This window comes from Aedes albopictus, chromosome 1 (assembly GCF_035046485.1).
Source record: "Aedes albopictus strain Foshan chromosome 1, AalbF5, whole genome shotgun sequence".
Classification (NCBI taxonomy): domain Eukaryota; kingdom Metazoa; phylum Arthropoda; class Insecta; order Diptera; family Culicidae; genus Aedes; species Aedes albopictus.
The window spans coordinates 115257835-115546192 of NC_085136.1; the positions used below are offsets into that span (position 1 = coordinate 115257835).

Sequence of the window (288358 nt, forward strand, 5' to 3'; positions counted from 1 at the left end):
TCATTGAATCCGGAGATATAACAGCTCAAAGTTGGCTATCGGATAATTATACCTTTTCCTAGAATCTTTATAACTTCGTGTAGAATGGCTCGATCTTTTCCACATTTGAACCACTGATACACAACTATTAGATAAACTTACAGTAAAAATTTGAGAATATTTGATGCCCTTTTCGAAAAGTTACAGCGAGTTGAACATTTTTTGAAAAGTGAACATTTTACCTGTCCCAGTTATTTTGAGTATCCCTTGTAGTAGCCTCCTCCATTCCACTCGGTCCATGGCTGTTTGTCTCCAGTTCCGCACACTGCGAAGGGTCCGCAGATCGTCCTCCACTTGGTCGACCCACCTAGCTCGCTGCGCTCCACGTCTTCTTGTACCGGTCGGATGACTATCGAGAACCATTTTAGTCCGGTTGCTATCCGACATCCTGATGACGTGACCTGCTCACCGTAGCCTCCCGATTTTCGCGGTATGGACGATGGTTGGTTCTCTTAGCAGCTGATGCAGCTCGTGGTTCATTCGCCTTCTCCAAGTCCCGTCTTCCATCTGCACTCCGCCGTAGATGGTACGCACCACCTTCCGTTCGAAAACTCCAAGGGCGCGTTGGTCCTCTGCACGTACACACCAAAAATCGATTGAGGGTTTCAGCAAAATTTTGCTGAATTTTGCCGAGCTGAAGGTTTCAGTAAACATTTTGCTTAAATTCAGCAAAATTTTGCTGATTTGTTCAGTAAACTCTGCTGATCACCAGTAACGTTTTGCTGAAATTCAGCAAACTTTGCCGAAAGTTCAGCAAAAAAAATTGCTGAACCCTTCAGCTCGGCAAAATTCAGCAAAATATTGCTGAAAGCGTTTAGTGTGTAGGGTCCATGTTTCGTGCCCATAGAGAACGACCGGTCTAATCAGCGTTTTGTAGATAGTCAACTTCGTGTTACGGCGAACTTTATTCGATCGTAGAGTTCTGCGGAGTCCAAAGTAAGAACGATTTCCTGCCACAATGCGCCTCTGAATTTCTCTGCTGGTGTCGTTGTCTGCGGTCACCAGTGAGCCCAAGTACACGAATTCTTCAACCGCCTCAATTCCATCACCGTCGATATGAATTCGGGGTGGCGGGCGCGGTGATTCCTCCCTGGAGCCCTTTGCCATCATGTACTTTGTTTTCGACACATTAATGACTAATCCGATTCGCCTGGCTTCACTCTTTAGTCGGATGTACGTTTCCGCCATCGTCTCAAATTTACGAGCAATAATATCAATATCATCGGCGAAACCAAGCAGCTGAACGGACTTCGTGAAAATCGTCCCACTCGTGTTTATCCCCGCTCTCCTTATTACACCCTCTAACGCAATGTTGAACAGCAAGCACGAAAGACCATCACCTTGCCGTAACCCTCTGCGAGATTCGAAGGGACTCGAGAGTGTCCCTGATACTCGAACTACGCACATCACTCGATCCATCGTCGCCTTGATCAATCGTATCAGTTTATCCGGGAATCCGTATTCGTGCATAATCTGCCATAGCTGTTCTCGATCGATTGTATCATACGCCGATTTGAAATCGATGAACAAGTGATGTTTGGGCACGTTGTATTCGCGGCATTTCTGCAACACCTGGCGGATGGCGAAAATCTGGTCCATTGTAGCGCGTTCACCCATAAATCCCGCCTGATATTGCCCCACGAACTCCCTTGCAATCGGTGATAGTCGGCGGCATAAAATTTGAGAGAGTATCTTGTAGGCAGCGCTCAGTAGTGTGATTGCGCGGTAGTTCCCGCAATCCAACTTGTCGCCCTTTTTGTAGATGGGACACACGATACCTTCCATCCATTCCTCCGGTAGTACTTCCTCCTCCCAAATCTTGGTAATGACCCAGTGTAGTGCTCTCACCAGTGCTTCTCCACCGTATTTTAGAAGCTCGCTTGGTAGTTGATCTGCTCCAGCGGCTTTGTTGTTTTTCAACCGGCCAACCTCCTCCTCAATCTCTTGGAGGTCAGGGGCCGGAAGTCTTTCGTCCTGTGCACATACTCCTAGGTCTGTTACCACGCCACCTTCGGTACTTGCAACGTCGCCATTGAGGTGCTCATCGTAATGCTGCCGCCACCTCTCGACCACCTCACGCTCTCTCGTGAGAATATTCCCGTGATTATCTCGGCACATGTCGGCTTGTGGCACAAAGCCTCTGCGCGAGCGGTTCAGCTTCTCGCAGCTTCGTGTGTCCTTAGCGCGGTACAGCTCTTCCATCGCTTCGCGATCTCGTTCTTCCTGCTGGCGCTTCTTCATCCGGAAGACTGAGTTCTGCCTGTTCCGCGCCTGTTTGTAACGTGCCTCATTCGCTCTCGTACGGTGTTGCAGCATTCTCGCCCATGCTGCATTCTTCTCGTTTTTCAACTGTTCACATTCGCCGTCGTACCAGTCGTTTCTGTGATTCGGAGTCGCGAAGCCTAGTGCTGTAGCCGAGGTACTACCTATGGCGGATCGGATGTCCCTCCAGCCATCTTCAAGTGTAGCTGCGCCAAGCTGCTCTTCCGTTGGTAGGGCCACTGCTAACTGCTGCGCGTAGTCTTGAGCCACTTCTACGTTACGAAGTTTCTCGATATTGAGCCGCGGCGTTCGACTTCGACGCGTGGTGATAACTGTCGAAAGTTTTGAGCGCATGCATACAGCGACTAAGTAGTGATCCGAATCTATATTCGCACTGCGGTATGTGTGGACGTTGGTTATATCTGAGAAGAATTTACCGTCGATTAGAACGTGATCGATTTGGTTTTCTGTTTGGTGGTCGGGTGATCTCCAGGTGGCTTTGTGGATATCTTTGCGGGGGAAGAAGGTGCTTCGGACTACCATACCACGGGAGGCTGCAAAGTTTACGCATCGCTGGCCGTTATCATTCGATACGGCGTGCAGGCTGTGGTATAACATAATACAAATATTAAAACGGCCAGGCCCACTGTGCAGACTAATGGGTTTAAAGAAAATTTAAAAATAATATGGCGATCAGATTATCCACTTATGAATAACATGGTTGACAACAAGTTTTCTAATTTGATTATTGAAGAAACGGGGACAACCTAGGGAAATGAGGTTTGGGCACTGAATCGTTGGGAGTGTTGTAGCTATGAAGGTTAATATATACTCCATTGGTATACCTACTCCTAGGATGGAACACAGGTATTTGATCCTTGTGTCCTGGCTCGAAAGCCTAGGCTTAGGCGCCATTGCTCGCTCTCTGAAACGAGAATAAAATAGAATTACATATCCCACCCTTTTATAGCCCTTATTCTTTTGAAATAATCAATATTTTATAAGAAGATATAGCGCATTTAGTTCACCACTGGACTATCGCACTAGTTTTGTGCGAAAACGCAAATAAAAGTGCGCAATTGCACTAAATCAACTCGGTGTCTTCAGAGCACTTATTCAGCATAGATTGAAGAAATAGTGCGCCGAAGACATCAACTTGATTTGATGCAATCGCGCACTTTTATTGACGTTTTCGCACTAATGCAGCCTAAGTGCGCAGTCCAGTGGTAAACTAAATGCTAGATAACAAATAAATTAGAAAGATCTCACCGCATTCAGGTTTTATTTGGCGGCGACTTCTGAATTGATACAGAAAAAAAAACGGGAATGCCAAAAGAAACTCCTTGAGGAATCTCAAAATGTCGTGGTGAATTTACCCATTTCGAACTAAAGTGGCTTAACCCATTTAATGGGTATATTCGCCATTTACCCATTAATGGGTTTGTGGGCTGAATTTCAAAAAATGGGTATATTAACCCCATTGTTAATTTTTCTGGTTTTCCAACTAAACCAGATTTAAGAATTAAACAAAGTAATCAAAATATGAAACATGAAATAAAACGCATTTCTGATAGTTCACTGATATATATACTCTGTCTTTGTGGCCCAATGCTCATATGTCTTCATAGTTTCCTTACATGAACGACTCGTTTGACTCCGCCAAAGCAAGCAAATTAAGAACCAGAGTGGCATCGGTCAGCTCAACCTCAATTTCTCTATGATTTCCATTCAAAACTCCTCCAGGAGTTACTTCTGAAATTCTTCTAGAAGTTCCTTCTGAGAGTCCTCCAGATCCTTTTGGAATGTTTTCAGAATGTTTTATTCTGGGATTCCCAGTAGGAATTTCTGTGGAAATGTTATCCTTCGCCTGTTGGAGAAACCTATACAGAACACCATGAGAAATTCCTTACAAAGCTGCTAGAGGAGCTCCTTAAGAAATTGTTGGAGGAATTCTTCGTGGAAGTCCTGTAGAAAAGAGCTCCTGGAATAATGCCACAAACTATTGGTCTTGAGAAGCATTTGAGCGAAATTGATTTTTGCCTGCAAACACAATACATTATTCTTAGCGCAGGATTTCAAAACCATATTCTCAGATACAGTTGTTGCAGCCGGTAGCTGCATGTGTTATGAAATGAGGCTGACTTTTATCTCCATTTTTGGTTATTTACATTGATGTGAATGAAAAGAAAATCATGCAATATTTTTTTTCTAATTTACTGGATAATGATGCCTAATGCAAGTAAAAGTTTTATTAAGACGAAGTACTTTTTTCAGTAGGCTTAGTAGAAAGCTACGTAGCATATCATAAACTCCTACCCCCTATAGTCAAACTTCGTCACAAAATCACAAACAAACTCCCCGCTCAATCCCCCCCCCCCTAAAAAGCTATGTCATTTATGGACGCCCCCTTATAGAAAATGTGCCTTACGTTTTATTATGTATCATGCTCGTATATAAGACACATTCTACCGTGACGGTACAACGTTTTGACCCATTCGTAGCCAGATTTTCCACTATAACTCATAAAAACGATTGTAAACCTCAAAATATTTTTTCATATTCGGATTCCTTGTATAATTTCTGATATATTTGACCAATAGAACATTTAGTTTTCATTAGAAAACGTGTTTAAAATGCGTATTTGTAGCGTGACGTTACAACGCGCATGAATCCTACCCTTTCTACTGCACTACCAACATTTTAAAAAAATCTGCTCGGATTTTTATGTTAACATTTATTGGTTTGTTCGTCAATTTAATGAAATAAAACATATAAATTTTGGATTTGTTTTTGGATAATTGACTTTTACATTTCGTGATGTTACAACGCCTGTTCAGTTTCAAACAGGATTCTGCTCGCGTTGTAACGTCACGAAAATGCACATCATGCTAAAATCAGAAGAATCAGCCAAATTTGCCCGAATTTGTGAATATATAATTGCATTATCATCACTGTTTCTAGGGGAAATTTATTCTATTGAAAATCCGTTTTGTGATAAATGGCTCAGAGGGCCAAGTTATTGCTATCAGCAGTATGAATACTTCTTCAAGAGGTTAATGACACCGGCACCCATCTTCAGCCACTTCTAATTTTGTCCCAAAGACTAGAACGCTGAGATCCATTACTTGGCACCGCCAGATATTAAGATTTTTCATCATAGGGCACATCACGCCGTCGAGATAAACATTTCTTGAATAATCTATGCAATGTCAACAATTCATGTAATAACGCTTTAAGATGTGTGCGAGAATTTATTGAATTAAAGGCATACCAGAGGACCCTATGATCAACTTCTTTGATCTTAGAGACAAATAGACCTAAAAGTGATAAAAAAAAATCTTAATTACTTAGAGAGTTGTGTCTTTGGCAAAGTTGTTTGATAAGTTTAAGACTTTCAGCTGATTTACCATTGCACGTGAGATTTTGCCACTGGGTTACGCTAAATAAAAGTTTATAATAGTTTGCAAATGATTAGAATTTCTCAAAAAGTTTCGTGAAAGTTTTGACTAGTTGAGATATAGCTGTCAAAATTTAATAATTTTTGGGCACTTTTTAAACATTTACAACTTTTCTTTTCTGAATAAATATAGTGTAATATACGCAAGTAGAACCTTAAACAAAACGATTTTTAAACTGAAGATCCTTGAAAAGTTAAACAACTCTCTAAGTAATCAGGGTCCTGAGATATATGAGTCGGTGATTCTTGTGATATCAATGACAGACGTAACACTGACATAATTTCCATCCCATACATTTCAAGATCCTTATTATTTAGACAGTTGGTGCCCTCGACAAAGTTGTTTGGCTGGTCAAGAACTTTTGATTGATGGTATGATTTCAAATCCTTCCCGCTAGAGGGCATACACATTTTTAGTTTCGCTTATCTCAGGATCCTGAATAATTAGAAATATTGACGTGAGTTTCGACTGGAAATTTGTTGAATATTTTAACTGGCTTTTTCAGTCTGGGGAAATTCAAAACGACTAGTTTTGTATTGCCCGACGTTTCGGCCTTGTGTATTTAGCCTTATGAAAAAGGCCAGTTCCTTCCAAAGGGAGAAAACATTCATGCTAACGTAATGTACCGTCGTTGGGGGTGAGAATGGGTCAAAATAGGATACTCAAAGATTGTTTGTTAAATAACAAATGCAGTTGAAGTCGTAATTATTTATTTGGTATGTATACTCTTCTATGTGGTAATGATTATTTAGCAAGAAAGTATCACATTATATGATATGCTTACTAAACTACAAATGATTTAAAATTGACCCAATCTCACCCCTTAGAGGGGGTGAGAATGGGTCAAATTATTCGAAATCGCCTATCTAAGAATATAAGTTAAGTTTATTGATCAATGATCTAGTAAAATTACTTAAAACACAATGTTACCGTGACGAATAAAAACTTAGGTAACCTTTAAAGATGATTAATCCACCTAAAAGGGATAATACAATCGAAAAAATGGTGGAAATTTAATAGAATAACGTGTGTATGCTGTATCGCCATTTTTAGCCATACATGATCATTGGTCTCTATAATGTCAAAACAAATCACTCCATCTCAAGATAGAGGGCCGTTCAAATATTATGTTACACAACATTTCACATCAATAGACCCTCACCCGCAATAACGTTTAAACAGATTTTTTAATAAATTTTGTATGAGTCTTAGCACAACGGTAGATTTATTCTTCCTTCTATAGTATTTTTATATATTTTATGAATAATCCTTATATGGCATTTTTAATTCATAAAGTTCAAGTTAAATACTCAATAAGCAATCTCGTATGCCGTAAATCAACGTTCGTTCGCTTTCCGACATTGTGTTATGTAACCGATTTTATAGCCCCGATATTTCCTGGATCCCACTACCGTCTGGTAGTTTCACGATATTTCCTTAAAGTTTCAAAAATGAGTGGAGAAGAAGAACACTATTAAGTCTATTTTGGGAGCTTACGATATTGCAGTGCACTAAAGATTAGCTGATGATTAGAGGAGCTGCCCAAATGCATGGGTGTATTGTTATAGGGTAATTTTCCAATTGTTGCACGGCTAAAAACTCGCCTATTGTTGCACACTCCATGTTATTCTTATGAGGTGTGCAACAATTGGCGAATTTTTAGCCGTGCAACAATTGGCAAATTACCCTAAATGATTTTAGGCACTAAACGTATTAACACACTCGCTTGGCACTTGTCGACATATTTTCGAAAGACAATGTTCTTTTATGAAGATACGGTAAACACGGAACCACTCTATCGTCAAATGGGAACTGGATAACAAGTTGAATTTTTAGTTAAGGTTATGTGCACTCGATAATTTGCTTGACCCAATCTCACCCCCATTCTTAATATTTAGACATAGGGTCGAAAATATTGAATTTTTAAATAAAAAGAGCAATGACAGCCCTTTTTTCATTGTATCAACAAGGTAATACCTACAGCTAACCACTTATAAGAACATTTATGGTTAGCTACTTGTGTTAAACATTACGAGGGAGGAATTTTTTCACAGTGATTTCATCATATAAGTTTAGCCACAAATTTAACAATAAACGATTATTGCTAAACATCTTATTCTGCATCATGTCGTATAAAAACATCTCTTCTTTGAAATAAAATAAAGTTTTCGATATAAATTAGCGATAGTTGATGAGCTATTTCAAATTTTATGTTTCTCCGTTTTGACCCAATCTCACCCCCCAGACCCATTGTCACCCCCATCGACGGTACTCTGAAAACAGATAAATGAAATACGTTGGGGCCTCTCGTAACCTGGGTTGTTATACGTTTATTTTATAATGAGATGGCTATGTGTTCGATTTGTGTCCTAGCAACTTTTCGCCAAGTTCAAAATTTCAGGTGTTAGAACAGTTACTGGATGATGGTTGAATCCAGTTTAGAACAATTGTCCTTCTCGGTAATTAGTTGATGACTGAGACAATGTGTTATCTAATGTATGTTTGATAAATTACGTACCATTCAAATTACCTTATTTTTGATGGCCTTCCCACTCAATCAAATATGTGTGGAAAGCCCTTATATTTAGCAAAATCACACTTTCTTCGAAGCGTTACGTAATTTATGTAAGGTGACTGAAGTCATCCAATAGTTAATGAATTCAAGTGTTGCGTAACATTTTTTTACGAAACATCACACTACAATGTGTAAAAACCCTGAAAACTACCGATTGCAACGAAATGTCTTCATTTTTTAAGGGCTGAAAGTCTCTTAAATAGAGACAAATCAATTCATTTTTGAACGTTACGTAGTAAGATTGGGAAAAAAATTGTAAAACTCAAGTAGTTTTAACCAGTCTTGTGCATTATCACCATCATAACACAAAAAAGCCGCAACATCAACATTGCCCTTCTTCCTCCATCAACGCTACAGCCGACCGTCTCTATGTTGCTATCGAACACATTCGAGACGAACGCATTGATACGGTGGCTGCCGCCGCCACGCTCTTTCTCTGCAAATCTCTTGAGTAGCCGAACGCTGCTTAACCGTCGTTCCGACGCAGAGCTATGTCACTCACTGCTGGGTGACTCTCGTCTGAAAATGCCAGGATGAGGGTCAATTTGTTAAGTAGTATTGCATGGCGCAGCAAACACAAACATAGCACGCCCCACGCTATGTCTGAACCAGCAGATTATAAAAATTGAATGTACATCGGGTTTCTTTCCATAAAACATCAGTATTCGAGTTATATTTTCATTTGCAGAAGGTTTCAAAATATTCTATCGGTGAAAATTTTTCCATACATTTTGTATGGGGGAGAAATTGACCGAAAATGAGGATTTCAAACAAATTTGTATGAAAAACGGCCAAAAAGATGGAAAAATCAAAATTTCCCCGATAGAATATTTTGAAACCTTCTGCAAATGAAAATATAGCTTGAATACTGATGTTTTATGGAAAGAAACCCGATGTACATTCAATTTTTATAATCTGCTGGTTCAGACATAGCGTGCGCCCTATGAATAGAATGCAAAGCGTAGAACAAAAACTCGCTTCGGTGTTTCATCGTGTGGTTCGAAAACAAGAGACGATCGCTGCTGTTGGATGTGGTTGACTCTGCATTGAACGAGGGTTGGCTTGAATGGCTTTTGCGTGAATCGATTATGTTTTGATGGACTGCGTTTGTCGTATGAAGTGATGGTTAGAACGAGTGTCATTCGACATTGACCCTCCTGAAACTGCACAACCCTGGTTTTAACTATGTGTAAAGTTTTGCTGTGGTTCCGTCATTTAATCATGCAACAAAATTTAATGAGATGTTCCAAAATAAAGTCAGGTGGTCGAAAATAGAAGCCCGAGATCCTTCAGGAGTTTTGATATTTCTTGTATTTACTACAACAATTTTGAGTTCTGTTGGGCTCCTTTTGACAGAACACATGTAGCTCTACGTAATGCCTACTGAAATTATCCATGTTTTATAGTGAAAACCTTTTTTGATCGCCGAATTATTCATCCGTTTCCTAAAGGGGTCGAAATAACCTTCTTACCCTTTGTCCAAAGTGAAACAAGTTCTAGCTTGTATAATACTTTTTGAGAAATTCTAATCGTTTGCCAGCGTTTGCAAAATGGAAACTAGCGTCTTGTAGCAGTGAAATCTAGCAACTAATGGTAAATCCATTGCAAGTCCTTGACTTACCAAACAATTTTGCCAAAGAAACCATCTTTCTAAGTAATCGGGATTCTGAGATATATGAAATTTACAATTTGTAAGTTCTCTAGCGCCACTTTCTGCTGGAACATTAAACCAAACTATCCATCAACTGTAAGTCTTTGACCAACCTAACAACTTTGCTGAAAACACCAACTCTCGAAGTTATCAATACCATAAGATATATGAGATGGTGATGTTGCCAGTGTTTCGTTTGTTTGGCTCTGATAGCATAGAAATTATCGGTTTGAGTGGCATTTGATTGCGATTTAAAATTTTTACAAGATCACAGTACAATTACAATTTACACAATTTTTGGAATTGGTATACAACGTAGATTTTGAGCAAACATCACCTCCCCCCGTCTCTCAAGAGTATACGTAGTTTATGAACGGGCCCTAATGGTACGCAATTTATGAATGATACCTTGAAAAAGGGCACATAACAACGAGAAAGGAAAAGTTTTGAATATAGAACTACCTTTGTCCACTTCAGGAGCCGTCCAAGCCAGAGAAATTTGGTCTTTTGCACAGGATTTTTTTTTTCGTGACGTTACAACGCAAACTTTAACCAGGTGAAGCTCAGGCGTCAAAGAGCCGATTTACTTTGTTTTTGTCTCATTTGAAAGATATTTTGGAGTACAAAGACCATACAAAATTTCATATTTGAAACTAGTTCTGAATTTGAATAAATTTCATAAAGGTTGCTTTTCCGTGACGTTACAACACTTAAAAAACCTATACTTTGACCAGCCATACCTCAGAGTTGTAAAGTATTACAATTAAAATTATTTGTATGCCAAAGAATCTACATACATTCATCTGTTAATCATGAAAGACTTTTGAAAAATCAGTGCGTTGGTGTTCAAAATATGGCAAGTTTGATGAATAGTGTGCCTAAATGCCTTAAAATCACGATTTTATTGTTAATCTTAACCGTCGTTTGGCATTTTTCAAAGGTAGTCCGTGACATTTACCTTAAATATTCGAAAAATATCGGTTTTTCCGTGACATTCTTGCAGAACTGGTCTAGCCGCACAAGTTTTTCATATACCATATTCTCAGGTTCAGCTTCTAAAATGAGCTATAGGTGGTTGAATTTAGATATGACGAAATGAAATTTTCAACACTGATGATGGGTAAAATGCGAAGTATATCAAAAAATGACAAATTTTAGTAAATTTAAAAATTCAGTATCAAAAAGATACCTCCAAAACATGTCGTTAATTATTTTTTCCAAGTAGTTTGGATCTATATCAAGCTGAAAAACCTGAATTAATCCACCTAAGGTGAACAGAACCCTTCTTACACTTATTAAAATTATTGTTGTATTATTCGTATGTATGATTGTAATTTTTGGGTGTAAGAAGGGTAAAAAAAAAATATTGCGATTACTCCCAAATACTCTTCAAAAGAAATCTCGGTAACTAAATGTCCAATCAAAATAAAATTCAATACAATTGTACGAGGATGTTGTAGCTTTCATTTGATGCTAAGAGAGCCCGAATCGGTTGACAGACGGCTGAGAAATTTATTATGATACATTTTATCAAAAATCTCTCAAAAGCGTAAATTTCATTACTCCTTAGTACTCGTGGAAAGATATCTCGGAAACAAAATGTCCAAACGGCATGAAATTTAATAGCATACTACTTGGCTGCTGTAGCTTTCATTTGATGCTGAGAGAACTCAAATCGATTGACACACGGCTGATTCATTTATTATGAAGCATTTTGTCAAAGACCTCTTAAAAAGTTAAGTTGTATTACTCCAAAGTACTCCCCGAAAGATATCTCGGTTACAAAATGTCCAATCGGAATGAAATTCAAAAGCGTTCTTCTAGGGTGCAGTAGCTTTCGTTTCGAGCCTTAAGAACCCGATTCGGTTGATAGACGGCTGAGAAATTTATGGTGATACACTTTGTCAAAAATATCTAAAATAATTAAGTTGTACTACTCCCTAGCACTCTTTGAAAGATATCTCGGTAACCGAACGTCCAATCAAAAAAAAAATTCAATAGCGTTCTACTAGGATGTAGTAGCTTTCGTTTGGGGCCTTAAGAACCTAAATCGGTTGATAGACGGCTGAGAAATTTATGGTGATACACTTTGTCAAAAATATCTAAAATAATTAAGTTGTACTACTCCCTAGCACTCTTTGAAAGATATCGCGGTAACCGAACGTCCAATCAAAAAAAAAAAAAAATTCAAAAGCGTTCTACTAGGATGTAGTAGCTTTCATTTGGGGCCTTAAGCACCCAAATCGGTTGATAGACGGCTGAGAAATTTATGGTGATACACTTTGTCAAAAATATCTAAAATAATTAAGTTGTACTACTCCCTAGCACTCTTTGAAAGATATCTCGGTAACCGAACGTCCAATCAAAAAAAAAATTCAATAGCGTTCTACTAGGATGTAGTAGCTTTCGTTTGGGGCCTTAAGAACCTAAATCGGTTGATAGACGGCTGAGAAATTTATGGTGATACACTTTGTCAAAAATATCTAAAATAATTAAGTTGTACTACTCCCTAGCACTCTTTGAAAGATATCTCGGTAACCGAACGTCCAATCAAAATAAAATTCAATAGCGTTCTACTAGGATGTAGTAGCTTTCATTTGCTCCCAAGAGAACTCAAATCGGTCAACAGACGGCTGAGAACCGTGAGTGACATTTTTTTGTAACATACATACACACACACACACACACACACACATACACACACACGCACATACAGACATTTGCTCAATTCGTCGAGCTGAGTTGATTGGTATATGTGACTCGGCTCTGCGGGCCTCGGATCGAAAGTCGGTTTTCCAAGCGGTATTTATACCCTTCTTATGGGTGTAAGAAGGGTTAAAAGGCTTTTCCTACATACATTCCGTGATATTTTTGCTACTGTTTATTAAGCTCAAATATTACAAAGAGATAGTAGCTTTTATGTATTTGATGCAATTGCATTTTCATGTATAACTAACTTGTGTAACCAAATATGATCATAAAAAATCTGTTGACAAACGGCTGAGAAATGTATTATGATACATTTTATCAAAAATCTCTCAAAAGCGTAAATTTCATTACTCCTTAGTACTCGTGGAAAGATATCTCAGAAACAAAATGTCCAAACGGCATGAAATTTAATAGCATACTACTTGGCTGCTGTAGCTTTCATTTGATGCTGAGAGAACTCAAATCGATTGACACACGGCTGATTCATTTATTATGAAGCACCTCTTAAAAAGTTAAGTTGTATTACTCCAAAGTACTCCCCGAAAGATATCTCGGTTACAAAATGTCCAATCGGAATGAAATTCAAAAGCGTTCTTCTAGGGTGCAGTAGCTTTCGTTTCGAGCCTTAAGAACCCGATTCGGTTGATAGACGGCTGAGAAATTTATGGTGATACACTTTGTCAAAAATATCTAAAATAATTAAGTTGTACTACTCCCTAGCACTCTTTGAAAGATATCTCGGTAACCGAACGTCCAATCAAAATAAAATTCAATAGCGTTCTACTAGGATGTGGTAGCTTTCATTTGCTTCCAAGAGAACTCAAATCGGTCAACAGACGGCTGAGAACCGTGAGTGACATTTTTTTGTAACATACATACACACACATACACACACACGCACATACAGACATTTGCTCAATTCGTCGAGCTGAGTTGATTGGTATATGTGACTCGGCCCTGCGGGCCTCGGATCGAAAGTCGGTTTTCCAAGCGGTATTTATACCCTTCTTATGGGTGTAAGAAGGGTAAAAATATGAAAATGGTGGGTATTGCCAAATTTTGTACGGTAAAAAATATTTGTATGAAATATTGTCTATCCGGTTGAAATCAAGACTGACATTCAACCAAAAATTGTCATTTTCTTAGTCTACAAGTGTCGCAACTGTTTCGCATCTAGTGCGCTGTGTTGCTGACAACAACGGGAAGGATGCGCACTACTTTTGACATGATTAAAAAACGTCGCGAGTTGGGTCGCGTCGCGACTTGATTGTTCGAAGTCCGGTTTGGTGGCGGCCCGACAATAAATTACGAAAAATGGTCATTTTAAAAAAAATCTCGCCGGGGCGACCTCTAAACGTCATTTCTGAAAGTAGCCGTCATACAAAAGTTTGTTTCTTACACCCTTAGCTATCATTTGCAGGGTGAGCCCCAAAGTTTTTTTTACTATGTACAATTTTGGGACACGCCACTCCACATTCATTGTGGCATCGCCGATGTTGCATCAATTCAGAAGTCGCCGCCAAATAAAACCTGAATGCGGTGAGATCTTTCTTATTTATTTGTTATCTAGCATTTAGTTTACCACTGGACTGCGCACTTAGGCTTCATTAGTGCGAAAACGTTAATAAAAGTGCGCGATTGCATCATATCAAGTTGATGTCTTCGGCGCACTATTTCTTCAATCTATGCTGATTTAATGCAATTGCGCTCTTTTATTTGCGTTTTCGCACAAAACTAGTGCGATAGTCCAGTGGTGAACTAAATGCGCTATATTTTCTTATAAAATATTGATTATTTCAAAAGAATAAGGGCTGTGAAGGGGTGGGATCTGTAATGCTATTTTATCCTCGTTTCAGAGAGCGAGTAATGGCGCTTAAGCCTAGCCTTTCGAGCCAGGACACAAGGATCAAATACCTGTGTTCCATCCCAGGAGTAGGTATACCCATGGAGTGCATATTAACCTTCTTAGCTACAACATTCCCAACGATTCAGTACCCAAACCTCATTCCCCTAGGTTGTCCCCGGTACTTCAATAATCAAATTAGAAAACTTGTTGTCAACCATGTTATTCATAAGTGGATAATCTGATCGCCATATTATTTTTAAATTTTCTTTAAACCCATTAGTCTGCACAGTGGGCCTGGCCGTTTTAATATTTGTATCATGTTATATCTTCTAATGAGTGTAATCAGCTTCATACCTTTTAATTCCGCCCTATTTTGCTTATCCTTTGACAGATACGCGTATTTCGACTACCACTTGTAATCTTCCTCAGTGTCAGTTATCCACTCCTGGGTATTCTGCTTAGAGGGTTCGAAAAGTCGGTACAAGATGTTATACCTGTTATGCTGCAAATATTAATGTTGACAAGAAAATACCAGAAGTAATTTTGTTTTTTTCCAGGATGCTTTTCAATACTGGCTGTGCAAGCACTAGAATGGAATAGAGTAGAATAAAACAGATAAAAATAATGAGATTTACACATCATGTTAGCTCCATTTTAATCATGTAAACTTAGTGTTATGATGGTTTACATGATATATCATGTAAATTTGTGTTATATGTCATGTAAATACTCAGAGTCATGCTGATTAAAGGGCTGTCACATGACATGATATGTCACGTTAACTTCTGTGATACCCCACGCTCCAATTATGTGCATCATATGTCACAGAATTTTACACTCTTTGTTCGATCTGTGCATATTTCTTTCTATTCGAGAACTTATTAAACTACACAATATCATAACCTGCAGCTATTTTTCACATGCATAGTATTTCTACGTCAATTTGTCATGCAAATTGATCATTGAAATTTCTGGGGAAGCGTATTCAAGCGTGTAATCCGCGATTACGAAAGATTATGGGCCGGGGAACACTATTTCTTCCTACGGGGTTTCTTATGGGCGCATGAGTGAAACAAAGAATCGAAAAATCTTTCCTCCTTCACTTTTTACGAAAAAAATCATCACCGTCATAGTTTTTTTTTTTAAAGAGGAACTTTAACATTTTGGTCTGGCGTCCCTTACCTTCATAGTTTCCAATCATGCATGCTTGGCACGGCGCGTGATAACAGTTTTGTGAAAACTGTTGCGAAGAACGGTCGTTTGGTGCGCGGCAGAGAAACAAACCGGTTGGTGGATTCAATCGATTGTGATTAGGGCATTACTTAATTTAGCGGTGAGATATTCCAATATAACATATAAGTATTCCTCAGCCTAGGTCAGTGAACATATTTTTTGGTTTTTATGTGGTGATTTAAGTGAAAAGAAGGGTAGCCGATACTCGGTTTCAGTTAGCATCACACGTGGTCAGATTGGTCTGAAATTAACAGTAGCATTCCCAGTGAGACAAAGTAATTGGTTCATGTTTTTCTTCATTTCCAGGATTTTTCTGCAGTGGCGTAGTGCAATTGATTGGGTACGGCCAGCCGGATACCTTATTGTTTTCATCTTTTAACTTATAACGGGACAGGATAACAGGAGAAGCACACTATACGTAAGTATTTCTTAATGATGTTATAGATTTTGGTTTTCATTCCCAGAGTTATAAAAATATTTCTTTTCCATGCCCATTTTCACCACACCTCCTAGTGTGCTCAAAAGATAAAAAAAACTGGTTTCGGACAGCTTAAACCAAAACTCGAACTTGCCATCCAATTTCCATAACTTATGAAGGGGATTTTTGTTACTACTGTTCATCCGGAGTTTGTATCGGCAAAGGATGACAAAATTTAAACTGTGATATCTCCTGGAAAGTAGTCGTGTTAAGGTCATAGGAGCAGAATGAAATTTGGCTAGTGAGTTTAAAATAAGACTCTCACCAGTAAACTTTATGAATTATTTGGAAAAAGATGACACTGCAAAATATAAGCCTACAATCTACATTATGGAATCATTTTCAAGCTTATATGATTTTGCAAGCTCGCATTTCCACTCCCATAAGATTCCATGCGGTATCAACCATGTATTATGATATTCTTAATGTTTGCGATTGGTCTTGCATGAAATCTAATGTGATGATTATATCAGCTACATTACACATGGAAACTAGTTGCGAGTTTTTCTTAGTGTAATACATTAAGGTGAAACATCAAGAAATCCCATTGAAATTATGCATACACACACTTTAGAGGCACAAATCTGACGAACGAAGCATCGAACCAAGTCGCACTTGTTTGTTCTGGCTTTGCTCACTTGCAAAAAGAGGCAGGTTTTCCAGATCGAAAACATTTGTTTACGGATTTACGAGATTGGTGCTCGTAAAAACGTGAGTAGTGGACCATGTCGGCCATTGTGGCAGCCATGTTTATATTATCTGAAGTTTCTCCTTAATATGAGTTTCAACGTAAAGCCGCATAGGCACAAATGTGTTGAAATGTGGACGAATTTAAATGGAAAATTGCGAAAATAAATCACCTAGTTCTGGTGGGATTTGAACCCATGTCTCCCTAATTCGCTAGCCAGGGTGCGATAACCAACTTTGCCATAGAACAGGTGACGATTCTGCGGAACCGAAAACCAACCTGAATTTTATTATACGCTATTGTAGTAACTTTGTAAAAGTGGTTATCCTTTTTATGAGTTTGTCGACTACCACATTGTTAGTTGATACGTGACACCGTGAAGCAATGTGCCCTTCGTGTAGTTTAGGGTTGGTGTCGTCAATTTGGTACTCGTGGAAAGGTGAATCCGTGATGGCGTTCGACCAGTTTCTGAAATCAACGTGAGTGAAAAGGTTTTCCTGGAACCACACATCGACTTTAGAATAAAAAAGTTTGCATTGTCTTCAGATGCTGCCTACGAAAGCTAGATTTCTTAAGACCTATGTATACAAAATGAAATGATCCAGCTGTTATTCGTTTGTTACTTGCATATTGATGCCTTGTAAGGTAGAGAAAGGGCGAAGTGAGAACACGCCAATCAAAATTAGGCCATCTCCAAAGAATTGAAAGGATTTTTCTCAGGGACTCCCTCGGGGATTCGTTTGGATTTTTGTTTCCAGGGATTCCTTCGGTAATTGGACGAGTAATTCCGTTCGGAATTCCTTGCAGAATTCTTCAAACGATTCCGTTAGAAATCCTACTATGAATCCGTAACTAACACCTTAGGGTATCTTTGTAAGCTCTTCCAGGAATTTTTTAGATATTTTTTTTCAGGGCTACTTATTGAGGATTCCTTTTCGGGATTTCCTTTGGAGATTTATCCTTCAGCGATTGAATTGAAAATTACTCCAGGGATTCATTCGGTTTTTTTCTTTCAGAGATTTCTCCTGAAAATGCTCCGAAAAGGCTTGCTGAAATTTCTTAAAGAATTCTTACGTGTATTGCCCCAGGGATCCCTCCGAGTATAGCTCCTAGGATTTCTTCAGAAATTCTTCCGAGGATTTCTTAAAAAAACCTTTCCTAGGTTTCTTTCGGAATACTTTTGGAAATTTCATCAGGGATTACTTCGGGATTTACTCGAACGACTCTTCAAAAATTCTTCCAGGGAACAATACCTTGTAACATTTTTTTTTATGTATGCATTGTGCTTGTAAAAAACGAACAAAAAGTCGGTTATACAAGGATACAAGGTCTACCGTAACACTGCTACCGAAGCTTGTCCTGTACTCCTGTCTCGCGCAGTTCCATCTACCAACATATAGGTGCTTCGTTTTTTGATGCATTCATCACCAGTTCGACCTTCGCTGTTTAGCGTTTCAGTCACCGTTCCAAATGTTCTGCCGATGCTATCCATATTGTCAGCGAAACAAACACATTGGTCGAATCGGTTGAAAAAATTCCCGGGTCTTTACGTGACGCGCTCTAGTGCAATGTTAAACAGCAAGTAAGAGAGTTCATCACTCTGGTCGCAGTCTCCGCCGAGACTTAAACGAAATACATTTTCGGTTTCTGTGACGGTTTTTATGGGTTTCGGAAACAGTAGGTAGGTCCTAGGGCTGAGCGAAGTCCGTTGGCCGAACTTTGGAGAACACAGATTGGCGTCGGGTCGATTGTGTGATATTTGCCAGAAAACCATTCGCCAGAACGCCATTAGCCAGAAAGACATTTGCCAGAAAGTACAATTTCCCAGAAAACCGTTTGCCAGAAAGAACCATTCCCTAGAAAGTACTATTTCCCAGAAATTTTCCAAAGTTCTCAATCCAGAAATGTTCCCAATCTACTTATAATTTAAAACATTCTTATTGAGAAATAAATCGTGTTTTTTATTTGTTTGGGAACGATTAGCCCACAATAATGATTGAAAAATTGTAAAATATTAGTTTTGTTCAGATTTATATGTGAAAGTTAAATAAACTATTGGAACTGATGTAAGAGCAAACAAGAAATGGTTTAAGAGTAACTTTGAAAGAAAAGTCTACAGTTTGCAGAAGGGCATATCCAGGGCCAGATTTAAGGGCGGGCCGGGGGGGGGGGGGGGGGGGGGGGGGTCAGGGCCCCGGATCCCCACATTTTAGGGGCCCCCACAAAAAACAATTTTGGTTCAAGTACGACTCAAAAACAAATAAAAATTGTTTTGCTCATTGCATTTCTACCTCCGAGAGGCCTCCACAACTGCAAGGGCCCTGGGCCCCCACAATCCTTAATCCGGGCCTGGGCATATCATTATGAAACAAAATATGATGTGAACTCAAACCTTTCAAGCTTTACAATACATTCAATCTTTTATGTTTTGCAATTATTTTAATGCGCATAACAGCTTATTAACTCAATTAGAACATTTCCACACTTGTCTTGTGGACAAGTTGATCATGATGTGGATCCAATTGATCAAATATTATTTTGACGGAATTTGATCAATACTCATCAAAGATTTTCCTTTTTTCAACACATAGGACGTTCTTTCCAGCTTTTACTTAATACTGATATTCATTTTTTGGCTTTACTTATATTACTTATATTTTAGAGAATCTTCTTTCAATCGAAAGTAATTTTTACGCTTATTCTTGACAATAACAATAACATGATCACAAATTATGATTTAAATGTTTGTGCCAAACAGCAAATTTGCCTGGAAGTGTTGATCACACACTTAAGTCAATCGAATAGCATAAACAAAAGCCTTTTGGAAGCAACGAGTAAAATATAAAGAAAATACTTAAGTGACGGTTTTACCTATACCACTAGCCTGACTGTCACTGCCCAAAAGCCAGTACCCCCCAATATCACAAGCTTCTTTCTAGATGAACTTCTTAGTTTATTTACGCCATTTCTAACCACTATATTCCCTTATCACGGTGATTGTAACATGTGAGCTTAAATTTTTTGGGCTTATGGTATTACGGCTAATAGCGCTTCGGAATCTTAATATCAATGGTGCTAGGGCATTCGGCTGAAGGCCGTTGAGTCAAATGTCATTTGGTCGAAGTTCATTAGGTCAAAAAGTTATTATGTCATATTTGGCCATATTTTTTAGTTTTCTTTTTTTTCTGTTGAAATATTTATTGAATTTGGAGCTACTGTTTATTACCCATTGATCTTTCCTTCTTTTAAATATGGGAACAATAAACGGGTTTAAGATCTGTTTTTTTTTCAATAATTTAACTATTAGCTCCGCAATACCAATATTGCTTTATGGTTCTAACATAAACACCAATTTATGCCAAAAACTAGTTTTACAATGAAACTAGAAAGAACAGCCTGTATTTAGAAGAAGGAAAAATTAAGTATTTGAACTAGAGAAAATTGTTTCGTTGTACAAAAATAGTTTTTTTCACACAGAAACCTTTAATGTTGAACTAGTGAATTTTGCCTTCTTTTAAACATAGGCTGTTCTTCTTAGTTAGTAAGACTAGATTTTGGCATTATTGTTGATTACGATAAAACAATGAGGCAATATGATTATTGAAGAAGTATCAGATAATTAGGCTGATACAAATTTAATTTTTACTTTTTGTCTCCCCCCCCCCCTTCAAAAATTTTTGGCTGGATGTTGCATTTTGAGGGGGCAGATAAAAAAAAATATCAAAATACCGGGTCTTGTCAAAAATTCGTTAACAAATCCGATGAGTTTTTAATATTTTCCAGATTAAATGCTTTATTATTTTCAAATTTCTATTTGCCCGAAAGTACCATTTGCCAGAATGTACCAATCCTCAGAATTTAATATTTATTAACCAATTCTGGGGATTGGTACATTCAGGCAAATGGTACTTTCGGGCAAATAGTATTCTTGCAAACGGTGCATTCTGGCAAATGGTTTTGTGGCGAACGGTTTTCTGGCAAATCTCGCACAATCGTCGGGTCAAATTCTGCTATACTCTGGCCTACGAGGTGAACACGCTCCTCGCCACGGTGGAGTTGGTTTCCTGCTCAGCGCTCACGCCCGCGCTGCGCTCATGAAGTGGGAACCTATTAATGAGAGGATAATTGTGGCCAGATTCAGAACACGGGTTCGAAACCTTACCATGATCCAATGTTACGGCGCGTAACCGATGCTGCCGAATTGCAAGATAAGGAGAACTTCTACAGTCAACTGAACGCTGTCGTGGACAAGATTCCGAAAGGTGATATCAAGATTCTTATGGGCGACATCAACGCGAAGGTTGGTAGTGATCATCTGCCAATCAAAATTTCAGTTACCAATGATTCGTGTCAGGCTCCCCAGATCGACGTCGCGTATGACCTCACGAAGCATATCGACTGGGGTAAATATGCTGAATTGGTCTCAGAGGTCGAGCAGTCGGTTGACGTTCTTCCACCGCAGGGAGAATACCAATTCTTGTCCGGGTTAATCGTCGAAAGTGCTCTTCAAGCGCAGCGTAGGCCGGTTCCGGGAACTTCGATACGGCGAAGACCCCCCACACTGTGGTGGGATGAAGAATGTACCGGAGCCTATCGCGAAAGATCCGCCGCGTTTAAAACCTACCGGAAGCGCGGTACACGGGAGAATTACGAGTGGTATTCCTCTGTTCACAACAAATTAACGAACCTCGTGAAGGCGAAGAAACGTGGTTATTGGAGGAATTTCGTCAACGGTTTATCGCGGGAGACGCCAATACGGACTCTCTGGACAGTGGGAAAGAGAATGCGTAACGCGGTATCAGTAAATGAGGATCGAGAAAGCTCGCCTAGATTTTCGATTTCGCAAAGAAAGTCTGTCCGAATGCGATGGATTCACCCTTTTCGATGCTAGAATTCTCACTCGCGCTTCTGTCATGTTACAACTCTGCCCCAGGGATGGATAGAATAAAGTTCAACTTGCTCAAAAGCCTCCCAGACGTCGCGAAGAGGCGCTTGTTGAATTTGTTCAATCTATTCTTGGAAAGCAACACTGTTCCGGATGACTGGAGACGAGTGAGAGTTATCGCCATTCAAAAGCCCGGGAAGCCCGCGTCGCATTACAACTTGTACCGTCCTATTGCGATGTTGTCGTGCTTACGGAAGCTGTTAGAGAAGATGGTTCTCCATCGGCTCGACACATGGGTTGAAGGTTGAATCGAAAGGCCTTTCAGATACTCAAATCGGTTTCCGCAGAGGCAAGGGAACGAGCGATTGTCTGGCACTGCTTTCTACAGAAATTGAACTGGCCTATGCTCAAAAAGAGCAAATGGGCTCAGTATTTTTGGATATTAAGGGGGCTTTTGATGCAGTTTGCGTTGACGTCCTTTCAGACAAACTCCACGAGTGTGGGCTTTCTCCGATTTTAAACAACTACTTGTACAATTTGTTGTCTGAGAAGGACATGTTTTTCTCGCATGGAACCCCGGCAACTTCATGAATTAGTTATATGGGTCTCCCCCAGGGCTCATGCTTGAGCCCCCTTCTTTACAACTTTTTTTTTCAAGCAAGTTTGGTCGTATCAGTTGTGACAGAAGGTTTTTCACTGACGGGTCAAAAACAAATAATTCCACTGGGTTTGGTGTATGTACTGAGCTTCATAGCGTCGCCCATAAACTTCAAAGTCTTTGCTCAGTATATGTCGCAGAATTGGCGGCTATACACTACGCATTAGAGCGAATCGCCTCTCTTCCCTCTGATCAATATTTCATTCTCACGGATAGCCTCAGTTCAATTGAGGCTATTCGCTCAATGAGGCCGGTAAAGCACTCCACGTATTTCCTAAGCGAAATACGATCATTTTTGAGTGCTCTATCGAATCAAGCATATAACATCACCTTGGTTTGGGTCCCTTCGCATTGCTCGATCCCGGGCAATGAGAAAGCGGACTCACTCGCCAAGGTGGGCGCTCCTCCTCCTCTCCTCTTCTTGGCGTAACGTCCTCACTGGGACAAAGCCTGCTTCTCAGCTTAGTGTTCTATGAGCACTTCCACAGTTATTAACTGAGAGCTTCCTCTGCCAATGACCATTTTGCATGTGTATATCGTGTGGCAGGCACGAAGATACTCTTTGCCCAAGGAAGTCAAGGAAATTTCCTTTACGGAAAGATCCTGGACCGACCGGGAATCGAACCCGTCGCCCTCAGCATGGTCATGCTGAATACCCGTGCGTTTACCGCCTCGGCTATATGGGCCCTATGGGCGCTATGGAATGCGATATTTATGAGCGTCATATCGTCTCCAATGATTTTTTTTTTTCGATTGGTTGGCAACAAAAGTGGGATGCTGGAGAGTTGGGCAGGTGGTTACACTCAATTCTCCCACAGGTATCGAAGACGGCGTGGTTCAAGGGGTTGGACATGGGTCGAGATTTTATCAAGATAATGTGTCGACTTATGTCCAATCACTACTCTCGGGGCTCGCATTTCTATCGAATAGGGCTCACAGATAGCAATCATTGTGGCTGTGGTGCAGGCTATCAAGATATCAACCATATTGTGTGGGAATGTCCCGAATACGGTATTGCCAAATCCGATTTATGTGCATCCCTCAAGGCCCGAAGGAAACTCGAAAAGGAAGACATTAGAGATGTGTTGGGTAAACTTGATCTCGAGTATATGAAGCTTGTGTACGACTTCTTGAAGCAAGCTGAAGTCTTCGTTTGATATCCCCGTCTTGTTGCTCCACTTGTTCACCTCGTGTATCTTCGAAAATCGTCTGTTTGTATCGTTACAGGTTGTTTGTCCACTCTACGCTTGACCAGCAGAAGTACGCCACGCCATGCTGTTACGTGTCAACGAACAGCCCCATCACCCTATCCTTTCCTCAAATATTTTTGTTCCACCTAACTTGTTTTAATTGATTTAACCTAAGTTTTAATTGAATTCGGCTCCGTTATGCCTGTTGGCACATGAGCCTAAAATAAATGATTAAGTAAAAAAAAAGAAAGGGCACATATACTTAATTTATGCGGTGAAAGCGTGAGAATTTAAGACGCTAGAAGAATTTTTCACACCCGGAATACCCAGTTTGGGTACCTATAGAGAATTTTCGTAAGTGCCACACAAAATACGAATGTAATAGGTTATATTAAATCTATAAACGAAGCATTCAGTTAACCGAAAGTGACTAATCTTCGTAATGCATTACTTTGGGATCATCTCGCTGACGTAGTGTACGGTTGGGGTAAAAAATGACCCCGTACCGGTGGGAATGCAACTTCAGAAAGAAAAACAAGAGAACAAGAATGTATTTTACTTTTTCCATGGCTTAGGTAAAATCTGTGAAACAGTATATCGCCCCCTTAATGCTCGGTAACTTGTTTTTGGAAGTGCGGGTACAAATGGCTGATAAAACCGCAGACAGACGTTCTAGCTCGAACAAATTTATTCAAATTTTCTATATAAATTTTCACTAGCGACACCTAGGCAACCGATTGCCACAGTGCAGTTGACAGTTTGAGAAACCACGTGCTTCCAGCCGCTTACTTACCACCCAATTCACCACCCACCGAGAAATAAAATCAAAACAAACACTGTCAAAATCATTCCTACATTTGCGTCACATTCACAAAGATTTTCCAATGCGAGTGAAGATCATCCAAATGCAGTTCTATTCAAGCAAATCTATGTAATATAAAAGTTATAATGTGTAAAATAGTTTACAAGAATCCTGCGCTAATTTGTGCAAAAGATTTTAGACATTACATAAAAGTCATTTACTCTGCACAAATTATGTGGAAATATTATTAGCGTGCAACACTTGCGTTCTTTTCCCGCCATCCGGCTGGAAGGCGACCGTGGTGACAGTTGTTGGTCGCAACGCCCATGTGAGGCAGCGATTGAATATGAACGTCGCTAACGCCATCTGTTCGCTGATTGCTACTTGGCAATTTGTGGCGGCCATGTTTTTTACACAAGCTGCTGAGTCAAACTTGAACGTCTGTCTGCGATAAAACTAATCCTGGACCAACACTTTGTTGGTCTTAAACTAGGGGCAAATCACTGTGCAAACGAGAGCAACTTTGAAAAATTTTGAGTTACTATTTTTGTGATGATCGATGAAATTTGTTGAAAGACATCCCCAAAACTGCAATTTTCATTCATCACACGGAACACTTTGCAGTTTGACTTTGGTGCCAGATCACACTTTGTTAATTCCAATGGATAAACTTTTGTTTATTATAGTTTATTTTCAGTTTATTTTAAACAAAACTCTCGAAATTTCGCACAACCAGTTACCTAGTTCTAGCATTAAGGGAGCGATATGTATTATGAGAAAAGATCGTATAAGCCCGATGATTATTCAAGATTTGCAGAGGAATATTAAAGTCTGTTGTTTTGGCGGCTGAAAATATCCGAAGAGACACCACTGGCTTATATCGGTGATGAGAATGCTGAAGCGATGTTCTTCTGACAATTTGATTCTTATGTCACTTCAGTGTGACGTTTGAACATTTTTTAATTTGACATGTGTAGAATTAGCGGGGTACGAATTAAAGTGTCGTTTCAAAGAGTGACGTATAAACGGGGTAAGACGCTACACCATTGATTATACGTCGTTTTCAAAGTTTGTTATTGATATAATCACTGTAGTTGTGACTCAGGGATTAAGTCTGGGGTAGGTGGGATTCATTGGTCGCAGACAAGGACACTGTCTCACAGTGTAGCAGAGCTTCATAGCATTTGAGAAACAATCGCATTCTCTCGTTAATCTTCCGCCTTTAAAGAGTCAATTTCATCCCTCGTCGAGAAACGATTTCCGAAAGCGTGTGCGCTCAATCTGATCTCTGCATTGATCACACTTCCAGAAGATATTGCGAATATTTTGTATAGTTTTTCTTTCGTTGTGCAATTTGCGCGCCGGTCAGTTACACGCAGCTCCACTCCAGTTGCGCGCAGCCAATCAGGAGCAAGGAAGCAGACGACGTCGTTGCGCGCCAAAGCTACTCTCAGCACGTTTCTATTGTCTGTGACCAAAACAAACATCGACGCTCGCCCACCGGCTGATTGTTGTTGTTGGTAACTTGCGTGGAAAGGTAAGTTAACTCATTATGGTCCCTTTCGAGATTGTTTTAATGAAATGGAAATAAAACAATATTTTCTGGAATTGTTACTGATTCGATTGGTTGTGCCATTATTTGTTGCATTCAGTCTTGTACTGATCGCACGCGGTCGATACCGGTTGGGTATGTTTTAAGTAATGCAAATATGGATACTGCCCATGATATGAGATTCACCCTTGCGCACAACTGATTGAGAGATCGGTAAAAGTGTGAAACTTAAATTTTTCTTGCTAAGCGCAATATTACGATGTAAGCAAGATCATCCTTCACAGTCTGACACATTTGGCTTGAAAATAACGCTGCTCTTCACAACGTCCTTCGCATGAAACTTCAATGTCTTCAGCGACGATTTCTCCCTCTCAAGCCTCGCAGTATGTTATCATCTTCGAATTATTTCGTACCGTAGGGGAGACTGAGGAGACTTGATCCCTGGGGAGACTTTTTCCCCCCATATTTGCTCGGAATCAAAAACATTTTTCTTCTAGCATATTTTTTTCCAAAACTACTCCTGGACAAACGACTATGTTTTGGCTACAAGTGATTTCGATTGTACATTGCATTATTTTTTAACGGCTGATGGTTTGTTTTCAGTCTTCCAGAAATCTTTTAGGCGATTCCGAAATATCTCAATAACTGTGAAAATTGAACCAAATCGTGTCAAAATTTCACAGCACATAGTTTAAATAAAATACTTTCAAACTTATTTATCCAAATAAGGCTGTTGTTAACACATTTTATTTAATTCAGCTTAGTATACACAACAGTGACATGGGGAGACTTGATTCCTCCAGGATTACACACACATTATACATGTGAAAAATAAAATTCTATTCGGAAGCCTCTATTTACTTGGAATTCTAGTCTATTCAACGATAAAATGTGTCAGATAATTATAACTTTAGTACAAACCAAGAAAAGGGGGATCAGATCAAGTCTCCCCATTTTGAAAGTACGGCATATGCTTAAAAAATTAAGGAAATCTTACAATTTCAAACACTCCATATTCATCGAAAATACAAGAAAACTCAAATAGAATATAAATAGGAAAGCTCTGGAATAAACCATGTGCTCAAAGGGGGATCAAGTGTCACCCATTTTTGAAAAATACACCATAAGACATGCCTCCATAAAAACACAGTTTTGAAAACTTTAACAATAATTTAAAGGCCTTCTGTTGTGTATTAACTTGCAGTAGATGTTTACCTGCCATTTTGTACGGAAATCGGATTCAGTTTTATGTTTTTTCTTAAAGTTTCAGGTAAATTAAGTAAAAGGGATCAAGTCTCCCCAGTCTCCCCTATTGTGTGCAGACGGTCCTCAACTTTGTTTGCATCTTCACAGCTAGGTGGAGAACGTGTGATTGGATTGATACTCTCGGCTGAATAAATCACTTCACTGACAATTTCTAGCTTGCTGAATAGGGCTTTACCGTGTTATCCCGCTAATACGACACCTACTGTTGTCGAATAACCGGGGTAAACTTTTAATTCGACAAACTGGTCACGGTCACCATACACCATTATGCTCATTGAAATTTGATAACTCTATTTTTGTTTTTGTTTTGTTTTCCGGATTTGTTATGAAACTTAATTTTCAACAGATTTTGCGGTGGTGCGAATAAAAAGCTCGTTCTTTCTAGGATTGTTGCCATCCTCAGTTCGTTCCGGTTGGTCTCCAGGTGGTTTGGGTGTCGAATGCACCAACTCAGAGCTTCTAGAATTAGCGGCTGCAAGAGTAGCTGCTGTCGGTGCGAGTATAAGCTCAATATCAAACTGTTTTGATTTTACAGTGTACATCGCTGTGACATTTGAACACTTTTTAATTCGACATATGCCAAATAAGCGGGGTACGAATTAAGAAGTGTCGTATTAAAACGTGTCGAACCAGCCGGGTATGACGGTACAAAACACGTTAAGCAACAGAGGAATCGGGATTTAAGTAGCGCGCGAAACAACAAAAAATACGAAAAAAAAATACTTGGCGTGGAAGATACTCGACAGCGATTGCGGTTGTTTATGGTTGTAATACGTAACTTTCTAGATATGTTAACCATTGTCCGAGAATTTTCCTCTGAGCAAAACGTCTGGAAAAGACTGTACAGTAGATTTCTCCAAGAGTTCCTTCAGAAACTTCTAAAAAATCCTAAATTCCCGCAGGATTTCCTTCGAGGATTTCTTCAGAAACTCTTCTGCGATAACTCCCAGAGCTTCTGCTGGGATTGCTTCAGAAACTTTTTTCCAAAAGTTCTTCTGTGATTTCTCTGATTCTGTCTAAAGTTTTCACTGGAATTCTAACAACCAACGCACTGGAACGGCGAAAATGTGTCTGTGCAAGAAAAGGAAGATGCCAAAGAACACATCATAAGTTTTAATGTATTCACTTAATTTAGGGAGCGTCCATAAATTACGTCACGCAAAAATTTACTATTTTCAACCCCCCCCCCCCCTTCTATGTCACACTTTTTGTATAAGATCTCTGAAATTTTTGTATGGGTTGTCACACTTTACTGAAACCCCCCTCCCCCCCAAAAGCGTGACGTAATTTATGGACATTCCCTTTTGAGATTTTCAGTCTCTCCGGGTTCAGTGAAAAATTGTATTTACTTTGGCCAAGCACGATCAACTCAGTTTTTTTCACATTTCTTCTTAGTCTCGTACTGTGATCAAGAAAAACGCAAAGCAAGCTCATTTCATAACGAATCGTTGCCTAATTTTAACCGCATCTAAATAGGCCAAAATATTAATTGCAATGTGCAATTATATCATTTGTTGGAATAACAATGCGTGTTTCCACGAAGATCTATTATTTCATTGGCAACACGTCATTAGGCTATATGAATAAAGCTGAGTAAATACTCTTTACTCAGATCTCTGTGAAGATTCACAGAGATTTACTCTACGGCTTCACATAGATTTAGTAAAGAGTATTTACTCAACTTTATTCATATGACCTATTAGGCCAATTGACTTGAAATCGTATGTACATTTTTATCCAGAATCCATAAAAATAAATCTAGGGAGGTGGGCCAGATGAAGGCATGGGCCAGCCCTCCTTTCGAGGTATGCCAATGATTATTAACTGCGTTCTCTCTTTTCGCAGATCATAAAAAATATCTTCACCGTAAATCGCATTCGTCATGGAATCCCTTAACCCGCGAATGTCGTGGGAACAAGATCGTCACAAGAACAACAACATTATTCTGTTGGGCGAAACCGGCTCAGGCAAATCAACTCTGATAAACTATCTGACAAATTATTTCCATAACGGTACACTTGAGAATTTGAAAATTGCCATTCCCACGAAGCATTATAAGGCAACGGAGGGTCTAAACCACCACGAAGACAACGTTCAGGATTCTTCAAATAGTCAAACTAGAGCCTGTGCTGTATATAATTTCAGAAAAGAGGACACTACATTCAACTTCATAGACACCCCAGGGCTCAGTGATACCAGAGGGGCGAATCAGGATGACTTCAATATTCAGCAAATTATGGGAGCTGCAGAGCAGAGTGGAGAGTTGACTGCAATCATCCTTGTTATAAATGGATCGCAGGCCCGAGCCACAGTTAACTTACGCAATACGTTTTGTCTGTTGAGAAGCTCAATACCAGACGTCCTTCAGCAGAATCTCGTTGTTGTTCTAACAAATTGTTCTGCTACTTCCGTAAATTTCGATCTGGCGCATTTGAAACCTTGGACTATTGCTGAGGCGAACGTTTTCCACATGAACAACTGTGCCCTCAGTAGACCACTATCACAATGGATGAACAACGAGCGTATGAAGAAAGATGTGGAAGAGGAATGGCAATGCTCAATGGAAACTATCGAAGAATTGAACCAAAACTTGACGAAGCTTGGTGGCAAAGCGACCGAGGCTTTCAAACAAATGCGCATAAACAGAGACAGAATAAAATTTCAGCTACATAACATTTTGTTGGAGGTGAAGAAATTCCAGGATCTTCAAAACGAACTAGATATGATGAAAACCACACAGCAAAATGTATCTACCAACATTGAAAAATATTCCAACTACAAGCGAACAAAGCAAGTGGAATATACGGAATTGGAACGAAGTAAAGATGTCAGTAAATTCTGCATTGTATGCTTAACGCCATGCAAAGCCATGCCCTCATCGTACAAATCAATACCGTTTTATAGAGACGTATCCAACCTTGTAGAATATATCTTTTCAGCCAAATGTCAGTGCAGTCATACACCGTTTAGTCATTACGATTGCAAAGTTAAGCAAGTCAAGAAAACAAAAGCTGTCGAAGAAATTTGTAATGATGTCAAAAACGCCTATGATGATAGCGTGAGAAAAAACAAGGAAATACAGTATATAATTGGAGGCCTAGACACCGACATCGCTGCACTGAGACATGCTCTCGATGATAAAGAAGCCGAAATACTGAAATGTTACCATGAGCTCAAGAAGCTCTGCTCGCAGTTCAACTTTGTGCACGAGCTTCAGGGCGTCATTGCTGTCATGGAGAGAGATGCTCGTACGCTTACTTCCTCTGTGGCAAGAACAGATGCTGAGAAGAGAATTAGAAACATCAAACACTTGGTCGATACGCTGTCAAAGGCTGAGAAGAGTGACTAGAATGCAAAGATGAAAGTATCTATTTTCGTTCCATTTTAAGTAATTCTAATTATTATTATTAGGGTATGTTGATCCATCTTCTTTCCTTTGTCCCCATGTTCATCCTATTCCAAAAACGGACGATTTATGTACCAATTGTTTCCGTTATCCCAACTCCCAACTAAAAATACAAAAGAAAAACTAAACAAATAGCGCTTAATAGCTTTGTTATCTATAGGATGAAAATGGGAGCACTAAATTTTAGTAAATTAATTAGAGTTTTTAGGATGCTTGTTCCAGCTATTGAACCGTTAATCCCACATTTTTTCTATCCTGTTCGTAACCTCTGGAAAAAATTCCAGATCCCAAGGTTTGTTTTCTTTCATTTGGGACATTTGTGCCATTAAAATTTCCTTAACATTGCATAGTATGAATACTTGCACAAATCTTGGATGGAGTTATGACGTTTAATATCCCCCTTGACATTGCTGTTGTCAGGCCATTTCTATCTAAAAAATCCAATCAACAACTTAGAAAAGCCCATGAGCTGCTTCTAAAACTCCGTCAAGGATTACTTTAGAAATTTTCCTTTGGACTCATTGAGGAAATTCTTCGGGAGTGTCTGCAGGGATACATTTAGAGTTTTCTGCAGAAATTCTTTTGAAGATTCGTTTCATATTTTTTTCACTGTTTTTTTTCAGAAATTCTTCCAAAGATTCTTTCAGAAAATTGTACAGGTATTTCTTCAAGAAGTTCACCAAATATTTATTCAGGAATTGTTCAAAAGATTTTATTAAAAAGTCCCACATGAATGTGTCCAGGATTTTTTTTTTGCTCAGGGATTCATCCAGAAATTCTAACAAGGAGTTCTCCAAAGATTCTTGTATTTTCAAAAGAAATTTAGGAATATAAGCAAGAGTTTTTTTTTCAAAGTTCTTCCATAAAGTTTTTCAGATATTACTCTAAAAATTCTACAGTGCCATCTTTGGAAATTTTTACAGGAGTCCTCCAAGGAGTCCGTGAGAAATACCTTCAGGGATTATTGCAGAAATTCTCACAAGAGTTATATTTGAAAATCCCTTTTGCGTTTTCGTCAGAAGTATGCCCAGGGATTCCTCAAGATATTCTTGCAGGATTTCTTCACATTTAGACTTTTAGAAAGATTCCTGGAAAAAAATCTGTAGATGAATTTCTGATGTACTGTAGAAATTCTTTCCTCAATACATTTCTAAAAGTTGAATGGAGACTTTTTTGAATGAATCCTTGGAAGAACTGCTAGAGATACATCTGGAAGAATTCTTGGAAAAATGCGTTGCGTTGCGTTGCGATGTATCGGAGTAATTCGTAGATTGCATACTGAAGGTTGTCATGTTAAAATTTTAATACTCCTATTCAAATTGCTTATGGAAAGCTATTTGGGAAGGAACAGCTATCCAATCAGAGGTTGAAGTAAAAAAGACAGAAAACTTCCATTGCCGGCCACGCCCATCTACTTCGTTACGAAGATAGGAAAGAACGTGATGATATGACACCTACTTTACAAGAGATCAGTGACTCACCGATATCCCACGCTTTGTCCAAAGGTAAGTATCGAATGTACCTCAAATGTTATTCCCTAGAATCGTAGCTTTGGACCTCTAGTTCCAGAATCTGTGCGGTTTAAAATATTTCATCTTGAGTTTTTTTTTATATTTTTGATTTTTTTCCTACTTTCTCATACAACTATCGAAAAAAGTCATTTTAAGGTTAATTTCTTCCCATATAAAAATGTGTGAAAAAAAAAACCAAAGATGAATTATTTTAAACCACACATTTTTTGAATCTAGAAGTCCAAAAATATGGTTCAAGCGAATACATTTTTAGGTACATTCACTTTTTATAATATTTCGCTTTGGACATAGCGTGCACCCCCATAGTTGTCAAGGAGTTGGATATTTGGAAAGGGTTGATTGGGGATTCACTATAAGCGAGTGATGCGGCAAGATTCAGATTGTGTAAGTGTATTTGAGTTGATCATGTAGATGTGTTGATGTGAGTGTAAGTGTTCAACACCAACGTTGGGAGTGACATAGCTAAGAAATTTGTCACTCCATGGGCCTTTTTGCTTCCGGGATGGGGCACAGGCATTTGGACCATGTGTCCTGGCCTACAAGCCTAGGCTTAAGCGCCATTGATCGCTCTCTGAAACGATAAGAAACACGTTATTTTGATGGGAAGGGATGATATCTATTTATCGAGATGGCAGCGACTCACCGACGCTCTCGTAAATAGATAGGAAATAGGATTTTGGAACTGGAATAGCCTGGAATTTTGTATGATTAAGTTATGCTGGAATTTGGATGAGATGTAAAGGGAGAAAAACACGACAAATACGTCAATAAAACAATTTACCTTTATCGCTGAAACAGAAATTATTAGGGGTAATTTTTCGAAACTTAAATAAATAATGCCCTTTTCATGACGTAAATGTTTATTTGTAATAAAATGCCATTCAAATCCCTACTGCCGATTTTTGCTCTACAGCATCATTGAGTTTCTTCGAACTCGAAACTAACGAAATTAGGTGAATATGATGCCAAAGTTAAAAAATGTTAACTAATTTGGCAAACTTTAATGCTCACTACTTGCTTCAATAGCAGAACTATTAATGAGCAATTATAATTATACTCAACTTGATAAAAAAAACAAAATCATTAAATTATAGCCCCCTTGAATGTGAAGAAGAAGAGTACGCCATTTTCTACATAATGATAAATATTTAACCAATCAAGTCGAGCATTTGCTCATCAACAAAAAGCAAATCATGACAAACCTTGGATTTATGTCGACCTGTTCCGACAAATATTTGTGTAGGTCCCATTTATATTTGATTTTTTTTGTGAGATGACGTAATTGACCTAATTGGTGTAAAAACCTGGTCTAGAATCGAGGGTTGTAAATTGTACGGTACCGACGCCTGTCAAATTTGCCATTGCGCAGTATCTTGCTAGCTTAGGCTGTGATTCATGAAGTCTCTTTCGAAGATCGCTGGAGCCCTGTAAATCAGTTTTCAACGAAGCGTGCATAGTGTGGAGATAAGGAAACGATTAGTTTTGCAGCCTGCAATGCTGCAGCACGAGATGTGACAGAAGGCGGAACAATTCGAAAGAAAACAGAAAATTTATCAAAAACTAGGATGTTACAAAGACAGGCACGAAAACGGGGAAGTGATAAGATCTGAGGACATGTTTTGTGACCTTTCATGAATCATATCTGGAGAATTTACCGACGTCCTCTTTAAAGTCGTGCTTTAAACCGTTTTTGCCCACTTAAACTCCCCTTAAGCACTAAAATTTAGCCGATAGACAGAAGTATCTAATGCGTTCTCGCCACGAACCGTGAATCGATTCGTGCATCCCCCAATCTCGTCAAAAAACGATGATAGTTGTTGAAAAAATTTACGCACCATGCGATGCGATCCACCTATTGTGGCGTTAGCACTAAATTGGTTTCCGAAAAAAACTTCATTGACTTCCGCTGTCTTTTCTATGCGTTAAACATTACGTCGGAAGTAGTGCGCTGTAAAGAAAACCAGATTTACTGTACAGCGCACTACTTCCGACGTTATGTTTAACGCATAGGAAAGGTAGCGAAAGTCAATGAAGTTTTTTCGGAAATCAATTTAGTGCTAAACCCACAATACCAACCTACCTTAGTTATAATGCTCCGCAGGTCCTGGAAGTGGCTGTCGACGTCCTTCTTTGTAACGTCCAGCCAGCCTTCCGGATTGCGCGGGTTGCTGATGATCGGATAGAAGATTCCATCCACTATCGCGGCAAGGTCATTGATCGGGTTCGCCGATAGATCCACCGTACTTATATGATTTGCTCCCGAGAACAATCCACATTCAGAAAGATTTTGCGGATTTTGATGAAAAGCTTGCCTTTCCAGTTCGCCGGGAAGAAGTGCGTCGGGATCAACGCCCCGGCATTGTTCAGCCTAACGATCAGCCACTGGACGATTGCCCGCTTGACCCACTCCATGACGATCAGTTGGAGCTCTTCTGCCATTTCTCGTCTTTAGCCGCATCGTCTTCAGGATGTAGCAACACGGATCTTCTTTTTCTCCTGCATCTTGTCGCCGAACATCGTTGCACACCCCGAAATGGTCCGGGTTGATCGGAATCACACAAGTTCCATATCAAGAATCTATTCCAAGTAAGCAACACCGGTCTTCGTATGGTACGGTTTCTTCAAGGAAGTCGTCGTAGGGCATAGCGCACAAACCGTTTTTGAATACGTCCCAGTCTGTCCATTCAGCTAGATGTGTGCGCCGAAGCAGTTTTCACCGGCGGCGGCGTTTATAGTAATGTGAGGCAGCGGCGGTGGCGGCGGCGTAATCGGCGTGACATTTTTTTTAGTGAAATGCTAAAAAACGTTAATACAGAATAATTTGTTTCCTGTACTTAAGTACAATTTTCATATATTTTGTGTTGAGGGTGTAAACGTATATAAATCAGAGATTTTAATAAAAACTATCCTTGCAAGAATTATGTTATAAATTTTAGAGAGAATCCTTGAGAACATTTACCAGCAAATTTATAAAGAATTCTTCTCGATAGAAATTCACAACGTCACACGTCTCTTCTTAGGATATTCTTTTTTAAAACTAATTTAAGACCAGTGATGTCATAGTAATACCTGATATTTTTTCAGTACCGTTAGGGTTCTTTGCAGGAATTCCGCGAAGTTCCTTTAGAAATCACTTCAGGAATTATTTCTTGACGATTCTCCAGGAATATCTCAAGAATATCTCTTCTTAGAATTACTGCACAGCATTTTCCAGTTTTCCATGTTATTTATTTTTGCGATTCCTTTATGAATACTTCATAAGTTCTTCTAGGGAAATTGTATCAGGGAGTTTTATCCATTAATACCAAGCAGACATTCTGCAAGAAATTATTTCAAGAACCCAGAAGTATATTCAAATCATCATTCAACAATTCATTTATTCAAGAATTCTTTTAGAACTTTTGTCTGCAATTTCTGCACGAATTTCCGATGTATGGATTCTTTCAGAAACTTCTTCATAATGTAATTTAGAAATTCCTCATGGATGTTCTCAAAAAATGCCTTGAGCGATTTTATCAGAAACTAATCCAGGATGATTTTCCTTATTTTTTTTCCAAAAATCTCTCATAAAATGCTTCAAGAAATTTCTCCAAAGCCATCTCCAGGAGTTTTTTTTTCTTACCCTGTTGAGGAAATTAAACCACTGCGTCCAATTCACTGTACTTTTGTGGTGAATCTCAGGAGCTCCCCCAAGGACTTTTCCAGGAGCTCCTCTAACGATTATTTCTGAAATCGTTTCAATGAAATGAAATCTCATCAGGATTTTTTTTAAGCATTTCTATCCACTTATCCGCGAGCGGTAATGGCGGCGGCGGGCACAACCAACCGATTCGAATTTTGACGTTTCGTGGGGATCGCAATCGGTTGGCGCCACCGATTGGTGGATGAAGGGGTGAGGAGGGGAATGAAACTATTTTGGATTTCCCCCAAGAAACGTCAAATTCCGAACCGGTTGGATATGCCCGCCGCCGCCATTACCGATCGCGGATAAGTGGATAGAAGTCTTTCCGATAACTCTCCAAGAATAGCTCCTACGTATTCTATGTAATTTTATAAAATACTTCTGTAAATATCTGTGGAGTTATATCTCAAAGAATTCCCGGAGGAATCTCCAAAGAAATCTCGGGAAGTTTTTCTTTAAAAACTGCAGGAGGCATTCCAAAGAGAAACCTTCTAGGTATTTCCACAGAGAACAGACATCTAGGCTAGACCAAATTTCATTCGGAAAGTTGGGTAAGGATTTGAATCTTTACTTGAGTAAGGTTGTAAACCAATACACGATGACAACACTAATGCCACCGACGAACCGACATGCCAGCTAGTGCAAAGGTTCATGAAATTCTCGTCCAAAATTTCAAAATAAAAACCGTTGAAAACTAGCGCTATCTGTTGATTTTGGTTCAGAACTATTTTGGCCGAAATATTTCGAACACTCTTAAATAATGCCACCCATAGGTGTGCTGGAATGAACAGATTTTTCAAACATTGGATAATGCTGTTTATTTCATAATAATTGCCAAAATTTCTCATGATAAACTAAGAAAAGATAAATTCACGAACTATGTTCAAAACAAAACTTTTTAGGAGCGTAAAAGACTCAATAATCTTACAGAATTTCATACTTTGATTGGTTTAAACGTAGAGTGTTTGTTTGTATTCCGCGGCGTCACCGTCGTCGGTGGTCATGCTTTCGTCATACTGCAGCCACTCTGCTGATTTTATCAGAACACAATTTCATATCTTAATTTTCCGAAAGCACAATTTATTATTAGGCCTAATTCATATAAGTATTGTCTTCTGGGAGATTTTCTTTTTTTCAAATGAAAGTTGAAATAGTAGTCAGCCCAGTCAGCGTCACTAAAACGGCAGCAGGAGCAGCATCATCGTCGCGACGCTTGCATAATCCGATGGGAATGTAGTGTGCAGATGGTAACAGCCACCAATGTTTGGATTTATTTTCAGGCTGGGACATTTAATATAACATCCTTAATCGGCTTCCTAAAATTCTTAAGTATTCCGTAATTGCCGTAATGCTCCATTCTGAGGCAACGCGAAGCTACAGATTGACAATACTGGCCATCACGTGTTTTTGTTTACAAAGCGTTTGATCAAGACGCCGCGACGCCGCGACGCCGGCTGTATAAATGTTATGACGGGCTAAACGTCACTTTCAATTTGACACTAGCGATCGCTGCAATTTGAATTTACCGTGTAATGTTTTCGGTCAAGTCTCGGAATCGAGTGGCACGTCGGTTTAGTCGGTGCTAATGCCACCAAACACCGTATTGCCACAGAGAACAGACATCCAAGTCCAGTTCCAAAACTGTGTAAGGAATTTAACGGCCATTTGAAATGGGCAACACAAGTGGCAATAGCGTGGCGCTGCAGTCGGTTAATTTCCCATACTAATTTAATTCGCCACTTGAAATGTTTCAATTCACCACTGACTGTGGCAATATGGTGTTTAGTGGCGTTAGTGTTGTCATCGTGTATTGGTTTGCAACCTTACTCAAGTAAAGATTCAAATCCTTACACAACTTTCCGAATGAAATTTGTTCTAGCCTGGATGTCTGTTCTCTGTGGTATTGCCACAGTCAGTGGTGAATTGAAATATTTCAAGTGGTGAATTAAATTAGTATGGGAAATCAACCGATTGCAGCGCCACGCTATTGCCACTTGTGTTGCCGATTTCAAATGGCCGTTAAATTCTTTACACAGTTTCGGAACTGATTAACGATATTTTCCAAGGGATTTCTTGGAAGAAAATCATGGAAAATAGATTGAGGTAATTTCTTACTGACATTCATGAGCAATCCTTAAACTACTGAAGGAATCTTATTTCAGATGGATTTTTTTATTGGTTTCAGATGGAATCCATGGATGAATTTCTGAATGAATCATTGGAGGAATTTTTGAACAAATTGTTTATTTCATTCCTGAAGATTATGTAGAAGAAACCCAAGCAATTTTCTGAAATAATTCTATACAGAGTTGCTAAAGAAATTTATGGAAACTCTCCCTCAAAAATCCTTGGTGGAATTCCAACCTTTTGGACCAATCTTTTCACAAAATTCATGGAGAATGTCTGGAGAAATTCACTAACTTCTGTAAAGGTTCCTAGAAATTTCCAAAGGAATATATGTAAAACTTTCTAGGAATTGTTCCTGAAGATATTTCTAATTTTTTGAAAGAATCCGAAGAAAAATTCTTAATGGTATCCATGTAGGAATTTCTGTAGGAATTATCGGTGAAATACGTGAAGGAGGAACTCATGAATTAGGGTAACCAATATATTTTGGACCCCCTGGATCGTATTATCACAACTTTAATGGATTTTAATAAAGAGATGACGCAAATTTTTAGATTCATTCGTTAAATTAGATTGCTCTGCACGGGCAGCAATCATTTCCTCATTGGAAATATCATTATTTACCTTGAAATTAACTTTTGTCAATCTCGTCATCCGTGCGTGTGTCGCAACATGTTAACAAAAAGAGAATGTGGAGCTGAGGAAACTTGCAGATGTAAACAAAAACGTTTTTCATTCTAGCGCACTAAATTCGCAAACTTCCAGCCATTGCCAATTAAGTTATAAGGATGTGATCCAGCATATTCATGTAACAGATTCTTCGAAAATAGTTTCAATCGGATTTAAACACCGGGTGTCCAAAATATATTGTGAAGAGGGTCCAAAGTCCTTTGGGGTGTCCATAACAGTGAAAACTGATCCTTAAATCTAAGTTATTTTCATCAAATTTTCAGCCAGGAAAATGGACGTTTTTGCGTGAAATAGAATAAATAAGGATCTTCAAGGTATTGCTGTAAGAAATCACTAAAGTAAATCAAATAAAAATACAAAATACAATAGAAACTGTTTAACGGGCTTAAATAGATGGTTTGTAAAGTGTTGGCGAGAAAAAAATCTTTGTCGTTTTCTCATCGGCGTAAGAAGTTTTGTTCGGCGGCATGGAAAAATATGAACAGCGGCGCACCGTGTCAATTTAACTGGCGGCGGCGGCGCACACGTCTACACCCAGCTTGCTTGATATGGACACCAAACAACGGATGAGGTTTCCAAAATCTACCGAACAAGCGAAGTGTACAGTGTAAAGTGCAACAATACTTGCATCTTGTCTTTACTTGGCTGACTCGCTGAATGGATGTATCGCCAATTTTACAACACACAGCTTTACAACGGTAGAATGTTATCACGAAGCATTTATTGATGCTGAGCGTCATTTGACTGACTTCACACCAACGGAGCCCAATGTTATTCGGCAAACTTTCAGATAAAACTACAAGGTTAAATTCATCCATACATTGTTTTTCGATAGCATGCTTCTGAACTGAAATAATAGCAAATGAATGTAAATCTTTGCAAATGAATGGTCACAACCTTGTTGAAAACCTCTATAAGAGCAACCAAAACGATTGCTACAACACGAGCAACCCATTTTAACTGACCTTCCATGTCTTCTCTCTAGCTACGCCAATAATCATTAACCGTTTTCTCTTATTCCGCAGATCATTACAAAATATCTTCTCCCTGAACTGTATTCGTCATGGAATCCATCAAACCGGAAACGTCGTCGAAACAAGACATTCAAAAGGAGTTCAACATTATGCTGTTGGGCGAAACTGGTTCAGGGAAATCAACACTGATAAACTATTTGATGAATTATTTCCATAATGGTACACTCGACAATTTGAAAATTGCCATTCCCACGAAGCATCATGTGACAACCGAAGATCTAAAGCACCACGAAGACAACGTTCAGGATGCTTCAAAAAGCAAAACTAGAGCATGTGCTGTGTATAATTTCAGAAAACATGACACGATATTCAACTTCATAGACACGCCAGGGCTTAGTGATACCGAAGGAGTGATACAGGATGACTTCAACATTCAGCAAATTATGGGTGCTGCTGAGCAGAGTGGATTACTGACAGCAATCGTTCTCGTTATAAATGGGACACAGACCCGAGCTACAGTAACACTACGCAACACACTGTGTCTGATGAAAAGGTCAATACCGGACGTCCTGCTGCAGAATCTCGTCGTTGTTCTAACAAATTGTTCTGCTGCATCCGTTAACTTTGATATGGCGTATTTGAAACCTTGGACTGTTCATGAGGTAAACGTATTCTACATGAACAACTCTGCCCTCAGTAGACCAGCATCACAATGGATGGACAATGGGCGTAAGAAGAAAGCTGTGGAAAAGGAATGGAAATGTTCGATGGAAACCATTGAAGAATTGATCCAAAACTTGACGCAGCTTGGTGGCAAAGCGACCGAGGCTTTCAAACAAATGCGCATGAAAAGAGACAGGATAAAATCGCAGCTGCATAGCATCTTGCTGGAGGTGAAGAAATACCAGAGTCTTCAAAACGAACTAGATATTATGAAAATCACACAAAAGTGCATATCCACCGACATTCAAATTTATTCCGAGTACAAGCGAACAACACAAGTGGAACATACGGAATTTGTACAATGTGATGATTACAATACAATCTGCTCTGAATGCTCAAATGCGTGCCATGAAAATGAGGAAAATATCAGTCCATTCCAAATAATTCTTGGAATTGCACTGAATGAATTTACGATCATTAGCATGGCATTCAACTTAATCAATATATTTTTATCTCTTTCTGAACCGCTTTGTCACTGCGAACATCCCCTCCATACTCACTACAACGCCAAGATTCGGCCAATCAAAAAAATAATAACCGTCGAAGAAGTTCTCGAAGATATGAAAAGTGCCTATGATCAGAGCGTGAGCAAAAATGAGAAAATACAGTCTAAAATCGGTAGCCTGGACACCGACATTGCTGCCGTGAAATATGCTCTCGATGAAAAAGAAGCAGATATTCTGAAATGCTGCCACGAGCTCAAGAAGCTCTGCTCGCAATTCAACTTTGTCGATGAGCTGCAGGGTATCCTTGGCATCATGGAGAGATATGCCCGTATGCCTACCTCGACGGTGGCAAGGCTTGATGCCGAGAAAAGAATTAGAAACATCAAACTCGTGGTCGATACGCTGTCAAGCGCTGGGACGAGTGACTAGAACGCAACTGATTTTACGGGTGGCGAAACAATCGCATTAGTCTAATAAATGTTTATGTTATTGGGGATTATTTCTTAATTGTAATATTGTACTTATTATGGTTGTCTGCCATGCATGGAATTTTAAGAAATCTGTATCTAGAAGGTACATATTGTTGTTAATTGACAAATTGAGAGACGAATCTTCTATAATATTCTATACTTATTTCTGTTTAATCTTTTAAGTAACAATGTATTATGGAAATAAAATAAATGGAACACGCCTATTAAACACACGATTTACCACATTGTCACAATGCCACATATTCCAAACAATAACTAGACCTGCTTCTGTCTTTACATACAACCATTAACATCATCTAGGTAGTATTGATGTGCAAACTTATGTGTCCGGACTGAACTACTGTCTAACCCCGCTAATTCGACACTCTTCAATACGATACATTTTATTCCGTACTGTGCTCGTTCGACAATTGTCGAATTATTAAGTGATCTAACGTGACAATGATGTACGGTTCGGTGGCATAATCCGGATGCGGTGTTCTCTATGGATCGCAGAACCTTTAAGGGGTTTCTTTTCAATTCCAAACAAGGAGAGGGATCGCTAATGAAAAGTCGTTCTTGTTTGGAAGAACGCTGACTGTGAAGTCTCTGTATTCAGGAATCTCATGGCTAGCTATGTCGTGCTCAATTTTGGGTTCCGGTGATTGATATTTAATTACAATGCAATGGTTAGAGCGGGGTGCTTATATCGGTGTGACAAAAATTAGGCTTCGAATGAAGCGATATGCTGGATAAGCATATACCACAGACAAACAGACGTCTCACTCTACTCACTTCCCATCGTTTCCCTTTTAAACGGATTATTCAAATATTCCGTAGTTCGCAAATCGCTCGCTTATGGCGCTCGCATCGTTTTTACTCCTGTTTGACGTTTGCTCACTACCGCCATCTACTGAGTGGGTTTACGAACCACAGCGTAATTAGCATTGGGCGATTATATTCCGTGACGATGATTTTCATCGCATTTTGTTCCAAGTGATACGTCTGTTTGTCTGTGCATATACACTAGTGTGGGTCATCGGAAGCGTTTTCTCAGATCATAGCTTTTTTTGGTTCCGTTTCGGGTCCTGAGTATCTGTGCAAAATTTGAGCACGATCGGTTGCGTCTACACTTTGCGCATTGCAATTGAAATTTGTATGGGATTTTGTATAGGAAAACATACTTTTTTGCATTTTAGCCATAAGTTGAAAAGTTTGTCTGAAACTTTTTAACCGATAATGTAAAATGATAGCCTAGGATGTTCTGAAGAACTTTGTTGAAGACCGCAAAGCGATCCGATGCTAGTGAAAATAGTTATAACCAACTAATCGCATGCATGTGTTTATGTTTTAACATGTAAAGGAATAACAATAGCAACAAAACCATGATGTTTCGCCAAGCAATGCCAACGCTATAACTTTTTTCATAAGCATCAGATCACTTCGCGGTCTTCGACAAAGTTTTTCAGGCACCCTAGGCTATGTTTTTACTTTAACGGTTACACAGTTTTAGGAAAATTCGAGCTTGTTATGAGAGAAATGCAAAAAGTGTGTTTTCCCATATAAACCCCCATGCAAACTTCAAACGCGATGCGCAAAACGTAGACATAACCGATCGTGCCCAAATTTTGCACACTTATTTCGGTCCTGAAATGAGATCAAAAAAGCTTTGATCTGATGGGGTACCATTGATTTTTTCACTTTTCCTTATAAACGATGACCCACTCTAATATACACTTTGCATTGAGTAATCTGATCCGTCGATTTGCTACGTTTGGATGTTGAGCATTTCATGAGGTCGGTTGATCGGCTTGATCAATGCATAGTGGTCCACGATCCAGATTTACGAGGAAAGATGCATTCAACGCCTTCAAATGAGTTTTTAGGCAAATATGGTCTTCTACAAAGTTGTCTCTAATAATAAGGCCCTCTTTCCAATGTGCAGGAACGTTAGGGTGGTCCATACTTTCAAAGAAGTTGGGAACCAAACTTTTTTATTTGCAAGAATTACTGTAGGGTAAAAGGGTATAATACGCTCCACCGGGGCAATACGCCCTCCTTCATTTTCTAGAGATTCAAGCGCTTTTTGCATGCGGGATCGATTGGAAATCTTAAATATTGATGATTAATTGCAATCAAGCTGATCCGTTAGTTGATTGGTATAGAAAAGCCATAAAAATATCAAAAAGTCTGAAATCGAGGCTTTTGGCGTAATATTTTACCTTTTGCAAGCTGGCTTCATTGTAAACGAAGCCAGTTCTGTTCGCTTATAAGCGAACATATAATAACATATATGTATATATATATAACAATAATAACATATATGTTATTTTGCAACTTTTATGCAGTTAAACACTTGTTAAAAGGCCCTCCTAGGATAAGCATGTGGTAGAATTATCCCCTGGTACAGTTTTTATTTTGATGGGGCGTATTGCCCCGTTTGTTTTGATAAGGTAAATTTTGGAACGTTTTCGGAAAACGTTTCAAAGCTTCCATAGTCGCCCCTCCAAAGATAAAGTTCTCATGCAACACTTCACTGACTTTAGAAACAACGATTTGCAGTGGACAATAGATGGAATAAGGCGCCAATTTTAGAAATATTGCCATTTCTGCTTAGGGGGGGCATATTATACCTGTTTACCCTATACATTCTTCGAGATAGTTGTATATCTATCAATTTTGAGCATGTTTGCTGAAGACACTTTTTATGTAGCTTCAAAATTAACCGATCTAGAGGTATTTTTCTGAATAAGCTTTGGGTGGTTCAAGAAAAACCGATTTTCTGGCGTTAACTTTTTCAGTTTCGATGTTTTATCAAAGTCGCCCAAGAAACACTTGTAGAGCATTTGAAGATGCGTCGTTTCGTGCGCTTAGATGGTTGTTAACTCTTTTGCTTCAAAAGTTACAGGTGTTTTTCACAAAAAATCATAGTTTTTTAAAAAGGTGATAAGAGGGGTTGGGGCAAACATAAAAAATATCTTTTGCCCGCATTCGAAAGAAGAAATGTTCTTATAAAACATACCATAAAATTGGAGGGGTGTTATTTTTGTAACTCAAGTAAAAAATACTTGGAAAGTGCTCATTTTTTCTTGAAAATCATCAATATCTTTTGAACGAAATGACGTAGCAACATTCTCAGCGCACGAAAATGTGCGTTTTTTAAAGCTCTAAAAATGGTTCTTAGACACCTATGATGAGAAATTTGAATTAACTGTTTTGGCCAAATTTGAAACATTTTCCCATAGTTTTCATAGGGTGACGCTAGAACAAATCGTTTTATTGCTTTATTTTTTTTGTTTCAAATTTCTCGTCAAAGTCGCCTAAAACCCACTTTTAGAGCTTCTAAAAACGTGCATTTTCGTGCGCTGAGAATGTTGCTACGTCATTCCGTTCAAAAGATATGGATGATTTTCTAGAAAAAATAGGCACTTTTCAAGTATTTTTTACTTGAGTTACAAAAATAACACCCCTCATTTCTTCTTTTGAATGCGGGCAAAAGATATGTTTTATGTTTGTCCCAACTCGTCGTAACACTTTAAAAAAAAAAATGATTTTTTAAGAAAAACACCTGTAACTTTTGAACCAAAAGAGATAATGACCATCTCAGCGCACGAAGCGATGCGTCTTCAAATGTTCTACAAGTTTTTTGGGCGACTTTGATGAAACATCAAAACTGAAAAAGGTTAACGCCAGAAAACTGGTTTTCTTGAACCACCCTAAGTTTTTTCAGAAAAATACCAATTTTTTCAATTTTAAAGCTACATAAAAAAGTGTCTTCAGCAAACTTGCTCAAAATTGATAGATCTACAACTTTCCCGAAGAATGTATATAGTTATTCTTGCAAATAAAAAAGTTTGATTCCCAATTTCTTTGAAAATATGGACCACCCTAATTTTCATGTATATTGAAAAAAGGGTCTTATTTTTAGGAACGACTTTGCAGAAGACCATATTAATCTAAAAAATCATTTGAAGGCGCTGAATGCATCTTTCCTCATAAATCTGTTTCGTGGACCATTGTGCAAATGTGCAATGTTACCCCGCTGATCAGTGAGCAGCGGTCTATCAGAAATATTAAGAAGCAGGAGCATGGTAACCGATCCAATACTCGAGATGGCTGTATTAGACCTTCTTCCATTCCTCTGAAGGTTGCGAACAATGCATGCGCTCCTATTGATACTGAGTCCACAGACAAACAGACGTAACACCTTGAACGATTTTCATGAAAATCCATCGCCCAGTTCACACTACCATCACCTGGTGGAAAAGTTGCACGAATCACTGTGTTGTGCAATATCGTCAACAGAAGGCGCTAGTGTGAAACGTCAAACGCATAGAAAAACGATGCGCGCGCCTCTGGTTGTAAAAGCCACAACTATGGAAATTTAAAATGATCGTTAAAAGCGTGGTCGATGGAAATTTTACAAGTGTTACGTCTGTTTGTCGGTGCTGAGTTGTTCTATGTGACTCCTTTCGCGCCTGACCAGCATGAGGATGAGGCCAAAAAATATGTTATAGAAATTTCGAATTCAGACCTGTATTCGGTAAATGTGATTAAGCTAAGGAAAAACCATGGAGGATCTGGCTTTTGTTTCTTTCAAAATCACGATGTGCAAAACTGCTTCGAGAGCGGTTGGTAATTCTTGGTATTGACCAGATGGTATTACACTGAGTAAAGCGGACTCAAACCCCTTTTTGTTTTCAAGTAATTCTTGAAACACGTTTCATGTGTTAAATTGCTTTACTCAATCTGTCATTCGGGTTTCTCTTTTCTCCGGATTTTACTCTCTGTGCTCTCTCAAAAGAGGTAAACCATGTTCAAGCATGAATCTGTACACATGACTTTGACAAAGTTTGATTACATTCGAGAATAATTTAAATGTTTCCTGTAGTTCTGTATCGCTTGTTCACGATTTGCACAGCTTCAGTACCGACTTGTTTTGTTAGAATGTGTGGACGTGGATTGCAATGTGGTGCTTCGTGAAAGGTTGCCGTCGGAAAGGTCACGATACTGTTTTATTATATCTATGCGGATGTGTCGCTGATCAAAATGAGCGAAGGAAAATGGTTTGATCATATGTGAGATGCAATTTGTTTTAAAAAATAAATTAGAGTTAAAAATATTTGTTTTTTTTTTTAATTCCAATACATTACAATACTTCCTGATCGATCACACAGGTTGAACATAACCTCAATCTACAATGTTTGGCTCCCGATTTAGGCTCCCACTGAGAGAGCAAATTGAGTACGTATAACAATAGTGAGAGCATTTAAACCCAATCCAAAAAATGAAGTTGCTGCGCGCCTGCCGATCATCCCATAATAGGTCGGCCCCTGTCCTGTCGGGTAAACTTTTGACATATACCGCCCGCCGAAGCTCTGCAAGGTGTTCCACATGAATTAAATGGAAGCTCAATGTTTCAGTACCATGATCACCTCGATTCCTTCACACCCCTCGATTCATCTTCCTCGATTCACTCGGGATGCACGACGTTTCCTGATTTGTCACATAATCACCGCCTGCCTACGATAAAATGAACCACCAAATCGCATTGGCCAAATTCGACAAATTGGGCATGAACGACAACTTTCTCATCTGGCTTCGATCCTATCTGACAGGTCGCAGTATGGCTGTGAAAATTGGTGACAACGTCTATTCGCCGTTTACTGTCTGGTCCGGCGTTCCTCAAGGCAGTCACCTTTGGACCGTTTCTGTTCCTGTTGTACATGAATGATGTCAACTCTATTCTTAAATGCACGAAACTATCGTATGCTGATGACCTGAAGCAGTATTTCCAGATAAAGCAACGTCAAGATACCTACTGTGTTTCTGCAACAACAGCTGGAAGCCTTTGCTATTTGGTGTAGTTTGAACCGTATGTCCCTAAATGTATCGAAGTGCTCCGTTATATCATTCAGCCGTAAGAAAAGCATTTTCCAGTTCGATTATGCTCTGAATGGCGTAAAGTTGAAGCGTGACTCGACTGTTAAGGATCTGGGAGTATGGCTGGACTCTAAACTGACATTTAAGGACCATGTTGTGGCCAAAGCTTCATCTCAACTTGGTTTTCTTTTCCGATTCGCCAAGAAGTTTAAGGACATCTATTGCTTGAAGTCGCTGTATTGTTCAATCGTGCGTCCTATCCTGGAATAATCGGTAATCGTCTGGGCCCCACACTCAAGGCACTGTGCTTCAGAGCAAATCAAAAGACCTTGTTTTCGTTGATCAGCTTGACCTTGAACAGAAAATATCTTTATTTAATATATATTACAAACCCTCACAATTATCAGTGCCGTAATACTCTTCAAAATATGGTTTCAAACCGCTCTACTTTCACTCTGATTAACTTGACTTATTCTTCAATTTAGTTCGCTTGCTTCGAATCAAGGAGCCCAAAACATTCTTACAGTGTCCTACAGGTCCAGGGAGCATAGTTCTGTAGATAAATAATTTCCAAAGATGATCTAGGACCTCCAAGAACTTCCGCGAGTAAAGGAATTAAGATCTACAAGAGTAAACAATGGATTGATGTAACATTTCTGATACGTTATAAAATGCTACAGGTCCATGAATCATTTTTCTGTAAGGAACTAATTTCCACAGATGGCCTAGATCCTCCAAGAACTTTCATGAGTAAAGACCTAAAGATCTACAAGCGTTATCAATGGTTTTTTTTCTTACATTACTGATACAGTGTAGCGTCCTACAAGTCAAGGTAGCATAGTTCTGAAGAGAAATAATTTCCAAAGATAATCTAGGACCTCCAAGAACTTCCACGAGTAAAAGCCTTAAGATCTCTACAAGCATAATCAATGGATTGTTGTTACATTTCTTATACGTTGTAACATGCTACAGGTCCATGAACAATTAATTCTGTATAGAAATAATGTTCACAGATGTTCTATGTCCCCCCAGGAACTTCCACGAGTAAAGACCTGAATATCTACAAGCGTTATCAATGGTTTGTTGTCACATTACTAATACAGTGTAGCGTCCTACAGGTCCAGGGAGTATAGTTCTGTAGAGAAATAATTTTCAAAGATGATCTAGCTAGGACCTCCAAGAACTTCCGCGAATAAAAACCTCAAGATCTACAAGGGTAATCAATGGATTTTTGTTACATTTCTAATACGTTGTAAAATGCTACAGGTCCATGAACAATTTTTCTGTATGTAAATAGTTTCCACAGATGTTCTAGGTCCTCCAAGAACTTCCATGAGTAAAGACCTGAATATCTACAAGCGTTATCAATGGTGTGTTTCCACATTACTGATAAAGTGTAGCGTCCTACAGGTCCAGGGAGCATAGTTCTGTAGAGAAATAATTTCCAAAAATTATCTAGGACCTCCAAGAACTTCCGCGAGTAAAGGCATTAAGATCTACAAGCGTAATCAATGGATGGTTGTTACATTTCTAATACGTTGTAAAATGCTACAGGTCCATGAACAATTTTTCTGTAAGAAACTAATTCCATAGATGTTCTAAGTCCTCCAAGAACCGTATCATTAATTAAACTACAATCCATCGATTGCGCTTGTATATCTTAAGGCCACTGTTCGCGGAAGTTCTTGGATGCCCTAGACAATCCTGGGAAAATAACTTCTCTTCAGAACTATGCTCCATGGACCTGTATCAATAATGCAACAAAAATCCATTTATTACGCTTGTAAATCTTAAATTCTTTATTCGCCGAAATTCTTGGATGACCTAGAGTATATTTGGGAAGTAGTTTTACACAGAACTATGCTTCATAGATCTGTAGGATGCTGACCGCATCAATAATATAGCAAACATTATTTGATTACGCTCGTAGATTTTCAGGCCTGTATTCTCGGAAATTGAGGAAATGGAGGTCCTAGAATATCTTTGATAACTACGTCACTACAGAACTGTGCTCTAAGAGCCTTTAGGATGTTGCACCGTATCAGTAATGTAACGACAGTTCATCGATTACGCTTTAGATCTTAAGGCGCTTACTTGCGAAAGTCCTTGGATAACCTTAGTTCTTGTTAGAACATCTTTTAAGTTGTTTTTACCTTAGCCATACTCCAGAAATCACCTTTAGGAAAACCCTCATTTAACCCCTCCTAGCCCTCCATATATTAACCCCCCCCCCCCTTCAACAGACAGACCCCCCTCCACACATGCCTTTCCTGCAGACCTCTTACATCATCATATACCTCCAGCTCATAGGAGGATTAGAGGCATAGTGGACACCCGAGGCGAAATGGACACCCCTGTTTTTGCCGAAACCGTTGACTTTTATGTAAAACTTTTAATGCATAAGTGTAAAGGAACAAGTCATTGTTCTATTTTTCAAAAATACCATTTATATTGCTCCAAAATAACCTAAATATCATTGAAATTGAAATATGTTTTTCATATGGTGAAATTCTTATAATTTCGAAGTAGCATCAAATAAGGTATTGTGAGTGTTGGAGTGTGTTCACCATAAGAACAAGTGAATTGTTACCTTATCTACTTGTATACGAAGATTTAGCAATGGATGAAGTTTTTTTTTTATTTTTGATCAGAATTCACTTAAAATAGCAATTTTAATGTTGTAGTCGATTCAGGGCGAAATGAACACTGCCAATTACGAATGGATGTATACTGTTAGGCGTTTTATAGAATTTGGAAAAAATCTATCCAATTATTTTAGCCTAAATTTTATTTAATTAACTTTGATGTTATGTAAACTCATCTAAGATGGAGTATTATATCTGTGGTATTGATCTCCGTAGGCAAATTACTTAGCTGGTCGATGTAACCAAAGAATTAGCATAAAATACACCCCTGCAGTCCATTTCGCCCCGTACCTTTCCTGCCAGCCCTGAAAAACACACGGTTTACAATTCTTCACAATAAAAGCATTCTACCTGCTGTAAATGATTGAAAGGCGTAGGAAACAAGTTAAAGTTTTTTTTTTAAAAGACAATCACACCATCTTCGACCTTTCGGCCTCTACAGACTGAACAATACTAACATTTGACAACGGACAACACATATAACACCCAGTGGCCCAGTGGAGAATTCGTTAGACGAAAAGTTTTCCCCGACTGGAGTGGGAATCGAACCCACACTCCGAGGCTTACGAGACACCTAAACGACTGACGCCGCTGACCGCTCGGCCACGAAGCCCAAAGTTGAAAGTCAACTGATAATATGATTTACAATAATATTTTTACAGGCCTAACGTACTCATTTGCTTATTGTTAGGTTGTCCATTATGCCCCTAATACCTCTACCACTTTTAAATTTCCTTGCAACCCTTTCCCATGAATCCCCTTTCTTCCTTTTAGTAAGAGTTCCCTTCCAGACACTTAGCGCGAGAATGTTGAAAAACCCGTGGTAATTCGCTAGTCCGTGTAAAAAAACGTGTTAATTCGAGGAACCGTGTAAAAAAAGATCTTAGTGTACTTCAACAGAGAATATTAATGTTAATAATTTTAAGCTGGAATTGTAATTTTTACAGACTTGTACTTAAATCTAAAACTAGTTGAAAAAAAAAAGAAGTTAGAAGAATAAGCCTCCCATTCTACCTGAAAGTCAAAAATCCAATCATAAATACACTTCGACCACAAGGACTTCATGTTGTTTATAAGAGTGATAACACGTTACGTGATCTTCTGTGTAACCTGAAGGACAAAGTCCAACCGGAAGAACAGTCTGCACACCAAATTTCGATTTCTTCGTCCAGCAAAATGAATTACTGGAACGCCATCAGCAAACTGTACTGTGCCGAAAATTCAGTAATGATAGCTGAAGATTCAGCCAAGTTAGAAATTGCTGAGAATCAGCAAGAGGGTTGTCAAACACTTAGCATTTTCCTGGACACATTGTGTGCGTTCCTGCCCGAGACACTGGAGCGAGCAGAAGGGCGTGAAAATTCATCCGAAAAATGTATATTTTTCATCGCGGTTTACATTAAAATGGAATGCACCACTTCTATAATGAGCATTCATCGCGTTTACTATCTCTGGATACCCAAACGAACATTTCTATCAGTTTTTGTTTCGCCTGAAAAGAAAAAAAAAACAAAACATTTCGGCCAGACTCGAGCTTGGACAAAATTGCTGAACGACCAGCAAAACAAGCTGTCAAACCGCATTACTGAAAAATCAGCAAGACATATTTTACTGGATGGATTGCTGGTTTTACAGCATGTCAAAAACCAGCAATTTTTTGCTGGTTTCCAGCGAAATAAAAATAGTGTGTGGTATATACCAGGTACCTTGAAACGGCTACCCGGCCACTAATCCTTATTTGAAAGCTCTTTAGATGTACTTTCTGATAAGGGTATCCTCAGCTGCGCCTTTTTGCCCCTAAAAAAGATATTTATCCCTAAAAGTCGATGAAAAAATCATAAATTTATCTATAACTCGTCTCATTCAATTCCTACAGATTTGATGTCTTTGGCAAAGTTGCGTATTTTATTGATCCATTTAATCTTGCAGAACATTGTATGGGTCTAAAAATTCAAAAAATGTACACAATATTTTTAATTCGCTGGAAACCAGCAAAATTTTGCTGGTTTTTGGCATGCTGTAGATACAGCAATCTATCCAGCAATATATTTTTTGCTGGCTTTTCAGCAATGCGTTCTGACAGCATACTTTGCTGGTCAACCAGCAATTTTGTCCGCGCTCGATTCCGGCAGCGTTTTTTGTTTGTTTTTTTTTTTCAAAAACTGTTATTCAAATGATTTCTTATTGGCTGAAATTAATTAAATAAGCCAGCAGTGTATAAATGTAGGAGACACAGGGTCTTGTACCATTTGGGCAGGTGTACCTATTTTGGGCACTTGTCGCTATAACTAAGTGAATTTCAATCCGATTGATTTGAAATTTTGTCCAGAGTTAGGCACGTACAGTATCTAACTCTGTACAAAAATTCAAATCAATCGGTTTGAAATTGACTTAGTTATAGCGACAAGTGCCCAAAATAAGTACACCTGCCCAAATGGTACAATACCCTACTTTAAAACATTGCGCTTTATTCTCTAAGCTGCCGAAGACTTTTTTGCCGGAGTTTTCATAATTTCTGCTAGTACTAACGTCGGTTTGGAAGTCGGGATGAAGAGGCGAGGAACACTTTTTACAGAAAATTGTAAGTGTTTGACAAGTGTTTTGCTGATTAGCCAGCTATTTCAATGTTTGCTGACTAATCAGTTAGCAGAACCGATCTTTCAGCAAAATGTAATTTGCTGATGCTTATCCAGTAATTCGTTTTGTTGGATGGGTGAGTATGTTTTACTTTTTGGGGTTAACTTTCAAACACAGGCCTTTATCTCCATTGGTGTAAAAATTTCAAACTTTGACGTCTTCAGGAAAGTTGTTTGGAATCAAAAATGCTACAACTTTGCCGAAGACGTTAACCCTCTATCTCAACAATTAAAAAAAAAATAAAAAAATGTATCTCACTTTTGGGGGAATTGATCCGAAAACGCCAACTGTTATAAGATGGCGCTGGTCATTCCCGTCAACTTTGCCGAAAACACCATTGCTCTATTTCTTCAATCCTACGAGCTATTAATTAAGAGCGTGAAAATTGGAAAATGAACCATTGTGCATCGGTCAAACACGCCGCAAGGTCAAGGTACGTTTGAAAGAGCGTAAAAAACGCAGTAAAAATCAACAAACCCAACGAATCCGGAGCTGTAGCACATACGGTAGCCTCTACGCATAACATAGTGTGGAAGAATGCGAAGCTGATCAAGGCAGTCAATGCATGGGAATCTATGTTCATATCAAATGAAACGCAGCCAGCATTGATGAACGAAGATGACCCCCCCTATCATATCAGGTCTTTTTGGCCTAATAAACACGACGACTATCAACTGATTTCTCGTCATCTCGGACGAGTACGAACAACGTACAATCACTCGACGTAGCCAGTCGGACATTGTGCCGAGGATGGGTAACATTGCACCCGAAACCGGTCGACAACAAAGGTAATTTTTAACCCTTTGACATAGGCGCCAACTTAGGGGGGGCAAGCATAGGTTTGCCCCCCCAATAATTGAGGATTTTTTAATTTTCCCATACAAAAAATCAGAAAAAACAGGCTTTGCCCCCCCAATAATTTGACCAAGTTGGCGCGTCTGCCCTTTGATGATTGTAAGAACGATAAGTGTTACATATGTGTTGTCTCGCGTGTCGCGTCTTGTGAATGTCGTGTACCTAGTTCTTACGTTAGCAGAAAAAAAACAATAAGTGTTGACATGCTGCATTCTTCTCGTTCACATTCGTCGTACCAGTCGTTTTAGTGATTCGGTGTTGCGATGCTTAGTGCTGTAGCAGAAGTACTACCAATGGTGGATCGGATGACCCTCCACCCATCTTAAAATGTAGCTGCGCCACGCTACTCTTTCGTTGGTAAGGCAACTGCTAGCTGTTAACATAACAGCTAGTGTCACCAAGCACTAAAGCCTCCAGTACGCTATTTCAGTACGTTCCCGATCGATTTTCCTAATTATTTTTTCGTACGAACACGTTGGAACCCTGTTCGAATAAAACACTGGAAGAATAACGCACTCAAAGTGCACATTTTCGGTAATACCAATCCGTGTGGTCAATTATGATTTTCAAATAACTCAACGTACATATGTACAGATTCGCTAGACAAGTGCTTTACCAACTAAGCTACCGAGCCAATTAATGACCCGGTAACTTAGTTGTTATAAGGTTCAATTCTAATCTCATCGATCTATATCATCTTCCCCTAAACCGCAAATATTTTATTGTTACATTAACATCATGTTGAATACATTTTTGGACGACAAGAGTAATGTAGAAAGTTATAAATATTTGTAATATGCCAAATTTAAACTTTGAATAATGAGTATTGATGATACGGGGCCCGTAGAATGTGTCAATAAATAGAGAGACAAAATAATTGGTTCATGTTTTTCTTCATTTCTTAGATTCTTCTGCCTTTGCATTATTTGGGTACGACCAGGCGGAGACCTTATTCATTGCTTCTCTTCACTGATAACAGAGCAGAAGAAACATACTATACGTGGGTATTTCTTAATGATGTCATCGTTTTTTTAATCACAGGGGTATATAAAAAGATTTATTTTTTTTTTCCCACTCTGCTTATGCAAAGCAAAGCAAATATAACCGTACACATCGAGGTTGCTACTCCGTGATTAACCAGAACAATGGAAGTTGCCTAAAGATCTTGAATCGATTAACAAATGGATAAGACCGGCCCACTATTTACACCTTGTCTTCAAAAATGTTTAATGTGGCGATATTCTGAAAGACCTCGCTAAAAAGTAAGGAAAATGTATTGTATTTGGTTACTCAAATTGATAGACCCCCCGTTAGTTAGAGCCACAACCATTTTTGCAGACCCGTCGATTTTGGTCAAATGGTGACTCATTTAAGGAGAAACTTCAGAGGATACAAATATGTCTGCCACAATGGCCAACTGGGACCCCTACTCACGTTTTCGAGAGCACCAATCTTTAAAATTCGTAAACAAATGCGCTCGTTTTGGAAAAGCTGCCTCTTTTTGCAAGTGAGCAAAGCCAGGATAATAATGTGCGGCTTGGTTCGGTGCTTCGTTCGTCAGTTTTGTGCCTCTAAAGTTTGTATGCAAAATTTCAATGGGATTTCTTGATGTTTCAGCTTAAACCGTTATAACTCGAACGTTTCTCCAAAAACCACCTCAAAACTAATTGTTGTTGAAAAGAGGAAAGATAGAGCTACTGTTTACAACAATGAAAATTTGGGTCGGCCATATTGATTTTGGCCACCATCTTGGATTTTTATACCAAAACATTTTTTCCACCATGATGGCAACCACCGATTTTCAAAATTTTTGCATCTATTGAAAGCTGAGACATTTATACATAACATCCCAACTAACTTTTTTTTTTTCAATTTTTAACCTCGAAACAGCCGCGAGTACTTCGGCTTCCCAAACTTACATAGTTTTAAGGCAGTAATAAATTGTAAAATGTAAATTCATTGTAAAAACAAAAGATTTCGGCTCAGTTATGCCCATGTGGCGCCCGAGCCTTCCAAATAAACGAACAAGTAAATAAAAAACATCCCAACTAACAGTTTAGGTTTTGTTCGGCTCTACAAGAGATCTTCATGACCAATTTTATAAAACTTGCAATAAAACTGATATAAACATCAAAACCTCTTGATAACCTCTTTAAGAGCATCTTCCGGCTAAGTGGACCGCTCTCGGAGAGCGTCCATTCACGTTAGCTAATTCTTCAATATGGCGACAACCATAATCAACGAAAATAAAACGAAAGCAAGTTTACTTTTATGATGACCGCAATAAACCTAGCAGTGTCGTAGTTCTGCGTTTCCACCAACAGATGTCGTTACTAATCGATCGGATCGCCATCTGTTGAGAGTTTTAACAGTTTTATTGTGGTAATATTGTCGGGGCCCGTGGCGCAGTGGTCCACACGTTTGCTTTATAAGTGGATGGTCATGGGTTCAAACCCAGCCCCGGCACTTGCAATTTTTCGTCAGCTGCTCTTCCCCCGAAAGCAGCTGGCACATGACCATCTTCGGAGCGTATAGCTCTAACGGACCCGGAATTTGGATATCGGCGAACCGCAACTCAAAATGGACCCCCAATCGGACTGGAAAAGGAACAGCAGCCACACATCAGCATCATCGTGCTCATAATTCTACCATGGACAGGGTAGAAGCACAGAGAACAGACATCCAGGCTAGAACAAATTTCACAAAGAAAGTTGTGTAAGGATTTGAATCTTCACTTGAGTAAGGTTGCAAACCAATACACGATGACAACACCAACGCCGCCAAACACCATATTGCCACAGTCAGTGGTGAGTTGAAACATTTCAAGTGGTGAATAAAATTAGTATGGGAAATTAACCGATTGCAGCGCCACGCGATTGCCACTTGTGTTGTCGATTTCAAATGGCCGTTAAATTCCTTACACAGTTTCGGAACTGGACTTGGATGTCTGTTCTCTGTGGTAGAAGAATGAAAGAAGCACAAAGGCAACCAGTTCAATACAGTAGAATAGAATAGAACACATTTAGGCGCTGTTCAAAGTGGAAGTGCAGCGTCCAACTGGAATCGCTCACGTAGTACCCTAGTGCACGCTAAGAAAATGTTACTCTAAAATGAGTAAGATTCACACAAAACTGAGCTAAACTGGAACAGCTCAAAAAATGAGTAAATTGCATTTCCAGCGATAGCGCTGGCCCAAGTGCAAAAATCCAACTGGTTTAAGCCTTATAATATTCTTCGCATCATCAAGAATATTATACGGCTTAAACTGATGAGATTTTTGCACTTGGGCCAGCGCTATCGCTGAAAAAAAATTTACTCAATTTTGAGTTGTCCCACTTTAGCTCCAAAATGAGTGAATTTTCTGACCGTGTGGAGCTGTAAATTAGGTTAAGTGATTAAGAATAAAACATTGTGGTAATAATGATTGCCAGAAGGTTTACATATAGGAAAGTTTTGTTTACTCTTAAAATCCGTTTTTATGGATATCTTCAAGTATACTATAAAGCATTTTATTAATGGTTTTCATAAAAGCAGTCGAAAAACTGCGAGTTTTTATTATTTCTGTAATACAACCCTAAAGAAATCAAACAAAATCAATCAGCAATGAAATTGTTACTTATGATATCTAAAAAATAGAGATGTTTTTTTTTCTTATCAAGAGTTAACTGCAGTTTTGTAAATTAACCCACGTTTTCTCCATACATTTCCATGCGCACCGGCAATGACATGCAAGAGCATCCGAGTTTACGCCTGCATGTATACACAAAGGCACCTGCCCCAAAATTTAGGCAAATCGGAGGTTCGTTTCCGTTTTTGACTGTTTGTCAATTTAGTGTTTTGAAAAGCTTAAACCTCCAGCTTTCCATTAGTGGGTTCAGATTTTGAATTCGTGTTTGTAAACACTGCGAAATAACGCAGCATTTATGTAAACGGCCGGCACCTGGCCCAGTGCGTAAAAGTGACATGGTTTACAAAACGGCAGATAACTTTTGAAAGAAGAAAAAAAATTCTATTTTTTTGATATGTTATGTATAAATTCCTCAGCTTTCAATTGATGCAAAAATTTTGAAAATCGGTGGTTGCCATCATGGTGAAAAACAAATTTTGAAATAAAAATCCAAGATGGCGGCCTCGGTACGACATCGGAAGGCCTGTTAGTTATTTGTGGAGCATTATTTTTTTCTAAACCATAGGGAAAGGAAGATTAGGGTAGTGTGGGGTTAAGGCCGTCTTCTACAACACTGGTAAAAGCCAGGCCTACTCTCTCCTCAACCCACTAGAACACATTCCTATGGTCGCCAAACCCTTCGTCTCTCCGGAACCACCAAGAAGGCATTGCTTCAGAGAGGGACAAGTACTCATCGCACCCTCAAGGTTAGCTGCGTAGTCTGCAGCAACGAACATCGATGACTCGCTCTGGAGAGTCCATCACGGTAGCATGCTGGCGCTTAGCCAGTTTCCCGAGTGGTCCACACCACTCCCTCGGAAGGCGGGTAGGGTCAACCCCGCCCACGCCCAACTCCTTGGCAGATATCAAGAACTGATGCCCACCTGCAACCCGGTCTGACCTGCTGAAGGCAAGGGTATCACTACCCTCCAGGCCCTATCAGCTGCACCTTGCCGGGGGCCCCTTTCCAAACGCGGGCTCGGATCCAACCCAGTAGACCGACGCTACGACAGCACCACTACCGGGACTTCCTCTCCGCGGCCACTCAATCGCTGTAAGGGTCGATCTCGACCGCAGGGCACCGGTATGACCTACGAAGCTGACTCTGAACCCCTGGACCACCTCTTGTACTGCATCTGGACTAGCCATTCTCCGAGTCCACGCGCCACCTCCTCTGTAGCTCCCAGACGCTATGGGTGATAGCCGTTGAAACGGCGTTCCAGCCAAACTAATCCCTACACATCCTCTGGACCAAATTGTCCGGAGTTGTGTCCTCCCCGCATGTGGCAAGCATGCGGTCACGCATTGTGCGAAAACGCGAGCACACGAACAAAACGTTTTCCGCCGTTTCCTCTAAACCATTGCACGCTGGGCATTCGGGAGAATTCGCATGCCCGAAACGGTGTAGATACTGTCGGAAGCAACCATAACCTGAAACGACCCGTGTCACGTGGAATGCAACTTCCCCATGGCGCCTATTAATCCAACTATCTACCCTCGGTATCAACCTATGGGTCCACCTTCCTTTGGTGGAACTGTCCCACGCGCGCTGCCATTCGACCATAGAGGCCATCCTGGCAGTCCTGCGTATGCCTCTTGTGCCGCGCATTTCAAAGCACTCCATGTCCTCACTGATAAGGATGCCGATTGGCACCATGCCAGTAATGACGCAGAGAGCGTCGTATGACATGGTACGGTACGCGCTCGCAGTGTCCCACGCCGGGCCGCCATACCTAAGTATAGACGTAGCAACACTATCCAGAAGCTTGCGTTTACTGGCGTACACCGCAGAGCTATTGGACATCATCCGGGACAGTGCGCAATAGCTGTGGAGGCTCTTTTACAGGCATAATCGACGTGGCTACCGAAGGTCAGATCATCGTCGATAATCACGCCCAAGTGTTTGACGGAGCGCTTTGACAGGATAGTGCACTCTCCTACACTGATCTCCGTCTGCTGCTCCGACTTCAGGTTGTTAACAACCGTCACCTCTGTCTTGTGGTGAGCCAGCTCCAGTTTCCTGGACCGCATCCACGCCTCCACAACCTTGATCGAGTGGTCGGTAGTCAACTTAACCTCCTCGATCGTTTCACTGTTGACTTCGAGCGTAATGTCGTCGGCAAATCCGACAATCTCCACTCTCACTGGGTACTCTAACCTCAACCACAGAGAACAGACATCCAAGTCCAGTTCGGAAACTGTGTAAGGAATTTAACGGCCATTTGAAATCGGCAACACAAGTGGCAACATCGTGGCGCTGCAATCGGTTAATTTCCCATACTAATTTAATTCACCACTTGAAATGTTTCAATTCACCACTGACTGTGGCAATATGGTGTTTGGCGGCGTTAGTGTTGTCATCGTGTATTGGTTTGCAACCTTACTCAAGTAATGATTCCAATCCTTACACAACTTTTCGAATGAAATTTATTCTTGCCTGGATGTCTGTTCTCTGTGCCTCAACACCTCGTCGTACATGACATTCCATAACACCGGACCCAGGAAGGAACTTTGTGGGACTCCTGAAGTTATGTGAAAGCACTTTCGACCTACCTCCGTGTCGTAGACTAGTACACGATTCTGAAAGTAACTTCCGAGAATCTTGTACAGGTACTCCGGTATCCCCAGACGCAAGAGCGCATCGGCAATAGTAGACCAGCTGGCGCTATTCAACGCATTCCTTACATCCAGAGTCACTACCGCACAGAAACGAGTTCCCCTCCTTTTAGGCTCGAGTGCTTTCTCGGCGGTTTTTGTAACCGAAAAGATAGCGTCTACGGTGGACCTCCCCTTCCGGAAGCCGTACTGGTTACTCGAAAGACCATTTTCGCCCTCGGTGAACCTCAACATTCTATTGAGAATGATCCTTTCCAGCACTTTCCCCGCCGTGTCTATCAAGCATATTGGTCTATATGCCGACGGGTCTCCGGGTGGTTTCCCCGCCTTTGGCAATAGTACCAGGCTCTGCCTCTTCCAAGCTTCTGGGAAAACTCCCTCGTCCCGGCATTTCTGCATAGCAGACCTGAACATCTCGGGAGCTTCTGCAATAGCTACTTTTAAGGCCAGGTTCGGAACTCCGTCTGGACCTGGGACCTTACCTACGCTAAGGGACTTAGCTATCCCCGCAAGTTCCACATCGGTGACCCTCTCCTCATCGCCAGCCCCAGTCCCCGGCTGTCCTACGAAAGGAGGCCAAGGACTAGGATCATGACTCGTAAAAAGCCCTCCAATGATCCCCCCCAACATCTCTGGAGATTGCTCTGTAGGAGCCATCACACCTCTCGTCTTGGCCATAACGATCCTGTAGGCGTCACCCCACGGGTTCGTATTGACACTCTGACAGAGACCCTCAAAGCAGGCCTTTTTGCTTGCTCTTATCTCGGTCTTAAGCGCGGCTTTTGCAGCGGCGAACACCACCCGCCGTTCGTTTCGCTCTTCCTCTGATCGTGCTCGCTGCATCTGCCGTCTAGCCCGTAGGCAGGCGCGGCGCAGGTCCGCAATCGCGTCGGTCCACCAGTAAGCCGGTGGCCTCCCATTTCTTGGGTGGACTCGCCTAGGCATGGTCGCATCACACGCACGTGAGAGCACCGCTACCAGCTCGTCGCCGTCTAAACCGATTAAGTTTCGCTCACGGCGGAGCGCCTCCCTAAATACCCCTTCGTCGAAGTATGATGTCTTCCACCTGCGAGGGCTTGGCCTTTGCCTAGCCGCCTCTTCTTCTATCCGCTGTCTGCTGTTGTTGTAGTCGATCATAGGCGCCAACTTGTGGCGTAGTTGGGGGGGGGGGGCGAAGCTCTCAAAAATTGGACAATATTCAAGTTTTTTCAGCTCAATGCACTAGTTTTCACGTGAATATGCCTAAATAAGCTGAAGTGCGTCAGTATTTTCCGTATTTGATTGGCCTCGCCCCCCCCAACTACGTCACAAGTTGGCGCGTATGTAGTCGATACTGTAGCGAACCGCCAGGTGGTCACTGTGAGTGTAGCCATCATCTACTCTCCAGTTCGAACTACTTGTTAGGCCAGGACTACAAAAGGTCACGTCAATAATTGACTCCGCTCCGTTGCGACTAAAGGTACTCTTGGTACCGACGTTAGCCAGATCGACGTCTAGCATGGCCAGCGTCTCTAGCCAATCGCTTCCAGTCGCCCTGAACGTTTAGAGTCCTTAGGTCCTCCTCAACTGCAAAAATCCAACTTGTGCACGGCCTTCCACAAAGCCGACGACCCCTTCCTGGTTCCCTGCTGAATATAATTTTAGCTTGTCGTTCCTCCGGCATACGAGCTACGTGTCCAGCCCACCACAGCCTGCCGTGTTGTATTCGCTTCACTATACCCATCTCTTTATATACCTGGTACAATTCGTAGTTCATGCGACGCCGCCAGATGCCGTCCTCCAGTTTACCGCCGAGTATTGTTCGCAGCACTTTACGTTCGAAGACTCCAAAAGCTCTCCGATCAACTTATTTCAACGCCCACGTTTTATGACCGTATAAAGCGACCGGGAGAATCAGAGACTTGTACAACGCGAGTTTTGTCTTCGTTTGCAGCCTGCGGGACCTCAGCTGGTTTCGCAGACCAAAAAAGGCCCGATTTGCAGCCACAATCCGTCTTTTCACCTAGCGGGTAACATCATTATCGCACGTCACTAGAGTACCAAGATAAACAAATTCATCCACAACTTCAAACTTTTCCCCACCTAGCACCACTTCGTCAATACTTGCATGGCCGGACCGACGTTGAACACCAGCAATCATGTACTTAGTCTTTGTGGTGTTAATCGTAAGTCCAATCCTCGCACTCTCCCTCTTAAAAGGTACGAACGCCTCTTCACGGCCCGATGGTCGATTCCGATGATGTCGATATCGTCCGTGAAGCCCAGGAGCATATGCGACTTCGTGACAATGGTTCCGCTCCTGTGCACACCAGCTCTCCTTATCGCTCCTTCCAGTGCTATGTTGAACAGTAAGTTCGAAAGAGCATCGCCCTGCTTCAGTCCGTCAAAGGTTACGAACGATGACGAAATTTCATCCGCAACCCGTACACTTGATTTCGATCCGTCAAGCGTCGCACGAATCAGTCTAATCAGCTTCGCCGGAAATCCATGTTCGATCATAATCTGCCATAACTCGTTTCAAATGATGATGGGTCTGCAAGTTGTACTCCCGAAATTTATCGAGAATCTGCCGCAGGGTGAACATCTGGTCCGTCGTTGATCGGCTTTCACGAAATCCTGCCTGATATTCGCCGACGAAGCACTCCTCAATCGGCCTCAGCCTGTGGAACAGAACTCCGGACAAAATTTTGTACGCTGAATTGAGGAGTGTTATTCCACTGAAATTCGCGCACTCCAGTCGATGCCGTTTCTTGAAAAGAGGGCAAATGAGACCATCCAACCAACTAGCAGGCAGTTCTTCCTCCTCCCATATCTTCAATATAATACGGTGTTAGAGTTGATACAGCTGCTCACTACCGTGCTTGAGAAGCTCGGCCAGGAGTTCGTCTTTCCCAGCAGCCTTGTTGTTTTTCAGCCCCCTAATAACTGTCTTGACCTCGTCTAGCGTTGGAGGTTCCACAGCTTGTCCGTCGTCATAGATTCGAATTCTGTCCGTCGCCCTTCCACTCCCACCATTCAACAATACCTCGAAGTGCTCTCTCCCCCTGGCAGCCACCATTGTCTTGTCTGTCAGCAAGTTTCCATTACGATCGTTGCACATGACGGACGGGAGAAGGCGCTGTTTTTCTCCGCACGCCATTGACAGTTTCGTAAAATCTCCGCATATCATTCTGTTCTATACTCTCTCGCGCCCGAGCAATCACATTTTCCTCGTGCTCTTTTTTTTCTTTTTGCGGTGGATTCGTTTTTCGGCTACTCTTGCTTCCCTATATCGCATAGCTAAGCACCGGTTGACAAACAGCAATCAAAAAAGAACAAAGAATAAATAAGAGCATAAAAGGGCGATTCAGTTCTGGAACAGTGGTATTCCTTCAACGGTGACTTGAAATCTGGTGGAATCGATATGCCTCGATGCTTACAGGCAGTGATTGATGCAAAAGGTGACCACACTACGTCAATTTGTTTTGTTGATTTGAACTTTGTTTGCTTTTTTTTTTCAAAAGAAAATGTGAACTGTATGCTCAATTTCGTCACTCATGAATAAGTGATTTTATTTAAGTTTTATAAATTTGCTGTGATTTTACGATAGATTTTATTTTTTTTCACCTTCAAAACTTTATTATTTTTTCCCCTCATGCTCAAAATATCATCAATACTATAGATGTACGCTCAATTTCACGATTTGTGTTTAGCCAGTTGATATTCGCCAATTCGCGAATACGACAGTTGATGATCCGGGGAACACTGTTTCTTCCTACGGGGTTATTTATGGGCGCATGAGTGAAAAACAAAAAATCCAAAAATCTTACCTCACTGTCTTACGGGAAATCCCCTTGATAGTCTTCAACCATATATGGCACGGTGCGTCCCAACAGTTTTGTGAAAACTGTTTCGAAGAGCGGTCGTTGGTGGTGCGTGGCAGAAAACAAAACCAATTGGTGTATTCAATCGATTGCGATTAGGGCATTACTAAGTTTGGAAGAGAGATATTCCAATACTACAAATAAGTATTCAGCGGTCTAAGCCAGAGCAAATTTAAGTGAAAAGAAGAGTAACCTGTACACAGTTTCTGTTAATGTTTCATTTGTGTCACTCGTTTATGGCCAGATTGAACTGAAACAAATAGTAACATACCTATTGTGACAAAATAATTGGTTCATGTTTTTCTTCCTTTCATAGATTTTTCTGCAGTGGAATTGATTAGGTACGGCAGGTTCTTTGCATTTCTTCACTTTTATTAAAACAGGAGAAACACACTACACGTAAGTATTTCTTAATGACGTCATCGTTTTTTTTGAATCCCAGGGGTATATAAAAAAATTCTTTCCCTTCCCATTTTCACCAAACCTTGCTAATGTGCTCAAAAGACAAACTGGTTTCGGACAGCTTAGACCAAAACTCGAACTTGCCATCCAACTTAAATAGCTTATGAGGGGGGTTTTTGTTACTACCGTTCATCTGTAGTTTGTATCGGCAAAGAATGATTAAATTTTAAACTGTGATATCCCCTCGAAAGTAGTCGTGTGAAGGTCAAAGAAACAGAATTATGATACTTAGCCATAATTTTAAATTAAGACTCTCATGGGTACTCTTTATCAATTATGGGGAAAATATATAACACGGCATCGGTATGCGCTGGGATCATCTATTCATGGCATTTGAGGAGAATGTGCTTTACCATGAAAACTCATTATTTCATTGGTAACACGTCATTCGGCCATTTGACTTAGAACCTTGCATTTATATCCAAAATTCATAAACAGAAAAAACAAGGAAGCTGGGTCTGATAAACACATATGCCAGCCCTTCCTTCGAGATATGCCAATGATTATTAACTGCATTCTCTCTTTTCTCAGATCATAAAAATATCTTCACCGTAAATCGTATTCGTCATGGAAACCCCTAATCCGCAATTGTCCTGCAAGCAAGATCTTCACAAGGAATACAATATCATTCTGTTTGGCGAAACCGGCTCAGGCAAATCAACTTTGATAAACTATCTGACGAATTATTTCCATAACGGTACACTCGAGAATTTGAAAATTGCAATTCCTACGAAACATTATGAGGCAACCGAGGGTCTACAGCACCACGATGACAACGTTCAGGATTCTTCAAATGGTCAAACTAGAACCTGTGCTGTATATAATTTCAGAAGAGAGGGCACGATATTCAACTTTATAGACACTCCAGGGCTCAGCGATAGCAGAGGAGCGGCTCAGGATGACTTCAATATTCAGCAAATTATGGGAGCTGCGGAGCAGAGTGGCGTGTTAACTGCAATTATCCTCGTTATAAATGGAACGCAGACCCGAGCCACAGTAACACTACGCAACACATTGAGTCTGTTGAGAAGCTCAATACCGGATGTCTTTCAGCAGAATCTCGTTGTTGTTCTAACAAATTGTTCTGCTGTTACCGCCAACTTCGATCTGTCGCATTTGGAACCTTGGACTATTGCTGAGGCGAACGTTTTCCACATGAATAACTGTGCCCTCAGTAGACCAGTATCACAATGGATACACAACGAGCGTATGAAGAAAAATATGGAACATGAATGGCAATACTCAATGGAAACTATAGAAGAATTGAACCAGCTCTTAACGAAGCTTGGTGGCAAAGCGACCGAGGCTTTCAAACAAATGCGCATCAACAAAAACATAATAAAATCGCAGCTACATGGCATTTTATTGGAGGTGAAGAAGATCCAAGATCTTCAAAATGAACTAGATATTATGAAAACCACACAGCAAAATGTAACCGCCGACATCAAACAATATTCCGACTACAAGCGAACAAAGCAAGTGGAATACTCGGAATTGGAACGTGGTATTTTTGTCAGGAAATTCTGCATTGTATGCTTGACGCCATGCCAGGACGAACCCTCATCGTTCTCATTGCCCCACACAATACCATTTTATAGAGACGTTACTAACCTTGTAGAATATATCTTCAAGGGGAAATGTCGCTGCGGCCATACACCGTTTAGTCATTACGATTGCAAACTTCAGTCAGTTAAGAAAATACGAACCGTCGAAGAAATTGTTCAAGATGTGAAGAAAATCTATGATAATAGCGTGAGCAAAAACAAGGCAATAGAGTCTAAAATTGGCAGCCTGGACACCGACATCGCTGTACTGAGATATGTTTTTGATATAAAAGAAGCCGAAATACGGAAATGTTATCATGAGCTCAAGAAGCTCTGCTCGCAGTTTAACTTTGTGCACGAGGTCCAGGGCATCATGGACGACATGGAGAGAGATGCCCGTACGCTTACTTCCATCGCGGCAAGGACTGATGCTGAGAACAGAATTAGAAGCATCACAAAGTTGGTCGATACGCTGTCAAAGGCTGAGATGAGTGACTAGAACGCAAAGAATAACGCAATAAAGTATCTATTTTCGCTCCATTTTCAATTATTATTATTATTATTATACAGCATAAAAGACACTTTACCAGATAATGATATATCTTCTTCTTATAGTACAGTGTGTATTTTAAATTTTAAGGAATACATTAGAATCATTAAGTAGATTTTTGTGTTTTTATTCTTATAATCCCTTAACCTATAATTTACAGTTCTATTGTCCACTTGGGGATTCCGTGAGCGATTACATTTCACAGCTGCAGTTACACTTTCTGCAGCGCATAAATGTACTCTTTTCTTATTTTACTATATCGGAATGGTTGCCTATGTGCTGCTGACACTTTCTACTCTGCTCATAGTAGAAAGATCCCGATCAGGAACGAATAACTGACACATAACTGCATGCAGCATACCAAACGGAGGTGTCATACCGAGACGAGGTATTGGTTGCATTGTCATACCTGATGTCATTATTCACGTGTTATGCACAGAATACACACCAGTTATTATTTTAGGTATTTTACCTCTTGTGCAGGGCTTCATTATAACTCATTCAAGTTGTAGCTATTTCATTTATTCATTTATTTGATAAAAACTTCTAAAATTTCTTCCTGCAATTTCTTATTGATTTCTTTCTGCAGTTCCGTCGGATAATAATTGTGATAATTACCTAGCAATTCTTTTGATAATTTCCTATTCAATTTCTTTCAAGCTTTTTAGGAAACTTCTCTTGGAATGATTTTGGAAGTGCCTTTGACACTTCGACTGTCGAAAGAAATACAAAAGTTATTGTCAGCTAAATTTTCAAAGGGATTGCAGATGAAACTTCCAAAGAAATTGATGAAGGAAATCCCGTAAGAGTCTTTTTTATTCTTCAATCAGTTAACCTAATTTACAGCTCTTTTGTCCATTAGGGCACTGCGTGAGCGATTCCAATTGGAAGCTGTACATACACTTTGTACAGCGCCTAAATGTATTCTATTCTAATTGTACTACATCGAACTGGTTGTCGATGCGCTGCTTTCACTTTCTACCTTATCATGGTAGAATGATGAGCACGAGGAAGTTGATGTGGGGCTGTTGGTTGTTCTTGTTGCCAGTCCGATTGGGGGTCCATTATGGTTTGCCGTTCGCCGATGTCCAGGTATCCGGGTTCATTTGTGCCATGGGTCAAGAAGAGGGTCAGTGTCAGCTGCTCTCAGGGGGAAAGAGCAACTGACGAAAGTGCCGGGGCTGGGATCGAACCCATGACCATCGGCTGATGAAGCAAACGTGTAGCCACTACGCCACGGGCCCCGGCTACATCCCGTAAGAGTTGCCTGATTTATTTGCACTCCGTCTTCAGCCAGAGACCACAGACTGAATATAACTTACACTATACCACGGATAACATCTACGACTGTAAGACATCCAGTGGCCCAATGAAGAATTTTCCGTTTGGGCGCCGTCCACAAATTACGAAACGCTCTAGGGGGAGGGGGGAGTATCTGTTATAACTGAAAACAAAATTCCGAATAAACTACAGAGAATACACAACGATTATATCAAGCTTTCAGCTTCTAAGAACAATACACCCTAAAAAAATTTTGCTAACATTTGTCGAGTTGAAAGTTGCAGCAAAATATTTGTTAAAATTCAGCAAGGTTTGCTGATTTGTTTAGTAAAATCTTCTGGTCACCATCGACGTTTTGCTGTAACTTAGCAAATTTTGCCGAAATTTCAATAAAAAAAAGCTGTACCTTTCAGCTCAGTAAAATTTGGCTGAAAACGTCTTGGTGTGTAGCATCACATCCCGAAAGCATGAGCATGGCTTCTGAGTAACTTTGCCGAAGACAGTATCGTTCTAAAGTGGTCCAGAGCGCGAAACATACGACGTTTAGGCTCAACTGGAAGCTCCTAGGAACACTAGCACCACGCAGTGAGTGATTTTCGAACTAAATTGTTTTCTATGCGAAAGCTCTTAGTCCTCTGAGCAAGTTTGCCGAAGACAGTATTCTTCTAAGTGGTCCAGAGCACGAGATATACGACGTTCAGGCTGAGCTGGAAGCTCCTAAGAACACTAGCGCCACGCAGTGAATGATTGTCTAGGGGCAACCCAAGAAACACACTTGTCACTGAAGAGTCACGGTGGCGCAGGTTTTTGGTGCGCAGAAGTCTATGAGACTTACTTCTAACAAATAAACCCTTACTTGCAAGAAGTAAGTAACAGTGACTTCTGCGCAACAAAAATCTGCGCTGTTGGTACTCGTTTGTGACAAGACTTAGTGTTTTTCTTGGGAAGACACTGTGCAAACGAGAGCAACTCTTAGAAATTCTGAGTTACTCTTTTTATCGATGATCGACGAAATTTGTTAAAAGATATCCCCAAAACTGCAATTTTCATTCAGCACACGCAACACTCCGACATTGGTGCCAGATCACACTTTGGTATAAATGGGAGAGAATCTGAGGAATTGTGAGGAATTCTGAACAACATTTCGAGTACAGATTTTCTCTCGTTAGATCTGGCGTGCCCCTAGATGATTCTCGTTCAGCAAATTTTGCCGAAATTTCAATAAAAAAGCTGTACCTTTCAGCTCAGCAAAATTTGGCTGAAAGCGTCTTGGTATGTAGCATCACATCACCGACGAACCGACACGCCAGCTGGAGCAAAGTAGGCGAAAATACCTGACCAAAAGTTCAAATTAAAATACGTTACTACACTAGCACCACCGGTAAGCAAGCATTTTCACACGAATATATTTGACACTGGAATTTATTAATCTCTGAATAAAAATATCTCAAGTTGGCTTAGCCCTCTTTAAATAAAGTTGTTTGGGAAACATGATGTATTAAACTAAAATAAATACCATATACATTTTAAATAAACCGGAAACAACTTGGTTGGCATCGATTTATGTCATATGATGTCAGTTTTAGAGGAGTAAAATATAATTAAAAGTTTATCAATGATACTCAAGTTTGAATAATATTTTTTCGGTGTGTAATATGATCACTCTGCTAGTTTGACAGTTCGCTAAACGGTGTTGGTGTTGCTGTCTGCTATGGCAAAATTCCATTATTTTTTCCACATCCAATAGTCGATCAAGAATAGGACACGTGCATACTGCTTAAACATTTAAGCATTAAGAAATAGAAGAATGTGAAAGTAATCAGTACAGAACTGCACTCGTCGATTAATGGACAAAGACTAACTGTCGTTTATTATTTTAAGCTTACAGAGGCCTGGCTAGGAAGAGGAATGGTTCCCTGGCTAATTTACCATATGCGTAATTGGATCGCGTCGTCCGGTGGCGCGATGCTGACATGCTGGTTTCAGTAAGGTTGAAGACAGGTGTGGATTCCGTGGAAACTGCTGATCTTGCTCCTCGTCCGTTGTGTGGCTCGTTCAAAGTTGCTAGCGATGTTGCTAACTGTTGTTGTTGTTGTTGGATGTCTCCTAGTTGGCTAAGTATGGCTTCTTCGGAGTTGGGGCAAACTGATGCGATAACTTCTTCCTCCCTAAGTGAGGAACGTCCCGGTCCTTTTCCACCGTATCTGATTATGATTAGCATGATGATAATCACTGCTGTAATTCCGGTAAAAGAAAATCCTCCAAACAGGCTCCAAAACTTAAAGTTGAGATTATTTTGTTCTAGGTATACATGCTCGAGGTGTCGTCGGTTTTGTATTGTGTCGTGATGAATTTTTCCTAAATCGATGTCTTCCTGTAGCTTCCAGTTTGGTTTGAGATTATAGAATGCGTTATACATGATATTGGGCTCGCCGATATATTCCTCGTTTCTAAATGTTTCGTTGTTGAGTTGTATTATGCAGTTTTCAAAATTGATGATCACATTTCCTTCTAGGCTTCGGTTATCTGGTCCGCAGGTTGATTCTAATGTTTGATTCCTTATATTGGATATCAAAATGGTGTTGTCAGAAATTAGTTTGATTATTGTTTGATTATTGAATACAACGTTGCATTTAGGCTTCACTCCGGTTATTAACGGTTTGATACATTCGTCCCCGAGATCCGTCAAGAATGAAGATTTTTGAACGAAGTTTTCCGGTTTTTGTGTGACAAAAATACGGTTACTACTTTTGACTATGAATTCTGGGAATTGGATGATTGATTGATTACTATTGATGATTGGGTATATTCTGATGATTTCCGCGGTGTTCTCCTCTAACAGTGAGTGGTACATGCATAAAATATAATAATGTTCCATGACTCGTTGGCGTAACGTATTGTAGTGCTTCATCCGGTAAGTGAATGTTAATTCCTTGGTCTTGAAGAAGTTCTCTTATCGTTGTAATTTCTCGAATAGATAGGATTTTGTTTGAAGTAATAGACATTTTTGAGAGCAGAATTGCGTCTTGAATGTCCTCGAGCAGCTGATTGAGAATATCTACGTTTACGATGGATGTAATTGTTTCGATGTCGTCTATTGGCAAGTCGTTTAGGTTGGCCTGATTGGTTACTTCCTGTATAGCGTGAGTAAGTTGCTGAATCCGAGTGTTGAGATTTTGATTAACTATGATCTGTTTGTTGTTTTGGTCAATCAAGTCGTTCATCGTAGTATTGATGGCTTGGAGATCAGATGCGTCGGGGGTTCCCGCGATCCATTTCCACACAGTTCCAACGGTGTTCCACCTCCTTGATCGGTGGTGTGGTTGAGGTTTCAGTTGACAGTTGACATCTGGCTTTTGTTTTGGATGGACGAAAAACAACCACAAAAGCTTGGATATTTTTTTTCGATAAAAAGTTTTCGGACTTTGTCCGTTATTTCGCTCGCGAATCTACTTTCCGTCGATCGGAACCAGCATCCTACGTGATGGATACCTTGACGGAACGCACCTTCGTTCTGAACTTCCGAGCCCTACCCGGAAAACTGAAGTACGCTGATGTCTTCGACTTCATCGCGAACAAGCTTGGATTTGACCTCTCCCAAGTGAAGCACCTACAAATCAGCAACGGAAAAGTCTATGTCGGAACGGAATCCCCCCAAATCGCTCAAAACATGGTGCAGGAGCACAACATGAAACACGAATATTCCCATGACGGCAAAGCATACAACATTCCGTTGGAAATGGAAGACGGTTCAATTGAGGTTAGAGTCCATGATCTGCGGCCAAGGACCACACACCGAATGCTGGCACAACGGATGAGGGAATACGGCGAAATACTCTCGATCCGCGAAGAAACGTGGAAGGATCATCTGCCAGGAATACCGAACGGCGTCCGGATCCTACGGATGAAGCTGGTTAAGCCGATTCCATCATATGTGCAAGTCGACACTGAAATGACCCTGGTAACCTACAGAGGTCAAGTGGCTACATGCAAGCACTGTAATCGGAATGTTCACTACGCACAGAAATGTTCCGAGTATGCGAAATCCATAAAAACATCCGTTAACACCCGGTTGACCATGGCGGAGGTTGTGAAGCAAAACGACACCAACGACGGTTTCATCGAGCCAAGAAAAAAGGGAAGAAAGACTACCAGCTCACTGAATGCACTAGGGAAAAGTCATCTGATCAATAGATCTAACATATCTCTGGCCGACAGCGAAATATCGGTGTCATCGATGGAGCACATGGACACCGAGTTCCCAGCATTGGACGGAACACATAGCGCGAATCTCGATACCAGCTCAGCGGGTGAAACAGCAGACTCGACACCAGTAGCGATCACGGGCAGCTCCTTGCAACTTTCTGGAAGTTTCGATGATGAATCAAGCCACGGAGGTAAACAACATTCGACGATGTCACAATCTGCCATACAGTCTACCAACACATCAACTATCAAAAGGCCTGGATCTCCCCTTGATGCCGACATCAAAAATACCGACAAAAGACAAACAAGATCGCAGTCATCTCGCAGCAAAAACAACTGATAAAACTGTTCACTCAAATCCGATCATCATTCGCAAAGTTTGCGAGCAGACTACTCTCTCACCTACTCACCTTCACCACGGTATTCTCTTGGATGTCTCGCGTGTTTTTCTCTGTGGTAAGCATGAGCAGAGCTAGTGTATGTCTAGCCGAAGCGATACATGATACTGCGCACCTAAGTCTCGTCTTCAACATGTTTACAGATCGTCCTATATGTTCTTCGTTATGGCAGAGTTGATAAGTTATAAAATTGCTACTGTCAACATTAATGCTGTCCGATGTGATACAAAAATCAGCGCTTTGGCAACATTCATCCGTTCTGGCGAACTCGATATAGTTTTTCTTCAAGAAGTGGCGCGGATCAACATCGATATACCAGGCTACAGAATCGAGTACAACGTGGATGAACGTCGGAGGGGAACAGCCATTGCCTTCAAAAGCTACTTCAATTGCAGTAGGGTTAATCGCAGCATAGACTCACGCCTCATAAGTCTGTGCATCAATGGGGTCACGTTCATTAATGTATACGCACCGCCCGGTACACAAAACAGAGCAGCACGTGAAAATTTCTACAATGAAACTCTACCGCACTACTACAATCATGCAAACGATACAGTAGTGATAGGTGGAGATTTTAACAGCGTTGTGAATCAGAAGGATGCAACAGGAACCAATTCGAATAGCCCGATGCTTCGCCGATTCATGAACGCAGCCGATGTTGCTGATAGTTGGGAACTCTTGTATCGTGATCGAGTCGAATATTCTTTTATTTGAGCGGACGCTGCCTCTCGCATTGACCGGATTCTCATCACCAAAAACGCAACTCCGTGGCTGCGGACTGCACACTTTGTAGCAACTGCCTTCTCTGACCATAAAGCCTACATTATCCGAACTGTCCTACCGACTCTTGGCAATGCACCGGGACGTGGAATCTGGCGCATGCAACCCAAAATTCTAGACCAACCAGAAGTAATGAATGAGCTCCGTTTCAAATGGGGATATTGGACAAGAGCAAGACGAAACTATACTTCATGGTACGGATGGTGGATAGGTTTCGCCAAACCAAAACTTATCTCGTTTCTGAAATGGAAATCCTCAATTCAGCACCGAAGTTTTTGTGACACAATGGAACTCTACCATGTGATGCTTCGAGCGGCATACGATCGCTATCACGGAAATCGCCAGCAGTTGCAAACGATAAATCAGCTCAAAGGTCAAATGATCGAATTCCAACGCGACCATAATCTCCAAAACCAACGCTGGAACGATACATACATCGGAGGAGAGAATACGTCAGTGTTTCACATCGCAAGCAAAAAGAAACGAAGAGCAAATACGTCCATTAAGCGGCTTCAAACAGATACTGGAGATACAACGAATCCAACAGTCATCCAGGAAAACGTGTTTAACTACTTCAAACATCTTTATGCGCCATCCCAGATAGTTGAAAACGACCAATTTCTACCATCTCGTAGGATTCCCGAGAACAACGTGACAAATCAACACCTTCTGAATGAAATTTCTTCGGATGAAATCCTGCACGCCATCAAAACCAGTCCTTCTAAAAAGTCGCCTGGTATAGACGGTTTGCCGAAAGAATTTTATAGTAAAGCATGGCATATCATCTGGAGAGAGTTCACGTTTGTGATGAATGATGTGTTAGTTGGAAGGGCTGAGAAATCTTTCTTCGATGGAGTCATAGTTCTAGTGAAGAAGAAGCATAACAGTGATAGTGTAAACAGTTATCGACCTATTTCGCTCTTGAACTTTGACTATAAACTAATTTCAAGAGTTATCAAAAATCGTATGATCAACCTATTACCTCTCGTTCTATCGGAAAAACAAAAGTGTTCAAATGGTAGACGAAACATTTTCGAGGCAACGGCAAAAATCATTGATAAAGTGTGTGAACTAAAAAACGGTAACGGTAATGCTATTTTAGTAGCATTTGACTTTGATCACGCTTTCGATCGGGTGGAACACAGTTTTCTTGCCAAAACTATGGAAAGAATGAACTTTAATCAAGAGTTAATCAACTTGCTGATGCATTTCGCTCGAAATAGCTGCTCAAAAGTTTTGATCAATGGCAAACTATCAGAAGAAATCAAAATCCAGAAATCCGTGCGACAAGGAGATCCATTGTCGATGTTTCTTTTTGTAATATATCTTCAACCACTTTTGGATAGACTATCGGCCACCTTTCCGCGTGCAGTCTTAAACGCGTATGCAGACGACATATCTATGTTCATTGAAAGTGAATTAGAACTATCTTTGGTAGTTGAGACTTTCAAGGCATTCGGCCTCGAATCGGGAGCAATTCTTAACACAAGGAAAACCAGTGCGATGATGATAGGAAATATCCCATTGACAGTACAAAGTGATTGGTTACAGCTGACGAACTCAGTGAAAATTTTGGGGATTGTTCTTTATGAGGATTTCGATGTCCTTGTTCGAGAAAATTGGAGCAACGTACTAAGTGGTTTCCAGAAATGTCTATGGATGAACAATGAACGAAATTTGAATCTTATTCAAAAAATCATCCTCATCAATACTTACGTATCCTCTAAGCTGTGGTATACTGCTTCAGTTCTGCCTCTACCGAAAAAGTTTGCTGGAAAGTTTATATCGCGAATAGGTTCATTTCTGTGGTATGGAAAACCATGGACGAGAGTTGCTTTCGAAACTCTCATCCTTCCCAAACAAAGAGGCGGTCTGAACCTGCATTCACCGCCAATCAAAGCTAAAGCTTTGCTGGTCAACAGGATGATGCATCTTGGTGCCGATCTGCCCTTTTTATGGTCATTCCTTGAAAACAACGCGAACCCCCCGAACATCGCACAAGTTCCTCGGCGATATGATCACATCAGGACAGTGATACTAGAGACAGCTTTCCTCCCTGATAACGTTGCAAGAAATCCAACATCAAGTGAACTATACCACCATTTTTTGAGCCGTTTGAAAAACCCAAAGATCATCCTGGAATCACCAAATCTTGATTGGAAGAAAATATTTAAAAACATACATTCTAAATGTATGATCTCGTCTCATCGAGCAATATGGTATGAAATTGTGCATGGGAAGGTGGTAACAAATGAATTGCTTTTCAAACGAAATAGGCGACAGGATCCATTTTGTGACAGCTGTCCTGGAGTACCGGAAACAATCGAGCACCTTATTTTTAGTTGTAGCAGAACTCGTCATATTTGGATTTATCAACGAGACCTATTTGTAAGAGCAAAATACCAACTGCGAACTCTTCGTCCACAAGAATGGATGTTTCCTGTTCTAAATAACGAAAACAGACACTTCAGAACCTTTTTACTCAAAACAATGTCACTTTTGTTAGTATATTTAGTTGAAAATAAGTTACCCAAGACTATCGATGAGTATGAATTCTTCAAGCAATGTAATATGTAAATAGCTTTAAAACTGGACAATAAAGTTTTATAAAAAAAAAAGTTGATATATGTTGCTGTATAATTTCTTCGCTTTATACTTTAAAATATTTGTTAGTGGATTAGTAGTTTGGGAATTATTATGGTAAGATGATTTAATCAGGATCTCCGCTGTTTCTTCTATAGAAGACAGATTTATCGGGTGGATTATTTTAATTGTTCCAGTTTGAATTTTACAATGTCTTTCCTTTACAAGCAATAAAGGTTCGTCGTGCAGGTTTCTAATGGTTAGTTTTTGTGCTTGAGTAAGGGTGATCGTCAATATCAGTAAGGGGATTATTCCGGTCTGTAAATTAACAAATATAGAAGGGTGTTAGTAGGTTAGATAGAGGTTTGAGACTATATGGTTAATTATGTAAGGGATTCCTCTTCCGTTTCAATTTGGTTTTATGCAGTTTAATATCTCTGTGATCCATGTAAGTTTTCCTTCTATTATGTTTAATTACAACTTTTTTATACCTGGCTTTTCTTTTATTTTTGATACCTTGAATTTTATTGTAGACTCGTTCGTTTCTAATGAAAATTGGATCATCTTCTCTGTGTTTGTTTCTGTTTTCTAATGTTTGTTGTTGGTTTTTTTTGTAGTTTTTCTATAATTTCGTCGAAGATTCTATTGCGGTTTTCTAGTATGGTTTCCAAGTTTAAGGGTCTCTCTTCTCCTTCTTTTATGCCATAGAAAATTTCAATTGGTTTTAATTTAGTAACGCTATTAATCGTAGAGTTGTACAAAGTAGTCGCGATGCGATATATTTCTTTATTAGAGAGATCGTCATATTTATTTTAATGCAAATGAATATTTCGTTAAGGGTAGAGTGGAATCGTTCTACCGTTCCATTGACCTCACTGTGGTTTGATGGGGTGTAGTACAACTGCACTCTTAACCTTTGGAGAAGTCCTCGGACTTCAATTGACTTGAACGCAGCTTCGTTGTCCCATACTATCATGGAAGGAGTTCCATATGTTGAAATTAATTTAACGAGGCCGCGTTTTACGTCTGGTATAGACCTGGATTTTATGGGTATTAACATTGCAAATTTTAAAAGTTTATCTACTGCCGAAAGGAATATGTTAGGGCTTGATATAAAGATATCAATATGGACTATATCGAGAGGTTTTCTTGGTAAAGGGGTTTCGGCAAATTTGAGTTTGTAAGGTTTTCTTTCGTACTTACTCTCAAGGCACGTCTCACAGAGGTTGATAAAGCGTTGTACCTTGTCCTTGATTTTAGGGAAGTAAAACTTCTTCTTAATGACTTCGTAGTTCTCCACTGCTCCTCTATGGGCACGCTGGTGTGTGTCCTCAATGATGTCATTTTGTTCTTCTTCTATGGTGACGTCCTGTAAAATTAACTGTGTTAATTTTATTTTGAAACTTTTAGCGCGTGAGAAGTGATTCTTGTAGGTCACTTGCATGATGTTCAACCATTCCTCCGGGCAAAGAATACAATTTACTCTTGTAGGGTGCATGTATTCGCGGAAGATTTTTACTGCAATAGGGACTCCGAAGAAAGCACGCGTCATTGTCCGCCTGAAGATTCCTGGAAATATCTCTTCGTATTTTTCCTCATTCTTTTCTACCTTTTCAATAAGAATTTGGTTTTTGAAAAAGTTCAGCGGTGTTTCGACCATGCGAATTAAGTCTTCATTATCTGATTCAGCTGAATGTACCGTCTCTGAATCCGATGATGATGATGATTCACTATCATTCATGTTAATTTCGTGTGAAATCCTAGACAATCCGTCGGCTACCACATTCTGTTTGCCCGGTTTGTACTGGATTTCATAGTCAAACTCCTCTAAACGCAATTTCATTTTGATCAACCTATCATTTGGCGACTTGAGATTTAGAGCGTAAGTGAGCGGCTTATGATCAGTAAAAAGAGTGAACTTTCGGCCAAACAAATATGGTCGAAAATATTTACACGCCCAATCAATAGCAAGGAGCTCCTTTTCGATAGCCGAATAGTTCTCCTCAGTTTTTGTGAGCGTGCGCGAGGCGAATGCGATCGGCTTATCATGGCCAAGGGGGCCCTGAGATAAAACCGCACCTAACGCGTAGTTAGAAGCATCCGTTGTTAAAATGAATCGCTTGGAGAAGTCTGGATATTGTAGCACATGGCTACTAGTTAGAATACTTTTCAACCGATCGAATGCGGAAACAAATTCATGCGTATGTTCAATCCTTTCTCCTTTTCGTAACGGCTGGGTCAAGGGTTTGGCTATCTGTGCAAAGTCTTTGATGAACTTGCGGTAATAACCAACTACTCCCAGGAATCCTCTAAGCTCAGTTTCGTTGTTGGGCAATGGCCAACCTTTAATAGCACTTATTTTTTCTGGATTAGGTTTCACTCCCTCGGGAGTAACAATGTGTCCGAGAAAGGCTACCTCTTTCTGAAGAAATTCGCATTTATCAATTTGAATTTTGAAATTGTATTTGCGAAGTGTCTCCATAACCTTTTTGAGGTTAACCAAGTGTTCTTGTAAACTAGTGGAATAGATGATGATATCATCCATATACACTAAGCAACGTACCCCGATATGCTCTCGGAGAACGTTGTCCATCACCCGCTGGAACGTGGCAGGTGCGTTTTTCAGTCCAAAAGGCATTCGGACAAATTCGTAGTGTCCGCCTTCGACACTAAACGCAGTTTTAGGAATGTCTTTTACATGGACCTCTATTTGATGGAACCCTGAAGCAAGGTCCAGGGTTGAAAAGTATTGACACCTCCCCAACTTATCGAGTATGTCCGTGATATTGGGGATAGGGTATCGATCATCGGTGGTTTTTTGGTTGAGTTTCCGGTAATCGATTACAAGTCGCCACTTTCTTGTACCCGAAGCGTCGGCCTTCTTGGGTACGACCCATATTGGCGAGGACCAGGGACTGTTCGATGGACGAATTATTCCTTGGTCCAACATTTGTACGATTTGTTTTTGGACCTCTTCTCTATGACAGAAGGGGTAGCGATAGTTCTTCGAATAGACGGGTAATTCGTCCTTCGTGTGAATGGTATGTCTTACAGCATTCCCGAGCAAAGTACAATAACTGAGCAGTAACAAACTGATAACTAGTGTTCGCTCCAGAACTTATTTTGCAATTTTGTGTTATCAACTTGTTAGTTTATGTTACCATTACCTGTCAAACTGGGGGCATCATCATCGACAACAACAACGGAAGTTAGTTATCAATGACCGTTGCAAATATCTTTCTGATAACAAAATAAGTTTTCAGTTGGATAAAATTGATAGATTTACAGAAGTTGTTATCAGGGTGCATTTGATGATAACATAATGAGATATTTTATTGGTATCACGGGTAAACTTGGTTGTTATCATGTTTGTTATGTTGCCTGCTTATTCAGCCACAATGAGAACAAATTTAGTAAATTATTTTTGATATCAGATAACACAGTATGTTATCCGGTTGTTATGAAACTTTGCTCGGGTTGGTGAATGTTAACTTTTCATCATTTGTGTAGAATACCTCTGGAACCTGTTTTAAAACTTTGAAGAGTTTTTCTTCTTCTTCTTTGTTTAGATGGTCCGTTCGAATGTTTTTCGTAAATTCTAATTTAATCTTTATTTTATCTTTGAAAGATTGGCTAGGAGCAATCTCTTCAAAATTCAAGAGTTCTGTAAATATCGCCTCATTGTCGATGCTCATTACTGCTGGTTTATTACTCTGATTGATCAACGGGAAGGTGGCTATACCATTATGAGCATTGTATACTCCTGAGGGTATAACGACATCTGGACCAATCATAATGTCATGTTCAATTAAGAAATCACCGTCTTTTATTCGAACGGGAAATTCTTTCACTAAGGTCTCGCCTTCGTGGAAGTTGAGTTGTTCCTTAGTTGGGAACTTTTTTTTTAGTGTTATCGTTGTATTGTTTATTGCAAGGGTATTCGATGCTGTGTCAATTACCGCACCGATAGTTCGAGGAGATTCAAATCCGATCAATCCGTCAAAAAAATCATGGAATCGGAACAAGAAGAATTTCAATTTAGGTAGGTCTTTTATAAAGTTGACAAATGGATTCACATATGTGTACTGATTAATACGATGCGTACCGCTCAAGTTCCTAATGGTTTGCTGGGGCCCAGTTGCAATACTAATAGCAGGTATCAGCTCAGGGGTAATGTAATTTTTATTTGCCCCCGTATCAATTAGAAATCTCAGAGGTCTGCCGTTTCTTCTGGGTATTTCTAGATACGGAAGAAAATTGTTTTTCATTCCGGGTCCTGTTGATCCGAATCTGTACAAAAATTTAGCTCATCACATTGTTCCGTCTGTGGATAAATTTCTTGCTGTTGTGGGTTGTTGATGTAAGGATCCTCGGCATAGGAGAGTTCGGTAGGAATTTCTTCCGAACTTTCGTGCGAATTTACTTGTGTAGGTGCTGTCCTTTGGTAAGGAACTACTTGCTTATAACTGTTCTGACCAAAAGGGTATCTATTTTGACCCGATGGATCGGGTTTAATCGCTTGAGGTGGCGGAGACGCATTGTTTGAAGACGCATTACCTTGGAATCTGTTAAATGATGGGTTTTGCGATGGAAATGATGGGAATCTATTGTCGTAGGGTGTGTGCTGAACTGAAGGAAAGGGTTTGTATGGTGGTCTAGAATTTTGCCAGCTATTTTGTGGTTTATTTAAGGCTGGTTTTTGAAAAGTGACTGGTTGTTTAGGGAACTTATCCTTTTTTCGTTGAGACGCGTTGTACTGCTCTATTGCGCTTTGATGCGCTTCATTCAATGAGGCCGGACGAGACACTCTAGTGAGTGTCGAGTAGGGTTCGTTCAAACCATCAATATACGCGTTGGTTACCATGTATTCATAGCTTGTCGCTAGTGGTTTAGCACACGCCGCCGTGTCGTTGTCGAGAGAAATCTTGGCTATTATATCCGCCAAAAGTTCTCTGCATTCATTATAGAAATCGGTAATGCTTCTCGAGCCTTGTTGAAGGTATGATATTTTGGTGACAAGTGTACCGAGATCTCTCTTGTCCCCAAAATATTCTCTCAAAGTGCTTTGTATATCAGCCCACACAACCGGAGTATGGTTTGACACCAAAGCTTCGTTAGCTTTATCAACGATTTTGTCTCGTATGATGCTAGTCCATAGGGGCATAGCACGATCGATGTCTTGCTGTGACGGGCAAGTTGCTTCCGCAAATTTAATTTTATCTTCGACTGATTTCAGCCAGGTTGCTAGTAATTTGGGGTCGCCGGCATACGGTACGACCATTTTAATTGCATCAGGAATCCTAGATGCATCGAAGTTTGTAGGTGACACTACTGAAGGGACAGGTCGGACCGCCGAAGCCTGCCTAATTTCCTCCAAATTTTGTATTTGGAGCCGTTGAGCCTCCATTTGGTTGGTGAGTTCATCAACCAACCTTTGTAAAGCCTCCATATTCCTAGTTATCATACACTTTATTCACTTCTTATAACTAACACTTTATTCACTTCTTATAACTAACACTGAATAGATAAAAAAAAAGATCACTTACCTCGAGTCGACTGGTATGCAGCCAGCGACGCCAAGAGCGGGTTAAATGATTTGGTCGGGCCTACCGAGCGTTCTGGTTCCTTGGGGCGCTCTTCCTACGTTGGTTCTGCCGGTGATGATCGCCTGCTGCAGCTTCTAGATGAACACAATGTTTCCTATCTGCTTTCACACTCACGATTTCACTATGAAACACAACGGGTGGCTACCCCCCAAGTCGAGACTGCGCCAGCTTTGAGTTCGGCTTTAGGATCGGGGTTTTTTTAAAAACAAAACAGAACTGCACTCGTCGATTAATGGACAAAGACTAACTGTCGTTTATTATTTTAAGCTAACAGAGGCCTGGCTAGGAAGAGGAATGGTTCCCTGGCTAATTTACCATATGCGTAATTGGATCGCGTCGTCCAGTGGCGCGATGCTGACATGCTGGTTTCAGTAAGGTTGAAGACAGGTGTGGATTCCGTGGAAACTGCTGATCTTGCTCATCGTCCGTTGTGTGGCTCGTTCAAAGTTGCTAGCGATGTTGCTAACTGTTGTTGTTGTTGTTGGATGTCTCCTAGTTGGCTAAGTATCCCAAGTAACAAAAGTTGCTGAATAAGAGTTTCTTAAGCTAAAATTAGCTCAAGAGCCGTTTATTCAACTCTTGTTCAACAAAAATGTTTGTTGGGATGGCTTCTTCGGAGTTGGGGTAAACTGATGCGATAACTTATATACAGGGTGTTTGGTTCCGGGTTTTGGATATTTTCAGGGCTGATAGGTCTTGATGAGAGATAAAAAAGTTCCCATGGAACATAGGGTCGGAAATCACTGCTAAGTGAGTTAATCACATTTTAAGTTTTTAATTTTTGGTTATCTTTGAAGTCCTATATCTACTAAACTATCAATCGTACAAACTTTCTCAGCGCACGAATCGAAAGCTAATTACTTCTACTTTCTTAGTCTCTTGGACGTAAACTTTGTAAAAATAGTTTAAAAGGCCTTAAACTGAAAAATAATGCAAAATTGGTCGAAAAAATCGACTCTTTTTTGGACATTTTTGATGATTTAAATATGAAAATAAAGCTTTTGTTAAAAAAGTTTTTCTACAAAACATGCACGAACTTGTTCCCTAAAAATGTTTCTTTGACACCAAAACTCTATCTTTTGTAGTTAAGCCAGAAAATGTGTTTGAAAATAACGTTCCAAATTGCATTAACTTCATGCCAAAACAATGGTCATCACCCTATCCGTCGTGCGTTCGTGTGCTGTTGCTCCACGGCATGAGGACGACTACTGCTGCTGGCTTGGCTGCTGATGATGTCATCGCATACAGAAAACGAGCTCGCTCTTTGTCGCGTCACATCTCCGCCTGTGGAATCATTCGAGGCGGAGTTTGGATTTGCGCATACTAAGTGCGACGTGCAGTTAACTTGATTTTCGACGGAGCGAAAGGAAAGCGCCGACGAAAGTGTATTTACAAGAGCAACCATTTAAATCCTTCGCACTCGTAGCTCTGCTGCGGTGCTGTTCAGATGGGGGGGTCTGTGCGTGCGGCAATTTAGAGCATGCACTTATTTGATGCATTTCATTTTTTTTGTATGATGTGCAAGGATAATGATTCTTCTTATTTCTTGCATAACATTCCCACTGGGACAGAGCCTGTTTCTCAGCTCAGTTGTAAAACATACAGCAATAAATTCCTTTGGAACCAATCATGGGGTGTCCTTGGGAAATGATACCTTTGGGGAATCTAATCAACAAGTTGGCCATTTTAGGAGAAGTTGGGGATTCTTAAGGAACATTGGGGATTTTTAGGAGATATTGGGAAGCGGAAAAGGGAACATAGGAATCATGGGGGTCCTCTTAGGAGAAAATGGGGATTCTTAAGGGACATTGGGTATTTTTAGGCGATATTGGAGAGGGTAAAGAGAACTTAGGAATCATGGCGGTCCTCGGGAAATGATACCTTTGGGGAATCTAATCAACAAGTTGGCCGTTTTAGGAGAAGTTGGGGATTCTTAAGGGATATATTGGGAAGGGAAAAGGGAACTTAGGAATCATGGGGGTCCTTGGGAAATGATACCTTTGGGGAATCTAATCAACAAGTTGGATATTTTAGGAGAAGTTGGGGATTCTTAAGGAACATTGGGGATTTTTAGGCGATATTGGGGAAGGTAAGGGAACTTAGGAAACATGCGGGTCCTTGGAAAATGATACCTTTGGGGAATCTAATCAACAAGTTGGCCATTTTAGGAGAAGTTGGGGATTCTTAAGGAACATATTGGGAAGGGGAAAGGGAACTTCGGAATCATGGGGGTCCTTGAGAAATGATACCTTTGGGAAATCTAATCAACAAGTTGGATATTTTAGAAGAAGTTAGGGATTCTTAAGGAACATTGGGGATTTTTGGGCGATATAGGGGAGGGGGTGGGGGGATCATGGGGGTCCTTGGGAAATGATACCTTTGGGGAATCTAATCAACAAGTTGGATATTTTAGGAGAAGTTGGGGATTCTTAAGGAACATTGGGGATTTTTAGGCGATATTGGGGAAGGTAAGGGAACTTAGGAAACATGGGGGTCCTTGGGAAATGATACCTTTGGGGAATCTAATCAACAAGTTGGACATTTTAGGAGAAGTTGGGGATTCTTAAGGAACATTGGGGATTTTTAGGAGATATTGGGAAGCGGAAAAGGGAACATAGGAATCATGGGGGTCCTCTTAGGAGAAAATGGGGATTCTTAAGGGACATTGGGTATTTTTAGGCGATATTGGAGAGGGTAAAGAGAACTTAGGAATCATGGCGGTCCTCGGGAAATGATACCTTTGGGGAATCTAATCAACAAGTTGGCCGTTTTAGGAGAAGTTGGGGATTCTTAAGGGACATATTGGGAAGGGAAAAGGGAACTTAGGAATCATGGGGGTCCTTGGAAAATGATACCTTTGGGGAATCTAATCAACAAGTTGGCCATTTTAGGAGAAGTTGGGGATTCTTAAGGAACATATTGGGAAGGGGAAAGGGAACTTCGGAATCATGGGGGTCCTTGGGAAATGATACCTTTGGGGAATCTAATCAACAAGTTGGATATTTTAGGAGAAGTTGGGGATTCTTAAGGAACATTGGGGATTTTTAGGCGATATTGGGGAAGGTAAGGGAACTTAGGAAACATGGGGGTCCTTGGGAAATGATACCTTTGGGGAATCTAATCAACAAGTTGGACATTTTAGGAGAAGTTGGGGATTCTTAAGGAACATTGGGGATTTTTAGGAGATATTGGGAAGCGGAAAAGGGAACATAGGAATCATGGGGGTCCTCTTAGGAGAAAATGGGGATTCTTAAGGGACATTGGGTATTTTTAGGCGATATTGGAGAGGGTAAAGAGAACTTAGGAATCATGGCGGTCCTCGGGAAATGATACCTTTGGGGAATCTAATCAACAAGTTGGCCGTTTTAGGAGAAGTTGGGGATTCTTAAGGGACATATTGGGAAGGGAAAAGGGAACTTAGGAATCATGGGGGTCCTTGGGAAATGATACCTTTGGGGAATCTAATCAACAAGTTGGATATTTTAGGAGAAGTTGGGGATTCTTAAGGAACATTGGGGATTTTTAGGCGATATTGGGGAAGGTAAGGGAACTTAGGAAACATGGGGGTCCTTGGGAAATGATACCTTTGGGGAATCTAATCAACAAGTTGGACATTTTAGGAGAAGTTGGGGATTCTTAAGGAACGTTGGGGATTTTTAGGAGATATTGGGAAGGGGAAAAGGGAACTTAGGAATCATTGGGGTCCTCTTAGGAGAAAATGGGGATTCTTAAGGGACATTGGATATTTCTAGGCGATATTGGGAAGGGTAAAGAGAACTTAGGAATCATGGCGGTCCTCGGGAAATGATACCTTTGGGGAATCTAATCAACAAGTTGGCCGTTTTAGGAGAAGTTGGGGATTCTTAAGGAACATTGGGGATTTTCAGGCGATATTGTGGAGGGGGTGGGGGGATCATGGGTGTCCTTGGAAAATGATACCTTTGGGGAATCTAATCAACAAGTTTGATATTTTAGGAGAAGTTGGGGATTCTTAAGGAACATTGGGGATTTTTAGGCGATATTGGGGAGGGGGTGGGGGGATCATGGGTGTCCTTGGAAAATGATACCTTTGGGGAATCTAATCAACAAGTTGGATATTTTAGGAGAAGTTGGGGATTCTTAAGGAACATATTGGGAAGGGAAAAGGGAACTTAGGAATCATGGGGGTCCTTGGGAAATGATACCTTTGGGGAATCTAATCAACAAGTTGGATATTTTAGGAGAAGTTGGGGATTCTTAAGGAACATTGGGGATATTTAGGCGATATTGGAGAGGGTAAAGGTAACTTAGGAATAATGGGGGTCCTTGGGAAATGATACCTTTGGGGAATCTAATCGACAAGTAGGACAATTTAGGAAAAGTTGGGGATTCTTAAGGAACATTGGGGATTTTTAGGAGATATTGGGAAGGGGAAAAGGGAACTTAGGAATCATGGGGGTCCTCTTAGGAGAAAATGGGGATTCTTAAGGGACATTGGGTATTTTTAGGCGATATTGGGGAGGCTAAAGAGAACTTAGGAATCATGGCGGTCCTCGGGAAATGATACCTTTGGGGAATCTAATCAACAAGTTGGCCATTTTAGGAGAAGTTGGGGATTCTTAAGGAACATATTGGGGAGGGTAAAGGGAACTTAGGAATCATGGGGGTCCTTGAGAAATGATACCTTTGGGAAATCTAATCAACAAGTTGGATATTTTAGGAGAAGTTGGGGATACTTAAGGAACATTGGGGATTTTTAGGCGATATTGGGGAGGGGGTGGGGGGATCATGGGTGTCCTTGGGAAATGATACCTTTGGGGAATCTAATCAACAAGTTGGACATTTTAGGAGAAGTTGGGGATTCTTAAGGGACATTGGGGATTTTTAGGAGATGTTGGGGAGGGTAAAGGGATCTTAGGAATCATGTGGGTCTTTGGGAAATGATACGTTTGGGGAATCTAATCAACAAGTGTGATATATTAGGAGAAGTTGGGGATTCTTAACCTTCCAGGACGCGCGCCATTAAGCAACCGAAACTGCACCGCGCTCGCGCTGTATACGAAAAGCGAGGTTTTTTGGTAGTGTTGTACTTTTTACAACAGCGCGCGCGCTGAAGGGTTAAGGAACATTGGGGATTTTTAGGCGATATTGCAGAGGGTAAAGGGAACTTAGGAATCATGGGGGTCCATGAGAAATGATACCTTTGGGGAATCGAATCAACAAGTTTGACGTTTTAGGAGAGGCTAGGTATTCTTAAGGGACATTGGGGATTTTTAGAAGATATTAGGAAGGGGAAAAGGGAACTTAGGACTCATGAAGGTCCTCTTAAAAGAAGTTATGGATTCTTAAGGAACATTGATTTTTAGGCGATATTTGGGAGGGTAAAGAGAACTTAGGAATCATGGGGTCCTTGAGAAATGATACCTTTGGGGAATCTAATCAACTAGTTGGATATTTAAGGAGAAGTTGGGGATTCTTAAGGGACATTGGGGATTTTTAGGAGATATTGGGGAGGTTAAAATCAACTTAGAAATCATTGGGGTCCTTGCGAAATGATACCTTTGGGGAATCTAATCGACAAGTTGGACATTTTAAAAGAAGTTGGGGATTCTTAAGGAATATTGGGGATTTTTAGGAGATATTGGGGATTTCAAAGGAACATTGGGGATTCTTAGGAGATATTGGGGAGGGTAAAGGGAACTTAGGAATCATGGGTTTCCTTGGGAAATGATCACTTTGGGGAATCTAATCGACAAGTTGGACATTTTAAAAGAAGTTGGGGATTCTTAAGGAATATTGGGGATTTTTAGGAGATATTGGGGATTTTAAAGGAACATTGGGGATTCTTAGGAGATATTGGGGAGGGTAAAGGGAACTTAGGAATCATGGGTTTCCTTGGGAAATGATCACTTTGGGGAATCTTATCAACAAGTTGGACAATTCTGGAGAAGTTGGGGATTCTTAAGGAATATTGGGGATTTTTACGAGATATTGGCGCGGTTAAAGGGAACTTAGAAATCACGGGGGTCCTTGGGAAATGATACCTTTGGGGAATCTAATCGACAAGTAGGACAATTTAGGAAAAGTTGGGGATTCTTAAGGGACATTGGGGATTTTAAGAAGATATTGAGGAGGGTAAAGGGAACTTAGGAATCATGGGGGTCCTCTTAGGAGAAGTTGGGGATTCTTAAGGGACATTGGGGATTTTTAGGCGATATTGGGGAGGGTAAAGAGAACTTAGGAATCATGGCGGTCCTCGGGAAATGATACCTTTGGGGAATCTAATCAACAAGTTGGCCATTTTAGGAGAAGTTGGGGATTCTTAAGGAACAAATTGGGGAGGGTAAAGGGAACTTCGGAATCATGGGTGTCCTTGAGAAATGATACCTTTGGGGAATCTAATCAACAAGTTGGATATTTAAGGAGAAGTTGGGGATTCTTAAGTAACATTTGGGATTTTTAGGCGATATTGGGGAAGGTAAAGGGAACTTAGGAATCATGGCGGTCCTTGGGAAATGATACCTTTGGGGAATCTAATCAACAAGTTGGATATTTTAGGAGAAGTTGGGGATTCTTAAGGAACATTGGGGATTTTTAGGAGATTTTGGGGATTTCTTAGGAACATTGGGGATTTTTAAGGAACATTGGGGATTTTTAGGAGATATTGGGAAGGGGAAAAGGGAACTTAGGAATCATGGGGGTCCTCTTAGGAGAAGTTGGGGATTCTTAAGGAACATTGGGGATTTTTAGGAGATTTTGGGGATTTCTTAGGAACATTGAGGATTTTTAAGGAACATTGGGGATTTTTAGGATATATTGGGAAGGGGAAAAGGGAACTTAGGAATCATGGGGGTCCTCTGAGGAGAAATTTGGGATTCTTAAGGGACATTGGGGATTTTTAGGCGATATTGGGGAGGGTAAAGGGAACTTAGGAATCATGGCGGTCCTCGGGAAATGATACGTTTGGGGAATCTAAACAACAAGTTGGACATTTTAGGAGAAGTTGGGGATTCTTAAGGAACATTGGGGATTTTTAGGCGATATTGGGGAGGGGGTGGGGGGATCATGGGTGTCCTTGGGAAATGATACCTTTGGGGAATCTAATCAACAAGTTGGACATTTTAGGAGAAGTTGGGGATTCTTAAGGGACATTGGGGATTTTTAGGAGATGTTGGGGAGGGTAAAGGGATCTTAGGAATCATGGGGGTCCTTGGGAAATGATACGTTTGGGGAATCTAAACAACAAGTTGGATATATTAGGAGAAGTTGGGGATTCTTAAGGAACATTGGGGATTTTTAGGAGATGTTGGGGAAGGTAAAGGGAACTTAGGAATCATGGGGGTCCATGAGAAATTATACCTTTGGGGAATCGAATTAACAAGTTTGACGTTTTAGGAGAGGCTAGGGATTCTTAAGGGACATTGGGGATTTTTAGGAGATATTAGGAAGGGGAAAAGGGAACTTAGGAATCATGAAGGTCATCTTAAAAGAAGTTATGGATTCTTAAGGAACATTGATTTTTAGGCGATATTTGGGAGGATAAAGAGAACTTAGGAATCATGGGGTCCTTGAGAAATGATACCTTTGGGGAATCTAATCAACTAGTTGGATATTTAAGGAGAAGTTGGGGATTCTTAAGGGACATTGGGGATTTTTGGGAGATATTGGGGAGGTTAAAATGAACTTAGAAATCATGGGGGTCCTTGCGAAATGATACCTTTGGGGAATCTATTCGACAAGTTGGACATTTTAAAAGAAGTTGGGGATTCTTAAGGAATATTGGGGATTTTTAGGAGATATTGCGGATTTTAAAGGAACATTGAGGATTCTTAGGAGATATTGGGGAGGGTATAGGGAACTTGAGAATCATGGGTTTCCTTGGGAAATGATCAGTTTGGGGAATCTAATCAACAAGTTGGACAATTCTGGAGAAGTTGGGGATTCTTAAGGAATATTGGGGATTTTTACGAGATATTGGGGAGGTTAAAATGAACTTAGAAATCATGGGGGTCCTTGCGAAATGATACCTTTGGGGAATCTAATCAACTAGTTGGATATTTAAGGAGAAGTTGGGGATTCTTAAGGGACATTGGGGATTTTTGGGAGATATTGGGGAGGTTAAAATGAACTTAGAAATCATGGGGGTCCTTGCGAAATGATACCTTTGGGGAATCTATTCGACAAGTTGGACATTTTAAAAGAAGTTGGGGATTCTTAAGGAATATTGGGGATTTTTAGGAGGTATTGGGGATTTTAAAGGAACATTGGGGATTCTTAGGAGATATTGAGGAGGGTAAAGGGAGCTTAGGAATCATGGGTTTCCTTGGGAAATGATCACTTTGGGGAATCTAATCGACAAGTTGGACATTTTAAAAGGAGTTGGAGATTCTTAAAAGACATTGTGGATTTTTAGGAGATATTGGGGAGGGTAAAGGGAACTTAGGAACAGGGTCGTGCAATTTCGAAAGGAAAACATGACGTACGACGACTGTAGCAAATTGTTTCCCATGCGAACGGACTGCTGTGATGCTTCATCTCTCACCCAGCAACACACTCGTTCGTTGCTGCTACAGAAACAAGTGTGTATGAAACATGGGATGATACACTTGGATTTTCGTTTCATTTATGAGTCATTGAAATACTTCAACATGCTAAAAGCACTATTTAAACCACATTTTTAAATAGTGGTGCACGCCAATAGAATGATAATTATGTTTTATGAAAGAGGATAACAAATTCGACCACTTAAATCCAATTAACCGGCGCCCGTAACCATTGAGAGACTAGCGCGCACCAGTGAGACATCAATGCTTTGACGGGTGAAGCACAAGCAATGCGACCGGGTGGGAGACTACCGAGTGCTACGATGAGTGGAAAAGTTTTTTTTAACGACCGAGTCATTAGAAAAATGTATGAAACACTTGAAGTGACTCATTCAAATGTTGCATGAAAGTGTATCATTGAAACGAAATTGTACGCCCCTGCTTAGGAATCATGGGGGTCCTTGGGAAATGATACCTTTGGGAAATCTAATCAACAAGTTGGACATTTTAGGAGAAGTTGGGGATTCTTAAGGAACATTGGGGATTTTAGGAGATATTGGAGAGGGTAAAGGGAACTTCGGAATCATGGAGGTCCTTGGGAAATGATACCTTTGGGGAATCTAATCAACGAGTTGGATATTTTAGGAGAAGTTGGGGATTCTTAAGGAACATTGGGGATTTTTAGGCGATATTGGGGAGGGTAAAGAGAACTTATTAATCATGGGGTCCTTGAGAAATGATACCTTTGGGGAATCTAATCAACAAGTTGGCCATTTTAGGAGAAGTTGGGGATTCTTAAGGAACATTGGGGATTTTAGGAGATATTGGAGAGGGTAAAGGGAACTTCGGAATCATGGAGGTCCTTGGGAAATGATACCTTTGGGGAATCTAATCAACGAGTTGGATATTTTAGGAGAAGTTGGGGATTCTTAAGGAACATTGGGGATTTTTAGGAGATTTTGGGGATTTCTGCGGAAAATTGGGGATTTTTAAGGAACATTGGGGATTTTTAGGAGATATTAGGAAGGGGAAAAGGGAACTTAGGAATCATGAAGGTCCTCTTAGGAGAAGTTGGGGATTCTTAGGGAACATTGGGGATTTTTAGGCGATATTGGGGAGGCTAAAGAGAACTTAGGAATCATGGAATCCTTGAGAAATGATACCTTTGGGGAATCTAATCAACAAGTTGGCCATTTTAGGAGAAGTTGGGGATTTTTAAGGAACATTGGGGATTTTTACGAGATATTGGGTAGGGTAAACGGAACTTAGGAATCATGGGGGTCCTTGGGAAATGATACCTTTGGGGAATCTAAACAAAAAGTTGAAGTTGGACATTTTAGAAGAAGTTGGGGATTCTTAAGGGACATTGGGGATTTTTAGGAGATATTGGGGATTTTTATGGAACATTGGGGATTTTTACGAGATATTGGGGCGGGTAAAGGGAACTTGGGAATCATGTGGGTCCTTGGGAAATGATACCTTTGGGGTATCTAATCAACAAGTTGGCCATTTTAGGAAAAGTTGGGGATTCTTAAGGAACATTGGGGATTTTTAGGAGATATTGGGGCGGGTAAAGAAAACTTATGAATCATGGGGGTCCTTAGGAAATGATACCTTTGGGGTATCTAATCAACAAGTTGGCCATTTTAGGAGAAGTTGGGGATAATAAAGAAACATTGGGGATTCTTAGGAGATATTGGGGATTTTTTAGGAACATTGGGGATTTTTAGGAGATATTGGGGAGGGTAAAGGGAACTTAGGAATCATGGGGGTCCTTGATAAATGATACCTTTGGGGTATCTAATCATCAAGTTGGCCATTTTAGGAGAAGTTGGGGATTATTAAGGAACATTGGGGATTTTAAGGAGATATTGGGGATTTCTAAGGAACATTAGGGATTTTTAAGGCACATTCGGGATTTTAAGGAGATATTGGGGAGGGTATAGGGAACTTAGGAATCATGGGGGTAATTGGGAAATTATAAATTTTGGGGAATCTAATCAACAAGTTGGACATTTTAGGAGAAGTTGGGGATTCTCAAGGGACATTGAGGATTTTTAGGAGATATTGGGGATTTTTAAGGAACATTGGGGATTTTTAGGAGATATTGGGGATTTTTAAGGAGCATTGGGGATTTTTAGGAGAAATTGGGGAGGGTAAAGGGAACTTAGGAATCAAGGGGGTCCTTGGGATACGATACCATTGGGGAATCTAATCAACAAGTTGGCCATTTTAGGAGATATTGTGGATTTTTAAGGAACATTGGGGATTTATAAGCGATATTGGAGAGGGTATAGGAAACTTAGGAATCATGGGGGTCCTTGGGAAATGATACCTTTGGGAAATCTAATGGACAGGTTGGACATTTTAGGAGAAGTTGGGGATTCTTAAGAAACATTGGGAATTTTTAGGAGATATTGGGGATTTTAAAGGGACATTGGGGATTTTTAGGAGATATTGGGGATTTTTAAGGAACATTAGGGATTTTTAGGAGATGTTGGCAAGGGTAAAAAGAACATAGGAATCATGGGGGTCCTTGAGAAATAATACCTTTGGGGAATCTAATCAACAAGTTGGAAATTTTAGGAGAAGTTGGGGATTCTCAAGGGACATTGGGAATTTTTAAGAGATATTGGGGATTTTTTTTAAGGAACGTTCGGGATTCTTAGGAAATATTGGGGAGGGTATAGGGAACTTAGGAATAATGGGCGTCCTTGGGATATGATACCCTTGGGGAATAAAAACAACAAGTTTAACATTTTAGAAGAAGTTAGGCATTCTTAAGGAGAAATTAAGGATTTTTAAAGGAACGTTCGAGATCATTTCCCAAGGACCCCCATGATTCCTAAGTTCCCTTTACCCTCCCCAATATCTCCTTAAAATCCCCAACGTTCCTTAAAATCCCCAATATCTCCTAAAAATCCCCAATGTTCCTTAAGAATCCCCAACTTCTCCTAAAATATCCAACTTGTTGATTAGATTCCCCAAAGGTATCATTTCCCAAGGACCTCCATGATTCCTAAGTTCCCTTACGCTCCCCAATATCTCCTGAAAATCCCCAATGTTCCTTAAGAATCCCCAACTTTTTCTAAATTGTCCTACTTGTCGGGAATCTAATTTGAAATCCCCAATATCTCCTAAAAATCCCCAATGTTCCTTAAGAATCCCCAACTTCTCCTAAAATATCCAACTTGTTGATAAGATTCCCCAAAGGTATCATTTCCCAAGGACCCCCATTATTCCTAAGTTCCCTTTATCCTCTCCAATATCGCCTAAATATCCCCAATGTTCCTTAAGAATCCCCAACTTCTCCTAAAATGTCCAACTTGTTGATTAGATTCCCCAAAGGTATCATTTTCCAAGGACACCCATGATCCCCCCCCACCCCCTCCCCAATATCGCCTAAAAATCCCCAATGTTCCTTAAGAATCCCCAACTTCTCCTAATATATCCAACTTAATGATTAGATTCCCCAAAGGTATCATTTTCCAAGGACACCCATGATCCCCCCCCCTCCCCAATATCGCCTAAAAATCCCCAATGTTCCTTAAGAATCCCCAACTTCTTCTAAAATATCCAACTTGTTGATTGGATTTCCCAAAGGTATCATTTCCCGAGGACCGCCATGATTCCTAAGTTCTCTTTAGCCTCCCCAATATCGCCTAAAAATATCCAATGTCCCTTAAGAATCCCCATTTTCTCCTAAGAGGACCTTCATGATTCCTATGTTCCCTTTTCCCCTTCCCAATATCTCCTAAAAATCCCCAATGTTCCTTAAGAATCCCCAACTTCTTCTAAAATATCCAACTTGTTGATTAGATTTCCCAAAGGTATCATTTCCCGAGGGCCGCCATGATTCCTAAGTTCTCTTTAGCCTCCCCAATATCGCCTAAAAATACCCAATGTCTCTTAAGAATCCCCATTTTCTCCTAAGAGGACCCCCATGATTCCTATGTTCCCTTTTCCCCTTCCCAATATCTCCTAAAAATCCCCAATGTTCCTTAAGAATCCCCAACTTCTCCTAAAACGGCCAACTTGTTGATTAGATTCCCCAAAGGTATCATTTCCCGAGGACCGCCATGATTCCTAAGTTCTCTTTAGCCTCCCCAATATCGCCTAAAAATACCCAATGTCCCTTAAGAATCCCCATTTTCTCCTAAGAGGACCCCCATGATTCCTATGTTCCCTTTTCCCCTTCCCAATATCTCCTAAAAATCCCCAATGTTCCTTAAGAATCCCCAACTTCTCCTAAATTGTCCTACTTGTCGATTAGATTCCTCAAAGGTATCATTTCCCAAGGACCCCCCATTATTCCTAAGTTCCCTTTACCCTCTCCAATATCGCCTAAATATCCCCAATGTTCCTTAAGAATCCCCAACTTCTCCTAAAATATCCAACTTGTTGATTAGATTCCCCAAAGGTATCATTTCTCAAGGACCCCCATGATTCCTAAGATCCCTTTACCCTCCCCAACATCCCCTAAAAATCCCCAATGTCCCTTAAGAATCCCCAACTTCTCCTAAAATGTCCAACTTGTTGATTAGATTCCCCAAAGGTATCATTTCCCAAGGACCTCCATGATTCCTAAGTTCCCTTACGCTCCCCATTATCTTCTGAAAATCCCCAATGTTCCTTAAGAATCCCCAACTTCTCCTAAAATGTCCAACTTGTTGATTAGATTCCCCAAAGGTATCATTTCCCAAGGACCCCCATGATCCCCCCCACCCCCTCCCCAATATCGCCCAAAAATCCCCAATGTTCCTTAAGAATCCCCAACTTCTTCTAAAATATCCAACTTGTTGATTAGATTTCCCAAAGGTATCATTTCTCAAGGACCCCCATGATTCCGAAGTTCCCTTTCCCCTTCCCAATATGTTCCTTAAGAATCCCCAACTTCTCCTAAAATGTCCAACTTGTTGATTAGATTCCCCAAAGGTATCATTTCTCAAGGACCCCCATAATTCCGAAGTTCCCTTTACCCTCCCCAATATGTTCCTTAAGAATCCCCAACTTCTCCTAATATGTCCAACTTGTTGATTAGATTCCCCAAAGATATCATTTTCCAAGGACACCCATGATTCCTTAGTTCCCTTTTCCCTTCCCAATATGTCCCTTAAGAATCCCCAACTTCTCCTAAAACGGCCAACTTGTTGATTAGATTCCCCAAAGGTATCATTTCCCGAGGACCGCCATGATTCCTAAGTTCTCTTTACCCTTCCCAATATCGCCTAGAAATATCCAATGTCCCTTAAGAATCCCCATTTTCTCCTAAGAGGACCCCAATGATTCCTAAGTTCCCTTTTCCCCTTCCCAATATCTCCTAAAAATCCCCAATGTTCCTTAAGAATCCCCAACTTCTCCTAAAATGTCCAACTTGTTGATTGGATTCCCCAAAGGTATCATTTCCCAAGGACCCCCATGTTTCCTAAGTTCCCTTACCTTCCCCAATATCGCCTAAAAATCCCCAATGTTCCTTAAGAATCCCCAACTTCTCCTAAAATATCCAACTTGTTGATTAGATTCCCCAAAGGTATCATTTCCCAAGGACCCCCATGATCCCCCCCACCCCCTCCCCAATATCGCCCAAAAATCCCCAATGTTCCTTAAGAATCCCCAACTTCTTCTAAAATATCCAACTTGTTGATTAGATTTCCCAAAGGTATCATTTCTCAAGGACCCCCATGATTCCGAAGTTCCCTTTCCCCTTCCCAATATGTTCCTTAAGAATCCCCAACTTCTCCTAAAATATCCAACTTGTTGATTAGATTCCCCAAAGGTATCATTTCCCAAGGACCCCCATGATCCCCCCCACCCCCTCCCCAATATCTCCTAAAAATCCCCAATGTTCCTTAAGAATCCCCAACTTCTCCTAAAATGGCCAACTTGTTGATTAGATTCCCCAAAGGTATCATTTCCCAAGGACACCCCATGATTGGTTCCAAAGGAATTTATTGCTGTATGTTTTACAACTGAGCTGAGAAACAGGCTCTGTCCCAGTGGGAATGTTATGCAAGAAATAAGAAGAATCATTATCCTTGCACATCATACAAAAAAAATGAAATGCATCAAATAAGTGCATGCTCTAAATTGCCGCACGCACAGACCCCCCCATCTGAACAGCACCGCAGCAGAGCTACGAGTGCGAAGGATTTAAATGGTTGCTCTTGTAAATACACTTTCGTCGGCGCTTTCCTTTCGCTCCGTCGAAAATCAAGTTAACTGCACGTCGCACTTAGTATGCGCAAATCCAAACTCCGCCTCGAATGATTCCACAGGCGGAGATGTGACGCGACAAAGAGCGAGCTCGTTTTCTGTATGCGATGACATCATCAGCAGCCAAGCCAGCAGCAGTAGTCGTCCTCATGCCGTGGAGCAACAGCACACGAACGCACGACGGATAGGGTGATGACCATTGTTTTGGCATGAAGTTAATGCAATTTGGAACGTTATTTTCAAACACATTTTCTGGCTTAACTACAAAAGATAGAGTTTTGGTGTCAAAGAAACATTTTTAGGGAACAAGTTCGTGCATGTTTTGTAGAAGAACTTTTTTAACAAAAGCTTTATTTTCATATTTAAATCATCAAAAATGTCCAAAAAAGAGTCGATTTTTTCGACCAATTTTGCATTATTTTTCAGTTTAAGGCCTTTTAAACTATTTTTACAAAGTTTACGTCCAAGAGACTAAGAAAGTAGAAGTAATTAGCTTTCGATTCGTGCGCTGAGAAAGTTTGTACGATTGATAGTTTAGTAGATATAGGACTTCAAAGATAACCAAAAATTAAAAACTTAAAATGTGATTAACTCACTTAGCAGTGATTTCCGACCCTATGTTCCATGGGAACTTTTTTATCTCTCATCAAGACCTATCAGCCCTGAAAATATCCAAAACCCGGAACCAAACACCCTGTATATATATATATATATATATATATATATATATATATATATATATATATATATATATATATATATATATATATATATATATATATATATATATATATATATATATATATATATATATATATATATATATATATATATATATATATATATATATATATATATATATATATATATATATATATATATATATATATATATATATATATATATATATATATATATATATATATATATATATATATATATATATATATATACAGGGTGTTTGGTTCCGGGTTTTGGATATTTTCAGGGCTGATAGGTCTTGATGAGAGATGAAAAAGTTCCCATGGAACATAGGGTCGGAAATCACTGCTAAGTGAGTTAATCACATTTTAAGTTTTTAATTTTTGGTTATCTTTGAAGTCCTATATCTACTAAACTATCAATCGTACAAACTTTCTCAGCGCACGAATTGAAAGCTAATTACTTCTACTTTCTTAGTCTCTTGGACGTAAACTTTGTAAAAATAGTTTAAAAGGCCTTAAATTGAAAAATAATGCAAAATTGGTCGAAAAAATCGACTCTTTTTTGGACATTTTTGATGATTTGAATATGAAAATAAAGCTTTTGTTAAAAAAGTTCTTCTACAAAACATGCACGAACTTGTTCCCTAAAAATGTTTCTTTGACACCAAAACTCTATCTTTTGTAGTTAAGCCAAAAAATGTTTTTGAAAATAACGTTCCAAATTGCATTAACTTCATGCCAAAACAATGGTCATCACCCTATCCGTCGTGCGTTCGTGTGCTGTTGCTCCATTGCATGAGGACGACTACTGCTGCTGGCTTGGCTGCTGGTGATGTCATCGCATACAGAAAACGAGCTCGCTCTTTGTCGCGTCACATCTCCGCCTGTGGAATCATTCGAGGCGGAGTTTGGATTTGCGCATACTAAGTGCGACGTGCAGTTAACTTGTTTTTCGACGGAGCGAAAGGAAAGCGCCGACGAAAGTGTATTTACAAGAGCAACCATTTAAATCCTTCGCACTCGTAGCTCTGCTGCGGTGCTGTTCAGATGGGGGGGGTCTGTGCGTGCGGCAATTTAGAGCATGCACTTATTTGATGCATTTCATTTTTTTTTGTATGATGTGCAAGGATAATGATTCTTCTTATTTCTTGTATAACATTCCCACTGGGACAGAGCCTGTTTCTCAGCTTAGTTGTAAAACATACAGCAATAAATTCCTTTAGAACAAATCATGGGGGATCCTTGGGATATGATACCTTTGGGGAATCTAATCAACAAGTTGGACATTTTAGGAGAAGTTGGGGATTCTTAATGGACACTGGGGATTTTTAGGAGATATTGGGAATTTTTAAGGAACATTGGGGATTTTTAGGAGATATTGGGGATTTTTAAGGAACATTGGGGATTTTTAGGAGATATTGGGGCGGGTAAAGGGAACTTAGGAATCATGGGGGTCCTTGGGAAATGATACCTTTGGGGAATCTAAACAACAAGTTGGCCATTTTAGGAGATACTGGGGATTTTTAAGGCACAATGGGGATTTTTACGAGATATTGGGTAGGGTAAAGGGAACTAAGGAATCATGGCGGTCCTTGAGAAATGATACCTTTGGGGAATCTGATCAACAAGTTGGACATTTTAGGAGAAGTTGGGGATTCTTAATGGACATTGGGGATTTTTAGGAGATATTGGGGCGGGTAAAGGGAACTTAGGAACCATGTGGATCCTTGGGAAATGATACCTTTGGGGAATCTAATCAACAAGTTGGACATTTTAGGAGAAGTTGGGGGTTCTTGATGGACACTGGGGATTTTTAGGAGATATTGGGAATTTTTAAGGAACATTGGGGATTTTTAGGAGATATTGGGGCGGGTAAAGGGAACTTAGAAACCATGGGGGTCCTTGGGAAATGATACCTTTGGGGAATCTAAACAACAAGTTGGCCATTTTAGGAGATACTGGGGATTTTTAAGGCACAATGGGGATTTTTACGAGATATTGGGTAGGGTAAAGGGAACTAAGGAATCATGGCGGTCCTTGAGAAATGATACCTTTGGGGAATCTGATCAACAAGTTGTACATTTTAGGAGAAGTTGGGGATTCTTAATGGACATTGGGGATTTTTAGGAGATATTGGGGCGGGTAAAGGGAACTTAGGAACCATGTGGATCCTTGGGAAATGATACCTTTGGGGAATCTAATCAACAAGTTGAACATTTTAGGAGAAGTTGGGGATTCTTGATGGACACTGGGGATTTTTAGGAGATATTGGGAATTTTTAAGGAACATTGGGGATTTTTAGGAGATATTGGGGCGGATAAAGGGAACTTAGAAACCATGGGGTCCTTGGAAAATGATACCTTTGGGGAATCTAATCAACAAGTTGGTAATTTTAGGAGAAGTTGGGGATTCTTAATGGACACAGAGGATTTTTAGGAGATATTGGGGATTTTTAAGGAACATTGGAGATTTTTAGGAGATATTGGGGAGGTTAAAGGGAACTTAGGAATCATGGCGGTCCTTGAGAAATGATAACTTTGGGGAATCTGATCAACAAGTTGGCAATTTTAGGAGAAGTTGGGGATTCTTAATGGACACTGGGGATTTTTAGGAGATATTGGGGATTTTTAAGGAACATTGGGGATTTTTAGGAGATATTGGGGATTTTTAAGGAACATTGGGGATTTTTAGGAGATATTGGGGCGGGTAAAGGGAACTTTGGAACCATGGGGGTCCTTGGGAAATGATACCTTTGGGGAATCTAATCAACAAGTTGGATATTTTAGGAGAAGTTGGGGAATTTTAAGAAACATTGGGGATTTTTAGGAGATATTGGGGAGGGTAAAGGGAACTTAGAAATCATGGAGGTCCTTTAAAAATGATACCTTTGGGGAATCTAATCAACAAGTTGGACATTTTAGGAGATATTGGGGATTTTTAAGGAACATTGGGGATTTTTAGAAGATATTGGGAAGGGGAAAAGGGAACTTAGGAATCATGCGGGTCCTCTTAGGAAAAGTTGGGGATTCTTAAGGGATATTGGGGATTTTTAGGCGATATTGGGGAGGGTAAAGAGAACTTAGGAATCATGGGGTCCTTGAGAAATGATACCTTTGGAGAATCTTATCAACAAGTTGGCCATTTTAGGAGATATTGGGGATTTTTAAGGAACATTGGGGATTTTTGCGAGATATTGGGTAGGGTAAAGGTAACTTAGGAATCATGGGGGTCCTTGGGAAATGTTACCTTTGGGGAATCTAATCAACAAGTTGGATATTTTAGGAGAAGTATGGTATTCATGAGGAACATTGGGGATTTTTAGGAGATATTGGGTAGGGTAAAGGGAACTAAGGAATCATGGGGGTCCTTGAGAAATGATACCTTTGGGGAATCTAATCAACAAGTTGGACATTTTAGGAGAAGTTGGGGATTCTTAAGGAACATTGGGGATTTTTAGGAGATATTGGGGATTTTTAAGGAACATTGGGGATTTTTAAGGAACATTGTGGAATTTTAGGAGATATTGGGAAGGGGAAAAGGGAACTTAGGAATCATGGGGGTCCTCTTAGGAGAAGTATGGTATTCATAAGGAACATTGGGGATTTTTGAGAGATATTGGGGAGGGTAAAGGGAACTAAGGAATCATGGGGGTTCTTGAGAAATGATACCTTTGGGGAATCTAATCAACAAGTTGGATATTTTAGGAGAAGTTGGGTATTCATAAGGAACATTGGGGATTTTAAGGAGATATTAGAGAAGGTAAAGGGAACTAAGGAATCATGGCGGTCCTTGAGAAATGATACCTTTGGGGAATCTAATCAACAAGTTGGACATTTTAGGAGAAGTTGAGGATTCTTGAGGAACATTGGGGAATTTTAGGAGATATTGGGGATTTTTAAGGAACATTGGGGATTTTTAAGGAACAATGGGGATTTTTACGAGAAATTGGGTAGGGTAAAGGGAACTTAGGAATCATGGGGGTCCTTGGGAAATGTTAGCTTTGGGGAATCAAATCAACAAGTTGGATATTTTAGGAGAAGTTGGGTATTCATAAGGAACATTGGGGATTTTTAGGAGATATTGGGGAGGGTAAAGGGAACTTAGGAATCATGGGGGTCCTTGGGAAATGATACCTTTGGGGAATCTATTCGACAAGTTGGACATTTTAGGAGAAGTTGGGGATTCTTAAGGAACATTGGGGATTTTTAGGAGATATTGGGGATTTTAAAGGAACATTGGGGATTTTTAAGGAACATTGGGAAATTTCAGGAGATATTGGGAAGGGGAAATGGGAACTTAGGAATCATGGGGGTCCTCTTAGGAGATGTTGGGGATTCTCCATGAGAAATGATACCTTTGCGGAATCTAATCAACAAGTTGGCCATTTTAGGAGATATTGGGGATTTTTAAGGAACGTTGGGGATTTTTACGAGATATTGGGTAGTGTAAAGGGAACTAAGGAATCATGGGGGTCCTTGGGAAATGATACCTTTGGGGAATCCAGTAAACAAGTTGGACATTTTAGGAGAAGTTGGGGATTCTTAAGGGACATTGGGGATTTTAGGAGATATTGGAGATTTTTAAGGAACATTGGGGAATTTTAGGAGATATTGGGAAGGGGAAAAGGGAACTTAGGAATCATGGGGGTCCTCTTAGGAGAAGTTGGGTATTAATAAGGAACATTGGGGATTTTAAGGAGATATTGGGGAGGGTAAAGGGAACTTAGGAATCATGGCGGTCCTTGGGAAATAATACCTTTGGGGAATCTAATCAACAAGTTGGACATATTAGGAGAAGTTGGGGATTCTTAAGGGACATTGGGGATTTTTAGGAGATATTGGGGATTTTTAAGGAACATTGGGGATTTTTAAGAGATATTGGGGCGGGTAAAGGGAACTTAGGAATCATGGGGGTCCTTGGGAACTGATACCTTTGGAGAAACCAATCGACAATTCGGACATTTTAGGAGAAGTTTTATGATTCTTAAGGAACATAGGGGATTTTTAGGAGATATTGGGCATTTTTAAGGAACATTGGGGATTTTTAAGGAACATTGGGGATTTTTAGGAGATATTGGGAAGGGAAAAAGGGAACTTAGGTATCATGCGGGTCCTCTTAGGAGAATTTGGGGATTCTTAAGGGACATTGGGGGTTTTAGGCGATATTGGGGAGGGTAAAGGGAACTTAGGAATCATAGGAGTCCTTGGAAAATAATACCTTTGGGGAATCTAATCGACAAGTTGGACATTTTAAAAGAAGTTGGGGATTCTTAAGGAATATTGGGGATTTTTAGAAGATATTGTGGATTTTAAAGGAACATTGGGGATTTTTAGAAGACATTGGGGATTTTTAAGGAACGTTGGGGATTTTTAGGAGATATCGGGGAGGGTAAAGGGAACTTAGGAATCATGGCGGTCCTCGGGAAATGATACCTTTGGGAAATCTTATCAACAAGTTGGCAATTTTAGGAGATGTTGGGGATTCTTAAGGGACATTGGGGATGATGATTCCTATGTTTCCTTCACCCTCTCCAATATCTCCTAATAATTACCAATGATTCTTAAAAAATCCCCTACTTTTGCTAAAATGATCAACTTGTTTCTTAAGTTCCCCAAAGGTATCATTTCCCATGCAGGCCCCCATGATTCCTAAGTTACCTTTACCATCCCCAATATCTCCTTAAATCCCAATCGTTCCTCAAAAAATCTCCAATATCTTCTCAAAAGTCCCAAAATTCCTTAAAAAATCCTCTATATCTTCTAAAAAGCCCCAACATTCCTTAAAAATCTCCAATATCTCCTCAAAATTTCCAATGTTCTTGAAACAACCCCCCAGCCTTCTCCTAAAACGTCCAACTTAATCTAACGAATCCCAAAGGTATCATTTCCCAAGGACCCCCATGATTCCTAAGTTCCGATTACCCTTCCCAATATCTCTCACAATTCCCAACGCTCCTTGAAAAGTTCCCAATATCTCCTTAAAATCCCCAACGTCATAAAAAATCTCCAATATCTCCTGAAAATCTCCAAAGTTTCTTAAAAATCTCCAATATCTCCTAAAAATCCCCAATGTTCCCTAAAAATCCCCAATATCTCCTAAAAATCCCCTATGTTCCTTAAGAATCCCCAACTTCTCCTAAAATGTCCAACTTGATGATTAGATTCCCCAAAGGAATCATTTTTCGAGGACCGCCATGATTCCTAAGTTCTCTTTACCCTCACCAATATCACCTAATAATCCCCAATGTCCCTTAAGAATCCCCAACTTCTCCTGAAATGTCCGACTTGTCGATAAGATTCCCCAAAGGTATCATTTGCCAAGGACCCCCATGATTCATAAGTGTCCTTTACCCGCCACAATATCTCCTGAAATCCCCCAATAATCCCCAAATATTCCTTAAAAATCCCCAATGTTCCTTAAAAATCCCCAATATCTCCTAAAATGTCAAACTTGTTGATTAGATTTACCAAAGGTATTATTTCCCAAGGACCCCCATGATTTTTAAGTTCTTTTTACCCTCCCCAACATCTCCTAAAAATCCCCAATGTTCCTTAAAAATTTCCAATATAACCTAAAAATCCCCATTGTCCCTTAAGAATCCCCAACTTCTCCTAAAATGTCCAACTCAGAGATGCCAGATATACAGATTTTTCTGTATTAAACAGACTTTTTACATTACAGTTTCTTACCGATTTTGGCAACACCCGTTTTTGTGTATTCCCGATTTTGGCAAAACCCGTTTTTGGCAACATTTCCTTCCCGATTTAGGCAACACCCGTTTTTGGCAACAGTTTCTTACCAATTTTGTCAACACCCGATTTTGGCAACAATTTTTTACCGATTTTGGCAACAAAAAATTTTGACCAAAAACTTTTACCGAAAAATCGTTTGTATTTGTAAATGTATTTATATTTTAGCCTTATTCTTCTTCAAAAAATCAAAATTCATTAAATTTTCCAAAATCAACAATTTTACAAATCATGACGTAATTTATGAACGTCACCTACAGGGATCGTTTTATAACTTGTGAATAGTCCAAATTTAAAATAAAAGCCAAATTAACGTATTAAAGTTGAAAATAATCCACAAAAAAAAAATTACCGATTTTGGCAAAATAAAATTTACCTCGTGTTGCTTAAATCGGTAAGAAACTGTATATACAGACAAGATACAGAGTACAGAAAAATACAGATTTTTGAAATTAGATAAAGATTTCTCCAAAAAGCATAAAAATTGAAGTTATTTTCGATAAATTCAATGGAAACTTTATAAATTTCTGATTATTCTTTAAAAATGATTAAAAAATTGAACATTTTCACACATATTTTAGAAAAATAAAAACCAGTTAAAATGTAAAACCATCAAAATGTAGTACATTTTTATTAGTTTTTATTGAAATCTAGGTGTCTGCTATACCCTTAAAAACGGCGATACAGAAAAATCTGTATTGATACAGATTTTTGGTGGAAATAATCTGGCATCTCTGGTCCAACTTGTTGTTTAGATTCCGCAAAAGTATCATTTCCCAAGGACCCCCATGATTCCTAAGTTTCCTTTTCTCCTTCCCAATATCGCCTAAAATTCCCCAATGTTCCTCAAAATCCCCAGTGTTCCTCAATATCTCCTGAAAATCCCCAATGTCCCTTAAGAATCCCAGACTTCTCCTAAAATGTCCAACTTGTTTATTAGATTCTTCAAAGGTATCATTTCTCAAGGATCCCCATGATTCCTAAGTTCCCTTTACCCTCCCCAATATCTCCTTAAAATCCCCAATGATCCTTATGAATACCCAACTTCTCCTAAGAGGACCCCCATGATTCCTAAGTTCCCTTTTCCCCTTCATAATATCTCCTAAAAATCCCCAATGTTAATTAAAAATCCCCAATATCTCCTTAAATGGCCAACTTGTTGATTAGATTCCGCAAAGGTATCATTTCTCAAGGACCACATGACTCCTAAGTTCTCTGTACCCTCCCCAATATCGTCTAAAAATCCCCAATGTCCCTTAAGAATCCCCAACTTCTCCTAAGAGGACCCCCATGATTCGTAAGTTCCCTTTTCCCCTTCCCAATATCTCCTAAAATTCCCCCATGTTCCTTAAAAATCCCCAATGTTCCTTTGAAATCCCCAATATCTCCTAAAAATCTCCAATGTTCCTTAAGAATCCCCAACTTCTCCCAAAATGTCCGACTTGTCGAATAGATTCCCCAAAGGTATCATTTCCCAAGGACCCCCATGATTCCTAAGTTCCCTTTAACCTCTCCAATATCTCCTAAAAATTCCCAATGTTCCTTATGAATCCCAAACATCTCCCCATGATTCCTAAGTTCCCTTTTCCCCTTCCCAATATCTCCTAAAATTCCCCAATGTTCCTTAAAAATCCCCAATGTTCCTTAAAAATCCCCAATATCTCCTAGAAATCCTTAATGTTCCTTAAAAATCCCCAATATCTCCTAAAAATCCCCAATATTCCTTAAGAATCTTCAACTTCTCCTAAAATGTCCAACTTGTTGATTAGATTCCCCAAAGGTATCATTTCTCAAGGACCGCCATGATTCCTTAGTTCCCTTTACCTTCTCTAATATCTCCTAAAAATCCCCAATGTTCCTTATGAATACCCAACTTCTCCTAAAATATCCAACTTGTTGATTAGATTCCCCAAAGGTATCATTTCTCAAGAACCCCCATGATTCCTTAGTTCCCTTTACCCTCCCCAATATCTCTCAAAAATCCCCAATGTTCCTTATGAATACCATACTTCTCCTAAGAGGACCCCCATGATTCCTAAGTTCCCTTTTCCCCTTCCCAATATCTCCTAAAATTCCACAATGTTCCTTAAAAATCCCCAATGTTCCTTAAAAATCCCCAATATCTCCTAAAAATCCTCAATGTTCCTTAAGAATCCCCAACTTCTCCTAAAATGTCCAACTTGTTGATTAGATTCCCCAAACGTATCATTTCTCAAGGACCCCCATGATTCCTTAGTTCCCTTTACCCTACCCAATATCTCCTAAAAATCCCCAATGTTCCTTATGAATACCATACTTCTCCTAAAATATCCAACTTGTTGAATAGACTCCCCAAAGGTAACATTTCCCAAGGACCCCCATGATTCCTAAGTTCCCTATACCCTCCCCAATATCTCTCAAAAATCCCCAATGTTCCTTATGAATACCCAACTTCTCCAAAAATATCCAACTTGTTGATTTGATTCCCCAAAGGTAACATTTCCCAAGGACCCCCATGATTCCTAAGTTACCTTTACCCTACCCAATATCTCGCAAAAATCCCCAATGTTCCTTAAAAATCCCCAATATCTCCTAAAATGGCCAACTTGTTGATAAGATTCTCCAAAGGTATCATTTCTCAAGGACCCCATGATTCCTAAGTTCTCTTTACCCTCCCCAATATCGCCTAAAAATCCCCAATATCCCTTAAGAATCCCCAACTTTTCCTAAGAGGACCCGCATGATTCCTCAGTTCCCTTTTCCCCTTCCCAATATCTCCTAAAAATCCCCAATGTTCCTTAAAAATCCCCAATATCTCCTAAAATGTCTAACTTGTTGATTAGATTCCCCAAAGGTATCATTTGTAAAGGACCTCCATGATTTCTAAGTTCCCTTTACCCTCCCCAATATCTCCTAAAAATCCCCAATGTTCCTTAAAAATTCCCAATATCTCCTAAAAATCCCCAGTGTCCATTAAGAATCCCCAACTTCTCCTAAAATGTCCAACTTGTTGATTAGATTCCCCAAAGGTATCATTTCCCAAGGACCCCCATGGTTCCTAAGTTCCCTTTACCCGCCCCAATATCTCCTAAAAATCCCCAATGTTCCTTAAAAATCCCCAATATCTCCTAAAAATCCCCAGTGTCCATTAAGAATCCCCAACTTCTCCTAAAATTACCAACTTGTTGATCAGATTCCCCAAAGTTATCATTTCTCAAGGACCGTTAGCAAAAGTAGGGGATTTTTTAAGAATCATTGGTAATTTTTAGGAGATGTTGGAGAGGGTGAAGGAAACATAGGAATCATCATCCCCAATGTCCCTTAAGAATCCCCAACATCTCCTAAAATTGCCAACTTGTTGATTAGATTTCCCAAAGGTATCATTTCCCGAGGACCGCCATGATTCCTAAGTTCCCTTTACCCTCCCCGATATCTCCTAAAAATCCCCAACGTTCCTTAAAAATCCCCAATGTCTTCTAAAAATCCCCAATGTTCCTTTAAAATCCACAATATCTTCTAAAAATCCCCAATATTCCTTAAGAATCCCCAACTTCTTTTAAAATGTCCAACTTGTCAATTAGATTCCCCAAAGGTATCATTTCCCAAGGACTCCTATGATTCCTAAGTTCCCTTTACCCTCCCCAATATCGCCTAAAACCCCCAATGTCCCTTAAGAATCCCCAAATTCTCCTAAGAGGACCCGCATGATACCTAAGTTCCCTTTTTCCCTTCCCAATATCTCCTAAAAATCCCCAATGTTCCTTAAAAATCCCCAATGTTCCTTAAAAATGCCCAATATCTCCTAAAAATCCCCTATGTTCCTTAAGAATCATAAAACTTCTCCTAAAATGTCCGACTTGTCGATTGGTTTCTCCAAAGGTATCAGTTCCCAAGGACCCCCATGATTCCTAAGTTCCCTTTACCCGCCCCAATATCTCTTAAAAATCCCCAATGTTCCTTAAAAATCCCCAATATCTCCTAAAAATCCCCAATGTCCCTTAAGAATCCCCAACTTCTCCTAATATGTCCAACTTGTTGATTAGATTCCCCAAAGGTATTATTTCCCAAGGACCGCCATGATTCCTAAGTTCCCTTTACCCTCCCCAATATCTCCTTAAAATCCCCAATGTTCCTTATTAATACCCAACTTCTCCTAAGAGGACCCCCATGATTCCTAAGTTCCCTTTTCCCCTTCCCAATATCTCCTAAAATTCCCCAATGTTCCTTAAAAATCTCCAATATCTCCTAAAATCCCCAATGTCCCTTAAGAATCCCCAACTTCTCCTAAAATGTCCAACTTGTTTACTGGATTCCCCAAAGGTATCATTTCCCAAGGACCCCCATGATTCCTTAGTTCCCTTTACCCTACCCAATATCTCGTAAAAATCCCCAACGTTCCTTAAAAATCCCCAATATCTCCTAAAATGGCCAACTTGTTGATTAGATCCCGCAAAGGTATCATTTCTCATGGACCACATAATCCCTAAGTTCTCTTTACCCTCCCCAATATCTCCTAAAAATCCCCAATGTTCCTTGAGAATCCCCAACATCTCCTAAGAGGACCCCCATGATTCCTAAGTTCCCATTTCCCCTTCCCAATATCTCCTGAAATTTCCCAATGTTCCTTAAAAATCACCAATGTTCCTTTAAAATCCCCAATATCTCCTAAAAATCCCCAATGTTCCTTGAGAATCCCCAACTTCTCCTAAAATGTCCAAATTGTCGAATAGATTCCCCAAAGGTATCATTTCCCAAGGACCCCCATGATTCCTAAGTTCCCTTTACCCTCCCCAATATCTCCTAAAAATCCCCAATGTTCCTTATGAATACCCAACTTCTCCTAAAATATCCAACTTGTTGATTTGATTCCCCAAAGCTAACATTTCCCAAGGACCCCCATGATTCCTAAGTTCCCTTTACCCTACCCAATTTCTCGTAAAAATCCCCATTGTTCCTTAAAAATCCCCAATGTTCCTTAAAAATCCCCAATATCTCCTAAAATTCCCCAATGTTCCTCAAGAATCCCCAACTTCTCCTAAAATGTCCAACTTGTTGATTAGATTCCCCAAAGGTATCATTTCTCAAGGACCGCCATGATTCCTTAGTTCCCTTTACCTTCTCTAATATCTCCTAAAAATCCCCAATGTTCCTTATGAATACCCAACTTCTCCTAAAATATCCAACTTGTTGATTAGATTCCCCAAAGGTATCATTTCTCAAGAACCCCCATGATTCCTTAGTTCCCTTTTCCCCTTCCCAATATCTCCTAAAATTCCACAATGTTCCTTAAAAATCCCCAATGTTCCTTAAAAATCCCCAATATCTCCTAAAAATCCCCAATGTTCCTTAAGAATCCCCAACTTCTCCTAAAATGTCCAACTTGTTGATTAGATTCCCCAAACGTATCATTTCTCAAGGACCCCCATGATTCCTTAGTTCCCTTTACCCTACCCAATATCTCCTAAAAATCCCCAATGTTCCTCATGAATACCATACTTCTCCTAAAATATCCAACTTGTTGATTAGATTCCCCAAAGGTAACATTTCCCAAGGACCCCCATGATTCCTAAGTTACCTTTACCCTACCCAATATCTCGCAAAAATCCCCAATGTTCCTTAAAAATCCCCAATATCTCCTAAAATGGCCAACTTGTTGATAAGATTCTCCAAAGGTATCATTTCTCAAGGACCCCATGATTCCTAAGTTCTCTTTACCCTCCCCAATATCGCCTAAAAATCCCCAATATCCCTTAAGAATCCCCAACTTTTCCTAAGAGGACCCGCATGATTCCTAAGTTCCCTTTTCCCCTTCCCAATATCTTCTAAAAATCCCCAATGTTCCTTAAAAATCCCCAATATCTCCTAAAATGTCCAACTTGTTGATTAGATTCCCCAAAGGTATCATTTTTAAAGGACCTCCATGATTTCTAAGTTCTCTTTACCCTCCCCAATATCTCCTAAAAATCCCCAATGTTTCTTAAAATTCCCCAACTTCTCCTAAAATATCCAACTTGTTGATTAGATTCCCCAAAGGTATCATTTCCCAAGGACCCCCATGGTTCCAAAGTTCCCTTTACCCGCCCCAATATCTCCTAAAAATCCCCAATGTTCCTTAAAAATCCCCAATATCTCCTAAAAATCCCCAATGTTCCTTAAAAATCCCCAATATCTCCTAAAAATCCCCAGTGTCCATTAAGAATCCCCAACTTCTCCTAAAATGTCCAACTTGTTGATTAGATTCCCCAAAGGTATCATTTCCCAAGGACCCCCATGGTTCCTAAGTTCCCTTTACCCGCCCCAATAGCTCCTAAAAATCCCCAATGTTCCTTAAAAATCCCCAATATCTCCTAAAAATCCCCAATGTTCCTAAAAAATCCCCAATATCTCCTAAAAATCCCCAGTGTCCATTAAGAATCCCCAACTTCTCCTAAAATGTCCAACTTGTTGATAAGATTCCCCAAAGGTATCATTTCCCGAGGACCGCCATGATTCCTAAGTTCCCTTTACCCTACCCAATATCTCGTAAAAATCCCCAATGTTCCTTAAAAATCCCCAACTTCTCCTAAAATATTCAACTTGTTGATTAGATTCCGCAAAGGTATCATTTACCGAGGACCGCCACGATTCTTTAGTTCCCTTTCCCCTCCCCAATATCTCTCAAAAATCTCCAACGTTCCTTAAAAATCCTCAATGTTCCTTAAAAATCCCCAATATCTCCTAAAACTCCCCAATGTTCCTTAAGAATCCCCAACTTCTCCTAAAATGTCCGACTTGTCGATTAGATTCCTCAAACGTATCATTTCCCAAGGATCCACATGGTTCCTAAGTTCCCTTTACCCGCCCCAATATCTCCTAAAAATCCCCAATGTTCCTTAATAATCCCCAATATCTCCTAAAAATCCCCAATGTCCATTAAGAATCCCCAACTTCTCCTAAAATGTCCAACTTGTTGATCAGATTCCCCAAAGGTATCATTTCCCAAGGACCCCCATGATTCCTAAGTTCCCTTTACCCGCCCCAATATCTCCTAAAAATCCCCAATGTTCCTTAAAAATCCCCAATATCTCCTAAAAATCCCCATTGTGCCTTAAAAATCCCCAACTTCTCCTAAAATTGCCAACTTGTTGATCAGATTCCCCAAAGTTATCATTTCTCGAAGACCGCCATGATTCCTAAGTTCCCTTCAACCTCTCCAATATCTCCTAAAAATCCCCAATGTTCCTTAAAAATCCCCAATATCTCCTAAAAATCCCCAGTGTCCATTAAGAATCCCCAACTTCTCCTAAAATTACCAACTTGTTGATCAGATTCCTCAAATTTATCATTTCTCAAGGACCGCCATGATTCCTAAGTTCCCTTTAACCTCCCCAATATCTCCTAAAAATCCCCAATGTTCCTTAAAAATCCCCAATATCTCCTAAAAATCCCCATTGTGCCTTAAAAATCCCCAGTATCTACTAAAATGGCCAACTTGTTGTTTAGATTCCCCAAAGGTATCATTTCCCAAGGACCCCCATGATTCCTAAGTTCCCTTTACCCGCCCCAATATCTCCTAAAAATCCCCAATGTTCCTTAAAAATCCCCAATATCTCCTAAAAATCCCCAGTGTCCATTAAGAAACCCCAACTTCTCCTAAAATTACCAACTTGTTGATCAGATTCCCCAAAGTTATCATTTCTCAAGGACCGCCATGATTCCTAAGTTCCCTTTAACCTCCCCAATATCTCCTAAAAATCTCCAATGTTCCTTAAAAATCCCCAATATCTCCTAAAAATCCTCTGTGTCCATTAAGAATCCCCAACTTCTCCTAAAATTACCAACTTGTTGATTAGATTCCCCAAAGGTATCATTTTCCAAGGACCCCATGGTTTCTAAGTTCCCTTTATCCGCCCCAATATCTCCTAAAAATCCCCAATGTTCCTTAAAAATTCCCAATATCTCCTAAAAATCCCCAGTGGACACCACTGGGACACCACAAGAACCCCCAACTTCTCCTAAAATGTCCAACTTGTTGATTAGATTCCCCAAAGGTATCATTTCCCAAGGATCCACATGGTTCCTAAGTTCCCTTTACCCGCCCCAATATCTCCTAAAAATCCCCAATGTCCATTAAGAATCCCCAACTTCTCCTAAAATGTCCAACTTGTTGATCAGATTCCCCAAAGGTATCATTTCTCAAGGACCGCCATGATTCCTTAGTTCCCTTTACCCTACCCAATATCTCGTAAAAATCCCCATTGTGCCTTAAAAATCCCCAGTATCTCCTAAAATGGCCAACTTGTTGTTTAGATTCCCCAAAGGTATCATTTCCCAAGGACCCCCATGATTCCTAAGTTCCCTTTACCCGCCCCAATATCTCCTAAAAATCCCCAATGTTCCTTAAAAATCCCCAATATCTCCTAAAAATCCCCAATGTTCCTTAAAAATTCCCAATATCTCCTAAAAATCCCCAGTGTCCATTAAGAATCCCCAACTTCTCCTAAAATGTCCAACTTGTTGATTAGATTCCCCAAAGGTATCATATCCCAAGGATCCCCCATGGTTTGTTCTAAAGGAATTTATTGCTGTATGTTTTACAACTAAGCTGAGAAACAGGCTCTGTCCCAGTGGGAATGTTATACAAGAAATAAGAAGAATCATTATCCTTGCACATCATACAAAAAAAAATGAAATGCATCAAATAAGTGCATGCTCTAAATTGCCGCACGCACAGACCCCCCCCATCTGAACAGCACCGCAGCAGAGCTACGAGTGCGAAGGATTTAAATGGTTGCTCTTGTAAATACACTTTCGTCGGCGCTTTCCTTTCGCTCCGTCGAAAAACAAGTTAACTGCACGTCGCACTTAGTATGCGCAAATCCAAACTCCGCCTCGAATGATTCCACAGGCGGAGATGTGACGCGACAAAGAGCGAGCTCGTTTTCTGTATGCGATGACATCACCAGCAGCCAAGCCAGCAGCAGTAGTCGTCCTCATGCAATGGAGCAACAGCACACGAACGCACGACGGATAGGGTGATGACCATTGTTTTGGCATGAAGTTAATGCAATTTGGAACGTTATTTTCAAAAACATTTTTTGGCTTAACTACAAAAGATAGAGTTTTGGTGTCAAAGAAACATTTTTAGGGAACAAGTTCGTGCATGTTTTGTAGAAGAACTTTTTTAACAAAAGCTTTATTTTCATATTCAAATCATCAAAAATGTCCAAAAAAGAGTCGATTTTTTCGACCAATTTTGCATTATTTTTCAATTTAAGGCCTTTTAAACTATTTTTACAAAGTTTACGTCCAAGAGACTAAGAAAGTAGAAGTAATTAGCTTTCAATTCGTGCGCTGAGAAAGTTTGTACGATTGATAGTTTAGTAGATATAGGACTTCAAAGATAACCAAAAATTAAAAACTTAAAATGTGATTAACTCACTTAGCAGTGATTTCCGACCCTATGTTCCATGGGAACTTTTTCATCTCTCATCAAGACCTATCAGCCCTGAAAATATCCAAAACCCGGAACCAAACACCCTGTATATAAATGAATTTCTGTCTGTCTGTCTGACTCTTATGGATTCGGAAACTACTGAAACGATCAGCGCCAAATTGTATGCAGGGGGTTTGAAACCGGGGAAGTTTCTTAGCTTGGTGCGAGACCTCTCCGGTCTTTGGAACGGGAGGCTCCCATACATATGACATCGCGGGGGGATTCGATCTCTGAACTTAGTTATGATGGACATTTTATTTTATAATAACGGTCTGTGGGGGCACCGTGGGGGGATATCCCTAAGGAGCTGCATGTCAAAAAACACAGTAGGCAGGCAGTACGACGTTTGCAGGGACAGCTATAGTATACTAATAAAAAGTTGCCCTAGGATGTTAAGGAAACTTCCTCTATGAGAAGTTATGTTTGCGTATTGGGACACCGTATTTGTCAGTATGTTTATTTTACCTGCTTGAATTTTCCATAAACTCCCTTCACCATTACCGTTACCGCTTCAGTCGCCAAGTTTTGTGTACTGTTCTTCTCAATTTTTCTGTCGCATCCATCGTTTGGAAAACCATAGAATTTGTCAGACTTCGCATTGTAGCTCAGCCCTGACTTTATTTTCATGCCATCTATGGCTATCATCCCTACCCGTTCCTGCTCCGAAAATTTACTAACTTTTGTCTTGATTTGCTCCAAGATTGCTTCGTTGAGTCCTGGCTCAATTTGCACGTCCTCCGTCCACCGCTTGATTGTTCGTTTACCAGGCAGGCAAACCACTCTTGATTTCCGCGTCATGCGGTAAACGCGGGGTCCACATAAATACGATGACAGTGCGAATTACCGAAGCTCTGGATTATATCTTCTGCCCCTAGGTTTTTTTTTTGCGGAGTTTCTTAGACTATTTTGTATTGTCGGATTATTTTTCAGTGTAGCTAACACGCTTCGGTCAACTTGAGATTCTTTTCGGACCTGTTTTAGTTGATCACTTAAGCCCCCAATTTTTCGACGCAAAGATTGTATTGTCAGGAGTCTCCTCTGGCATTTCCTTTGACAGGCACGAAATTTCTCCTTAACTTGTCTAAGTTCGGATTGGAGCCTGGAGTCTTTATCCCTTTCTTGTTTCAAATTTTGCCTTATTAACGTGATAGCGGATGATTCACACGATGTTCCGTTCAGGGCTCCGTTGGTGTTTGTGCCAAAAAGTGCACATTGCTGTATCATTTCGGTGTAAGATACTTCAGGTTCTTTGGTATCCAAAAACGGTTCAGTAAGTTCGGTACTATCAATATCTACGCATTCTTCTGAGCAGAAGCTCAGCCGAAAACTCGCGGTGAGCACACTGTCCATCACGAGGCTCATCGTAGTGTGGGAAAGCAGGAACCACGTCCACATCTTCGATAAGATCCTCGGCGAGATTCGCATCTGGTAGTTCAACATATTCTGGGCCTTCTAAATCGACATTTTCGTCGAGGTCTTCGTCTAGATATTCGGTATTGCAGTAATGCTCCTGCGTTCCTTGGTCCATGCCTTGGTCGAAACACTGGCCATCGTAATGATGGATTCCGGTACATTGCTTACGAAAATAGACGGAATCGCTCCAATTTTTAAGCTGTAAAATAGCTGAACAGTGAATAAAAATTTCGAGATACTATCAGTTTATCTTACCCTCTGTCACTTCTTGATGGATCGCGTAATGAATCGACAGAAAAATGATCTGAGCAGATTATTCGCCAACGAAAGGCTGCCACTCCCAGTTTTTTAAACAACTCGGGCAGATCCGAGGAACGACAAAATGTTACCCAAGCCGAACAGCTTTAGAAACGCGAAAAAATAAGTATGTACATTAAAAATAAACTGTGGTGCGCAAATACTAACGACTCAATATCACTGATGGGAAATTTATTTGTTCAAAGTTCGCGAATTATTGCTGAAACAGTTGAGAACTGCGCAAAACTGACCCATTTTCCGAATATGGGCATCCAATGTTTACAAGTTGGTTAGTCAAGGCGACCGCAACACGAACGTCATCGGACTGTCAAGGGTCATGTCATTATGACAGATGCGATCACTCGGTTTTTGAATAGACCGTTACAAATCTTCGGTGATGACCCGGAATGGACTACCCGCTTGGCGCACACCCACAGTTGATCAGCAGGAGTAAATCCATTTTATGTTGTATGGTGAAAAGCATCTAAACTTGAATTACTTGAAATAGAAAGCTTTTACCGAAAAAATATTTGGAAGGCTTAATAGTAGTCACCATTGTGCGCAACTACTACACTGCTAAAACTGTAAACATTTATTTTATGTGAAAATACACATCGATCCAATTGGTCTTTCCACACATAAATTTTATTACCTAAAATATAACTAAGATATTTGTTGTTTATCGCCTGGATTAGTTTCACAAATACTTGGTATGTATTAACATCCATAGCAAAAAATATATATGAGTTCACACATAATATTGTCCGTGCAGTTGAATCACGGAATTTTCGACTAGCGAAGTTGGATTTTTCTCCAAATCCGTGCGTCGGACCTAACTTCGGAAGTGGTGCGCTGTATAGCGGACCAGGTTTACTATACAGCGCACCACTTCCGAAGTTAGGTCCGACGCACGGATTTGGAGAAAAATCCAACTTCGCTAGTCAAAAACTCCGATTTTCAACTAAATTGAGAATACCAATGCTTAGCGTCTGTGTCAGCCGCCGGAGATGCGCAAAGTGAAAAAAAAAATGGCGTCTCAGTGTAAACATGTGCTGCAGGAGTTGTTCGGATATTTTACTTAAATAATCGCAGCTACATTCCTTGGAGTACGAAAATGTCATAATCAGTTGCTTTACATCGATAAATGGTCCAGAACACGAGATATTCGACGTTCGGGCTAAACGTAGTGAGTGATTCTCGATCTAAATTGTTTTCTATGCAAAAGCTCTTAGTCCTCTGAGCAACTTTAACAAAGACAGTATCCCCAGAGCGCGAGATTTACGATGTTTACACTAAATTGGAAGCTCCTAAGAAAACTAGTGCCACACAGTGAATGATTCTCCAACGTTCCCGGAACCACTGTCATGAAGGGGACTCACTAAACAGATTAAATTGCTGCGTAAGCCATGATTTTCTGTTTATTTGAAATGTTTCATGAAATTTCGAATGAAATGATCAAAGATTGCCTTGGTGATCGCGACGTTTAATCATAATAAACTTTAATAAGCGGTTTACGCTGTTAAGTGAATCCCCCTATTATTTTTTACTTATAATACCTAGGACGAATTCAGTTGTTTAGATATTTTTGTTTCTTGTTTCCATTGTTTTTTTGCCTTTACATTCCCTCAAATATTCACTTCAAATACTTTAGCTCGTTTGTTTATTCAGTTTACTTGGTTCCGTTCTTTGTGTAAGTTTCCGTTATTGTTGCAGTACGTACGTTTCTGTACTAGAGTTGATTCGTTTAGGGTTAATTTTCTGCCGGCGACCGTTCGAGGAAGCCCTTGAGAGTTGAGTCGTCACATTAGTCGGGAAAACTTGAATATGAACTGGTGGTCTCTCGTTCGCGAGAGTGGCACAAAAGCCACCGCGTTTTGACAACTTTTCGAGCAAATTCAGCGAACGGTTACACTGTTCAAAAGCAGCTTTTTTATTATTTTATTCCCTCATTTGCAAAATATCATCATTACCATATATAGGTGTACGCTCAATTTTGCGATTGACTGTATAGCCAGTTGAAATTCGCTAATTCGCGAATACGAAAGTTGATGGCCCGGGGAACACTGTTTCTTCCTACGGAGTATCTTATGAGCGCATGAGAGTGAAAAAAAAAATCAAAAAATCCCCAACCATATTTGACACTGTTCGTGCCTACAGTGCTGTGAAAACTGTTTCGCAGAACGGTCGTGGCAGATAACAATACCGGTTGGTGGTTTCAATTGATTGTGATTTGGGCACAATTTACAGAGAGATATTCCAATAGAAGATAAGTATTCATCAGTCTCCGTGAGGGAAAATAATTTTCGGTTTTTGTGACAAATAAGTGTGATGATTTTAGTGAAAAGAAGGTTAGCCAGTACCTAGTTTCTATTAATGTTTCATTTGCATCACACGTTTATGGTCAGATTGAACTGAAATAAATAGTAGCATTCCCAGTAAGACAAAATAATTAGTTTATGGTTGTCATCATTTCTTAGATTTTTCTGCAGTGGAATTGATTGGGTACGGCCAGGCGGAGACCTTATTCATTGCATCTCTTCACTGATAACAGAACAGAGGAAACATACGTGAGTATTTCTTAATGATGTCATCGGTTTTTTAATCCCAGGGATACATAAAAAAAATCTTTTTCTTCCATTTCTACCACTCTGCTTATGTACTCAAAAGAGAAAAAAACTGGTTTCGGACAGGTTTAACCAAAACTCGGACTTGTCATCCAATTCCCATAACCTATGAAGGGGATTTTTTGTACTTCATTAGTTGTTTGTATCGACAAAGAATGATTAAATTTTAAGCTATGATACTCTATCGAAAGTAGTCGTGTGAAGGTCATAGAAACAATATGTATAATAAAATTTACCCACAAGTTGAAAATAAGACTCTCATGAATATTTTTTATGAATTATGTCGAAATAGATGACACTGCAATAAAGAAGGCTATAAACTACGCAATGGTACCATTGTTAGGCTAACATGATGTCCCAAGCTCATACTTGTACTCTTGTAATATAATTTTCCCAATATTTTCGTTTAGTCTTGCATGAAGTCCTATGTAATAATTATATCAGTTGGAGCCAGTTGCCTTCGTGCACTTTGTTTTCAACGCAGTAATGGCTAATCCGGTTCACCTGGTTTCATTCATTAGTGATAAGTCTTCAGCTATCGTCTCAAATTTGCGATCTATAATATCAATATCATCAGCGAAACCAAGCAATTGAATGGACTTCGTGAAACTCGTTCCACTCGTGTATATCCCCGCTCTCCTTATTACACCTCCTTAAGCATCGTTAAACAGCAAGCACGATAGACCATCATCTTGTTGTTACCCTCTGCGCGATGAGAAGGGACTAGAGAGTGTCCCTGATACTAGAACTACACCTATCACTTGATCTATTGTATCAGTTGATCCGGGAATCCGTTAAGTTTTCTGCACGTACCTAAAAGTTTAGCCAAGGACAATGTTTTGTTTTTAAGTTAACCTGGTAACGTTTGACTTTCGTACATTGCTCCAGAATACGATTGTACGTATCTGTAATAGCTTTGATTGAACCATTTACAGCATCACTACAATTGAGACCATCCAAAAACAGCTTGAAAGATCATGTAATTTTGTTTTATCAATTACTTTTTTTTGTCAGAACAGTTGATTCCTTTGGCTTACTGATCTTGAGCTAGAAAATTACAGGTAAATGAGCATTTGTATAAATTGTATCATTTCTCATGTTACTCAAAACATCAGTGCTATATTTTTGATTACTAGGCGAGTTACAAACGTATTCGAGCAGTAATAATTATAGGATTCTAAGAGATTTCTATAATGTACATATCTGTATTTGATGAATTAACAGATATATTCATATCACAAATAAAAAAAAAATTGAACAGTTGTTATGAACAGACAGTATTTTCTCCAATTCGTCGCAAAACTTGTTGAATTCAAAGGATAGTTGTATCACAGACAAACAGACGTAACACTCTTCAAAACGGCTTGGCACATGTATTTAACGATAAATTCAAACTCCATTTGATTTCCGCGATCGTCCCACCAGAGCAAACGTTTGCCAGTGTATACGTTGCTAAATGACGCAAACGAAAATTACATGCGATTTGTGTAGTAGTAGGGCGTGTTAGATAAACGTCAAATCGAAATCCAGCATGGCCGACAGTGTCCCGCGCGGTTCTACCAACAGGTGGCAGTGTGCTCATAAAAAAGACACAGGTCGATGAATTTCCTCTAAGAGTTACGTCTGTTTGTCTGTGGTGGTATGTACTATCCAATAACTTCGTTGTCATACTCGGCTTCTGAAAAATCTTCGGTGTCTTCTTTATTAGCTCCATCATCAGCCTGTTTTCGGTACTAATGAGCATCTTCTTCATTGTTCGGCTCTCCGGAAATACATCATCTGGAACTTCTACCAAACACTGTCCCTCTTCGCACTGTTTCCGTTCTCGGTAGGTACACTCGATATTCTTTCGATTAACAAAGATTCCCGACCTACGCTGCTTGGGGACGTAGCACATCACCTTAGAGCCAAAAATTTTCAGTCAGGACAGATCAGGCCGCTTACCCGTGAAACGCTCGTCTGGCATTACCACGACACAATACAGTACGGATTCGCTGGTTGGGATCACGAATCGTGTTCGTTCGTTGGGGCAACTGAAAACTGATCAAAATGCTCTAGACACACGCAACTGACGAGAAATACTTCACGAAACACTTACATACTTGCGCAAACGTTCTGTATACAGGAGCTCGTTTTGACATCTATTTTGACATTGACAGTGCTTTTTAGTTGAGTTTTGCCCCAACCAGTGAACATTCAACCATCGAGACAGCCCATCTAACGAGATCTCAACGAACGGATCGTCACTGTACCACAACACCCTAAGCTGGAGATCGGTTTATCAAAAACGTTGCCATTGCTGTAGCTTCCACCCAGAAGCGCTTGTCTAGGTCTACGTCCATTAGGGAAAAGCGGCTGCGGCATTATACGGTACTGTCTTTTCGTGACGAATATCACAACTGCGCAAGAGCCGTTTCATCTCTTTGTTGACATACGCGGTGTCGTTATCGGTGCGTAGTGCCTTAAGCCGCTTTCCAGTCTGATTTACCATTAGGGCAACGGCCAACGGCAACTATTTCGTCGTCCCTGAAGAAACTCCCGGAGGAAGCTGGAAGAACCTCTGAGGGAACTCTTGGAGGAATTCCTGAAGGAACTGCTGAACGAATCCCTGAAGGATAGCCTGGAGGAATTTCGGAATGTACTCCTGGAGAAATATGCATGAACTATAGGTGGGATCACCGATCAATCTCCTGAAGAAACTCCTGGAGGAACATCTGGTGGAATCCGTGCAGGATCTACTGAACGCATTTGTGAATGAAATCTTAGAGGAATTCTTGTGGAACTCCTGGAGGAAGCCCTGAAAGAACTCCCGGAGTGATCCCTGGAGTGAATACTGGAGGAACCCCAGAAGAAGGAACCCATGGAAGAATCTCTAGAAACTCCAGGAGGAAGCTCCGAAGAAACTCTTGGAAATAAATTTGAAAAAAAAGTTCTGGATGAATCCCTTTTTTTCTAGTTTGTTTATTTGAGAGGCTCAACTGTTTACTTATAAACTCTACAGAGCCGATTACAATCTTAATAATATTTGTTATTCTATCAGTTGAACATTCTACGAGCGACCTTTTTTCTTGGTAATGATTCAGAATTGGAGTTTGAACTCGCAAACTGTGCCCGCCGATCCTTCAATGTATTATTCTCGATGGCTTCCTTGATCGCATAGGCAACTTCCTCCAACTTCTTCCTGCTCTCCTTACGCCTTATTTCCTTTTCCGATGCTGATTCTGTTTCACAAATACTTGTCTGTTGTTGTCCCGCTTCTTCCGTGTCGGTTGAGTGATCGAGGTATTCTTCGTCCAGGAGTTCGATTACTTCATCACCTAGTGTTTTCGTTGACTGCTGTTCCCTTGGCTGTTCCGTAGATATTTCTTGGTTTCCAGATACGACCGCGGCTTATGGGGTAGTCGGTTTTTTCTGCGTTTTGCCGTTTTGCTTCCTTTGATGGAGGGATATCCTTTTCAACATTCATGTACACTCCTCTCACTCCTGTACACAAATCCGTGGGAAATTTCTCCCGCACCACACGATCCACCTTTCCATATTCTCGGAGAACCGACAACAGTTTATCATCCAGCAGTTCTGGCGGCAAATCAAACACAGGAATGTACTGCGTATTGATACCCGCCACAGCCCTGCATACCTCTACCGATTTTCCACTTGTGTAAACGAAATGCTGTGGTTTCGCATTCTTCCGCAATGAGTCCATCATAGCATCATGGGATAAAAACTTTATGAACACGGATCGCTCGTTGGCAGTTTTGTAAGCTGTGAATAACCGACAAACAAAAAGTATCGCTAAACGGCACGCGTCGATAACAAATAAATCCCGCACAACAGAGCGCACATTAACCTCTGCCTATACTTGACCACGGCTGCGATCGAACTGTGGGGGGAAACTCTTATAGTGCTTCTTGATGAATCTCTGAATGAACTCCTGGGAAGATTATACAAGAAACTCTTGATAATAATTCTTCAGCAATCTCTGAAGGACTCCTAGAGGAATCTCTGAAAAAATGCTATGGAGAAATGAACTCCTATGAGGAACCTGTTTATTGACTCCTGGAGAGATCCCGCAAGGATCCTGTAGAAATCCACTAAAAACTCCTATAAGAATTCCTCAAGAAACTCCTGCAGGAACCTCTGCCCGAGCAGAAGGGAATCCCAACAGCATAAAGGGCTATTCCCATTACACCGGGCCGGGACCGTGCCGGGCCCCGGCCGTGCCCCGGTCATCGATTTCTTACATGCGATTACTATGGCGTGTTTCACATCACACCGTGCCGGGGCTCGGTCGGGCCCCGGCCGGGCTAATGAGAAGCACGCCATAGATATCGTTAGAAAGAAATCGATGACCGGGGCACGGCCGGGGCCCGGCACGGTCCCGGCCCGGTAAAGTGAGAAGAGCGCTTAATAAAATGTGTTATTTTGGCAAAATAAGTGAGTAACGCAAAGAGTTATTTTCATGTTATTAACATAACATACCATGTTACAAACTTGTCTGTCATAAGCGGCAAAATGACAAAATCATAACAAAAAAAATGGTCATGGAAGACCAGTTAAATAACAGGTTTTGTTAGTTTCATAACAACTTAATAACAGTGAATTTATACAATGTTTCAATAACAAATTTTGAAATAAAAAAGTTATTGATAACAATACGGATGCAAAATGAGTTATAATATCAGAATCATAACAAAGTTTTTTTTTATCCTCGTAAGGTACTTCCTTGATACTTGATGGGCTACAACTCGTAGCGGTGAGTCTACTCCGAATGAAGTATCCGCCTCCACTGGCCTCGGTCCTGGACCAATCGCTTCCAGTTGCCCTGAACGGTTAGAGTCCTTAGGTCCTCCTCAACTGCAAAAAGCCAACGTGTGCGCGATCTCCCACGAAGCCGACGACCCCTTCCTGGTTCTCTGCTGAATATAATTTTAGCTTGTCGTTCCTCCGGCATACGAACTACGTGTCCAGCCCACCGCAGCCTGCCGTGTTGTATTCGCTTCACTATATCCATCTCTTTATATACCTGGTACAATTCGTAGTTCATGCGACGCCGCCGGATGCCGTCCTCCAGTTTACCGCCGAGTATTGTTCGCAGCACTTTACGTTCGAAGACTCCAAAGGCTCACCGATCAACTTCTTTCAACGTCCAAGTTTCATGACCGTATAAAGCGACCGGAAGAATCGGAGACTTGTACAACGCGAGTTTTGTCTTCGTTTGCACGTCACTAGAGTACCAAGATAAACAAATTCATCCACAACTTCAAACTTTTCCCCACCTAGCACCACTTCGTCACCACTACCACGGCCGGACCGACGTTGAACACCAGCAATCATGTACTTAGTCTTTGTGGTGTTGATCGTAAGTCCAATCTCGCAGTCTCCCTCTTAAAAGGTACGAACGCCTCTTCCACGGCCCGACGGTCGATTCCGATGATGTCGGTATCGTCCGCGAAGCCCAGGAGCATATGCGACTTCGTGACAATGGTTCCGCTCCTGTGCACACCAGCGCTCCTTCCAGTGCTATGTTGAACAGTAAGTTCAAAAGAGCACCGCCCTGCTTCAGTCCGTCAAAGGTTACGAACGATGACGAAATTTCATTCGCAACCCGTACACTTGATTTCGATCCGTTAAGCGTCGCACGAATCAGTCTAATCAGCTTCGCCGGAAAACCATGTTCGATCATAATCTGCCTCGTTTCTCTTGACTGAATCGTACGCCGCCTTGAAATCAATAAACAGATGATGGGTCTGCAAGTTGTACTCTCGAAATTTATCGAGAATCTGCCGCAGGGTGAACATCTGGTCCGTCGTTGATCGGCCCTCACGAAATCTTGCCTGATATTCGCCGACGAAGGACTCCTCAATCGGCCTCAGCCTGTGGAACAGAACTCCGGACAAAATTTTGTACGCTGAATTGAGGAGTGTTATTCCTCTGTAATTCGCGCAGTCCAGTCGATGCCGTTGCTTAAAAAAAGGGCGAATGAGACCATCCAACCAACTAGCAGGTATGTAACGCCTAATTTCGTGCCATTTTAGAAAAAAAAAATGAATTTCTGTTGGTTCTGTTGGAGAATGGCACGCTTCCAGTCTTCCTGCCCCAAACGGCCTTGAGATAATTTAGAAATTAATTTTGTTATGTTATGGTGGATCATCGTTGTTCACTTTTTTATTTCCAAAACAGAACCAACATAAATTCTACATTTTTCCACTGAAATGGATCGAACTAAAGAGAAATAAAAATTACAAGTAATTCATAGTTCCGTGTCAAAAGGTCAGCTTAACCGATTCATACACTCAGAAAAAATAACATATTAAATTTAAAAGTTCTGCACTTAGATTGTGACCAGTTGCTTTTACATTTGGAAAATATGTGCAGCGCTATTGAATCTTTGCCGATACAATCTATCATGATAGAATTTATGTGCGTCGCTATTTGTTTTCAACAGTTCAGTGCATAGCTTACATTATGATGAATAATGAGCTTGTTTACACGTGGGATTAGCATCAAAATATAAATAAATACAAATTTTGCATAATCTACGATCGAGCTGCTTTTATTTGTTAGAACTAAAGTGATCAATTTGGACTCTGCCAGGCTGTTATCCGATCAAAAGGCACTTCCTCATCGCAGCTGCATCCGGCAGCTTCCAAATCGTCAACGCGTTCGTCCTTGGTGACGGGGGAGGAGCAGCGACAATTTGGTGCTATTCTATAGAAATACAAGAGGAATGTAAGTAGTTTGAAGAGGTTCTTAAAGTTTGAATAAGAAGTTCACTACATACCTTTAAAAACAGCAAGCGACTCGGGCGACGGAGCACTACGCATGGATTTTTTTTTAAATTTTCGGCAACAAAATGTGCGTCTTCTGAGCGCGCCATGTTCGTTTCATGTTTGTTATGTTTGTGTTTGGATTTTATGTTGACCTTGTTGCTTTTTATCTTGCCACACTCTGAATATATTATTGGAAGAATGAAATATAATAATGCAACTTTTCATTTTCATTAGTTGCACTTAGAACGATTTTTTTCTCACTCGTTTGCAATCTTTGTGCTTTCTGCACTTAGATTCTATCAGTAAATTAATTTGAGTGTAGACACCGGAAATAGCATTTTGTGTGGAAATCAGCAAATGTTAACTTTTTTATTTCTTTTACTGTAAATCTCGCAGAGTGTAGTTGTGATTGCAAAACTTTATTGTTGTTCTATTGATGATCAAATAATGGTGCACTCTCAATAACACAGAACTTGTTCTACAACGAAACATCTTATTAAAATGTTATATAAAGAAAATATACCAATAGCAGGATCATAACAAAATAAGATTGGCCAACTAAACCTGTTATGGAAAAGTTATGCCTCAATAAGTTAATAATAGCAAACCAAGATGTAAAAACAGGTTTTGTGATTCAATTATTATTATTTTGATATTCTCCTGTGCTCGGGTGATGGAATGTTTGGAGTGATCTATGAAAGGTCTCCTGGAGGAATCCCTTAAGGAGCTTCTTTAGAAATTCGCAAATGAATCACTGAAGAAACTCTTGGTGAGACTTGTTTAATTTTTTTTCTTTTTTATTTAGAGATTTTCTGCCGTAGGTTCATCCCGAAAACTTGTTTAAAATCCTATAAGTACTCCTACAGAAATCCTTCAATGAACTCTTCGAGGAATTCCTGAAGGAATTCGAAGAGGACTACCTGAATGGATTGCTGAAGAAACTCTAAAAAGAATCTGATGAAAACCTAAAAGAACCTCCCATTTGTCGGAATAACTTTCAACCATAAAAGTAAGGACTGCAAAGCAGTTTCTCCGAAGTGCCCTGTGTGTAGTGGAAATCACCTGGTGAACGAGTGCCAGTCAAGTTCAAAAGAGTGCGCAAACTGTAAGAAAATGAACATTGAGCGAAAGCTGAAACTCGATACGAATCATGCTGCATGGAGCGCGAGCTGCCCGGTCTACTTGAGGCAGCTTGAGCAACGCAGAAGCTTGGTCGACTTTTCGAAATAGCCATCATTGTGCGAGAGTACTCTTGCCTACTCCGAAGGAATCCCAGAAGCAGTCGATACTCCTGCTCTGTCAGGTAATTTAACGAACAGTATATGGCCTGCCGAAGCTAGACACGATGCTGCACCTCGCCTGAATCCGAGCGTATTCCAGGTGACTCACTTCTCGAATAATCCGGATGGTCGAGTGGATTGTTCAGTTCACCCTTCGTCCGAGCCCGATATTTCCCTCTCCGGTCCTGCTGTAGCTGATGTTGATTGTCTGGGTGACAATCCTGCTGGTTCAGGTAAACTTAATGAATGTATATGTCGCGCCGAAGCCAGGATGGATGCTGCTCTCCCTAATAGACGATCGGTTTTGCAGCCCACATCCCCTATCACACGACACGTAGTTCGCTCCCCGTCCGAAACCGATGGATCTCTTCCCGGACCTACTGACGATTATCTGGTGGACAATCCTGCTTGTTCAGTTCGCCCCCCGTCTGCTGTAGCTGATGTTGATTGTCTGGGTGACAATCCTGCTTGTTCAGGTAAACTTAATGAACGTATATGTCGCGCCGAAGCCAGGATGGATGCTGCTCTCCCTAATAGACGATCGGTTTTGCAGCCCACATCCCCTATCACACGATACGTAGTTCGCTCCCCGTCCGAGCCCGATGGATCTCTTCCCGGACCTACTGACGATTATCTGGTGGACAATCCTGCTTATTCAGTTCGCCGCCCGTCTGCTGTAGCTGATGTTGATTGTCTGGGTGACAATCCTGCTTGTTCAGGTAAACTTAATGAACGTATATGTCGCGCCGAAGCCAGGATGGATGCTGCTCTCCCTAATAGACGATCGGTTTTGCAGCCCACATCCCCTATCACACGATACGTAGTTCGCCCCCCGTCGGAGCCAGATGGATCTTTTCCCGGACCAACTGACGATTATCTGGTGGACAATCCTGCTTGTTCAGTTCGCCGCCCGTCCGAGCCCGATGGATTTCTTCCCGGACCTACTGTAGCTGATGAAGATTGTCTGGTGGACAATCCTGTTTGTTCAGGTAAACTCAATGAACGTATATGTCGCGCCGAAGCCAGGATGGATGCTGCTCTCCCTAATAGACGATCGGTTTTACAGCCTACATCCTCCATCACACGATACGTAGTTCAACCCCCGTCCGAGCCCGATGGCTGTCTTTCCGGCCCTGCTGTAGCGAACGTAGATTGTCTAGTGGACAACCCTAACGGCGAAATAGATACCCAGCACAAGTTATCCTTCTACTATCAGAATGTTCGTGGACTTCGCACAAAAATTGACAACTTTTTTCTTGCGGTATCGGCATGCTGTTATGACGTTATAGTGCTTACTGAGACGTGGCTCAACGATCAAATTCTGTCCCCTCAGCTTTTCGGGAGCTCCTACACCGTATTCAGAAACGATAGAAATCGTCGTAACAGCCGTAAGTCACGTGGTGGCGGCGTGCTTATCGCTGTATCAACAAGAATAAGCAGTAGCATCGATCCTTCTTCTGTGCATTATTCTTTGGAGCAAATATGGGTGAGACTAAATTTGTCTGGCCTTCGAATCAGCATCGGAGTTATATACCTTCCCCCCGACCAGAAGACCGACCTAACAAGCATTAATAACCATGTGGAGTCACTGGAGTCTGTTTTTTCCAATTTGAGAGAAAACGATCTCGCTTACCTGTTTGGCGACTACAACCAGTCAGATTTAATCTGGAACACAACGTCCCGGGCATGCCCAACTGTGGATGCCATGCGATCTACTATGTCTATTGCTTGCAGCAGCCTTCTTGACGGATTTAACCTTCACGGATTGACACAAATCAATCACGTTTACAATCAGAATCGACGACTCTTAGATTTAGTTCTCGTGAACGATGCTGCCATCGGAAACTGTTCGCTTTATGAGGCACATGATCCCCTTTGCGCTCTGGATGGAAATCATCCTGCTCTGGAGCTTCACGCATATCTACCCAGGCTCCTAGAGTTTGACGATATCTCGCATCAACCCGAGTTTGACTTTCACAGAGCTGATTTTGACGGACTGAGCGAACAACTTCTTCGATGTGATTGGCGAGTTCTGTTTGCGACAGATAACATCGATGATGCAGTAGATAGTTACACACGAATGATCGAAACCATATTGCCTGATTATGTTCCCTTGCGCAGACCAGCTTCAAAACCTCCGTGGGGTAATTTTCGCCTGAAAAACTTGAAACGTAAAAGGTCAAAGGCCCTTCGATATTACTGTAGATCTCGCTGTGTAGTGACCAAACAGACCCTAACAAGAGCAAGCAACGAATATCGTCTGTATAATAGGTTTCTCTATAAACGTTACACAAGGCGACTGCAAAGTAACTTAAGCAGAAACCCAAAACAATTTTGGAATTTTGTAAAATCAAAACGCAACGAGACAGGCTTGCCCACAGAAATGTTCCTGGGATCATCGTATGCGTCTTCTGCTTCGGAAAAATGCAATCTCTTCGCTAGTCACTTCCAGGGGGCATTCAACGACAAAACAGCTACTGATTCTCAGATCGAAATCGCATGTAGAGATACTCCCCTTAATGTGTGTGAGCTTTCAGTCAAAAACATAACTAGCCAGCAAGTTGCTTCTGCGATCAACAAAATGAAATACTCCACTGCCGCTAGCCCCGATGGCATTCCAGCTTGTGTACTGAAAAGATGCTGCAATGCTTTAAGCCCCGTATTAGCCTCGCTCTTCAACATGTCTCTTCAGCAATGTCGGTTTCCGTCTAACTGGAAGCTCTCCATTATGTTTCCCGTGTATAAGAAAGGAGATAAAAGGTGTATTGAGAACTACCGCGGAATCACATCATTATGTGCCAGCTCGAAAGTTTTCGAAATCGTCGTCAAAGATATGCTGTTTGCTGCATGTAAACATTACATATGTACCTGCTAGCACGGATTCTATCCTAATAGATCTGTAGCGACGAATCTTGTCAATTTCGCTTCACACTGTATACGGACGACGGAAGATGGTCATCAAACTGATGCGATATATACTGATTTTAAATCTGCGTTCGATCGAGTGGACCACAGCATACTGTTGAAGCGGCTAGAGCTTCTTGGCATGTCTTTAGACTCTATTTCTTGGTTGAGATCGTATTTGTCGAACCGGAAACTTTGTGTGGTGATTGGCTCGGAAACTTCAACTATGTTTACTAATTTATCTGGCGTACCACAAGGAAGCAATCTCGGGCCGCTGCTGTTTTCACTTTTCATCAATGATCTGTCTCGTCTGTTACCTCCTGGATGCAAGCTTTTCTTTGCCGACGATTTAAAACTCTATATGACCATCAGAAGTTTAGATGATTGTCTAAGGTTACAGCATTTAGTCAACACCTTTGCTAACTGGAGCTCTATCAACATGCTTATCTTGAGCATTAAGAAGTGCAATGTGATATCTTTTCATCGAAAACTCAAGCCGATAATCTACGATTACACCATAGATAATTTGAAATTAGAGCGCGTTAATCACGTACGCGATTTGGGTGTTATATTGGACCCAGGCTTCACCTTTCGGCTCCACTTTGAAGATGTGATTTCGAAAGCGAATCGACAACTGGGGTTCATATTTAAAATCTGTGACGAGTTCAAGGATCCGATGTGCCTACGTTCACTGTATTGCACCCTTGTGAGATCATTGCTGGAGTCTAATGTTGTCGTTTGGTGCCCATATCAGACAATTTGGATCAACAGAATTGAGGCAGTTCAAAGAAAATTTGTAAGACGTGCTCTTCGTTCCTTGCCTTGGCGTGATCCTGTAAACCTGCCACCGTACGAGCAGCGGTGCCGCCTTCTTGGTATTGATACCTTGGCCAGCCGGAGGTTTGCTCAACAAGCCGGATTTGCTGCGAAAATTCTGCTGGGAGAAATCGATTCACCTGAGATTTTATCGCGACTGAACATCTACGCACCCGAACGGACTCTACGACAGCGTAACTTCCTGACGACCGAAGGCAGCAACACAGTTTATGGCCAACATAGTCCGATTAGTGCCGTAACAACTGCATTCAATGAAGTATTCGATTTGTTCGACTTCAACCTGTCTGCTCAGGCATTCCAGCGAAAGGTTCAGCAGCGGAGGCATCGTGAGCTGTGATAGCATTATTCGACATTGGATGCAGTGAATTTGAATACAGGCGAGAATCTGTCCAAATATGTTAACGTAAAAAGCTTATCTACATACATGTTTTTTTTTTATTTTCAGTAACTGCTTGAGTGACCTGTTGTTTGTAATGTTTTAATAGTATGAAATTGTTTGTATTATAATGTAGATCCTTGTAAGTCAATCTCTGTAATGTTTGTCGAAAAGATACGGGGTTTTTATGCCTTTTGGAGACTGGCAATCACTTTTCATGGCCAACTCCAGGAGGCTTTTCCCCACCACCTTCATTAAGACACGAGTCAGATGAAGCGAATAAAGAATAAATAATAATAATAATAATAATAATAACGCTTAATGTCATACGTAACATACAACCACTTAATTTACAACTCATAAACTTGATTTAGCAAAATGAAAAACTGTTTGAATTGGCTAAAAAGTAGTTGCTTGCCTACGAAGGATACCATTATACCAGTTGTCTATCCCGAAACTAATTAGGGTATCGCGCCACTTGGGTGGAGGCTTCTATATTCGTCTGTTTTCCACTATATCTCAGTCAATGTTGAACCAATTGACTTGAAATGTTGTACACGGGTAGATACTATACCTATCTCATCGCATTCCAAAAATTGTGTCAATTGGTTCAAATTTGACTGAGTTATAGCGGAAAACAGACGAAAATAGAAGCCACCGCCCAAGTAGCGCGATTCCCTATAAAGCTTTTAAATATATTAAACGGCATCGGTGATTCGCTTGGACTTTCTATTCATGGCATTTTAGAACGATTTGCCATACCAAGAAGATCTATTTTTTCATTGGTAACACGTCATTCGGCCATTTGACTTAGAACCTTGCATTGATATCCAAAATTCATAAAAAGAAAAATCTAGGAAGCTGGATCTGATAAACACATATGCCAATGATTATTAACTGCGTTCTCTCTTTTCTCAGATCATAAAAATATCTTCGCCGTCAATCGTTTTTATCATGGAATCCTTAAGCCCGCAATTGTCATCGAACAAGGAATACAACGTCATTCTGTTTGGCGAAACCGGCTCAGGCAAATCAACTTTGATAAACTATCTGACAAATTATTTCCATAACGGTACACTCGAGAATTTGAAAATTGCCATTCCTACGAAGCATTATGAGGCAACCGAGGGTCTACAGCACTACGAGGACAACGTTCAGGATTCTTCACTTGGTAAAACTAGAGCCTGTACTGTATATAATTTCAAAAAAGAGGACAAGACATTCAACTTTATAGACACCCCAGGGGTCAGTGATACCAAAGGGGCGGCTCAGGATGACTTCAATATTCAGCAAATTATGGGAGCTGCAGAGCAAAGTGGAATGTTGACTGCAATTATCCTCGTTATAAATGGAACGCAGACCCGAGCCACAGTAACATTACGCAACACGTTCAGTCTGTTGAGAAGCTCAATCCCAGATGTCTTTCAGCAGAATCTCGTTGTTGTTCTAACAAATTGTTCTCCTGCTTCCGTCAACTTCGATCTGGCGCATTTGGAACCTTGGAATTTTGCTGACACGAACGTTTTCCACATGAACAACTCTGCCCTCAGTAAACCAGTATCACAATGGATAAACAACAAGCGTGCAAAGAGAGCAACGGAACTGGAATGGGAATGCTCAATGGAAACTATCGAAGAATTGAACCAGCACTTAACGAAGCTTGGTGGCAAAGACACCGAGACTTTTAAACAAATGCGTATGAACAAAGACTTCATAAAATTGCAGCTATATGGCATTTTATTGGAGGAGAAGAAAGTCCAAGATCTTCAAAACGAACTAGATTATATGAAAATCACACAGCAAAATGTATCCGCCGACATTGAAAAATATTCCAACTACACGCAATCAAAGGAAGTGAAATATACGGTATTGGAACCATGTAAAGTTTTCTGGAAATTCTGCATTGTATGCTTGACGCCATGCCAAGCCCTGTCCTCATCGTACAAATCAATACCAATTGTTAGAGACGTATCCAATCTAGCAGAATATATCTTCCATGGGAAATGTCACTGCAACCATACACCTTTCAGCCATTACGATAGCAAAGTTCAGTCAGTCACGAAAACAGAAACCGTCGAAGTAATTGTTAAAGATGTGAAACTCATCTATGATGACAGCGTGAGCAAAAATAAGGTAATACAGTCTAAAATTGGCAGCCTGGACACCGATATCGCTGTGCTGAGACATGTTCGCGGTGAAAAAGAAGCTGAAATACTGAAATGTTTCCATGAGCTCAGGAAGTTCTGCTCGCAGTTTAACTTTGTGCACGAGTTCCAGGGCATCATGGACGACATGGAGAGAGATTCCCGTACGCTTACTTCCCCCGCGGCAAGGACCGACGTTGAGAACAGAATTAGAAGCATCAAACAGTTGGTTGATACGCTGTCAAAGGCTGAGAAGAGTGATTAGACCGCAAAGAATGAAGTGTCTATTTTCGTTCCATTTTTTAATTATTATTATTAGATTTCATTAAAAACTTATTACCAGATGAGTTGGAATTTGCGTCCAACTGATGTTGTTAAAATACGATTATGATAATAACAGAACGATTATTTATGGATCAAAGGGTTTGACGGCCAGAGAGAGAAAGAGAGAATCACACGATAGGTATTTCTACTTCTACACTGAAAAGCGGCTTGCAGTAATGACAAGCATAACAATGTTTTTAAATTTACCATGGCAAAACATGATCATCGACCCACCAACGCTTCTTGTGTGCGTTTTGTTTCTTCTCACATCAACTGGTTCGATAGCCGAGTGGTAGCATGCGAGCCTGGTGATGTCAAGGTTCTTGGTTCGAATCCGGTTGCCAAAAGAAACTTTTTTTTATTGAAAATCGAGTCCATGGTAAAATTGAAAACATAATTCTGTTGAATTGAAACAAAAATCAGTCTGCACAAATTTAGTGGCGTTGTGTATTTAAATTGACCCTCAAAATAGTAATTTTCACCGCAAGCCGCCGTTCAGTGTAATGAACTTCTGCACGAATCAATGCTGCTCTCACAGAAATTTTTGTTGTTTGAGCGGTGCCGCTCCGCTTAAACGTCAAATTTGCTGTGAGAGAAAACAGGCCAACATAAATTCGTGCCGAAGTTCATAGTGGTAATCACGTTCAAATGTATGCTTGTCTCTTTTGTAGATGTAGTTGTAGAACTTGGAGGAAAATATGTGCGTGCACTCTCACCCCGGTTGTTAGTTCATTATTTGGCCATTTTACCTAAATCAATTGGATAATATTTGCATATGCAATCTGAATAGCCTTTTGTTCGTTTGTTGCAACGTCACTTATCCTTATAGTACAGTGTGTATTTTAAATTTAAGTGAATAAATTTGAAATTTTTTGTAGCTATAAGGCCGGAACAAATCTCATTTTCTCTTTTGTCACAATACTCGTTGGCTCGCTAAGGGGGAGGACAATAAATAATAAACGTATTTGACGAAGAAATACCCAAACAATTTGGCAAAATCTATAAACTCATCGGATTTGTTAAGAAATTTTCTGTGCAACTCGAATTTCACCTTGAAATTTTAAAATTTCTTGAATAATTTAATGTTGTCCCCCCTCAAAATGTTGAGTTTTGACCAAAATTTTCCGAGGGGGCGGTGACATAACACGCTATGTCTGAACCAGCAGATTATAAAAATTCAATGTACATCGGGTTTCTTTCCACCAAACATCAGTATTCAAGCTATATTTTCGTTTGCAGAAGGTTTTAAAATATTTCATCGGGGAAATTTTGATTTTTTCATCTTTTTCGCTGTTTTTCATACAAATTTACATGAAATTCTCATTTTCGGCCAATTTTGCTCCCATACAAAATGTATGGAAAAATTTTCACCGATAGAATATTTTAAAACCTTCTGTAAATGAAAATATAGCTTGAATACTGATGTTTAGTGGAAAGAAACCCGATGTACATTCAATTTTTATAATCTGCTGGTTCAGACATAGCGTGATAAGAGAAAATCGAAATTTGTGTCAGCCTAAGTGTTTTTATTCTTTTCCGCTTAACCTATAATAGACATTGTCCACTTGGGCACTACGTGAGCGATTACATTTGGCCAGGGAATTCGCAAGCGGCAAGGTAGGCCTACTGCTCATCTTTTGGGAGTGTGTTAGCAGCGGCGTCATGATGGTCGCGATTTTTTCGCAGTCAAGTTCGCAGATTGTGAACGGTCCTCGGTACCCATTGTGTAATTTATTTTTGGTCCTTTTACTGTCAGATCGGTGTAACACGCTAAAAATAGTTTACACAAAATGCAATTTACACGAAAAAAATACACGGTAATAATTATTATTGGATACCGGACACCAAAAATTTCTCGGTTTTCTTTGGTACATCGAGGTCTTGAAATTAGTCTATGGTGTTAGTGTCAACTGGCAACGTGACCTGGGGTCTGGTTGAATCCTGCTTAGGAATCGGTTTGTGGTGCCGATGGGGATGGCCCGCGATATCGCATTGTGTTGTTTGAGAAGGCCCGCTTGAGGTATGTTAGGTAGGCGTAGTTTTTTCGAGTTTGACGTGCCTACACCCTCCCTGCATTTGACAGCTGTAGTTACACCTTCTACAGCGCCTAGTTCTGTGAGAGTAGGATGAGTACATTGAAGCACCCCCCGTTAAGTAAGTAGTGGAGAGATTAATTTATGTATATTGGCAACACTGTATTTTTCTATTTCCGTTCATTATAACTAAATTGAGTTCGATACGAATAAACGTGTTTTCTGTTTGCTCTACGTGTCGCGTTTGATTCTCGAGTCCGAGTCCTCCGGTCGTCGCGTTCTGCGTTACTCTACTGTTCCGTTTGTCCAACAGGTCATGGACCCAGGTACCGGAATAGGAATTAAAGTGCGTTTTACCGAGAATTAGTGTTCCGAGAAACGTCGTCGGTGCTCTCTCGACGGGAACAGTTCGGTTCGAAGAAAACAAGATGGCCGATGCTCTCAAAGTGTAGTTCCCAAAGCTCACAAGTGGTAACCATGTATCGTGAAAGTTCAGAATGAAATCGTTGTTGGAACACGTAGAGCTATGGGAGGTTATAACCGCCGCGAAGCCAGATGAAGCTGATCCAGAATATGCGCAGTGGCAGAAGAACGACACCAAAGCTCGCGCGATTATGGTCCACTACACGAATTTATGCTGGCCTGCTTACTCTCGCCGGAAATTTGACGTTTGAGCGGTGCCGACACCTCTCAAACGTCAAATTTCGTGTGAGAGTAAGCAGGTCAGTATAAATTCGTGCAGTAATCCATAGGGCACTGCATTGTTTTGATTTTGTATGGGATTTTGACGTTTCTTGGCCTTGTTGTTTACAAAATTTCTGTGAGAGTGAAAGAGAGGGAGAGAATTTTATGCAGTGCCCTATAGCATTGTTTAAGCTAAGTTTCCTGTTGCCACGTAAAGCGCTCAAGTAAAATTCCAGAAGTTCCAGCTCGAAACTTGTTCGAGCGACTCGACAGTGCGGGTGTTGACTTGAGTGAGCAGCTGCGGGTCATCATAATGCTGCGCAGCTTGCCGCCGTCCTTCGGCAGCTTCGTCACATCGACCGGAATGAAGTGCGTGAAGAAGAACAGCAATCAAATGTACGGTGATGCGAACGATACGTTGGAAAGTGACTTTTACGGATTCGAAGAAGATCCCTCCGGAAGAGAAGTGCTGGAAAGGGCAGAGTGGCGTACTCGTGGAGTACTGCCGAAAAGCTATGATGATTTTGTGGTGGGACAAGTCCCAAGTAGTCGGGGCCCGTGGCGCAGTGGTCCACACGTTCGCTTCATAAGCGGATGGTCATGGGTTCGAACCCAGCCCCGGCACTTGCAGTTTTTCGTCAGTTGCTCTTCCCCCCGAGAGCAGCTGGCACCTGACCCTCTTCGGAGCATATAGCTCCAACGGACCCGGAATTTGGATATCGGCGAACCGCAACTCATAATGGACCCCCCAATCGGACTGGAAAAGGAACAGTAGCCAAACATCAGCATCATCGTGCTCATCATTCTACCGTGGACAGGGTAGAAAAGTTGAAGCAGCACAAGGCACCAGTTCGATATAGTTGAATTAGAATAGAATACATGTAGGCGCTGTACAAAGTGCAGCATCCAATTGGAATCGCTCACGTAGTGCTCTAGTGGACAAAAGAGCTGTAAATTAGGTTAAGTGAATAAGAATAAAAAAAGTCCCAAGTAACAATTATACTTTTGTGGCAATCCTGAAGTAATTTCTAAGATAGAATAATAAAACTTGGCAATAAAGCTCTTTGTTCTGCAAATCTGAGATAAAATAGGCATAAAATATCCATAAGACGAATCTGGCCCACTCTTCAGGAGATCTCCAAGGCTGCTTTTGAAGACTGCTTTGAAACTAGTTGTATTTATGAAGTTTTACTGATGATTGATTATAAGAACTTTATAAAACTTTATCAAGAATAGCTTGAGGCATGTTGATCTTTTAGCTGTCTTCCCCAAGTTGGTAAAAGTGCATAATAAATGAAATCTTTTACCTAAGCATTAGGCAGATGCGAACTAGTTTTGTTTCATAGATGAAATGTTAATTGAACTACGAATTAATTTTCATCAAATTGAAATGGCTAAAATATTTAAATTGCCTGACAGATCATTGATGACAGGGAATCACAAAATTCCCTTGCCATATCCACTTTTTCGTTGATATGCCACCCAAAACATACAAAAATAACAAAGCGCCTCAAAAATAATATCAATCAGTAATATACGAAGACATGAATTTCCTATAAAAACAAAAGGCTACGCCACTTTTTCAATTCTTTCTAGACATGGCTGCCGTTCCAAGCGAACAAAACTCATGCAGCCGCCATCAATTGTTATTACCTTTAATCCAAACCACCTCAAAACAATGATGGAACCAAGTTGCCTTGCATGAAATCTACAGCATTTATTGAAGATTGTTTTTACTAGTGATGATCTTAAGGCAGATTTGTTCGTCTTAAATGAAACTTATTCGTTTTATTCAAGAGTAACAGTCCTAGACAATTGTTTGTTTACCTTTTTGGAGCTAGAAAGTTGTTTCTGTACATTTCACGTACATCCTGTAATTATATTATAGTTTTGTGTGTTTTTGCGTTAAATAATTAAGTGCAACTTACTAAAATAACACTATTTAGCATGAGCATGAGAAGAGTCACAGTAAGTATCCGTTTAATTTTCGATTCGTATAGTTGTGGCCTGTGTGAATAACTGGTTGAAGGTAGGACGACAGCAGCCAGCTACTCGCGTTTTTGATTGGCTGTAAAATCATTATTTCGTTAATATGGTTACTTTTAAGAACCAGAATAGCTAAATTATCAGTGAGCAAACATGTTTAAGTGTTTATATTTGCATGAGAACGTGATTTTTCAACCAATTTGTTGCATTCATTATTTGGGTTGATAAAATAGTACGTTGTCTTATTATTTCGCATAGTTCTTGTTCCAGAGTAATGGCTCTAGCTCAAGAATAGAAGGTTTCAAGATGTTTTAAAGGAGGATTAGTCAGATGAAATGCACTTGAATAAACGAAGCATAAACTTTTAATAAAATATGTTGATGCTATGTGTTAAAAATTACTTCAAATACGTCTTAAAACTTATTATGAGATTAAATGCTCTTGTGAATCCAGTTGTTTTATGCGCGAATTTCAAAACTAACTTGAGGACAACTTGAAAACCGCAAACGAACGAAGATTGTTTTCTCTTGATAAAAACAATTACAAATGTTCCATGAATTGGTCATGCTGTGATAAAGCTTCCATACAAATATTCAAATCTAAAAGGAATTGAAATTGTTACTTGGGGTGACTCTTGATCAAGCAATGATGATCCCAGAGTGGAAGAGCGCTATGGACGATGAACTAAAAGCTCATGCAGTGAACAAAACATGGGAGCTGGTGCAACTACCGGCCGGCAAGAAGCTTATTGGTGCAAAGTGGGTGTATAAACTGAAACGTGATGATACTGGCAAGGTAGTCAAGCACAAAGCTCGCATAGTGGCTCAGAGGTATAGTCAGTTAGCTGGATTATACGGAGGTCTTCGCTCCAGTGACGCGGCAGACGACATTGCGTGTACTGTTGGCGATAGCTGGACAGGAGCAGCTGCTACTGAAGCAGTACGACGTAAAAACAGCGTACCTTAACGGTACGATTGAGGAGGAGCTGTATATGGGCCAGCCGCCCGGATTCGCCAAGAAGGGAGAACTTCGTGTGTCGGCTGCGGAAAAGCATTTATGGCTTGCATCAATCATCTGCAAGGTGTTGGCACAAAGTCCTACATGCTGCTCTCCTGGACTTTGCAGTTCGAGCCGTGTGATTCGGATGCATGCCTCTACAATCTACATACGCCACGGGAAATGTGCCGTGTACCTTCTGGTCTATGTAGACGATTTGATTATCGAAAGTACTAGTGAAGAGGAGATCGACCGCGTATTTGGAAGCCTGCGTCAACGATTCGGCATGACTTCGCTCGGCACCGTGCGTCACTTTCTGGGGTACGAGATACTTAAGGAGGATGGATGTTACAATGATACATATTTGTCCATTTTACTGGCATTTTACCAGGTTTGCTGGTATGTCTGAAACATACTGGAAAAACTTGTAATTAGAAGGCACGAAATGTTGCTAATTGGAAAATTGAGAGATGAAATTTGTGAAAAAATCGCGTTCTGGTGGGATTCGAACCCACAACTCCGTATTCGCTAGACCGGCGCTTTAACCAACTAAGCCACAGAACAGGTAATGGTTCTGCGGAATAGAAAGCCAAACTGACTCCGAAGCCGCACCGTGAACTCACAAACTCATCTCTCTTTTCGGCTTAGATGTCAATCCACAACACACTCCTGTTTGTGCCCACTAACTACAAGTGCGAGCGATTTTTTTCACAAATTTCATCTCTCAATTTGCCAATGGTCCACTGCACGAATTTATTCTGGCCTGCTTACTCTCACACGAAATTTGACGTTTGAGCGGTGTCGGCACCTCTCAAACGTCAAATTTCGTGTGAGAGTAAGCAGGCCAGAATAAATTCGTGCAGTGGACCATCAGCAACATGTCTTGGCTTCTAATTACAAGTTTTTCCAGTATGTTTCAGACCAGAGTTGATGTACACGTGCTGTAGTCCCATGTACGGGAGGCACATTGCAAGCAAGCTCCCAGGAGCACAGTACATTTTGAGACTGAAAGTTGTGCGCCTCATTTTTCTCAAGATGTGTCTCATGAGCTTCGTCTCATGCGCTGGTTAAATTAGAAAATTTCACGACAAAAACTTCCTAAACGAACGAAAATTGAAACCTTAACCTTTGCATTAAGAGTCCCTAGTCGTATCGCATAGACCAACCAGACACTTGTGTTGCGTACGGAAAAAAAGTTGTTGAGGTTCTTCGTTATCAAGAAGTTGTTTTTCACCTTAGATACCAACAGCTCACGCAGCGCATGAGACGAGCTCCCCGGGAGCTATGTGCCTAGCTCGCACCCACCAGATTTTCGTGAGCCTCCTAGCAGCGCAGCACACTGCGATTTTGAAGAGCTGGGAGACAATTTGGTGGGAGGCTCGCTGTCACATTTATGTACACATGAGCAATGGGTAACTCTGTTTCAGACATACCAGCAAACCTGGTAAAATGCCAGTAAAATGGGCAATATGTATCATTCACCAGGGTGCGAGGACGCCATCTTTAACAATCCAACATGTTGTATGTAAACATTTGTGTATCCACAAAGGATTCCATTGTGGATACACGATAGATGTTGGCTCCTGTCAGATGCAATAGGTGGGATTAGGGCTGCCACATACGTGGTATCATTATACTCTTGCTTGCGTCACTTTGCGCAGTTCGGTCGTCCGAGCGTCCGACCGTGCCGAGCTCTCGACGCATACTAATTAGACACCAGCAAAACAAACTGCCTGGTGGCTAGGTATGCGGAGTACGAGAGTAAGTCTCGGCTTCATATAAATAATTCGCTCGCACTTGTAGTTAGTGGGCACAAACAGGAGTGTGTTGTGGATTGGCATCTAAGCCGAAAAGAGAGATGAGTTTGTGAAATAGGAGTGTGCACGGTGCGGCTTCGGAGTCAGTTTGGCTTTCTATTCCGCAGAACCATTACCTGTTCTGTGGCTTAGTTGGTTAAAGCGCCGGTCTAGCGAATACGGAGTCGTGGGTTCGAATCCCACCAGAACGCGATTTTTTCACAAATTTCATCTCTCAATTTGCCAATTAGCAACATTTCGTGCCTTCTAATTACAAGTTTTTCCAGTATGGATGTTACACCCTGAAATTGACGGCGTACATAGAAAGTTTAGTCCGAATAGTTCAAAATGGAAGGTTCTCCATCGTTGTACCGTAGCTTGGTCGGAGCGCTTTTGTATCTGGCCGTCAATGCTCGACCCGACCTGTCGTTGTGTGTTGGGCTTCTTGGAAGGAAGGTTAGTCAGCCGAATAACATGGATTGGCCTGCAGCTTAACGCGTTCCTCGGTACATCAACACGACAAAGGACTGGATGCTCTGGTACGGCGCTAAAGATAACTGGAAGTTAATAGGATACACCGATCCGGACTGGGCTGGTGATAGGCAGACGAGGCGCTCAACCACGGGTTTTGTGTTCTTCTACGGCAACGGTGCGGTAAGCTGGATGAGTAAAGCCCAAGGTCGGTCGCGCTTTCCTCCCTAGAAGCCGCTTACATTGGCGTGCCAGGAAGCGATTTGGTTAAGACGATTGCTGAGCGAACTTGGACATCCACAAACAGATTCAACAACAATTCAATGAATGATCATTTGATAAACAAACGCTTGTTTTATTTATTTGATTTTATTTTTTTTGTTTTTATGTCACATAATTATGAAGAATTTCTCGGGCATACCGTGGGCTGGTCTTTTATAGGGCATATTGCAGATAACTAATAATGAAAATAAAGGTTTTAAGGTTATAAGTTATGCTAAATATCCTTATCAATGAGATTTGACATACTGAATGTAAGCTGTGGAGCATGACTGGGAAATTGTAATGCTCGCAGCATTACATTCAGACCGAAAGTTAGTATTACAAGCATGGGTGAGGCATAATCACTAACAATTATCTCAAAACACAGGCATGCGATCATAAAACAATGCATGTAGGATAGTTGTTAATAATCCAAGTGTCACATTTGCAAACATAACACATGAGAGCGCTATGGAGACAACATCGCCACATTGTGGATGCAACTCTCTAGTGACCAAACTATTAAAGCCAGGCTAGTACAATCACAGATCCACCCTCAATTTCTTAGTATAGTGATATACTGCATCGTGTCGAAGTACATGAATTTGTATTTTCAGTTTGAACTTAACAATCATCGCGACAACCCCTGTTTTGTGGATTGAAAACAATCAGGTCCATTAGAACACATTTTCAAAGCAATTATTAGACGTGTAAATTTCGGAAACTATAAAATATCCACAAATTTGCGTGTAACATGTATTCACCGTGACATCATCTATGTTTTATTGAATAATAATAACCTTTACAAAAATAGTTTTTAAGAAAAATTTTAAGAGTTATAAATACTTAATATTGCAAAATCAGGATACACATTTGCATTTTTGGTTTGACCACAACATTAATGGTTAAAAAGCGTTTTTTAATTAGTTGAATATCATCACGTGGACATGAAAATACTTTTACAGAATAAATGGGAGTATGATTCTCAAAACTACAAAATTTGCACTCGGTTATCCTGAGTTCCGTTCTGAAGCTTCACTATAATATTGTCAATCCAGTTGAAACCCGCAATTTGGTGCGAGCAAACTTCGTTTTTTCTCATCGGGATTCTGATGCTCACACCAAATTCCGATCTCGACTGTATTTTTAATATATCTGATGAATGAAATGCTTTAAAAAGCCATTTTTTACTGATATATGCATTTAAAAAAAATCCAATTAATCTTCAGGCAATTCCTTTGAGAATTCTTTTAGTGAAGTCTTTGGTAACCCATTCGACAATGACTCTGGGAACATCCTGACATTTTTTTTCTGGAAATATCTTCGATAAGTTTTATTGAAAATATTTCAAGAATTTATTTTTAGATTGGATTTGGCCAATTTCTTTAAAAAGTCGCAATATTTTCTTCGGGAATTCCTCTGATGATTCTTATATGAATTCTTTTGGCAACTACTTTGAAAGTTCTAAAGTAATTTTGAAGGATTTTTTCCGGTAATTTCTGTGTCTTCTAAGTAATTACAAGTTTTTTTTTTCCGTACATTCCTATAGGATTTCACTAGAGATTTCTCTAGCAACATCTCCTAGGATTTCTCTGGAAATTACAATTATTCCCGAAATTCAAAAAATTTCTACTGGAATTCCTCAAAGAATCCCAAAAGGATTTCCAGGAGAAATACCGTGATTAATTTCTAAAGTAATCCACGAATAAAAACTCTAGAGGAAATCCTGGATGAGTCTCTAGGAAGATCCCTGGAAGAATCAAAAGCAATTCTGTAAGTATCCTTGGAAAACTGCCTAGAAGAATCCTAGCAAGAATGCCAGGAGAAATCCCTAGAGAGATTCTTGCAGGTATCACAGTGAGAATTTCTGGAGGAGACCTAGGAGGCATTCCTGAAACATTAGAAGCAGCAGGAATCGCTTATGGAATCCCAGGAGGAGTTCCTGGATGAAAGTCAAGAGGAGTTTCTGGAGGAATCCAATGAGAAATATTTGAAGAAATCCCAGGGAAAAAACCTTTCGGGTATCCAGGAGGAAACACCGAAGGTACTTCTGCAAGGCTCCTAGAAAGATTACCTTGTACAATTCAAGGAAGTTTTTGAAGGAAATCCTGGAGAATAATTTCTAGAAGAATTTCGGGAGGTATTACAGTAAGAAATTTTGGAGGAGTCCTAGGAGGCATTGCTGGAAGAACCCATGAGAAATTTATGAGAGAATCCTTGGATAAAATACCTTCGATAAAAATTCCTGGAGTAATCACCGGAAAGGTTCTCAAAGAGTCACAGGAAAAATCTAAAGAGGTATTCTTAAAAGGACTCTGGGTTGCGTCATTGTAGAAATCGCAGCGGAAATCCTAGGAGGAATGGCTGTACAGGAAGTTATAGAGAAACCCCATCAAGAATGCCTGGGGGAATCCAAATAAAACGTTTTTGGAATGCCTGGAGAAGTCCCTGCAAGAACCGGTAGAGGTATCTGGAAGAATCTATAGAGAAGGCCCTGAAGGAATCGCAGAAACAATTTCTGAAGAAATGTGAGGAAGATTTCCCGGAAGAATTCCAGCTATAATGCTAGGATAAATTCGTAAAGGAATTACTAGAAGTATTTCTGGACGTATCATAGTAAGAATTCCTGAAGAAATTGCTGGAAGAGCCGTAGGAGGAGTTGTTTAATGTTTTATTAGAAGAAGGCCAAAGAGTCTGCAAGAATTTCTGGAGGAATCTTTGGAGAAATCCCTGGTAGAACAACCAAAGAAATTTCTGCAAGAATTCCAGAAAGATTACCTGGAAAGATCACAGCAAACAAGCCAGGAGAAAGCTCTAGAAGATTGCGTAGCATAATTTTTGAACAACCACAGTTAGAATGTATTATGGAAGAATAGCTGGAAGAAACGCAAGAATTGCTAAAGGAATCCCAGCTGCAATATCTGGAGCAGCGCTTCCCAAAATCAGTTTTCGTGGCGCCCCCACGTGTCACAGGCTGGCTTTTTCTACTCCTTTTAGCAAGCCTGCAAGAGGCTGGTGCGCCGCGAAAACGGAGTTTGGGAAGCGCAGATCTGAAAGAATTCCTGGAATTCCGGGAGGTATCATAGAAGTAATTTCTGGAGAAATCCTAGAATCAGGAATTCCGGGGATATCCTAAGAGAAATGCCTCTAATACATGCCTGGAGGAACAGTTACAGTTCTCCTGGAAAGAATTGGTAGAAATATACTGGAGGAATCCCTGATGGAATCGCAGGAAGAATTTCTGGAGGAATATCAGGAAGATTTCCCGAAAGTATTGCAGCAAGTAAGTATGCCAGGTGAAATCCCTGGAAGTATTTCTGAAGGAGTCCTAATGGGAATTGTTTGAACAATTCCAGCTGGAATTCATGGAGGAAGGCCAGTATAAATTCTTGGAAAAATCCCCCGTGGAATTTCCGGAAGAACCTCTGGAAGAAGTCCTGGTTAAATCCTTAAAGAAATCTCTAGAAGAATCACCGAAGGGATTTTTAGGAAAATCCCAGGGTGATTTTCTGGAAGAATTTTCGAAAGAACTTCCCTAGTAGAATTTCTAAAGGTACCATAGTGAGAATTTTTGGAGGAGTTCTAAGAGAAATTGTTGGAATCCTAGCAACAGTTCCCGGAGGGAGGCCAATATAAGCCAATATAAGCCAAGCTCCTGGAGGAATTTCATGAGAAATTTCTGGAAGAATCTCTGAAGGAATTCCTGGAAGAATCAACGGAGGAACTTCTGAAAGGATCCATGAAGGTTGTCGTGGATAATCCCACCAGGAATTCCTGAAAAAATCCCAAGAAAATTTTTTAGAAGAATTCTAAGAAGTACATACCATTGTAAGAATTTTCGAAAGAAATATTACAAGAAAATGCTGGATCAATCTCTACAGAAATTTTTTGAATGTACAACCCCATCAGAACTGCCTGGAGAATCCTAAGGGAAGTTTATTGAAGAAATATCGGAAGGAATCCATAAAGAAAGCCTAAAGAAATCACTGTATGAATAGATATAGGTATTTCTGGAGGAATCCATGGAGAAGTCTATTGATTGTTCTTACCAATATCCAAAACGCCAAAACGTACAACAGGTATATAAGTAATTCTGGGTGTGTTTAAGTTTGATTCGAATGTGCCATTAATAAATATTGGAATTTATTGTGTGAAATTTTAAATTTTAGATGACTGTCACGGAAAAATTCTAGGGGGAGCCAAATTTGTTTTAGGGGGTTCCCTGCACCCCTGAAACCCCACTAGCTAAGCTAATGAGTCAATCCTTCGTAACAATTACAACAAATTAAAAAAAAAAATACTCCAGACCCCCCAACAGGTTTTTTTCAAATTTATCCTTAAATAAAGAAGAATATCTACCGTAAAATGGGGTGTTAAGGGACGGAAAAATTTTTCGTCCCCATTAATTCACGGGTTCTACTTCTTACAACTTTCAGGAAAAGCAGTCCGATCATTGTCTTGCTGCCTGCTAGGCATATAGATTACAAAATTTGACGATTTCTTGGAGAAATTGAAGATATTTAACAAAATGTGCGAATTTTTAGAAAATATAAAAATGGGGTGTTAAGAAACTTAAAGGGGATAAATGTAAAAGTTCTTATATTTCAAAGAAAGATAAAAATTGATTAATTGTAAACAGTGACTGAAATATTTCTTGAACATCGCCGAAAAATATTATCATAGTCCTGAAGGTGCAGGAACAGTTTCATTGTCATCTACCTTTGTAAATGAGTTTTATTTTGCTAAAGCCTCGAAATCTGAAAAAATACCATCAATTGTACCTGAATGGCTTCAATTTTCAACAAACACATTATTCACAGTTACTATTTAGGGTAACCAAATTGAACAGTTCAGACTGACCAAGAGATTGTAAACTAAGGATGTATATTGAACGTTTTTTGTTTACATCAAAACTCTTTTATATAGAAATGTTTTATATGCAAACATCATTAGAAGGCCAAATGTGTAAACAGTGTATTCAATGCTGAAATTTCTACTCTGAAGCAACGCTGTTAGGTCATATTTTAGATGTTGAGATATTTTAGCAGTCATGCGTCATCTTCACAAATACTTGCTTTTGTAAGAGTTACTGACAGTCTGGTTTACAAAATATATGGAACAAGTGAGCATATTCCACATTTTCAGAAAGCTGTCACGTTAAACGCCAATAAGTGATAATATTTAGACAAGAAAACAGATGGAAAATCTATTTTGTAGAATACGCCTTCGTTAAAACATAACATAACACCTAAAGAGCACAAACTTCTTTAAAGAGGGGACTACAGCGGAATTGAGTATAAAAATTTGATCAATTTTCTTATTATATGTATCAATCTAACACTTGTTTTAAAAGATCAATATTGTATCAGTTGAATTTATCATTCATATCAACTGTTGGGACGCCTATGACCCAAAATGAGATATATGTCAGTCAGAAAAGTTATTATTATACAATGAATAAATTTCCTCAAAACTTTGTGATACAAATAAAAAGGTTATATTAGAAATTTCATCCCCTAACACCCCACCAGTTTATTAAACTAGACTTTTTTCTCAAAAATTGTCGGTGTTCGAAAACAACTTTAGCAACATCAAATATTTTACCCTAGTTTCGTTTGAAATTAGTTGTAGAACACCTTACGAATACTCACAATTTTTTCCTAATAATATTTCTGACCTTACAAATGAATGTTTCAAGGGTAGCGAAATTGAGAAAAACCGATGCCGTTCTTTTTTTAATGTCTAGTGTTCAGTAAAAAGCGTATTTTTATGAGTGATAATCCTTATAGTATACTTTTCTTTCCAACACACATTTAAAGCGATTTTGGAATTAGTGAATCAATTTTTAAACGGTTTAACGATTTTTCAAAGTAGTATGTGAAGATGAATCCCTTAACACCCCATGAGTTCTTAACACCCCATTTTACGGTATCTATACTTTGTTATGACAAAAATTCAGACTTACTTATTTTTATGTTTTAAAATTGCTCTAAAAACACACTGTGGCGTATGTTCAACTGGAAATAAGAATTAAATGTAATACCACGTAAATATATAGGCGTAGTATCATAACGTCCGGGCCATAATGTCCCAGGAATTTATGGCGCATTTTTTCGGGGCATATCGTCCAAACATGTAAGTATGTCACGAAGTCCAAGGTAAGAAGGCACATAGGATATTACGACGCACCCAAACTTTTAGATGTTATTTCGCAAAAAAAACGCGACGTTGTGATCCGGCCCCAAATATAAAGAAAAAAAAAATAATAAAAAATAAATAAACAAAAAAAGTTTTTTTTTAAAATATGCGTTAATCCGAAATCCCTATAGTGAAATTATGCGCCTACCATTCAGCGTCAATAAAATTCAGTACGATCATTCAAAGTTCTTATTCAAAACAAAATCCTACTTTTTTGCACTATAATATAATCTGTATGTTGATTAAATGTTTATCACTTCCGACAATTCTACAATAGTTCACAGTATATTACATAGATATTATAATTTTGAGTAACATCAATATAAAAATAAGAAAAAAATATACCGTAAGCTGGGGTGTAGTTGATCAGTGGGGTAAACCTGATCACTAAATTCCCCGCGGATATTCAAAAAAGCAATAATTATATTTCAACCACTCGCAATCCAAAGACGTAACAATAAAATGTAATGAAAAGAAAATCGCGTTAAGAACTGTTCCTTTGAATTCCACTAAGAATTTGCATCCTTTGACAGATACGTATTTCGACCTCAACTGTAAGGTCGTCTTCAGTGTCTTGTACTTGACTCGAGTCGAGTCAAGAACAAGACACTGAAGACGACCTTACAGTTGAGGTCGAAATACGTATCTGTCAAAGGATGCAAATTTTTAGTGGAATTCAAAGGAACAGTACTAAACGCGATTTTCTTTTTATTTACAGATATTTCCCTAACAAGCCCAGGTTAATCATCATCAAAATGTAATGGTTATTTCCTTGAAAGTTGATATCCGTGGGTAGTTGAGTGATCAGGTTCACCCCACTGATCAACTACACCCAAGTTAACGGTACACTCTTTTCAAATGTAAGTCCAGATAAATGTTGGATTTTTTAAAGATGATACATCCATAAAGTTTCATTGGTTGACGAGAGGCTTTTGAGGCTATATATAAGCACATATAAGGTCGTGGAGCGGACCTGGTGTGATGGTTAGAACACTTGACTATCACGCCGAGGACCTGGGATCGAATCCCACTCCCGACAAACTCGCATGTGAGTTCTTCCTTCGAAAGGGAAGTAAAGCGTAGGTCCCGAGATGAACTAGCCTAGGACTAAAAATCTCGTTAATACGGATAAAAAAAAACATATAAGGTTATGTTGGAACGAAACACACTGAAAAATATTCACTCAATCAATGCATTATAGATCATGCAATGTAGATACAAAATAACATTGATCATAAAAATTAAAACATACATATAATATATATTATATATATTTGATGATATAAATTATTATCTATGCAATGCAATGTTTTTGTTTTTTTCCTCCCAACCTCCATCAGCCGCGATTTGTGATGGGCAATCTGAAGCTTAACTCCAATCATCCATCTTTCAACAGTGACCATTGATTCCGTCGCCAGCATTTCCACTTATTCAAGCGTCTCCCCCATTATCGTCAACACGACGTCGTCTGCGAAACCCACAATGACGACTCCTTTAGCAAGTTTTAACGACAGTACGCCGTTGTACATGGCATTCCAGAGCGTTGGGCCGAGTATGGACCCTTGTGGAACACCTGCCGTTACTTCTACAGAACTCTGCCCTTCGTTGGTCTTATACACCAGTACCCTGTTCTGAAAGTAGCTCCGTAAAATCTGGCACAGATAATCGGGAACCCACATGCTGTGCAGCGCCACGGCGATAGCCTCCCAGCTTGCACTGTTAAACGCGTTTTTCACGTCTATCGTTACCACAGCGCAGAATCGATCGCCTCTCCGTTCTCATTGGATGCCTTCTGGGCATTCTCACGGAAAAAGCTGGGTATGCTGCGCAATTCAGATCCCATTGTGATCCACTAGCCTCTGCCCAGCAACTCCTATCCCTACCTCCACGCGGTACCGGCCGGAAACTATGAGTAACTTTAGGGAAGATCGGGTAACCAACCCCGGTGGGAACTTTGGTCGTAGGCTGACAGGGAAGGGGGGGTTTGCTTCGGCAAACCTGAGCGTCTGTTCTCCAGGAGGAGCGGCTCACAACAGCGTCTAATCCCCATGTTAGGGGCGGCTGATCTACGTCCGAGTGCCAGGGAAGGACTCTAAGCTCAACTGTGCACTATGGTCCTCCGGAAAGTAGGGGGTTGGTGTCAGGCCCTACGAGCCAGCCGTAAAAAACCATTGTAACGAAAAATCAGCAACAGAATAATACGAACCGAGACCAACGGCAACGACCCCAGCGAACAAAAACGACTTGCGATTGGAAACTCGGTACGTGGAACTGCCGATCTCTCAATTTTAATTGGGAGCACCCGCATACTCGCCGATCTACTGAAGGACCGCGGGTTCGGCATCGTAGCGCTGCAGGAGGTGTGTTGGACAGGATCCATGGTGCGAACGTTTAGAGGTAATCATACCATCTACCAGAGCTGCGGCAACACACGCGAGCTGGGAACAGCTTTCATCGTGATGGGTGATATGCAGAGGCGCGTGATCGGTTGGTGGCCAATCGACGAAAGAATGTGCAGGTTGAGGATCAAGGGCCGATTCTTCAACTTCAGCATAATAAACGTGCACAGCCCACACTCCGGAAGTACTGATGATGACAAGTACGCATTTTACGCGCAGCTCGAACGCGAGTACGACCGCTACCCAAGCCACGACGTCAAGATCATCATAGGAGATTTGAACGCTCAGGTAGGCCAGAAGGAGGAATTCAGACCGACGATTGGTAAGTTCAGCGCCCACCAGCAAACGAACGAAAACGGCCTACGACTCATTGATTTCGTCGCCTCCAAAAATATGGCCATACGTAGCACCTTTTTCCAACACAGCCTCCCTTATCGTTACACCTGGAGATCACCACAGCAGACGGAATCTCAATTCGACCACGTTCTGATTGACGGACGGCACTTCTCCGACATTATCGACGTCAGGACCTATCGTGGCGCCAACATCAACTCCGACCACTATCTGGTGATGGTCAAACTGCGCCCAAAACTCTCCGTCATCAACAATGTACGGTACCGGCGACCGCCACGGTACAACCTAGAGCGACCGAAGCAACCGGATGTCGCCTCAGCATACGCGCAGAATCTCGAAGCCGCGTTGCCAGACGAGGGCGAGCTCGATGAGGCCCCTCTAGAGGACTGCTGGAGTACAATGAAAGCAGCCATCAACGACGCAGCAGAGAGCACCATCGGGTACGTGGAACGGAATCGACGGAACGAATGGTTCGACGAAGAGTGCAGAACGGTTTTGGAGGAGAAGAACGCAGCGAGGGCGGTAATGCTGCAGCAAGCGACTCGACAGAACGTGGAACGTTACAAACAGAAGCGGAAACAGCAGACCCGCCTCTTTCGGGAGAAAAAGCGCCGCCTGGAAGAAGCGGAGTGTGAAGAAATGGAACTGCGGTGCCGTTCCCAAGAAACACGGAAGTTCTATCAGAAGCTCAACGCATCCCGCAACGGCTTCGTGCCGCGAGCCCAAAAAATGCAGGGATAAAGATGGAGGCCTCTTGGCGGACGGACGTGAGGTGATCGAAAGGTGGAAGCAGCACTTCGATCAGCACCTGAACGGCGTGGAGAACGTAGGCACGGGAGCCCATGGCAACGGAAGGAACGACGACGCCAGAGCAGCGGAGGACGGAAATGAACCAACTCCCACGCTGAGGGAAGTTAAGGTGAAACGGGACGCCATGTTATTTTTGCTATCTTGCTTCTCTTTCAAACAATTTGCCTCGCGGTTTTGAAGATGGTGATCTCGAGTTCTATCGCACTGAAGACGCTGAAAACCAATCAGCATATGCACTGCAAGTGAGCATACACAATGATAGGTTTTTGTTGCAAAATATTAAGTAGAATCTGAGATTACCATCTTAGTAGCAACCGAGCAATGGCGGATATTTACACGACCGTCCCGTTCGCCCTTAAGGATGCCATTCACCAGCTCAAAACCAACAAAGCAGCTGGTAAGGATGGTATCGCAGCTGAACTCATCAAGATGGGCCCAGAAAAGTTGGCCACCTGTCTGCATCGGCTAATAGTCAGGATCTGGGAAACCGAACAGCTACCGGAGGAGTGGAAGGAAGGGGTAATCTGCCCCATTCACAAGAAAAGCGACCATTTGGAATGTGAGAACTTCAGGGCGATCACTATTTTGAATGCTGCCTACAAAGTGCTATCCCAGATCATCTTCTGTCGTCTGTCACCTAAAACAAATGAGTTCGTGGGAAGTTATCAAGCCGGCTTCATCGACGGCCGGTCGACAACGGACCAGATCTTTACCGTACGGCAAATCCTCCAGAAATGCCGTGAATACCAGGTCCCAACGCACCACCTGATCATCGACTTCAAAGCGGCATACGATAGTATCGACCGCGCAGAGCTATGGAGAATCATGGACGAAAACGGCCAAAGTCTACGCTCCATACAAATTTCGAAAATTGTGCATGAACAAACGTCTACGCAGGGGGAGGGGTGGTCTGAGATGGCCGAAAAAAGTCTACGTAGTTTATGGACAGCGCCCTATGTACACTAGCGCCACGTGGTGGCAAAATTCGGAACTATGCTCTTCCGAGCCTAGCCGTACTCGTAGTCCTGAACAACTTTGCCGAAGATCGTACCTTCCTATCTGACTTCAATCTCGTACTCTATCCCACAAAGTCGTACCGGAAGTCGCTATGTTCACTAGTGCAATATGGTGGGGAACTATTAAATCCATCACCAGGAAATGGTTGTTTTGAACAACTTTGCCGAAGACAGAATGTTGCCATCTTGTTAAGTTTCCTAGAGAACTCGCTAAAAAAACAAGGTACACATAATCAATCTGGGAACAAAACGGAACCGGAAGAAGTTAAAAATGTGGAACTAATGTATTCGCCTCGTTCTTACCGGAAGCTGCATGAAATTTCAATCGGCTTTCACTACACCCACAGAGAACAGACGAACGTGCTCGAACAAAATTACCTAAAAATGATGTGTAAAGAAAAAAACATGCACAGTAGCGACATCGACGGTGACTTTCCCACCTAAAACTCGTTTTGACGCCATGATGGCGCTAACCCATGAATTATTTCCCAAGCGCACCTTTAAATTTTCCTACTCAGAAAATGAGTTGTATTTGCTCAAATAACAATAAGCGTTCCACTAATTTAACAACAAGTTTGGAGCAACCCGTTGACAAATAGTTTCAACATTTGCAATTAAAAATGAGTTGAACAACAATACAATAATTATTTTCCAAGGAAAACCAACCCATTCTCTCCGTGGGACTATATTAGGGTGCACACCTGGTGACACTAATGCCAAAAGATAAAACGACGGCAAATTTGTACCGCGATTTGAAATGTGGCAGCGCCGCGTAATAGCCACATTCCCAGTTATTTCAAAACAACCGTTACAATGTTTTACACAACTGCACTTGATGAGCTCGGACGTCTGTTCTCTGTGCTACACCATTCTAGGATAGTGTAGGATTCCGATAACGCAAAAAGATTGAAATTTGGTTTACTAACTCCTGAGATATGGATGTGCAAAAAAAATATTTCCACGTTTTTTTTTTTGGCTATCGGTACTTTACGTTACAAAAACCCTGTTGGTATAAGCAGTGTTAACATAGGGTCTTGTACCATTTGGGCAAGTGTACCTATTTTGGGCACTTGCCGCTATAACTAAGTCAATTTCAAACCGATTAGTTTCAAAAAATGACTAAAAGGCATAATCACACAAAATAAATATTAAGAAGTGTAGGAAGGGTTCTGTTCACCATAGGTGGATTAAATCGGGTTTTTATTATTGGATTCCGTTACGCGCACAACAAAAAAAAATATCATCATTACCATATAGGTGTACGCTCAATTTTGCGATTGACTGTATAGCCAGTTGATATTCGCCATTTCGCGAATACTAAAGTTGATAAATACTGTCTTAGCGGGGTTCGCATGAGTGAAAAAAAATCCAAAAATCTTACCTCACTGTCTTACGGAAAATCCCCTTGATAGCCCCAACCATATATGGCAGGGTGCGTGCCAACAGTTTTGTGAAAACTGTTTCCAGGAACGGTCGTTTGGTGCGTGGCAGAAAACAAAACCGGTTGGTGGATTCAATTGATTTTGATTTAGGCACTATTTAGTTTAGCAGTGAGATATTCCAATATTACAAATAAGTATTCATCGGCCTAAGCCAACAAAAATGGTTTTTGGTTTGGTGGCATACAAATGTGATGATTTTAGTGAAAACAAGTTTAAGCAGTCCTTAATTTCTGTTAATGTTTCATTTGCATCACACGTTTTTGGTCAGATTAAGCTGAAATATTTAGTAGCATACCTATTGTGACAAAATAATTGGTAAATGTTTTTCTTCATTTCTTAGATTTTTCTGCAGTGGAATTGATTGAGTACGGTGAAAAACTTATTCATTGCATCTCTTCACTTATAACAGAACAGGAGAAACATAATATACGTAAGTATTTCTTAATGACGTCATCGTTTTGTAATTCCAGGGGTATATAAAAAGATATATTTTGCTTTCCTATTTTCACCACTCTGCTTATGTGCTCAAAAGAGACTTAAACTGGTTTCGGACAGCTTAAACAAAAACTCGAACTTGCCATTAAATTTCCAAACATAAGACGGGGATTTTTGTTACTACCGCTCATCTGTGCTTTGTAGCGGCAAAGAATGATTAAATTTTAACCTGTGATCAGAGTTGCTCTCTGTCACTATCAGTGGTAGGCAAACCGCTGATTTTGATAGGCTGACTTCGATCCAAGTGTATGTTCTGTTGAGTCACCGTCACTTTTCTTTTCCCATCACAACTGGACTGCTTGCGATGGCGGGTTGATATCACTGAAATTAGTTTCAAAATAAACATAAACACTTAAAGTGATGAAATTTGCATATGTGGTACAGAATAATAAGTTTTGTATATTGGTCATTAAACATTTTGAGATTTGGATAAAATCTCCAAAATATCAGTTTACGGTCTAACCAAATACGATCTCGATAGATAATGAGTTTCTGAGTTGAATGAGGCAAAAACTTTTAAAACCGGTGGAAAAATCGCTGAGATATGATCATTTCCATTTCGTGGGTACCCGGGTACCCTGCCGGCCTTCTACGGGTGTTTTTTTTTGCTGGCCACACTACGGTTAACGGCTGATGCAGCAAAGTTGAACTGTGATTCTAATGGGGCACGTTCGATGTAGTACTAGATTTGTAGTAATGAGCTGAATTTTAGTATGGTGAGAAGGTCAATTTTCCGTTTCTGCAAAAAAAAATAGTGCAAAAAGCGTGGGTATCATGATTCCTTGCCTAATTTGATGCTGTTTGAGAAAAACTTTGGATAACTATGTTGTTTATGTTGCAAGAAATGGAGAAAACAACAACACTGTTGCCCAAAGTTTTGCTCACACAGCATCAAATTAGGCAAGGAATTATAATACCCACGCTTTTTGCACCGTTTCATTGCAGAAACGGAGAATTGACCTTCTCACCATACTAAAATTCAGTTCATTACTACAAATCTAGTACTTTACCGATCTGTCCTATTGTGGAGCCTCGTAGCCGTGCGGTTAGGGTCACCAAGCTTCTGATCGCACCAATGCTATTGGGTGAGGGTTCGATTCTCGCTCCGGGCGATGGAACTTTTCGTGAGAATAGTTTCTTCACCACTGGTGCATGCTCCGTGTGTCCCTTGTCTAGTGTTTAAGTTTCAATTCAGTCTGTGCAGCCTCTGGCTAAAGACGGTGTCTGCGTCTTTTTTTTTATTTGGAACAGAATTTTTGATGAGGTATTGTGTCGAATGCCTTGGAAAAATCGAGCAGCAATAAAATGGCAGTTCCTCTTCTATCAATAGTTTTCGCCAAATCGTCGTACACTCGAACTGCTGCTGTTTGGATGCTCTGTCCTTTACGGAAACCAGCTTGATGTTCTGAAAGTAAATTGCTCAGCGATGAAGGATGCCATTTGTGGTTTTAGAAGCTTTTCGAATGCTCTTGATAACGCTCATAAAACACTGATTGGTCTGAGATTCGTCAAGGCATTTACGTGAGGTTTTTTCCGCAATGGCAGAACCTTCGCATGCATGAAGGAAAAACAGATGTTTCAATGATACAGTTGAACATGTGGGTAATTTGTTGCACAACCAAAGGTAGAATACTTTTAATAAATTTGATCGGCAAGTCATCCATACCAATAGCATTCGAATTAATACTACAAACGGCGTTAATCACTTCCCAGTTCTGCACTGAACGGAATGAAAAGCTGTAGGACGAGCTTGAAGATGATGTCGATCGCCGCGGTTCAGAAAGGTCATTGCTTCGAACACAGCTTGACAAAAACGTGCGGTTTACATCATCAGGATAAAACTCACAAGCAGTTGACGATTTGTCTTTCCCCACTCCGATGCCTTTAAGTCGCTTCCAAAGAGTCTTTGGTGGAACCCGGCAGCCGCAATCATAGAATTTGCTTTGTTCCTCAAACTGTTATAAAGACGACGCGCTTGATCTTTATATGTACTCGGTGCCCTGACCCAGTCCTTGTAGGCCAAGTCGCGTTCGAGTACAGCCTTACGAATTTCGCTGCTAAATCACGAATTTAACGATTTGTGACTCTTGCATGTACGAAGTGGAACAAAATCATCGTGGATACGCTTCACGTTGGAGTTGAAAAACTAGCCAGCTCATTGGGATCATCCATTCCGTAGTATAATCCCCATGGTACAGAGAGAATGGCGTTTTGCAGTGTTTGTGTATCAAAATTGACCTAGTCCCGTCCCGATGCGTGCTGAGCCTTGGAGTAGGGTTCGCGTCAAAATCCAAAGAACCAAAGATCAGATCATGCTGCGAAAGTCCAGGAAAGTCAACCTGGTTAAAGCATAACACTTTATTTATCTCTGCAACTAGTGACAAGCAGGTCCAGTTGTGAACATCCATCTCTACACGCTTAAAAATCCGTTCCAGAATTCGTGAACTAATAATCATGAGAAACGGAACCAACAGCTGTTTTGAATTCGTGATACTTTTCTCTTAAACGTGATTGACAAAACAGTACCGTAAACCGGGGTCAAATTGATCAGCGGGGTGAAATTGATCATTTGGGTACTACATTGTAATTGCATACCGGGAACTTCTAAGCGTCGCAATGATCTCAAACTTTTTTCCTCTTCTAGTTGATAGATGTCTAGAGATGAGTTTAGACTTTTATTTGTTTTACCTTAGTTTAGTCAGTTTTACCTTATTTTTTTCGAAATTTGCAATGCATTTCTCTCTTAGCTGAAATCATTGCTTCTAAACAATCGATTGCCACTAGGACTTCCCGTAAATTTTATGTTTTAATATTTTTGAGCAGCCTTGGTTGGAAAGTTATTAAGCTATTCTGTATATGAATAAGCTAAAATAAGTTCTTATTTTGACGAAAAAGTCATTTATTGTAATAGAAATCACTTAGGGTATCGCGCCACTTGGGCGGTGGCTTCTATATTCGTCTGTTTTCCACTATAACTCAGTCAATTTTGAACCAATTGACTTGAAATGTTGTACACGGGTAGATACTATACCTATCTCACCACATTCTAAAAGTTGTGTTAATTGGTTCAAATTTGACTGAGTTATAGTGGAAAACAGACGAATATAGAAGCCACCGCCTAAGTGGCTCCTCTCCTCTTCTTGGCGTAACGTCTTCACTGGGACCAAGCCTGCTTCTCAGCTTAGTGTTCTATGAGCACTTCCACAGTTATTAACTGAGAGCTTCCTCTGCCGCCATTGACCATTTTTGCATGTGTATATCATGTGGCAGGCACGAAGATACTCTATGCCCAGGGAAGTCAAGGAAATTTCCTTTACGAAAAGATCCTGGACCGACCGGGAATCGAACCCGTCACCCTCAGCATGGTCATGCTGAATACCCGTGCGTTTACCGGCTCGGCTATATGGGCCCCTAAGTGGCGCGATTCCCTATTTCAAAGGAAATTGCCTACCTTTAGGCGTTAAGGGAGAAATTTCAAAATTTAATTTTGCATTTTGAGTATAAAATTCACTAGTTGTAAGAGTTTCGACGCGTTATTCCTGTTTAGAAGAGCAAAATTGAGTGGATAAGGAAATTTGTCTTTTTAACCGATGCTTAATTGTATACTGATCAATTTCACCCCAAAGTGGCATCTTCAATTTATTGATTTTTGAAGTAATTTAACTAAAAGTTCAAATTTGTTGAACAAAATTCTGTCACATAGTTTCATGGAGATCCAATGGGTACTGATTTTACAGAAATTCTTTTGGCAATATTTGAATTGGCACTAATGTTATCCGCAAAAGTTGTTTTAAAGTGATCAATTTGACCCCGGATTACGGTATTCGTGATATACTGTTGTAAATATGAGAATACAAATATTGCCTAACCAAGCACACTGTTCATTCAGTAACGCGTTCAAATTTGAGAACGCGATTCACGAAAATAAGATTTCAAATAATCATATTTGTGACTTGATTCCCAATAGCGTGAACTCACTTCACGCGCGCTGTCATTGATAACGCATGCTCGAAAACAAATACCAATCCGGTAGTTAACGCTAGCACAAGTGCCGGTAAACTTTATTTATGTTTTATTTTATACATATGTATATTGATAAATTGTGCGTGCTGTGTGTAGTATATAGAACCTCATTGGGCTTGTTCATAAATGTCATAACACTGGAGGGGGTGGGTGGGTGTACTTCATGGTGTGACAGCTCGAACAAAATAAAATTTTCACCATATAAACAGTGTTACGAAGGGGTGGGTGGGTGTTGAAAACGACCAATTTTAGCGTTATGACATTTGTGAATGAACCCATTGTATAGTAATTATAAAAATAAGCGTAAAAAAACAAACGTCAAAAGCATGGTTTGGAATTGCTGATTTGTTCCAGTGCATTTACTAGCACTGACAGCCGACATAACACTTTCAATGGATTGACAGATGTGCTGAATAATCGACAAAGTAGGCGAAGCTTCAGGCTAGCTCAGCTTTGTTGGCTTGGTTGGCCTTCTTGTGGCGGATTTGGAGACGAACGGACGTGTTCGTGTCGCGCTCTGTGCTGGTGGAGCAGATTCGGTAATCAGATTCGATTCGAAGAAAGATTGGCTTCATTCGCGGACATTTGGCTTCCGGGAGAAACGGATATTCACGACATAGTGTTATGACTAAAAATAAATTTTAGGAGTAAAGGATCTTCCAGATTGACGTCAAGTAAAATAAAGGTTTTTATTTTCTTACAAAAGATATGCTGACGTAGATCCAAAGTGAGTTTTTTTTGCCCTTTGTTTGCATTTCCCTTCGAATCACACTTGTTTCTGTTTTTGATGAAAGAGAACTCTACAACCTTCGTAAAATGAGCTGTTCTCTTAACAATTGTAAGTACTGCGCAAAGTGATTAAAGCTAATTTCAAACCGGAAACGTGTGTCTAATAGTCGGATAATATTTTAGTTGTCTATACACCGAGTCCTGCGCATCTGTACGGACCGTGAACTATAATCATGGTACTGGGAACATACTCCAGCTGCCGTGAACAAAACTCTTATTGCCATGAACGGAGGTCCTGTCCTCGTGGATTTAATTTCTAATTACAGAACTGAGTTTCTCAATATTAGAACACAGTTCACGTTCTCGTGATTTTGGCCTTTGAACCAGCAACTGGCAGAGGCGTTCGTTTCTGTTCTGGAATAGAGTTCACGCATCTATGATTTTGATTCATGGTGTATTTTCGTAAGAGAAAATCATGCTCGTTCTGGAGTTCGTGACTGCTTGTTGACGATTTTCAGCACGGATTTTTTTACGTGTAGGTTGGACAGCCTTGTTGCATGAGCTTGTGTGTGAGGCCATCGTGCCACATATTGTCAAATGCTTTTTCGATGTCCAGTAATGCCATTACCGTTGTTTTGGATAGCTGCTTTGAGCGTTTGACCTGATTGGTTACCCGCTGCAGTTGGTGGACCGCACAGTGGAGCACCTAATATAGACTGTTTCAGAAATTATAAATACACTAACGATAACCTGCCATTTCAATTTGAGCACAATATCCAAAAAAGTTTCTTCTAGCTCTTATAGTAAACACGCTAACGAAGCAAATAATACCAATTTTGTTGATGTTTCTGGTAAAAGTTAAAAAATAGGGCTCTGTAAACAAGATGATCAAAATTTTAAGTTGCACAAAGTGGTCAAAAAATGTAGCATAGTAGAAAAGAAAAAAATCTCACAGATAAAATATTTAATTTCCAAACACAATAAAAATTGCTGTATCGATAAAAAAGACATTTCTCGATTGGTAAAAGTAATTTTTACTGGAATATTTGATTAAGAACCACCATTACGGGCCTACTCAAAACAAAAATTTTTGTTTCAAATTCCTCAACAACACCAATAGCAACAAACGTTAAGCAAACGAATGTCTTAATTACTGTTTACTGCATTCGTTTTTATGGTATGACAAGCTTTGTCATCTGAAGGATCAAATGAGCTGAAAAAATAAGTTAGTTTAGATTAAATGCGTTCAGGAAAACTAAGAAACTGTATGGTAGTTCTTATGTTCCGTAGAAAACCTTAAAAAATGAGAAACTTGATCTCCGAAAAAATGTTGTGGAAATGCCTTTATCGATTTTTTCCAAATTTTGATCAAGGCATCCCTTAGACAACTTGTTGAGAAAGCGAATGTGATAAAAATTTAGATAATTTTTGGTATTTAGTGATAAAAAATGTTGAAATCATTAAAAAACACCTTTGTGCAAATGTAAATTTGAAAAATTAAGTTATTTGTTGGAGAACTCGACTGTTCTTTAAAATATCAAGACAATTGAAAGGAAATATAAAAACATGGAGTACAATATGCTATTCTCTGAAAAAAGTTGGTAAACATCATTAGAACTGTCCATTTAATTTAATAAACAAAGTGTATTTATAATTTCTGAAACAGTCTATACATCAAAACTGATCAAAATTATTTTGACGCATTTTTGCAACCCAAATGCAACCCAAATTAGTAATGAAACGTATTTCATAGTTTTCATATTTTTTTTGTTTCCTCAAAATCTTGACTTTTACAATCATAAAATTGGTCACCCTAATTTTATGATTGTAAAAGTCAAGATTTTTCGATACTAAAATTTTTCAAAATATCACAACTTTTGAACCAGTTGACCGATTTTAAACTTCTTTTTTTTTTGCTTGAAAGCTGTTGAATTCTAGTTTTCAGCAAAAATACGTTCAGAGGGCCAAATAGTGTTTTAAGGCAAATAATATCATATAATAATATAATTATCACGATTTTTTCAAAGTGTTGCATCTTTTGAAATCGGAAACATCCGGAAGGTTTTCTTTCTGCATTTGAAAGAGGAACAATAGTTTTATCATACACTAAAAGCAGATTTTCCGGAAACAGCCGGAAAATCAACTTATTTCATTTTGAATGTACGGTAAAGGATTCCATCAAATATTTTTTTTCAATATTTTCATATATTATATGTAAATTCAACGCCAATTTGTTTGGGTTTCAAACTAACAGAATAACAACATTAACCTTCTTTAACAAACTGCATCGTTGAATTGATTGACTATCAATTTTATTCACTTTGTACGGTCAAAACTAGCACGCGCTATGAGTCATATCAAAGAAAACGGCTAAACTTCAGCTTCACTTAACCTCTTCTGATAAGCGTAAACAAAACATTTGGACACTGCTTAGCTGTCAAACGATTACACGATAACTACACTTAGCAAAAACACAACGGAAAACCCAATTACTTCATTTTGAGTTTTTCCACTTATGATCAGGTTTTGATGTGATTTACTCCAATGTGGACCGTCGAGTGTCCACTCCTGAACCCAAACTGCTCGTCCAGTAGGATGTTGTTCGCTTCGGTGTGCTCGAGAAGTCTGGAGTATATTATTCTTGCAAATAGTTTGCTAATAGCTGACAATACCCAAGCAACACACTTGGACATCAATAAGTTCCTGTAATTTGTATGCAACTATATTGAAAGTTATGCAATATGAACCAATCGTCTTATTAACGACTAAATTGCAACCAAAAAAGCGCAAGAGGTGGAGCCAATATAAAACATCCATTCGTGATATAAACGGTTTTAATACGCAATCGAATTATAACCAAGATACAACTTATAGTCGACTTAAAACATGGTGACCGATTCGACAACTAGTCAGCTAGGCACCACATTTGTCACTGCCAGTTTTTATGCATCAACAGTTTCGTTCATGTGAAAATTGTGTGCTTAAATATTGCGAAAATAAGGCTGACCGAGAACGTCAATTTGTGTGCCGTTCCAGATTTATCGGTAAGTTACGCATTTTAGCTCCGTATCCTCAACGCGCCTCAGTCTACCTATCATTTTGCGAGTGAAAATATAAGAATTTGTGGTGACAATTAACTCGCCATATTGCTTTGGCGGCGTGCATTTCAGTAGCTAATTTAATGCACCCATAAAAAGATGAATATTAATTTTAGAATTTAGAAAGATACTATTTGCTGAATCATGTCTATGGGAATCCGTATTGACAAAGTAAAAAAATGCTGCACGCGGTACACGGAACCGCCAAACTACCCAAAATTGGATTCTTTTGACGCAATCCCATGGTTCGGCCCAATAAGTCAACATGAGTAAATCGATTAAACTCACGCAAGGTAAATTGCCTTTACATCTAGCTAAAAATATACTAAAGAGTAGGTAAATTCAACCCAAGACCCCCTTTATTCAACCCAAATTTGGGTAAATCTACATACACAAAAAATTAGCTTAAGCAGCATCAATTTATTACGTAACGCTAAAATCGACATTTTTCGACCCCCTCCCCCCTCCGTAACGCTTTTTTGTTGTATGAAAACCCGAAAATTTTTGTATGGGCCGTACTAACCACCCACCTCACCCCCCTCCCCCTAGAGCATTTCGTAATATGTGGACGGCGCCTTATTGGCCTCAAGGACCTAGACGCTCTCTGTTTATTTACACCAACATCTGTGGAGGAGAGAAGAAAAACAACCTGATTTTGGGTAACTAATTAATTAGATATACTCATTTCAGGATAAAATCGACCCAAAATAAGGTAGTTTGAATTTTCCGTGTAGGACATAAATAACCAAAAAAGCAGACGCTTGGACGTGTACTTCCCATTTACGTCAACAGGAGGCTATCCCTTTATTACGTAACGAAAATTTCACGTTTTTTGTAAAAAATGTAAAACCCATTGCAAAAATTTTCGTGGGAAACTCCTAATATTTTTGTACGTTACATTAGATTTCTCAAAACCCCATATATTCAAATCTTCCCAGTGGTAGGTACCAGTCGTTCAGTACTGCGAAAATAAGGCAGATTTTTTTTTATTGGGTCAATATTATATTTCCAATCAGATTTTTTTTTCTATTTTACCACTTTAATTTTATAAAATTTGGAATATGTCGATAAATTTATGAAGAAAAGGTTGCATTTTATTTGAACATGATTTCGTTATTTTTGAAACATTTTGGTTTTTTATAGTGCATTTTATATTTTTCATGATCACAAAAACATTTTGCCGCACATTTCGGAGCTTCTACCTCTCCTGTCAAAATTGTTCGTTATGTTCTAAATAAGTTCCAGGTGCAACATGTTTATAACAATCAGAATCAATGTTTTGGTTGATTTGGTTTGTAAACGGTTGTAATTAAGATTCGTTGAAACAATCAGATTATACTTTAGTTACAAATTGGTTTCGCAAGTTTCGACTGATGATGATGTTTGTTTTCATTTTGTTTGTTGTTATAAAACTGTTACATCTCAGTTTGGCATTAACAACAGGATTTTAATAGGTTTTAATTTTGTTTGTTTCATGAAAACTCAGTTGCAACATGTTTGCAACGATGATCCTTTCCATTTTAGTTGCAGGTGCTACTTGGGTAGACCAATTGGTCTATAGCTAGCCGTGCTAGTAGGGTCCTTCCCTGGATTGAGGATGGGGACCACTTTTGACAACTTCCAAGCAGATGGGAAGTAGCCGATTTCTAAACAGCGGTTGAACACGTTTGCCAGGAGGATGAATGTTTTAGGGCCCAGGTTTTTCAGCACGATATTAAATATCCCATCAAACCCGGGGGCCTTCATGTTGCGGGTGAATCTAATGTGGTTCTTAAGCTCATTTGCGGATATTCTGCGGTCGTCAGGGAGTTCACACGGAAAAGTGGGAAGTTGGTTGATGCTGGCCACTACCGACGCTTCAGCAGGACTACCGATGTTCCGACCCAAGTTATGAGAGGCCAAGAGTTGTTGGGAGATTAGGTTGGCTTTCTCCACAGCCGTTACACAAAGATTATCATGGTCCCTGAGTGGATGTTGGGTTTGGTTTTTAGAACCATGGCAAGGTGCCAGAAGGGCTTGGAATAGTTTGGCAGTTGTTTAATATCATTTCTGAATTGCCTGTTTTTACGTTTTTCAACTCGTAACGCGCTGACCCTATGGAGTTTCAAATATAGCACTTCCCTAGCTAGACTTCTAGTTCGTTAGAATTGACGTCTGTCGGAACGGCTGTTGGCGTGGTGGTCGGCCATATTTTTTCTAAATAAAAAAAATACGAAAAGTACGCACGTCCGTGTGTCACAACAATCGTTAACAGAATGTCGGTTTTGGGCTTCCAATCCCAATCGCAAACCCGATGACCGTACCGAACTGCCTATGAACGCATATCAGTCCCATATTTGTTGGGTTTCCTATTCATATGGGACAGTTATGCGATCATGGGCAGCGAACGTCTTGTTCGCTTCTCTCTCGATCTCTCTCTTCGCTATAGGCATTTTCATTCCTATGCCTTTGACCACGGAACGATGCACGAGGGGAAGTTCGTGAAATGCTCTCGCTTAGGAAATCGTTTCACGAAGTATAAGCCATCCGAAGATTTGTTCTCTTTCAACTCATTTTTTTTTTTGAAATATTTGCTTTGAACATTTTGATTTGGCAGTTATGCCATTTTGTAGTATTTGACAAATAAATTTTACCATTTTTCATGTCCCCTATATCCACTACAACGTCTTATACAATTACGCAGGGAAATGATTCGTTTCGTTACAGTCTAAACTGGTAAACTTACTTGAAACCGCCACTGTTGGGATGTACCGGGTCTCTGCTTCACCGATGGTATCAGTGAGCTTCTGGAGGACTCGGTCGATGTCTGCGCACGTCTCCAGCGCAGGATCCTGATCGATGTGATGCTCGACGAATCGTTGCAGTTGAGGCCAGTTGACTCGGTGATAGTTTCGCCGGCGCTTTTGTTGATGCCAGCAGACTTCTTGGTTGACCTCGAATACCACCGGGAGGTGGTCGGACGACAGGTCGGTTGTTGCGCTAGGCTTGGAGCAGTTGTCTACGATGTTCGTGATGGCGATTTCAAGGATGGAGTCGATACCGGCCGCCGAGTAGTAGGTTGGTGAGTCCGGGTAAAGCTGAAGATCATCCGCTAGCGTTTTGCCATTTCTGTTGTCTCTGGAGTTTCCCCATAGCGAGTGACGGGCGTTTGGGTCGCCGCCCAGAATAAATTTACCCTGCCGCCGAGTTAGTATCTGGAGTTCACTTTTCAGCTGGTTGGTTGAGCCGTCCAAGTTCTTGCACTGCGTCGGACAGTACGCAGCGATGATTCCGGTGGGACCCTGAGGCGTTTCCAATTTGAAACCGATGGCTTCAATGATCTTGAGACGATAGTCGGGTAGAGCCCTGAATCCGGAAGACGGAAGTTTGTAGTTGGCTTGAGATTGGTCTCCGTTAGTACAGCGACATCAATTTGGTTGTTGTTTAGAAAATCGATGATAGAATCCGATTGTTTGGCCGCCAGGGAGCGGGCATTCCAATTAAGCATCTTGACGATAAATGTTGCTGTTGAGGAACATCTGCATCATCATTTTTTGCATCTCGGCGACGAGCGTGGCGAGATGAGCGATTGTGTTGGATACAGAAAGATGTTGGAACAGCTTCCGGGATGGTTTGGAAGCCTTCGTTGCTTGGCTCCGCACGTGGGTGAAGCCCTGTTGATTTCACCGGAAGCCAGGCGGTAAGCCACCAGATTGCCCGTGTGGTTGGTTTCTTGGTCCTTGTTGGCCGGCAGGCGCTTGAGCCGGCGTGCTTCTCTGCATTGGTGGGGGGAGCTCATGGAACGAATCAGGGTCAAAGATGTTCTCTCTGTCCGTTTTCTTTTGCTTTGGTTGGTGTCTTGTGGATGCCTGCTTCCGGATGTTGCGATACTGTTCCAGCTTTGGACAACGCTTGTTCGTCGACATGTGCGGGCCAGCGCAGTTGGCACACTTGAATTCACAGGCACCTTCGATGGCACACTTCTCTGTCCAGTAGTCCTGGGCACAATAATCGCATCGAGGCTTCAGATTGCAATTTTTGGTGCCGTGACCGAAGTTCAGACACCCCATGCACTGGGTGACGCTCCGGTTGGGTCCTTTGTACGCCTCCCATTCGATTTTGCAGTCGTTGAGATATCGCACAGGTTTCAGAGCTCCGAGTGTGATGCTGCCCTTGACAAAATGAACCAAGTAAAGGCAGTCTCGGTACAATGGATGCGATATTTATAATGGACATATTCTTATTCTTCTTCTCTGTTGACATGCTATTGAAAGGAGTTCGGTTGGCAGGCATGGATTGGATAATGATGATAGTAGTGCATGTGTGTGGAGACTTGGATGTTTGGAAAGGATTTGGGTGTTTGTTGGTGGCCAAAATACTCGCGGTGACTCGGGTATAGTTTTATGTTAGAACATGCGGGATGATTTCAGGTGGGTATGGGCTATGGAAACAGGGCTAACAGCAGAGTGAAAAAGGCAAGTGTACAGAACAGGGTTGAAACGCTGCTTCCTGGAAGAATCCCCGAAGAAAATCTTGAAGGAAATCTTGAAAGAACTCCTGGAGGAATCCCCAAAGAAAATCCTGGAGGAATCCCTAAGGGAACTCTTGGAGGAATCCCTGAAGGAACTATTGGACGAATCTCTCAAGGTACTTTTGGAGAAATTCCTGAAGAGTTTCTTGGAGAAATTCCTGGGAAAAATTCTGGGGGAATCCTTGAAGTAACTCCTGGAGGAATCCATGAAGGAACTTCTGGAGGAATTTTTGAAGGAATCCCTGAAGGAAGAAACCTCTGGAGAAATTCCTGAACGAACTCGTGGTCGAATCCCTGCAGGAGCTGCTGGTGGATGCTGAGAACTCCTGGGAGATTATCGGAAAGATCATCTGAAGGGATCTCGCAAGAAAATCTTGGAAGAATTCCTAACGGAACTCTTGTAAGATTTCCTGAAGGAAACTTCTGGAGAATCCCTTTCAAGCATTTTTTATAAAACTCCTTGGAAAACCTGTGAAGGAATTCCTGAAGAAATTTTTGAAGGGAATCCTGGAGGAATCTCCGGGTGTACTCCTGGACGAATATGGAGGAACTTAAGGTGGAATCACTGAACAATCTCCTTAAGAAACTTCTGGAGTAACATCTGGTGAAATCAGTGGAGGATCTACCGGACGCATCTCTGAATAGAATCCTGGAAGATTCCTTATGGAACGGCTGGATCATGCCCTGAAAGAACTCTCGGAGCGTTCACTAGAGCGAATCTTTTTAGGAATCCCAGAAGAAGGAACCCCTGCTGGAAGAACCTCAAGAGACTTCAGAAGGAATCCCCGAAGAAAGCCTTGTAGAGAAATCGGAAAAGAAAATAAACTCCTGAAGGAACCCCTTAAAGTAATTTAAGTTGTTATTCCGTTCCGTGGTTGGAGTGAGCAGTAGAGTTTTGGTTTTCAACAAATCTTGGTACGTACAATAGTGTAACGTCGTAGAAGAAAGTTTGCGTAATGTTTGAGTGTGACCTTTATAGGGAAATTTAGGAGACAAATAACTTAGATGATGCCCATGACCTTAATGTAGCAAAGTTATCGATTTCCGGTATGTCCATGATCTTGTAAGAATGGAAATTTTATGGCCTTCTTTGGACACAGATGATTTTCGAGCCTGCCATACGAAGCACAAATGCTAAAAAGGATACCATTATACACCAAATAACAGATTTCGAACACTGAAGTAATTAAAAAGCAGTTGAAGATATTAAACGCCATCGGTAATGCGCAGGGACTTCATATTCGTAGCATTTGAGGAGGATTTGCCAAACCAATATAATTTCATTGACAACACGTCATTTGACCATTTGACTTGGAACCGTGAATTCATATCCAGAATCCATAAAAAAAATGTAGGAAGCTGGGTCTGATAAAGGCATGGGCCAGTCCTCCTTGAGATATGCCAACGATTATTATCTGTGTTCTCTCTTTTCTCAGATCATAAACATATCTTCACCGTAAATCGTGTTCGTCATGGAATCCCTCAACCAGCAAATGTCGTTGAAACAAGATCTTCACAAGGAATACACCATTATTCTGTTTGGTGAAACCGGCTCAGGCAAATCAACTTTGATAAACTATCTGACGAATTATTTCCATAACGGTACACTCGAGAATTTGAAAATTGCCATTCCTACGAAGCATTATGAGGCAACCGAGGGTCTACAGCACCACGAAGACAATGTTCAGGATTCTTCAAAAAGTCAAACTAGAGCCTGTACTGTATATAATTTCAAAAAAGAGGACACAATGTTCAACTTTATAGACACCCCAGGGCTCAGTGATACCAGAGGGGCGGATCAGGATGACTTCAATATACAACAAATTATGGAAGCTGCGGAGCAGAGTGGAGTGTTGACTGCTATTATCCTCGTTATAAATGGAACGCAGGCCCGAGCCACAGTAACACTACGCAACACGTTGTGTCTGTTGAGAAGCTCAATCCCAGATGTCTTTCAGCAGAATCTCGTTGTTGTTCTAACAAATTGCTCTGTTGCTACCGTCAACTTCGATCTGGAGCATTTGAAACCTTGGACTGTTCCTGAGGCGAATGTTTTCCACATGAACAACTGTGCCCTCAGTAAACCAGTATCACAATGGATAAACGACAATCGTGCGAAGGAAAATATGGAATATGAATGGCAATGCTCAATGAAAACTATCGAAGAATTGAACCAGCACTTAACGAAGCTTGGTGGCAAAGCGACCGAGGCTTTTAAACAAATGCGGATTAACAAAAACTTAATAAAATCGCAGCTACATGGAATTTTATTGGAGGTGAAGAAAATCCAAGATCTTCAAAACGAACTAGATTTTATGAAAACCACACAGCAAAATGTATCCGCCGACATTAAAAAATATACCGAATTCAAGCAAAGAAAGCAAGTAGAGTATACGGTATTGGAACGATGTAAAAAAGAAGTCAGTAAGTTCTGTATTAAATGCTTGAAGCCATGCCAAGCCCTGTCCTCATCGCACAGATCGATACCAATTTATAGAGACATATCCAACCTTGTAGAATATATCTTTATGTCCAAATGTCACTGCAACCATACACCGTTCAATCATTACGATAGCAAAGTTAAATTAGTCACGAAAACAGCTACCGTCGAAGAAATTATTCAAGATGTGAAAAACAGCTATGATGATAGCATGAGCAAAAACAAGGTAATACAGTCTAAAATTGACAGCCTGGACACCGACATCGCTGCACTGGGACATGCTCTCGATAGAAAACAAGTCGAAATACGGAAATGTTACCAAGAGCTCAAGAAGCTCTGCTCGCTGAATAACTATGCGCACGAGCTCAAGAGCTTCATTGCTGTTATGGAGAGAGATGCCCGTACGCTTACTTCCACCGTGGCAAGGACCGATGCTGAGAGGAGAATTAGAAACATGAAACAGTTATTCGATACGCTATCAATGGTTGAGAAGAGTGACTAGAACGCAAAGAATAGAATCAAGAGAGAGAGAGAGAAAAAAACAGAATGATTTTTCTACTTCTGATAGTGCAGTGTGTGTTAAATTTTAATGAAGAATTTAGAATCTTTAAGAAGCTCAATCATTGCTCTTTCGGCTATATGTAAGTGTTTCAGCTATTAAACCTTTCATTCCACATTTTTTCTACCCTGTTCGTAACCTCTTCTTTTCGTCAGTATATGATCCACCGTGACTCGCACTCCATAGTTTATCGTTATGTGCAAGTCGGGGGATTGTCACGTTAGCTGGTGGAGTTGAGCTACGGTAAAAATAACCTTATTCGACGAAAAGTCAAACGAAATTTGACATTGTTTTGGCCGCAATGAGAATGTATGATTGTTTCTACAATCCTGTATGATTGTTTTAACAATCCTGTATTATAGTTCCTCAATCGGAAATCTGATTAAAATAGCAATAGTTTCAGGCTTTTGACGTGAGTTGTCAAGCATGACATCCATAATATTATGGTAGTTTCAAAAATAGTTTTCTTCTACTTTCTATAATATATTCATTCATGTTGTTTTCATGCTTGTTTTTTCTCTGAGTTGTCATTTATATTAAAAAAAAGGAAAAAAAAGGTTCTTACAGAAAAATCAGGGCATCTCCTGATTAATCAAATTTTAAACTTTCCAAAAATGTCTACCTTGTATTCCGCATGCTGTCTATTTAAAGGAAATTTTCATTAATGTTTTTCATTAACAACAGCTTTGCATAACTTAAAAACTATCCTTTTTCCAGCATTAGCAAAGCAGTGAATGTTTTGCAAAACAAAACATTCTGCTTGGATTGACAGAAGTGACCGAGGGATTCATCAGTTAAACATGTTCAATATTGTGGTTTTTACAATCCTGTTCGACGCCGAGGGGTTGGTCAGTTAAATTGACTAAAGAACAAAGTCGAAGTATGTTAATTTCCACAATACTGGATTGTTAAATCAAACAGAATTTCACATGGATTTTAAATTAGCAAATCTGTTAGAAACTTTTTTTTTCTTTTCTGGCGAGTTCGCCACTAGGCGAAACTATAATAATTCACATATTTTCAAATAATTTCAATGTGTAACTTCAACAAACGTTACTTTAGTTTCAATGTGAACGCTTTTCTCTCCGTGAAGGTGAAGCCCTCGAAACAAAAATTATTTATTACAATTTCATGGAAAATTATCATTGAAATTATTTCTTTTTACTTTTCATACATTTTCTCACTTTTTCCGTGTTAATGTCCTTAACCATCTGCACAACGGTGATACATTTTAGCATCAACCTCTTTGGCATCCTGCCATGCTGATGGCAATACCGTCAACCCCCGTTGGTTTGAACGACACCTCATGCAAACTTACGGGGTTCATTTTTCAATTTGAACTTCTAGTAACCCTGTAGGCATCGAAAAACACACTGATGGTAACCCTTTTTGCTGTTTTGTTTTGATTATGCGTTCCGTTTAACTCCATTCCATAAGCAGAATGACGTTTGAACCACTTTTAGTTTGAACTATGTGCAGATTAGAGGGGGTCAAATTAAAAAGTGTTCGGATTAGATGAGGTCAAACCAACGGGGGTAGATGGTAGTGTACTGGATGATTTCGGCGATTCGTTAAAATAAAAATTTGCAGTGGATTTTGTTTTTGCTAGTGATGGGAAAAGAGAGCCTGGATTCGGAATAATCTGACCCTGGATAATCAAGTCCGACCTGTATTTACTATCAATAATCGATGGACATTGGATCAATGATGATTGTGATGTAACCATTGGTTTGTTCCTCTCACTGGTGAATAAATACTGACTGTTAAAGTTGCTTGAGCATAAATGAACAACATGCTGGCTTTATTGCGAACTTCTTGTTGCTCTCCAGCTTACTTTGAAAACCTCTATAAGAGCAATCATAACGGCGGCCAACCATTTTGACTTATATCTTTCCACACTATGATAAGCCTGAACGCTCTAGCTACGCCGATAATCATTCACCGTTTTCTCTTCTTCCACAGATTATTACAAAATATCTCCTCCGCAAATTGTTTTTGTCATGGAATTCCTCAAGTCGGAAACGTCGTTGAAACAAAATATTCAAAAGGAGATCAACGTTATTTTGCTAGGCGAAACTGGTTCAGGGAAATCAACACTGATAAACTATTTCACAAATTATTTCCATAACGGTACATTGGAGAATTTGAAAATTGCCATTCCCACGAAGCACCATGTGGCAACCGAGGATCTGAAGCACCACGAAGACAACGTTCAGGATACTTCAAAAAGCAAAACTCGAGCATGTGCTGTATATACTTTCAGAAAAGAGGACACGATATACAACTTCATAGACACGCCAGGGCTCAGTGATACGAAAGGGGCGGCTCAGGATGATTTCAACGTTCGGCAAATTATGGGAGCCGCTGAGCAGAGCGGAATGTTGACAGCAATCATTCTCGTTATAAATGGAACGCAGGCCCGAGCTACTGTAACGCTGCGCAACACGTTGTGTCTATTGAGAAGCTCAATACCAGACGTCCTTCTGCAGAACCTCATCGTTGTTCTAACAAACTGTTTTGCTGCTTCCGCCAACTTCGAAATGGTGCATTTGAAACCTTGGACTGTTCCTGAGGCGAATGTTTTCCACATGAACAATTGTGCGCTCAGTAGACCACTATCAGTAAGGGTGAAAAACATACACATGAAGAAAATTTTGAAAACAGAATGGGAATGCTCAATGGAAACCATCGAAAAATTGATCCAGAACTTGACGCAACTTGGTGGAAAAACGACCGAAGCTTTCACACAAATGCGCATGAAAAGAGACAGGATTAAATCGCAGCTGCATAGCATCTTGCTGGATGTGAAGAAATTCCAGGTTCTTCAAAACGAACTAGATGTTATGAAAATCACACAAAAGAATATATCCACTGACATTCAAAAATATTCCGACTACAAGCAAACAAAACAAGTTGAAATCACGGAGTTTGAGCAATGCGGTTATTACAGTACAATCTGCTCTGTATGCTCGAATACGTGCTGTGATGATGGGACAAATGTCAGTCCTTTCCAAATAATTCTTGGAATGGTCCTGAATGAATTTCCTCTGCTTAACATGGTATACAACTTCATAAATTTATTTTCATCTTCTGTTGAACCGCTTTGTAAATGCAACCATCCCCTCCACAAACACTACAATGCCAACGTTCGGCCAGTCAAGAGAATCAAAACCATCGAAGAAATTCTTCAAGATGTTAAAAACGCCTATGATCAGAACGTGAGCAAAAACGAGGAAATAGAGATTAAAATCGGTAACCTGGACAGCGACATCGCTGCCGTAAAAGATGCTCTCGATGAAAAAACAGCAGAAATTCCGAAATGCTGCCGCGAGCTCAAGATGCTCTGCTCGCAGTTCAACTTTGTGGACGAGCTGCAGGGAATCTTTGACATCATGGAGAGAGATGCCCGTACGCTTACCTCGATGGTGGTAAGGGCCGATGCCGAGAAAAGAATTAGAAACGTTAAACACGTCGTCGATACGCTGACAAGCGCTGAGAAGAGTGGCTAGAACGCAAAAGATTTTACGGGTGGCGAAACAATCGCATTGGTCCAATAAATGTTAATGCGGTTGGAGATTATTTCTTAATTACAATTTTTTACTTATTATGGTTGTCTGGTATGCATAAAATATTATGAAAAACTTGTATCTAGAAGGTACATATTGTTGTTAATTGACAGATTGAGAAACGTATCTTGTTTACCGTCCACCCCCGTTGGTTTGAACTACACCTCAGGTATCAGGTATCAGAAGGCCGGCTCCAGAGGCACGTTATCCTCCATTTGGGACATTTGTGCCATCGCCAAAATAACAGCCTATTTCATCATCTACCTGAGGGAAAAGGAAGGAATAAGGATTTGGATGGGGATAGGGACAGGTAGGGAAATAGGAAAAATACCCTGGAAGAGGGTACTAACGCACAAGCGTACCACAATGGGTTCAAACAGCGCCCTTAAAAGAGCACTGTAATAACGCATAAAGCGAAAGAGAGCCTATAGCTCTTTACCACAGCGGGTTAAGAACAACAGAATATCCTGAAGATTCAGGTTTCTGAAGTCAGTTTCACTTAATAAGTGTTTACCGAATACTCGGAAACGCAGTTGCGCGAAAACTGGACAGTTACATATCAAATGATACGAAGTTCCATAATCGGATTCACAGCTATCACAGGCAAATGAATCAGCTTGTTGAATATTCGCCATGTGATAGCTGAGTCGGCAGTGGCCAGACAGAGCTTTGACCAGCATGCTGCAATTCTGCTTAGACAGATTAGTTAGATACTTCGCCACCCTTGGAGATGGCTCAGCACTATACAATTTGGTTTGACGACATGACTCCAAACTATTCCAATATTGTCTGTGTTGTGTGACAGCCCAGGTGTGAATCTGAAGCTTAATCCAACACTTCGATATCGGAATAGCTGGCTCAGGGCCAATGAAGTCATGTGATGCTCCTGTTACCGTTGAGAAACGCTAACTTTGTTTATTACGTTGTTTTTGAGAATAAATTTGTAAATTGTTTAGTATTTGTTAGTAGAATTTAGATAAAATTGTTATTTTGTTATTTGTTATAAGTTAGTAAATTGTTAGAGATAAATAATAAAAATTTGTTAACACACATGCACCCAACACTGAACAGATCTAAGACAACACATACACAAAATGAGCCAAAAAGGGGAGAAGTGGACGCCATGACACATCCACGTCAGAAAGAGAAAGAAAAAGGGAAATTGGGAAAAGGCAAAGGGGACAGGCTACTGGGTCGAAGATAGCCAAGAGCAAAGTCTTTCGATTCTGACCTCTCGAGGCAACTAGTGCGTTATCGAAGAAATTCAAACCACCAAAGTCAATTTAACCGTTTGTTCCGTTGATTAAAATAATCAGCAGTTAAAGTTAGAAACGAAAGTTAGTTCGTGAATCGTGAATTATAGAATCAGGTATGGTTCTTCAGACCAAAAAGTGATTCAGCAGTTGGTGAGACGTAGAGATGGGAAAATGATTCTATTTTGAGAGTGAATCGCTACCGATTCACTCTCAAAAAAGAGTCGGCTCTTTTGACCGATTCAGTAACTCTTTTCCATAACTTGATGAAAAATGTTATTTTTCGATGTTAGCCGACTCCTTTTTTAAATGTCCAGTTTTCTAGCTCGCAAGGTATGGACGTCGACTCAGCCGTCGACACAAGATTATCGTTCTTTCCACTAAAGAGTCGAATCACTAGCGCGAGCCAGCCGTGCAATATACGAATGAAAAATGATCGATTGGCAAAGATTACGATGTTCTGTGTCTAAACATCACTTAAGTACGCAGTTAATCCAACTTTTTTCGGCACTCGTACTCGTAATGAACTTCAGCGAATCGTAACTCTTTTGAAAAGAATCGTGATTCACTCACTCGGTTTCACGAATCGGTTCTTTGAGTCGACTCGCGAGTGAGTTACCCATGTCTAGTGAGACGCCTAGTAGCCCTGTGTCTAACCCCACTTTCTTTAGGATCCATTATTATAGGCCTATTCAGCCTGGTAGTGGCCACCCGTGGTCCGTGACCGCCTGTGAGGCATCCCGTCCGCCATCTAGGAGGCCCGAACAACGCCCTTCCGTTCGGTTAGTGGCCCTCCCGGACAGCCAGAAGTCCCGTCCGGCATTGAGGACCCTCCGACGCCCAGAACGATCAGTGATCACCCGCAGCCCTCGGCATTCCCCGCTGAGCCCTTTGGTTATCGTCCACCACGCCACCCCGGTGGTCAGATCAAGCGCAAAGGTTGTGCCGCGCACCCCGTCATCCCGTCCAAGCCCGTTGGTCCACCGAACGCCCAGGATACCCGCAGGAAACCACCCCAGTGCTCCACTTCCGGCCGGCCGCAACGTTCCACACTCCACACAAACACTCCACACACACAGTAAGTTTGAAAAAATTAAAGAAATAGTTAAAAATCAAAGTAGTTTTTTACTTGGGTTCTTGACCAGCGAAACGTGCCGACCCTAAGAGTCTCGCTCGCTAGGCGTGGTCCTTCCGACCCGCCAAGTAACACTCCAGAGCGAGCTAGCTCATCAGCCAATTCATTTCCAGCGATGGAAGAATGGCCAGGCACCCATACAAGGTGAACAGCGTTTGCTGAATTCAGCTCCTCGATTTGAGTTCGACAAGCGATAACTATCTTCGACCTGGAGTTGGCCGAAGCAAGTGCTTTAATAGCAGCCTGGCTATCTGAACAGAAGTCATGACCCGCTGGTTGGGGGCTTAATAGTTGGGTGGCTTTTTAGTTGGGGCTCCGTTAGTTGAGCTGTCAGCCAACTAAAAAGTACCTGGATGTCATAATTCAATGTCAAACTGAAAATGACAATCAATCTGTAATTCCGAGGGGCGAGCTAATGAGTTTTTGGTTTCTTAAACTTTACTGATAATCGAGAAGAATTTCTATTCCATATTTCTTTAAAAAAAAACGATATGTACAATTACTTCGAAACAAATGCAAAACATCGGCAATCTTTATTTTGTCGATCATTGAAAGCGTTTTGTGCTTGCATTTTGGTCCGGTTGGTTTCATAAACATCTACATTTTCACTTCACCGACTAAAAATGGGTGAAAATAATTATTTCTCGCATTGGCCATACATGTATCTTGCAAAACGTATCAGTTTTGCTCTAAATGTAAAACAAATCGAAAAAATTTACTTTTCAATTACAACCTAAACATTATTTTAAAAAAGCAATGTGCATGCCCCTTGTGCTGCTGTCACTTCACCCAACTAGCGAATCGAATTCGTTGATTGGGTGGAGGTTGTGGCTCAACGAGCGAGTTCCGACTGTATATTACTTTGCCCATTACGTGCTGCTGAAGTGCTGATTGCACTCCGCACATAAGAGCAAAGATTTCGGCCTGAAAAACGGTGCAGTGTCTACCAAGTGAATAAGACTGATACAGCCTTAGCTCACGAGAATAAACACCAGCACCTGCTCGACCTTCGAGAAGGGAGCCATCAGTGTAACATACGATGCCGTCTGAAATACTTCTTTCCAGATAACCAGATGTCCACTCTTCCCGGGAAGGGAATTTCGTGGAAAATGTCCTATATGGAAAATTACAAGCAATTGTAAGATCACTTGGAGCAAGGACAATTTTGTCCCAATTCACTAAAATTGGAAACAACGAGGTGTGTGTTGATGTGCGGTTCACAGGAGTTTCCTCTAGTAGACCGAGTACCCGTAGACGGTTAGTGCAAGAAAGGGCTTCTTGTTTGAGATGAATGTGTAGTGGGCAACGTCAAAGAGAACTTCGAGCGCTGCCGTAGGCTCTCCAGACATCGCCATTAGGCACATCCTTTGGAGATGGCCTAATTTTGATTGGACCGTTCTCACTTCGCCCTTTTGCCACCACACAAGACATCCATAAGCCAATATTGGCCGAACCACAGTTGTGTAAATCCATTTGATATACTTGGGTTTTAGACCCCAAGTTGTACCAAAGGTTCGCCGGCACTGCCCGAAGGCCATACAAGCTTTCTTGATTCTGAACTCAATGTGATGTGTCCAGGAAAGCTTGGAATCAAGAATGACTCCAATGTACTTTACCTGTTCAGTCACATCGATTTCAGAATCAAAGAGACGCAAAGGTCGAACGCCATTACGGTTTCGCCTTTCCGTGAAAAGAACAACAGATGTTTTACTCGGATTAACCGAAAGGCCATATTGGCGACACCAACCCTCAACTACCTGAAGGGCGTTTTGCATCAGGTCGAAAAGTATGCTGATGCACATACCAACTACTACTGTTAGGTAGTCGTCGGCAAAACCATAAGTAGGAAAACCGCTATTATTGAGTTGCCTCAATAGCGTATCTGCTACGAGATTCCACAAAAGCGGTGATAAGACTCCCCCTTGGGGGCATCCACAAACACTCCATTTCCTAATCCCTGCTAGACGCAATGTCGAGAAGAGATATCGGTTTTTGAGCATTTGGTGAATCCAATTGGAAATCATTGGAGATATACCATGACTCCGTGCGGCTTCCAATATGGCATCGAAAGGCACGTTGTCAAAGGCACCCTCGATATCTAAGAAAAAACCCAAACAAGATTGCTTTTGAGCGAATGCTTTCTCGATATTGTAAACAACCTTGTGTAAAAGAGTCACAGTGGACTTACCAGATTGGTAGGCATTTTGGTTCACATGAAGAGGCACGTTGGCCAGATGAACATCACGGATGTGATGATCCACAATGCGTTCTAAGCATTTCAGAAGAAAAGAGGTCAATCTGATAGGTCTGAAAGTATTTGCTTCTTCATACGACGCACGACCCACTTTCAGAATAAACTTTACAGTTATATCCCTCCAGGATTTGGGAATATACCCTGTAGCAAAACTGCAAACAAGTAGTTTTTTCAAAACATGTTTGAAATAATCAAATCCCTTCTGAAGCAAAATAGGATAAATCCCATCTGCCCCAGGAGATTTGAAAGGAGCAAAGCTATTAAGAGCCCACTCAATCGATTCTATAGTTACAATACTCCGAGCCGAAGCTAAAGAATCATAACTACAAGAAAAGGCATCAGGATCATCCGAAGATGTAATATCCACACATCCAGGGAAGTGTGTGCTGAATAAGCATTCCAAAACTTCCTCATCAGAGGAAGTCAGATCGCCATTTAGCAAACGAAGTTCGTTCACCCGGAAATCCTTAGATTTCGCAAGGATTTTGTTTAACCGACTGACTTCACTCAAGCTGGAAACATTTGTACAAAGGTTTTTCCAGCCGGATCGTTCTGCAGACCGGAGAGCTTTCCTGTAGGCCTTGCGAGCCGACCTGAAAGCCTCCGAACCAGGTGAACGTCGTCTGTTCCAACTCTTTCTACATTGTTTCCTCAGTTTCGCCAGATCAGAGTTCCACCAAGGGGTTCCTCTTGTGATCTTCACAGACCGTAGAGGGCATGCTTGTTCAAAAGCTTCCATGATGAAGGTCGTTGAAGTATCAACGGCATCATCTAAATCACTTGGAGTGTCAATGGATGGTGAATATCCATGAAATTTGGCTGCAACCAAATCAGTATAAAGATCCCAGTTTGTTGACCGAGGATTCCATAAACGCAATGTTTGCGAAGTAATATTTAAATGTTCAAAAAAGATATAGCGATGGTCAGATAAAGATTCTTCATCTGACACATGCCAATTGGTCAGCTCGTGACTAATTCTGCTAGAGTAAAGCGTTATATCTAACACTTCCTCCCTAGCAGATACCATGAAGGTTGGGCGGTTGCCTATGTTAAGTAAAGCAAGATCTGTACTACTTAAGTACTCCATCAAGCTAGAGCCTCTCAAGTTAATGTCTGAGCTGCCCCAGATGATATGGTGAGCATTAGCATCACTGCCAACAATTAGCGGAAGGCCTTTTGAAGTACAGTATGCGATGACTTGTTTGAAAGCATCCGTAGGGGATGGTTCATCATGCGATAAATACACAGAACAATAGACGTATTTCCTGTTGAGGTTTCTAACAGATACATCTATTGTGATAGCACATACATCTCTGGTGGTTAGTTCAGAGATGAGTGTAGCAACTATTGCGTTGTTGACAAGCACACAGGCTCGAGGCATGACACGCGAGTTTGCCATTTCATGTTTACTGAAAGTGGCAAACACCGGGTTCACAAGGTTTCCTAGATAGAAATTTCCCTTACGAAAGTAAGGTTCTTGTACCAAGGCCACTTGGGCTGTACCATTTTGCATAAGTCTGCAAAGATTGATCGTTGCTGTTCTTTTATGCTGTAGATTGATCTGAGCTATCCTAACCGTAGCCACTACCCAAACTAGATAAGATTGAACTCTTCGCAACAACAGCACAACAAAGAACAGCAACAATAAAACCAAATCGGTATCGATTGGAAAACGCCAAAGGCGAGGATACACAGAAAACACTGTGTAAATCGCATAATCCGAAACCATATAGGTGAAAATTTAAACTAATTAACAACATCTTCATAATCCCGCCCTTATTCAGCCTCAAGTGAGACTAAAGAAGGGCAGCTGATTGTCTCGGAGAAACACAAGGTCCACTGCACCATTGCTCCGGTTAGCGCAGTAAGGGCTACATACTGTGGAGGGCGCCCTGATACTCCACAGGCTCCGTTAGCGGTTAGGTTTTTATTAGACCCCCCTAGCCATTCATTCCTAGGCACGGTAAGCATAAAGCCGCATCACACCATGAATTAGGGGTCACCTGTTGGTGGATTCTTACCACCGGAACAGGCGGTCCGTAGTGTTATTCTTAGCCAATTGAGACAATCGCTACCGACACTACACAGCTATCTAGGCTGATCGAGAAAAGAAGTTAATATTGATGATCAACTTCATACGGGCTCGAACAGCCGACAAGAAGAGTGAACTACACCTCATGCGAACCAACGGGGTTTATTTATAATTTGAACTTCTAGTAACCCTGTGGGCATCGAAAATCACAGGAATGGTAACCCTTTTTGCTGTTTTGTTTTGATTCCACGTTCCGTTTCAACCTGTTCCACGAGCAGAATAACGTTTGGACAAGTTTTAGTTTGATCGATGTGCAGATTAGAGGGGGTCAACTTAAAAAGTGTTCAAATTAGATGCGGTCAAACCAACGGGGGCAGACGGTACTATGCGAGGCGTGGAAAATCGGCTACTGTATGCAGTGGGGGTACTTTGCCACCAACGCTTTTTTTTTTTTCTCGCGCACTGTCTGGGTTAAAGTCCTTTCATAACGCATTGTCATTGGCGTATCTAGAATTTTTTCCTAGGGGGTGCCTAGTGGGTGCCAGTTTTTTGGTTGTTCAGCCACTGAAGCCGATATTCATCTGACTTGCAAAATGTTGGAACGCAGCCTTCTAGATGAATATGTTGAATTGTTTAAAATGGCAATTGGATTAATGTTGTATTATTTTTAGATCAGAATTTTGGCGCGTGCTGCAAAATTCGGCCAAATCGGAGGTTCGTTTCCGTTTTTGACTGTTGCTCAATTATACGGGCATTGTTTGCATAACTTTTATAGTGTTTTGAAAAGCTTAAACCTTAAGGTTTCCATTAGTGGACTCAGAATTTGAATTTGTGTTCGTAAAGACTGCGAAATAACGCTGATTTATGTAAACTGCCGGCATCGGGCCCAGTGCGCAAAAGTGGCTTAATTAACAAATCTGCAGATAACTTTTGATAGGAAAAAAAGACATCTCTAATTTTTTGATATGTTTCAATTGATGCAAAAATTTTGAAAATCGGTAGTTGCCCTCATGGTGAAAAAATGTTTTTGTATTAAAATCCAAGATGGCGGCCAAAATCAATATGGCCGACCCAACTTTTTATTATTGTAAATAGTAGCTCTACCTTTCCTCTTTTCAACAACAATTCGTTTTGAGGTGGTTTTTGGAGAAACTTTCGAGTTATAACGGTTTAAGTGAGCTACCATTTGAACAAAATCGAGGGGTCTGCAAAAATTGTTGTGGCTCTAACTAACGGGGGGTCCATCAATTTGAGTAACCAAATGCATTTTTCTTACTTTTTTAGCGAGGGCTACCAGAAAATCGGCACCTTAAACATTTTTGTAGACAAGGTGTAAATAGTGGGCCGGTCTCAGCGAGAGTTAACCATTTGGAAGTATTCATTGAGTACATTGTATAGAAACTGAGAACCAAGCCGTATTCCTGTTGGGATGTTATGCTATAAATAGAAAGAAACACATTTCGTGGCTGTAGTGAAAAGATAAACATGAATTAACTGGAAATAAATGGACTTTGTAGCATTAAACGGCGTATCTAGGATTTTTTCCTAGGCGGTGCCACATTTAGTGGCTTTTCTGTAATTAATACCGATTAATATAGTTTTCAAAAATGCTGAGTACAAAAGCGAAATTTTTTAGCGTGTTGTACAAACTACAACAGCGCGATCGCTCGAGGGTTGAGGAATATATGCTCCTGAACGCCATTTACGAAGACGAAACATGCTTTACTTGGATTCCCGGAATAGTCTCTATGGGCAGCACGATCCTGTTCGATTTATGTCGGCTACCTTCAATGAAGTGTCTCATTTACACGACTTCGATGTGCCAGTGTCTACTCTTCAGCGACAATTTTCAGCTCATTTTAGCAATGCAAGGATTTGAATTCATCGGAAAAGCCCTCATATTTTAGTATAACGACATCACTGTTAGTTAAGTTTTAGTTAGTATAGCTTTTATTGTGTGACTAGATTGTGTATGTTCCCGTTTTGCATTGTTTTTTGTCTTTTTGTTTTATAAGTTGAAAACTACTACGTGAAAATGAGTATATTTTTACAGAACAATTGTCCCAAGTAACACACTTGTCACAGAAAAGTCACAGCAGCGCAGGGTTTCGTTGCACAGAACTTACTGTGTCTTACTTAAACACTTACTTTCTAGAAGTAAGCCACAGTGGCTTACAGTGACTTGCGTAACAAAAACCTGCGCCGCTGTGATTTTTCTGCGAGTATTTAGGATTCTTAAGAGCTACAAAATGATTGATTAGAAGTACGTAAAACACAAGAAGTTTGTATTTTTGGAAATATTCTTTCGGCATTCCTCCGAGATTTGCCCGACAATTTATTAGGAAATTGTTTTGCAATTTGTTGCACAATTTAGATTTCTTTTGGAAACCCCCGTTAATTTCTTTGAAATTGACAAATTTCTTCGACAACTGCTTTGTATCCTATTCGGTAATTTCTTTGGGAATAAGTTTGGAATTTCTTACAAAAAATCTTTCGGCATATCTTTTGCTTATTTCATTGGTAAATACAAGGAAACTTCTCCAGCATTTCCTTTAGGAGTTTGAGTTACTTATTTTCTAATGTCTTTGCAAATCTTTTTGGGAGTTCTTTCGCCAATCGTTATAATAGTTTCTCAAGCGTTTTTGCCTTTCTCGTTCACCTAAGTGAACTGAAAGGCTATATGTTCACTCAAAAAAAAAATTTCGATAGGAGGCTCGGAGGGTCAAGTCACATATACCAATCAACTCAGTTCGACGAATTGAGATGATGTCTGTATGTGTGTATGTATGTGTGTCTGTGAACAAAATAAGTTCACTCACTTTTAAGGCACTTCCCATTGGCCGATTTTTCGGATTATAGCTCGAATCGAACCGGAATTTTACCGCATTGTTTGCTATTGAAAATGATTCGGATCGGTCAAGGCGTTTCGGAATTATGGCCAGTTTAGTGATCCGGACCAGCATTTTTCACCCGAGCGACAGGTGTAACAGCCTGCTTAAGTTGGTGCGCGACGACCGCGACGACGGACGCCGCAGCCCGCAGCACACCACGAGAACGAAAGTAAGAGAGAATGTCAGAGAAAACGACGACGACGAAAGAGCGGCGCTAACGTGCTACACATATAAGCAAAAAACTAGGGGTGGGTAATGTCTGAGACATAACCGCATTGTTGACGTAGGACAAAGGCTGGAATGAGGTTCCGACTTTTATATATTGAAATGGGCCCTTTAATTTGAAGTCTTAAATCAGCTGATTTTTCGTGTCATTGTTGTCCGACCTTCGTAAATAAATGCATAACGAATTTATCACATAACGTCGGTTTCCTGCAATAGGGGCACAACTCAAAATATGTCATTTTTGAGATTTTGATGGCAAATGATGAAAAACTATGTAAAATTTCATCTCACAAAGACCCGTTCCAAAATTCGATGAGAAACGCGAGATTTGGGCATTTTCACCAATTTTCCGCAGTAAGGGCACAACTCAAAATCAGTCAATTTTTTCAATAGTCGTTGAAAAATAGTTGTCAAAAATTCATGAAACAGATAGTCCTTCAGCCCCTTTCAATGATACAACAATCAAAATTTGTTTACTTTTGTCAAATGATGAGAGAAATAAGTGAATTTGCAGGAGGTGCTTCATGATTGCCAATTTTCAAACGCTTATTCTGAAAATTCACATTTTTTGAGTTGTGCCCCTATTGCAGGAAACCGACGATAAAAGGCCTACACAATGTATGCTGGCAAAATTCAAATCGGCGGAGTGATGTGTTGATTAAAGTTGTTACCTATGTGATCCATTTCACTGAACGCATTCATAAGATGTTAATTAGTTAAACCTTCCGTAACTCGCGCGGTTGGCCATCACTTGAGGGTTGAGTATTATTTTATTTTGAAGATAAATGTTCAACCGTAGTTTGAAAGAATTTTCGTCGAAAGGAAAGAATGATTATAATATTGAAAGGCGTTAAGCCATAGCTTCCCAAACATCATATTGCGATCGCAACAATCATTAAAATAACTAAAATTGCCGCTATGAAATTAACAGATGGAGCCACCGTAGCCATGTGTATTTGACACAACTCAATTGCTAGATTCAACAATACGTTGTATAGTTACGCGAACAACAATTAGAGGCCGGCTATGCTGTTGCTAAGTTTTCAGTCTGTCGCTTTTAATTATCCGATTCATAACTCTGGAGGAATAATTTTCACTGGTCCTGAAAAGAACCTTTTAAATAACAAGAGATTTCGGCAAGACAATTGAAAATTATCCGCACTGAATGCTGGAAGCCATAGAAAACTGCCATCGCTTACTGCCGTGGATGAGATTCCTGGTTCTTCTTCTTCTTCTTCTTCTTGGCGTAACGTCCTCACTGGGACAAAGCCTGCTTCTCAGCTTAGTGTTCTATGAGCACTTCCAAAGTAATTAACTGAGAGCTTCCTCTGCCAATGACCATTTTGCATGTGCATATCGTATGGCAGGCACGAAGATACTCTATGCCCAAGGAAGTCAAGGAAATTTCCTTTACAAAAAGATCCTGGACCGACCGGGAATCGAACCCGTTACCCTCAGCATGGTCATGCTGAATACCCGTGCGTTTACCGCCTCGGCTATATGGGCCCTGTTCCATATAGCCTGAGATTCCTGGTTCCAGATTCTAGAGATTCCTGGTTCTATCAGCTAAATAGCCGAGAGTCATCGCAGGATTGGTGCGCAGCTGCGGAGGTGACATCCATTCCCTTTGACTGATTCAACGAAAATGACGGAAGAAAACAGAGGTCACTGCTTTTATTCCCCTTGATTAGTAGATTAGGCTCCTCCCATTTGGCTGGCTTTCCAGTTTATTTCGTTTGCATGACCCGCCCCGAATGCTCCAGACGCATCAAGCAACTAACCAACCGAGAAATGAGCAAACCACCAGCGGGTAACCAAACGATCAACTTTTAAGCGCAAACCGACATTCGGTTCTTCAGATTTGTGCTCTAGAAAATTCTAGGTGTGGCTTCGTCATATATTCACCTTCGAACATTTTCGAAAAATGTTTAAACTTAATTTTAATTAAACAATGTTTCACGCAAAATAGTTCGGATAGAATAATGCGTTGTTAAATTCCGGGTGGAACCATTAGGCCATTAGTGACCGGTTTCATCATTATTGCTGGGCCACCAAGTATTCAATCTTTCACTTCTCAATTGCACCACACTTTTCTCGTTCGATGGAATGAAATTAGCAGATTCACAAACTCTTAAGGAATAATTAACGGTGGTCCTGAACAAGACCGTTTGATTAATTGACGATTTTAGGAACGAAATGGCATGAATTCACCATGTCACGCAATGCGTGTTGGTTTTCTCCGTGCTGAATGATAAACGCCACCGAAAACTGGACCGCCGTGGATTACAATAATGACCAGTTTCACTATTGCTGGCAACGATGCTCTGTCTTTTGCTTTTTGGTTGCACTACATCTCGATCGATGTTGGAAATTATCCAATTAACTCTTGAGGAATCATTTTCGATGGTCCTGAAAAGGACCGGTTTGAATAATGGACGATTTTGATGCATTCACCATGCCATGCAATGCATGTTGGTTTTCGCTGCGGAGTGCGGAGAATGCTGGACGCCGTCGAAAATTGGCCCACCGCCGCTGCCATGGATGCGATTCCAAGTGCTATCATCAGCACGATATCCGAGAGTAGTCGCTGGGTTGTTGTGCTGCTGCCTTGCTGGAGGTGACATCCACCTCCAACCTCCTTGACTGATCCAACGAAAATGACGAAAGAAAACAGAGAACACTGCTTTTATACCCCTAGATTGGCAGATGAAGCTCCTCCCATTCGGCTGGCTTTTCAGTTAATTTCGTTTGCATGACCCGCCCCTTATGCTCCAGATGCATCAAACGATAAATCAACCGAGAAATGAGAAAATTTCCATTGAACGGATAATGTAACCAAAATATTAGATGATTTAGATCATTTTAATTTGGAAAATGTTAGAATTGAAACATTTTTCACGCAAAATGGTCCGGATATGATAATGCGTTGCCAAAGTCCGGGTGGAACAATTAGACGTCATAATTGTTGCTGGCTGAGTCACCAAGCATTCAAAATCATTCACTTTTCGGTTGTACTACACTTTTCCCGTTCGTTGGAATGGAATTTTCCGATTCACAGCTCTTGAAAAATCATTTTCGATGGTCCTTAAATTAGGAGGAAAATTAAATGAATTCACTATGCCACTATGCGTGTTTGTTTTCTCCGCACTAAATGCTGAACGCCACCGAAAACTGGCCCGCCGCTTGCTGCCGTGCATGCGATTAATGACCGGCTTTGCTTTTGCTGAGAAACGCCGCTCTGTCCTTGCTTTGCACTAGGTTCACCTTTCTCGATCGAGGGTGGAAATTCATCCAATTAACTCTTGAGAAATCTTTTTCGATAGTCCTGAAAAGAACCGTTTGAATAATGGACGATTTTGATGAATTTACAATGCCACGCAATTCGTGTTGATTTTCTCCGCGCTCAACGCTAGACGCAGTCGAAAACTGGCCCGCCGCTTGCTGTTGTGAATGAGATTCCTGGTGCTATCAGTACGATAGCCAAGTGTCGTCGCTGAGTCGATGTGCCGCTGCCCAGCTCGAGGTGTCACCTCGACGGTGGTCGAAATGGAACTGACGATCAGCTCTCGCATGATCGCATTCCTTCCTGCATCGTAGTTGCCCCCACGATGCGCACCAATCAGAGAGCGTTGGTATACTGAACGAGAAAATTTGTCCGCTACCCATATTTATAGATTTCAGCGATTTCAATGTCTAACTTTAAAACAACTTTTCAACTATTTATCAATGATTTTCAGGTTCACCGAATATTACAAATTGAACGCGGGAGTTTCATCTCTCGGATAACGGGATTTGTTTATCATTTCGTTCAGTGGGAAAGGTACTGTGAGCGTTTAAAATCTTTCACTCAAACGTAACGCTCTTGGTTTCATAAATTTTGAAATGACACCGGGTATAGAAAACAGAGACGTAGTCCTACGTCAAAAGCCTAGAGTTGTCACCCATCACTAACGAACCACGTATGAGTGTGATGATGGCAACATATCCTGATGAGCCCGTCCCAAATTCTCAAAAATCGTGTTTTGGCACCGTTCATAAACCACGTAGACTGGGGGGAAGGGTGTGGGTCTGGCCAAAGTCTACGCTCTATACAAATTTCAAGATTTTTGGACAAAAGTCTACGAGGGGGGGGGGTTTGAAATGGCCAAATTTTAGTATACGTGATTTATGAACAGCCCCTTCGGAATGACGAATCAGTCGTACGAGGGATTGCCACCCTCCCCCTAAACTAATACGTCATCGAACTGGGACAACTGCAGGGTTGCCACATATACAGATTTTTCTGTAATCATGCAGATTTTCTTGCAGCTTTTCATACAGAATTCTGTATACCAATATTACAGATTTTTGGAAATGATACAGATTTTTCAGAAACTTACAGAATTTTAAACAGATTTTTCGGGAAATATTACAGATTTCATACAGATTTTTGACAAAAAATGGTGATACAGATTATAAAGGTTTTGAAAGGCAAAATACAGATTTAAATGTGGCAACACTGGACAATTGGCATGTTTACCCAGCGCTTCGACGCCGACCCAAACCTACCCGAGTGCATGGGCTGGGTGGAGGTGGAGGAGGCTGACCAAGCAAGCAGCACCCAACCTCATTGCCATTCATGGTTCGATAGCGATGACGATGCTAAGTGACGGACGGGAGGCAGCCGAAGGTTTTCGTTCATTCGGTGGGCAAACACTGAGCGAAAAATTCACTTAAATTCTACTGGAAATCTTAAGTAGATTTTTTCCATCTAACTTCACATTTGAAGCTTAAATGATAAGTGAAAATATTCTGCTAAAAAAATCCAACAAAAATTAAGTGAAATTTTTCACTGCCAAATCATATAAATTTAAAATATTTTTTAGTATTGTTTTAAAGTTTTTGCTCTTATTATTTTATATTAAGGTAAATACAAAAGTTTGGTTCATCTTCGTGCCATCGGAGACCACCAAGTGGTTCCCTTGATTGAGTGAATTCGCAGAACATTTTGGCATCATCACACTCATGCATGGTTCGCTAGTGATGGCTGACAGCAGACTACATGAGCAGTTCTACCACGTCGGAAGTTTAGCCACATGCCTGCAACAGCTTGTATAAATCAGTTTGTAAAACCAAACCTGTAAAAGATACCTATATCCGTATGCATCTAGGTGACATTGGAAATTCTCGATACTTAACATAATTTCAGGCATTTCTCGGAATTTTTAAGGTTTCAGAACTTTTGAATTGTCGCGAATATTCAAAGAAATTTAAAGGAAATTGAAGCTCAGTAATTTAAGGAAATTAATATTCAAAATTACATTTTATTTAAACTACGTGGCAAATGCGATTCTACTACAAATTTAGAGTCAAATTTAGATAAAATTTAGATAAAAAATAAAAATTTATTGTATTCCTTTAATTGTCACACAGTGACCAAACACCGATTAATCACCTTAATGTGTTGTACACTATTTATGAATCACCATGTTTGATCAAATGAGTGATCGATAAACTGTGGTCATTTTTGCCGATTCATAAATTGTGCACGCAAAAACGGCTACGCTCAAAAATGTGTTCGGCCTGCACATTTTTAGTAAACATCCATGCCGCACATGACTGTGTTGCAAACACACATTTTTTTTTTTAAATTGCTGGTACGCTCACATGAGCATGTATTTTGCAATAATTTCGACATGGCAACCTCACTGGGTTTATAAACCACCTTCAAATACCGAAAAATATTGATATTTTGCAAAAATGTGAGCGTACGAGCAATTTAAAAATATGTGTGTTTCAAACACAGTCCCTGTGCGGCATGGGCGTAACTCAAAAATGAGAGCTTTTGTTTTAGAGAGTGGGGCACTGTACTAGGATAGTCTTGAATGTCATACTGATATTAAATGAATGGACCACATTATATATATGATTCATCTATTGATCCGGTTCTAGCGATGGCTAGACCCACATTCAACGGCGGCGGCTGATTTGCTGCGTTAAGATCTAATTCGTGCATCACGAGTCGACTTCATGTGCAGCAAACGGCTCAAACATCCGTCATCATTTTTTGGATACGTGATATCACAAGGGAACGTCCATAAATTTCGTCACGCGAAAATTGCCGATTTTCAAACCCCGTTCCCCCTATGTCACACTTTTTGTATGAGAACTCTAAAAAAATGCTCACACTTTCACACTTTGCTGAAGCCCCCCTCCCCAACAACGCGTGATGTATACGCTCAAGAATTTTTTGCCATGTTCCCAAACGTGTATCTGGCGAACAGGATGCTGTTTAATCATCAAAACAGTCATCATGGAGCATCCATTACGTACGTCACGCTAAAATTGGGAATGTACATCCCCACCCCCTCTCGCACGGGTTTTTCTGTGCGTTTTTACGTGTCAAACTATCCCAAACCCCCCTCCCACTCCAATCGTTACGTTTTTTATGGGTATCCCTTATATAATTTTTCTTATAAGAGAAATAAATGTTCTTATTGGCCGTTGGGTTTTAAGATGTTTTAAGAGAAAAAATTCTACTCAGTTACTGAGATGGATTTATTCCAAATTATTTTTTTTCCTGCTCAGTTTCAGTTAGAAGTGAGGCAACTCATTGAGTTGTCTCAGTTTTAACGTAACGGAAACTAAGTAAGAAAATAGAAGTCTTTTCTTTTTCTGAGTAGGACCAACTCAGTGACTGAGTAGAAATTTACCTCGGTGTATGAATGTAGTAAGGCAATGGCACGTCAGGTAACGGTAAGTGATAACGCTAAGTTGCATACATCTGGGCGTTAAATTGGATATTAAGATATTAAGACCAACTCATTGGCCAAGTGTGAGTATTTCTGCATGATTGCACGTTTTTATTTTCAATGAGCCATTTTACGAAACGTTTCGGATCAGCTGATCGCTCATTTCATGAATGAAAATTTGACAGGAGGTTGCACCCAAGCCCGTGAATGTTAATATCAATATCAACACTGTTGTCGTTTCGTAAAATAGACCAAAGGCACAAGCCCATTGTTCTCTATTCCACAGGTTCGGACCATCAGACAAAGTGGTATTTGTGATGTGATATTTTTAAAGCCTTTAAAAGTGGCGCGAGGAGTTGCTAGGACATATCCTATGGACTTATCCACGGATGAACCGAATTCATCGCGGTCCGAGAATTTTGACACTAGAGCGGGGCCGTTCCAATCAGAATTTAACGATATAATAATTATCGAACTGTCAAGTTTAAGTGAAAATTAATTTTATGCAATTCAGTATCATAATTTAAATTTTATATAACTCATTTTGGTATAATAATGGCCAATTTTTCCGAACTGGTTCATTATGCAACTGAAATGAGTTGCATAATGAAAAATAGTTGTATAATGTTCATAATGCAACTCATTTGAGTTGCATTATGAATATTATGCAACTCAAATGGGTTGCAATATGAAAAAAATCATTGCATAAAATTTTGTATGGAACTCGTTGCAAAACTCGATTTTTTCAGCACTCATCGTATTTATCCAAGTCGGCAAGCAATGTACGACTCGTGCTGAAAAAATCAACTTTTTGCAACTCATTACATAAATAACTATTAATTCGCCGATTGACACAGACCCTTAGAAAAAATCATGTAAATTAAAGCTCACTTGGATGCACATAAAAGGAGCGGCCCGTTTGAGACAAATTTACGTCTTCTATCACAAATAAAGTCGAGCAAGCAATCGCTAGAGCCGAATCGAGAGATAAAACATACGTATGTAAAAAACAAACCGGACTTGAAATCTGATCTGCTGATAGAGAGGCACGTGCTATTCTTCATTACACCAACGCACCTAACCTCAAAATGACTGACAAATCTCAGGTCATTTTGACAGATGTAACATGTGCATGAAAAGGACAACAACAAGATCGATAAAGTAGAATATGTTATCCGTCTTTTTCGTGCATGTGTGTGATCTGTCAAAATGACCTGTGAATTGTCAAACATTTTCATGGCTAGCTTTGTTGGTGTAATGAAGAATACCTCTCGACTGTATCTCCGAGTTGTGAAACAAACAATAAATGTAAAACTGTTTCTACCTATCTGGTCAGATAGAATTGTTGACATCTTGTGCAACCAACTCGAACTTACATGATGGATGTAAAATTGAGTCAAATTTTCCATTCAGTCATGAAATGTTTACGTATGTTGATGGTTTACGTCATGTGTAAATTCCTAATTTTTTAAGAGTGCAGATTTGTGTACTACAAGAGCAGCCTCACCGCTGTGTCAAATGTACATACACGGTTACTTTTCCGGCTCTGGCGCTGTTATGAGAACAAAATTAACAATTATTATTGCACTGATCGATTCCTGATAATGCATGTCATCGTTCAGAGAGAAACTTATTTAATAATTATGATCTTTGCTCCCATACCATGGACTTAATTTGTCACTTGTGTTTTGTTGAAAGAATATTTTATGGCACGAGAAAGGCACCATCACCGCTAGGTGGATTAATAAGGGTTTTTTTTAAATAATGTCAGCAACCCTTTTGATATTTCATTAAATTTCTCTAGCAACTCTTCCAGCAATTCCTTTTGCGGATTCTTCGGTAATCTCTTTTAAATCACTTCTGCATTTTTTTCTGGATTTTCTCCGGAACATTTTTTTAATGTTTTTTTTTTTATTTGTAATTCATTATTTTTTTTGACAATATCTTCCAGGAGTCTCTCGACAATTACTTTCGGTCATTCTTATATAATTTACGTCTTTAATTCCTGTGAAAGTTATTAGACAAATTCATCGAGATTTCTTCAGCAATATATCAAGGAAATCCTGTCACAGTTTCTTTTGGAATACCTCGGAAATACACATTCTTTTGAGCGAAATTTGGGAGATAATTCCTTCAATTTTTCAGTTCTTTCTGAAATTTGTTCAAAAATTCCTTCGAGGTTTTTTTTTCAACAATTAATTGAAGAATATCTCTGGTATGATTTTTGGAAGACATTTCATCAGGGAACTCCTCGCGTAATTCTTTGGGGGATTCTTTCGTAAATTGCTGGAATATTTTTCAACAATTTATTTTGGGGTAGGATTCGGCTAATTGTTTCCATAATTTCATCTTTCATCTTTAATAATTTATTCATAATTTCCTTTGGCTATTATTATATGAACTTCTTTAGAAACACCATTGGAAAAGCAATTTTTATAGAAAATAATTTGGCAATTCTTTCTGGAATTCCTCAGGAAATTTTGAGGGTCTTTTCGAACCTCCTTTGCGTTTGGGCAATTACATTTTCAACATCCTTTTGGAATCGCAATTCCTCTGCAAACTCCTTCAGATTAATCGAGAAATTCCGAGTTCCCGAAGGAATTATGTGGAAAATTGCCAAAACAATGCCCGATGAAATCCACAAATGAAGTGCCGCAAGAACTCCCAAAGAATATGCTAACCGCCCGGGAAATTTTCCAAATTAATGGCCTAAGGGATTACCAGAGAAATGGCCGATAAAGCTTCCTACAAAATTTTCTAATAATATTTAAAAGGTAGGTGTTTGTTCTCAATAAGTTCTCAATAAATTCTCTATAGATTCACGCCGAACCCACCTTGTTCTAGTACTGCAATTAAGTGCTAGATGGTAGTAGTAGTACTTGAAAAGAGTAGCATATATTGAATATTTAAAAGTAGTAGTAAGTAGCTAGCTTTCCTAGAATTATAAATCTATAAAAATAAAAATGGAATTGTGTTTGTATGTCACGAATAGGCTCGGAAACGGGCCAACGGATTTACACCATCCTTTCAGTGTTTCATTCGTGCACAAAATCTTCATAATATTACTTGTAACACAGGAAATTGGTCCAAAGTTACAAAGTTACAGCGTTGATTCATAAACTTTGAATTGGAACCTTGGTTAGAACTTAACATTGAATTTGCTGTTTTGTGTGTAATTTTATGAATTTGGCAGTTTTCAGAATTCAACCTCCTAACAATGATTTTGGTAAATTATTCATATGTGGAAATTGTTTTCAAGCTATAAAGCAAATCGGTTGTCGCGATAAATGTAATTTAACCCTGAAAGGGACACCTGGGGTCCATTGGACCCCAGGCGCCTTTCAGAGCTCGTCTTTGATGGAACACACTCAGCGAGGTGACGAAACTGAGGCCATGAAGGTATCCCTTTTAGGGTTAAAAATACACATTTCCTGTATTATACGTAATTTTGTGAAAGCTTTATAGTCTTTGACTAGAATATCTCCAAGTATCTCAGTGTAACATTTATGCTCTAAAAATACTAAATTTGAATGAATGACACGTATCTCCTATAATTGTTCGCTGCACAGCCCACTGTTGTTAACTCAGGCGCCACAATGCAACCAACGGGCGATCCGGGAGGCACCATCAGTCAACAACGATGACGGGCAAAATTAAGCTTAGGACTACGGCAATTGTTTTGATAGGCAAAGAGAACAAGTTAAAATTGAATTAGTTTTGGATTGGAGATTGGTTTTCTATTTGAAATAAATAAAAAGGTAACATTTTTCTGCTCATTACATTAGGGTACTCACGAGATAAACTTACAGGCTAGGATAAAAACTATATACAGCAATTAAATGTGAGATAGATTGGACAGAAACAGTACGGACACTAAATTGTAAGTACACACACGAACATTCTTGATAAACTTATGCTAAACATGAATAAACATTAATTTTAGCTTTGAGCTTATTACCACCCAACTTTGGGCCAATTATTTGCTACGAGGAACTCCGTGAAATCTATCCCAACATTTTCTCAAAGAATTTATCCGAAGTAGGATGAGTTCGCAAGCAAATGTTCGCCAAACCCGCTCGCAGACAAGGGCTCAGCAGGTGAATGCGAATCCCCCCATCTCGGGCGACGACGGCGATCAGATGTCAGATCGATCATCGCAAGATTCTTTCATCCCTTCAATCGTTGATAGCGGCAGAGGTGAGTCTCGGGAATGTGCTGGTTGTTACCGGCCCAATAACGCAGAGAAGTATATGGTGGAATGCCAGAAGTGTCACAGCTGGTACCACTTCTCTTGTGCGAACGTTAACACGGTTACAGTACGTTCCACTTGCTTTGTTTGTACGTCTTGTATGCGAAGCGAGATCTCGGTCGCGTTGGAATCGGCAAGGAGTCAAATCAGTGTAATTTCTAGTTCATCTAGTGCTCGGGCGGCTAGAATGGCTCGAGAACTGCAGCGTCTCGACGAGGAGAAGAAAGTGATGGAAGAATTGAGTCGCGAGAGGATCGAGAGGGAACGGGCCCTCAATGAACGGGAGCTTCAGGAAAGAATGGAGCGTGACAAGCAGTTCATCGCTCGAAAACATGAACTGCTGAATCGACAGGACGAAGGAGAGGGGAGAAGTGTACGCAGTATGCGGAGTAGCCAGAGGAGTGCGCAACGGACGGAAGATTGGGTGAAGCAGACGGCGAGCGAAGCTGTCGGGCCGAGTGCAACGCCCGTGGATGCGGAGGATACAAGTCTGGGGCATCCGCAGGGAGTACATCCCTCTTCAACGCCAGTGAAGATTGTCGATGCCGTGTTTCCTACGGCCGTCGACAACGACTTGAAAGATACAGGATCAGAGGTAAAATCTATTCCAGAAGCTTTGGGAAGCCTTGCAGATACGTCAGAAGAACCGAACGCGGGCGTACAATACCAGCCAGGTTTGCCTACCGTTGATGTTAAACCGTATTCAGATTTACTGAAGCTCGACGAAGTAGTGCCAGCTGGTGCATTTCCGAAGGTGAAACGTGTCAATCCAAGCAGATACCAGCGGTGGAGTGTTGAAACCGGCGAGCTCCGACAACAAAACGCTAAGGCTATCCAGCAACAAGAGCAAATGGAAGTGGAACATTGGAGCATGCAGGAGATGGTGCGGAAACTTCAGTTCGACATCGATACGACAAGGAAACGAGAGCTGGGCCTAGAGGGTCAGCTTAAAAGTCTGCAGATACAACACGCCGAGGAGCTGAGACTAATCCACAATTCGGAAACTGGTCTGGAGGATCAGCTCAAGCAACAACAACGTGAAAACGCTTGTCTGCGGAGCCAGATCGCATCCCTGAACGAAGAGTTACAAAAAATCAGCACATCGAGAGGAGATTTGCTAGATCTGCTCCAAAAACGTGAGGACGATATAACATCCAAAGAATTGCAGATACAAATGCTGCAAAAGAAGCTCGTCGAGACAACAAACCAGATGCGTGTTCTAGAAGCGGATTTGCGGGAGCAGCTGAGCCGACGCAACCGGGAATGCGAAATCCTCGAACTTCAGCGGGCAGAGTTAGAGAACGAAATTCAGGGTTTGCGTACAACGGAGCAACGGTTGCAGAAGGAGATGGAAGCAAGCCTTCAGCGTGAACGAGAAGCCATCCGCGAGCGCAATACAGCAGAGCAAGAATACTGGAAGTTGCACGATGTGGCACAGCAGTTCGTAAATCGGAACGAACACTGGGCATCGGAGGGCGGATGTTCTCCTCCATTACCTCCTCCTCCGGCGGCGTGGTTAGACCAAGCTGCAAGTGACGACTGCTCTAATGCTCTTCCTCCTCCACCTCCTCCTCTTTCGGATTCGGCTTACGATTGTCTGCCCGGGATGTCGGGTGGGGGGATTCCTCTTGTTCCACCTTTTGCAATCGGCCATGTAGGACCATCCGCTCACCAAATAGCTGCTAGGCAGGTGGTTACCAAAGAGCTGCCAGTCTTCTCTGGCGATCCGATCGATTGGCCAATTTTCATCAGCAGTTATCAGCATTCGACGGAAGCTTGCGGATATTCCAACGCAGAAAATCTTCTACGCTTGCAGCGTAGTTTGAAAGGATGTGCGAAGGAGTCAGTAAGCAGCTTTTTACTCCACCCGTCGACGGTTCTTCAGGTCATGTCAACTCTTCAACAACTGTACGGGCGGCTGGAACAAATCGTGAACAACATGATCGCCAAGGTTCGGGCAACTCCCCCTCCGAAACCGGACCGGTGGGAGACACTGGTCAGCTTTGGACTAGTGGTTCAGAATCTGTGTGGTCACCTGAAAGCGGTCGGGTTGGAGAGGCATCTTGCCAACCCGATTCTACTCCAAGAGCTAGTGGACAAACTACCAGCAGCAGTGAAATTCAATTGGGCGCTTCACCAAGAACAGGCTGCGGAGGTGGATTTGAACGTGTTTAATGCCTACATGGCGAAAATATCTTCGGCCGCAAGCGGCGTAACGCAGCTGACAGCCGTTTCGCAGAACGTTAAAGACCAACGAATTCGTCCGAAGGAGAAATCTTTCGTCAACACGCACGTTTCAACGGAACCGAAAACGAATTGTCGAGAAGAGGAGCCGAGAACCACGACCGAAAGAAGCAGAGGAAAGCAGAAATATGGGACTTCCGGCGCGATCGGTGGCAAGAAGTGTGCAATTTGCAACGTCGACAACCACCACATCGAAAACTGTGCACCGTTCAAAGCGTTGGACTTGGATGGCAAATGGAAGGCGGTGAAGATGAACAAACTTTGTGGTCGCTGTCTCACATCGCACGCAAACTGGCCGTGCAAAGGGGAAGTTTGTGGGATCAACGGCTGCCCCAAACGACATCACCGTTTGCTTCACTTCGATCCACGAGTGGCGGCGAAAACAAATAGCGCGCTTGTAACCATTCATCGTCAAGTATCGTCATCAACGCTCTTCCGCATCTTGCCAGTTACCTTGTTCGGTAAAAATGGGCAGTTCGACACCTTCGCGTTCCTGGACGACGGATCGTCGGTAACACTCGTAGAGCGGTCAATCGCAGAAGCTATTGGTGTCCAAGGAAAGGTGGAGACACTACGAATCGAATGGACTGGAGGCGTTAACAAAACTATCACTGGAGCAGAAGTCGTAACGATGGAGATATCCGAGACCGGTGGAAGCAAGCGCTACAAGCTTTCGGATGTGTATACTGTCGATAACCTCAGCTTACCGCAACAGACCACGGACTACGCAGAGCTGGCAACACGATTCGCACATCTCGACAAACTCCCGGTGAAAAGCTTCAGGTCCGCGGTACCAGGAATCCTGATGGGGCAGAACAATTGTCATCTGCTAGCTACATTGAAGCTGCGAGAAGGGGAATTGAACGAGCCGATTGCAACAAAAACTAGGATCGGATGGGCGGTATGCGGTAGTCTACGGAGGTCACAGGCGGTCACGATGCAAACGCAGCTCCACATGTACGCAGAGCCGAGTACCGTTGACCTTCACGAGTACGTTCGGCGCTTTTTCGAAGTCGAGAGTCTGGGAGTTGCCGTCGTGCCAGAGGTGAAAGGAGTCGAAGAAGAACGAGCCTACAAAATCCTGGATGAAACTACGCGCCGTACCAGTACTGGGAAGTTCGAGATAGGATTACTTTGGAAGCATGACTATATCGAGTTTCCGGAAAGTCAACCAATGGCGGAACGACGCTTCAAGTGCCTCGAGAAGCGTTTATCCCGAAACCCCGAGCTGTATAACAGTGTGCGACAGCAAATAGCAGACTTCACAGCCAAGGGGTACATACATGAAGCGACAGCGGAAGAAATCGAAGGATTTGATCTGCGGCGTACCTGGTATATGCCGATTGGAGTCGTCGTCAATGAGAAGAAGCCAGGAAAAGTTCGGGTTATCTGGGACGCAGCGGCGAAGGTCGACGGGGTATCTGTAAACTCCATGTTGCTTAAGGGCCCAGATCTTCTGACATCGTTATTATCTGTCCTGTTTGCATATCGGGAGCGCGAAGTGGCAGTGTCAGCGGATATCAAGGAAATGTTCCTACAGATGCTAGTTCGAGCGCTGGACCGCAGTGCCTTACTGTTCCCGTACCGGAATTCCCCAGAACTTCCGATGACTACCATGGTGTCTGATGTAGCGATATTTGGAGCTGCCTGCTCTCCAGCCCATTCGCAGTACGTTAAAAACTTAAACGCGACCGAACAAGAAGGTGAATTTCCCCGAGGAGCAGAGGCAGTTAAAAAGCGACATTACGTGAATGACTACGTGGACAGCTTTGATACGGCTGAGGAAGCATTCGAGGTTGCAAAGGAGGATAGAAGTCCACAAGCGAGCCGGATTCCATATCCGCAATTGGATGTCTAGCGACAGGAGCGTATTGGAGAGACTGGATGAAGCGAACTTGAAGCCGTCGAAAGCCATGCTACCGGAGAAGGACGTTGGATTCGAGCGAGTGTTGGGAATGGCGTGGATACAAGAGAAGGACGAATTTGTATTTTCGTTGCAGTTTTGCGAGAAGGTGCGAATCTTGCTGGACGGCGACGCAATACCAACAAAAAGAGAAATGCTGCGTCTGGTTATGAGCCTCTACGATCCTCTGGGTTTGGTGGCGTCCTTTGTCATCCATGGGAAAATCTTAATCCAAGAAGTTTGGCGCACGGAGACGGACTGGGACAGCAACATTCCAGAAGAGATCGCTACACGCTGGATGGAATGGTTGACTGTTCTGAAAAGCATGACTGGTTTGCGTATTCCTCGGTGCTACTTTTCAGGATATGAGCCGAGCAGTTACAACAATCTCGAGCTGCATGTGTTCGTGGACGCAAGTGCCCAGGCTTACGCAGCGGTCGCATATTTCCGCATCGTTGATCGAGGACAGATCAGGGTTGCGCTTGTATCGTCGAAAACGAAGGTTGCACCACTCCGAGGACTTTCGATTCCACGATTAGAGTTGATGGCCGCATTGCTTGGAGCTCGCTTACGGAGAACGATCGAAGACAACCATAGGCTGAAGGTGTCAAAAACATGTTTCTGGAGTGACTCATCGACGGTTTGCTCGTGGATCAAGTCGGACACTCGCCGGTATCGCCAGTTCGTGGCGTTCAGGGTCGACGAAATATTGAGCCTTTCGAATACCGATGAATGGAAATGGATTTCAACTAAGATCAACGTAGCAGATGAAGCAACCAAATGGGGAAAAGGTCCTTCTTGCAACGTGGACAGCCGATGGTTTCGGGGTCCAGATTTTCTGTATGAACGCGAGGAAGGATGGCCGATGAAACCCGAAGAAGATGAACGTGTGGATGAAAGCGACGGAGAACTACGAGCAGCGGTCGTTTGCAGTCATCTAGTCGTGCAACCAGTGGTCGACGCGGCAAGGTTTTCAAAATTTGAACGGTTACGGAATAGTACGGCCTACATTTACCACTTTATTAACAATCTGCGTACCTCAAGGATGGAGTCAGCTGGTACGATTGGCGTAACCAGCAAGGAACTACAGATGGCGGAAAACTTCTTGTGGCGGATGGCACAATCTGAAGCGTTTCCTGAAGAAGTGGCAATTTTGAAACGGGAACAGGATGAACAGAATTCGTCAAGGAAGCAACTACCTACATCAAGCGGACTTGTGAAGCTTTCGCCATTCGTCGATGATTGCGGAGTACTTCGAGTGGAAAGTAGAGCATCAGATGCGCAAGTATTAGCCTACGATACGAAATTTCCAATTATCCTGCCAAGGAAGCATCGTATTACGGAGCTGCTGCTGGATTTCTATCATCGTAAATACGGTCATGCCAACGACGAGACCGTAGTCAACGAGGTGCGACAAAAATTCCACGTTTCATGCCTACGGGTGGAGGTGCGTCAGATCAGGAAACGCTGCATGTGGTGCCGTGTGTACAAAGCAACACCCGTCGCGCCTAAGATGGGACCACTTCCGGCGATGCGATTGGAACCGTTTGTACGCCCGTTCACCTACGTGGGCGTGGACCTCTTTGGTCCGTATTCAGTGAAGGTCGGACGAAGCACGGTTAAGCGGTGGGTTTGTCTATTCACTTGCCTTACCATTAGAGCCGTTCATCTGGAGGTAGTTGCCAATTTGACCACGGATGCCTGCAAGAAAGCGATTCGACGGTTCATCGCGCGACGTGGTTCCCCTCAGGAAATATATTCCGACAACGGGACAAACTTCGTGGGAGCTAGTCGAGAGCTGCAGGAGGAAACCAGCAGAATTCACACTGAATGGGCAGTACTTTCACAAATGCCCAGACTCAGTGGAAGTTCAATCCTCCAGCAGCGCCTCACATGGGGGGTTGCTGGGAGAGAATGGTTCGAGCCGTGAAAGCTGCACTTGGGTCCATTCCGGTCGTGCGGAAATTGGATGACGAATCATTCGTAACGGTACTAACGGAAGCGGAAAGCATGGTGAACTCGAGGCCACTGACGTTCATCCCGTTGGAGACGACCGACCAGGAATCCTTAACTCCAAACCATTTCCTGTTGCTCAGTTCGAATGGCGTACGGGAACCGGAGAAATTTCCCACGGACGAAGGCAAGGCGTTGAGGAGTAGTTGGAACCTGGTGCAGCACACTCTTGATAACTTCTGGCGTCGTTGGGTGGTGGAATACCTGCCGACGATTATACGACGGACGAAATGGTTCCACGATGTGCGACCAATCAACATCGGCGATTTGGTACTAGTGGTGGACGAGAATATCCGGAATCGGTGGTTACGAGGACGAGTGATCGGTACGGTTCCGGGAAAAGACGGAGTGGCGCGACGAGCAGAAGTGAAGACTTCAGCAGGGATCCTGAAGAGGCCATGTACGAAGTTGGCTGTGCTGGACGTAGAAGGCTCTGGTGACGCCCAGCCGGAAGCTGAGGCGACACGCGGGGGAGGATGTTCGCTGCACAGCCCACTGTTGTTAACTCAGGCGCCACAATGCAACCAACGGGCGATCCGGGAGGCACCATCAGTCAACAACGATGACGGGCAAAATTGAGCTTAGGACTACGGCAATTGTTTTGATAGGCAAAGAGAACAAGTTAAAATTGAATTAGTTTTGGATTGGAGATTGGTTTTCTATTTGAAATAAATAAAAAGGTAACATTTTTCTGCTCATTACATTAGGGTACTCACGAGATAAACTTACAGGCTAGGATAAAAACTATATACAGCAATTAAATGTGAGATAGATTGGACAGAAACAGTACGGACACTAAATTGTAAGTACACACACGAACATTCTTGATAAACTTATGCTAAACATGAATAAACATTAATTTTAGCTTTGAGCTTATTACCACCCAACTTTGGGCCAATTATTTGCTACGAGGAACTCCGTGAAATCTATCCCAACAATAATAAACCACAAAGAAGACTGTATTACCCCAAAAATAGAATAGGCAGTGAAAGTGTTAAATGAGGCGTATTGAGTGAAAAATAATAAATTTGAGTTTTGTATATTTGAACAAGGCTCTGCAACGCAGCTTAGCTAGAAAATTCATATTTAATAAGCTAGCTGGAAGGAAATCATGTTGAAACTTGGTTTGAGAAAGTGTCTAATTTTTACTAAATAAGTCGACCGTGAGAGGTCTACATGTAACCAAGCGAAATTTAAGCAAATGACTGACACCAGGAGACTCTACCCAGAGCAATCACAAAAAATCATTTTGGATCTACCGTGACCTGAACCTAAATACCACCAGATCGGGCAAGAATGTCTGTGCTTTAACCAGGTTAAAAATTTGGGCGCCAACGAGCAATAACACAGCGTAACAAAAATTAACTTTTGGTCTGCCTCAAGAGCAAACCAATGTGTCTCTGACAGATTTTGGGCCGCTGAATCCGAATCCGGACTCAGATTTGCTCCACCACGTCACAATTTTGAGCTATACCTCAATTTATAGGGTAAAATATGTGATTTTGGGCTTTTTTGATTGCAAGCCATTAAGCATGGAAATATTTTATTTAACATTCAAAGGGTAAATTGGTCAATAAACATCTAAATTAACGACTCAGGCAAAATATGTTGTTTTACAAAATCGAATTGAATAGTTTTAAGCGATTTATGTTAGGTACGATATTTCCTATACAAGTCACCCTCCAAAAGCATCATGCAAGTTTACTTACTAACATAAAATGCTTAAATATATCAAATTTGATTCGGTAAAACGAAATATTTTGCATGAGTCGTTAATTTAGATGTTGATTGACCATTTTACCTTTTGATTGCTGAAAAAAATATTCCCATGCTTAATGGCTTGCACTCAAAAAAGCCCAAAATCGCATATTTTGCTCTAAAAATTGAGGTATAGCTCACGATTGTGACGTGCTGGAGCAAATCTGAGTCCGGATTCGGATTCAGCGGCATAAAATCTTTTAGAGACACATAAGTTTGATCTTGAGACTAAAAAATGTTGCGCTGTGTAATTGATCAATTTGCGTAACACCCGTAATACATTACTGTAAACTAACCCGTAATCATTATTATACTGATTGGTTGTATAAAATTAAAATATCATTGTTTGGTCACTTGATTTTTCCAAAAGAAAATGTTTTACTTATATTACGGAATATAAGTCTGTTGATTGATCTAACAGTTGAATAAACATCCAATTTGTAAATCTGGTAATGGAATAATCCCGGGTATAGCTTGAGTTTTGTTTAAATGCGCCTTTCACAAATATTTGAATTATTGTGTGAAACTTGTAATTTTAGGTGATTGTGAAGGAAAAATTCTAGGGGGGTGCCAGGTACCACTTTCAAGGGGCCGCCGGTAATAAAAACGTAACGTATCTTGAAAACTAACGGAGTTACGAATTTGGCGTCTTCGACAAAGTTATTCAGAACAGCATTTTCTGCAACTCTTGTGAACACACTTAAAATAAAGTACCGCATTCAGCTGTTCTGTTTTCGGTAAAAGTTCAGATTACCAAATGTTCAGCAAATTATTACCGAAGTTCGGCAAAAAATTACCAAACGTTCTCTAAACTGTACTGATCCATCGGTCATATTTACCGAACGTTCGTTCAAAAATAACTGAACTTCGGTAAAACTGTGCTGAACTTCGGTAATCTAAACTTTTACCGAAAATAAAACAGCCGAACAAGTGACTCTAAACTAAGTGTGAAGACATCAACCTTGTTTCTTGAAAAATTCAAAAAATAAATTTTCTATCTTACTTTTAGGGGGATTGATCATTTTTACCAACAGGTCAAAAGAAGCACGTTGTAGTGAAAAACTTCCTCGGAGACAACATGATGCTAAACGGCATGGTTACATCAGCAATTGTGCCATATAGTAGTTGGATTCTTTGCGTGCAATATAAGAAATCTTTAAAACATCATTTCGTAAAAACACCATTTCTCGAGAATGGCTTGACAAATCTTCGTAAAATTTTGTTGGTAGTTGCACAACCCATAAAGCTCCGTGGCCAACCTTTTCCTTTTTTTATATCATGCATTTAGCCGAAATGGCGATCGAAAAACCTCGATTTTTTTTTTGATTTTTCAAAATTTTTAATCAATGCCCCTCCTTTCTCCCAGGAGGGGGAGGGTCAAAACTTCAGATTTATGAGTTTCTAGTCGGGAGCAATCAGAAAAAGTGAAATTTTGAGCTGAGCAAAAAAGTTGTCGGACCGTGTAATTGGATACTGGTAACATTTTGGTAGAGTAAAGTGGGGCAAAAGTTCGAGTGAGGCAAGAGTTTCTTTTCAAGTTTTTGAGCTCAATTCAAAATATTTCTTTTGGGTGTCAAGGTTGTTCGAAGCCTTTTTAAAAAAGAGTCTTTCACTCCAAAAATTATGAAAATTGATTAATATTTCGAAAAGTTATGACTAAATGTTGGTTTTTGACCAAAAAATTGTAATATGCGATGATCCTTCCAACGCATGGAATGGAATTGTAATGAAATCGATTTCGATATTTTATTTTGGAGCGTAACTAGGTATATTTTGAAGAAGCTTTAGCATGTATAACTTTTTCCAAAAAAGATTTGGAAATCATATTTCACACATAGTGGGGCAAGAGTTCGAGTTATGTGGCAACTTTAAGTAAAACCCAGAGAGCAAGAGTTTCTTGCCCCACTCGAACTTTTGCCCCACTTTACTCTATGCTTTAACTGTTCAAAAGCCGTTTTTTTATTATTTTTTCCCATCATGCGTAAAATATCATCATTACCATAGGTGTACGCTCAATTTTGCGATTGACTGTATAGCCAGTTGATATTCGCCAATTCGCGAATACGATAGTTGATGATCCGGGGAACACTATTTCTTCCTGCGGGGTTATTTATGGGCGCATGAGTGAAAGAAAAAAAATCCAAAAATCTTACCTCCTTCACTCTCTTACGGAAAATCTCCAACAAATCATCCCCTTCATAGTCCCCAACCATATATGGTACGGCGCGTGCCAACAGTTTGGTGACAACTGTTTTGAAGAACGGTCGTTTGGAGCGTGGCAGAAAACAAAACCGATTGGTGTATTCCATCGATTGCGATTTGGACACTACTGAGTTTAGCAGAGAGATATTCCAATATTACAAATAAGAATTCAGCGGCCTACGCCAGGGCAAATTATTTTTGGTTTTTGTGGTAAATAAATGTGGTGATTCAAGTGAAAAAAAAGGTAACCTGTACTCAGTGTCTGTTAATGTTTCATTTGCATCACACGTTTATGGTCAGATTAAACTGAAATAAATAGTAGCATACTCACTGTGACAAAATAATTGGTTTATGTATGTTTTTCTCCCTTCCATAGATTTTTCTGCACTTATAACAGAACAGGGGAAACATACTACACGTAAGTATTTCTTAATGATGCCACCGTTTTTTTTTTGAATCCCAGGGGTATATAAAAAATCTTTTTCCTTCCCATTTTAACCATACCTTGCTAATGAGCTCAAAAGACAAAAAAACTGGTTTCGGACAGCTTAAACCCAAACTCCAACTTGCCATCCAATTCCCATAACTTATGAGGGGGATTTTTGCGGCTACCGTTCATCTGTAGTGTGTATCGACAAAGAATGATTAAATTTTGAACTGTGATGTTTGCTGGAACGTTGTTGTGTGGAGGTCACAGAAACAAAATTATGACATTTAGCCGTAGACTCTCATGAGTACTTTTTATGAATTGTGTGGGAACTACATTATTGAATCTTTTATAAGCTTATATGATTTCACAAGCTCATATTTGTACTCTCATAAGATGCGGTATCTACTATGTATTATGATATTCTCAATATTTGCAAGTGGTCTAGAATAAGAGGTTATGTAATAACAATATCAGCTAGAGCCCTTTGCCATCATGTACTTTATCTTCGACACAGTAATGACCAATTTGATTCGCATGGCTTCATTATTCAGTCGTTCATCTCCCGTTATCGTCCCAAACTTGCGAGCTATACCCAAGTAACAATCAGCATGCCTTGAAGGTTTATTCATGTTTTGTCCTGGTTTTATACGAGCATGTCAAAAAGCTAGTTGTTCTAAATTAGTTTTATGTGGTAGTTTTTTACTTTGAACCTTTGGCGTTCCATAAAACTATCATATAACTTCTGCTATAAACATCTTCAATTAAAGACTTGCAAGTAGACATGAATTGGTTTTATCACTTATTATATACCATTTCAATAAAACTTGCATTTGCGGTTGTTGTCGGAGAGATTTTTTTGTAAACAAATACACAAAACTGTGAGGCAATGCATAAAACCAACAAAAGATTTCGTGGCCGTAACATAAACCAAAAACATGCTGTGATAAAATCGCTAGTTCTATCATAAGCTCAATTATGACTACCTCAGGAGGGTTAGCCCTATTGGAGGAATCATCAGGAACACAGAGTTTTATCAGAAAAATATGTCGCCTAGCCGGGATAATTTATGTAAATACAGAAAAATCTTTACTCAATTTTATGATTTCACGTACAGCTTAAGATCAAATTAAACCATACAAAACGTTCCCGTCATTTTATTTTGTCAGAAAAATTACATAATGTCTTTTAAACTCAGCTGTGTTGAAAAAACCTTTTTTGCACCCAATTCCGCCGAGTAAATTAAATGCATTTATCTTCCAAATTATGCTTAGTTTGTGTGGTGCACTTAGTTTTTGTCATTATCACAGTCACATTCACCACAAATTTTCCGTGGCATGTCTCCTGACACGTATTACATAGGAAAACTAATCTGAATTCCATATCTGCATCTTTCCAATTGATGGCTGGATAAACAGCCAAGCATAATTTATTCTGACGATCGAACATTGAGAGTGAAAAATAATCAAAACAATTATTTGACAAGTCAGAAGATGGTTTTATTTAGAAGATTGATAAAACTATGATACAACCCGAAATCCTAAGCCGGTTTGCATACGAAGTCCTGTAGACCCTAATAAGACTGGGCCAACTAGCAAGAACGTGGGCTTATGGAGGCATACAAGAACTCGAGAGCATTTTCAAGTCGGCATCAATGGTTTTATGTTTAGGGTTTTTGAATCGCTAAAAAACTTCGATAAAATTAAAATTGTTACTTGGGTAATATCAATATAACGCAAGTAGTTGAAGAATTGCGTCGCGTTGCGAAACATGAAAGTTGTCATGTTAAAACTTCAATACTCCTATTCTAATTGCTTAGACCAAGCCCACTCATGGGCTCCATCAAGCGTTTTAACGTTAAGTAGAGCCCCGAACAAAGACGCGAACCGCACCGGTCGCTGCTAAGCAGGGCTCGAAAGCGAAAAGTTTACGTACGGTTCGTAGCAGGGCTTAGAATATAGAGACACGCAAAGTACGGTCTCTATCCGTAGGCTCGTGCGCTCTCTCACGTTTAGCTCTCTGGGTAGCGTCAAGAGGAGACGAAAGAACATGAGTATGGATTTGTTGCCAGGTATATAGTTTCTAGAGAATGATTTTCTTGTTTTGTATATGTAGGAATTTATTTTAGTTTGCATCAAATATTTGAAATTTTCAACTAATTAATATCATAGATCGTTACACGAATAACACAACAAATTGTCTGACATATAATTGTGATAGAGTGACAATACAAACGCAGAAAAATAATAGGTTTAAATTGACAAGCTTTGCTTAAGTATGTTATGAATAAAGTTTTCGCTTTTTCGCCAATTTTAGCATAATGCATATCGAAAATGTATTGATTTTCTCTTAAAAATAGTTACGATTGCTTATAATCGCACCTTTAGTTTTTGATTCGGCCGATCGTTTTGAATCTAATATTCGAAGAAATGTATAGTGATTCAGTGAGTTTTGCTGTTTTAACACGTACATGTTTGAGCCAGGGTTTCTACGCAGCAAGTAAAGCTTAGTTTCGTACATTTAGAAAAATGTCCAAATAAATAACCCGCGAAGTTCGTTCCGACAAGTTCCAAAATTATCGTCATCCGTCGCAGATTCCGGTGAGAAGATGTGCGTATTTTCTAACCCGGAAAGATACCATTTGATGGTAATAAGTGACCACAAGGTTTTCTTTCTTCACTTTCCGGGCTGAGATCCCCCGCTTTGAAAGAGCTGTGCCACGCGTTTCATTTTGTCGTGTATATTTCAAAAAGGCAAAAGAGTTTTGGTTTGATTGCTGTTTTTGAAAATGGTGGTCGTCAGTGGGTGGTTTATTAAATGTAAATTTAAAAATATAAATTAAATAAACGAGACATTAGGAGGAAAGTGTGCGAAATGGGTAACTTCACCCTTGTAGAAACAATAGGGCAAAGTAGAAAAAAAATCTGCGAAGACCCCATGTGAATAACACCGATCAAACAGAATAAGAGATTCGACATTAGATCTGTAAAAACAACCCAACAATTGGGGAAATCTTTCCAATATTACACATTTATTCATAGCTCTGTTATACACATTTTCATATATTCAAAACATATTCATCAACATGTAATCTGGATCGTTTGGTACAATATGTCCACGCATCCTTCCTCCCCTGTAAAATTGAGAAGTGCCTTGCCAAAATAAAATATTCTGTTCTCCAAGTATTTCGAAGAATCATCTTCAGCGAATCATCAGGCCGCTTTGATGCATGTGTCATATCTCTGATATGCTGCAAGCATCAGTATTGACAAGGAAAGTAACACGATTGCTTTCCAGGGTGATTCCGCGTATGTATGAGATTAGATAAGAGTAGTTACGATTTTTCAAAGATGCATTGACTGTACCTAACTCAACTCAGATATCATAGAAACACTACAGTTATTTCTTTTTGTAAAAACTAAATCATACCGATAAAAATCTTAAGAAATGTAGTCGAGCTGCCAAGTTTCACCAATTAAAATAGGCGGTGTGCAGGACTGCCGTATTGTAGGTTCCTCGTTATAGAAAAAGCAAGGTGTTGGATGTTAAAATACAACAATTGTTGTATGAAGTGCCAAAAAGGAGAGTGTGCTCATTATGTACTTTGACAAACACGCAGTCTACTTCAAGCGCATAGAATCTGCTTCCAACAAAATATTCGTATACCAGCATCCAAATGATCGCAATATATATTAAGATTTCCGATTGATGATTTGTAACTAAAAGGTTGTGACTGAGTAAGAACTAGCTGATGTTAAAATACACGTTTATGAAAAAAGGTTGCCCAAACTTATCGCAGACTGCTAGAAGACAGCTTCTGCTATAACCAGGATTCAAGAATCTTGACCTACGCGAAGTTGTAAAGGAGACAACTACGTTATAAATGTGTTGGAAATTCGAGGGATGTTATTATTCAATAAACCTAATTATTAAAAAAGATGCTCATAATCTCAAATTCAGATAAATTTCTTGCGAGAAAGGCAACATGAATATTGAAAAGATGGATTTATTTAAGATAAAAATTCAACCTGCAAGTCATACAGTAAGCAACAAACATATAATTTAAAAAAAGATTGCTTGAATTCCGGGATTAAATACAATCATACATTATTGAGAAAATGATATCTTTAAACGCACCAAAACTGGTACAAATCTCCAAGGGAATTGTTTATTTGAATTCAATTTTTACTAACAGTTTTCAGTCTTATCCAAAACCCCTTCTTTCAAAATATGAGCACAGATTATTATACTGAATAAGATTTGCAATAACACCATAGAAATACACAAAATATTGCGATGATTTACAAAAGTGCAAAAAACCGATGGCACGGATAGAATAGAGACCACTGGTGCGCAAAGGCGACCGATCATTATTTTACTCACATGGAAACGAACGACCGGTGCGAAAATGGGTGGATAACGAAATTAAAAATCGTTAACGACGTGCTGTTGCGTGTGTAGTATGAAGCCCACGAGTGGGCTTGGTCTTATGGAATGCTATTTGGAAAGGAACAGCCATCCAACCAGAAGTTGAAGTAAAAAGACATGAGACCTTCCATTGCCGGCCACGCCCATCTTCTCCGATACGAGGATAGGAAAGGATGTGATGAAATGACACCTAATTTGCAAGAGATCAGCGACTCACCGATACTCCCATAGGTGTCAAGGAGTTGGATATTTGGAATGGGATGATTTGGGAATCACTATAAGCGAGTGATGCAAAAAGATTCAGATTGTGTAAGTGTATTTGAGTAAATCATGTAGAAGTGTTAGAGTGAAAGTGCATTAGTATATTTAAACACCAGCGTTGCGAGTGACATAGCTAAGAAATGTTGAGACTCCATGGGCCTTTCTTGATTCCGGGATGGGGCACAGGCATTTACACTGTGTCCTGGCTAACAAGCCTAGGCTTAAGCGCCATTGATCGCTCTCTGAAACGATCGGAAACACGTTATGTGGATGGGAAGGGATAGTAGGGAAGGGAAAACTATTTAGCGAGATGCCAGCGACTCATCGACGCCCTCGAAAATAGAAAGGAAATAGGATTTTGGTATAGGAATGGACAGGAATTCAGTATGATAATATGTAGCGAATTTTCAATATATATATGAAGTCAAAAACAGACATGTGACATACCGTCAGTGGGGGTGTCATTGGGCCAAAATTGCATAGTACATCTCTTTGTGGATCGTTACAACAATATTTTAGCTCTAAATCAATGTTGAACTCGGTAGACACGTTCATTTTTATACTGTTTAGGATTGTTTAAAGTGAAAATGTTTTAACTTTAATTTTTACAATGATATAGCTTAAATGAAATTACAGGCATACCTCGATAGTACGTACACCACCGCTTCGTTTAGTGTACGTACTATCGAAATGTACGTACTATCGAATCACAAATTTTTATTTTAAATTTAATTTTCAAATCAAAGAATGTTATTTCTAGAACGTCAGGATTGCCAAAAAAATACATGTGGCCTAAGGGTCCATTTATTAATTACGTAATTTTGCTTGTTCAGGATCCTAGCTTTATTGGAAAAATCTTCTTGTGCTCTGGGGATGCTTCGTAGAGGCATCTCGTCTCTGGGAACTTATATTGATTTTACTTGAAATTTCTTTTAGAACCATTCAAACTGGTCTAGATATAATAAAATCGATCTAGATCAGTTATATCTTGTTATAAAACATTCTAGAAGTATTTTCTCCTGCAACATATATTGCCGTGATATTTTCAAAATCTTCTGTACATTGCTCCTTCTAGGACACCTCCAAAAGTTTTTTTTTACGAAATGTGAATCCTAGAGGTATCCCGGAGCTCTTGGAGGAATCCCGGAATTCTTGGGGGAATTCAAGGAAAAATTGTTTGAAGAATCTTAGTAAGAATTTCTGTAGAAATCTCGGAAAGAATTTCTGGAGGAATCTTGGAATGAGTTCATGGAGAAATCCCGAAACGAAATTCCTGGAAGTATTCAGGAAGAAATTTCTGAAGAAATCCTGGAAGTCCCGAAAGTATTACAGAAGAAATTCTTGGTGAAGTTTCGGAAGGAATCTCTGGAGAAATCTCTGAAAGAGACCCTGGAATCTCATTAGGTATCGCAGATGAAACTCCTGGAAGAATCCCTAAGGAATCCCAGAAAAAAATCCGGGAGAAATCTCGGAACCAACACCTAGAGGAATTTCGGAACTGAAAGAAACTTGGAACTTGAAGAAATCCCTAAAGCAAGCGAGAAAGCGAAATGTCTTTCCCTGAAACCCACAATTCGGGTTTACCCAGAAACAATTGAATTGGTATAGCCTATAGGACAATGCAAGCCGCGGTTGCTAAAGAATTTTTTTCTAAGTTTTTGATGTTTTGTGACCGTTTTGTTTACGTTCGGACTTCAAGAGATTTCTTCCAGAATTTCTCAAGAAGTCCCCGGAATCCTCCAGGAATTTCATCCGAGATTCTTCGAATAGTTTCTTCTAGGATGTCTCTGGATTTATTTTTAGGGCTTCCAGATGGTATTTCTGGAAATTCTAGCAACTTCACCCAAAATTTCTCTAGGAGTTCTTTCGGAAATTGTATCAGAAATTCTTACCGAGATTCCTTCAAAAACTCCTTGCAACAATCCGTAAGGATTTATTCGTGGAATTTCATACGAGATTCTTAGAGCTTCTTTTAGGAATTCTTTTAGATACTGATTCCAGGATTTCTTCGAGAACTTTTTCAAGGAATCATCTAGGTACTATGTTTTGGTTTCTACCAAGAGCACCGTCAGGAATTCCTACAGACTTTTCTGGAATTCTTTCAGGAAATCCTCCTGGAGTTCATTATGAATTTTCGGAGTATTTTGTTTATATTTCTTATGTAGTTTCTGTAATAAACACAGGAAAAAGCAACTTAGTTATATCGCCATCCTAGAGGAATTCTAGAATACGTTTGTGGAGAAACCATGGAAGGAATACCTGGAAGAGTTTCAGGAAAAAATACTAAGGTAATCCTAGTAGAAGTAATGCTGCAGGAATCTCGAAATTAATTTCTACAGAAACCCAGGAATCTCTGGAAGAATCTCGGGGAACTTGCACAATCTGGAACAATCCTGGAAAGAGCGGAACCTCAGAAAAAAAAACTCCTGGGAAAACCCCAGAGGGTACTTCTGAAGGAATCCTAAATAAACTTCTGGAAGAATTTCATCAAGAGCTTACGGAATCCCAGAAGAAAGCGCTGGAACAAATTCGTGGACAAACCACGAGGGGAGTCCCGGATGGAATTCTTGTGGAATCCCAGAAGTAGCTCCATGAGGTGAGCCACCAAGCCACCATCCAGTTATAAAACAGCGCACGTACGCATAACCCCCATTTTGAATAAAATCCAACCACACATGATAAGCTAACGATTTTTTTATAATGCGAGAGCTGTGAGAGTCCGAATCGTAGGTAAACAACAAAGCCACGAAACGTCAAAAACTAAGAACATTTTCCTTAGCAACCGCGGCTTGCAGTGCCCTACGCTTAAATTTCCGAACTCATGAAAAACTGTCAAATATTTTATATGTATCGCAGAAATAACGTTAATTGTTGGAAAACGAAAAAAAAACAAGTGAACTGAAATCAATTGTTTGGGTAAATAACTTGATGCGTTTGATTCATGTTTTGGAGAGCAATCTTCGCCGAGAAATTTAGATTTTTTTTTCATTACCACACAAAATAGAACCATCATGTGCCTTTTTATTTTATTACAACGTTGCTTATAGACCACTAAGCTGAGAAGCAGTCCTCCCCAGTTGGGATGTATCGCCAGAATGATAATGCCAGATATTATGGCTGGCAGAAAACAGCTCTGTTAGCGAAGAATACTGCAATCATTACATCAAACGTATTCGTTCATGCCTTTTATTTCGCTATATTTTAAAGCTGTTTAATGCATAGGTTCCCAAACTTTTTAGGTGCGCCTTTTGCCAGTTGACGTGCTTTCGGCAACCCACCATAGAAATTCCCTCATTTGTTGTCTGTTACAGTAAATTATTCAACTGACCCTCGCGACCCCCTGGATGAAGGCCGGCGACTCCCCGGGGGGAGGGGTCGCGACCCACAGTTTGGGCAACCATGGTTTATCGAAAATCCGTGTTATAGGAGTCTGCATAACACAAATTCATAGTATCGGAGTCTCTGCTATACGTCTACTAATGATTCGAACTCATTTTTGTAGATTAAAAATTAACTTAATTTTAGTGTACGTACTATCGAGGCAAAATGTACGTACTATCGAGGGTACGTACTATCGAGGGTACGCACTATCGAGGGTACGTACTATCGAGGTACGCCTGTAGCCCAATTCCACCCCTTCTAGGGGATGACATTGGGCCAAACACTAAAATTCAAACAAAACAGTTCAATGTGAGATAATATCGCTTGAAAATCGAAACTATCAAATATATAGATACTTGCCCACAACCTCTCAATGTCTAGTCACTTCCAAATAACATCACAGACAAATAAACGTGACAATTTTACCACATTCATTGTAAACGATCAACGTTCCTACACAATATATCCGCTATCCCATAAATATAACTCCATCTAACATTCTCAAAAGACGAAAGTAATATTTCTTTATCATCTGCCTAGCAACTGATATGCGTGAATTTTAATTTTGCATGAATCTAACATTTATTTCCAAAATTTTACACCGTATTATGCATAAAAAAATGTGAATACTCTCAGTCGTTTTAATTCACATTTGTAAGGTTCTCGTACTGATTGCATTGCTTTTATATGGCCCAAAGTCACCCCAAAACGAAGTATTTGTACTACAGCTTGAGTAAATAAGTTTTTCATGCAAAATAGCATACAAAACCAAGAAAACTTATTATACTTTTCAAAACAACTACCCAACACACCGAGAAAACAGTAATTCATTACATTTTCGGTTTTCAGCTGTTTTATGCTGGGCATTTTAAAACAACGATATTGTACAGTACGCCTAACCATAAAATTCACATCAAGTTTTCTTAATAGAAAATTGACTAAATGTGACTTTTTTCTACATCGGATGGTCAACGCAAGTTATATTTACCGCATACCATCCACTTTTTGATAATCACTTTGATAAATTTTAGTATTTTGAGCGAAACATCTTTCTTGATTTTTGGCCCAAAGTTACCCCCCAGGCCCAATGTCACCCCGACTTTCGGTATTTGGAAATATTCTAGGATATTACCACTTTCATTTACCTGATGAATTAACCTGAAAAGAAAAATTATTCCAGTATGAGCAAAAAGAGAAGAAACCCCTTGAAGAATCTCTAGAAACTCCAAGAGGAAGCTCCAAAGCAACTCATGGAAAGAAATCTGGTAAGATTATACAAGAAACTCTTGATTATCATCCTAAAGCAATCTCTGGAGGACCTCCTACAGGAATCTCTGCCCAAGCAACACGACTTGTTTCAAAGCCAGTACCAGCAACATCAGTGCAATTTATTCACTGTTCAAATTAAGGACAACAGAACACAATTGCTTCTTCTTTGAAACGCAAAAAGCGCAAATTTTAAATCGTTATGCAACTTGAGCTAGGGGGAAAGATAAAAAAATGAAAAAAATATATTCAGACTCGCACCATGGACACCAGGAGTATTAACCACTCACCTTACATACTACACCAGAAGCTCTGTGAAAGAATTGCTGCTCATTGCACCATAAAAGCAACTGAAGTTACGCGTTACTTCATTGTACCGCCTTTGCCACAAGTTAGAAAGCTGTCAAAATGAAAAGACGCGCAAGTTTTCCGCAACACATTTGGAACCTAATCTGAACAAACAAACCAGAGTAAGATGTTTCATGTGTGTTACATAGCACATTTAATGCAAGCTGACTGTATTGCCACTTGTGAGGAATATGTAAGCTCCGCCTCCATAAATCGATGTTAAATACAATGTTATTTGTAATTCCTATGAAACAAAGCTGCAACTTAACGATATTCGGAGTTTAAATGCAACTCAACTGACAAGATGGAAGTTGCGTGCGCTTTTATTGCAACTCTTTTAGACCAAAGCATAGGAAACCACAGGGCCCATATAGCCGAGGCGGTAAACGCACGGGTATTCAGCATAACCATGCTGAGGGTGACGGGTTCGATTCCCGGTCGGTCCAGGATCTTTTCGTGAAGGAAATTTCCTTGACTTCCTTGGGCATAGAGTATCTTCGTGCCTGCCACACGATATACACATGCAAAATGGTCATTGGAAGAGGAAGCTCTCAGTTAAAAACTGTGGAAGTGCTCATTGAACACTAAGCTGAGAAGCAGGCTTTGTCCCAGTGAGGACGTTACGCCAAGAAAAGGAGAGGATAGAAAACCACATTTTGGATGATGTTGCAGGTGCTGCTTGGGTGATAAATGGTCAGGAGAAATGTACTTCTGGAGAGATCCCGCAAGGAACTCCTGTTGAATTCCGCTCTAAAAATTCCTATAAAAATTCTCCAACGAACCCCTGCAGGAACCTCTCACGGAATAATCTATGAATGGCTCCTGGAGGAATCCCTTAAGAAACTCATGTAGGCATTCGTAAGCGAACTATTTTGGAATCCCTGAAAATTATCTTGGTGACATCTGTTTGAAGTCCTTTAAGAATTCCAGATGGTTTCGCTAGAGGATTCCCTAAAAAAACCGAATGAATGTCTGAAGGAACTTGGAACAAAATATTTATTGCGAAGTGCGTTCCCTACCCTGGTTTCTTCTTTTTTATAGGAATGACGTTCAATGTCATACGCAACACTTAACCACTCAATTTGAAATTCATAAACTTGATTTAGTAAAAGGGAAAACTTTGCACAAATCGTTAGTTTTGGTGTTAATCAAGAAATTTAATCACGAGTTGGCTGAAAATTAACTTGGATGCTTTCGACTGCTGGGAGTTCGTACCGGGAGACTTTTTCGGCTTTCAGTCTTTAGAGCGGCCAGAACTAAAGCATGTTTTCTACGCCCGACGTTTCGATTGTATATTCAATCTTCTTCAAGGGTTCTATAATAGAATTGGACTGAGTTACACTAACAAAGATACACATAATTACATTTGCTTACAGAAAAGTTTAGTTCTTTGTCTGGTGGATTGTTTTTGGTCATTCTCGTCAAGCTTTTGGTGTCATCAATCACCTAAAATTAATTTTCAAAACGAACACATTAGACATCTCACAATATTCAAAATATAACATTCACTAACTATTTTACTGGACAAAACGGAAAAAAACTTGGTAACGGTTCACTACTTTGTATTGTTTCTAACTATTCAACTATTCTAACTATTTTACGATTTCAACCGTCATTTTGTAAAACTATTCTATAGAAGTGGGTCAAATATTGAATGCAAGTTTAGTGGGTAAAATGTCTATTGGGTGTCATTGTCATTGTCAGTAGTGTTCGTCAGATTATTATTATTTGTCTGTCAATCTACATGATTTGTTTTGATTTTTGTCCTTAGTGTATGTAAAATTCCTGCATATGTTGTACTTAAACTATCACAGTCGCTTCGTTTGTTTACTGTTTTTTTTTTTGGTGTTGATTATATGGCACACTTCTAAAACAGGGAGAGCGGAGCACCGTCGATGTGAATCTAGTATCTCCGTATGGTCCAAAGCGAAACGATGGTTGTTGCAGTAGGTGCAGTAGGAGAGCGGTTCTCTCCTTAAGGCGGCCGAGTTCATAGCTGTTGTAGTTCGAGTCGTTGTTGTTTTCGTTGATGTCATTCATAAGTTTGTCTAGTTTGTTTATGTCGCTCTTATGGTGTCCCAGTCTCTTCTTCAAACTAGTTGTTGTGAGGCCAACGTAGCTGGCATCACAGTTTTCACAGGGGATCCTGTATATCACATTATTGCGAAGCTCCGGTTGTCCGATTGAATATACAATCGAAACGTCGGGCGTAGAAAACATGCTTTAGTTCTGACCGCTCTAAAGACTGAAAGCCGAAAAAGGCTCCCGCTAAAAATTAATTGCATGTTTACCATTATACATCAAGTCTGCGCAACACTAAAGTAATAATGAGGCAGTTAAGGTGAAACTTCAAGAAATCCCATTGCAATTTTGCATACAAACTTTAGAGGCACAAATCTGACGAACGAAGTATCGAACCAAACCGCACTTGATTATCTTGGCTTTGTTCACTTGCAAAAAGAGGCAGCTTTTCCAAATCAAGCACATTTGTATACGAATTTTTAAGATTTGTGCCTTTGAAAACGTGAGTAGGGGTCCAAGTCGGCCATTGTGGCAGCCATATTGGTATTCTTTAAAGTTTCTCCTTAAAGTTATTAAGCGGCATCGGTTATGCGCAGTGACCTTCTATTCATGGCATTTCAGGAGAATTCGCCATTCCATGAAGATCTTTTATTTCATTGGCAACACGTCATTTTGGCCATTTAACTTGGAATCGTGCATTTATATCCAGAATAAACATTTCGAGATATGCCAATGATTATTAACTGCGTTCTCTCTTTTCACAGATAATAAACATATCTTCACCGTATTCGTCATGGAAACCCCTAATCCGCTATTGTCGTGGAAGCAAGATCTTCACAAGGAATACAACATTATTCTGTTTGGCGAAACCGGCTCAGGCAAATCAACTTTGATAAACTATCTGACGAATTATTTCCATAACGGTACACTCGAGAATTTGAAAATTGCCATTCCCACGAAGCATTATGAGGCAACTGAGGGTCTACAGCACCCCGATGACAACGTTCAAGATTCTTCAAATGGTCAAACTAGAGCCTGTACTGAATATAATTTCAAAAAAGAGGACACGACATTCAACTTTATTGACACCCCAGGGCTCAGTGACAGCAGAGGGGCGGCTCAGGATGACTTCAATATTCAGCAAATTATGGGAGCTGCGGAGCAGAGTGGCGTGTTGACCGCAATTATCCTCGTTATAAATGGAACGCAGACCCGAGCCACTGTAACACTACGCAACACGTTGTGTCTGTTGAGAAGCTCAATTCCAGATGTCTTTCAGCAGAATCTCGTTGTTGTTCTAACAAATTGTTCTGCTGTTACCGTCAACTTCGATCTGGCGCATTTGGAACCTTGGACTATTGCTGGGACGAACGTTTTCCATATGAACAACTGTGCCTTCAGTAGACCAGTATCACAATGGATAAACAACGAGCGTATGAAGAAAGCTATGGAACATGAATGGCAATGCTCAATGGAAACTATCGAAGAATTGACCCAAAACTTGAAGCAGCTTGGTGGCAAAGCCACCGAGGCTTTTAAACAAATGCGTCTCAAGAAAAACTTAATAAAATCGCAGCTACATGGCATTTTTTTGGAGGTGAAGAAAATCCAAGATCTTCAAAACGAACTAGATTTTATGAAAACCACACAGCAAAATATATCCGCCGACATTGAAAAATATTCCGACTACAAGCGAACAAGGCAAGTGGAATATACGGAATTGGAACGTAGTATTTTTGTCAGAAAATTCTGCGTTGTATGCTTGACGCCATGCCAGGACATACCCTCATCGTTCTCATTGCCCCACACAATACCGTTTTATAGAGACGTAACTAACCTTGTAGAATATATTTTCAGAGGAAAATGTCACTGTGGCCATACACCGTTCAGTCATTACGATTGCAAACTTCAGTCAGTCATGAAAACAGGAACCGTCGAAGAAATTGTTCAAGATGTGAAAGAAACCTATGATGATAGCGTGAGCAAAAACAAGGCAATACAGTCTAAAATTGGCAGCCTGGACACCGACATCGCTGTACTGGGATATGTTTTTGATTTAAAAGAAGCCGAAATACGGGAATGTTACCATGAGCTCAAGAAGCTCTGCTCGCAGTTTAACTTTGTGCACGAGGTCCAGGGCATCATGGACGACATGGAGAGAGATGCCCGTACGCTTGCTTCCATCGCGGCAAGGACTGATGCTGAGAACAGAATTAGAAGCATCAAACAGTTGGTCGATACGCTGTCAAAGGCTGAGATGAGTGACTAGAACGCAAAGAATAACGCAATAAAGTATCTATTTTCGTTCCATTTTCAATTATTATTATTATATTTCATTGAAGACACTTTACCAGATGATGATATTTCCTCTTCTTATAGTACAGTACAGTGCGTATTTTAAATTTGAAGGAATAAATTAGAATCTTTAAGTAGATTTTTTGATTTTTGTTCTTATAATCGCTTAACCTATAATTTACAGTTTTATTGTCCACTTGGGCACTCCGTGAGCGATTACATTTGACAGCTGCAGTTACACTTTCTACAGCGCCTAAATGCATTCTATTCTTATTTTACTATATCGAACAGGTTGCCTATGTCCTGCTAACACTTTTTACTCTGTTCATAGTAGAAGAATCCCGAGCAGAAACGAAAAACTGACACATAACTGCATGCAGCATACCAAACTGAGGTGTCATACCCAGACGAGGTATTGGTCGCCCAAGCAATCATGCTGATGAAGCTGTACGTATTGCAAATATAAAGCGCATATATTGACATGCATTGCCCTACATTAGCCATTAAAGATGAATTACAGTGGCGCCACTATTGCTGATTGACGATTACACCCGATTCTTTTTTGCACGGGTCTGGTTTTTGCCATAACTCAGTCAATTTTCAACTGATTCTCATGAAATTTTGTACACATGTAGCCACAATTAGTACTATCCGTGTACTTGATTTAAGGAGAATCGGTTAAAAATTGACTGAGTTATAGCAAAACCAGACCCGTGCATAAAAAGAATCGGGTGTATACTGGTATAGGGTAAACAGGTATAATATGCCCCCCCTAAGCAGAAATGGCAATATATCTGAAACTGGCGCCTTATTCCAACTATTCTTCTTCTTCTTCTTGGCGTAACGTCCTCACTGGGACAAAGCCTGCTTCTCAGCTTAGTGTTCTATGAGCACTTCCACAGTTTTTAACTGAGAGCTTCCTCTGCCAATGACCATTTTGCATGCGTATATCGTGTGGCAGGCACGAAGATACTCTATGCCCAAGGAAGTCAAGGAAATTTCCTTCACGAAAAGATCCTGGACCGACCGGGAATCGAACCCGTCACCCTCAGCATGGTCATGCTGAATACCCGTGCGTTTACCGCCTCGGCTATATGGGCCCTCTATTCCAACTATTGTTCACTGCAAATCGTTGTTACTAAAGTTAGTGAAGTGTTGCATGCGAACTTTGCCTTTGGAGAGGTGGCTATGGAAGCTTTGAAACGTTTTTCGAAAACGTTCCAAAATTTGCATTTTCAAAACAAACGGGGCAATACGCCCCATCAAAAGAAAAACGTCCAGCCCCGTGATAAAACTATTCCAGGGGATAATTCCACCACATGCTTATCCTAGGAGGGTCTTTCAACAAGTGTTTAACTGCATAAAAGTTGCAAAGTAACACAAGCGAACAGAACTAGCTTCGTTTACAATGAAATCAGCTCACAAGAGGTAAAATATTACGCCAAAAGCCTCGATTTCAGACTTTTTGATATTTTTATTGCTTTTCTGTACCAATCCACTAACGGACCAGCTTGATGGCAATAATTCTTCAATATTTGTGATTTCTAATCGATCACACATGTGAAAAGCGCTTGAATCGCTAGAAAATGAAGAGGGGCGTTTTGCCCCGGTGGGGCGCATTATACCCCTTTACCCTAATCGTAATTCAACAATAGTGGCGCCACTTCCCGCTTTAATTCAGCTTTAATGGTTTATACAGAGTAATGCATGTCAATATGCGTTATTTATGCAATACGTACAGTTTCAACTGCGTGGTTACTAAGGGTATGCGGTATACCGAAAAGTTTCGCCAAATACAACTCGAAACCAAATTCCACGGAATTCAGCTAGGCGAAATTTAAGATTTAGAATTTCGTTTCGTTTCGCCAAATTCTAAAAATTTCGTCTCAAAAAATAGATTATGACGAAATCAAACGGAATTCCGCGGAATGTCTAATAAATTTCTAAAACAAATACATAGTGTAAATGTCTCTATCGAAGATCTTGCTGATCTCACTTTTCAGCAAAGTGTTAAGGACAGACTTGTTGGAATCCCAAAATGGCGGACTTTGACACCAACTCACGATTTCGAGCGCACAAATCTCTTCGTAAACAAAACCAGCGCACCTGGTCTTCTTATTTTAAGCTTATTACAAGTGAGCAAGAACAGAATAATAAAATGCACTGTTGTTTGAGGCTTGCTTCTTGAGCTTTGTGCATTGAATGTTCAGATGAACTGTTGAAGCGGGATTTCAAGACGATTGTCCTTAAAAACATCTTAAATATTGAGCATGGTCCCGTGGTCTTTTGTTCATACATTTTTTTTTTAATTTGTATGGACCGTGGTCCTTGCCCGTTCCCCTCTCCCAACATGAACACGTGGTTTATGGATGGCCCCTACCATCAAGATCTTGCTCATAGGTATGTATTTGCTGTATGCGGGACCATACATCATATTTTGGTTAAATTTTCTGCAAAAAAAAATGAATTCCTGTCTTCAGTTTAGATTCCCAACAGAAATTTTTAGCAGAGTAATAGAAGATATTAGGTTTGTTATGATGATACAGGGTGTGGCATACACTAGCAAAAGTTCTAAGAAAATACGGAAACTCTCCCAGGATATATGTATCTCTAGAAAAAATATTGCATATCCCAGGAGAAATCGATTAAGACAAATTCGGTAAAAAGTATAATACATGGAAAAGTTTCTGGAGAAATTATTTCCAGGAAATTTGCAGTTGAACTCTTGAAAGAGTTTTATTATAAAATCTGTATGACGAAGCGTTAAACATGGTGTTTCAAACTATTAATTCATATCAGAAGTGATTTCAAAATGTCAAAAGGTCAGATGAGCACGACAAACTCTAACAACGTTATGTGCACAACCAACTTTTATACTAAATAGCGGTGAAAAAGACTTCTGTTAGCTGTATTTCAACAGATTATTGGCCAACAAACTCTCGGCTGGTGATATCATGTGAGACACTTTTTTGTTCAAATACATAACTGCACATAACTGCATTTTCCGTTTTTGTCGGTTTTGAGTTAATAGCGGGGATCATCTCCAAATCATCAGTACTTTCTTCCACAAAAATGAACTTGGCATGTTTGTTCTAGGAAACGTGAAAAAATACCTAGTCGTTTTGTCTCATTACCTAATATCGCTAATATTCACGAATGTAATCGCATAACAGTCACACTGGACTCATAGCGTTCCATCTTCTATATATATATATATATATATATATATATATATATATATATATATATATATATATATATATATATATATATATATATATATATATATATATATATATATATATATATATATATATATATATATATATATATATATATATATATATATATATATATATAGGGGATGGCCAAAATGTTTGGGATAGGCAACTTTTTTACTATATGTGCATCATTGGTACAAATTTGGGATCGATTGATAATTATTTCGCAAAGTTAGAACCGTTCGGGTAAAACACTATTTTTTAGACAACTCATTTTTGAGCTGTCATATCTCGGAAACCAGTGAACCAAATTAAATGAAATTTTGAACGTACACTAAGACTATGTAAATACTTCACAAACTATAAAAACATAGGTACTTTTTAAACGTTGAAAAAAGTTATCATGGATTGACACTTTTTGGGGTTTTCTCGAAAAAATGTATTTTTTTTACATCAATGTCAATAAATTTTAGTGTTGATATCCAAAGATTTTCCACTTCTGTTCTCAAATTATCTCTAATCAGATATATTAGCGCCTATTTAGATTGAAGGAAGAACACGTTTAATAATTTTTGCGTGGTATTGTAAATTTGACTTATTTTCCTCTATATGGGTAAAAATTTCAATCCGGTATAACTTAATTCGCCGTGAGAAAATATTACATTTTAGACCGTCGTATTAAGTATCAATATATTGTTGATAAACGTTAAAAAAATCATTCAATTCGGTTCACTGGTTTCCGAGATATGACAGTTCAAAAATTAGTGGTCTAAAAAATAGTGTTTTACACGAACGGTTCTAACTTCGCGAAAAATTAATCAATCGAGCCCAAATTTGTACCAATGATGCACATATAGTAGGTTGACGAACAGTCAAAATTTGAGATTTTTTGATGCACTCTATGAAAAGTTACAGCATGTTGAATTTTTTTGGGGGAGAAAAAAAGTTGGCTATCCCAAACATTTTGGCCATCCCCTGTAGAAACTCCTTTGAGGCAACAAAACTCACGAACGGGTGAACCGATCAGCATGACTCTTGCATGGTTCGATTCGAATTCATGGCGCCTGTGTTTATAAGTAGTAAAAGTTGTGAAAATCATCTAAAAAGTAAGAAAATTGATAAAAACTTGATTTTTTTTATGAACTGGGAAGAAAATCGACACGATCGCAATAAAACCGATCTAGAGTGCTGTACTGGAATGAACCAAACAGTTGTCAAACCACCACAGATTGGCAAGACAAAGTTTGCCGGGACAGCTAGTCATAAATATTTTAGTCTAATAATTTTTACAACTATTCGCCCAGAATAGAAGAAGAGCTGCAGAAGATTTCATTGCTAATGCGTTCATTCTTAATTTTTTTTTTTAATTTTGATCCTTTCCCATACTAATCAAATTAGAAACTTTCAGCTCCATTTTCTGATATGCAGTAATGGGTAGAAAGGTCCTGGAAAATCTTTTTTATTTTTTTCTTCAACTGTTGTAACAATATGCTAAGCCCTAGGCTAGTTGATTTCGGGACCCACAGGCTCGAATCGAAAGAACCGATGTCTTTTGGGAGTGGTATTCGACCCTACCCTAGGTCCTCGGCACCTGCGCCGAAAACGGCATGCACTTTAACCATCACACCAGGTCCGAGTCCAGATCTATCTTGTAGAAGTTTTGGTCTAATACCTAGAGATGATTGTGTTATATCTTTCGAATAAGTTTGCGGATGCCTTCATATTCAATGAGTGCCGTACACATTTCTTAAGTATTCTTTTCAATTTATATGTGCTCTTATTGAGTCATTGAAGCAATCTTATCAGCTTATTGGTGGAATTATTAAAATTGTATAGGGTAATTCGCTAATTGTTGAACACTACCCAAATGTTGAACAGTTTCTGAAAATTTTATTATAAATCTTACTTAAGTAATTTTCGCTCGACGTAAACGTATGATGTAAATTGCTTCTTGGTGGAATAAAAACGTTACTACATTTAGTTTATCGCTTAAATCACCTTAGCGCAGTTTTCTTTTTTTTTTACTATGAATGCAGTGAACGAGCAGAAACGGGTCTACTGTCAAGTTTTTCCCGCTTCCGTGTGATTTTAGATTCGGTCGAATAAATAGTGTAACGTGTGAATGATTTCGTGAAAAAATATGAATGCTACATTGAGTTGTGATTGTGGAACCGTATAAGTAATCTTTCGGTGAAGGTTCTAATTCGATTCGTTTGACGGGAAAAAGTGAAAAGCAAGATAGATAATTCAGAACACTTCAATTCTGAATTTAGTGCGTCGGTTGGGATACAAGGCTTTCCTTAGAAATGCAGGAAGGCTAGTGGTCAAAGTTCAAACTAAGAAATTTGGTGAAATATTCCAGTTTGAGAATATGACAGGTGGTTCTTGTGAGGGGAATTCTTAGAGATTGGTTTGGGAGCGGATTTGTTTTGGGATCGTGATGGTGATGATGGGGTGTGTGATGTGAAGAAGAATATTATTTTACAAATTAGGAAAAAGGCGTGATCGCGTTTAACCGAGAGAATAGTCACGGCGCTTAATTTTTCATGTTTACATCTATTCACACAACATCTAAACCAGTCGCAAAACTTAATCATACTGAATTAAAAACCATTCCCGTACCAAAATCCTATCTCCTTTCTATTTACGAGAGCGTCGGTTAGTCGCTGGCATCTCGATAAATAGATAGCATCCCTTCCCTATTATCCCCTCCCATCCACATAACGTGTTTCTTATCGTTTCAGAGAGCGAGCAATGGCGCTTAAACCTAGGCTTGTTAGCCAGGACACATGGTCCAAATGCCTGTGCCCCATCCCTGAAGCAAAAAGGCCCATGGAGTGACGCAATTTCTTAGCTATGTCACTCCCAACGTTGGTGTTCAATATACTAAAACACTTACACTCACACCAACACATCTACATGATCTACTCAAATACACTTTCCCAATCTGCATCTTGCCGCATCACTCGCTTATAGTGATTTCCCAATCATCCCATTCCAAATATCCAACTCCTTGATACTTATGGGGGAGTCGGTGAGTCGCTGACCTCTTGTAAAGTAGGTGTCATATCATCACATCCTTTCCTATCCTCGTAACGGAGAAGATGGGCGTGGCCGGCAATGGAAGTTCTCATGTCTTTTTACTTCAAACTCTGATTGGATAGCTGTTCCTTCCCAAATAGCATTCCATAAGCAATTAGAATAAGAGTATTAAAGATATAACATGACAACTTTCAGTATGCAATCTACGAATTACTCCGTTACCACGCAACGCAACGCAACGCATGAATGCAGTGAACGAGCAGAAACCCGCTTCGTGTAAACACACTTTATAGTGTCAAAATGATACTTTTAAATGTTTCTAATGAGCGTTTTGACCTGGTAACAATACATTAGTGTTGTATTGGTTACAGACTTCCCATACAAAAGTTCTATTTTCTCTTTTTTTTATTCCGTGTTGGGTATTAGCATCACTGCGACCATTGTTTTGATCTATTGTGACATATTCCCCATTTTTGTTTAGCTTTGTCTGGATAACGTACCACTATTGGGAGTGGTCGTCATCACTTGACATAAAGCATTTCCCCAGCACGGTACTACACATCGGATGAAGTGCAATACCGTACTAGGATTTGTTCTCCAGATTTCAAAGGGTTCAAGTAGCCCCTTATCGAAGAACCTAATTCTTTGATTAAAAATTGCCGGACAATGGCATAACAAATGTTCTGAGTCTTCCTTTTCTGTGTTACAAAAACGACACAGATCATTTTGAAGTTTTCCGATTAGCTTCAAATGATATTGACTCGGACAATGACCTGTCATAAGACCAGTATACATACTAATATCTTTCTTGGAGAGTTCCAATATTTTGCGAGTCATTTTTACATTCGGATCAATGAAACGTTTCGCCTGCCTCGCTATTGAAGTGTTTTTCCAATTGGCATCCACTTTTGATAATTCCCATACCTTCAGCTCCATTTTAAGAGATGCAGTAGAAAGCCCGCAAAAAGGTTCTGGTCCTATAAATTGGTGTGACGATCCGAGCCTAGCTAACATATCTGCTCTTTCGTTACCTTCAATTCCGCAGTGACCAGGAACCCAGTATAGATTGACTTGATTACGACAAGACAATTTTTGAAGTGATTGGACACATTCCCAAACATGTTTAGATGTACATGTCGCCGAATTTAGAGCATTCAGGGCTGCTTGACTGTCCGACATAATACAAATATTTGAATGCCTGTAATTTCTGCGCAAGCAAATAACAACACATTCCAGAATTGCTTGAATTTCCGCTTGGAAAACAGTTGGCCACTTGCCCATCGGAATCGATAAATCTACACCCGGGCCAGTCACTCCTGCTCCAACTTGATCGTTCAATCTTGAACCATCTGTATAGAAAACTATTGATCCGGATCGAAGGTTCGGACCACCCGATCCCCATAGTTCACGTTCAACGTTAATCACTTGATATGAACGATTGAAGTTGTATTTTTTCGCCATCCAATCTTCATTATTCAGTATCAAGGGATTAACATTAAATTTTCTTAAGATGCTGAGATGACCTATAAGATCACCTGCAAAGAGGTTCACAGATCTTTCAATCCTTAGAGCACTCTTTTCAGCTTCTAATTGCACGAATTGATGTAATGGAAGCAAGTGAAGCAAAGCATCGAGTGCTTTCGACGGCGTACTCCTCATTGCACCAGTAATTGAAAAAGTTGCTAATTTCTGTAGCTTTTCTAGCTTTTTTTGTGCACCTTTTTCCCTAGTCTTAGGCCACCATACCAACGAAGCGTAGGTAATCCTGGGTCTTACAATTGCCAAATAAATCCATCGGATCATTTTTGGCTTTAGTCCCCATTGCCTACCAAAAGTTCTTTTACTTATCCATAGAGCATTTGTCGCTTTTTTAATTGCATACTCCAAATGATTATTCCAGTTGAGTTTGCTGTCAAGTAATACACCTAGGTATTTGACCGTATCTGAAAGTTCCAAAATTGTTCCTTTCAATCTTAAAGTTCCAATCGAGTAGTTTCTCTTTCGTGTAAATGGCACAATAGTAGTTTTAGAAGGGTTTATATTTAGCCCTTCCCTATTACACCACAAAGAGACTAAATTTAAAGCACTTTGCATTCTGCAGGTGATGATAGAATCATATTTACCACGAACTAGTATGACTATATCATCAGCGAAGCCAATTACCTCGAATCCTTGAGATTCCAAATTTTTGAGAAGATCATCAACTATTAATGACCACAATAGAGGTGATAGCACGCCTCCCTGTGGACACCCTTTTACTGCTCTGACACTAATGGAAGAGCTTCCAAGGTTTGCCGATATTTCTCTGTTTGATAACATCTCGCTAATCCAATCAATAATGCAATTGTCGAAGTTATGTTTCCTCATTGCAGATATCATTGAATTATGAGATGAATTGTCAAATGCTCCTTCAATGTCAAGGAAAGCTGCAAGTGAAATTTCTTTTGATTCCAAAGACCTTTCTAATTTTGTAACAACTGCATGTAGTGCTGTTACTGATGATTTGCCTTCCTGATACGCAAACTGAAATTTGCTTAAAGGAACTTTGGCTGTATATGATGATTTAATATGCTCATCGATAATTTTTTCCATCGTTTTTAGTAAGACTGACGATAAGCTAATCGGCCTGAAGGATTTTGGTGATGTCCTATCCTTTTTATTAGCCTTCGGGATGAAAGTAACCCTAACTTGTCGCCACTCTTCTGGAATATAGCGTAATGATAAACTTGCTTGAAATAGTTCCGTTAAAATGGGTATTAATATCGCCTTTCCCTTCTGCAGTAGTACAGGATAAATTCCGTCCCTACCAGGAGATTTGAAGGGATCAAAGGTGCTAATCGCCCATTCCACTTTCTTTTCAGTAAAAGTTTGTTTGGCCAAAGTGCAGGCATCTGTCCTGGACCTTTCTATCACAGTTGAATCATTTATTGCATTATGATTATTAGTCCTGGTTTCACAGCTACCAGTCCCTGATGCAGATGTACTTTGGTCATCATTTGAATTGATAATAGAACAAGGAAAGTGCGTCTTCATCATCAACTCCAATGTTTCATTAGCCGAAGTAGTGAAAGAACCATCTTCTTTCTTCAATGTTCCTAAACCATTGGAATGATCTTTAGCAAGGATTTTTTGCAACCTTGCGGTCGCAGGAGTATTTTCAATGTTTTCACACGTATGCCTCCAGTGTACCCTTTTTGATCTCCTTATTTCTTTATTGTAGGTAGTGAGGGATTCTTTGTACTGATCCCACTGTTGTGTTCGCTTAGCCCAGTTGAAAAGCTTTCTGGTCTTTTTACGAAGTTTCTGTAACTTGTTGTTCCACCACGGCACATCTCTAATTGTAGACCGTTCCTTAGTGGCGCAACTTTGATTAAAAGCATATCTAATTATATTCGAAAGTTGTTTAGAACTCTCTTCGAGTTCTTCACGAGTATTTGTATTAATTGCTAACGTGTTTACTTTTTCCGCTAGCTGTGTATTATACAACTCCCAGTTTGTTTTCCTGGGATCTGTAATGGTTTGTATGAGTTGTTGACCAGCCTCATATTCAAACAATATCTGCTTGTGATCAGACAAAGATATTTCGTCTGATACATGCCAATTTTTGATTTTATCTGAGATAGTTGGACTACACAGTGTTAAGTCGAGAACTTCCTCTCTAATTGCATTTATAAATGTTGGGACGTCACCTCTATTGCATATATCTATTTCATTATCTGTAATATATTCAAGAAGGCACTCACCTCTGCTATTGATGTCCTTGCTGGCCCATACAGTATGATGAGCGTTTGCGTCGCATCCAATTATAAATGCTTTATTTTGCGTTTTGCAGTACTTGACAAACGCCGCGACCTCTGGTGGTGGAACTTCTCCCAGGTCTCCTGGAAAATATGCTGATGCAACACACATTTCAGTTTTCCCGTGAGTTGTTGGCACCTCCAACACTACTGCGACGATGTCCTTTGTTATGAATTCTGTAATTGGAATTATTTTTACCTTTCCACTTACTAAAATTGCAGTTCTCGGTACTGCCTGCGCTTCATCGTAAATCAACTTACCACAATTTGTAGGAATACCAAGTATCCTACTATTATTCGCCCATGGCTCCTGGATGAAAGCAACATCCAGTTTGCTCTCCGTGAACCTTTTACAAAGTATGGCAGTTGCTCCCTTTGCATGGTGAAGGTTCACTTGTACGAATTTTATTTGTTTACTGTTGAATTTGGGTTTTTTCACCGCTTTCCTGGGGATTTAACTCTGCCCCAACGTTGGTTACACGGTTCCCTTTATTTGATTTTTTTGCTCCTTGGATTTTCAGGTTTCTGTATCCTAGTGCTATTTCTTTATTTGTCGACGTGTTATTATTCTTCAAACCGTCGACTGTACTTGTAGTGTGGCCAGAGTTTTTGATGTTTGTTTTCGTGCTCTTAACACCACTCGGACCTGGGATTTGTTCAATTTGATCTACGATCATCTTGCTATCACCAGTGCTTTTGTGGGTCTTTAGAGGACCACAATCATCCTTTCGCTCTGGTCTTTCACTACCATCTTCTTCGTTCTTCTTTTGGTATTTTTTCCTTAAGCTGGCATATCCAAATTTGAAGTCTAAGTTGAAGCAGTTTTTTATTATGGAGTTCAATGACCCTCCATCAACAGTAAAAACTAGTTCTACGTGTTGGTTTTTTATGCTGCGTTGGAGTATCCTCCACGCATCAACAGCCAACCCTTCGTTCTGGCTTTCCAAAAGAGTGAGAATTTCTTCGTTGCTATCTTCTGCACTCCATGGGAAAAAGCCAATAAGTATTTCCGGACGAGGAATGTCTTTTTCATCCACCGCCAAAAGTTCTGCCCCTGCCCAGGGAGTTATAGAAGGAATAATGCCTTTTAACCAGTCTGCTGTTTCTGGATTTTTGCAGACTATGATTAAATAGCCAGATTTGAGCACACAATTGCCAAACTTTGGCTTGAGTGACTCTTTTCGTTGTCCTGCCACCTTCATCAATATTTCCTTTTGAATGGCAGTCAATTGGTCTGTTGAGAGCTCTATTTTGGGGTATCCTTTTGAGAGCACCCCCAGCTTCACATAGTTTGCAACATCCCGGTATGATGGGTTGATCCTTGCCTCAGTCCCTTTTTGAGGTATTGGGAGTTTTGAACGAACCGCATCAATCCGATGTTGCACAGAGCTGCTTTTCACCTGGGGTTTATGAGCACCCCCGTTGTTACGCGCAATTTTAGCGGGTGTAGGATTCTCGCTTGTACTTGATCCATTCAAATCCACGTTTCTTTGACGTTTTGCTGAATCCTTGGGTGAAGGTGGAATCACTGCCAAGCGACGAGCTTCCTGTCGGCTATGTCCACTCTCTACTAGCTTTTTGAAGCGTTTTTGAGCCGCTCCACTTAGTTTTATACGAGTTGTCTCCTTAGTTTCACGTGAGGGGGCATTTGAATGCCCTCCAGACTTTTGGGAGACCAGTGTTGATGGCGGAGATGATAACAAGGTCACATTGATTCCGTCTTCATAGTCGTCGTCGTCGTCGTAGTAATCATCGTTATCAGCGCCATCGTTATCGGTGTTTAAGATTGAAGACGAAACAGAAAGGTTGTCGATAGATTTGCTTTCAAGTTGCAAATCATCTTCTTCCCTTTCTCTTTCAATTTCCATCTTCATTCCACTCATGTTGTTTGCTAGAACATATAAAGAAGGGGACAATTGTACGATAGAAGCTTTAAGGAGATTTAACACTAAAATACAAAGGAAAAGTAAGTATACAAAATCAATATAAAAAGAGAAATATATATCAATAAAAAAAAGAAAAATAATATGATAATGATAAAAATAATAATCAAAATATGTCAATTACTTGTTTTTAAATTTACTACATTCACTACAGCAAATTATGGACAAATGAGTTTTTTGTTTTTTTTTTTATTAATTAATTAATTTATTTTGTAGGAAGCTTTTATCCCCAGTCTCCCCCAAAACTGCATTATTGCTCTGTTTGCGGCGTATACGAGCATCGCCACCGTTGTGAGTGTGTTGTTCTCACTTATTCTAATCTCAACTCACTCATCAAGTCTTGCTCACTTTCGGATGATTTGTGAAGCATAAAGGCCAAGCAAATTAAATGACGCTCGGCCGTTAGGTTGATTATATAGGTTTTAGCCGTATCGAAACCGGTAACCCAAACAATCAGTTCGAACTATAAGGGTGATGTTGATTTTGTTTACACCACCAGTATCACTAAACACTTTTTCAATTGCACAACCTCACTGTTTATACAGGCGGTAGCATAACTTGTATCTATTTTCTCTTAGAAAAAGGAATCTGAGGGAATACAAATTCAATGGGCAGTATAAGAAATAAGTAGATCTAGACGTTCACTGGATATTTTTCAACTAAAGTGGAATTATGCACGGAAAAACAGCCAGTACTAACCGTTCAACAATTGGCGAATTATTATTATTATTATTATTATTATTTAATATAATTCATCCGACAGTTAAGTCTACATGAATGTTAAGAGGTAAAAATTACAACACAAATATAAAACAGTCATCAAAAAAGGTCATCTTAATCTTCTAATTCTGTTGCGAAACTTGTAGGAAGCCTCGCCAAACTCGAATTCCGACTCCACCGCCGAGAAAGCTCTAATAATAGACGTGAGCGGTTCATTGTAGCCGTAGTCTGTACGATGATACCTGGTCTGCAGTAGGGAAGAAGTCCGAAGCACGCGTTGAGGAATACGAAATTCTAACTGCGACAACAGATCTGGGCAATCCACTTCGCCGTTCAAAAGCTTCGCGGCAAAAGTTGCCTGTTGAACCCGTCTTCGATGCTCCAAAGTGTCCAAATCCAGCAACTGGCATCTATCCTGGTATGGAGGTAAATTAAAATGTCGCAACGCCAGCTTCACGAATCTCTTCTGAACACGTTCAATTCGAAGTATCCATGTTGTTTCATATGGACTCCAAACGATTGCGGAGTTTTCTAGCAGTGGCCTTACCAAAGAGCAGTAGGGGTAGGCGGGGCATAATGAGCAGGTGGGGCATAATGAGCACCTTGTATTTTCACTGTAAATCTTCAAATTAACAAAACAAATTGCTTGATTGTAGCCTTATTATCTAAAATCCAATGAGTTGATGACAAAACATTAGTCAAAAAATCCGTTTACCTTGAAAAATTAATCAAAATGCGTAAAGTGGTCATGTACTGGAAAAATATTATAAGAATCAGGTGACCTAAAATAAGGTTTTGGGTATCGAAATCACAACTTAGTGGGCATCTATCGATTTTCTTGATATTCCCTAGGCCAATGAAATGTATTTGTAACACTTTTCAACTATTTTTATAATTATTTTGTTGAAAAAATATGCTTCAAAGAGTTGGTAGTAGGGTGGGGCAGAATGAGCAACTAGTGAAAAAATAATGAAAATGGTAAACATCTTCAACAAACAAATTTTAATTTTGGTTTTCTCTGTTTTGATGCATATAGTAAGGTTTTGTCTGTAACTTTCAATTTATTAGCTTTTAAATTTCAGTATCTGTATATTATCACCGTTTAAAAATTCCTCAGTAGAAGACTCATTGGAACCCCACAGTTCCCTACAAATTAAACCCCGTAATCCCTCCAAATTCTCATTGATTGTTGCCGGTATGCTTTATCATTGACAAGAATAGTCAATTAGCATTTGATTGTGTACAAAACTGATATTGATCATCCTGCCCCACCTAGGGTGCTCATTATGCCCCACCCCCAAAACACAACTCGCGATTTTATACGTTTTTAAAAACATAAAATTCTACAACATTTATAACTTTATTCGGAATTTCAACGATTGGATTTTGTCAGTTAAGGTTCAAATGAGGATTGAACGTTAAAATTACACATTGATTGCACTTAATACACTGGATTTGGTGGCAAAATGCTTAAGCTGCTCATTATGCCCCGCCTACCCCTATAATGCTTTTAAGCAGTAGGGATCTTTAAAATCACGAGCGATTTTGGAAATAAATCCTAGTTGGCGATTCGCTTTCGATATTACTGCACTGTAATGTAGACGAAAATCAAGTTTTGGGTCCAAAAGAACACCTAGATCGTTCACTTTGTCTACTCTGTTTAGCTTAACTCCATTAATGTGGTAATCAAAACGGATGGGTTTCTTATTGCGATGAAATGTCATCACCACACATTTTGTGGTACTGACGGTTAGTCTACATCGCCGGCACCATTCTACGAAAAGGTCCAAAAGTTTTTGAAGACGATGACAGTCTTGTTCCGTACGCACGACGAGGTAGAATTTCAGGTCATCTGCATATTTCAGTTTGCACTTATCACCCAGTAATGCCGCAACATCATTAAAAAACAATGTGAAAAGCAACGGTCCCAAGTTGCTTCCCTGAGGCACACCAGACGTACTGGAGAATGGTTTTGAAACACATGAATCAAGCTTCACACGGAGAGTCCTATTGGTCAGGTATGACAGCAACCACGTCTTAAGAGATGTCGTAGCACCAAGCTTAGCCAGCTTATAAACCAGAATCCTATGGTCTATCTTGTCGAAAGCAGCTTTAAGATCGGTGTAGATGACGTCGACTTGAGTGTTATGTTCCATAGCCGTAACGCACGTGCTGGTGAATGTTAACAAATTGGTAGTAACCGATCGGCCAGGAATGAAACCGTGCTGGTCTGTGGAAATGTAGCTCCTCGAGTGATTCAAAATAGCCTGACTTAGTATTATTTCAAACAGTTTAGATGCTGCCGATAAGCTTGTTATACCCCGATAATTTTTGACATCCCGACGGTCCCCAGCTTTAAATACCGGAAACATGAATGACTGCTTCCACAATGTCGGAAATTTGGCTTGTTCGAAGGAGCGGTTGAAAATGGCAGCGAGAGGTTTGGCCAAAGCAGCTGAGCAACGACGAAATACAACAGCAGGAATGCCATCCGGCCCAGGTTTAACAGAGTTTTTCAGCTTCTTCGACGCAGCGATAACTTCTTCTTCAGTGACGACAATCGTGTCCAGATTCAAAAAATCAGCAGGCACGTTACTTGCTGCTGATTCCGCCTCATTGTCGCTAGCTCCATCCTGATCAAAAATAGAAGCAAAGTGCTCTGCAAACATCTCACTCGCTTCCGCAGTACTAGATGCTTCTTTATCGCCAAGTCGCATGTTTGATGGAAAGCTAGAGTTATTCCTTTTACTATTGACAAAACTCCAAAAACTACGAGGATTTCGCCGTAGATTCCCCTGAACTCTAAGAACATGGGATTTGTACAGGGCGCCATTAAGCTATTACCCCATATACGACGCGAAAAACTATATAAAAATATAAATGGCACTGTAGCAAATGATCAGAGTATTTATGGAAACTCAATACGCGTTACCGCAAACACGCAGCATAAGTTCGCAAAAAAAATGATGTAACTGCAAAATTCCGCGAAAATTTTACGAAAATTTCGTTTCGTCTCGAAAAATACCGAGTGAATTCGGATTTCGTATCGATCTCACGAAACATTTTTGAATTCCGTTTCGTTTCGTACCGCATCGTATCAGAAATTTTGTATTTCGTTTCGTTTCGTTTCGCCTTGAAAAAATCCCGTACCGCATGCCCTTACATTATGGCCCCTTGGGATCGGTCTGGCAACACACGGAATGTTCCGGATGGCCTCAGGGATGGGGTCATTTCTTAAATATTGCCAAAACCAGCCGTGCGATTCATCAAAATTCATGGTTAGTCGAAACATGAAGGATGACAGGCCTTTTAGGCTTCCACGACCCCTTAGGATGATTCTGGCCAGACCACATCCGAAATGTTCCGGATGCCCCATGTCGTCAAATATCCATTTCAACAACGTTGATCAAAACAATTGTGCGACTCCTCAAACTTAATGATTTGTCGAAACATGAAGGAAAATAGCCATTCTATGTTACCAAGGCCCCTTGGAAACAACCTTGCCACACCGGATATGTCCCAGATTTCCCCCCGGGAGGTTGTGGAAACCAAAAGTGCGATACCTCGATCTTCACGATTTGTCAAAACAAAAAAGAAAATATTGAGTCTTGATCCCCTTTATTGTTAGAAATATCCAGTATTACCTTAGGTATTGCAATAATACCATCATTACCATAGGTGTACGCTCAATTTTGCGATTGACTGTATAGCCAGTTGATATTCGCCATTTCGCGAATACTAAAGTTGATGACCCGGGGAACATTGTGTCTTCTTGCGGGATTTCTTATGAGCGCATGAATGAAAAAAAAAATCCAAAAAACTTACCTCACTGTCTTACGGAAAATCCCCTTGATACACGGTCAGAAAATTCACTCATTTCCGAGCTAAAGTGGGACAACTCAAAATTGAGTAAATTTTTTTTCCAGCGATAGCGCTGGCCCAAGTGCGAAAATCTCATCAGTTTAAGCCGTATAATATTCTTGATGAAGCGAAGAATATTATACGGCTTAAACCAGTTGGATTTTTGCACTTGGGCCAGCGCTATCGCTGGAAATGCAATTTACTCATTTTTTGAGCTGTTCCAGTTTAGCTCAGTTTTGTGTGAATCTTACTCATTTTAGAGTAACATTTTCTTAGCGTGTAGTCCCCATCCCCAACCATATATGGCACGGTGCGTGCCAACAGTTTCGTGAAAACTGTTGCGAAGAACGGTCGTTGGTGGTGCGTAGTAGAAACCAAAACCGGTTGGTGGATTCAATTGATTTTGATTTAGGCACTACTAAGTTTAGCAGTGAGATATTCCAATATTACAAATAAGTATTCATCGGCCTACGCCAAGGAACACAGTTTTTGGTATTTGTGGCATATAAATGTGGTGATATTAGCGAAAACAAGGTTGGGCAGTACTTAATTTCTGTTAATGTTTCATTTGCATCACACGTTTATGGACAGATTAAACTGAAATAGTTAAATAGTAACATTCCCAGTGAGACAAAATAATTGGTTTATGTTTTTCTTCATTTCTTAGATTTTTCTGCAGTGGAATTGATTGGGTACGGCCAGGCGAAGAACTTATTCATCGCATCTCTTCAGTTAAAACAGAACAGGAGTAACATACTATACGTAAGTATTCCTTAATGACGTCATCGTTTTTTTGAATCCCAGGGGTATATAAAAAGATATATTTTTCTTCCCCATTTTCACCACTCTGCTTTTATGTGCTCAAAAGAGACAAAAACTGGTTTCGGACAGCTCAAACTAAAACTCGAACTTGCCATTCAAGTTCCATAACTTATGACGGGGATTTTTGTTACTACCGTTCATCTGTAGTTTGTATCGGTAAAGAATGATTAATTTTTAAACTGTGATACTCCCTGGAAAGTAGTCTTGTGAAGACCATAGAAACAGAATTATGAAATTAAGCCTAAATATATAAGACTCTCATGAGTACTTTTTATGAATTATTTAGAAAAACATGACACTGCAATAAATAAGAGCTTTACGCCCGCCACAATTTCTCATCTGTCTTGCATCTAATCCAGCTGATTTTTGTAGAGCAGTTAGTGCTTATTTTAGACTCATCACATACAAAAAATGAACTGAATTGGTAAGTGTTGTGACCCAATGTGGCCATGTTTGGAATATTGTGGCAATACTTTCTGCGAGTCTATACTTTTGACGGGTAGTGTAAATGATTTCACAAGCTCATAGTTGAACGCTTATTAGATGTGGTAATAACTATGTATTATGATATTCCCAACATTACAATTGGTATTGCATAAAATCATATATAGTAATTATTATATCATGGAAACTTGCAGCGATTTTTTTCTAAGTGTAACCAGCGGCGTCATGGTTGCGATTTTTTCCGCAGTCAAGTTCGCAGATTTTGAACAATCATCGGTACCCATTACGTAATTTATGTTTAGTTCTTTACTGTCAGATGGGTGTAACACGCAAAACATAATTTACACAAAAGGCAATTTACACGGAAAAAAAAATACACGGTAATGAATATTTTTGGGTACCGGACTGGACACAGAAAATTTGATGGTTTTCTTTGGTACATCGAGTTCTTGAAGTTAGTCTATGGTGCAACTTAGCGCATTTTTTTTTTGTAGGTCTGGGTGCTGCGAATAGAAACGATTTTATTTCTCAAGCTAGCCAGAACACACACCTACACACTCCAGGCACACACTTGTAAACACGCACGAGCGTTCAATTTTCTTGCAACCACCTCTCTCAGCCGTCACGACCATTGGCGTAGCTAGGGGGGGGGGGGGGTTGGGTTCCAGGGGTGCCTAGCACCCCCTAGAACAAATTTGGCACCCCCTAGAATCTTTTCTTGACAGACACCTAAAATTTAAAACTTAACACAATAATTCTAATATTTTTTTAATGGCACATTTCAACAAAACTTAAGCACACTCAGAATTACTCAAATACTTGTACGTTTTGGCGTTTAGGATATTCAGGCCAAACATTTCAATAGGTCCTATCTGCATTTGAGAGGCTCTCTTTGTTCACTTTCTCTTTCAATTATTACAATGTAATGATACACTTTTCAACTATTTTTGCAGTACAAATCAAAAGACGATTGTTTTAACCATCGTTCTATGCTAAGAGACAATCATAATTCAAATAAACAGCTGAGACATTAACGAAAGAGAGGGAAACCAAAGAGAGCCTCTCTTCTGCAGATTGGACTTTTAGAAATGTTTGACCTGATTTATAAAATTTGATTTGCTTCTTGTATCGGAAGGTAGATTAGACAATCCTTTGCTGATCTTTACATCACAAATTGACAAAATGTTCACAGTGACATCGTTATAATTTAAAGAGAACCGGAACAAAGAGAGCCTCTACTTTGCAGCAGTGTTGGGAATACTCACTAACAAAAAATTATACTCACTTGCTTCTATCTCAGAACAGAAGCATGCTATCAAAAAATGATGTTAGAAGGGCTTTTAGATTGTTGTTTAGTCTAAAAGTTTGCCGAATAAAGTAAAGGTCGCAGACGCATACCAAAACCGTGAGAGAGCTGTGAGCACAAGGTGAGTATAAATTACACGAATTTTACTCACCTCGTACTCACAGCTCTCTCACAACTTTGGTATGCGTCTGCGACCTTTACTTTATTCGGAAAACTTTTAGATTAAACAACAATCTAAAAGCCCTTCTAACATCATTTTTTGATAGCATGCTTCTGGACTGAGATATAAGCAAATGAGTATCATTCTTGCAAGTGAGTATTCGCAACACTGCTTTGCAGATTGGACCTTTAGATATGTTTGTCGCCTATTGGTCAGAATCAACAGACTCTCTATGGATTTCTACAGAAATATCTCTATCTATTTATACAGTGATTTCTCTAGGCTTTCTTATGGATTCCTACCGGTTTTTCATTCAATAAACTTCCCTTAGGATTCTCCAGCTCCAGTCCCGATGGGGTTGTACAGAGGGTTCAAAATTTCATTCAATTCGGTTCACTGGTTTCCCAATATAACAGCTCAAAAATTAGTTGGCTTGAAAATAGTGTTTTACCGGAACGGTTCTGATCAATTGAGCCGAAATTTGTACCAATGATGCACATATAATAGGTTGACAAATAGTCAAAATTTGAGATTTTTCGATGCACTCTATGAAAAATTATAGCATGTTGAACTTTATTGTGAGAGAAAAAAAAGTTGCCTATCCCAAACATTTTGGCCACCCTCTATATATATACTAGAAATTTCTGCAGAGATTGGTCCAGCATTTTCTCCTAGGAATTCTTAGAAAATTCTCGGAATTCTTCTAGGGATTCCTCTAAAAAATTCTTTTGGGATTCCTTCAGGAATTTCTTGCGGGATTATTCAAGACAATCTTCCTGGGATCCTTTCAGAAGTTTCTCCGGTGATTCTTTCAGGAATTCCTTCAGAGATTTTATTCAGATATTCTTCCAGAAATTTCTCATTGAATCCCTCCATGAGCCTATATTAGCCTTCCTCCGGGAATTGTGGCTAAGATTCCTCAAGCAACTCCTGCTGCGATTCTTGCAGCAATTTCTCTTAGATGTCCTCCAAAAATTCTCAATATGGTACCTTCAAGTATTCTACTAGGGAAGTTCCAGAAATTCTTCCAGAAAATCTCCCTTGGATTTTTCTAAAAATTCCTCCGGTGATTCTTCCAGAGATTTCTTCAAGGATTTATCCAGGACTTCCTCCAGAGTTTCTTCCAGAAATTCCACAGAAGATTTCTCCAAGAACTTCTATTGCCCTTCCTCCATGAATTCCAGCTGGAATTCTTCAAGCAATCCCCATTAGAACTCCTTCAGAAATACTTCTAGGGAGTTCACCTGGCATACTTACTTGCTGCAATACTTTCGGGAAATCCTCCTGAGATTTCCAGGCATCCTCCAGGCATTTTTAGGGAAACTAGGGTATTTGTTCCCTTCTTAAGCATGTGGCTCCCATTTTCATTCTACGGAAAGCAAAGGATTGAAGCGCTGTTTGTTTTGTTTCTTATTTTTGTATTTTTTGTTAGAAGTGAGCACCCATGAAAACAAAAAGAACGGAATCAATCGGTGCCGTAATCGCTTGTTTTCGAATAGGATGAATATGGGAGCATGAGATTAATGATGGCACACTTACCCTACTTTTAGGATACCCCCGATATTACTGATTCTAAGAATTCCTCCAGATATTCCAGCTGGGATTCCTCAAGCTATTCCTGCGGTTATTCCAGCTATTCTTCCTCCAGAAATTCTAACTGTGGAACTTTAGAAATTATGCTACGGATCCTTCTAGAGCTTTCTCCTGGCTTTTATTGCCGGGATCTTTCCAGGCAAACTTCCTGGAATTCTTGCAGAAATTTCTTTGATTGTTCTACCACGGATTTCTCCAAGCACTCATCCAGGAATTCCTTCAGAGATTTTATCCAAATTCCTCTTGGCCTTCCTTCAAGGATGCTTCAAACAAGTTTTCCTGCGGTTCTTCCTGCAATCGCTCCATAAATTCTTACTAGAATACGTCCAGAAATTCTTCTAGTGATTCCTATACGAATTTATCCTAGCATTGTGGCTGAAATTCTTCCGGAAAATCTTCCTGAGATTCCTTTAGAAATTCCTTCTGCGAATCAATCAGGGCTTTCGTTTCTTTCAAAATACTTTTACCGGTTCATGCAGGGACTTCTCTAGTTCTATCTATTGCTTCCGAAAGTTGCTGAATTGAAAAATCAGAAATTCTAAACTGGGCTTGAAGAAAATCTTATGAAATTCACGGAAAACTTCCCGACAAATTCCAAAAGAAATTACGATTTCACTAGAGATTTTTCTAGTAATACCTCCTGGAATTTCTCTGGAAATTCCAACTATTCCCGAAATTCGTTTAGGGAATTCTGTAGAGATTAATATTGGAATTTCTTCAGCTGGAATTCCTTGAAGAAGACCAAGAGCAGTTCTAGGAGTAATATCATGATCAATTTCTAGAGCAATCCATGAATAAAAACTCTAGATGATCTCCTGGATGAGTCCTTAGAAAAATCCCTGGAAGAATCAAAGGCATTTCTGAAAGTATCCAAGGAAAATTGCCTAGAAGAATTCCAGCAAGAATACCAGAAGAAATCCCTAGAGGGATTCCTGCAGGTATCACAATAAGAATTTCTGGAGGAGACCTAGGAGGCTTTGCTGACACATTAGAGGCAGCAGGAATCGCTTATGGAATCCCAGGAGGAGTTTTATTTATTTATTTATTTGTTTTATTTATTATTGAGAATTTCATCCGACAGTGGTGTCTTAATGAATAAAAATACAAAACTAATTGAACATCACACGTGTTAAAATAGCCTTAAACCTCTTAGTCATAATATTAAAATCAAACAAATGGACAACTTCGTTGAAGCACTCCATCATTGATCGTACCGGCTCTTGGGATGCATAATCACGGCGTCTGAAAGGCAATGGGAGGAATTCGGAGCAACGAAGAGCATATCCAGGAACTTTGAAGTTGATCATCTGAAGCAAGTTGGGCGCGTCAATCCTGGATGAAAGTCAAGAGGGGTTCCTGGAGGAATCCAATGATAAATATTTGAAGAAATCCCAGGAAAAAGAACCTGTAAGATTTCCAGGAAGAAGCACTGAAGGCAATGCTCCTATGAAGATTGCCTAGAATAATCCCAGCAAGTTTTTGGAGGAATCCCTGGAAGAATTCTTAGAAGAATCCCCAGATGAATTCCGTGAGGTATTTCAGTGAGTATTTCAGGAGGAGTCCTAGGAGGAATTGCTGGAAGAGCCACAGCAGGAATATCTTGAGAAATCCAGCTGAAATTCCTAAAGGAAAAGCATGAGAAACTTATGAGAGAATCCTTGGTTAAAAATTCCTGGAGGAATCACCGGAAAGCTTCTGAAGAAATCACAGGAAAAATCTCAAGAGGTATTATTTGCAGGATTCTGGGATGTATCATTGTAGAAATCTCAGAATAAATCCTAGGACTGCCCATAATCGCATAGTTGACGTAAGCGCCACTGTAGTTTTCAGCACACTTTTGAAATTTTAACAATGATTAGTGAAAAGTTTATGATTTTCTTGATATCTAGCTAGTTATTAGATCTTGTGCTCTATTGAATAAAACTTCTCACAATTATGCACATTTGATAGATAAAATCCAAACAAAAAAATCCTTGGCATACCTATAGGTTTAGCCAACTATATATAGAAGCGTCTTCCGTGAAAGAAGCCAAATTTGTCATGAGTTAACCTAAACTTGCGGCAAAGCAGGCCTACGTTGGATGACGTCGGATGAAATGAAACTTGCCACGGTGTAATCTTTTTGCTGCGATCGGACTGAAACTACAAAAACGTTTACTACGCGTACGCCACTACTACGGACAACACCCGCACACGAGCGTAAAATAAAGGCTCCCCCAAACCGACGCGACTCTTTTCCAGCGACACGACTTTTTGTCGCTATGTTTTTGTCGCGAAATCGCTGTGCACTGATTTGAAGGGGACCTTCCACACTGCGACAACGTCGTCGCAGGCGGCAAGCGACAGTGCAGCAATTTTTGTACTTGTCGCCGGTGTGTCGCGGCGCTGGTCGCTGCATGCACAGTTTTCGTCGCTGTCGCGGGGCGACTAAGTTTTGTTTGTGACTAGTTTTCGCGTTGGTGTAGATGGTTGATGCGACGCAATTATCGCTGAAGTCGTTGAGAAAAATCGCGGCGATAAAAAATCGTGTCGCTGGAAAAGTCGCCTTGGTTTGGGGGAGCCTTAACGCTGCATGAATTCACACTGCGTCACCGCAGCGTCCTTGTGGAATATGCGTTGGCATCGCGTGTTGCACACGGTGCGGCGCGGTTGCGGTGCGGTTGAATGGCGTTATCGTGAACATTCTCCTATTTGATTGTGTGCGTAAGCGTAAGTGGTACTCTTACTCAATGGGTACGGGAAGAGAAGCATGCAATTAGTTGGATGAAGCGACCCAACAAACACGCAATGTGAAGGTGCATTTCGTGTGTGGCTCACACACCTTAATAGTGGTTTCTGCTTTTAGTAGTGTTGTGTGTACGTACACGCTGCATTACACGAACACCACTTGAGTTACTGGTTGAAAATAGTAAACAAAGATCAGCTGTTCCCAGCAAAATCAAATTGGCATATTTTCAACCAGTAGATTTGCATTAGTGTTCGTGACACCGCGCTGCAAAACCACTATTAAAAGCAGCGTTTGTTGACTACACGCTCGTTTCAATTTAAACGAATATGAGTATAAGGTAGTTAGATGTTGGCTCGATAAAGGTCATTGATGCCTGGCAAAAATATGGAGCAAGTAAGGCCGATGCAAATATTATTTTTCTTTTATGTCCGAGACCTCTCATCAGGTACGAGGGGGGGGACAAAAATAAATAAGGAACAAACGAAAAAAAACTATTGAAAAATTGGAATTTTTACCAACTATTGAAAAAATATTTTTCAACTATTGAAAAATAGTTGCTTGTAAAAAAATTGTCTGTTGAAAATGGAGTCATGAGACGCCATGTTTTTTTTTTCGCCCCTTCAATATTTTGAGATTTTTGAAGGGGGGGGTGACATAAAACAAATTAAATATTTGCATCGGCCTAACGACCGAGTAAAAATTCCGCCTTGAAATAACTTCGCAAAAAAAAAAAAAAAGAAATTCGCAGATGGAGTGACAATGGGTATTATCGGCAGGTTTGTTCTCTTCGTCATGGGGGGTTTTTGTCAGCCAAATTGCCTGAAAGTTGGCCATATAATTCAGCTTAGTTGGGAAGGATTTGAAACCAACTCTGAGTTCAATAGGTTTCAAAAAACCCCCATAGACGAAGAGAACAAAACGGCCGAGAATAGGTAATTTCCCCTGGTAAGTGGAAAAAAAAGTGTAACATCGGTAACGCTTACGGTACAAATCAAATAACTGTCACTTTTGGGAACAGGAAAATAATGATCATCAGCAGTAAGCTTAAAAAAAAAACAGGAACTATAAGCAGGATAAGCATTGAGTAAGAAGCAAAATTGGAGGAAGGTGTCTGCTCAAATATACCATTTTCAAAAGGAAGTAAATTGAGTTGTCCAAAAAAATGTCTCACGAAACCTACTGCAAGCCTATCCATATACGTGAGAACAAAAGATATATACAAAGTTCTTACAGATAGATTAACACGGGAAATCTGAACACAAACCACTACCACACAGGAATGTGGATTGGTCAATGATGATGGCATGTATTCTTAACCTTCCTAATGCATGGGAGCAGCTCGCTGATGTAGTGCACGGTTTGGGTCAAAAATGACTCTAATGCACAAGGAGGGTGAAACCAGGGTAATCGGTCCCTTCGTTGCGGCAGTACATAATGTTGCGGTAATGACAATGGTACTTTTTGGACTGACATATTACAGACATTTTTAATAGATGCGGGCGGTCAATCATGCTCATGCTCATGCTCATGAAATATAACAGACATTTTTAATAGATGTATTATGCTTCAATTATGAGATTGCACCATTTGTGTGCTTGAAATTTGTAAAAAAAAAAACTATTACAAAAAATATATTTCCCTTAATATTTTTGCTGCTGTGTTCCTATGGTTGCGATAGTGTTTCTATCTTTCAAAACCCCTTATGAGTTTAATGGGATAGCGCAACATCAGGAACCAAAATTAAATGTTACCTCCATAATAGGAACAGTATGCCTAATGTTGATGCCAGCAATTTATTATCAAAAACAGAGAGAAATGATAATTTTCATATTTTTCCAAGCAAATTTGGATGGAAAACTACTGACTAACGTTCGAAACCCTTCATTAGATGGTACGATCCTTTTTAAATGAATTTACACTATTACCACAATGATGGGCACTCTTACCCTAAGTACGAAAATAAAAGAAATAATTGTTCACAGTTTTGAAATTTATTTTCCTATCAAAAGAGTTACATAGGGATGAAAAGTACGAAAGATTATGCAAGTATAAAAGTGGGAAAGAATACCCAATATTTGTGCCTGGAACACATGGTGTCCGTTCCGTCGAGGTTTACGTTTTTTGCAAGTTTACTCATAGAAAATCTGGCAAAAATACAGTCACGCAGTAAACGTATGCGAGCAGCTTCTATGTCACCAAGTCATAGCTTTTTTCTCGGCTCCTATGTAATCACTAACCGAATAACATCTTGAGAAGACGCTTTTTCAGCCTTATCACAGTTGTTAAATAATAGTTAAACAGCATCCCCAAATTAATCGATTAAATAGCATTAGGATACCGTGACGCAATACATGTGGAACTGGGATTATCGCTTAAAAAAATGAATAATTAAAGTACTTGCCGCTACTTGGAATCGAACTCCCGATCTACGTATCCACCGGTCCTGATGATGTCCTCGCTGCTACATTGCTATATGTAAATAGCATAGAAAATAGCCCGTTTTGTTTTACTCCAAACAAGGCTTTATAATTGTGCCACAAGAAACCTTACACAACCTTTTCTAGCTGCAAAAGCTTGTGAAACGTCAAATGCAATAATGTTTACATTGAACAAGTTGTGTGGCTGCGCCTACAGATCCTTCCTCACAGCTTCTAGCTGAAAGAGTGTTCTTTAAACAGCAATGAAGCGCTGCTGTTGTGTGTGTTTGGCAACATTACAAAACGTACTGTATAACGCTGTTTTATTAATTGCGACTCTTATTCGATTTGCACACCGGCAAATCTTCCGGAGTTAGATTAAAGTGCAATAGAAGCAACCTAAATAATTTCACAGCACAGAGATGGATAGCTGTAAAGTATTTGTGTAGTAGCCATATATTCCGCTTAAAGTTTGTTTTGACAATAATGTTTACATCCGACAAGCCGTGTTGGTATACCAACAATTTCTTTATTGCAGCTTCTAGCTTTAATAATATCGCATAATGGCCTTCAAAGCGCTGCTGGTTTGTGGATTTGTCAGTATTACGAATTGTACTGCATAGTAGCAGCTGGACTCCTATTTGATTTGTTCAAGTTTACAAATCTTCCGGGAAATCTCCCGGAGTTGGAATAGAGTGCAGTAAAGGCAGCCTCAGTGACAAGTGATTGATTTCTGAAAACCGTGTTTGGTACCTGTATGGTGCTTATTTTGCAGCCGTATATTAGCTTATGGTTTGTATTTGACTAGCTTCCCTTTTATTCAGCGTTGACTGCCTCAATGCGATTGTTACACAACAGAAAGCAAATGACTGAAGCGTATAGCACTGAAAATATTAATTGGGTCCATCTTCAACATTGACAGTCATTTTGAATATGCTGCTTGAAATTGTTTTAATAAATCTCAGCCACCAAAGGGAATATTCGCGAGTGTGATGGTACATTTTCAGCGTGGCTGTCCTTATTTTATCACTTCAAAAACGTGAGGCAACCAATCATTGAAAGGCAAAAAGTCAATGGTTCTCATAACAGCTCAGTGATGCATCATATCACCTAAAGCAGAATATCAGATAACAAACGTTGTATTCACCAAATAAGCCGAAGACGGATTAAGATCGAAAACAACATGAGAATTTGGAAATTATATGTTTGAGATCATCAAAGCTTTTCAATCCTTTGCGATCGTTTTGAAGAAAATGGTCCGAGGAAAAAAATCTGCATGATATAAGCTCGCATTTGGCCTTCATGTATCCTTTCTTAGCCCAGAATCAGTATCCGAATAGCTGCCGATTGACTTCAAAGTGCGTTGTATGTTACTCCGTTATTGTGTGGATCATCCCGTGGTTTTGATCATTGATGCAGCGAAATTGAAACCGCCGTTCAAGGAGCGAGATAGTAGGATAACTTCGTCGGTATGACAAATTTACCGTTAGTGCATACGTTCGAGGGCTTAACTTTTAGGGTTGGTGTCGTTTGTGTGGACCCAGACGTCTTCTATGCTGCTCATGCTGCCAGCTGAGAAACATAGTCTCCTTGGAGATCAGAGCAGTTTACCGAGATCAAGACCGAGATAATACACTTTTACAGTAAAAATCGTGCGTTGATTAGATAATTGATCATAAACTTGCCGAAGAATGCATATGAAATTGCACAGAATCAAAAAAAAAAACTAGGAGTGGGTAATGTCTGAGACATAACCGCAATGTTGACGTAGGACAAAGGCTGGAACGAGATTTCGATTTTTATATTTCAATAATACAATGCTTGTTGTTATGATAATACAAATGGTGGACTGATGTGTTGAGTAAAGTTGTTGTGTGATCGCTTTCGCTGAACGCATTTATAACCCAACAAACATTTTTGCTGTATAAGAGTAAAACAAATCACTCTTAAGCTAACTTTAGTTCAAGAAGCTGTTATTCAGCTGATTCGGTTACTTGGAAAGATGTTGACTAGTTCAAGAGTTATTTCGTTTTGAAGAGAAATGGTCAAATTACTGTTATACGAGAGAATTTTCATAGAGCGGATAAAATTATTAGATAATTGAACGGCGTTAGATAGATCTTTTCAATTAAAGTTTAACGTGAAACTCATTCGACAATACGATAGCCGAGAGTCATCGCTGAGTTTGTGTGCTGCTGCCTAGCTGGGAGGTGGCAACTCCCTTCTCCTTGACTGACCCAAGGAAAATGACGAAAGATAACAGAGGAAACAGCTGTTATGCCCCTAGATTCGCAGATGAAGCTCCTCCCATTCGGCGGGCTTTCCAGTTTATTCCGTTTGCATGACCCGCCCACATTGATGCAGACGCTTCAAACGACTGCAACCGTTCTTTGAGACAATTTCTAATCGAACGGATAAACTAATCGAAGTATTGAATAATTAACATCATTTTAATTCGATAAATATTAGAATGAAACAATGTTTCAGGTACAATTGTCAGAATAAGATAACGCGTTGCTAAATTTCGAGTAGAAAGATTAGTGACCGATTTTGCTGTTCTGAGCCACCAAGCATTCAACCATTCACTTTTCGAATGTACTACACTTTTACCGATCGTTGAAATGTATCCGAAAATTATCCGATTCATAACTCTTAAGGAATAATTTTCTCTGGTCCTGTAAAGGTCCGTTCAAATAACGGTTGATTTTAGAAAGACAATTGAAAATTATCCAAACTGAATGCGGGAAGCCATCGAAAACTGCCGCCGCCTGCTGCCGTGAATGACATTCCTGGTTCTATCAGATAGATAGTCGAAAGTCGTCGCTGTGTTGGTGCGCAGCTACCCAGCTGCGGAGGTAACTTCCATTATACTTGCCGGGCCCACTGCTTACAGCCGTGGTCAGTGGATGGGATTCCTGGTGCTATCACTCGTCGCTGCGCAGCCGTGGAGGTGATATCCACCTCCACCCTCCCTGACTAATCCAACGAAAATGACGAAAGAAATCAGAGCCCCTAGATTAGCAGATGAAGCTCCTCCCATTCAACTGGCTTTTCAGTTTATTTCGATTGCATGACCCGCCCCGCATGCTTCAGACGCTTGAAACCAGGGGACCCGCATGCGGCGAGGTAGGCCTACTGCTCATCTTTTGCGAGTGTGTTAGTGTGACTGGCAACGCGACCAGAAGCCTGGTCGAATCCTGCTTGGAAATCGGTTTGTTTTGTCGATGGGGCTGGCCCGCGAAATCGCATTGTGTTGTTTGGGAAGGCCCGCTCGATGCATGTTAGGTAGGCGTAATTTGTTCGAGTTTGATGTGCCTGCACCCTCCCTGCTTGAAACCAAGAACCAAGAAATGAGAAAAAAATTCATTAAACGAATAACGTAACCAAAATATAGAAAGATTTAGATCATTTTAATTCGAAAAATGCTAGAATTAAACAAGGGATCGTCCTTGAATTACGGCACACAAAAGTTTGACATTTTCAACCCCTCCTCATCCCTATGTCACACGTTTTGCATGGGACCTCTGAAATTTTTGTATGGATCGTCACACTTTGCTGACCCCACCCCCCCTTTAAACGTGACGTAATTTCTGGACGCTCCCCAATGTTTCACGAAAAATGGTTCTGATAGGACAATGCGTTGCTAAATTCTGGGTGGAACGATTAGTGGCCGGAATTCAATCTTTCATTTTTCGATTGAACCACAGTTTTCTCGATTGATGGAATTAAATTATCTGATTTACAACTCTTGAGGAATTATATTCGGTGGTCCTGAAAAGGACCGTTTGATTAATAATTGACGATTTTAGGAACGAAATGGCATGAAAACATCATGTCACGCAATGCGTTTGGTTTTCTCCTTGCTAAATACAGGATGCCACCGAAAACTGGTACGCCGCTCAGGGGGAACAGCTTTTATGTCAGATTGGCAGATGAAGCTCCTCCCATTCGACTGGCTTTCCAGTTTATTTCGTTTGCATGTCCCGCCCCGCATGCACCAGACGCTTGAAACGGTTAATCAACCGAGAAATGGGAAGATTTTCATTTAACGAATAAAGTAACCAAAATATTGGAAGATTTAGATTATTTTAATTGGAAAAATGATTAAATTAAACAATGTTTCACAAAAATGGTCTGGATGGGATAAAGCGTTGCTAAATTCCTGGTGGAATCATTAGTGGCCGGCATCATTATTGTTGCGGGGCCACCAAGCATACAATTTTTCACTTTTCGGTTGCACCACACGTTTACAGAGCGATGGAATGAAATAATTATCTGATTCACAACTCTTGAGGAATAATTTTTTATGGTCCTGAAAAGAACCGTTTGAATATTGGACGATTTCAGACATAAAATTGACATGAATTTATCATGCCACGCAATGCGTGTTAGATTTCTCCGTGTTGAATGCTTAACGCCGTCGAAAATTGGCCCGCCGCTTGCTGCCGTGGATGAGATTAGTGATCGCCTTCACTGTTGCTGATCCACCACCAAGAATTCAATCTTTCACTGCTTGTTTTCACTACACTTTCTCGGTCGATGCAGAAAATTTATCCAATTAACTCTCTAGGAAGCATTTTCGATGGTTCTGAAAAGAACCGTTTGAATTTTGGACGGTTTTAGGTAGAAATTAAAATCAATTCATCATGCCACCCAATGCGCATTGATCTTATTAGCGCTGAATGCTGGACACCGTTGAGAATTGGCCCGCCGCTTGCTGACCTGGATATTCTTCCAGCAATACGCCACCGTCAATCAATCCGTGGAAGGACCGAGCCCCGAGGAAAAGCGACGCAACTCGCACATTCGTTGTGGCGGATCTTTCTTTGGTGGATTTTGCTGCTGCCTCTGCCACCACCGCCGAGCAATCGATGAAAAGTATTCCTTCCTTGGTCTGCCGCGTTAGACAGTTAGATGGCGAATGTGCAACAGCACCCTTGCCGACAACCACCGACACCGAGCCGACACGGCCGTCAAAGAATAATGAGCGAAAACGCAAACGAAGAAAGTCGGCAGCTCTCGTTCGATGCGTTCACCTCGAGACGACAAAGACAAATGAGGGAAGATGCGGAGAAGCAGTAGCTTTTATATTCGACGGGAGCATCCAAAATGTGCTCGTTCGTGATTGGCTGGAATAAACATGGGTTTACTTTTCCCAATTTTTCAATAGTTTGTTATTGAAAATCAGCAAATGTTAATATTGGACATAATTGGTGTAAAGATTTGCAATCGATTGGAGCCAAAATTTTGAAAATTCAACGAGAAATGGCTGAGTTATTAACGCTCAAAATCTCCACTTCAAACGTAACGCGGCTGATTTCTGAAAATTTAGAATGACACCCGGTATAGAAAAGAGAGACGTAGTCCTACGTCAAAAAAATAAACACGACTCAAAAAAAAAAAAAAAGAACGAACCAGCAAGCGTGGAAACGCCTTTTCTGGGAAAACTACACAAGATTTCATCAGAACAAACGCAGGGGTCCTTTTGTCAGCTGAGTAGCCAGCTGTTTTATACACTTAGTCAAATATACCTATATATACGATTTTTATAACGTCCAACTCAACAATTCATAACGACTTTAACGAACATAAGGTCGCTTAATGACGCAGAATCGACTCACAGCTTGTCTTTTAAACATTTTTAGCAACTGGGTGTCATCAAGCGCCGATAGCTGTGTGGGTTGACCCAGAGCTTGGTGATGCCGACGTTCATGGATCGTTTACAGTTTGCATCAGCCTATTTTACGAAATAAGTCTTAACAAGCACGATCAATTTCCATAAAGTTTCCTCATGGTACCCATACTTGTCAGTTATGGCTAAAATTCATAAGGTTTTATGAACCGCGGTAGTTACTTCGCTTAGTTCAGATTTCAAGTATTCTTCGTTTCTTGTATTTTTCCATAAATATAAGATATTCCACTTTGGACTTTGGCATAAGTCCAAAGTGTTAAATTGGTTTCAATGTTGAGATAATTCATCATCAAAAGATAATCCATATTCTGAATCTGCACGCCAAACTGAACCGGAATCCAAATTTTCATTCATTTTGGAGCCCAGGAACCTATTTAAAAATCAATATGCAGTTTGTATGGGAGCGATTTGTTGAATCACCCCTCGTCAGTCAAGCAGTCCTGAGCAGACAAGCAGTTGCCCAGCTGTCAAAAGGTGGTATTGAAAAATATCTTTGAAATTGATTTTAGGTATCAAAATGAGGTTCTTAAAATCTGAAAAAAAAAACAAAGTGCCTCAGAAAAAGGTGCTCTTTCGTATAAACTTACAAAAAAAAATTCAAAATTTAAGAACATAGTTAAACCCCAATTTTGAGTTTCTTAACAAACATTTTTTTTAGAGAGAGGAAGGTGGATGTGTGGGCGTAAAGGAGCGCCCAATGTTGAGTGTGAAAGGAGCTGAACTCCGCCGTCGGTATGCTCATACCATGTGGCGTCCCTCGAGCGAAACAGCGTCGCAGGTTGCCATCTTTATGCTCGCTCTTTGCGTGGTAACTCCTCGACGGGGTAAGACGTATTTAGTGTTCCATCGGCTGGGTGATTCCTTTCCCGCATTACTGTGCGGAAATGCACAGAGTTAAAGTTGATTTCGCAGATGTAGATTATAATTAGTTAATATGACGAGATTGCCCAGTTTGTTGCACCGTTAGTTCTTTGTAGTCTGTTTAATACATAAAATTTCCAAATTACCCTAGTATTGCTCCCGTACAGATTACCGCGATCGGATTGTTTCGGATTTTGCTAGGATTGTGTTTTCGATGATCTCTAAATTTGTCTTTGTAAGTCAATGATCATTTATTGGGATCTAAAATTAAGAATAATGAATTATTACCCAATATAGGCATTCATTAGTCCTCTGGACGATAAATTGGATTATTACTTCTAAGATTGTTGGGATAGAGCTAACTGAGGATACCACTTTGTAAGTAACTATGCATTTCTTATACTCAGGTCTTTTTTACATAATAAATCTTACTCCCAGCTTAAGAACTCGGCACCACAACATCAACCGTGCGATTATAATAGAAGGTCCGAAATTCTTCCCAACAGGAGGATTTGCTATACCATGAAGATATATTATTTCAGTGACAACACGTATTTCGTCCATTTAACTTGAAACCGTGCATTTATATCCAGAATCCATAAGACAAATCTAAGGTGCTGGGTCTGATAGAGGCATGGGCCAGTCCTCCTTTCGAAATATGCCAATGATTATTAACTGCGTTTTCTCTTTTCTCAGATCATAAAAATATCTTCACTGCAAATCGTGTTCGTCATGGAATCCATTAACCCGCAATTATCGTGGACACAAGATCTGCACAAGGAACACACCTTTATTCTGTTTGGCGAAACCGGCTCAGGCAAATCAACTTTGATAAACTATCTGACGAATTATTTCCACAACGGTACACTCGAGAATTTAAAAATTGCCATTCCTACGAAGCATTATGAGGCAACCGAGGGTCTACAGCACCACGAAGACAACGTTCAGGATTCTTCAAATAGTCAAACTAGAGCCTGTACTGTATATAGTTTCAAAAAAGAGGACACGATATTCAACTTTATAGACACTCCAGGGCTAAGCGATACGAAAGGGGCGGCTCAGGATGACTTCAATATTCAGCAAATTATGGGAGCTGCGGAGCACAGTGGAATGTTGACTGCAATCATCCTCGTTATAAATGGAACGCAGACTCGAGCCACAGTAACACTACGCAACACGTTGTGTCTGTTGAGAAACTCAATTCCAGATGCCTTCCAGCAGAATCTCGTTGTTGTTCTAACAAATTGCTCTGCTGCTACCGTCAACTTCAATATGGCGCTTTTGAAACCTTGGACTGTTCCTGAAGCGAATGTTTACCACATGAACAACTGTGCCATCAGTAGACCAATATCAGAATGGATAAACGACAAGCGTACGAAGAAAATTATGGAATTTGAATGGCATTGCTCAATGGAAACTATCGAAGAATTGAATCAGAACTTAACGAAGCTTTGGGGCAAAGCGACCGAGGCTTTTGAACAAATGCGTATTAACAAAAACTTAATAAAATCGCAGCTTCATAGCCTTTTATTTGAGGTCAAGAAAATCCAAGATCTGCAAAACGAATTAGATAATATGAAACTCACACAGCAAAATATATCTGCTAACATTGAAATATATTCCAACTACAAGCAAACAAAGCAAGTGGAATATACGGTATTGGAACGATGTAAAAAAGAAGTTAGTAAATTCTGTATTATATGCTTGAAGCCATGCCAAGCCCTGTCCTCACCACACAGATCGATACCGATTTATAGAGACATATCCAACCTTATAACATATATCTTTATGTCCAAATGTCACTGCAACCATACACCGTTCAGTCATTACGATAGCAAAGTTAAATTAGTCACGAAAACAGCTACCGTCGAAGAAATTGTTCAAGATCTGAAAAACGCCTATGATGATAACATGAGCAAAAACAACGTAATACAGTCTAAAATTGGCAGCCTGGACACCGACATCGCTGCACTGAGATATGCTCTCGATGGAAAAGAAGCCCAAATACGGAAATGTTACCAAGAGCTCAAGAAGCTCTGCTCGCAGATTAATTATGTGCACGAGCTCCAGAGCGTCATTGCTGTTATGGAGAGAGATGCCCGTACGCTTACTTCCACCGTGGCAAGGGCCGATGCTGAGAACAGAATTAGAAGCATCAAACACTTGGTCGATACGCTGTCAAACACTGAGAAGAGTGACTAGAACGCAAAGAATAGAATCAATATAGATAGCGAAAAATTTAATGATTTTTCTACTTCTGATAGTACAGTGTGTGTTAAATTTTACTGAAGAAATTAGAATCTTTAAGAAGCTCTATCACTGCCTTTTCGGCTATAGGTAAGTGTTTCAGCTATTAAACCTTTCATATTACTGTTCGTATCCTGTACATTTGGTTAGTATATGTTCCACCGTGACTCGCACTCCATAGTTTATCGTTATGTGCAAGTCGGGGGATCATCACGTATCCTCGTATCCTTTTGTATATCATCCTGATCTGCAAACAACAAGGCATCGTGCGTGACCTGTCACATACCCGATGGTCTTTTCTTAGTTTTATAAACATTATATTCACTTGTCATTTCTCCGGCATCTGTGTTATATGATCAGCCCAAGGGGGTCTGCCGTGGGTAATTCGTTATTTTTTTCTATTTTGTGGGCTTCGTGGTCATGCGGTTAGTGGTGGTAAACGTTTAGGTGTATATGTAGAAAGTCATTGAGTGAGACTCGGAAAAAAACTTTTCGTGAAACGAAAAATTCCTAACTAGCTTCTGTGTGTTGTCGGTTATATGGTGAAAGTAATGTTCAGTCTGTTTAGCGTCTGGCTGAAGACGGTGTGAATTGCCATATTTGTTTAATATTTTAAGTAACATGAACATTCGCCGATGCGATTTCCACACCAGCCATCTTCTTTACCCCTATCGCAATATCGCAGCTTTTTCCATCAGACTTTATTTACGTGGTTAGCTTAGGATATGCCATCGTCCTGCTAACAATTGGGCGGAAAACAACTAAGAAGCATTAACGAGGGCAGCAATGTGTGTGTGGTGAGGCACACAGTATACCAGAAGACGAGGCACGCTATTTAACAATGTAAACTTCAATTTTGGACGCCAACTTGTGACGTCATCCTTATCGTCCTTTTACTTGGATGAAATTGATGAGGAGCAATCGATCGTTCAAAAAGTCATTTTCAAAAACCCGTATTTTAGTGAAAAATTTTCATAATTTAATCATAATTTCACTGCAACGTCAGAAAATATAGGAAATGATGTGGTCGAAATTTGAATAACTGTCATCCAGTGATTTGGGCCACAACCATCGTCAAAGTTCAAGTACTTATTTGGATGCACACAGTTTTCACTCCGTATTGACCATAATGAAGCACCAGTACAGCAGAAAAGCCGACGTCAATTCGTTCCATTCCATGTTTCAGTTCTAATTTTTCAATAAACAATTAATATTGTATGACGCGTTTACTTAACCCTCGAGCGATCGCGCTGTTGTATTTTGTACAACACGTTGAAAAAATCTCGCTTTTTGTACTCAGCATTAGCGTAGTGCTGACGTAGGTAGTCAACCGCGCGAGTTACGGAAGGTTAAATTTCCGCTTGAATTTCCGTATATTAGTTGTTTATGATATGGCATCCCACTCGTAACACATAGTGTGTTACGCGTAATCCGTTACAAACATTATGTCAATGAATAGACAATCTATCTATATATATATATATATAAAAATGCAGTGGCATACGTGGGACCGCGCATAACTTGCGAACGGAAGGTCTGATATTGATCGTCTTAGTTTTGTTCTGTTAGTTTTCACCAAAGGAAGGTTTATGAGGCATGAAACATGAAAAAATTGAGAGTTTTTGAAAATTGAACTTTCATACATTTTGACCGGGGACTGGCTAGAAAATTGACCGGGGGTGTTGGCTAGAAAATTGAAACGTTAAAAAACGCAGTAGGCAAGACAAAGTTTGCCGGGTACAGCTAGTTGTCTATAATTGTCAATTTAAGTTTTGTGTAAAGTGGCGAATCCTTGTCGTTTTGACAGGTCTCCTTCTCGATTGGAACTATAGAGCTTGCTGACGTTTATTCACCTCTCTCTTTCAGGCATGCTGGCGGGATAGGATTTGTTTTCAACGGGAAACCTTTGCTGATGACAACAAATCCTATTCCGCCTGCATGTTGGAAAGAGAAAGGTGAATAAACGTCAGCAAGCTCCATGGGAATGACAGCAAATCGACTGTTCCAATTTTGACGTTTCTCCTCTTTGTTTTATCCAGGCTCGTTAGTTTTGTGTATGAATTTCAAATGTTGACTACACTGTAAAAACTTTACTGTAAGCAAACAAGGGATGTTACACGCGTTACTATATATTACACGGAAAACTCAAACTACCTAATTTTTGGGTTGATTTTACTCAAAGCTGAGTATATCGAATAAACTAGTTACCCAAAATTAGGTTGTTTTCCCTCTTTCCCTCACCGATGTTGTCAAAAACAAACAGAGATGCATCTACCCAACGGGGGTCCTTGAGCCCAATAAGCCAATTTTGGGTAAATGCAGGTTTACTCAAATTTGGGTTGAATGAGGGGGGTCTTGGGTTGAATTTACCTACTCTTAAGTAAATGTTTTTGCTGGAGGTGAAGGCAATTTACCTAGTGTGAGTTTAATCGATTTACTCAAATTTGGCTTATTGGGCCGAACTATGGGATTGCGTCAAAAGAACTCAATTTTGGGTAGTTTGGTGGTTCCGTGTACAATGCGTTACCAAGTGATGCCCACCAACTTGCTTACAATAAGGTACACTGAATGAAAATTGGATCCTATATTTTCTGACGCTGCAGTGAAATTTTCATAAAGCTTCAATTTTTCACTAAAATACGGATTTCTTCAATAGTATTTTTTTTCACATAACTTATCACAATTCAAAATATGAAATTTCCATTAATTTGAAATTTTGACCATAGATTGTCAATATAAACTGATGATAAAGTGGTGCAATTTTCAGTCAAAAATATTGATAATTGCCAAAGTTACAAAAGAACTTGACGGATTTTGGGAGGAAAATTCAGCTCGGTTTTTTTTTTGCTACTGAGTACTTGGAGATCTTGCAGGCGATATGCTAAGCTCATGTATCTGAGAGCTGGCGCGGGCTGAATCAGACGTACTCGTACTAGTGAAGGACGCCGAGCGAAAGTGCTTCATCAACACATTTTTGGCGGAGGAAGTCCTTGCACTAGCGTGTGCAGGGATCTTGGCCAGGGGGGGGGAGGGGTTGTTTAGGTCACTACAATGATGGTGCAATATATGATCATGGTGCGAAATAGAATCAAGGTGTCACACACAATATGAATTCCCAATATGGGGTTTCAACATGCTGTGGCCATTTTTGTTAAAAAGCTTTTATAAATTGCCCAGTTGATTATTATCGTGCCCTGAAGAAGGTCCGATCTGAGGACTGAAACGTCGGCGAAGATAAGAAATAATCAACGCTAAAAACAAAGACTGCCTAAGCCGAAATCCGAAATTGTAAATCGCCAAGTACTTAACATTGGGATTCTGGCGGAGGCTTCGATAAACGTATCGTATAACTGGCAGTTTGAGTGTTCGACTCTTTGGATGCACTGAATGTTGATTTTTTCGGCTAAGCAGTCAACAAACTCTTTCAACAAATCATTTGGTTAGTTCAACAGACACAGAACGAACAAAGATTTTTCCTTTGAAGATGACAAGAAACATTGCCGAAAAGTAAAGAAACGCATACCAGGAACCTGAGTATTATCAAACTTGCATGAACCTAAACTCTTTTTTTGGCATTTCACACCGTCTTCTGCCAGACGCTAAACAGACTGAATACCACCATATAATCACCATATAATAGACAACACACAGAAGCTAGTTAGGAATTTTTCGTTTCACGAAAAGTTTCTTCAGAGTCATACTCAATGACTTACTACATGTACACCTAAACGTTTAACTCCACTAACCGCATAACCACGAAGCCCACAAAATAAAAAAAAATTGAACTAATTAACCACGGCAGACCCCCTTGGGCTGATCATATAACACAGATGCCGGAGAAATGACAAGTGAATATAATGTTTATAAAACTAAGAAGAGACCATCGGGTATGTGACAGGTCACGCACGATGCCTTGTTGTTTGCAGTTCGGGATGATATAGAAAGTTATGCTCTGAATACAGTCCTGCAAAATATCAGTCTCAATGCCTGTTTTTCAGCTGAAAATGAATGACTGCGGCGGTCGTTTTCAGTTCCTCGATGTGAGAACTAACAGAGCCCGAGAGCTCCATTCGTGAGCGACCCAACAAGATCAATTCCCAATCATCCACACACTACACTCAGCGAAGTAAACTACCGAAATTCGTCAAAATACCTTATGAAATTTAGCCATAACTGTAAAGTATGGATGCCATAAGAATACCTTATGAAAATTGAACATGCTTACTATGACCTAATTACATAAGATACACTTATGAAAAGAGCAGAAAAATCACAAAATGATGCAGACTGGAATCGATCCATGAACGTCGAGATCACTGAGCTCGTGCCCAACCCACGCGGCTATCGACGCTTAAGAATATCGTGTTGCTAAATGTGTATAAGAGCCAAACTGTGAGTCGATTCTGCGTCATAGACCGTCCTTATGAAAATCGTTCTAGCCGTTATGAATTGTTTAAAGGCCATTTCATAAGTTAGACCTTATGATAATCTTAGGTTTATTTGCCTGAGTGTACTCATGCTGAAAGGCCATTCGTCTCAAGCGGTGGCTTGTGAGAGTGAGTGCCCTATATGCTACCACGGGTGAAAACACTCAACTACAGAAAATTGAATGGAAATTTAGCCCTGTCAGCTCTCGCTTTCAGCACGCTGCGTGCGAGTGTGAGTACCTATTTCATTTCGCTCCCGTGTTGCTGATCGGAAAGCAACTTTGACAGGAAAACCAAAACGGAGAAAATGAAAAAAGCAAAATATCGCTATCATAAAGGCCTGTCAAAAAATTGCAGCACTGTCTGAATATACCTCATTTGATAGAAAATCTTCAAACTTGATTTATTTCAATTTTTACCGATAGAATATCTTGAACAAAGGCTTTTCTGAAAGGTAAGACCATAAGCTGAAACCCTATGGAAAAAGATTTTAGGTTTATGCAAGTTCGATAATATGTAGGTTCCTGGTATGCGTGCGACCTTTTTAAGCCCATCCTTCCCGTTTTTCCGGGACGCCTGGCTGGGGTCCGACTTGCCAGCTTCACTACCGACCTTTGCGGTTATGAGCCGCCAGCAATAGTAATTTTTACTTTATTTCAAACAAATTTCACATCAATATCACATATTTTAGTTCACTAAATTTGTTGACCCGTCTCAAAGTATCGAAATACCAAGAATCTAAGTGTGGCATGATCCATAATATTACCATATCATCATAATTCCGACTACAAAACAGTATGTTATTGTCGCTGTTACTGACAGATTATTCAATACATGTAATTTCGGACCTGATTAGGTCAACCGGTCATTCGGTGGCCACGGAACAGGTTCTGGGGACCTTGGAATCTCCGGTAGAAATGGCCGTTTTTCGATTCTAAATGAATCCCATCGCGTGCAAGGGCGTAGCAAGGGATGGGCCAGGGGGGGCGTACTCCCCCCCTCCCCCCTGACCTAGCAACTATATTCCAACTTAACCGAAAAACTTAGATGATCAGAGCTGTTTTTGACTAGTAAAAATAAAATTCTTCTGCATCCTCGTATTTTTTAATGTATGCAGGAATTCCTTCGGAAATTCTTGGAGGAATATCTTCGAAAATTCCTGAGGGTATTCCTTCGGAGTTACCTGGAGGAATTCCTTTGGAAATTCCTGAAGGAATTCCATCCAAAATTCCTAGAGGAATCCCTTCGCAAATTCCTGGAGCAATTCCTTCGGAAATTCCTTGGGAGAATCTTGGATGAATACCTTCGGAGATTCCTGGAGGAATTCTTTCAGAAATCCATAGAGAAATTCGTGAGGAAATCCTTAGCTTAATTCCTTCCGAAATTCCTGGACAAAATAATTCCAAACTTCCTGGAGGAATGCTTTTGGAAATTCCTGGAGGAATTCCTTCGGAAATTGCTGGACGAATGTCTTTGAAAATTCCTGGAGGAATTCCTTCGGAAAGTCCTGGAGGAATTCCTTCAAAAAGTCGTGGAGGAAGTTTTTTGGAAATTCTTGCAGAAATTCCTTCGGAAATTCCTAGCGGAATTCTTGGAGGAATTCCTTCGGAAATTCTAGGAGGAATTCCGTCGGAAATTCCTGAAGGAATTCTTTCAGAAATTTCGGGAGGAATTCCTTCGGAAATTGCTGGCCGAATTCCTTTGGAATTCCAGGAGGAATTCCTTGAGGAATTCCTGGAGGAATTCTTTCGGAAATTCCGGGTGGAATTCCTTCGGAAATTGCAGGACGAATTTCATTGGAAATTCCAGGAGGAATTCCTTCGAAAATTCCTACAATAATTTCTTCGGCAATTACTGGACGAATTCTTTTGGAAATTCCTGGAGGAATTCTTTTGGATATTCCTGGAGGAATTCCATCGGAAATTCCTGCAGGAATTTCTTCAGAAATTCCTGGAGGAATTTTTTCGGAAATTCTTTTTAGATTTTTTTTTGGAAATGCCTGGAGGAATACCGTCGGAAATTGCTAGCAGAATTTTTTTCGGAAAAACCTGAAGCAATTCTTTCGGAAATTCCGGGAGGAATTCCTTCGGAAATTCCATTAGGAATCCTTTAAAAAATTCCTGGAGGAATTCTTTCAGAAATTTCGGGAGGAATTCCTTCGGAAATTGCTGGACGAATTCCTTTGGAGATTCCCGGAGGAATTCATTCGGAAATTCCAGGAGAAATACCTTTAGGAATTCGTGGAGGAATTCTTTCGGAAATTCCTGAAGGAATTCCATCGGAAATTGCTGGACGAATTCCATTGGAAATTCCTGGAGGAATCCCTTCGCAAAATCCTGAAAGCATTCCTTCGGAAATTTCTGGAGAAATTCCATCGGAAATTACTGGAGGAATTCCATCGAAAATTCCTTGGCGAGGTCCTTCGAAAAATCTTGGATGAATACTTTCGGAAATTTCTGGAGGGATTTTTTCATAAATTCCGGGAGGAATTCCTTCGGAAATTGCTTTGGAACTTTTGTAGGAATTCATTCGGAAATTCTAGAAGGAATTTCTTTAGGAATTCCTGGAGGAATTATTTCGAAAATTCCTGAAGCAATTCCTTCCAAAATTCTTGGAGGAATCCCTTCGCAAATTCCTGGAAGAATTCCTTCGAAATTTCCTTGGGGAGTTCCCTCGAAAAGTCTTGGATGAATACCTCGGGAAATTTTTGGAAGAATTCTTTCAGAAATCTATAGAGAAATTCCTGAGAAAATCCTTGGATGAATTTCTTAGGAAATTCCTGGAAAAAATCATTCTAAACTTCTTAGAGGAATGCTTTTCATGATTCCTGGAGGAATTCCTTCGGAAATTACTGGACGAATTCCTTTGGAAATTCCCGGAGGAATTCCTTCGGAAATTGCTGGAATTATTTCTTCGGAAATTACTGGACGAATTCGTTTGAAGATTCATGGAGGAATTCCTTTGGAAATTCCTGCAGGAATTCTTTCGGAAATTCTTAGGGGAATTTCTTCGGAAATTCCTGGAGAAATCCCTCCGGAATCTCTTGGATGCATTCCTTCTGAAATTCGTGGAGCAATTATTTCGGAAATTCCTGGAGGAATTCCTTCGGAAATTCTTGGAGGAATTTCTTTAAAAATTCTTTCGGAAATTTCTGGAGAAACTCTTTTGGAAATTCCTGAAGGATTTTTTTTTTTGAAATTCCAGGAAGAATTCCTTCAGAAATCCCAGGAGAAATTCTGTCGGAAATTCCTGGAGAAATTCCTTTGGAAATTCCTGGAGAAATTCCTTTGGAAATTTCCAAAGGAATTTTTCCACGAATTTCCGATGTAATTCCACCAGGACTTTTGCGAAGGAATTCCGTCAGGATTTTCCGAATGAATTCCTCCATGTATTTCCGAGAGAATTCCTCCAGGAATTTCCGTGGCAATTTTTCCAGGAATTTCCGAGGGAAATCCTCCAGGAACTTCCGGAGAAATTCCTCTATGAAATTTCGGAAAAGTTCCTCCACAAATTTCTGGAGGAATTACTCTAGGAATTTCCGGAGGAATTTCTGAAGGAATTCTTCCAGGAATTTTCAAGGGAATTCCTATTGGAATTATCAAAGGATTTCCTCCTGTAATTTCCGAAGGAATTCCTCCAGAAATTTTCCGACGGGATTCCTCTACAAATTTCCGAAGAAATTCCTCGAGGAATTTCCGGACGAATTCCTCCAAGAATTTCCGAAGAAATTCTTCTAGGAATTCCTCGTGGAATTTTTAAAGGATGTCCTCCTAGAATTTCCGAAGGAATTCCTCCATGAATGTCCGAAGGAATTCCTCCATGAATTTCCGAATGAATTCCTCCAGGAATTTTGCGAAGGAATTTCTAAAGAATTTTCCGAAGGAATTTCTAAAGAATTTTCCGAAGGAATTTCTAAAGAATTTTCCGAAGGAATTTCTAAAGAATTTTCCGAAGGAATTCTTACATGAATTTTCAAAGGAATTCCTCCAGAAATTTTCCGACGAAATCCCTCCACGAATTTCCGAAGAAATTCCTCGAGGAATTTCCGAAGGAATTCCTCCAGGAAATACCGAAGGAATTCCTCCATGAATTTCCGAAGGAATTCCTCCAGGATTTTTGCGAAGGAAATCCTTAAGCAATTTCCGAAGGAGTTCCTCCATGAATTTCCGAAGGAATTGCTCCAGAAATTTTCCGAAAGAATTCATTCACGAATTTCTCCGCGAATTTTCAAAGGAATTCCTCCTGGAATTTTCTGAGAAATTCCTCCATGAATTTCTTAAGAAATTTCCGGAGGAAATCCTCCAGGAATTTCCGAAGGAATTTTCGAAGAAATTCCTTCTGCAATTTCCGAAGGAATTCCTCCTGGAATTTCCGAAAGAATTCCTTCATAAATTTCCGAAGGAATTCCTTCTGGAATTTGCGAAGGATATCTTCCAGCAATTTCCGAAGGAATTCCTCCTGGAATGTCGAGGGAATTCCTGCAGTAATTTCCGGTGGAATACCTCCAGGGATTTTCAAGGGAATTCCTGCCAGAATTTCCAAAGGAATTCTTTCATGAATGTCCGAAGGAATTCCACCAGGAATTTTCGAAAGAATTTCTCCAGGAATTCCTTCACGAATTTCCGAAGGAGTTCCTCTATAAGTTTCAGAAGGAATTCCTCCAGGACTTTTGCGAAGGAATCGCTCAAGGATTTTCTGAAGGAATTCCTCCAAGAATTTCCGAGGGAATTCCTCCAGGATTTTGCAGAAGAATTCCTCCATGAGTTTCCGGAGGAGTTTGTCCAGGAATTTCCGTAGGAATTCCTCCAGGAATTTTCAAAAGATTTTCTCCTGAATTTTCGAAGGAATTCTTCTACGAATTTCCAAAGAAATCCCTCCCGGATTTTTCAAAGAATTTTTTTATGGATTTGCCTTGAAATACCTCCAAAAATTTCCGAATGAATTCCTTCAAAAATTTTTGACGGTTATTTCCAAAAAATTTCCTTAGGATTTTCTCACATAATCCCCAAACGTGTTTCTGAAGGAATGCTTGTAGAAGTTTCTCAAGTTTTCGTAGGAATTCCGCAATACATTTTTGAAGGAATTTCTTGAGGAATTTCCGAAGAAACTTCTCAAGGATCTTTCGCTGGCATTCCTTGAGGAATTTCGTAAAGATTTATAAAAAACCGAAAAAAATCCTCAACGAACTTAGCAAACAATTTCTCACGAAATTTCCGAAGGTATTCCATATGACATTTCAGACATATGTCAAAAAAATTTCCAAACGAACTCCTTTAACAATTTCCGAATTTTCCTTATCAAGGCATTTTTAAAGGAATTCTTCAAAGAATTTCCGAATGAGTTCCTCTAGGAAATAAAAAATCACAAAAAGCATTTCTTCAGGAATTTCCGAAATATTTTATCAAGGAAGTTTTGAAATATTTTCAAAGAAATTCCTTATGGAATTTCAGAAGGGATATCTCATGAGACTGTAAGTGGAATTTTTTCAATATTTTCGAAATGAAAGGAATTCTCACAGAAATTTCCGGATGAATTCCTCCAAGAATTTTTGAAGGTATTCCTCAAGGAATTTTCGGGAGAATTCCTCACAAAAACTCCGAAGGAGTTACTCAAGGAATATTCTAAATCTATTTCAAAGAAATTCCTCAAGGAATTCCCGAAGAATCTTCTAAAGGAAATCGTGGAAGAACTCTCGAAGGAATGCCTTATGGAATTTCTCAGAGAGCTTTAGAAATGAAGGAATTCCTCAAGAAATTTTTGAAGAATTTGTCAAGGAATTTCCGGTGGAATTCCTCAAGGAGTTTCGAAATAAATTCATGAAATTATTTTTAAATTGATTCCTTTAAAAATTTCCGAATGCATTCTTCTAGCAACTTCCAAAGATATTCCTCCAGGAATTTCCGAAGGGATTCCTTTAGAAATTTTCAAAGATTTTTTTTCCGGTAATTCCGAAGGAATTCATTAAAGGATTTTTCGAAGAAATTTATCCAAAAAAATAATTGGGGTATTCCTCAAGGAAAGGAATCTTAGTTTGATTGGAATTTTTGAAAGAATTCCCGGAGAAATTCTTAAAGTATTTTCTAGAGCTTCTCAAACGGATTTCTGGTGAAATTAAGAATGACATTTGTAAAGAATTACTGAGAAAATTATCAAAAGAATGCATGGTGATATTCGTAATAAAACTTCTGGAGGAATTATTGAAGAAATTTCTAAAAGTATTCCCAACGGAATTACTGCAAGTTTTCCGAAGGTAATTTCTGCTGGAATATCTACATTTAAATAATTTCATACTTCACTTTTATTTGTTTTTTAAATGATGAAGTATTTGAACTCCTTGTTACTGCAAAGTGGTTTTCTGTTGATTATTACCAGCCAAGTGTTTCCAACGAGATTGAGTCACACATGGAGACGCATGGTTGTTGATGTCTACGCTTTCCATGTTAGGGGTCATTCAAATATTACGATCATCGTTTTGCGGGGAGGGGTGTAGCACTCCATTTATTGAGTATATGAAAAAAGCGGGACGGAGGGGGCAAACGGAGTCGGAAATGTCCGAAAACTGATGGACGTAATTTTTGAATGTTTTCATGAAGTGGCATCTTACCCCATGGCAGATGGTCGTTTTGCACCACTTCCGTTTTACGAATCAGTTTTTAAAATCGCTAAAAATCGATGAAAATACAATAGTTTAGTGAATATATTCTATAGTTTGCTATAGTTTTGCTGAAGTATCGAGCAAATATTGTCTAGTTGCTGTTACCACTTTGAAAGCCAAACAAATGAGGCTAATTATCATTGAAAACGATGAAAGTTTGAAAAATGGCGTTTTACCCCACTTGACCCTATAAGACACTGAAGATGACCTAACACTTGAGGTCGAAATACTTATATGTCAAAGGATGCAAATTCTTAGTGGAATTAAAAGGAACAGTACTTAACCCGATGTTCTTTTAACTTACATTCAATATGTGTATATTTGGTATAGGGAGGATTTCCGGAGTCCCAAAATAGCAACCAGAATATTCAAGATGGCATTACGGTCCAGTATCCAAGATGGCGGCTGTTTATTGTAGTTTCAGGCTCTAAAACCATGCAGGTATATCGGGAATGGAGAACAAGTATGGAGTCCAAAAATGGCGGTCAAAATTTTTAAGATGGCGAATTTAATCCAAAATGGTGATTCGAAATTCAGGGTTGTGACTTTTAATAAGAGTTTAAGGCTCAAACACAGAGAAACAGACGTAACACTTAGAACAAATTTCATTAAAAAACATCGTCACGAAAACGTAATCGCCCAATGTTAAACGTACTGTGTTTGTCCGGGCCGCAACTAGATGGCAGTAGTGAGAAAACGTCCAACAGAAACAAAAACTATACCAGCGCCGCGAGTAGACGATCGACCTACTACTCAATAATTGAATCAACCGTTAAAAAGGTGATCGATGGTAAGCGATGAGAGTGTGACGTCTGTTTCTCTGTGGCTCAAACATCAAAAGCCGGATAAACGATATTATTAATGGTGCCATGAAATGGATGCCATTTGAGTTTTGTTGAAATTTGTATTCGAAGGCACGAGAAAGGCGTCATCACCACTAGGTGAATTAATTAGGGTTTTATTATTGAATTCCGTTAGGCGCAAAACAAACAAAAATCATCATTACCATATAGGTGTATGCTCAATTTTGCGATTGACTTTACAGCCAGTTGAAATTCGCGAATACGAAAGTAAATGACACGGGGAACATTTTGTTTTCTTGCGGGATTTCTTATGAGCGCATGAGTGAAAAAAAAATCCAAAAATCTTACCTCACTGTCTTACGGAAAATCCCCTTGATAGTTCCCAACCATATATGGCACGGTGCGTGCCAACAGTTTTGTGAAAACTGTTTCCAGAAACGGTCGTTGGTGATGCGTGGCCGAAAACGAAACCGGTTGGCGGATTCAATTGATTTTGATTTTTGCACTACTTAGTTTAGCAGTGAGATATTCCAATATTACAAATAAGTATTCATCAGCCTATGCCAGGGGAAATAATTTTTGGTTTTTGTGGCAAATAAATGTGTTGATTTTAGTGAAAACAGTACTTAATTTCTGTTTTTGTTTTTATTTGCATTACACGTTTTTGGTCAGATTGAATTGAAATAAATAGTGGCATTCCCAGTGAGACAAAATAATTGGTTCATGTTTTTCTTCATTTCTTAGTTTTTTTCAGTGGAATTGATTGAGTACGGTGAAGAACTTATTCTTTGCATCTCTTCACTTATAACAGAACAGGAGAAACATACTAGGGTAATTCGCTAATTGTTGAACACTACCCAAATGTTGAACAGTTTCTGAATATTTTAATATAAATCTAACTTAAGTAATTTTCATCCAACGTAAACGTAAGATGTAGATGCATATACATGTGGGTCACGATATTGCTCTAATTAAGTTACAAAATTATACATATTTAACGTCAAAAAAATTGATTGAAAATTTTGTACCGCTGATGACACGAAAACTGCACTTTTCTTAAGCTTAATTTTAAGAAATTGCTTTTACGAAATAAACTTTGCGGACAAATCGACCACAAATATCAAAGGCACACCATAGTTACAAGAACTGGAAGGATGTCATTAACAGTTTAACATTGTTTAAAATCACATTTTCATTGTAATTTAATTTGAAAAAATATTTTTCTTATCACACTATCATTATGAATCCATGATCCAATTGTTGAACACTGGCATAACCTACGATGTTAGCATGACTGCTAGAATTTTTTTTCACTTTACCTAACCGTGCATTTTATGGGGTTTCAAGGGCGTTCCAGGGATGTTCTAGGGGTGTACCAGTGGGCTTCAGAAAGATTCCAGTGGTTTTCAATGGGTTTCAAGGGCGTTCCAGAGGTGTTCAAGAGGAATTGAGAGTGTTAAGGGGCTCCCAGGAGTATTTAAAGGCATTCCAGGAGGCTCAGGAGCAACCTATGGGTTTTCAAGGGATTTCAGGATCGTCCCATGAGTGTTCTTGGGGGTTGAGTAAGTCCCATGGGTTTCTAGGAGAGTTTCAGGGGCTTTTAAAGGCCTACTTTTCTTCTATCGTTTTCGCTTCTAATCAAATCAAAGCCATTTTTGCATCTAGTCATGTTTAAAACAATTTCAGTCCAGTAGAGCTCTCTTCAAATGAGCGATCCCTTGTCATTTAAATGAATTGTCACTAGCTCGGACTAGCTGGGCACAAAACACGAAAAACCTGAAAAAAAATCCGCCAGAGTGAAAAAAATATCGGATGTCGGGTCAAAGTCGGGTCAAATTTTCTCAAATGTTGGACCACTGTTGGACTAACATCGGATAACTGTTGGGTCTATGTTGGGTTTGATGGCCAAAATTAAAACAGGTGAATGATAGGTTGATGTCGGGTTATACGTCATCAATTACGAACAAAGCTTCAACCGTTCAACAATTGGCGAGAACCGTTCAACATTAGGATGAGCTAGCTTAAGGAAGCGTTCAACATTTGGGTTACAGACTTCCCATACAAATGTTATATTTTCTCTTAGAAAATGGAATTTAAGGGAATACAAATTCAATGGGCAGTATAAGGGATAAGTAGATCTAGACGATCACTGGATATTTTTCAACTGAAGTGGAACTATGCACGGAAAAACAAATGAAAACCAAAATGCCGGTACTAACCGTTCAACAATTGGCGAATTACCCTATACGTAAGTATTTCTTAATGACGCCATCGTTTTTTAATCCCAGGAATATATAAAAAGATATCTTTTTCTTTCCCATGTTCACCACTCTGCTTATGTGTTCAAAATACTTAAACTGATTTCGGACAGCTGAAACAAAAACTCGAACTTGCTATTCAAGTTTCATAACTTATGACGGGGATTTCTGTGACTACCGTTCATCCCTAGTTTGTATCGACAAAGAATGATTAAATTTCAAACTGTGATACTCCCTGAAAAGTAATCGTGCGAAGGTCATAGAAACAGAATTACGAAATTTAGCCTAAACGTATAAGACTCTCATGAGTATTGTTTATGAATAATGTGAAAAAAGATGACAACTGCAATAAATAGGACTAGTATAACCTACATTATGGAACCATTTTTAAGCTCAAAATATCCGTCATAAATATAGACTCACAAAAAGTATTGCAACAATATTGCATCATCATGACTTATCTCGAGATCTCTAAACCCAGAACACCTACAAAAATGTCGCCTTCAGAAAAGTTTTTGATTTTGGGCTTCTGTATAACTTTACTGAAGACAGAATCTTCGCAAGTCCTCAGGTTTTGGAGATATCGAGGTGAGTCGATGAGATGCACTATTGTTGCAATACTTTCTGCGTGTCTATACTTTTGATGGGTAGTTTAAATGATTTCACTAGCTCATACATATTTGAACTCTCATTAGATGCGGTATTAACTGTGTATTATGATTGTATTCCCAACATTTGCGATTGGTATTACATAAAATCATATGTTCGAGCGACCAAGTCCGTATAGCAAAATCTATGTTTTATTTGCTTTTATCTGTAATCCATAACATGTAATTAGTTCGTAATTTTCCCTTCATATTGTAATGCCTACTCACAATCTTGGTATTCGCCCTAGCTCAGATTACGCTTTCTCTCGGTTCCTCTTTGCTTAAAGTGTTCCAGCTGTTATTTGCACACATACATATATCGTGAAAAGCACTAAATTACAATAAGATCTGTTATTTAACCTTCAATCGTCGCTACTTATAATTCAATTACGGCCGACGTTGTTTCGCGGGATGTGTATAGTTGGATCAGTAATCAGAACGGTGTATCCTAGACTGTTTCGCCCATGCAAATACATAAAATAAGATGGTGAGGATGCTCACTTCGAATTCATATTAGCTACTTACAATTAAATTATCATGGGATCAAATAAACTTGAAAAAAACCCTAATTAATCCACCTAGCGGTGATGGCGCCTTTCTCGTGCCTTCGAAAACACATTTCAACAAAACTCAAGTGACATGTAGATGAATATTGCACTTTTATACGTTAAAAAATCCAATACATGGCACCAGTAATCATATCGTTTATGTAGCTTTGATGTTTGCGCCAATATGTCTTAAGGACATATATGAGCGAATCCAGAGATGGCCGTCACAATGGCTGCCTTGCAAATACCGAAAGCATGGATCTCGTCATCTAAACGACAAACAGAGCTGAAAAAGCAATGAGTAGCCTTGCTCACTCGTGATAAACATTGAGTAGCATTTTCGTTTTCGTACGTTTTGTGGATGACGAGATCGGTGCTCTCAAAAATGCGAGTCAAAAATGCACCTGGACGCTCTCCCATTTCACCATAACAAAAAGCCACTATCTTGAACTTTGAGCCGCAATTTTGGATTTAGATCCGCCATCTTGACTATTCTGGTCTTTATTTTTAGACTCCACATTTCTTCCCCATACCAGATATACCCATATTGCATGGTTTTAGAGCACAGAACTCCACCAAGCCACCATCTGGTCACCATTTTTGGGAGTCCACAAATCGTCCCTATATCAAATATACCCATATGACACAGATTTAGAGCTTAAAACGCCATTAAACAGCCACCATCTTGAATTTGGAGCCGTCAAATTGGTGTTTGGGCCACCATTTTGCATATTGCGGTCCTTATTTTTGACTCAAGACATCTTCCCCATACCAAATATACCCATATTACATGCAGTTAGGGTCTAAAACTGCTTTAAACAGCCACCATCTTGAATTTGGAGCCGCCATTTTGGAATTTAGATCTCCCTCTTTGATATTGTGGTCGCCATTTTTGGACTCCGAATATCTTCCTTATGCCAAATATACCCATTTTTCATAGTTTTAGGGCCCAAAACTCCATTAAACAGCCTCCATCTTGATTTGAAGCCGCCATTTTGAATTTTAGACCGCTATCTTGGATATTCAGGTTGCCATTTTTGAACTCCGGACATTTTTCCCATACAAAATATACCCTTCTTGCATGGATTTGGGGCCTAAAACTCCGTTATACAGCTTCCATCTTGAATTTTGAACCACCATTTTGTATTTTAGATCGCTATCTTGGATATTCAGGTTGCCATTTTTGAACTCCGGACATCTTGCCCATACAAAATATACTCTTATTGCATGGTTTTTGAGCCAAAAACTCCACTAAACAACCGCCATCTTGAATTTGGAGCCGCCATCTTGGATTTTAGACCGCCATACCAAATGTACCCATATTGCATGGTTTAAGGGTCTTAAACATCCTCCATCTTGAATTTGAAGGCGCCATCTTGTATTTTAGAACGCCATCTTGAATGTTCAGGTCGCCATTTTTGGACACCGGACATCTATCCCATACAAAATATACCCTTATTTCATGGTTTAGAGCCTAAAACTCCGTTATACAGACCATCTTCCCCATACAAAATATACCCATGTTACATGGTTTTAGTGAATAAAGCTCCATAAAACAGCTGTTATCTTCAATTAGAGGCGCCATCTTGGATTTTAGACCGCCATCTTGGATATTATGGTCGCCATTATTGGACTCCAAACATCTTCCCCATACAAATTATACCCATATTGCATGGTATTAGAGCCTAAAACTCCGTTATACAGCCGCCATCTTGAATTTTTATTTTTTTTTTTTTTTTTTTATTTATTTGATTTATTAATATCCATGTAGAGTAAGGTGTTTTCCTTATAAATTTCTACATTCGGTGAAGAATAACCACGTTTTTTTTCACAAGAAAAATAAAAAAAATCATCATAACTTTTAAGTAACTAATAACTAATGTTTTGTTCCTAATTTCCTTCATTGAACCAATCGATGCACTCTTTCCGGAATCTACCGTATGAATTAATTGTTTTAATATCAGCGGAAAGTTGATTCCAAAACTCAATTGCACGAACAAAGAAAGAGTCTCCATAATGTGAGGAGGAATACTGCGGAAATGTGTAGTTTCTGACTCTTGTACTCCGAAACGAAAGCAATTTATCGGAAAGGTATTTTGGACCATTTTTAGAAATTTTTAACAAACTTAAACAACATCTTAATTTAATAAAATTGTTTAAAGAGCATCCTAGAATCTCGTGTTGTAAATGTGAAACACTAGAGTATCTAGAAACATTAAAAGCCCAGCGAATACATGAATTCAATGCCACACGAAGTCTACGAAACGCTATACTTGAAGCATTCATAATCAGCTCAATACCATATAGAAAGTGCGGAAGCAGTAATGATTTTATTAGCTCAATTTTAATTGCTCTGGATACCATACCGCCCGTTAATTTTAAATGACGCAAACCAGAATAAATTTTGCAGCATTGATTGTTTATATGAGAGTCCCACTCTAGATTTGACTGGAAAACTACACCAAGATTAGAAGCCTTAACAACATAGTCTAATTTATCATTTTGTACAAAAATATCTGGTAATGATTGAGGTCCACCACGTCGATTGAAGTACATGACTTTATTTTTTGCAGTATTGATCGGCAGGAGATTACTGCTGGACCAATCGACCACATTTCGCAAATCAATATTTATAAGCCTGGCAACGGTTTGTAAAGAATCAGTCATGGAGCATATGTACAGCTGAACGTCGTCGGCGAAAATATGGATCATACAGTGTTCCAACACCGCAGGAAGATCATTAATAAATAATGAGAATAAGAGAGGCCCAAGAACCGAACCTTGTGGTACACCAGATATAATATGAATTTCGTTCGATAACTCTCCATTTGCACTCACAACTTGAGTGCGACAACTAAGGTAAGACGAAATTAAAGTAACTGCGCTACGTGAAAAGTAAAAATTTTGTGACAGCTTTCTCAGCAACTTAGAATGTGAAACCCGATCAAAAGCTTTCGAGAAATCTATTAGAAGAAGTAAAGCTACTCCTTTTTTGTCAATGACTCGGTGAATATCGTCATGTACTTTTAAAAGTGCTGTTGACGATTTTCAGGGCGCCTGTTTTCGTACCAACAGAACTAGGATGAAAAACTGAGTACTACGTTTTGAAGGATTACCCAAGAGCTTTCATTTGATATGTGACCCAAATGCGCCAACTTAAAGCTTTCAAAAAAAATTTTTTTTTCTCGGGGTATCATTTTACCCCATATTTTTAGTCTAAAAAGAAGTCTTATCGCAAATTATGACAACGTTATTTAACTTTCAAGGGGTTTAATTCAATAATAATTCAACAGAGAAATGATGAATAAGGAATGCAATTATAGGATTTTTTTTTCATTTGGGGAAAGTAGGGTAAAACGGACTAACTCAACCTCCTTTCGAAATAACGTTGCTACGATGTTCTCTGATCGGACTCGAATTTTCAGAGCTCTTTATTCTATTCAAGATTTTTTTTTTGGAAAAATTGTGAATAGATGCTTTATCACATTTTTTTTTGTTTCTTGAGAGGATAACTGGGTAAACCATTTCTCAGAAAAAAAAATGTTGAAAATAATCAAAATTTCAAAACTTACAAATGCTTTGGTAAAACTTGGCGAAATTTCATGAAATTAGAAAAAAATTCTTAATTTTTATTGCTTATTCAAATGAGCAAGTCTGACAACATTTTGACGTCGAGAAATGTCACAGATAAGCACGTGGTGTGTGATACACCGGATTCTTTCTCGATTTTTTTTTTGACATGCATCTCCGGTTCAATTTTCTCTCTTTTTTTTCTCGTGAAAGTTGCAGAAATGCACAATGGTCCACGAAAAAGATTTACGAGGAAAGATGCATTCAGCGCCTTCAAATGATTTTTTGGACAAATATGGTCTTCTACAAAGTTGTTCCCAAAAATGAGGCCTTCTTTTCAATGTACATAAAAATTAGGGTGGTCCATATTTTCAAAGAAATTGGGAACCAAACTTTTTTATTTGCAAGAATAACTATATACATTCTTCGAGAAAGTTGTAGATCTATCAATTTTGAGCAAGTTTCCTGAAGACACTTTTTATGTAGTTTTAAAATTGACCGATCTAGATATATTTTTCTGAATAAGCTTAGGGTGGTTCAAGAAAAATCGGTTTTCCGGCGGTAACTGTTTCAGTTTCGATTTTTCATCAAAGTCACACAAGAAACACTTGTAGAGCATAGTTTTTTGAAAAGGTGTTATGACGGGTTGGGGCAATCATAAAAAATATCTTTTGCCCGCATTCAGAAGAAGAAACGTTGTTATAAAACATATCAAAAAATTAGAGGGTTTTTTTTGTAACTCAAGTGAAAAATACTTGAAAAGTGCCTATTTTTTCTAGATAATCATCAATAACTTTTGAACGGAATGACGTAGCAATATTCTCAGCGAACGAAAATGTGCTTTTTTTGGAAGATGTCAAAGTGGTTCTTACGCGATTTAGACGAGAAATTTTAAACAAAAAAGATAAAGCACTAAAACGATTTGTTGTAGCGTCACCCTTTATTTTTATCTTTTTTTGTTTCAAATTTCACATCAAAGCTGTCTAAGAACCATTTTTAGAACTCAAAAATAACGCACATTTTGGTGCGCTGGGAATGTTGCTTCGCCATTCCGTTAAAAATATATTGATGATTTTCTAGAAAAAAATAGGCACTTTTCAAGTATTTTTCACACACCAGTCGGTCATATTACCTTTTTAAAAAAAATTGATTTAGGAAAAACACCTGTAACTATTGAACCAAAGGAGATAAAGACCATTTCAGCACATGAAACGACGCGTTTTCAAATGCTCTACAAGTGTTTCTTGGGCGACTTTGATGAAAAATCGAAACTGAAAAAGTTAACGCCAGAAAACCGGTTTTTCTTGAACCACCCTAAGCTTATTCAGAAAAACATATCTAGATCGGTCAATTTCAAAGCTACATGAAAAGTGTCTTCAAGAAACTTGCTCAAAATTGATAGATCTACAACTTTCTCGATAATGTATACAGTTATTCTAGCAAATAAAAAAGTTTGGTTCCCAATTTCTTTGAAAATATGGACCACCCTAATTTTTATGTACATTGAAAAGAGGGCCTTATTTTTGGGAACAACTTTGTAGAAGACCATATTTGTCCAAAAAATCATTTGAAGGCGCTAAATGCATCTTTCCTCGAAAATCTTTTTCATGGACCATTGTGCACTGCAGCAACTTTCACGAGAAAAAAAATAGAGAAAATTGAACCGGAGATGCATGTCAAAAGAAAAATCGAGAAAGAATCTGGTGAATCACACACCACGTGCTAATCTGTGACATTTCTCGACATCAAAATGTTGTCAGCTTGCTCATTTGAATAAGCAATAAAAATTAAGAATTTTTTTCTAATTTCATGAAATTTCGCCAAGTTTTACCAAAGCATTTGTAGGTTTTGAAATTTTTATTATTTTCAACATTTTTTTTCTGAGAATTGTTTTACCCCGTTATCCTCTCAAGAAAAAATAATTATATGTGATAAAGCATCTATTCTTGAATAGAATAAAGAGCTCGGAAAATTCGAGTCCGATCAGAGAACATCGTTGCAACGATATTTCGAAAGGAGGTTGAGTTAGTCCGTTTAACCCTACTTTCCCCAATGAAAAAAAATCCTATAATTGCATTTCTTAGTCATCATTTCTCTGTTGAATTATTATTGAAGAAAACCCCACGAAAGTTAAATAACGTTGTCATAATTTGCGATAAGACTTCTTTTTAGACAGCTAAAAATATGGGGTAAAATTATACCCCGAGAAAAAAAATTTTTTTTTTGAAAGTTCTTAAGTTGGCGCATCTGGGTCACATATCAAATGAAAACTCTTGGGTAATCCTTCAAAACGTACTACTCAGTTTTTCATCCTAGTTCTGTTGGTACGAAAACAGGCGCCCTGAAAATCGTCAAGAAAAATATGAAAATAACCTATTTATTTAAATTAAATATCAAAGAATATCCAATGCTTGGCTTAAATGGAAGTGCCATAGGAGTAGAGTGTCCATGCAAAATTTCAGCTGAATCCGTTAACTTTTGCGGAAGTTATTGCGATTTTAGTGATTTTACCTATTTTTAGACATGAAATCTTTGAGGGCTATTTTACCCCACTTACCCCTAACGGAAAAATCTGAAAATCGGCCAGATATCATCTTTTATATGGAAAACCATACCCTGAAAATTTCAGCTCAATCGGAGCACATCGATACAAGAAGGGGTTGCGGCTCTCGCGAACTGGCTCTTAACTATCAGTTCCTTACTATTTGCTAACAGAAGATCAATCAACGAGCTTCCGTCAGAATGGAAATGGGTCGGTACTTCATTAAGACACTCCAAACCAAAGCTTTCTATCGTATTTTTAAAACGTGTAGTTTTTGGACAAAACTTTAACAAGTCAGTATTGAAATCACCAGTGAGTATTGTGCTAGTATAGTTTAGAGACAACTCTGAAAGTTTCTCTTCTAACATGGAAGAACAGTCTGAATCGGGAGGAGAATAGAAAGTTCCGACCAGAAACTTATCGTCATTGATACGCACTTCTACAAATAGATACTCAGTGCGATCCATTGGAATAGGGTCAGCGTACAAATCTGACGCAGCAATAATCTTACAATTAAGATCGGACTTATAATAAACACATAATCCGCCACCTCTGCTATATTTGCGATCGTTTCGAAGTAATTTGTAGCCATCCATTGAAATTATGTTATCCGAAACGCTATCCGTTAACCATGTTAAGCATTCATAACAGCACGAGGAATTATGGAGAAACTTTCATTTGGACGTGCAAGAGGATTGAACAAATCAATCGCCATCAAAAATGAGCATATTAATGCAGCAGCATAGAGGCATCAACTGGTAAAACAATGAGGAAATAGGAACTAAACTAAACTTCATGAAATAATACATATACATTTTCATCTACATCTACAAGTGGTTATTCGATTTGTGGATTGATTGAAGTTCTCATTCAGTGGCACCGCAGCAGTTAGCCACCCCAACAGCAACAGCAAGCAACAACAATAGCAGGAACAGCAGCAGCAAAAGCAGCTTCCTCGTCCATCCATGTTAGGTAAACTTTTAGGAAGGAAGGAATCAAGGAAAACTAGGGATCTGAAACAATGGAAGAAGTGAAGGAACAAGAAAAGCTATAAGGAAAGGTTTTTTTTTATTTAGACTTTCAGGAACGGAGGGAATCATGGAGATTCTGAAGAAAGGGGTTCATGGAAAATAAGGTAGGAAAATGAAAATACAAGGAAAGGTAAAGATCGTTATCCAAAGGATTGTAATTGATCCGGCGAATTGACGGGTTGTGCCGGGGAATCCGGCTTGGATTTGACAAAGATGACTCCATCCTTAGTGAACACGCTGGAAATCTTCCCTTCCTTCTTCAGTTTGATAGCTGCACCATTGGCACGTCTTGCAGAATCAGTGAGGTTTTCATTCAAGAAAATTCTTCTATCGACGCCAAATCCAAGAGCAAGTAGGTTGAGATTCCTTGTCGAAAGATAGCGATGGAAAAACTCGTCTCTCGATGCTTTGAAGGCAAACTGCATCAGGATTGGTGGTGTTGTTCCAGGAGCAATTGGCGTTCGTGCCAACCGCTTAGTGAAGACCAAGGGAACATTTTCATCTGTGTATCCAACGGCAAGTGCTACCTTGTGCAGGAACTCATCCGTTGATTCAGAGACAGTGTAGGGCACTCCAGTCAGCAACAGGTCACGGGATTTTTCCTGTCTCCTAATAGCTTCCCGGTTTTCATTCACATCTCGTTGTGTAACAGTGAATGAGTCCTTCAGATCTCGGAATTGTTGAACACAATCAGCCTTCAGTGCCTTCACGTCAGTTCGTAGAGTGGTTATCTCGTTGACCAATGTGCTGTTGAATCCGTCAATCTTCTGTTCAATTTTCACATTTCCTTCTTCGATCATTAGCTTCATCCGATCGAAAAGATCATCAATGGACAGCGGCTGGTCCGTAGATTTGTGAAGATCATCCTTCGATCCCCTCTCGGATTTGTCTTGATTCGATGAAAGTAGTGTTTGTGACTCTTTGCCCATCTTGGAAGCAGTAGTGCGAGTTGTTCTGTTTGTGTTCATTCGAGTGAGTGCCTTCACAATGGAGAGGTAAAACGCTTCGTAGATGAACCCAAACGTTGTTCCAATTCAATATGGCACCGGCAAAAGCTAATTTCAGCCGACGATTTGGAACTATTTTAGCACAGTTTTCCGAAAACAAACTCCTCTACCTTCACCAACGTACGATAGATGGACTAATAAAGAAACAATCACTGCTATATCATACCGGGATGGGGCGTATTACGTAGTAAAAACTTCAATTTCCACGCACAATAACAACTCACTCGCTGTATCTGAGCATCCCTTCAGAAACTTTTGAGCCGCCATTTTGTATTTTAGACCGCCATCTTGAATTTCGGACCGACATCGTAGAATTTTCGGTATCCTGTGTTAATATTCGCACAAAATTTGTCAACCTTTAGCATGGTTACAAAAATCGCCGCAGTTTGATGTGTCGCATGATGGGGCTTGGTCGGGGACTTGGTTCAGTTTTATAAGTGGCCAGTTCTACCGGTGCTGGTCAGAATCACTCAAATGGCCATAACTCCGGAACGCCTTGACCGATCCGGACCAAACAATGCGGTAAAATTCCGGTTCGATTCGAGCTATAATCCGAAAAATCGGTCAATGGGAAGTGGCTCAATTCGTCGAACTGAGTTGATTGGTATATGTGCCTTGACCCTCCGAGCCTTCTATCGAAAATTCGTTTTTTGAGTGAATATATAGCCTTTCAGTACACTTTGGCATACGAGAAAGGCAAAAATGATTCGTACAGAAAAAATCGGGGAATCTCCTGATTAATCAAATTTACAACTTTTCAAAAATGACTTGTATGTATGCCTTGTACAGGGGATAGACAAAATGATCGGGACAGGCAAAATTTTCACTTTTCAAAAAATGTTTAATTAGCTGTAACTATTCGAAAAGTGCATCAAATATTCTCAAATTTTTACTGTAAGTTCTTCAACTAGTTGTGTATCAGTGGACAAAATTTGGGAAAGATCGGACAATTCTTCACGAAGTTATAAATATTTTTGAAAATGGTAAAATTATCCGATAGTCAACTTTGAGCTGTTATATCTCCGGATTCCATTAACCGAATGTAATGATATTTTGACCATTAATGACTTATATAATGAGCTATGAAAAACCATTGACTTAACTAAGTATTTTTAACACGGAAGAAAATAATAACGATTAGATCATTTTTCTAATAAAACACCAAATTATCTAAAACATCAACATCGTTTCAAAATTCAAGATGCAAATTATAGTTCATTTAGTTTCCCTCTAATTGACTTATATATAAATGCGTTTTGAAGGAAAGTAACAACATAGCCGCCAATAAATTGAAAAATTAATGGGATGCAGAATAAAAATAGACCAATTTAGTAAAAAATCGTGAAAAAAATTAAATCGCTATAACTTTTTCGCTTGTTAAAAATTACAAGTTAAATCAAATGTTTTCCAGAGTTCATTATATAAGTCATGAATGGTCAAAATTTCATTGCAATCGGTTCATTGAATCCGGAGGTATAACAGCTCAAAATGGGCTATCGGATAATTTTATCTTTTTCAAAAATCTTTATAACTTCGTGAAGAATTGTCCGATCTTTTCCAAATTTTGTCCACTGATACACAACTAGTTGAAGAACTAACAGTAAAAATTTGAGAATATTCGATGTACTTTTCGAAAAGTTACAGCTAGTTGAACAATTTTTGTAAAGTGAAAATTTTGCCTGTCCCGATCATTTTGTCTATCCCCTGTATACCGCATGTCGTCTAATTAAAGGAAATTTTCAATTATGCTTTTCATTAACAACAGCTTTGCATAACTTTAAAAGCATCCCTTTTCCTGCATTAGCAAAGCAGTGAATGTTTTGCAAAACAAAACATTCTGCTTGGTTTGACAGAAGTGACCGAGGGATTCATCAGTAAAACATTTGCATCAAAATACTCTGTTTGCTTTCATGTTCAATATTGTAGTTTTTACAATCCTGTTCGACGCCGACGGGTCGGTCAGTTACATTGACTTAAAAACAAAGCAGAAATATGTTAATTTCCACAAGAGTCGCCATAAAACACTGGATTGTTAAATCAAACAGAATTTCACATGGATTTTAAATTAGCAAATCTGTTTGAAACTATAATAATTCACATATTTTCAAAAGAATTTCAATGTGTAAACTGAACAAACGTTATTTTAGTTTCAATGTGAACGCTTTTCTGTCCGTGAAGGTGAAGCTCTCAAAAAAAAAATATTTCAATATCATGTAAAATTATCATTGAAATTATTTCTTTCTATTTTTCATACATTTTTCATACAATGTCCTTAAAAATCTGCACAACGGTGATACATTTTAGCATCAACCTCTTTGACATGTTAGACCAGTGCGCCGCAAGACTGGCGGCTTTCGCTACTTGGGTTTAGCATGTGCAAGGCAACAAGGCCAGGTCAGTAAGCCAACTTGTTTTTGCAGATCTGCTATGACTTGGTCCTTTGTGGCGAGTGGAGCCTTACTTACATGATGAAAACTGAGAATTCAACAGTGAACATTAATAGGAAATGCCAGGATCTCACGTTGGCGATCCTGCCATGCTGATGGCAATAGTGTACTGGTTGATTTCGGCGATTCGTTAAAATGAAAATTTGCAGTGGATTTTGTTCTTGCTAGTGATGGGAAAAGAGAACCTGAATTCGGGATAATCTACCCTGGACCTGTATTTACTATCAATAATCGATGGACATTGGATCAATAATGATTGTGATGTAACCATTGGTTTGTTTCTCGCACTGGTGAATGAATATTGACTGTTAAAGTTGCTTGAGCATAAATGAACAACATGCTGGCTTTATTGCGGACTTCTTGTTGCTCTCCAGCTTGGTTTGAAAACCTCTATAAGAGCAATCATAACGGCGGCCACCCATTTTGACTTATATCTTTCCACACTATGATGAGCCTGAACGCTCTAGCTACGCCGATAATCATTCACCGTTTTCTCTTCTTCCACAGATTATTACAAAATATCTCCTCCGCAAATTGCATTTGTCATGGAATTCCTCAAATCGGAAACGTCGTCGAAACAAAATATTCAAAAGGAGATCAACGTTATTTTGCTAGGTGAAACTGGTTCAGGGAAATCAACACTGATAAACTATTTCACAAATTATTTCCATAACGGTACACTGGAGAATTTGAAAATTGCCATTCCCACGAAGCACCATGTGGCAACCGAGGATCTGAAGCACCACGAATACAACGTTCAGGATACTTCAAAAAGCAAAACTCGAGCATGTGCTGTATATAATTTCAGAAAAGAGGACACGATATACAACTTCATAGACACGCCAGGGCTCAGTGATACCGAAGGGTTGATACAGGATGACTTCAACATTGAGCAAATTTTGGGTGCTGCTGAGCAGAGCGGAGTGCTGACAGCAATCATCCTCGTTATAAATGGAACGCAAGCCCGAGCCACAGTAACACTACGCAACACGTTGTGTCTAGTGAAAAGCTCAATACCAGACGTCCTCCTGCAGAACCTCATCGTTGTTCTAACAAACTGTTTTGCTGCTTCCGCCAACTTCGAAATGGTGCATTTGAAACCTTGGACTGTTCCTGAGGCGAATGTTTTCCACATGAACAACTGTGCGCTCAGTCGACCACTAGCACTATGGGTGAAAAACATACACATGAAGACATATTTGGAAAAAGAATGGCAATGCTCAATGGAAACCATCGAAAAATTGATCCATAACTTGACGCAACTTGGCGGAAAAACGACCGAAGCTTTCACACAAATGCGCATGAAAAGAGACAAGATTAAATCTCAGCTGCATAGCATCTTGCTGGATGTGAAGAAATTCCAGGTTCTTCAAAACGAACTAGATGTTATGAAAATCACACAAAAAAATATATCCACTGATATTGAAAAATATTCCGACTACAAGCGAACAAAAGAAGTTGAAATCACGGAATTTGAGCAATGTGGTTATTACAGTACAATCTGCTCTGTATGCTCGAATGCGTGCTGTTATAATGGGGACACTGTCAGTCCATTCCAAATAATTCTTGGAATGATCCTGAATGAATTTCCGATGCTTAACAGGGCATACAACTTCATAAATTTATTTTCATCTTCTGTTGAACCGCTTTGTAAATGCAACCATCCCCTCCACAAACACTACAATGCCAACGTTCGGCCAGTCAAGAGAACCAAAACCGTCGAAGAAATTCTTCAAGATGTGAAAAACGCCTATGATCAGAACGTGAGCAAAAATGAGGAAATACAGTTTAAAATCGGTAACCTGGACAGCGACATCGCTGCCGTAAAAGATGCTCTCGATGAAAAAACAGCAGAAATTCCGAAATGCTGCCGCGAGCTCAAGATGCTCTGCTCGCAGTTCAACTTTGTGGACGAGCTGCAGGGTATCTTTGACATCATGGAGAGAGATGCCCGTACGCTTACCTCGATGGTGGTAAGGGCCGATGCCGAGAAAAGAATTAGAAACGTGAAACACGTAGTCGATACGCTGACAAGCGCTGAGAAGAGTGGCTAGAACGCGAAAGATTTTACGGTTGGCGAAACAAACGCATTGGTCTAATAAATGTTAATGCGGTTGGAGATTATTTCTGAATTACATTTTTTTACTTATTATGGTTGTCTGGTATGCATACAATATTATGAAAAACTTATATCTAGAAGGTACATGTTGTTGTTTATTGACAAATTGAGAAACTAATCGTCGCTAATATGCGAGGTGTGGGAAATCGGCATACAGTATGCAGTGGGGGTACTTTGGCACCAGCGCTTTTTTTTTTCTCGCGCACTGTCTGGGTTAAAGTCCTTTCCTAACGCATTAATGTTTACATAACGGTCCTAGATCTAATTTTTCTATATCACACACAATAGCTTCAAAATGGCTTATAAATACTTAAGCACTTATTTTTGTTTACTTCTTGAAGTCAAAATGTATTATGAAAATTAAATAAACGGGAAATGCCTTTCCGAACGGAACTACAGTTGTTGGAAATTCAAGACTACGTAATCTCCTTCAGTGTATGGTGAGTTCCGAGCTCCCCTTAGCTCATACATATAAGCATTTAGCATGTAAGCAGTTGTTCAGTTGTTAGGAGGGTCGCGACCCGAGAAAATCCAGATTTGCCCGAGAGTTCCCCTGCTGAATTTTGCACCTTTGGTCGACGATAATCTCGGCAGAGAAATTTCCCCGAAAGCGGCCCCGTTTACGACCCGTTTAACCCGCTCCGTCATCGCTTGAAGCCTGAAGGAATAGTGCCTATCCCGTATCGTCTATGTGACACCCCGATTGTCCAACAGCGTCCCTAATATAAGCTAGTTACGAGTCAGTCAAAAACTGCACAGCGTAACAAAAATTTACTTTTTGTCTGTCTCAAGAGCAAACTTATGTGTCTCCGAAGGATTTTGGACCGCTGAATCCGAATCCGGGCTCAGATTTGCTCTAACACGTCACAACTTTGAGCTATACCTCAATTTATAGGGCAAAATATGCGATTTTGGGCTTTTTGACAGCAAGCCATTAAGCAAGGAAATATTTTTTTTAAGCAATCAAAAGGTTAACTGGTCAATTAACATCTAAATTAACGACTCATGCAAAATATTTCGTTTTACCTAATCAAATTTGATAGTTTTAAGCGATTTATGTTAGGTACGATATTTCCCATACAAGTCACCCTCCAAAAGTTGCATGCAAGTTTTCATACTAACTTAAAATGCTAAAATCTATCAAATTTGATTAAGTTAAACGAAATATTTTGCATGAGTCGTTAATTCAGATGTTAATTGACTAATAAACCTTTTGATTGCATAAAAAAAATATTTCCTTGCTTAATGGCTTGCTGTAAAAAAAGCCCAAAATCGCATATTTTGCCCTATAAATTGAGGTATAGCTCAAAATTGTGACGTGTTAGAGCAAATCTGAGACCGGATTCGGATTCAGCGGCCCAAAATCCTTCGGAGTCACATAAGTTTGCTTTTGAGACAAAAATATGTTGCGCTGTGCTGTTTATTTCTGGTAGTGTGTGTATGATACAAAGGTGTAGTATTCAAATTCACTGCATCTCAGCGGTTTCACTGTGCGCTCAGAACGTCTTACACGAGTTGTCGCTGCTGCACTTTCTCGGGGCGTATCCATCTACGAATGTTGGACCTTGGATCACGGTGGCCTCCGTCTGTGTCTCGCTCCGGGTATCATCAGGATCGTTTTCCACGGGATGTCTTGTTTTTTGCAAACTGTCTTCCATTTTGTCACTTCCACGTAGCATGCGTAGATGATGGGTGTCCCTTCGTAATGTTCTCTCGCCATCGGTCACCAGATACGAACGATTTCCATCAAACTGTTTCACTATTGCTCCAGGTGCACCTCTGCGTGATGCTCGATCATGAATGAGTATTCTCTCCCGCTCGGCGAATTTTGGCGGTTCAACGGTTCCTCAGTCAGCATACTCTTTCTGGATCTCTCGTTCACGCTCTAGTAGTTGCTGAACATTCACCGATACTCTTGGCCTTAGTGCTTTTTTTTTCCTTCCACTTCTAAACCATAGGGGGATAAATCTGCTCATCAGACACCCTAACGAAAGGTTAGGGTAAAAAAAAAAAAGACACGGACACGTTTAATGCTTCCAGTGAGCTATTCGCTCTTTGAAGGAAGCACGACACTAGACAACGGACTAGCATGCAACGCCCAGTGGCACAGCCGAAAACTATTCCTGACAGCTGCGGTGGGAATCGAACCCACGCCCCTTAGCACGATGCGACTAAATGCTTGGTGACACTAGCCGCACGGCCACGAAGCCACACAGTAGTATGGGGTAGTGTGGGGTTAAGGCCGTCTTCTACAATGCCGGTAGAAGCCAGGACTACTCTCTCCTCGACCCACTAAAACACATTCCTATGGTCGCCAAACCCTACGTCTCTCCGGAACCACCAAGAAGGTATTGCTTCAGAGAGGGGCTAGTGCATATCGCACCCTCAAGGTTAGCTGCCGTAGCCTAGCAGCAACGAACATCGATGACTCGCTCTGGAGAGTCCATCACGGTAGCGTGCTGGCGCTTAGCCAGTTTCCCGAGTGGTCCTCGCCACTCCCTTTGTCCTCGGAAGGCGGGCAGGGTCAACACCGCCCGCGCCCTACTGCTGAGCGGACATCAAGAACTGATGCCCACGTGCAACCCGATCTGACCTGCCCGTAAGGAAGGGTATCACTACCCTTCAGGCCCTATCAGATGCATCCGTAGGTTGCAGACAGCAGGATCTCACCTACCCCGACCCTTGCCGGGGACCCCTTTCCAACCGCGGGCTCGGATCCAACCCAGTAGACTGACGCCACGACAGCACCGCTACCGGAACTTCCTCTCCGCGGCCACTTAATCGCTGTAAGGGTCGATCTCGACCGCAGGGCACCGGTATGACCTACGAAGCCGACTTCGAACCCCTGGACCACCTCTTGTACTGCATCTGAACTAGTCATTCTCCGAGTCCACGCGCCACCTCCTCTGTAGCTCCCAGACGATATGGGTGATAGCCGTTGAAACGGCATTCCAGCTAATCTCATCCCTACACATTCTCTGGACCAAGTTGTCCGGAGTTGTGTCCTCCCCGCATGTGGCAAGCATGCGGTCACGCATTGTGCGAAAACGCGGGCACACGAACAAAACGTGTTCCGCCGTTTCCTCTAAACCATTGCACACTGGGCATTCGGGAGAATCCGAATGCCCGAAACGGTGTAGATACTGTCGGAAGCAACCATGACCTGTAAGGACCTGTGTCAGGTGGAATGTAACTTCCCCATGGCGCCTCTTAATCCAACTATCTACCCTCGGTATCAACCTATGGGTCCACCTTCCTTTGGTGGAACTGTCCTACACGCGCTGCCATTTGACCATAGAGGCCATCCTGACAGTCTTGCGTATGCCTCTTGTGCCGCGCATTTCGAAGCACTCCATGTCCTCACTGATAAGAATGCTGATAGGCACCATACCAGTAATGACACAGAGAGCGTCGTGTGACACGGTACGGTACGCGCTTGCAACCCTCAGACACATAAGCCTGTAAGTACTTTCCAGCTTCCGTCGGTAGCATTCAGTACTTAGCGCGGTACCCCACGCCGGGCCGCCATACCTCAGTATGGACGTAGCAACACTAGCCAAAAGCTTGCGCTTACTGGCGTACACCGCTGAGCTATTGGACATCATCCGGGACAGTGCCGCAATAGCTGTGGAGGCTCTTTTACAGGCATAATCGACGTGGCTACCGAAGGTAAGCTTGTCGTCGATCATCACGCCCAAGTGCTTGACAGAGCGCTTCGACAGGATAGTGCACTCTCCTACACTGATCTCCGTCTGCTGCGCCGACTGCATGTTGTTAACAACCGTCACCTCTGTCTTGTGGTGAGCCAGCTCCAGTTTCCTGGACCGTATCCACGCCTCCACAACCTTGATCGAGTGGTTGGTAGTCAACTTTACCTCCTCGATCGTTTCACCGTAGACTTCGAGCGTAATATCGTCGGCAAATCCGACAATCACCACTCCCACTGGGTACTCTAACCTCAACACCTCGTCGTACATGACATTCCATAACACCGCACCCAGGATGGAACCTTGCGGGACTCCTGAGGTTATGTGAAAGCACTTCCGACCCACCTCCGTGTCGTAAACTAGTACGCGATTCTGGAAGTAGCTTCCGAGAATCTTGTACAAGTACTCCGGTATCCCCAGACGCAAGAGCGCATCGGCAATAGCAGCCCAACTGGCGCTATTAAATGCATTCCTTACATCCAGAGTCACTACCCCGCAGAAGCGAATTCCCCTCCTCTTAGGCTCGAGTGCTTTCTCGGCGGTTTTTGTAACCGACAAGATAGCGTCTACGGTGGACCTCCCCTTCCGGAAGCCATACTGGTTGCTCGAGAGACCATTTACGCCCTCAGTGAACTTCAACATTCTATTGAGGATGATCTTTTCGAGCACCTTCCCCGCCGTGTCAATCAAGCATATTGGTCTATATGCCGACGGGTCTCCGGGTGGTTTCCCCGCCTTTGGCAATAGTACCAGGCTCTGCCTCTTCCAAGCTTCTGGGAAAACTCCCTCGTCCAGGCATTTCTGCAACTCCCTCGTCCAGCTTCTGCAATAGCTACTTTTAAGGCCAGGTTCGGAACTCCGTCCGGACCTGGGGCCTTACCTACGCTAAGGGACTTAGCTATCCCCGCAAGTTCCACATCGGTGACCCTTTCCTCATCGCCAGCCCCAGTCCGCGGCTGTCCTACGAAAGGAGGCCAAGGACTAGGATCATGACGCGGAAAAAGTCCTCCAATGATCCCCTCCAACATCTCTGGAGATTGCTCTGTAGGAGCCATCACACCTCTCGTCTTGGCCATAACGATCCTGTAGGCGTCACCCCACGGGTTCGTATTGGCACTCTGACAGAGACCCTTAAAGCAGGCCTTTTTGCTTGCTCTTATCTCGGTCTTGAGCGCGGCTTTTACAGCGGCGAACACCACCCGCCGTTCGTTTCGCTCTTCCTCTGATCGTGCTCGCTGCATCCGCCGCCTAGCCCGTAGGCAGGCGCGGCGCAGGTCCGCAATCGCGTCGGTCCACCAGTAAGCCGGTGGCCTCCCATTTCTAGGGTGGACTCGCCTAGGCATGGTCGCATCACACGCACGTGAGAGCACCGCTACCAGCTCGTCGCCGTCTAAACCGATTAAGTTTCGCTCACGGCGGAGCGCTTCCCTAAATACCTCTTCGTCGAAGTATGATGTCTTCCACCTGCGAGGGCTTGGCCTTGGCCTAGCCGCCTCCTCATCTATCCGCTGTCTGCTGTTGCTGTAGTCGATACTGTAGCGAACCGCCAGGTGGTAGCTGTGAGTGTTGCCATCATCTACTCTCCAGTTCGGACTACTTGTTAGGCCAGGACTACAAAAGGTCACGTCAATAATTGACTCCGCTCCGTTTCGACTATAGGTACTCTTGGTACCGACGCTAGCCAAGTCGACATCTAAGATGGCCAGTGTTTCTAGCAGGATCTGACCCCGCTGGTTCGTGAAACGACTTCCCCATTCCATGGCCCAGGCATTAAAGTCACCCGCTATTACCACCGGCCTTCGCCCTGTTAGCACGGTCGTTAAGCGGTCAAGCATCTGCGTGAACTGCTCGGTCGGCCACCGCGGAGGCGTATAACAGCTAGAGAAGAAGAAGAAGACCCCGTTCACTTTGGCGACCACATAGCCCTCATAGGTAATAGACACCAACTCCTGAACGGGGTATTTACCCGTCGTCCATATCGCCACCATTTTTCTGGTCCCATCCCCAAGTAACACACATGTTATATTAAAGTTACGACAGCGCAAATTTTGGTTGTATAGAAGTTTATTTTACGTTATTTCAACACAATGTTAGAATTACGTAAAATAAACTTCTATACAACCAAAACTTGCGCTGTCGTAACTCTATTATAACATGTGTGTTGCTTGGGTCCGCGACCCATTTGCCGTTGCCGGCGGGTACTCAGTATGGGTCCGATATGATGGCGATATCCGTCTCCCACTCAGAAACCACCTGACAAAGCAGTTGCTGAGCCGCATCACAGTGGTTCAGGTTCAGCTGCGTTACCTGCACTGTGATTTGTTGTTCACTGCGGCTTTCCCGGGCACCTTGGACCACCCATCGGGTGTCTGTTGTTCGAGGATTTCCCGGTACAGATCATGCAGATGGGCGGACTCGTGCAGCTTTGGGCCTTATGACCTTCAGCGCCGCATCGCCTGCACAGTTTGTGCCTTTAGGGGCCTCTGCAGTCCCACGACTTGTGTCCTGGTTCCAGACACCTGAAGCAAACCTCTGGTGGCTCGTGGAATGTCAGGTGACATACACACCAACCCACCTTTATGCTCCCTACTTTAACGGACTTTTTGACGTCCGCCACAGGTAGCTGAACCAAAGCTATCTGTGTTCCTGCTGGCCCTTTCCGTAGCTTAACGGCTGCGGCGGCCACCTGTACATCGCACTGTTGCCGCAGTGCCGTGACGAGCTCTTCCACTTCGGTGATCTCATCAATGTCCTTGACCTTCAGAGTCGCCTCATGTGTCAGAGCCCTCACCTGCACACCCTCACCAAGGACCTCTTCTGCCAGCCTTTTATAGGCGGCGCCCTTGTGCTCCTTCTGGCGCTTCAGCTCCAGGATCATCTCGCCATTACCAGTACGTCTAATACTGCGTACGTCGGCTCCAAGACCCTCAAGCTTGGCGTCGCTTCGCATCATCTTCAAGACGTCCGAGTACTTGGACTGTTCCGTCTTGATGACGATCGCGCCGCCTTTCTCGCGCTTGGCGCCTGCCCTCCTACGCCTTGGCTTGGCGTCCTGCGCTTCTACCTGCGGATTCGCCTTCTTCTTCCTCTTCCACTCTACCTTCGTCCAAGGGGGGTCCTCCCCTTGGATCGCCCTGCTCTGTGGCTGTTGAGGGCCCACCAGCGGTCGCAACCTCTTGTTCCCATCGTTCCGGGACGGGCCAGCCTTTTCAGGCCCACCCTTCCCAGCTTTCCGGGAACCCTGGCTGGGGTCCGACCTTCCGGCATTATTACCGACTTTCGGGGTAATGATTCGCCTGGCCTTGCGGGCACCGCCAGACAGCTCCTCGCCTGACGGTTGCCTCGCTCGCTTCTGCGATTGCTTGCCCCGTTTGTCGCTAGCAGTCGCTTCCGCCTTATTCGGACTTCCTGCGAAGGAGAAGGCCTCCGTTTGGGTAAACTTCGGCACTTTCTCAATTGCAGGCTCCGCTGCTGCAGCAGTCGATGATTTTGCCAAGCTGCTGCTCAGCCCTCTTTATTGCGGACCGTCCTTTGGATTCTCGGTTGACGGCCCTCAACAACCACGCTCCGTCCATAACCTGCACCGGCTGGCTTGCCGGGAAGTGGACTGGAGCACCCACGCTTGAGCTACGTCCGCAACTCCCAGCGCCTATCTCCTCACTTCTCCTTGTCGAAGATCGCATCAACCCGCTTCTTGCGAAGGGGTTGATCGCACCGCTACTTTCACCTAAATTTTGAATTTTTGAATTTTTGCTCATTTTTTCATCCCACGAGTTGCACGGGAAAGAATGTCCACCACGCCAGAGCCCTGCATTAACGCGGTAAGGGACAGTTTACTGTGGGGGATGCCCAGGTACCCCACAGGCTCCGTTAAAGATCGAGCATCTTTTTCACCCCCTCGATCACTCATTCCTCAGCACGGGTCGCTTGACACCTTGAATTGGAGTTAGTAGTCCTATTCTTAGCCGGCGACTACGCAGCTGACTTAGTGCTTGTTAGGGCGAGAATGCGTGGTTGTATGGGATTCGTAGCGTACTCTTTGGAGCAGATCGCAAATTCCGTTGGTGGGTGCGAAAACAGCTTTAAGCTGGAATTTTATTAGTTCATAAGTACAAATTCTTAGTTAACAAATATTTCACTAAATAATACTTACAAAATTCGGTGTTCAGCTTCAATTAGAAAAATTTTACAACTCATGACATTTTCTTAACTCGTAACATTTCATCTCCTGTGATAATAGGTTTAAGGTTGGAATAGTAAATTGCATGTACAGCTTAAGACTTACTGTGATACGATTCTGTGATATTAGACTAATTCTTACTAGTAAATTAGGCAAATGAAGAACTTGACAACTAGCTGTAAGTAGATTTAAATAGTTAGAAATCAACTCAATGTTTAAGGCCGAAAATATCAAATTACTTTAGCATGACTGTGCACTCCACTATCTGGAATCGGAATCACTATATCTTTTCTATTTACTCATCTCGCACATGACATATTCTTCTATTACAAAAGATCATCAATCATGAGAGGCAGTGCTGCCAGCAACAGTGCTTCCAACGGCATCGGCATATTTGGACGTACCAATCGGCCCATGAGACGCTCAATGGGCGAAGGTAAGGAGCTGCTACGGGATCTCCAGTTAGCCTAGTGGTTAAGGCTACGGATCGCCAATCCCGAGACGGCGGGATCGATTCCCGTTCTGGTCAGGAAAATTTTCTCGACCCCCCCATTGTGCTTGCCTCACAATATACAAATTTCATGCAATGGCAGGCAAAGAAGGCCCGTCAATTAATAACTGTGGAAATGCTTAAAAAACACTAAGTTATAGCGAGGCAGGCCAAGTCCCGGTGGAGACGTAGAGCCATAAAGAAGAAGAAGAATAAGAAGAAGAAGAAGAAGAAGAAGAAGAAGAAGAAGAAGAAGAAGGAGCTGCTACGAGGTGTATTTCTTATGTGAAGCAAAGACAGTTGTATGTCCGATTGATCATTACTGCACTCCTTTAGCATTAATTTGGCCACTTGCACGTC

At 40.3% G+C, this 288358-nt stretch overlaps 7 protein-coding genes across 33 annotated transcripts; all 7 read left to right on the forward strand.

Moving 5' to 3' along the window:
* Nucleotides 1-15748: 15748 nt before the first annotated feature.
* Nucleotides 15749-41425, forward strand: LOC109414094 (uncharacterized). 8 transcript variants are annotated; one of them, XM_062845219.1, is made up of 4 exons: nt 15749-15873; nt 16080-16191; nt 29138-30656; nt 39755-41425. In XM_062845219.1, exon 4 carries the CDS (start codon nt 39793-39795, stop codon nt 41299-41301), a length of 1509 nt encoding a protein of 502 aa, XP_062701203.1. In that variant the 5' UTR covers nt 15749-15873; nt 16080-16191; nt 29138-30656; nt 39755-39792; the 3' UTR covers nt 41302-41425. The 8 variants fall into 8 exon arrangements, with proteins under 8 accessions (XP_062701203.1, XP_019543384.3, XP_062701204.1 ...); XM_062845220.1 differs by having other exon boundaries at nt 15783-15915; XM_062845223.1 differs by having other exon boundaries at nt 15786-15826.
* Nucleotides 41426-53454: 12029 nt separating this feature from the next.
* On the forward strand, nt 53455-66054 carry LOC115256085 (uncharacterized). Of its 5 annotated transcripts, none has more exons than XM_062845245.1 (3): nt 53455-53719; nt 63825-63907; nt 64502-66054. In XM_062845245.1, the coding sequence occupies exon 3, from the start codon at nt 64538-64540 to the stop codon at nt 66011-66013; it is 1476 nt and encodes a 491-aa protein (XP_062701229.1). In that variant the 5' UTR covers nt 53455-53719; nt 63825-63907; nt 64502-64537; the 3' UTR covers nt 66014-66054. The 5 variants fall into 5 exon arrangements, with proteins under 5 accessions (XP_062701229.1, XP_062701230.1, XP_029710193.2 ...); XM_029854333.2 differs by lacking the exon at nt 53455-53719 and adding an exon at nt 63502-63556; XM_029854330.2 differs by lacking the exon at nt 53455-53719 and adding an exon at nt 63528-63652.
* On the forward strand, nt 53837-132406 carry LOC115253610 (uncharacterized). Its single transcript, XM_062845248.1, has 2 exons — nt 53837-54362; nt 129980-132406. Exon 2 carries the CDS (start codon nt 130016-130018, stop codon nt 131468-131470), a length of 1455 nt encoding a protein of 484 aa, XP_062701232.1. The 5' UTR covers nt 53837-54362; nt 129980-130015; the 3' UTR covers nt 131471-132406.
* A 15367-nt stretch (nt 132407-147773) lies between these two features.
* LOC134285552 (craniofacial development protein 2-like) lies at nt 147774-150292 on the forward strand. The gene is made up of 2 exons (XM_062846574.1): nt 147774-149626; nt 149878-150292. The coding sequence occupies exon 1, from the start codon at nt 148333-148335 to the stop codon at nt 149446-149448; it is 1116 nt and encodes a 371-aa protein (XP_062702558.1). The 5' UTR covers nt 147774-148332; the 3' UTR covers nt 149449-149626; nt 149878-150292.
* A 1608-nt stretch (nt 150293-151900) lies between these two features.
* On the forward strand, nt 151901-279699 carry LOC109402241 (uncharacterized). Of its 13 annotated transcripts, none has more exons than XR_009996160.1 (4): nt 151901-152036; nt 152316-152405; nt 166267-167911; nt 169792-172596. XR_009996160.1 is itself a non-coding variant. In XM_062845235.1 (4 exons), exon 4 carries the CDS (start codon nt 278048-278050, stop codon nt 279554-279556), a length of 1509 nt encoding a protein of 502 aa, XP_062701219.1. In that variant the 5' UTR covers nt 202330-202529; nt 233965-234059; nt 250017-251657; nt 278010-278047; the 3' UTR covers nt 279557-279699. The 13 variants fall into 13 exon arrangements, 11 of the variants coding, with proteins under 11 accessions (XP_062701218.1, XP_062701214.1, XP_062701215.1 ...); XM_062845235.1 differs by lacking the exons at nt 151901-152036; nt 152316-152405; nt 166267-167911; nt 169792-172596 and adding exons at nt 202330-202529; nt 233965-234059; nt 250017-251657; nt 278010-279699; XM_062845238.1 differs by lacking the exons at nt 151901-152036; nt 152316-152405; nt 166267-167911; nt 169792-172596 and adding exons at nt 202330-202495; nt 233965-234059; nt 250017-251657; nt 278010-279699.
* On the forward strand, nt 196323-199256 carry LOC134289467 (uncharacterized). The gene is made up of 3 exons (XM_062855519.1): nt 196323-198092; nt 198176-199005; nt 199057-199256. Exons 1-2 carry the CDS (start codon nt 196323-196325, stop codon nt 198902-198904), a joined length of 2499 nt encoding a protein of 832 aa, XP_062711503.1. The 3' UTR covers nt 198905-199005; nt 199057-199256.
* LOC115256086 (uncharacterized) lies at nt 207215-216735 on the forward strand. Of its 4 annotated transcripts, none has more exons than XM_062845243.1 (2): nt 207215-214342; nt 215183-216735. In XM_062845243.1, exon 2 carries the CDS (start codon nt 215212-215214, stop codon nt 216685-216687), a length of 1476 nt encoding a protein of 491 aa, XP_062701227.1. In that variant the 5' UTR covers nt 207215-214342; nt 215183-215211; the 3' UTR covers nt 216688-216735. The 4 variants fall into 4 exon arrangements, with proteins under 4 accessions (XP_062701227.1, XP_062701225.1, XP_029710195.2 ...); XM_062845241.1 differs by having other exon boundaries at nt 214316-214438; XM_029854335.2 differs by lacking the exon at nt 207215-214342 and adding an exon at nt 214451-214737.
* Nucleotides 279700-288358: the final 8659 nt, after the last annotated feature.

Excerpts from the sequence above, each read along its gene's own strand:
- LOC109402241 (XM_062845230.1), top strand. The coding sequence starts at position 167,860 with ATGAAGAATTTAGAATCTTTAAGAAGCTCAATCATTGCTCTTTCGGCT. Across the intron at positions 167,912-169,791 it reads CATTGCTCTTTCGGCTATAT|ATTATTACAAAATATCTCCT; the intron begins GTAAGTGTTTCA and ends CTTCTTCCACAG.
- LOC115256085 (XM_062845245.1), top strand. The coding sequence starts at position 64,538 with ATGGAAACCCCTAATCCGCAATTGTCCTGCAAGCAAGATCTTCACAAG.
- LOC115253610 (XM_062845248.1), top strand. The coding sequence starts at position 130,016 with ATGGAATCCTTAAGCCCGCAATTGTCATCGAACAAGGAATACAACGTC.
- LOC109414094 (XM_062845219.1), top strand. The coding sequence starts at position 39,793 with ATGGAATCCATCAAACCGGAAACGTCGTCGAAACAAGACATTCAAAAG.
- LOC134289467 (XM_062855519.1), top strand. The coding sequence starts at position 196,323 with ATGCTACCGGAGAAGGACGTTGGATTCGAGCGAGTGTTGGGAATGGCG. Across the intron at positions 198,093-198,175 it reads CCGACAACGGGACAAACTTC|TGGAAGTTCAATCCTCCAGC; the intron begins GTGGGAGCTAGT and ends GCCCAGACTCAG.
- LOC134285552 (XM_062846574.1), top strand. The coding sequence starts at position 148,333 with ATGGTGCGAACGTTTAGAGGTAATCATACCATCTACCAGAGCTGCGGC.